The sequence below is a fragment of the Neodiprion fabricii genome, chromosome 1 (genome assembly GCF_021155785.1).
Source record: "Neodiprion fabricii isolate iyNeoFabr1 chromosome 1, iyNeoFabr1.1, whole genome shotgun sequence".
Classification (NCBI taxonomy): domain Eukaryota; kingdom Metazoa; phylum Arthropoda; class Insecta; order Hymenoptera; family Diprionidae; genus Neodiprion; species Neodiprion fabricii.
This window is the reverse complement of record NC_060239.1, coordinates 25,194,398-25,479,799: the sequence shown is the minus strand read 5'-3', so window position 1 is coordinate 25,479,799 and position 285,402 is coordinate 25,194,398. Positions and strand designations below refer to the sequence as shown.

General features: G+C 39.5%; 21 protein-coding genes across 55 annotated transcripts; 9 read left to right on the top strand and 12 right to left on the bottom strand.

The window, feature by feature from the left end:
• Positions 1-76,296: 76,296 nt before the first annotated feature.
• Positions 76,297-77,756, bottom strand: LOC124187861. The gene is given in 4 exon segments (XM_046580049.1): positions 76,297-76,615; positions 76,692-76,894; positions 76,974-77,411; positions 77,544-77,756. Coding segments are annotated over 4 exon segments (1,173 nt in total).
• Positions 77,757-79,174: 1,418 nt separating this feature from the next.
• On the bottom strand, positions 79,175-83,337 carry LOC124187997 (nucleoplasmin-like protein). 4 transcript variants are annotated; one of them, XM_046580232.1, is made up of 7 exons: positions 83,136-83,322; positions 82,729-82,844; positions 81,781-81,994; positions 81,205-81,281; positions 80,860-80,934; positions 80,076-80,228; positions 79,175-79,778 (listed from the first exon to the last, which is right to left on the bottom strand). In XM_046580232.1, the coding sequence occupies exons 1-6, from the start codon at positions 83,155-83,157 to the stop codon at positions 80,121-80,123; spliced, it is 612 nt and encodes a 203-aa protein (XP_046436188.1). In that variant the 5' UTR covers positions 83,158-83,322; the 3' UTR covers positions 79,175-79,778; positions 80,076-80,120. The 4 variants fall into 4 exon arrangements, with proteins under 4 accessions (XP_046436188.1, XP_046436187.1, XP_046436189.1 ...); XM_046580231.1 differs by having other exon boundaries at positions 79,175-80,228; positions 83,136-83,337; XM_046580233.1 differs by lacking the exon at positions 80,860-80,934 and having other exon boundaries at positions 79,175-80,228; positions 83,136-83,318.
• A 72-nt stretch (positions 83,338-83,409) lies between these two features.
• LOC124187995 (nucleotide exchange factor Sil1) lies at positions 83,410-86,863 on the top strand. 2 transcript variants are annotated; one of them, XM_046580227.1, is made up of 4 exons: positions 83,410-83,776; positions 84,056-84,333; positions 84,426-84,664; positions 84,899-86,863. In XM_046580227.1, exons 1-4 carry the CDS (start codon positions 83,641-83,643, stop codon positions 85,650-85,652), a joined length of 1,407 nt encoding a protein of 468 aa, XP_046436183.1. In that variant the 5' UTR covers positions 83,410-83,640; the 3' UTR covers positions 85,653-86,863. The 2 variants fall into 2 exon arrangements, with proteins under 2 accessions (XP_046436183.1, XP_046436184.1); XM_046580228.1 differs by lacking the exon at positions 83,410-83,776 and adding an exon at positions 83,881-83,938.
• LOC124187996 (zinc transporter ZIP13 homolog) lies at positions 86,123-100,349 on the bottom strand. The gene is made up of 5 exons (XM_046580229.1): positions 99,592-100,349; positions 98,572-98,934; positions 89,255-89,365; positions 87,667-88,542; positions 86,123-87,388 (listed from the first exon to the last, which is right to left on the bottom strand). The coding sequence occupies exons 2-5, from the start codon at positions 98,804-98,806 to the stop codon at positions 87,213-87,215; spliced, it is 1,398 nt and encodes a 465-aa protein (XP_046436185.1). The 5' UTR covers positions 98,807-98,934; positions 99,592-100,349; the 3' UTR covers positions 86,123-87,212.
• A 1,633-nt stretch (positions 100,350-101,982) lies between these two features.
• Positions 101,983-108,858, top strand: LOC124174328 (F-box/LRR-repeat protein 20). 6 transcript variants are annotated; one of them, XM_046553358.1, is made up of 8 exons: positions 101,983-102,083; positions 102,730-102,829; positions 106,060-106,259; positions 106,667-106,941; positions 107,048-107,314; positions 107,471-107,840; positions 107,914-108,117; positions 108,507-108,858. In XM_046553358.1, the coding sequence occupies exons 1-8, from the start codon at positions 102,076-102,078 to the stop codon at positions 108,640-108,642; spliced, it is 1,560 nt and encodes a 519-aa protein (XP_046409314.1). In that variant the 5' UTR covers positions 101,983-102,075; the 3' UTR covers positions 108,643-108,858. The 6 variants fall into 6 exon arrangements, with proteins under 6 accessions (XP_046409314.1, XP_046409316.1, XP_046409313.1 ...); XM_046553360.1 differs by having other exon boundaries at positions 102,062-102,401; XM_046553362.1 differs by lacking the exons at positions 101,983-102,083; positions 102,730-102,829 and adding exons at positions 103,551-103,827; positions 103,939-104,091.
• Positions 108,859-109,247: 389 nt separating this feature from the next.
• On the top strand, positions 109,248-112,476 carry LOC124174330 (ras-related protein Rab-28-like). The gene is made up of 4 exons (XM_046553370.1): positions 109,248-109,449; positions 110,127-110,312; positions 110,623-110,856; positions 111,765-112,476. The coding sequence occupies exons 1-4, from the start codon at positions 109,375-109,377 to the stop codon at positions 111,999-112,001; spliced, it is 732 nt and encodes a 243-aa protein (XP_046409326.1). The 5' UTR covers positions 109,248-109,374; the 3' UTR covers positions 112,002-112,476.
• Positions 112,203-115,016, bottom strand: LOC124174327 (hexosaminidase D-like). Its single transcript, XM_046553356.1, has one exon. It carries the CDS (start codon positions 114,687-114,689, stop codon positions 112,959-112,961), a length of 1,731 nt encoding a protein of 576 aa, XP_046409312.1. The 5' UTR covers positions 114,690-115,016; the 3' UTR covers positions 112,203-112,958.
• A 216-nt stretch (positions 115,017-115,232) lies between these two features.
• On the top strand, positions 115,233-118,792 carry LOC124174331 (2-aminoethanethiol dioxygenase). Its single transcript, XM_046553371.1, has 2 exons — positions 115,233-115,764; positions 115,992-118,792. Exons 1-2 carry the CDS (start codon positions 115,465-115,467, stop codon positions 116,379-116,381), a joined length of 690 nt encoding a protein of 229 aa, XP_046409327.1. The 5' UTR covers positions 115,233-115,464; the 3' UTR covers positions 116,382-118,792.
• A 287-nt stretch (positions 118,793-119,079) lies between these two features.
• Positions 119,080-123,516, bottom strand: LOC124174329 (E3 ubiquitin-protein ligase MARCHF5-like). Of its 7 annotated transcripts, none has more exons than XM_046553367.1 (7): positions 123,398-123,516; positions 120,764-120,990; positions 120,398-120,560; positions 120,053-120,261; positions 119,625-119,943; positions 119,360-119,525; positions 119,080-119,273 (listed from the first exon to the last, which is right to left on the bottom strand). In XM_046553367.1, the coding sequence occupies exons 2-7, from the start codon at positions 120,939-120,941 to the stop codon at positions 119,118-119,120; spliced, it is 1,191 nt and encodes a 396-aa protein (XP_046409323.1). In that variant the 5' UTR covers positions 120,942-120,990; positions 123,398-123,516; the 3' UTR covers positions 119,080-119,117. The 7 variants fall into 7 exon arrangements, with proteins under 7 accessions (XP_046409323.1, XP_046409324.1, XP_046409325.1 ...); XM_046553368.1 differs by lacking the exon at positions 123,398-123,516 and adding an exon at positions 122,102-122,367 and having other exon boundaries at positions 120,053-120,258; XM_046553369.1 differs by lacking the exon at positions 123,398-123,516 and adding an exon at positions 122,102-122,367 and having other exon boundaries at positions 120,398-120,467.
• LOC124174332 lies at positions 122,631-137,389 on the top strand. Of its 2 annotated transcripts, XM_046553373.1 has the most exons (5): positions 122,631-122,638; positions 129,733-129,741; positions 135,250-135,321; positions 135,796-136,350; positions 136,721-137,389. In XM_046553373.1, exons 3-5 carry the CDS (start codon positions 135,271-135,273, stop codon positions 136,775-136,777), a joined length of 663 nt encoding a protein of 220 aa, XP_046409329.1. In that variant the 5' UTR covers positions 122,631-122,638; positions 129,733-129,741; positions 135,250-135,270; the 3' UTR covers positions 136,778-137,389. The 2 variants fall into 2 exon arrangements, with proteins under 2 accessions (XP_046409329.1, XP_046409328.1); XM_046553372.1 differs by having other exon boundaries at positions 135,796-136,728.
• On the top strand, positions 122,902-126,706 carry LOC124174326 (protein SFI1 homolog). Of its 3 annotated transcripts, none has more exons than XM_046553354.1 (5): positions 122,902-123,349; positions 123,656-123,840; positions 123,957-124,497; positions 124,572-124,826; positions 125,037-126,706. In XM_046553354.1, exons 1-5 carry the CDS (start codon positions 123,341-123,343, stop codon positions 126,621-126,623), a joined length of 2,577 nt encoding a protein of 858 aa, XP_046409310.1. In that variant the 5' UTR covers positions 122,902-123,340; the 3' UTR covers positions 126,624-126,706. The 3 variants fall into 3 exon arrangements, with proteins under 3 accessions (XP_046409310.1, XP_046409309.1, XP_046409311.1); XM_046553353.1 differs by having other exon boundaries at positions 122,902-123,365; XM_046553355.1 differs by lacking the exon at positions 122,902-123,349 and having other exon boundaries at positions 123,658-123,706.
• On the bottom strand, positions 126,895-131,306 carry LOC124174325 (nucleolar protein 14). 2 transcript variants are annotated; one of them, XM_046553352.1, is made up of 7 exons: positions 131,178-131,306; positions 128,723-130,707; positions 128,481-128,610; positions 128,225-128,389; positions 127,554-128,062; positions 127,297-127,452; positions 126,895-127,172 (listed from the first exon to the last, which is right to left on the bottom strand). In XM_046553352.1, the coding sequence occupies exons 2-7, from the start codon at positions 130,690-130,692 to the stop codon at positions 127,082-127,084; spliced, it is 3,021 nt and encodes a 1,006-aa protein (XP_046409308.1). In that variant the 5' UTR covers positions 130,693-130,707; positions 131,178-131,306; the 3' UTR covers positions 126,895-127,081. The 2 variants fall into 2 exon arrangements, with proteins under 2 accessions (XP_046409308.1, XP_046409307.1); XM_046553351.1 differs by having other exon boundaries at positions 131,174-131,298.
• On the top strand, positions 131,852-134,476 carry LOC124187860 (kinesin-like protein KIF6). The gene is made up of 7 exons (XM_046580048.1): positions 131,852-131,959; positions 132,531-132,659; positions 132,788-132,973; positions 133,038-133,249; positions 133,321-133,674; positions 133,750-133,858; positions 134,285-134,476. Exons 1-7 carry the CDS (start codon positions 131,852-131,854, stop codon positions 134,474-134,476), a joined length of 1,290 nt encoding a protein of 429 aa, XP_046436004.1.
• A 365-nt stretch (positions 137,390-137,754) lies between the features above and the next one.
• Positions 137,755-141,364, top strand: LOC124186384 (retinol-binding protein pinta). Of its 2 annotated transcripts, XM_046578048.1 has the most exons (6): positions 137,923-138,062; positions 138,254-138,374; positions 138,957-139,116; positions 139,189-139,294; positions 139,418-139,787; positions 141,164-141,364. In XM_046578048.1, the coding sequence occupies exons 3-6, from the start codon at positions 139,001-139,003 to the stop codon at positions 141,262-141,264; spliced, it is 693 nt and encodes a 230-aa protein (XP_046434004.1). In that variant the 5' UTR covers positions 137,923-138,062; positions 138,254-138,374; positions 138,957-139,000; the 3' UTR covers positions 141,265-141,364. The 2 variants fall into 2 exon arrangements, with proteins under 2 accessions (XP_046433994.1, XP_046434004.1); XM_046578038.1 differs by lacking the exon at positions 138,254-138,374 and having other exon boundaries at positions 137,755-138,062.
• A 793-nt stretch (positions 141,365-142,157) lies between these two features.
• On the bottom strand, positions 142,158-192,358 carry LOC124186315 (ABC transporter G family member 23). Of its 6 annotated transcripts, none has more exons than XM_046577907.1 (15): positions 192,236-192,358; positions 190,843-191,102; positions 159,499-159,750; positions 154,245-154,559; positions 154,017-154,124; positions 151,099-151,192; positions 150,177-150,344; positions 149,846-149,980; positions 149,507-149,658; positions 149,112-149,319; positions 148,533-148,710; positions 148,083-148,269; positions 146,900-147,165; positions 145,557-145,643; positions 142,158-144,598 (listed from the first exon to the last, which is right to left on the bottom strand). In XM_046577907.1, the coding sequence occupies exons 2-15, from the start codon at positions 190,911-190,913 to the stop codon at positions 144,384-144,386; spliced, it is 2,436 nt and encodes an 811-aa protein (XP_046433863.1). In that variant the 5' UTR covers positions 190,914-191,102; positions 192,236-192,358; the 3' UTR covers positions 142,158-144,383. The 6 variants fall into 6 exon arrangements, with proteins under 6 accessions (XP_046433863.1, XP_046433884.1, XP_046433892.1 ...); XM_046577928.1 differs by lacking the exons at positions 190,843-191,102; positions 192,236-192,358 and adding exons at positions 170,490-170,641; positions 174,224-174,642; XM_046577936.1 differs by lacking the exons at positions 190,843-191,102; positions 192,236-192,358 and adding exons at positions 170,490-170,641; positions 174,330-174,642.
• Positions 189,655-236,697, top strand: LOC124186368 (pro-corazonin-like). 3 transcript variants are annotated; one of them, XM_046578016.1, is made up of 3 exons: positions 189,655-189,959; positions 236,118-236,378; positions 236,468-236,697. In XM_046578016.1, the coding sequence occupies exons 2-3, from the start codon at positions 236,118-236,120 to the stop codon at positions 236,585-236,587; spliced, it is 381 nt and encodes a 126-aa protein (XP_046433972.1). In that variant the 5' UTR covers positions 189,655-189,959; the 3' UTR covers positions 236,588-236,697. The 3 variants fall into 3 exon arrangements, with proteins under 3 accessions (XP_046433972.1, XP_046433982.1, XP_046433964.1); XM_046578026.1 differs by lacking the exon at positions 189,655-189,959 and adding an exon at positions 203,299-203,354; XM_046578008.1 differs by lacking the exon at positions 189,655-189,959 and adding an exon at positions 231,310-231,528.
• LOC124186334 (allantoicase-like) lies at positions 192,840-200,621 on the bottom strand. 7 transcript variants are annotated; one of them, XR_006871640.1, is made up of 10 exons: positions 199,948-200,621; positions 199,176-199,238; positions 198,103-198,319; positions 197,889-197,977; positions 197,266-197,640; positions 196,854-197,036; positions 196,510-196,639; positions 194,530-194,712; positions 194,344-194,455; positions 192,840-193,492 (listed from the first exon to the last, which is right to left on the bottom strand). XR_006871640.1 is itself a non-coding variant. In XM_046577974.1 (8 exons), exons 1-8 carry the CDS (start codon positions 200,065-200,067, stop codon positions 194,690-194,692), a joined length of 1,200 nt encoding a protein of 399 aa, XP_046433930.1. In that variant the 5' UTR covers positions 200,068-200,621; the 3' UTR covers positions 192,840-194,689. The 7 variants fall into 7 exon arrangements, 1 of the variants encoding a protein (XP_046433930.1); XR_006871644.1 differs by having other exon boundaries at positions 194,534-194,712; XR_006871630.1 differs by having other exon boundaries at positions 192,840-194,455; positions 199,948-200,130; positions 200,219-200,621.
• On the bottom strand, positions 201,003-203,527 carry LOC124186360 (copper homeostasis protein cutC homolog). The gene is made up of 2 exons (XM_046577997.1): positions 203,131-203,527; positions 201,003-202,777 (listed from the first exon to the last, which is right to left on the bottom strand). The coding sequence occupies exon 2, from the start codon at positions 202,775-202,777 to the stop codon at positions 202,058-202,060; it is 720 nt and encodes a 239-aa protein (XP_046433953.1). The 5' UTR covers positions 203,131-203,527; the 3' UTR covers positions 201,003-202,057.
• On the bottom strand, positions 203,474-208,045 carry LOC124186308 (cilia- and flagella-associated protein 58-like). The gene is made up of 10 exons (XM_046577894.1): positions 207,593-208,045; positions 207,109-207,195; positions 206,892-207,020; positions 206,549-206,781; positions 206,167-206,446; positions 205,823-206,055; positions 205,030-205,712; positions 204,414-204,928; positions 203,994-204,218; positions 203,474-203,861 (listed from the first exon to the last, which is right to left on the bottom strand). The coding sequence occupies exons 1-10, from the start codon at positions 207,626-207,628 to the stop codon at positions 203,583-203,585; spliced, it is 2,700 nt and encodes an 899-aa protein (XP_046433850.1). The 5' UTR covers positions 207,629-208,045; the 3' UTR covers positions 203,474-203,582.
• LOC124186306 (lateral signaling target protein 2 homolog) lies at positions 208,118-227,688 on the bottom strand. Its single transcript, XM_046577879.1, has 6 exons — positions 227,347-227,688; positions 215,166-215,588; positions 214,517-214,861; positions 211,845-214,378; positions 211,346-211,629; positions 208,118-211,261 (listed from the first exon to the last, which is right to left on the bottom strand). The coding sequence occupies exons 1-6, from the start codon at positions 227,380-227,382 to the stop codon at positions 210,981-210,983; spliced, it is 3,903 nt and encodes a 1,300-aa protein (XP_046433835.1). The 5' UTR covers positions 227,383-227,688; the 3' UTR covers positions 208,118-210,980.
• Positions 236,698-246,674: 9,977 nt separating the features above from the next.
• On the bottom strand, positions 246,675-272,754 carry LOC124183840 (T-cell leukemia homeobox protein 3). 2 transcript variants are annotated; one of them, XM_046572910.1, is made up of 3 exons: positions 271,353-272,754; positions 255,717-255,945; positions 246,675-247,099 (listed from the first exon to the last, which is right to left on the bottom strand). In XM_046572910.1, the coding sequence occupies exons 1-3, from the start codon at positions 272,083-272,085 to the stop codon at positions 246,862-246,864; spliced, it is 1,200 nt and encodes a 399-aa protein (XP_046428866.1). In that variant the 5' UTR covers positions 272,086-272,754; the 3' UTR covers positions 246,675-246,861. The 2 variants fall into 2 exon arrangements, with proteins under 2 accessions (XP_046428866.1, XP_046428875.1); XM_046572919.1 differs by having other exon boundaries at positions 246,675-247,096.
• Between the last annotated feature and the right edge of the window lie 12,648 nt (positions 272,755-285,402).

Genomic DNA, 285,402 nt, shown 5'->3' with positions numbered 1-285,402 from the left:
AATGGAAAGGGGTTAGCCTTACTTTTTTTTTGGGCAAAAAACTTTTGGTCTTCGATTCGATCTGAATGACCATTATCCGACCAATTGGACCCTCGGAAACCCAGAAATCGCAGCAAAAAGAGCGTGGGACCAACAGGAGAGAAATGGCGAGCGAAAATCACATGCTGAAAAATGTCGAAAATTCAGCTTCTGGTTTTTTGGCCGTAACTCTTGATGCGTTGATCGCAGCGTATTACTACTGTGCTCAATCGATTTTTCTCGCGAAATTACGTCCGATTAGTGCTTCAATTAATTGATTCCAGCACTTTTCAAAATCGCGAAAATTTTCGCCAAAAATGGAAAGGGGTTAGCCTTACTTTTTTTTTGGGCAAAAAAACTTTTGGTCTCAGATATGATTTCAGTGACCCTTATCTGACCAATTGGACCCTCAGGAAACCAGAAATCGCCGCGAAAAGAGCGTAGGACCAACAGGAAAGAAATGGCGAGCGAAAATCACATGCTGAAAAATGTCGAAAATTCAGCTTCTGGTTTTTTGGCCGTAACTTTTGATGCGTTGATCGCAGCGTATTGGAACTGTGCTCAATCGATTACTCTCGCAAAATTACGTCCGATTAGTGCTACAATTAATTGATTCCAGCACTTTTTAGAATCGCGAAAATTTTCGCCAAAAATGGAAAGGGGTTAGCCTTACTTTTTTTTTGGGCGAAAAACTTTTGGTCTTCGATTCGATCTGAATGACCATTATCCGACCAATTGGACCCTCGGGAACCCAGAAATCGCAGCAAAAAGAGCGTAGGACCAACAGGAGAGAAATGGCGAGCGAAAATCACATGCTGAAAAATGTCGAAAATTCAGCTTCTGGTTTTTTGGCCGTAACTCTTGATGCGTTGATCGCAGCGTATTACTACTGTGCTCAATCGATTTTTCTCGCGAAATTACGTCCGATTAGTGCTTCAATCAATTGATTCCAGCACTTTTCAAAATCGCGAAAATTTTCGCCAAAAATGGGAAGGGGTTAGCCTTACTTTTTTTTTGGGCAAAAAACTTTTGGTCTCAGATATGATTTTAGTGACCCTTATCTGACCAATTGGACCCTCAGGAAACCAGAAATCGCCGCGAAAAGAGCGTAGGACCAACAGGAGAGAAATGGCGAGCAAAAACCACATGCTGAAAAATGTCGAAAATTCAGGTTCTGGTTTTTTGGCTGTAACTTTTGATGCGTTGATCGCAGCGTATTGGAACTGTGCTCAATCGATTTCTCTCGCAAAATTACGTCCGATTAGTGCTACAAATAATTGATTCCAGCACTTTTCAAAATCGCGAAAATTTTCGCCAAAAATGGAAAGGGGTTAGCCTTACTTTTTTTTTGGGCAAAAAACTTTTGGTCTTCGATTCGATCTGAATGACCATTATCCGACCAATTGGACCCTCGGAAACCCAGAAATCGCAGCAAAAAGAGCGTGGGACCAACAGGAGAGAAATGGCGAGCGAAAATCACATGCTGAAGAATGTCGAAAATTCAGGTTCTGGTTTTTTGGCTGTAACTTTTGATGCGTTGATCGCAGCGTATTGGAACTGTGCTCAATCGATTTCTCTCGCAAAATTACGTCCGATTAGTGCTACAAATAATTGATTCCAGCACTTTTCAAAATCGCGAAAATTTTCGCCAAAAATGGAAAGGGGTTAGCCTTACTTTTTTTTTGGGCAAAAAACTTTTGGTCTTCGATTCGATCTGAATGACCATTATCCGACCAATTGGACCCTCGGAAACCCAGAAATCGCAGCAAAAAGAGCGTGGGACCAACAGGAGAGAAATGGCGAGCGAAAATCACATGCTGAAAAATGTCGAAAATTCAGCTTCTGGTTTTTTGGCCGTAACTCTTGATGCGTTGATCGCAGCGTATGACGACTGTGCTCAATCGATTTTTCTCGCAAAATTACGTCCGATTAGTGCTTCAATTAATTGATTCCAGCACTTTTTAGAATCGCGAAAATTTTCGCCAAAAATGGAAAGGGGTTAGCCTTACTTTTTTTTTGGGCAAAAAACTTTTGGTCTTCGATTCGATCCGAATGACCATTATCCGACCAATTGTACCCTCAGGAACCCAGAAATCGCAGCGAAAAGAGCGTAGGACCAACAGGAGAGAAATGGCGAGCGAAAATCACATGCTGAAGAATGTCGAAAATTCAGCTTCTGGTTTTTTGGCTGTAACTTTTGATGCGTTAATCGCAGCGTATTGGGACTGTGCTCAATCGATTTCTCTCGCAAAATTACGTCCGATTAGTGCTACAAATAATTGATTCCAGCACTTTTCAAAATCGCGAAAATTTTCGCCAAAAATGGAAAGGGGTTAGCCTTACTTTTTTTTTTGGCAAAACACTTTTGGTCTTCGATTCGATCTGAATGACCATTATCCGACCAATTGGACCCTCAGGAACCCAGAAATCGCAGCATAAAAAGCGTAGGACCAACAGGAGAGAAATGGCGAGCGAAAATCACATGCTGAAAAATGTCGAAAATTCAGCTTCTGGTTTTTTGGCCGTAACTTTTGATGCGTTGATCGCAGCGTATTGGAACTGTGCTCAATCGATTACTCTCGCAAAATTACGTCCGATTAGTGCTACAATTAATTGATTCCAGCACTTTTTAGAATCGCGAAAATTTTCGCCAAAAATGGAAAGGGGTTAGCCTTACTTTTTTTTTGGGCAAAAAACTTTTGGTCTCAGATATGATTTCAGTGACCCTTATCTGACCAATTGGACCCTCAGGAAACCAGAAATCGCCGCGAAAAGAGCGTAGGACCAACAGGAGAGAAATGGCGAGCAAAATCCACATGCTGAAAAATGTCGGAAATTCAGGTTCTGGTTTTTTGGCTGTAACTTTTGATGCGTTGATCGCAGCGTATTGGAACTGTGCTCAATCGATTTCTCTCGCAAAATTACGTCCGATTAGTGCTACAAATAATTGATTCCAGCACTTTTCAAAATCGCGAAAATTTTCGCCAAAAATGGAAAGGGGTTAGCCTTACTTTTTTTTTGGGCAAAAAACTTTTGGTCTCAGATATGATTTTAGTGACCCTTATCTGACCAATTGGACCCTCAGGATACCAGAAATCGCAGCGAAAAGAGCGTAGGACCAACAGGAGAGAAATGGCGAGCGAAAATCACATGCTGAAAAATGTCGAAAATTCAGCTTCTGGTTTTTTGGCCGTAACTCTTGATGCGTTGATCGCAGCGTATGACGACTGTGCTCAATCGATTTTTCTCGCAAAATTACGTCCGATTAGTGCTTCAATTAATTGATTCCAGCACTTTTTAGAATCGCGAAAATTTTCGCCAAAAATGGAAAGGGGTTAGCCTTACTTTTTTTTCGGGCAAAAAACTTTTAGTCTTCGATTCGATCCAAATGACCATTATCCGACCAATTGTACCCTCAGGAACCCAGAAATCGCAGCGAAAAAAGCGTAGGACCAACAGGAGAGAAATGGCGAGCGAAAATCACATGCTGAAGAATGTCGAAAATTCAGCTTCAGGTTTTTTGGCTGTAACTTTTGATGCGTTAATCGCAGCGTATTGGGACTGTGCTCAATCGATTTCTCTCGCAAAATTACGTCCGATTAGTGCTACAAATTATTGATTCCAGCACTTTTCAAAATCGCGAAAATTTTCGCCAAAAATGCAAAGGGGTTAGCCTTACTTTTTTTTTTGGCAAAAAACTTTTGGTCTTCGATTCGATCTGAATGACCATTATCCGACCAATTGGACCCTCAGGAACCCAGAAATCGCAGCAAAAAAAGCGTAGGACCAACAGGAGAGAAATGGCGAGCGAAACTCACATGCTGAAAAATGTCGAAAATTCAGCTTCTGGTTTTTTGGCCGTAACTTTTGATGCGTTGATCGCAGCGTATTGGAACTGTGCTCAATCGATTACTCTCGCAAAATTACGTCCGATTAGTGCTACAATTAATTGATTCCAGCACTTTTTAGAATCGCGAAAATTTTCGCCAAAAATGGAAAGGGGTTAGCCTTACTTTTTTTTTGGGCGAAAAACTTTTGGTCTTCGATTCGATCTGAATGACCATTATCCGACCAATTGGACCCTCGGGAACCCAGAAATCGCAGCAGAAAGAGCGTAGGACCAACAGGAGAGAAATGGCGAGCGAAAATCACATGCTGAACAATGTCGAAAATTCAGCTTCTGGTTTTTTGGCCGTAACTCTTGATGCGTTGATCGCAGCGTATTACTACTGTGCTCAATCGATTTTTTCTCGCGAAATTACGTCCGATTAGTGCTTCAATTAATTGATTCCAGCACTTTTCAAAATCGCGAAAATTTTCGCCAAAAATGGAAAGGGGTTAGCCTTACTTTTTTTTTGGGCAAAAAACTTTTGGTCTCAGATATGATTTTAGTGACCCTTATCTGACCAATTGGACCCTCAGGAAACCAGAAATCGCCGCGAAAAGAGCGTAGGACCAACAGGAGAGAAATGGCGAGCAAAAACCACATGCTGAAAAATGTCGAAAATTCAGGTTCAGGTTTTTTGGCTGTAACTTTTGATGCGTTGATCGCAGCGTATTGGAACTGTGCTCAATCGATTTCTCTCGCAAAATTACGTCCGATTAGTGCTACAAATAATTGATTCCAGCACTTTTCAAAATCGCGAAAATTTTCGCCAAAAATGGAAAGGGGTTAGCCTTACTTTTTTTTTGGGCAAAAAACTTTTGGTCTTCGATTCGATCTGAATGACCATTATCCGACCAATTGGACCCTCGGAAACCCAGAAATCGCAGCAAAAAGAGCGTAGGACCAACAGGAGAGAAATGGCGAGCGAAAATCACATGCTGAAAAATGTCGAAAATTCAGCTTCTGGTTTTTTGGCCGTAACTTTTGATGCGTTGATCGCAGCGTATTGGGACTGTGCTCAATCGATTTCTCTCGCAAAATTACGTCCGATTAGTGCTACAATTGATTGATTCCAGCACTTTCCGAAATCGCGAAAATTTTCGCCAAAAATGGAAAGGGGTTAGCCTTCCTTTTTTTTTGGGCAAAAAACTTTTGGTCTTCGATTCGATTCGAATGACCATTATCCGACCAATTGGACCCTCAGGAACCCAGAAATCGCAGCGAAAAGAGCGTAGGACCAACAGGAGAGAAATGGCGAGCGAAAATCACATGCTGAAAAATGTCGAGAATTCAGCTTCTTGTTTTTCGGCCGTAACTCTTGATGCGTTGATCGCAGCGTATTACTACTGGGCCCAATCGATTTTTCTCGCGAAATTACGTCCGATTAGTGCTTCAATTAATTGATTCCAGCACTTTTTAGAATCGCGAAAATTTTCGCCAAAAATGGAAAGGGGTTAGCCTTACTTTTTTTTTGGGCAAAAAACTTTTGGTCTTCGATTCGATTCGAATGACCATGATCCGACCAATTGGACCCTCAGGAACCAAGAAATCGCAGCGAAAAGAGCGTAGGACCAACAGGAGAGAAATGGCGAGCGAAAATCACATGCTGAAAAATGTCGAAAATTCAGGTTCTGGTTTTTTGGCTGTAACCTTTGATGCGTTGATCGCAGCGTATTGGGACTGTGCTCAATCGATTTCTCTCGCAAATATACGTCCGATTAGTGCTACAATTAATTGATTTCAGCACTTTTTAAAATCGCGAAAATTTTCGCCAAAAATGGAAAGGGGTTAGCCTTACTTTTTTTTTGGGCAAAAAACTTTTGGTCTTCGATTCGATTCGAATGACCATTATCCGACCAAGTGGACCCTCAGGAACCGAGAAATCGCAGCGAAAAGAGCGTAGGACCAACAGGAGAGAAATGGCGAGCGAAAATCACATGCCGAAAAATGTCGAAAATTCAGCTTCTGGTTTTTTGGCCGTAACTCTTGATGCGTTGATCGCAGCGTATTACGACTGTGCTCAATCGATTTTTCTCGCGAAATTACGTCCGATTAGTGCTTCAATTAATTGAATCCAGCACTTTTTAGAATCGCGAAAATTTTCGCCAAAAATGGAAAGGGGTTAGCCTTACTTTTTTTTTAAGCAAAAAAATTTTGGTCTCAGATATGATTTTAGTGACCCTTATCTGACCAATTGGACCCTCAGGAACCCAGAAATCGCAGCGAAAAGAGCGTAGGACCAACAGGAGAGAAATGGCGAGCGAAAATCACATGCTGTAAAATGTCGAAAATTCAGCTTCTGGTTTTTTGGCCGTAACTCTTGATGCTTTGATCGCAGCGTATTACTACTGTGCTCAATCGATTTTTCTCGCGAAATTACGTCCGATTAGTGCTTCAATTAATTGATTCCAGCACCTTTTAGAATCGCGAAAATTTTTGCCAAAAATGGAAAGGGGTTAGCCTTACTTTTTTTTTGGGCGAAAAACTTTTGGTCTTCGATTCGATTCTAATGACCATTATCCGACCAAGTGGACCCTCAGGAACCGAGAAATCGCAGCGAAAAGAGCGTAGGACCAACAGGAGAGAAATGGCGAGCGAAAATCACATGCTGAAAAATGTCGAAAATTCAGGTTCTGGTTTTTTGGCTGTAACTTTTGATGCGTTGATCGCAGCGTATTGGAACCGTGCTTAATCGATTTTTCTCGCAAAATTACGTCCGATTAGTGCTGCAATTAATTGATTCCAGCACTTTTCAAAATCGCGAAAATTTTCGCCAAAAATGGAAAGGGGTTAGCCTTACTTTTTTTTTGGGCAAAAAACTTCAGGTCTTCGATTCGATTCGAATGACCATTATCCGACCAATTGGACCCTCAGGAACCCAGAAATCGCAGCGAAAAGAGCGTAGGACCAACAGGAGAGAAATGGCGAGCGAAAATCACATGCTGAAAAATGTCGAAAATTCAGCTTCTGGTTTTTTGGCCGTAACTCTTGATGCGTTGATCGCAGCGTATTACTACTGTGCTCAATCGATTTTTCTCGCGAAATTACGTCCGATTAGTGCTTCAATTAATTGATTCCAGCACTTTTTAGAATCGCGAAAATTTTCGCCGAAAATGGAAAGGGCCTTACTTTTTTTTTGGGCAAAAAACTTTTGGTCTTCGATTCGATTCGAATGACCATCATCCGACCAATTGGACCCTCAGGAACCGAGAAATCGCAGCGAAAAGAGCGTAAGACCAACAGGAGAGAAATGGCGAGCGAAAATCACATGCTGAAAAATGTCGAAAATTCAGGTTCTGGTTTTTTGGCTGTAACCTTTGATGCGTTGATCGCAGCGTATTGGGACTGTGCTCAATCGATTTTTCCCGCGAAATTACGTCCGATTAGTGCTTCAATTAATTGATTCCAGCACCTTTTAGAATCGCGAAAATTTTCGCCAAAAATGGAAAGGGGTTAGCCTTACTTTTTTTTTGGGCAAAAAACTTTTGGTCTTCGATTCGATTCGAATGACCATTATCCGACCAAGTGGACCCTCAGGAACCGAGAAATCGCAGCGAAAAGAGCGTAGGACCAACAGGAGAGAAATGGCGAGCGAAAATCACATGCCGAAAAATGTCGAAAATTCAGCTTCTGGTTTTTTGGCCGTAACTCTTGATGCGTTGATCGCAGCGTATTACGACTGTGCTCAATCGATTTTTCTCGCGAAATTACGTCCGATTAGTGCTTCAATTAATTGATTTCAGCACTTTTTAGAATCGCGAAAATTTTCGCCAAAAATGGAAAGGGGTTAGCCTTACTTTTTTTTTGGGCAAAAAACTTTTGGTCTTCGATTCGATTCGAATGACCATTATCCGACCAAGTGGACCCTCAGGAACCGAGAAATCGCAGCGAAAAGAGCGTAGGACCAACAGGAGAGAAATGGCGAGCGAAAATCACATGCTGAAAAATGTCGAAAATTCAGGTTCTGGTTTTTTGGCTGTAACTTTTGATGCGTTGATCGCAGCGTATTGGAACCGTGCTTAATCGATTTTTCTCGCAAAATTACGTCCGATTAGTGCTGCAATTAATTGATTCCAGCACTTTTCAAAATCGCGAAAATTTTCGCCAAAAATGGAAAGGGGTTAGCCTTACTTTTTTTTTGGGCAAAAAACTTTTGGTCTTCGATTCGATTCGAATGACCATTATCCGACCGATTGGACCCTCAGGAACCCAGAAATCGCAGCAAAAAGAGCGTAGGACCAACAGGAGAGAAATGGCGACCGAAAATCACATGCTGAAAAATGTCGAAAATTCAGCTACTGGTTTTTTGGCCGTAACTTTTGATGCGTTGATCGCAGCGTATTGGGACTGTGCTCAATCAATTACCCTCGCAAAATTACGTCCGATTAGTGCTACAATTGATTGATTCCAGCACTTTCCGAAATCGCGAAAATTTTCGCCAAAAATGGAAAGGGGTTAGCCTTACTTTTTTTTTGGGCAAAAAAATTTTGGTCTCAGATATGATTTTAGTGACCCATATCTGACCAATCGGACCCTCAGGAACCCAGAAATCGCAGCGAAAAGAGCGTAGGACCAACAGGAGAGAAATGGCGAGCGAAAATCACATGCTGAAAAATGTCGAAAATTCAGCTTCTGGTTTTTTGGCCGTAACTCTTGATGCGTTGATCGCAGCGTATTACTACTGTGCTCAATCGATTTTTCTCGCGAAATTACGTCCGATTAGTGCTTCAATTAATTGATTCCAGCACTTTTTAGAATCGCGAAAATTTTCGCCAAAAATGGAAAGGGGTTAGCCTTACTTTTTTTTTGGGCAAGAAACTTTTGGTCTTCGATTCGATTCGAATGACCATCATCCGACCAATTGGACCCTCAGGAACCGAGAAATCGCAGCGAAAAGAGCGTAAGACCAACAGGAGAGAAATGGCGAGCGAAAATCACATGCTGAAAAATGTCGAAAATTCAGGTTCTGGTTTTTTGGCTGTAACCTTTGATGCGTTGATCGCAGCGTATTGGGACTGTGCTCAATCGATTTCTCTCGCAAAATTACGTCCGATTAGTGCTACAATTAATTGATTTCAGCACTTTTCAAAATCGCGAAAATTTTCGCCAAAAATGGAAAGGGGTTAGCCTTACTTTTTTTTTGGGCAAAAAACTTTTGGTCTCAGATATGATTTTAGTGACCCTTATCTGACCAATTGGACCCTCAGGAACCGAGAAATCGCAGCGAAAAGAGCGTAGGACCAACAGGAGAGAAATGGCGAGCGAAAATCACATGCTGAAAAATGTCGAAAATTCAGGTTCTGGTTTTTTGGCTGTAACTTTTGATGCGTTGATCGCAGCGTATTGGAACCGTGCTTAATCGATTTTTCTCGCAAAATTACGTCCGATTAGTGCTGCAATTAATTGATTCCAGCACTTTTCAAAATCGCGAAAATTTTCGCCAAAAATGGAAAGGGGTTAGCCTTACTTTTTTTTTGGGCAAAAAACTTCAGGGCTTTGATTCGATTCGAATGACCATTATCCGACCAATTGGACCCTCAGGAACCCAGAAATCGCAGCGAAAAGAGCGTAGGACCAACAGGAGAGAAATGGCGAGCGAAAATCACATGCTGAAAAATGTCGAAAATTCAGCTTCTGGTTTTTTGGCCGTAACTCTTGATGCTTTGATCGCAGCGTATTACTACTGTGCTCAATCGATTTTTCCCGCGAAATTACGTCCGATTAGTGCTTCAATTAATTGATTCCAGCACCTTTTAGAATCGCGAAAATTTTCGCCAAAAATGGAAAGGGGTTAGCCTTACTTTTTTTTTGGGCAAAAAACTTTTGGTCTTCGATTCGATTCGAATGACCATTATCCGACCAAGTGGACCCTCAGGAACCGAGAAATCGCAGCGAAAAGAGCGTAGGACCAACAGGAGAGAAATGGCGAGCGAAAATCACATGCTGAAAAATGTCGAAAATTCAGGTTCTGGTTTTTTGGCTGTAACCTTTGATGCGTTGATCGCAGCGTATTGGGACTGTGCTCAATCGATTTCTCTCGCAAAATTACGTCCGATTAGTGCTACAATTAATTGATTTCAGCACTTTTCAAAATCGCGAAAATTTTCGCCAAAAATGGAAAGGGGTTGGCCTTACTTTTTTTTTGGGCAAAAAACTTTTGGTCTCAGATATGATTTTAGTGACCCTTATCTGACCAATTGGACCCTCAGGAACCCAGAAATCGCAGCGAAAAGAGCGTAGGACCAACAGGAGAGAAATGGCGAGCGAAAATCACATGCTGAAAAATGTCGAAAATTCAGCTTCTGGTTTTTTGGCCGTAACTCTTGATGCTTTGATCGCAGCGTATTACTACTGTGCTCAATCGATTTTTCTCGCGAAATTACGTCCGATTAGTGCTTCAATCAATTGATTCCAGCATCTTTTAGAATCGCGAAAATTTTCGCCAAAAATGGAAAGGGGTTAGCCTTACTTTTTTTTTGGGCAAAAAACTTTTGGTCTTCGATACGATTCGAATGACCATTATCCGACCAATCGGACCCTCAGGAACCCAGAAATCGCAGCGAAAAGAGCGTAGGACCAACAGGAGAGAAATGGCGAGCGAAAATCACATGCTGAAAAATGTCGAAAATTCAGCTTCTTGTTTTTCGGCCGTAACTCTTGATGCGTTGATCGCAGCGTATTACTACTGTGCCCAATCGATTTTTCTCGCGAAATTACGTCCGATTAGTGCTTCAATTAATTGATTCCAGCACTTTTTAGAATCGCGAAAATTTTTGCCAAAAATGGAAAGGGGTTAGCCTTACTTTTTTTTTGGGCAAAAAACTTTTGGTCTTCGATTCGATTCGAATGACCATCATCCGACCAATTGGACCCTCAGGAACCGAGAAATCGCAGCGAAAAGAGCGTAGGACCAACAGGAGAGAAATGGCGAGCGAAAATCACATGCTGAAAAATGTCGAAAATTCAGGTTCTGGTTTTTTGGCTGTAACCTTTGATGCGTTGATCGCAGCGTATTGGGACTGTGCTCAATCGATTTCTCTCGCAAAATTACGTCCGATTAGTGCTACAATTAATTGATTTCAGCACTTTTTAAAATCGCGAAAATTTTCGCCAAAAATGGAAAGGGGTTAGCCTTACTTTTTTTTTGGGCAAAAAACTTTTGGTCTCAGATATGATTTTAGTGACCCTTATCTGACCAATTGGACCCTCAGGAACCCAGAAATCGCAGCGAAAAGAGTGTAGGACCAACAGGAGAGAAATGGCGAGCGAAAATCACATGCTGAAAAATGTCGAAAATTCAGCTTCCGGTTTTTTGGCCGTAACTCTTGATGCTTTGATCGCAGCGTATTACTACTGTGCTCAATCGATTTTTCTCGCGAAATTACGTCCGATTAGTGCTTCAATTAATTGATTCCAGCACCTTTTAGAATCGCGAAAATTTTCGCCAAAAATGGAAAGGGGTTAGCCTTACTTTTTTTTTGGGCAAAAAACTTCAGGGCTTTGATTCGATTCGAATGACCATTATCCGACCAATTGGACCCTCAGGAACCCAGAAATCGCAGCGAGAAGAGCGTAGGACCAACAGGAGAGAAATGGCGAGCGAAAATCACATGCTGAAAAATGTCGAAAATTCAGGTTCTGGTTTTTTGGCTGTAACTTTTGATGCGTTGATCGCAGCGTATTGGAACCGTGCTTAATCGATTTTTCTCGCAAAATTACGTCCGATTAGTGCTGCAATTAATTGATTCCAGCACTTTTCAAAATCGCGAAAATTTTCGCCAAAAATGGAAAGGGGTTAGCCTTACTTTTTTTTTGGGCAAAAAACTCCAGGGCTTCGATTCGATTCGAATGACCATTATCCGACCAAGTGGACCCTCAGGAACCGAGAAATCGCAGCGAAAAGAGCGTAGGACCAACAGGAGAGAAATGGCGAGCGAAAATCACATGCCGAAAAATGTCGAAAATTCAGCTTCTGGTTTTTTGGCCGTAACTCTTGATGCTTTGATCGCAGCGTATTACTACTGTGCTCAATCGATTTTTCCCGCGAAATTACGTCCGATTAGTGCTTCAATTAATTGATTCCAGCACCTTTTAGAATCGCGAAAATTTTCGCCAAAAATGGAAAGGGGTTAGCCTTACTTTTTTTTTGGGCAAAAAACTTTTGGTCTTCGATTCGATTCGAATGACCATTATCCGACCAAGTGGACCCTCAGGAACCGAGAAATCGCAGCGAAAAGAGCGTAGGACCAACAGGAGAGAAATGGCGAGCGAAAATCACATGCCGAAAAATGTCGAAAATTCAGCTTCTGGTTTTTTGGCCGTAACTCTTGATGCGTTGATCGCAGCGTATTACGACTGTACTCAATCGATTTTTCTCGCGAAATTACGTCCGATTAGTGCTTCGATTAATTGAATCCAGCACTTTTTAGAATCGCGAAAATTTTCGCCAAAAATGGAAAGGGGTTAGCCTTACTTTTTTTTTGGGCAAAAAACTTTTGGTCTTCGATTCGATTCGAATGACCATTATCCGACCGATTGGACCCTCAGGAACCCAGAAATCGCAGCAAAAAGAGCGTAGGACCAACAGGAGAGAAATGGCGACCGAAAATCACATGCTGAAAAATGTCGAAAATTCAGCTACTGGTTTTTTGGCCGTAACTTTTGATGCGTTGATCGCAGCGTATTGGGACTGTGCTCAATCAATTTCCCTCGCAAAATTACGTCCGATTAGTGCTACAATTGATTGATTCCAGCACTTTCCGAAATCGCGAAAATTTTCGCCAAAAATGGAAAGGGGTTAGCCTTACTTTTTTTTTGAGCAAAAAAATTTTGGTCTCAGATATGATTTTAGTGACCCTTATCTGACCAATTGGACCCTCAGGAACCCAGAAATCGCAGCGAAAAGAGCGTAGGACCAACAGGAGAGAAATGGCGAGCGAAAATCACATGCTGTAAAATGTCGAAAATTCAGCTTCTGGTTTTTTGGCCGTAACTCTTGATGCTTTGATCGCAGCGTATTACTACTGTGCTCAATCGATTTTTCTCGCGAAATTACGTCCGATTAGTGCTTCAATTAATTGATTCCAGCACCTTTTAGAATCGCGAAAATTTTTGCCAAAAATGGAAAGGGGTTAGCCTTACTTTTTTTTTGGGCAAAAAACTTTTGGTCTTCGATTCGATTCTAATGACCATTATCCGACCAAGTGGACCCTCAGGAACCGAGAAATCGCAGCGAAAAGAGCGTAGGACCAACAGGAGAGAAATGGCGAGCGAAAATCACATGCTGAAAAATGTCGAAAATTCAGGTTCTGGTTTTTTGGCTGTAACTTTTGATGCGTTGATCGCAGCGTATTGGAACCGTGCTTAATCGATTTTTCTCGCAAAATTACGTCCGATTAGTGCTGCAATTAATTGATTCCAGCACTTTTCAAAATCGCGAAAATTTTCGCCAAAAATGGAAAGGGGTTAGCCTTACTTTTTTTTTGGGCAAAAAACTTTTGGTCTTCGATTCGATTCGAATGACCATCATCCGACCAATTGGACCCTCAGGAACCGAGAAATCGCAGCGAAAAGAGCGTAGGACCAACAGGAGAGAAATGGCGAGCGAAAATCACATGCTGAAAAATGTCGAAAATTCAGGTTCTGGTTTTTTGGCTGTAACTTTTGATGCGTTGATCGCAGCGTATTGGAACCGTGCTTAATCGATTTTTCTCGCAAAATTACGTCCGATTAGTGCTGCTATTAATTGATTCCAGCACTTTTCAAAATCGCGAAAATTTTCGCCAAAAATGGAAAGGGGTTAGCCTTACTTTTTTTTTGGGCAAAAAACTTCAGGGCTTCGATTCGATTCGAATGACCATTATCCGACCAAGTGGACCCTCAGGAACCGAGAAATCGCAGCGAAAAGAGCGTAGGACCAACAGGAGAGAAATGGCGAGCGAAAATCACATGCCGAAAAATGTCGAAAATTCAGCTTCTGGTTTTTTGGCCGTAACTCTTGATGCTTTGATCGCAGCGTATTACTACTGTGCTCAATCGATTTTTCCCGCGAAATTACGTCCGATTAGTGCTTCAATTAATTGATTCCAGCACCTTTTAGAATCGCGAAAATTTTCGCCAAAAATGGAAAGGGGTTAGCCTTACTTTTTTTTTGGGCAAAAAACTTTTGGTCTCAGATATGATTTTAGTGACCCTTATCTGACCAATTGGACCCTCAGGAACCCAGAAATCGCAGCGAAAAGAGTGTAGGACCAACAGGAGAGAAATGGCGAGCGAAAATCACATGCTGAAAAATGTCGAAAATTCAGCTTCTGGTTTTTTGGCCGTAACTCTTGATGCTTTGATCGCAGCGTATTACTACTGTGCTCAATCGATTTTTCTCGCGAAATTACGTCCGATTAGTGCTTCAATTAATTGATTCCAGCACCTTTTAGAATCGCGAAAATTTTCGCCAAAAATGGAAAGGGGTTAGCCTTACTTTTTTTTTGGGCAAAAAACTTCAGGGCTTTGATTCGATTCGAATGACCATTATCCGACCAATTGGACCCTCAGGAACCCAGAAATCGCAGCGAAAAGAGCGTAGGACCAACAGGAGAGAAATGGCGAGCGAAAATCACATGCTGAAAAATGTCGAAAATTCAGGTTCTGGTTTTTTGGCTGTAACTTTTGATGCGTTGATCGCAGCGTATTGGAACCGTGCTTAATCGATTTTTCTCGCAAAATTACGTCCGATTAGTGCTGCTATTAATTGATTCCAGCACTTTTCAAAATCGCGAAAATTTTCGCCAAAAATGGAAAGGGGTTAGCCTTACTTTTTTTTTGGGCAAAAAACTTCAGGGCTTCGATTCGATTCGAATGACCATTATCCGACCAAGTGGACCCTCAGGAACCGAGAAATCGCAGCGAAAAGAGCGTAGGACCAACAGGAGAGAAATGGCGAGCGAAAATCACATGCCGAAAAATGTCGAAAATTCAGCTTCTGGTTTTTTGGCCGTAACTCTTGATGCTTTGATCGCAGCGTATTACTACTGTGCTCAATCGATTTTTCCCGCGAAATTACGTCCGATTAGTGCTTCAATTAATTGATTCCAGCACCTTTTAGAATCGCGAAAATTTTCGCCAAAAATGGAAAGGGGTTAGCCTTACTTTTTTTTTGGGCAAAAAACTTTTGGTCTTCGATTCGATTCGAATGACCATTATCCGACCAAGTGGACCCTCAGGAACCGAGAAATCGCAGCGAAAAGAGCGTAGGACCAACAGGAGAGAAATGGCGAGCGAAAATCACATGCCGAAAAATGTCGAAAATTCAGCTTCTGGTTTTTTGGCCGTAACTCTTGATGCGTTGATCGCAGCGTATTACGACTGTGCTCAATCGATTTTTCTCGCGAAATTACGTCCGATTAGTGCTTCAATTAATTGAATCCAGCACTTTTTAGAATCGCGAAAATTTTCGCCAAAAATGGAAAGGGGTTAGCCTTACTTTTTTTTTGGGCAAAAAACTTTTGGTCTTCGATTCGATTCGAATGACCATTATCCGACCGATTGGACCCTCAGGAACCCAGAAATCGCAGCAAAAAGAGCGTAGGACCAACAGGAGAGAAATGGCGACCGAAAATCACATGCTGAAAAATGTCGAAAATTCAGCTACTGGTTTTTTGGCCGTAACTTTTGATGCGTTGATCGCAGCGTATTGGGACTGTGCTCAATCAATTTCCCTCGCAAAATTACGTCCGATTAGTGCTACAATTGATTGATTCCAGCACTTTCCGAAATCGCGAAAATTTTCGCCAAAAATGGAAAGGGGTTAGCCCTACTTTTTTTTTGAGCAAAAAAATTTTGGTCTCAGATATGATTTTAGTGACCCTTATCTGACCAATTGGACCCTCTGGAACCCAGAAATCGCAGCGAAAAGAGCGTAGGACCAACAGGAGAGAAATGGCGAGCGAAAATCACATGCTGTAAAATGTCGAAAATTCAGCTTCTGGTTTTTTGGCCGTAACTCTTGATGCTTTGATCGCAGCGTATTACTACTGTGCTCAATCGATTTTTCTCGCGAAATTACGTCCGATTAGTGCTTCAATTAATTGATTCCAGCACCTTTTAGAATCGCGAAAATTTTTGCCAAAAATGGAAAGGGGTTAGCCTTACTTTTTTTTTGGGCAAAAAACTTTTGGTCTTCGATTCGATTCTAATGACCATTATCCGACCAAGTGGACCCTCAGGAACCGAGAAATCGCAGCGAAAAGAGCGTAGGACCAACAGGAGAGAAATGGCGAGCGAAAATCACATGCTGAAAAATGTCGAAAATTCAGGTTCTGGTTTTTTGGCTGTAACTTTTGATGCGTTGATCGCAGCGTATTGGAACCGTGCTTAATCGATTTTTCTCGCAAAATTACGTCCGATTAGTGCTGCAATTAATTGATTCCAGCACTTTTCAAAATCGCGAAAATTTTCGCCAAAAATGGAAAGGGGTTAGCCTTACTTTTTTTTTGGGCAAAAAACTTCAGGTCTTCGATTCGATTCGAATGACCATTATCCGACCAATTGGACCCTCAGGAACCCAGAAATCGCAGCGAAAAGAGCGTAGGACCAACAGGAGAGAAATGGCGAGCGAAAATCACATGCTGAAAAATGTCGAAAATTCAGCTTCTGGTTTTTTGGCCGTAACTCTTGATGCGTTGATCGCAGCGTATTACTACTGTGCTCAATCGATTTTTCTCGCGAAATTACGTCCGATTAGTGCTTCAATTAATTGATTCCAGCACTTTTTAGAATCGCGAAAATTTTCGCCGAAAATGGAAAGGGGTTAGCCTTACTTTTTTTTTGGGCAAAAAACTTTTGGTCTTCGATTCGATTCGAATGACCATCATCCGACCAATTGGACCCTCAGGAACCGAGAAATCGCAGCGAAAAGAGCGTAAGACCAACAGGAGAGAAATGGCGAGCGAAAATCACATGCTGAAAAATGTCGAAAATTCAGGTTCTGGTTTTTTGGCTGTAAGCTTCGATGCGTTGATCGCAGCGTATTGGGACTGTGCTCAATCGATTTTTCCCGCGAAATTACGTCCGATTAGTGCTTCAATTAATTGATTCCAGCACCTTTTAGAATCGCGAAAATTTTCGCCAAAAATGGAAAGGGGTTAGCCTTACTTTTTTTTTGGGCAAAAAACTTTTGGTCTTCGATTCGATTCGAATGACCATTATCCGACCAAGTGGACCCTCAGGAACCGAGAAATCGCAGCGAAAAGAGCGTAGGACCAACAGGAGAGAAATGGCGAGCGAAAATCACATGCCGAAAAATGTCGAAAATTCAGCTTCTGGTTTTTTGGCCGTAACTCTTGATGCGTTGATCGCAGCGTATTACGACTGTGCTCAATCGATTTTTCTCGCGAAATTACGTCCGATTAGTGCTTCAATTAATTGATTCCAGCACTTTTTAGAATCGCGAAAATTTTCGCCAAAAATGGAAAGGGGTTAGCCTTACTTTTTTTTTGGGCAAAAAACTTTTGGTCTTCGATTCGATTCGAATGACCATTATCCGACCGATTGGACCCTCAGGAACCCAGAAATCGCAGCAAAAAGAGCGTAGGACCAACAGGAGAGAAATGGCGACCAAAAATCACATGCTGAAAAATGTCGAAAATTCAGCTACTGGTTTTTTGGCCGTAACTTTTGATGCGTTGATCGCAGCGTATTGGGACTGTGCTCAATCAATTTCCCTCTCAAAATTACGTCCGATTAGTGCTACAATTGATTGATTCCAGCACTTTCCGAAATCGCGAAAATTTTCGCCAAAAATGGAAAGGGGTTAGCCTTACTTTTTTTTTGGGCAAAAAAATTTTGGTCTCAGATATGATTTTAGTGACCCATATCTGACCAATCGGACCCTCAGGAACCCAGAAATCGCAGCGAAAAGAGCGTAGGACCAACAGGAGAGAAATGGCGAGCGAAAATCACATGCTGAAAAATGTCGAAAATTCAGCTTCTGGTTTTTTGGCCGTAACTCTTGATGCTTTGATCGCAGCGTATTACTACTGTGCTCAATCGATTTTTCTCGCGAAATTACGTCCGATTAGTGCTTCAATTAATTGATTCCAGCACCTTTTAGAATCGCGAAAATTTTCGCCAAAAATGGAAAGGGGTTAGCCTTACTCTTTTTTTGGGCAAAAAACTTTTGGTCTTCGATTCGATTCGAATGACCATTATCCGACCAAGTGGACCCTCAGGAACCGAGAAATCGCAGCGAAAAGAGCGTAGGACCAACAGGAGAGAAATGGCGAGCGAAAATCACATGCTGAAAAATGTCGAAAATTCAGGTTCTGGTTTTTTGGCTGTAACTTTTGATGCGTTGATCGCAGCGTATTGGAACCGTGCTTAATCGATTTTTCTCGCAAAATTACGTCCGATTAGTGCTGCAATTAATTGATTCCAGCACTTTTCAAAATCGCGAAAATTTTCGCCAAAAATGGAAAGGGGTTAGCCTTACTTTTTTTTTGGGCAAAAAACTTCAGGTCTTCGATTCGATTCGAATGACCATTATCCGACCAATTGGACCCTCAGGAACCCAGAAATCGCAGCGAAAAGAGCGTAGGACCAACAGGAGAGAAATGGCGAGCGAAAATCACATGCTGTAAAATGTCGAAAATTCAGCTTCTGGTTTTTTGGCCGTAACTCTTGATGCGTTGATCGCAGCGTATTACTACTGTGCTCAATCGATTTTTCTCGCGAAATTACGTCCGATTAGTGCTTCAATTAATTGATTCCAGCACTTTTTAGAATCGCGAAAATTTTCGCCAAAAATGGAAAGGGGTTAGCCTTACTTTTTTTTTGGGCAAGAAACTTTTGGTCTTCGATTCGATTCGAATGACCATCATCCGACCAATTGGACCCTCAGGAACCGAGAAATCGCAGCGAAAAGAGCGTAAGACCAACAGGAGAGAAATGGCGAGCGAAAATCACATGCTGAAAAATGTCGAAAATTCAGGTTCTGGTTTTTTGGCTGTAACCTTTGATGCGTTGATCGCAGCGTATTGGGACTGTGCTCAATCGATTTCTCTCGCAAAATTACGTCCGATTAGTGCTACAATTAATTGATTTCAGCACTTTTCAAAATCGCGAAATTTTTCGCCAAAAATGGAAAGGGGTTAGCCTTACTTTTTTTTTGGGCAAAAAACTTTTGGTCTCAGATATGATTTTAGTGACCCTTATCTGACCAATTGGACCCTCAGGAAGCGAGAAATCGCAGCGAAAAGAGCGTAGGACCAACAGGAGAGAAATGGCGAGCGAAAATCACATGCTGAAAAATGTCGAAAATTCAGGTTCTGGTTTTTTGGCTGTAACTTTCGATGCGTTGATCGCAGCGTATTGGAACCGTGCTTAATCGGGTTTTCTCGCAAAATTACGTCCGATTAGTGCTGCAATTAATTGATTCCAGCACTTTTCAAAATCGCGAAAATTTTCGCCAAAAATGGAAAGGGGTTAGCCTTACTTTTTTTTTGGGCAAAAAACTTCAGGGCTTTGATTCGATTCGAATGACCATTATCCGACCAATTGGACCCTCAGGAACCCAGAAATCGCAGCGAAAAGAGCGTAGGACCAACAGGAGAGAAATGGCGAGCGAAAATCACATGCTGAAAAATGTCGAAAATTCAGCTTCTGGTTTTTTGGCCGTAACTCTTGATGCTTTGATCGCAGCGTATTACTACTGTGCTCAATCGATTTTTCCCGCGAAATTACGTCCGATTAGTGCTTCAATTAATTGATTCCAGCACCTTTTAGAATCGCGAAAATTTTCGCCAAAAATGGAAAGGGGTTAGCCTTACTTTTTTTTTGGGCAAAAAACTTTTGGTCTTCGATTCGATTCGAATGACCATTATCCGACCGATTGGACCCTCAGGAACCCAGAAATCGCAGCAAAAAGAGCGTAGGACCAACAGGAGAGAAATGGCGACCGAAAATCACATGCTGAAAAATGTCGAAAATTCAGCTACTGGTTTTTTGGCCGTAACTTTTGATGCGTTGATCGCAGCGTATTGGGACTGTGCTCAATCAATTTCCCTCGCGAAATTACGTCCGATTAGTGCTACAATTGATTGATTCCAGCACTTTCCGAAATCGCGAAAATTTTCGCCAAAAATGGAAATGGGTTAGCCTTACTTTTTTTTTGGGCAAAAAAATTTTGGTCTCAGATATGATTTTAGTGACCCTTATCTGACCAATTGGACCCTCAGGAACCCAGAAATCGCAGCGAAAAGAGCGTAGGACCAACAGGAGAGAAATGGCGAGCGAAAATCACATGCTGAAAAATGTCGAAAATTCAGCTTCTGGTTTTTTGGCCGTAACTCTTGATGCTTTGATCGCAGCGTATTACTACTGTGCTCAATCGATTTTTCTCGCGAAATTACGTCCGATTAGTGCTTCAATTAATTGATTCCAGCACCTTTTAGAATCGCGAAAATTTTCGCCAAAAATGGAAAGGGGTTAGCCTTACTTTTTTTTTGGGCAAAAAACTTTTGGTCTTCGATTCGATTCGAATGACCATTATCCGACCAAGTGGACCCTCAGGAACCGAGAAATCGCAGCGAAAAGAGCGTAGGACCAACAGGAGAGAAATGGCGAGCGAAAATCACATGCTGAAAAATGTCGAAAATTCAGGTTCTGGTTTTTTGGCTGTAACTTTTGATGCGTTGATCGCAGCGTATTGGAACCGTGCTTAATCGACTTTTCTCGCAAAATTACGTCCGATTAGTGCTGCAATTAATTGATTCCAGCACTTTTCAAAATCGCGAAAATTTTCGCCAAAAATGGAAAGGGGTTAGCCTTACTTTTTTTTTGGGCAAAAAACTTTTGGTCTTCGATTCGATTCGAATGACCATTATCCGACCAATTGGACCCTCAGGAACCCAGAAATCGCAGCGAAAAGAGCGTAGGACCAACAGGAGAGAAATGGCGAGCGAAAATCACATGCTGAAAAATGTCGAAAATTCAGCTTCTGGTTTTTTGGCCGTAACTCTTGATGCGTTGATCGCAGCGTATTACTACTGTGCTCAATCGATTTTTCTCGCGAAATTACGTCCGATTAGTGCTTCAATTAATTGATTCCAGCACTTTTTAGAATCGCGAAAATTTTCGCCAAAAATGGAAAGGGGTTAGCCTTACTTTTTTTTTGGGCAAAAAACTTTTGGTCTTCGATTCGATTCGAATGACCATCATCCGACCAATTGGACCCTCAGGAACCGAGAAATCGCAGCGAAAAGAGCGTAAGACCAACAGGAGAGAAATGGCGAGCGAAAATCACATGCTGAAAAATGTCGAAAATTCAGGTTCTGGTTTTTTGGCTGTAACCTTTGATGCGTTGATCGCAGCGTATTGGGACTGTGCTCAATCGATTTCTCTCGCAAAATTACGTCCGATTAGTGCTACAATTAATTGATTTCAGCACTTTTCAAAATCGCGAAAATTTTCGCCAAAAATGGAAAGGGGTTAGCCTTACTTTTTTTTTGGGCAAAAAACTTTTGGTCTCAGATATGATTTTAGTGACCCTTATCTGACCAATTGGACCCTCAGGAACCGAGAAATCGCAGCGAAAAGAGCGTAGGACCAACAGGAGAGAAATAGCGAGCGAAAATCACATGCTGAAAAATGTCGAAAATTCAGGTTCTGGTTTTTTGGCTGTAACTTTTGATGCGTTGATCGCAGCGTATTGGAACCGTGCTTAATCGGGTTTTCTCGCAAAATTACGTCCGATTAGTGCTGCAATTAATTGATTCCAGCACTTTTCAAAATCGCGTAAATTTTCGCCAAAAATGGAAAGGGGTTAGCCTTACTTTTTTTTTGGGCAAAAAACTTTTGGTCTTCGATTCGATTCGAATGACCATTATCCGACCGATTGGACCCCCAGGAACCCAGAAATCGCAGCAAAAAGAGCGTAGGACCAACAGGAGAGAAATGGCGAGCGAAAATCACATGCCGAAAAATGTCGAAAATTCAGCTTCTGGTTTTTTGGCCGTAACTCTTGATGCGTTGATCGCAGCGTATTACGACTGTGCTCAATCGATTTTTCTCGCGAAATTACGTCCGATTAGCGCTTCAATTAATTGATTCCAGCACTTTTTAGAATCGCGAAAATTTTCGCCAAAAATGGAAAGGGGTTAGCCTTACTTTTTTTTTGGGCAAAAAACTTTTGGTCTTCGATTCGATTCGAATGACCATTATCCGACCGATTGGACCCTCAGGAACCCAGAAATCGCAGCAAAAAGAGCGTAGGACCAACAGGAGAGAAATGGCGACCGAAAATCACATGCTGAAAAATGTCGAAAATTCAGCTACTGGTTTTTTGGCCGTAACTTTTGATGCGTTGATCGCAGCGTATTGGGACTGTGCTCAATCAATTTCCCTCGCAAAATTACGTCCGATTAGTGCTACAATTGATTGATTCCAGCACTTTCCGAAATCGCGAAAATTTTCGCCAAAAATGGAAAGGGGTTAGCCTTACTTTTTTTTTGGGCAAAAAAATTTTGGTCTCAGATATGATTTTAGTGACCCATATCTGACCAATCGGACCCTCAGGAACCCAGAAATCGCAGCGAAAAGAGCGTAGGACCAACAGGAGAGAAATGGCGAGCGAAAATCACATGCTGAAAAATGTCGAAAATTCAGCTTCTGGTTTTTTGGCCGTAACTCTTGATGCTTTGATCGCAGCGTATTACTACTGTGCTCAATCGATTTTTCTCGCGAAATTACGTCCGATTAGTGCTTCAATTAATTGATTCCAGCACCTTTTAGAATCGCGAAAATTTTCGCCAAAAATGGAAAGGGGTTAGCCTTACTTTTTTTTTGGGCAAAAAACTTTTGGTCTTCGATTCGATTCGAATGACCATTATCCGACCAAGTGGACCCTCAGGAACCGAGAAATCGCAGCGAAAAGAGCGTAGGACCAACAGGAGAGAAATGGCGAGCGAAAATCACATGCTGAAAAATGTCGAAAATTCAGGTTCTGGTTTTTTGACTGTAACTTTTGATGCGTTGATCGCAGCGTATTGGAACCGTGCTTAATCGATTTTTCTCGCAAAATTACGTCCGATTAGTGCTGCAATTAATTGATTCCAGCACTTTTCAAAATCGCGAAATTTTCGCCAAAAATGGAAAGGGGTTAGCCTTACTTTTTTTTTGGGCAAAAAACTTCAGGTCTTCGATTCGATTCGAATGACCATTATCCGACCAATTGGACCCTCAGGAACCCAGAAATCGCAGCGAAAAGAGCGTAGGACCAACAGGAGAGAAATGGCGAGCGAAAATCACATGCTGAAAAATGTCGAAAATTCAGCTTCTGGTTTTTTGGCCGTAACTCTTGATGCGTTGATCGCAGCGTATTACTACTGTGCTCAATCGATTTTTCTCGCGAAATTACGTCCGATTAGTGCTTCAATTAATTGATTCCAGCACTTTTTAGAATCGCGAAGATTTTCGCCAAAAATGGAAAGGGGTTAGCCTTACTTTTTTTTTGGGCAAAAAACTTTTGGTCTTCGATTCGATTCGAATGACCATCATCCGACCAATTGGACCCTCAGGAACCGAGAAATCGCAGCGAAAAGAGCGTAAGACCAACAGGAGAGAAATGGCGAGCGAAAATCACATGCTGAAAAATGTCGAAAATTCAGGTTCTGGTTTTTTGGCTGTAACCTTTGATGCGTTGATCGCAGCGTATTGGGACTGTGCTCAATCGATTTCTCTCGCAAAATTACGTCCGATTAGTGCTACAATTAATTGATTTCAGCACTTTTCAAAATCGCGAAAATTTTCGCCAAAAATGGAAAGGGGTTAGCCTTACTTTTTTTTTGGGCAAAAAACTTTTGGTCTCAGATATGATTTTAGTGACCCTTATCTGACCAATTGGACCCTCAGAAACCGAGAAATCGCAGCGAAAAGAGCGTAGGACCAACAGGAGAGAAATGGCGAGCGAAAATCACATGCTGAAAAATGTCGAAAATTCAGGTTCTGGTTTTTTGGCTGTAACTTTTGATGCGTTGGTCGCAGCGTATTGGAACCGTGCTTAATCGGGTTTTCTCGCAAAATTACGTCCGATTAGTGCTGCAATTAATTGATTCCAGCACTTTTCAAAATCGCGAAAATTTTCGCCAAAAATGGAAAGGGGTTAGCCTTACTTTTTTTTTGGGCAAAAAACTTCAGGTCTTCGATTCGATTCGAATGACCATTATCCGACCAATTGGACCCTCAGGAACCCAGAAATCGCAGCGAAAAGAGCGTAGGACCAACAGGAGAGAAATGGCGAGCGAAAATCACATGCTGAAAAATGTCGAAAATTCAGCTTCTGGTTTTTTGGCCGTAACTCTTGATGCGTTGATCGCAGCGTATTACTACTGTGCTCAATCGATTTTTCTCGCGAAATTACGTCCGATTAGTGCTTCAATTAATTGATTCCAGCACTTTTTAGAATCGCGAAAATTTTCGCCAAAAATGGAAAGGGGTTAGCCTTACTTTTTTTTTGGGCAAGAAACTTTTGGTCTTCGATTCGATTCGAATGACCATCATCCGACCAATTGGACCCTCAGGAACCGAGAAATCGCAGCGAAAAGAGCGTAAGACCAACAGGAGAGAAATGGCGAGCGAGAATCACATGCTGAAAAATGTCGAAAATTCAGGTTCTGGTTTTTTGGCTGTAACCTTTGATGCGTTGATCGCAGCGTATTGGGACTGTGCTCAATCGATTTCTCTCGCAAAATTACGTCCGATTAGTGCTACAATTAATTGATTTCAGCACTTTTCAAAATCGCGAAAATTTTCGCCAAAAATGGAAAGGGGTTAGCCTTACTTTTTTTTTGGGCAAAAAACTTTTGGTCTCAGATATGATTTTAGTGACCCTTATCTGACCAATTGGACCCTCAGGAACCGAGAAATCGCAGCGAAAAGAGCGTAGGACCAACAGGAGAGAAATGGCGAGCGAAAATCACATGCTGAAAAATGTCGAAAATTCAGCTTCTGGTTTTTTGGCCGTAACTCTTGATGCTTTGATCGCAGCGTATTACTACTGTGCTCAATCGATTTTTCTCGCGAAATTACGTCCGATCAGTGCTTCAATTAATTGATTCCAGCACCTTTTAGAATCGCGAAAATTTTCGCCAAAAATGGAAAGGGGTTAGCCTTACTTTTTTTTTGGGCAAAAAACTTTTGGTCTTCGATTCGATTCGAATGACCATTATCCGACCGATTGGACCCTCAGGAACCCAGAAATCGCAGCAAAAAGAGCGTAGGACCAACAGGAGAGAAATGGCGACCGAAAATCACATGCTGAAAAATGTCGAAAATTCAGCTACTGGTTTTTTGGCCGTAACTTTTGATGCGTTGATCGCAGCGTATTGGGACTGTGCTCAATCAATTTCCCTCGCGAAATTACGTCCGATTAGTGCTACAATTGATTTATTCCAGCACTTTCCGAAATCGCGAAAATTTTCGCCAAAAATGGAAAGGGGTTAGCCTTACTTTTTTTTTGGGCAAAAAAATTTTGGTCTCAGATATGATTTTAGTGACCCTTATCTGACCAATTGGACCCTCAGGAACCCAGAAATCGCAGCGAAAAGAGCGTAGGACCAACAGGAGAGAAATGGCGAGCGAAAATCACATGCTGAAAAATGTCGAAAATTCAGCTTCTGGTTTTTTGGCCGTAACTCTTGATGCGTTGATCGCAGCGTATTACTACTGTGCTCAATCGATTTTTCTCGCGAAATTACGTCCGATTAGTGCTTCAATTAATTGATTCCAGCACCTTTTAGAATCGCGAAAATTTTCGCCAAAAATGGAAAGGGGTTAGCCTTACTTTTTTTTTGGGCAAAAAACTTTTGGTCTTCGATTCGATCCGAATGACCATTATCCGACCAAGTGGACCCTCAGGAACCGAGAAATCGCAGCGAAAAGAGCGTAGGACCAACAGGAGAGAAATGGCGAGCGAAAATCACATGCTGAAAAATGTCGAAAATTCAGGTTCTGGTTTTTTGGCTGTAACTTTTGATGCGTTGATCGCAGCGTATTGGAACCGTGCTTAATCGATTTTTCTCGCAAAATTACGTCCGATTAGTGCTGCAATTAATTGATTCCAGCACTTTTCAAAATCGCGAAAATTTTCGCCAAAAATGGAAAGGGGTTAGCCTTACTTTTTTTTTGGGCAAAAAACTTCAGGGCTTCGATTCGATTCGAATGACCATTATCCGACCAATTGGACCCTCAGGAACCCAGAAATCGCAGCGAAAAGAGCGTAGGACCAACAGGAGAGAAATGGCGAGCGAAAATCACATGCTGAAAAATGTCGAAAATTCAGCTTCTGGTTTTTTGGCCGTAACTCTTGATGCGTTGATCGCAGCGTATTACTACTGTGCTCAATCGATTTTTCTCGCGAAATTACGTCCGATTAGTGCTTCAATTAATTGATTCCAGCACTTTTTAGAATCGCGAAAATTTTCGCCAAAAATGGAAAGGGGTTAGCCTTACTTTTTTTTTGGGCAAAAAACTTTTGGTCTTCGATTCGATTCGAATGACCATCATCCGACCAATTGGACCCTCAGGAACCGAGAAATCGCAGCGAAAAGAGCGTAAGACCAACAGGAGAGAAATGGCGAGCGAAAATCACATGCTGAAAAATGTCGAAAATTCAGGTTCTGGTTTTTTGGCTGTAACCTTTGATGCGTTGATCGCAGCGTATTGGGACTGTGCTCAATCGATTTCTCTCGCAAAATTACGTCCGATTAGTGCTACAATTAATTGATTTCAGCACTTTTCAAAATCGCGAAAATTTTCGCCAAAAATGGAAAGGGGTTAGCCTTACTTTTTTTTTGGGCAAAAAACTTTTGGTCTCAGATATGATTTTAGTGACCCTTATCTGACCAATTGGACCCTCAGGAACCGAGAAATCGCAGCGAAAAGAGCGTAGGACCAACAGGAGAGAAATGGCGAGCGAAAATCACATGCTGAAAAATGTCGAAAATTCAGGTTCTGGTTTTTTGGCTGTAACTTTTGATGCGTTGATCGCAGCGTATTGGAACCGTGCTTAATCGGGTTTTCTCGCAAAATTACGTCCGATTAGTGCTGCAATTAATTGATTTCAGCACTTTTCAAAATCGCGTAAATTTTCGCCAAAAATGGAAAGAGGTTAGCCTTACTTTTTTTTTGGGCAAAAAACTTTTGGTCTTCGATTCGATTCGAATGACCATTATCCGACCGATTGGACCCTCAGGAACCCAGAAATCGCAGCAAAAAGAGCGTAGGACCAACAGGAGAGAAATGGCGAGCGAAAATCACATGCCGAAAAATGTCGAAAATTCAGCTTCTGGTTTTTTGGCCGTAACTCTTGATGCGTTGATCGCAGCGTATTACGACTGTGCTCAATCGATTTTTCTCGCGAAATTACGTCCGATTAGTGCTTCAATTAATTGATTCCAGCACTTTTTAGAATCGCGAAAATTTTCGCCAAAAATGGAAAGGGGTTAGCCTTACTTTTTTTTTGGGCAAAAAACTTTTGGTCTTCGATTCGATTCGAATGACCATTATCCGACCGATTGGACCCTCAGGAACCCAGAAATCGCAGCAAAAAGAGCGTAGGACCAACAGGAGAGAAATGGCGACCGAAAATCACATGCTGAAAAATGTCGAAAATTCAGCTACTGGTTTTTTGGCCGTAACTTTTGATGCGTTGATCGCAGCGTATTGGGACTGTGCTCAATCAATTTCCCTCGCAAAATTACGTCCGATTAGTGCTACAATTGATTGATTCCAGCACTTTCCGAAATCGCGAAAATTTTCGCCAAAAATGGAAAGGGGTTAGCCTTACTTTTTTTTTGGGCAAAAAAATTTTGGTCTCAGATATGATTTTAGTGACCCTTATCTGACCAATCGGACCCTCAGGAACCCAGAAATCGCAGCGAGAAGAGCGTAGGACCAACAGGAGAGAAATGGCGAGCGAAAATCACATGCTGAAAAATGTCGAAAATTCAGCTTCTGGTTTTTTGGCCGTAACTCTTGATGCTTTGATCGCAGCGTATTACTACTGTGCTCAATCGATTTTTCTCGCGAAATTACGTCCGATTAGTGCTTCAATTAATTGATTCCAGCACCTTTTAGAATCGCGAAAATTTTCGCCAAAAATGGAAAGGGGTTAGCCTTACTTTTTTTTTGGGCAAAAAACTTTTGGTCTTCGATTCGATTCGAATGACCATTATCCGACCAAGTGGACCCTCAGGAACCGAGAAATCGCAGCGAAAAGAGCGTAGGACCAACAGGAGAGAAATGGCGAGCGAAAATCACATGCTGAAAAATGTCGAAAATTCAGGTTCTGGTTTTTTGACTGTAACTTTTGATGCGTTGATCGCAGCGTATTGGAACCGTGCTTAATCGATTTTTCTCGCAAAATTACGTCCGATTAGTGCTGCAATTAATTGATTCCAGCACTTTTCAAAATCGCGAAATTTTCGCCAAAAATGGAAAGGGGTTAGCCTTACTTTTTTTTTGGGCAAAAAACTTCAGGTCTTCGATTCGATTCGAATGACCATTATCCGACCAATTGGACCCTCAGGAACCCAGAAATCGCAGCGAAAAGAGCGTAGGACCAACAGGAGAGAAATGGCGAGCGAAAATCACATGCTGAAAAATGTCGAAAATTCAGCTTCTGGTTTTTTGGCCGTAACTCTTGATGCGTTGATCGCAGCGTATTACTACTGTGCTCAATCGATTTTTCTCGCGAAATTACGTCCGATTAGTGCTTCAATTAATTGATTCCAGCACTTTTTAGAATCGCGAAAATTTTCGCCAAAAATGGAAAGGGGTTAGCCTTACTTTTTTTTTGGGCAAAAAACTTTTGGTCTTCGATTCGATTCGAATGACCATCATCCGACCAATTGGACCCTCAGGAACCGAGAAATCGCAGCGAAAAGAGCGTGAGACCAACAGGAGAGAAATGGCGAGCGAAAATCACATGCTGAAAAATGTCGAAAATTCAGGTTCTGGTTTTTTGGCTGTAACCTTTGATGCGTTGATCGCAGCGTATTGGGACTGTGCTCAATCGATTTCTCTCGCAAAATTACGTCCGATTAGTGCTACAATTAATTGATTTCAGCACTTTTCAAAATCGCGAAAATTTTCGCCAAAAATGGAAAGGGGTTAGCCTTACTTTTTTTTTGGGCAAAAAACTTTTGGTCTCAGATATGATTTTAGTGACCCTTATCTGACCAATTGGACCCTCAGGAACCGAGAAATCGCAGCGAAAAGAGCGTAGGACCAACAGGAGAGAAATGGCGAGCGAAAATCACATGCTGAAAAATGTCGAAAATTCAGGTTCTGGTTTTTTGGCTGTAACTTTTGATGCGTTGATCGCAGCGTATTGGAACCGTGCTTAATCGGGTTTTCTCGCAAAATTACGTCCGATTAGTGCTGCAATTAATTGATTCCAGCACTTTTCAAAATCGCGTAAATTTTCGCCAAAAATGGAAAGGGGTTAGCCTTACTTTTTTTTTGGGCAAAAAACTTTTGGTCTTCGATTCGATTCGAATGACCATTATCCGACCGATTGGACCCCCAGGAACCCAGAAATCGCAGCAAAAAGAGCGTAGGACCAACAGGAGAGAAATGGCGAGCGAAAATCACATGCCGAAAAATGTCGAAAATTCAGCTTCTGGTTTTTTGGCCGTAACTCTTGATGCGTTGATCGCAGCGTATTACGACTGTGCTCAATCGATTTTTCTCGCGAAATTACGTCCGATTAGCGCTTCAATTAATTGATTCCAGCACTTTTTAGAATCGCGAAAATTCTCGCCAAAAATGGAAAGGGGTTAGCCTTACTTTTTTTTTGGGCAAAAAACTTTTGGTCTTCGATTCGATTCGAATGACCATTATCCGACCGATTGGACCCCCAGGAACCCAGAAATCGCAGCAAAAAGAGCGTAGGACCAACAGGAGAGAAATGGCGACCGAAAATCACATGCTGAAAAATGTCGAAAATTCAGCTACTGGTTTTTTGGCCGTAACTTTTGATGCGTTGATCGCAGCGTATTGGGACTGTGCTCAATCAATTTCCCTCGCAAAATTACGTCCGATTAGTGCTACAATTGATTGATTCCAGCACTTTCCGAAATCGCGAAAATTTTCGCCAAAAATGGAGAGGGGTTAGCCTTACTTTTTTTTTGGGCAAAAAAATTTTGGTCTCAGATATGATTTTAGTGACCCATATCTGACCAATCGGACCCTCAGGAACCCAGAAATCGCAGCGAAAAGAGCGTAGGACCAACAGGAGAGAAATGGCGAGCGAAAATCACATGCTGAAAAATGTCGAAAATTCAGCTTCTGGTTTTTTGGCCGTAACTCTTGATGCTTTGATCGCAGCGTATTACTACTGTGCTCAATCGATTTTTCTCGCGAAATTACGTCCGATTAGTGCTTTAATTAATTGATTCCAGCACCTTTTAGAATCGCGAAAATTTTCGCCAAAAATGGAAAGGGGTTAGCCTTACTTTTTTTTTGGGCAAAAAACTTTTGGTCTTCGATTCGATTCGAATGACCATTATCCGACCAAGTGGACCCTCAGGAACCGAGAAATCGCAGCGAAAAGAGCGTAGGACCAACAGGAGAGAAATGGCGAGCGAAAATCACATGCTGAAAAATGTCGAAAATTCAGGTTCTGGTTTTTTGACTGTAACTTTTGATGCGTTGATCGCAGCGTATTGGAACCGTGCTTAATCGATTTTTCTCGCAAAATTACGTCCGATTAGTGCTGCAATTAATTGATTCCAGCACTTTTCAAAATCGCGAAATTTTCGCCAAAAATGGAAAGGGGTTAGCCTTACTTTTTTTTTGGGCAAAAAACTTCAGGTCTTCGATTCGATTCGAATGACCATTATCCGACCAATTGGACCCTCAGGAACCCAGAAATCGCAGCGAAAAGAGCGTAGGACCAACAGGAGAGAAATGGCGAGCGAAAATCACATGCTGAAAAATGTCGAAAATTCAGCTTCTGGTTTTTTGGCCGTAACTCTTGATGCGTTGATCGCAGCGTATTACTACTGTGCTCAATCGATTTTTCTCGCGAAATTACGTCCGATTAGTGCTTCAATTAATTGATTCCAGCACTTTTTAGAATCGCGAAAATTTTCGCCAAAAATGGAAAGGGGTTAGCCTTACTTTTTTTTTGGGCAAAAAACTTTTGGTCTTCGATTCGATTCGAATGACCATCATCCGACCAATTGGACCCTCAGGAACCGAGAAATCGCAGCGAAAAGAGCGTAAGACCAACAGGAGAGAAATGGCGAGCGAAAATCACATGCTGAAAAATGTCGAAAATTCAGGTTCTGGTTTTTTGGCTGTAACCTTTGATGCGTTGATCGCAGCGTATTGGGACTGTGCTCAATCGATTTCTCTCGCAAAATTACGTCCGATTAGTGCTACAATTAATTGATTTCAGCACTTTTCAAAATCGCGAAAATTTTCGCCAAAAATGGAAAGGGGTTAGCCTTACTTTTTTTTTGGGCAAAAAACTTTTGGTCTCAGATATGATTTTAGTGACCCTTATCTGACCAATTGGACCCTCAGAAACCGAGAAATCGCAGCGAAAAGAGCGTAGGACCAACAGGAGAGAAATGGCGAGCGAAAATCACATGCTGAAAAATGTCGAAAATTCAGGTTCTGGTTTTTTGGCTGTAACTTTTGATGCGTTGGTCGCAGCGTATTGGAACCGTGCTTAATCGGGTTTTCTCGCAAAATTACGTCCGATTAGTGCTGCAATTAATTGATTCCAGCACTTTTCAAAATCGCGAAAATTTTCGCCAAAAATGGAAAGGGGTTAGCCTTACTTTTTTTTTGGGCAAAAAACTTCAGGTCTTCGATTCGATTCGAATGACCATTATCCGACCAATTGGACCCTCAGGAACCCAGAAATCGCAGCGAAAAGAGCGTAGGACCAACAGGAGAGAAATGGCGAGCGAAAATCACATGCTGAAAAATGTCGAAAATTCAGCTTCTGGTTTTTTGGCCGTAACTCTTGATGCGTTGATCGCAGCGTATTACTACTGTGCTCAATCGATTTTTCTCGCGAAATTACGTCCGATTAGTGCTTCAATTAATTGATTCCAGCACTTTTTAGAATCGCGAAAATTTTCGCCAAAAATGGAAAGGGGTTAGCCTTACTTTTTTTTTGGGCAAGAAACTTTTGGTCCTCGATTCGATTCGAATGACCATCATCCGACCAATTGGACCCTCAGGAACCGAGAAATCGCAGCGAAAAGAGCGTAAGACCAACAGGAGAGAAATGGCGAGCGAAAATCACATGCTGAAAAATGTCGAAAATTCAGGTTCTGGTTTTTTGGCTGTAACCTTTGATGCGTTGATCGCAGCGTATTGGGACTGTGCTCAATCGATTTCTCTCGCAAAATTACGTCCGATTAGTGCTACAATTAATTGATTTCAGCACTTTTCAAAATCGCGAAAATTTTCGCCAAAAATGGAAAGGGGTTAGCCTTACTTTTTTTTTGGGCAAAAAACTTTTGGTCTCAGATATGATTTTAGTGACCCTTATCTGACCAATTGGACCCTCAGGAACCGAGAAATCGCAGCGAAAAGAGCGTAGGACCAACAGGAGAGAAATGGCGAGCCAAAATCACATGCTGAAAAATGTCGAAAATTCAGCTTCTGGTTTTTTGGCCGTAACTCTTGATGCTTTGATCGCAGCGTATTACTACTGTGCTCAATCGATTTTTCTCGCGAAATTACGTCCGATCAGTGCTTCAATTAATTGATTCCAGCACCTTTTAGAATCGCGAAAATTTTCGCCAAAAATGGAAAGGGGTTAGCCTTACTTTTTTTTTGGGCAAAAAACTTTTGGTCTTCGATTCGATTCGAATGACCATTATCCGACCAAGTGGACCCTCAGGAACCGAGAAATCGCAGCGAAAAGAGCGTAGGACCAACAGGAGAGAAATGGCGAGCGAAAATCACATGCCGAAAAATGTCGAAAATTCAGCTTCTGGTTTTTTGGCCGTAACTCTTGATGCGTTGATCGCAGCGTATTACGACTGTGCTCAATCGATTTTTCTCGCGAAATTACGTCCGATTAGTGCTTCAATTAATTGATTCCAGCACTTTTTAGAATCGCGAAAATTTTCGCCAAAAATGGAAAGGGGTTAGCCTTACTTTTTTTTTGGGCAAAAAACTTTTGGTCTTCGATTCGATTCGAATGACCATTATCCGACCGATTGGACCCTCAGGAACCCAGAAATCGCAGCAAAAAGAGCGTAGGACCAACAGGAGAGAAATGGCGACCGAAAATCACATGCTGAAAAATGTCGAAAATTCAGCTACTGGTTTTTTGGCCGTAACTTTTGATGCGTTGATCGCAGCGTATTGGGACTGTGCTCAATCAATTTCCCTCGCGATATTACGTCCGATTAGTGCTACAATTGATTGATTCCAGCACTTTCCGAAATCGCGAAAATTTTCGCCAAAATTGGAAAGGGGTTAGCCTTACTTTTTTTTTGGGCAAAAAAATTTTGGTCTCAGATATGATTTTAGTGACCCTTATCTGACCAATTGGACCCTCAGGAACCCAGAAATCGCAGCGAAAAGAGCGTAGGACCAACAGGAGAGAAATGGCGAGCGAAAATCACATGCTGAAAAATGTCGAAAATTCAGCTTCTGGTTTTTTGGCCGTAACTCTTGATGCTTTGATCGCAGCGTATTACTACTGTGCTCAATCGATTTTTCTCGCGAAATTACGTCCGATTAGTGCTTCAATTAATTGATTCCAGCACCTTTTAGAATCGCGAAAATTTTCGCCAAAAATGGAAAGGGGTTAGCCTTACTTTTTTTTTGGGCAAAAAACTTTTGGTCTTCGATTCGATTCGAATGACCATTATCCGACCAAGTGGACCCTCAGGAACCGAGAAATCGCAGCGAAAAGAGCGTAGGACCAACAGGAGAGAAATGGCGAGCGAAAATCACATGCTGAAAAATGTCGAAAATTCAGGTTCTGGTTTTTTGGCTGTAACTTTTGATGCGTTGATCGCAGCGTATTGGAACCGTGCTTAATCGATTTTTCTCGCAAAATTACGTCCGATTAGTGCTGCAATTAATTGATTCCAGCACTTTTCAAAATCGCGAAAATTTTCGCCAAAAATGGAAAGGGGTTAGCCTTACTTTTTTTTTGGGCAAAAAACTTCAGGGCTTCGATTCGATTCGAATGACCATTATCCGACCAATTGGACCCTCAGGAACCCAGAAATCGCAGCGAAAAGAGCGTAGGACCAACAGGAGAGAAATGGCGAGCGAAAATCACATGCTGAAAAATGTCGAAAATTCAGCTTCTGGTTTTTTGGCCGTAACTCTTGATGCGTTGATCGCAGCGTATTACTACTGTGCTCAATCGATTTTTCTCGCGAAATTACGTCCGATTAGTGCTTCAATTAATTGATTCCAGCACTTTTTAGAATCGCGAAAATTTTCGCCAAAAATGGAAAGGGGTTAGCCTTACTTTTTTTTTGGGCAAAAAACTTTTGGTCTTCGATTCGATTCGAATGACCATCATCCGACCAATTGGACCCTCAGGAACCGAGAAATCGCAGCGAAAAGAGCGTAAGACCAACAGGAGAGAAATGGCGAGCGAAAATCACATGCTGAAAAATGTCGAAAATTCAGGTTCTGGTTTTTTGGCTGTAACCTTTGATGCGTTGATCGCAGCGTATTGGGACTGTGCTCAATCGATTTCTCTCGCAAAATTACGTCCGATTAGTGCTACAATTAATTGATTTCAGCACTTTTCAAAATCGCGAAAATTTTCGCCAAAAATGGAAAGGGGTTAGCCTTACTTTTTTTTTGGGCAAAAAACTTTTGGTCTCAGATATGATTTTAGTGACCCTTATCTGACCAATTGGACCCTCAGGAACCGAGAAATCGCAGCGAAAAGAGCGTAGGACCAACAGGAGAGAAATGGCGAGCGAAAATCACATGCTGAAAAATGTCGAAAATTCAGGTTCTGGTTTTTTGGCTGTAACTTTTGATGCGTTGATCGCAGCGTATTGGAACCGTGCTTAATCGGGTTTTCTCGCAAAATTACGTCCGATTAGTGCTGCAATTAATTGATTTCAGCACTTTTCAAAATCGCGTAAATTTTCGCCAAAAATGGAAAGGGGTTAGCCTTACTTTTTTTTTGGGCAAAAAACTTTTGGTCTTCGATTCGATTCGAATGACCATTATCCGACCGATTGGACCCTCAGGAACCCAGAAATCGCAGCAAAAAGAGCGTAGGACCAACAGGAGAGAAATGGCGAGCGAAAATCACATGCCGAAAAATGTCGAAAATTCAGCTTCTGGTTTTTTGGCCGTAACTCTTGATGCGTTGATCGCAGCGTATTACGACTGTGCTCAATCGATTTTTCTCGCGAAATTACGTCCGATTAGTGCTTCAATTAATTGATTCCAGCACTTTTTAGAATCGCGAAAATTTTCGCCAAAAATGGAAAGGGGTTAGCCTTACTTTTTTTTTGGGCAAAAAACTTTTGGTCTTCGATTCGATTCGAATGACCATTATCCGACCGATTGGACCCTCAGGAACCCAGAAATCGCAGCAAAAAGAGCGTAGGACCAACAGGAGAGAAATGGCGACCGAAAATCACATGCTGAAAAATGTCGAAAATTCAGCTACTGGTTTTTTGGCCGTAACTTTTGATGCGTTGATCGCAGCGTATTGGGACTGTGCTCAATCAATTTCCCTCGCAAAATTACGTCCGATTAGTGCTACAATTGATTGATTCCAGCACTTTCCGAAATCGCGAAAATTTTCGCCAAAAATGGAAAGGGGTTAGCCTTACTTTTTTTTTGGGCAAAAAAATTTTGGTCTCAGATATGATTTTAGTGACCCTTATCTGACCAATCGGACCCTCAGGAACCCAGAAATCGCAGCGAGAAGAGCGTAGGACCAACAGGAGAGAAATGGCGAGCGAAAATCACATGCTGAAAAATGTCGAAAATTCAGCTTCTGGTTTTTTGGCCGTAACTCTTGATGCTTTGATCGCAGCGTATTACTACTGTGCTCAATCGATTTTTCTCGCGAAATTACGTCCGATTAGTGCTTCAATTAATTGATTCCAGCACCTTTTAGAATCGCGAAAATTTTCGCCAAAAATGGAAAGGGGTTAGCCTTACTTTTTTTTTGGGCAAAAAACTTTTGGTCTTCGATTCGATTCGAATGACCATTATCCGACCAAGTGGACCCTCAGGAACCGAGAAATCGCAGCGAAAAGAGCGTAGGACCAACAGGAGAGAAATGGCGAGCGAAAATCACATGCTGAAAAATGTCGAAAATTCAGGTTCTGGTTTTTTGACTGTAACTTTTGATGCGTTGATCGCAGCGTATTGGAACCGTGCTTAATCGATTTTTCTCGCAAAATTACGTCCGATTAGTGCTGCAATTAATTGATTCCAGCACTTTTCAAAATCGCGAAATTTTCGCCAAAAATGGAAAGGGGTTAGCCTTACTTTTTTTTTGGGCAAAAAACTTCAGGTCTTCGATTCGATTCGAATGACCATTATCCGACCAATTGGACCCTCAGGAACCCAGAAATCGCAGCGAAAAGAGCGTAGGACCAACAGGAGAGAAATGGCGAGCGAAAATCACATGCTGAAAAATGTCGAAAATTCAGCTTCTGGTTTTTTGGCCGTAACTCTTGATGCGTTGATCGCAGCGTATTACTACTGTGCTCAATCGATTTTTCTCGCGAAATTACGTCCGATTAGTGCTTCAATTAATTGATTCCAGCACTTTTTAGAATCGCGAAAATTTTCGCCAAAAATGGAAAGGGGTTAGCCTTACTTTTTTTTTGGGCAAAAAACTTTTGGTCTTCGATTCGATTCGAATGACCATCATCCGACCAATTGGACCCTCAGGAACCGAGAAATCGCAGCGAAAAGAGCGTAAGACCAACAGGAGAGAAATGGCGAGCGAAAATCACATGCTGAAAAATGTCGAAAATTCAGGTTCTGGTTTTTTGGCTGTAACCTTTGATGCGTTGATCGCAGCGTATTGGGACTGTGCTCAATCGATTTCTCTCGCAAAATTACGTCCGATTAGTGCTACAATTAATTGATTTCAGCACTTTTCAAAATCGCGAAAATTTTCGCCAAAAATGGAAAGGGGTTAGCCTTACTTTTTTTTTGGGCAAAAAACTTTTGGTCTCAGATATGATTTTAGTGACCCTTATCTGACCAATTGGACCCTCAGGAACCGAGAAATCGCAGCGAAAAGAGCGTAGGACCAACAGGAGAGAAATGGCGAGCGAAAATCACATGCTGAAAAATGTCGAAAATTCAGGTTCTGGTTTTTTGGCTGTAACTTTTGATGCGTTGGTCGCAGCGTATTGGAACCGTGCTTAATCGGGTTTTCTCGCAAAATTACGTCCGATTAGTGCTGCAATTAATTGATTCCAGCACTTTTCAAAATCGCGAAAATTTTCGCCAAAAATGGAAAGGGGTTAGCCTTACTTTTTTTTTGGGCAAAAAACTTCAGGTCTTCGATTCGATTCGAATGACCATTATCCGACCAATTGGACCCTCAGGAACCCAGAAATCGCAGCGAAAAGAGCGTAGGACCAACAGGAGAGAAATGGCGAGCGAAAATCACATGCTGAAAAATGTCGAAAATTCAGCTTCTGGTTTTTTGGCCGTAACTCTTGATGCGTTGATCGCAGCGTATTACTACTGTGCTCAATCGATTTTTCTCGCGAAATTACGTCCGATTAGTGCTTCAATTAATTGATTCCAGCACTTTTTAGAATCGCGAAAATTTTCGCCAAAAATGGAAAGGGGTTAGCCTTACTTTTTTTTTGGGCAAGAAACTTTTGGTCTTCGATTCGATTCGAATGACCATCATCCGACCAATTGGACCCTCAGGAACCGAGAAATCGCAGCGAAAAGAGCGTAAGACCAACAGGAGAGAAATGGCGAGCGAAAATCACATGCTGAAAAATGTCGAAAATTCAGGTTCTGGTTTTTTGGCTGTAACCTTTGATGCGTTGATCGCAGCGTATTGGGACTGTGCTCAATCGATTTCTCTCGCAAAATTACGTCCGATTAGTGCTACAATTAATTGATTTCAGCACTTTTCAAAATCGCGAAAATTTTCGCCAAAAATGGAAAGGGGTTAGCCTTACTTTTTTTTTGGGCAAAAAACTTTTGGTCTCAGATATGATTTTAGTGACCCTTATCTGACCAATTGGACCCTCAGGAACCGAGAAATCGCAGCGAAAAGAGCGTAGGACCAACAGGAGAGAAATGGCGAGCGAAAATCACATGCTGAAAAATGTCGAAAATTCAGGTTCTGGTTTTTTGGCTGTAACTTTCGATGCGTTGATCGCAGCGTATTGGATCCGTGCTTAATCGGGTTTTCTCGCAAAATTACGTCCGATTAGTGCTGCAATTAATTGATTCCAGCACTTTTCAAAATCGCGAAAATTTTCGCCAAAAATGGAAAGGGGTTAGCCTTACTTTTTTTTTGGGCAAAAAACTTCAGGGCTTTGATTCGATTCGAATGACCATTATCCGACCAATTGGACCCTCAGGAACCCAGAAATCGCAGCGAAAAGAGCGTAGGACCAACAGGAGAGAAATGGCGAGCGAAAATCACATGCTGAAAAATGTCGAAAATTCAGCTTCTGGTTTTTTGGCCGTAACTCTTGATGCGTTGATCGCAGCGTATTACTACTGTGCTCAATCGATTTTTCTCGCGAAATTACGTCCGATTAGTGCTTCAATTAATTGATTCCAGCACCTTTTAGAATCGCGAAAATTTTCGCCAAAAATGGAAAGGGGTTAGCCTTACTTTTTTTTTGGGCAAAAAACTTTTGGTCTTCGATTCGATCCGAATGACCATTATCCGACCAAGTGGACCCTCAGGAACCGAGAAATCGCAGCGAAAAGAGCGTAGGACCAACAGGAGAGAAATGGCGAGCGAAAATCACATGCTGAAAAATGTCGAAAATTCAGGTTCTGGTTTTTTGGCTGTAACTTTTGATGCGTTGATCGCAGCGTATTGGAACCGTGCTTAATCGATTTTTCTCGCAAAATTACGTCCGATTAGTGCTGCAATTAATTGATTCCAGCACTTTTCAAAATCGCGAAAATTTTCGCCAAAAATGGAAAGGGGTTAGCCTTACTTTTTTTTTGGGCAAAAAACTTCAGGGCTTCGATTCGATTCGAATGACCATTATCCGACCAATTGGACCCTCAGGAACCCAGAAATCGCAGCGAAAAGAGCGTAGGACCAACAGGAGAGAAATGGCGAGCGAAAATCACATGCTGAAAAATGTCGAAAATTCAGCTTCTGGTTTTTTGGCCGTAACTCTTGATGCGTTGATCGCAGCGTATTACTACTGTGCTCAATCGATTTTTCTCGCGAAATTACGTCCGATTAGTGCTTCAATTAATTGATTCCAGCACTTTTTAGAATCGCGAAAATTTTCGCCAAAAATGGAAAGGGGTTAGCCTTACTTTTTTTTTGGGCAAAAAACTTTTGGTCTTCGATTCGATTCGAATGACCATCATCCGACCAATTGGACCCTCAGGAACCGAGAAATCGCAGCGAAAAGAGCGTAAGACCAACAGGAGAGAAATGGCGAGCGAAAATCACATGCTGAAAAATGTCGAAAATTCAGGTTCTGGTTTTTTGGCTGTAACCTTTGATGCGTTGATCGCAGCGTATTGGGACTGTGCTCAATCGATTTCTCTCGCAAAATTACGTCCGATTAGTGCTACAATTAATTGATTTCAGCACTTTTCAAAATCGCGAAAATTTTCGCCAAAAATGGAAAGGGGTTAGCCTTACTTTTTTTTTGGGCAAAAAACTTTTGGTCTCAGATATGATTTTAGTGACCCTTATCTGACCAATTGGACCCTCAGGAACCGAGAAATCGCAGCGAAAAGAGCGTAGGACCAACAGGAGAGAAATGGCGAGCGAAAATCACATGCTGAAAAATGTCGAAAATTCAGGTTCTGGTTTTTTGGCTGTAACTTTTGATGCGTTGATCGCAGCGTATTGGAACCGTGCTTAATCGGGTTTTCTCGCAAAATTACGTCCGATTAGTGCTGCAATTAATTGATTTCAGCACTTTTCAAAATCGCGTAAATTTTCGCCAAAAATGGAAAGAGGTTAGCCTTACTTTTTTTTTGGGCAAAAAACTTTTGGTCTTCGATTCGATTCGAATGACCATTATCCGACCGATTGGACCCTCAGGAACCCAGAAATCGCAGCAAAAAGAGCGTAGGACCAACAGGAGAGAAATGGCGAGCGAAAATCACATGCCGAAAAATGTCGAAAATTCAGCTTCTGGTTTTTTGGCCGTAACTCTTGATGCGTTGATCGCAGCGTATTACGACTGTGCTCAATCGATTTTTCTCGCGAAATTACGTCCGATTAGTGCTTCAATTAATTGATTCCAGCACTTTTTAGAATCGCGAAAATTTTCGCCAAAAATGGAAAGGGGTTAGCCTTACTTTTTTTTTGGGCAAAAAACTTTTGGTCTTCGATTCGATTCGAATGACCATTATCCGACCGATTGGACCCTCAGGAACCCAGAAATCGCAGCAAAAAGAGCGTAGGACCAACAGGAGAGAAATGGCGACCGAAAATCACATGCTGAAAAATGTCGAAAATTCAGCTACTGGTTTTTTGGCCGTAACTTTTGATGCGTTGATCGCAGCGTATTGGGACTGTGCTCAATCAATTTCCCTCGCAAAATTACGTCCGATTAGTGCTACAATTGATTGATTCCAGCACTTTCCGAAATCGCGAAAATTTTCGCCAAAAATGGAAAGGGGTTAGCCTTACTTTTTTTTTGGGCAAAAAAATTTTGGTCTCAGATATGATTTTAGTGACCCTTATCTGACCAATCGGACCCTCAGGAACCCAGAAATCGCAGCGAGAAGAGCGTAGGACCAACAGGAGAGAAATGGCGAGCGAAAATCACATGCTGAAAAATGTCGAAAATTCAGCTTCTGGTTTTTTGGCCGTAACTCTTGATGCTTTGATCGCAGCGTATTACTACTGTGCTCAATCGATTTTTCTCGCGAAATTACGTCCGATTAGTGCTTCAATTAATTGATTCCAGCACCTTTTAGAATCGCGAAAATTTTCGCCAAAAATGGAAAGGGGTTAGCCTTACTTTTTTTTTGGGCAAAAAACTTTTGGTCTTCGATTCGATTCGAATGACCATTATCCGACCAAGTGGACCCTCAGGAACCGAGAAATCGCAGCGAAAAGAGCGTAGGACCAACAGGAGAGAAATGGCGAGCGAAAATCACATGCTGAAAAATGTCGAAAATTCAGGTTCTGGTTTTTTGACTGTAACTTTTGATGCGTTGATCGCAGCGTATTGGAACCGTGCTTAATCGATTTTTCTCGCAAAATTACGTCCGATTAGTGCTGCAATTAATTGATTCCAGCACTTTTCAAAATCGCGAAATTTTCGCCAAAAATGGAAAGGGGTTAGCCTTACTTTTTTTTTGGGCAAAAAACTTCAGGTCTTCGATTCGATTCGAATGACCATTATCCGACCAATTGGACCCTCAGGAACCCAGAAATCGCAGCGAAAAGAGCGTAGGACCAACAGGAGAGAAATGGCGAGCGAAAATCACATGCTGAAAAATGTCGAAAATTCAGCTTCTGGTTTTTTGGCCGTAACTCTTGATGCGTTGATCGCAGCGTATTACTACTGTGCTCAATCGATTTTTCTCGCGAAATTACGTCCGATTAGTGCTTCAATTAATTGATTCCAGCACTTTTTAGAATCGCGAAAATTTTCGCCAAAAATGGAAAGGGGTTAGCCTTACTTTTTTTTTGGGCAAAAAACTTTTGGTCTTCGATTCGATTCGAATGACCATCATCCGACCAATTGGACCCTCAGGAACCGAGAAATCGCAGCGAAAAGAGCGTGAGACCAACAGGAGAGAAATGGCGAGCGAAAATCACATGCTGAAAAATGTCGAAAATTCAGGTTCTGGTTTTTTGGCTGTAACCTTTGATGCGTTGATCGCAGCGTATTGGGACTGTGCTCAATCGATTTCTCTCGCAAAATTACGTCCGATTAGTGCTACAATTAATTGATTTCAGCACTTTTCAAAATCGCGAAAATTTTCGCCAAAAATGGAAAGGGGTTAGCCTTACTTTTTTTTTGGGCAAAAAACTTTTGGTCTCAGATATGATTTTAGTGACCCTTATCTGACCAATTGGACCCTCAGGAACCGAGAAATCGCAGCGAAAAGAGCGTAGGACCAACAGGAGAGAAATGGCGAGCGAAAATCACATGCTGAAAAATGTCGAAAATTCAGGTTCTGGTTTTTTGGCTGTAACTTTTGATGCGTTGATCGCAGCGTATTGGAACCGTGCTTAATCGGGTTTTCTCGCAAAATTACGTCCGATTAGTGCTGCAATTAATTGATTCCAGCACTTTTCAAAATCGCGTAAATTTTCGCCAAAAATGGAAAGGGGTTAGCCTTACTTTTTTTTTGGGCAAAAAACTTTTGGTCTTCGATTCGATTCGAATGACCATTATCCGACCGATTGGACCCCCAGGAACCCAGAAATCGCAGCAAAAAGAGCGTAGGACCAACAGGAGAGAAATGGCGAGCGAAAATCACATGCCGAAAAATGTCGAAAATTCAGCTTCTGGTTTTTTGGCCGTAACTCTTGATGCGTTGATCGCAGCGTATTACGACTGTGCTCAATCGATTTTTCTCGCGAAATTACGTCCGATTAGCGCTTCAATTAATTGATTCCAGCACTTTTTAGAATCGCGAAAATTCTCGCCAAAAATGGAAAGGGGTTAGCCTTACTTTTTTTTTGGGCAAAAAACTTTTGGTCTTCGATTCGATTCGAATGACCATTATCCGACCGATTGGACCCCCAGGAACCCAGAAATCGCAGCAAAAAGAGCGTAGGACCAACAGGAGAGAAATGGCGACCGAAAATCACATGCTGAAAAATGTCGAAAATTCAGCTACTGGTTTTTTGGCCGTAACTTTTGATGCGTTGATCGCAGCGTATTGGGACTGTGCTCAATCAATTTCCCTCGCAAAATTACGTCCGATTAGTGCTACAATTGATTGATTCCAGCACTTTCCGAAATCGCGAAAATTTTCGCCAAAAATGGAGAGGGGTTAGCCTTACTTTTTTTTTGGGCAAAAAAATTTTGGTCTCAGATATGATTTTAGTGACCCATATCTGACCAATCGGACCCTCAGGAACCCAGAAATCGCAGCGAAAAGAGCGTAGGACCAACAGGAGAGAAATGGCGAGCGAAAATCACATGCTGAAAAATGTCGAAAATTCAGCTTCTGGTTTTTTGGCCGTAACTCTTGATGCTTTGATCGCAGCGTATTACTACTGTGCTCAATCGATTTTTCTCGCGAAATTACGTCCGATTAGTGCTTTAATTAATTGATTCCAGCACCTTTTAGAATCGCGAAAATTTTCGCCAAAAATGGAAAGGGGTTAGCCTTACTTTTTTTTTGGGCAAAAAACTTTTGGTCTTCGATTCGATTCGAATGACCATTATCCGACCAAGTGGACCCTCAGGAACCGAGAAATCGCAGCGAAAAGAGCGTAGGACCAACAGGAGAGAAATGGCGAGCGAAAATCACATGCTGAAAAATGTCGAAAATTCAGGTTCTGGTTTTTTGACTGTAACTTTTGATGCGTTGATCGCAGCGTATTGGAACCGTGCTTAATCGATTTTTCTCGCAAAATTACGTCCGATTAGTGCTGCAATTAATTGATTCCAGCACTTTTCAAAATCGCGAAATTTTCGCCAAAAATGGAAAGGGGTTAGCCTTACTTTTTTTTTGGGCAAAAAACTTCAGGTCTTCGATTCGATTCGAATGACCATTATCCGACCAATTGGACCCTCAGGAACCCAGAAATCGCAGCGAAAAGAGCGTAGGACCAACAGGAGAGAAATGGCGAGCGAAAATCACATGCTGAAAAATGTCGAAAATTCAGCTTCTGGTTTTTTGGCCGTAACTCTTGATGCGTTGATCGCAGCGTATTACTACTGTGCTCAATCGATTTTTCTCGCGAAATTACGTCCGATTAGTGCTTCAATTAATTGATTCCAGCACTTTTTAGAATCGCGAAAATTTTCGCCAAAAATGGAAAGGGGTTAGCCTTACTTTTTTTTTGGGCAAAAAACTTTTGGTCTTCGATTCGATTCGAATGACCATCATCCGACCAATTGGACCCTCAGGAACCGAGAAATCGCAGCGAAAAGAGCGTAAGACCAACAGGAGAGAAATGGCGAGCGAAAATCACATGCTGAAAAATGTCGAAAATTCAGGTTCTGGTTTTTTGGCTGTAACCTTTGATGCGTTGATCGCAGCGTATTGGGACTGTGCTCAATCGATTTCTCTCGCAAAATTACGTCCGATTAGTGCTACAATTAATTGATTTCAGCACTTTTCAAAATCGCGAAAATTTTCGCCAAAAATGGAAAGGGGTTAGCCTTACTTTTTTTTTGGGCAAAAAACTTTTGGTCTCAGATATGATTTTAGTGACCCTTATCTGACCAATTGGACCCTCAGAAACCGAGAAATCGCAGCGAAAAGAGCGTAGGACCAACAGGAGAGAAATGGCGAGCGAAAATCACATGCTGAAAAATGTCGAAAATTCAGGTTCTGGTTTTTTGGCTGTAACTTTTGATGCGTTGGTCGCAGCGTATTGGAACCGTGCTTAATCGGGTTTTCTCGCAAAATTACGTCCGATTAGTGCTGCAATTAATTGATTCCAGCACTTTTCAAAATCGCGAAAATTTTCGCCAAAAATGGAAAGGGGTTAGCCTTACTTTTTTTTTGGGCAAAAAACTTCAGGTCTTCGATTCGATTCGAATGACCATTATCCGACCAATTGGACCCTCAGGAACCCAGAAATCGCAGCGAAAAGAGCGTAGGACCAACAGGAGAGAAATGGCGAGCGAAAATCACATGCTGAAAAATGTCGAAAATTCAGCTTCTGGTTTTTTGGCCGTAACTCTTGATGCGTTGATCGCAGCGTATTACTACTGTGCTCAATCGATTTTTCTCGCGAAATTACGTCCGATTAGTGCTTCAATTAATTGATTCCAGCACTTTTTAGAATCGCGAAAATTTTCGCCAAAAATGGAAAGGGGTTAGCCTTACTTTTTTTTTGGGCAAGAAACTTTTGGTCCTCGATTCGATTCGAATGACCATCATCCGACCAATTGGACCCTCAGGAACCGAGAAATCGCAGCGAAAAGAGCGTAAGACCAACAGGAGAGAAATGGCGAGCGAAAATCACATGCTGAAAAATGTCGAAAATTCAGGTTCTGGTTTTTTGGCTGTAACCTTTGATGCGTTGATCGCAGCGTATTGGGACTGTGCTCAATCGATTTCTCTCGCAAAATTACGTCCGATTAGTGCTACAATTAATTGATTTCAGCACTTTTCAAAATCGCGAAAATTTTCGCCAAAAATGGAAAGGGGTTAGCCTTACTTTTTTTTTGGGCAAAAAACTTTTGGTCTCAGATATGATTTTAGTGACCCTTATCTGACCAATTGGACCCTCAGGAACCGAGAAATCGCAGCGAAAAGAGCGTAGGACCAACAGGAGAGAAATGGCGAGCGAAAATCACATGCTGAAAAATGTCGAAAATTCAGGTTCTGGTTTTTTGGCTGTAACTTTTGATGCGTTGATCGCAGCGTATTGGAACCGTGCTTAATCGGGTTTTCTCGCAAAATTACGTCCGATTAGTGCTGCAATTAATTGATTTCAGCACTTTTCAAAATCGCGTAAATTTTCGCCAAAAATGGAAAGGGGTTAGCCTTACTTTTTTTTTGGGCAAAAAACTTTTGGTCTTCGATTCGATTCGAATGACCATTATCCGACCGATTGGACCCTCAGGAACCCAGAAATCGCAGCAAAAAGAGCGTAGGACCAACAGGAGAGAAATGGCGAGCGAAAATCACATGCCGAAAAATGTCGAAAATTCAGCTTCTGGTTTTTTGGCCGTAACTCTTGATGCGTTGATCGCAGCGTATTACGACTGTGCTCAATCGATTTTTCTCGCGAAATTACGTCCGATTAGTGCTTCAATTAATTGATTCCAGCACTTTTTAGAATCGCGAAAATTTTCGCCAAAAATGGAAAGGGGTTAGCCTTACTTTTTTTTTGGGCAAAAAACTTTTGGTCTTCGATTCGATTCGAATGACCATTATCCGACCGATTGGACCCTCAGGAACCCAGAAATCGCAGCAAAAAGAGCGTAGGACCAACAGGAGAGAAATGGCGACCGAAAATCACATGCTGAAAAATGTCGAAAATTCAGCTACTGGTTTTTTGGCCGTAACTTTTGATGCGTTGATCGCAGCGTATTGGGACTGTGCTCAATCAATTTCCCTCGCAAAATTACGTCCGATTAGTGCTACAATTGATTGATTCCAGCACTTTCCGAAATCGCGAAAATTTTCGCCAAAAATGGAAAGGGGTTAGCCTTACTTTTTTTTTGGGCAAAAAAATTTTGGTCTCAGATATGATTTTAGTGACCCTTATCTGACCAATCGGACCCTCAGGAACCCAGAAATCGCAGCGAGAAGAGCGTAGGACCAACAGGAGAGAAATGGCGAGCGAAAATCACATGCTGAAAAATGTCGAAAATTCAGCTTCTGGTTTTTTGGCCGTAACTCTTGATGCTTTGATCGCAGCGTATTACTACTGTGCTCAATCGATTTTTCTCGCGAAATTACGTCCGATTAGTGCTTCAATTAATTGATTCCAGCACCTTTTAGAATCGCGAAAATTTTCGCCAAAAATGGAAAGGGGTTAGCCTTACTTTTTTTTTGGGCAAAAAACTTTTGGTCTTCGATTCGATTCGAATGACCATTATCCGACCAAGTGGACCCTCAGGAACCGAGAAATCGCAGCGAAAAGAGCGTAGGACCAACAGGAGAGAAATGGCGAGCGAAAATCACATGCTGAAAAATGTCGAAAATTCAGGTTCTGGTTTTTTGACTGTAACTTTTGATGCGTTGATCGCAGCGTATTGGAACCGTGCTTAATCGATTTTTCTCGCAAAATTACGTCCGATTAGTGCTGCAATTAATTGATTCCAGCACTTTTCAAAATCGCGAAATTTTCGCCAAAAATGGAAAGGGGTTAGCCTTACTTTTTTTTTGGGCAAAAAACTTCAGGTCTTCGATTCGATTCGAATGACCATTATCCGACCAATTGGACCCTCAGGAACCCAGAAATCGCAGCGAAAAGAGCGTAGGACCAACAGGAGAGAAATGGCGAGCGAAAATCACATGCTGAAAAATGTCGAAAATTCAGCTTCTGGTTTTTTGGCCGTAACTCTTGATGCGTTGATCGCAGCGTATTACTACTGTGCTCAATCGATTTTTCTCGCGAAATTACGTCCGATTAGTGCTTCAATTAATTGATTCCAGCACTTTTTAGAATCGCGAAAATTTTCGCCAAAAATGGAAAGGGGTTAGCCTTACTTTTTTTTTGGGCAAAAAACTTTTGGTCTTCGATTCGATTCGAATGACCATCATCCGACCAATTGGACCCTCAGGAACCGAGAAATCGCAGCGAAAAGAGCGTAAGACCAACAGGAGAGAAATGGCGAGCGAAAATCACATGCTGAAAAATGTCGAAAATTCAGGTTCTGGTTTTTTGGCTGTAACCTTTGATGCGTTGATCGCAGCGTATTGGGACTGTGCTCAATCGATTTCTCTCGCAAAATTACGTCCGATTAGTGCTACAATTAATTGATTTCAGCACTTTTCAAAATCGCGAAAATTTTCGCCAAAAATGGAAAGGGGTTAGCCTTACTTTTTTTTTGGGCAAAAAACTTTTGGTCTCAGATATGATTTTAGTGACCCTTATCTGACCAATTGGACCCTCAGGAACCGAGAAATCGCAGCGAAAAGAGCGTAGGACCAACAGGAGAGAAATGGCGAGCGAAAATCACATGCTGAAAAATGTCGAAAATTCAGGTTCTGGTTTTTTGGCTGTAACTTTTGATGCGTTGGTCGCAGCGTATTGGAACCGTGCTTAATCGGGTTTTCTCGCAAAATTACGTCCGATTAGTGCTGCAATTAATTGATTCCAGCACTTTTCAAAATCGCGAAAATTTTCGCCAAAAATGGAAAGGGGTTAGCCTTACTTTTTTTTTGGGCAAAAAACTTCAGGTCTTCGATTCGATTCGAATGACCATTATCCGACCAATTGGACCCTCAGGAACCCAGAAATCGCAGCGAAAAGAGCGTAGGACCAACAGGAGAGAAATGGCGAGCGAAAATCACATGCTGAAAAATGTCGAAAATTCAGCTTCTGGTTTTTTGGCCGTAACTCTTGATGCGTTGATCGCAGCGTATTACTACTGTGCTCAATCGATTTTTCTCGCGAAATTACGTCCGATTAGTGCTTCAATTAATTGATTCCAGCACTTTTTAGAATCGCGAAAATTTTCGCCAAAAATGGAAAGGGGTTAGCCTTACTTTTTTTTTGGGCAAGAAACTTTTGGTCTTCGATTCGATTCGAATGACCATCATCCGACCAATTGGACCCTCAGGAACCGAGAAATCGCAGCGAAAAGAGCGTAAGACCAACAGGAGAGAAATGGCGAGCGAAAATCACATGCTGAAAAATGTCGAAAATTCAGGTTCTGGTTTTTTGGCTGTAACCTTTGATGCGTTGATCGCAGCGTATTGGGACTGTGCTCAATCGATTTCTCTCGCAAAATTACGTCCGATTAGTGCTACAATTAATTGATTTCAGCACTTTTCAAAATCGCGAAAATTTTCGCCAAAAATGGAAAGGGGTTAGCCTTACTTTTTTTTTGGGCAAAAAACTTTTGGTCTCAGATATGATTTTAGTGACCCTTATCTGACCAATTGGACCCTCAGGAACCGAGAAATCGCAGCGAAAAGAGCGTAGGACCAACAGGAGAGAAATGGCGAGCGAAAATCACATGCTGAAAAATGTCGAAAATTCAGGTTCTGGTTTTTTGGCTGTAACTTTCGATGCGTTGATCGCAGCGTATTGGATCCGTGCTTAATCGGGTTTTCTCGCAAAATTACGTCCGATTAGTGCTGCAATTAATTGATTCCAGCACTTTTCAAAATCGCGAAAATTTTCGCCAAAAATGGAAAGGGGTTAGCCTTACTTTTTTTTTGGGCAAAAAACTTCAGGGCTTTGATTCGATTCGAATGACCATTATCCGACCAATTGGACCCTCAGGAACCCAGAAATCGCAGCGAAAAGAGCGTAGGACCAACAGGAGAGAAATGGCGAGCGAAAATCACATGCTGAAAAATGTCGAAAATTCAGCTTCTGGTTTTTTGGCCGTAACTCTTGATGCGTTGATCGCAGCGTATTACTACTGTGCTCAATCGATTTTTCTCGCGAAATTACGTCCGATTAGTGCTTCAATTAATTGATTCCAGCACCTTTTAGAATCGCGAAAATTTTCGCCAAAAATGGAAAGGGGTTAGCCTTACTTTTTTTTTGGGCAAAAAACTTTTGGTCTTCGATTCGATCCGAATGACCATTATCCGACCAAGTGGACCCTCAGGAACCGAGAAATCGCAGCGAAAAGAGCGTAGGACCAACAGGAGAGAAATGGCGAGCGAAAATCACATGCTGAAAAATGTCGAAAATTCAGGTTCTGGTTTTTTGGCTGTAACTTTTGATGCGTTGATCGCAGCGTATTGGAACCGTGCTTAATCGATTTTTCTCGCAAAATTACGTCCGATTAGTGCTGCAATTAATTGATTCCAGCACTTTTCAAAATCGCGAAAATTTTCGCCAAAAATGGAAAGGGGTTAGCCTTACTTTTTTTTTGGGCAAAAAACTTCAGGGCTTCGATTCGATTCGAATGACCATTATCCGACCAATTGGACCCTCAGGAACCCAGAAATCGCAGCGAAAAGAGCGTAGGACCAACAGGAGAGAAATGGCGAGCGAAAATCACATGCTGAAAAATGTCGAAAATTCAGCTTCTGGTTTTTTGGCCGTAACTCTTGATGCGTTGATCGCAGCGTATTACTACTGTGCTCAATCGATTTTTCTCGCGAAATTACGTCCGATTAGTGCTTCAATTAATTGATTCCAGCACTTTTTAGAATCGCGAAAATTTTCGCCAAAAATGGAAAGGGGTTAGCCTTACTTTTTTTTTGGGCAAAAAACTTTTGGTCTTCGATTCGATTCGAATGACCATCATCCGACCAATTGGACCCTCAGGAACCGAGAAATCGCAGCGAAAAGAGCGTAAGACCAACAGGAGAGAAATGGCGAGCGAAAATCACATGCTGAAAAATGTCGAAAATTCAGGTTCTGGTTTTTTGGCTGTAACCTTTGATGCGTTGATCGCAGCGTATTGGGACTGTGCTCAATCGATTTCTCTCGCAAAATTACGTCCGATTAGTGCTACAATTAATTGATTTCAGCACTTTTCAAAATCGCGAAAATTTTCGCCAAAAATGGAAAGGGGTTAGCCTTACTTTTTTTTTGGGCAAAAAACTTTTGGTCTCAGATATGATTTTAGTGACCCTTATCTGACCAATTGGACCCTCAGGAACCGAGAAATCGCAGCGAAAAGAGCGTAGGACCAACAGGAGAGAAATGGCGAGCGAAAATCACATGCTGAAAAATGTCGAAAATTCAGGTTCTGGTTTTTTGGCTGTAACTTTTGATGCGTTGATCGCAGCGTATTGGAACCGTGCTTAATCGGGTTTTCTCGCAAAATTACGTCCGATTAGTGCTGCAATTAATTGATTTCAGCACTTTTCAAAATCGCGTAAATTTTCGCCAAAAATGGAAAGAGGTTAGCCTTACTTTTTTTTTGGGCAAAAAACTTTTGGTCTTCGATTCGATTCGAATGACCATTATCCGACCGATTGGACCCTCAGGAACCCAGAAATCGCAGCAAAAAGAGCGTAGGACCAACAGGAGAGAAATGGCGACCGAAAATCACATGCTGAAAAATGTCGAAAATTCAGCTACTGGTTTTTTGGCCGTAACTTTTGATGCGTTGATCGCAGCGTATTGGGACTGTGCTCAATCGATTTCTCTCGCAAAATTACGTCCGATTAGTGCTACAATTAATTGATTTCAGCACTTTTCAAAATCGCGAAAATTTTCGCCAAAAATGGAAAGGGGTTAGCCTTACTTTTTTTTTGGGCAAAAAACTTTTGGTCTCAGATATGATTTTAGTGACCCTTATCTGACCAATTGGACCCTCAGGAACCGAGAAATCGCAGCGAAAAGAGCGTAGGACCAACAGGAGAGAAATGGCGAGCGAAAATCACATGCTGAAAAATGTCGAAAATTCAGGTTCTGGTTTTTTGGCTGTAACTTTTGATGCGTTGATCGCAGCGTATTGGAACCGTGCTTAATCGGGTTTTCTCGCAAAATTACGTCCGATTAGTGCTGCAATTAATTGATTTCAGCACTTTTCAAAATCGCGTAAATTTTCGCCAAAAATGGAAAGAGGTTAGCCTTACTTTTTTTTTGGGCAAAAAACTTTTGGTCTTCGATTCGATTCGAATGACCATTATCCGACCGATTGGACCCTCAGGAACCCAGAAATCGCAGCAAAAAGAGCGTAGGACCAACAGGAGAGAAATGGCGACCGAAAATCACATGCTGAAAAATGTCGAAAATTCAGCTACTGGTTTTTTGGCCGTAACTTTTGATGCGTTGATCGCAGCGTATTGGGACTGTGCTCAATCAATTTCCCTCGCAAAATTACGTCCGATTAGTGCTACAATTGATTGATTCCAGCACTTTCCGAAATCGCGAAAATTTTCGCCAAAAATGGAAAGGGGTTAGCCTTACTTTTTTTTTGGGCAAAAAAATTTTGGTCTCAGATATGATTTTAGTGACCCTTATCTGACCAATCGGACCCTCAGGAACCCAGAAATCGCAGCGAGAAGAGCGTAGGACCAACAGGAGAGAAATGGCGAGCGAAAATCACATGCTGAAAAATGTCGAAAATTCAGCTTCTGGTTTTTTGGCCGTAACTCTTGATGCTTTGATCGCAGCGTATTACTACTGTGCTCAATCGATTTTTCTCGCGAAATTACGTCCGATTAGTGCTTCAATTAATTGATTCCAGCACCTTTTAGAATCGCGAAAATTTTCGCCAAAAATGGAAAGGGGTTAGCCTTACTTTTTTTTTGGGCAAAAAACTTTTGGTCTTCGATTCGATTCGAATGACCATTATCCGACCAAGTGGACCCTCAGGAACCGAGAAATCGCAGCGAAAAGAGCGTAGGACCAACAGGAGAGAAATGGCGAGCGAAAATCACATGCTGAAAAATGTCGAAAATTCAGGTTCTGGTTTTTTGACTGTAACTTTTGATGCGTTGATCGCAGCGTATTGGAACCGTGCTTAATCGATTTTTCTCGCAAAATTACGTCCGATTAGTGCTGCAATTAATTGATTCCAGCACTTTTCAAAATCGCGAAATTTTCGCCAAAAATGGAAAGGGGTTAGCCTTACTTTTTTTTTGGGCAAAAAACTTCAGGTCTTCGATTCGATTCGAATGACCATTATCCGACCAATTGGACCCTCAGGAACCCAGAAATCGCAGCGAAAAGAGCGTAGGACCAACAGGAGAGAAATGGCGAGCGAAAATCACATGCTGAAAAATGTCGAAAATTCAGCTTCTGGTTTTTTGGCCGTAACTCTTGATGCGTTGATCGCAGCGTATTACTACTGTGCTCAATCGATTTTTCTCGCGAAATTACGTCCGATTAGTGCTTCAATTAATTGATTCCAGCACTTTTTAGAATCGCGAAAATTTTCGCCAAAAATGGAAAGGGGTTAGCCTTACTTTTTTTTTGGGCAAAAAACTTTTGGTCTTCGATTCGATTCGAATGACCATCATCCGACCAATTGGACCCTCAGGAACCGAGAAATCGCAGCGAAAAGAGCGTGAGACCAACAGGAGAGAAATGGCGAGCGAAAATCACATGCTGAAAAATGTCGAAAATTCAGGTTCTGGTTTTTTGGCTGTAACCTTTGATGCGTTGATCGCAGCGTATTGGGACTGTGCTCAATCGATTTCTCTCGCAAAATTACGTCCGATTAGTGCTACAATTAATTGATTTCAGCACTTTTCAAAATCGCGAAAATTTTCGCCAAAAATGGAAAGGGGTTAGCCTTACTTTTTTTTTGGGCAAAAAACTTTTGGTCTCAGATATGATTTTAGTGACCCTTATCTGACCAATTGGACCCTCAGGAACCGAGAAATCGCAGCGAAAAGAGCGTAGGACCAACAGGAGAGAAATGGCGAGCGAAAATCACATGCTGAAAAATGTCGAAAATTCAGGTTCTGGTTTTTTGGCTGTAACTTTTGATGCGTTGATCGCAGCGTATTGGAACCGTGCTTAATCGGGTTTTCTCGCAAAATTACGTCCGATTAGTGCTGCAATTAATTGATTCCAGCACTTTTCAAAATCGCGTAAATTTTCGCCAAAAATGGAAAGGGGTTAGCCTTACTTTTTTTTTGGGCAAAAAACTTTTGGTCTTCGATTCGATTCGAATGACCATTATCCGACCGATTGGACCCCCAGGAACCCAGAAATCGCAGCAAAAAGAGCGTAGGACCAACAGGAGAGAAATGGCGAGCGAAAATCACATGCCGAAAAATGTCGAAAATTCAGCTTCTGGTTTTTTGGCCGTAACTCTTGATGCGTTGATCGCAGCGTATTACGACTGTGCTCAATCGATTTTTCTCGCGAAATTACGTCCGATTAGCGCTTCAATTAATTGATTCCAGCACTTTTTAGAATCGCGAAAATTCTCGCCAAAAATGGAAAGGGGTTAGCCTTACTTTTTTTTTGGGCAAAAAACTTTTGGTCTTCGATTCGATTCGAATGACCATTATCCGACCGATTGGACCCCCAGGAACCCAGAAATCGCAGCAAAAAGAGCGTAGGACCAACAGGAGAGAAATGGCGACCGAAAATCACATGCTGAAAAATGTCGAAAATTCAGCTACTGGTTTTTTGGCCGTAACTTTTGATGCGTTGATCGCAGCGTATTGGGACTGTGCTCAATCAATTTCCCTCGCAAAATTACGTCCGATTAGTGCTACAATTGATTGATTCCAGCACTTTCCGAAATCGCGAAAATTTTCGCCAAAAATGGAGAGGGGTTAGCCTTACTTTTTTTTTGGGCAAAAAAATTTTGGTCTCAGATATGATTTTAGTGACCCATATCTGACCAATCGGACCCTCAGGAACCCAGAAATCGCAGCGAAAAGAGCGTAGGACCAACAGGAGAGAAATGGCGAGCGAAAATCACATGCTGAAAAATGTCGAAAATTCAGCTTCTGGTTTTTTGGCCGTAACTCTTGATGCTTTGATCGCAGCGTATTACTACTGTGCTCAATCGATTTTTCTCGCGAAATTACGTCCGATTAGTGCTTTAATTAATTGATTCCAGCACCTTTTAGAATCGCGAAAATTTTCGCCAAAAATGGAAAGGGGTTAGCCTTACTTTTTTTTTGGGCAAAAAACTTTTGGTCTTCGATTCGATTCGAATGACCATTATCCGACCAAGTGGACCCTCAGGAACCGAGAAATCGCAGCGAAAAGAGCGTAGGACCAACAGGAGAGAAATGGCGAGCGAAAATCACATGCTGAAAAATGTCGAAAATTCAGGTTCTGGTTTTTTGACTGTAACTTTTGATGCGTTGATCGCAGCGTATTGGAACCGTGCTTAATCGATTTTTCTCGCAAAATTACGTCCGATTAGTGCTGCAATTAATTGATTCCAGCACTTTTCAAAATCGCGAAATTTTCGCCAAAAATGGAAAGGGGTTAGCCTTACTTTTTTTTTGGGCAAAAAACTTCAGGTCTTCGATTCGATTCGAATGACCATTATCCGACCAATTGGACCCTCAGGAACCCAGAAATCGCAGCGAAAAGAGCGTAGGACCAACAGGAGAGAAATGGCGAGCGAAAATCACATGCTGAAAAATGTCGAAAATTCAGCTTCTGGTTTTTTGGCCGTAACTCTTGATGCGTTGATCGCAGCGTATTACTACTGTGCTCAATCGATTTTTCTCGCGAAATTACGTCCGATTAGTGCTTCAATTAATTGATTCCAGCACTTTTTAGAATCGCGAAAATTTTCGCCAAAAATGGAAAGGGGTTAGCCTTACTTTTTTTTTGGGCAAAAAACTTTTGGTCTTCGATTCGATTCGAATGACCATCATCCGACCAATTGGACCCTCAGGAACCGAGAAATCGCAGCGAAAAGAGCGTAAGACCAACAGGAGAGAAATGGCGAGCGAAAATCACATGCTGAAAAATGTCGAAAATTCAGGTTCTGGTTTTTTGGCTGTAACCTTTGATGCGTTGATCGCAGCGTATTGGGACTGTGCTCAATCGATTTCTCTCGCAAAATTACGTCCGATTAGTGCTACAATTAATTGATTTCAGCACTTTTCAAAATCGCGAAAATTTTCGCCAAAAATGGAAAGGGGTTAGCCTTACTTTTTTTTTGGGCAAAAAACTTTTGGTCTCAGATATGATTTTAGTGACCCTTATCTGACCAATTGGACCCTCAGAAACCGAGAAATCGCAGCGAAAAGAGCGTAGGACCAACAGGAGAGAAATGGCGAGCGAAAATCACATGCTGAAAAATGTCGAAAATTCAGGTTCTGGTTTTTTGGCTGTAACTTTTGATGCGTTGGTCGCAGCGTATTGGAACCGTGCTTAATCGGGTTTTCTCGCAAAATTACGTCCGATTAGTGCTGCAATTAATTGATTCCAGCACTTTTCAAAATCGCGAAAATTTTCGCCAAAAATGGAAAGGGGTTAGCCTTACTTTTTTTTTGGGCAAAAAACTTCAGGTCTTCGATTCGATTCGAATGACCATTATCCGACCAATTGGACCCTCAGGAACCCAGAAATCGCAGCGAAAAGAGCGTAGGACCAACAGGAGAGAAATGGCGAGCGAAAATCACATGCTGAAAAATGTCGAAAATTCAGCTTCTGGTTTTTTGGCCGTAACTCTTGATGCGTTGATCGCAGCGTATTACTACTGTGCTCAATCGATTTTTCTCGCGAAATTACGTCCGATTAGTGCTTCAATTAATTGATTCCAGCACTTTTTAGAATCGCGAAAATTTTCGCCAAAAATGGAAAGGGGTTAGCCTTACTTTTTTTTTGGGCAAGAAACTTTTGGTCCTCGATTCGATTCGAATGACCATCATCCGACCAATTGGACCCTCAGGAACCGAGAAATCGCAGCGAAAAGAGCGTAAGACCAACAGGAGAGAAATGGCGAGCGAAAATCACATGCTGAAAAATGTCGAAAATTCAGGTTCTGGTTTTTTGGCTGTAACCTTTGATGCGTTGATCGCAGCGTATTGGGACTGTGCTCAATCGATTTCTCTCGCAAAATTACGTCCGATTAGTGCTACAATTAATTGATTTCAGCACTTTTCAAAATCGCGAAAATTTTCGCCAAAAATGGAAAGGGGTTAGCCTTACTTTTTTTTTGGGCAAAAAACTTTTGGTCTCAGATATGATTTTAGTGACCCTTATCTGACCAATTGGACCCTCAGGAACCGAGAAATCGCAGCGAAAAGAGCGTAGGACCAACAGGAGAGAAATGGCGAGCGAAAATCACATGCTGAAAAATGTCGAAAATTCAGCTTCTGGTTTTTTGGCCGTAACTCTTGATGCTTTGATCGCAGCGTATTACTACTGTGCTCAATCGATTTTTCTCGCGAAATTACGTCCGATCAGTGCTTCAATTAATTGATTCCAGCACCTTTTAGAATCGCGAAAATTTTCGCCAAAAATGGAAAGGGGTTAGCCTTACTTTTTTTTTGGGCAAAAAACTTTTGGTCTTCGATTCGATTCGAATGACCATTATCCGACCAAGTGGACCCTCAGGAACCGAGAAATCGCAGCGAAAAGAGCGTAGGACCAACAGGAGAGAAATGGCGAGCGAAAATCACATGCCGAAAAATGTCGAAAATTCAGCTTCTGGTTTTTTGGCCGTAACTCTTGATGCGTTGATCGCAGCGTATTACGACTGTGCTCAATCGATTTTTCTCGCGAAATTACGTCCGATTAGTGCTTCAATTAATTGATTCCAGCACTTTTTAGAATCGCGAAAATTTTCGCCAAAAATGGAAAGGGGTTAGCCTTACTTTTTTTTTGGGCAAAAAACTTTTGGTCTTCGATTCGATTCGAATGACCATTATCCGACCGATTGGACCCTCAGGAACCCAGAAATCGCAGCAAAAAGAGCGTAGGACCAACAGGAGAGAAATGGCGACCGAAAATCACATGCTGAAAAATGTCGAAAATTCAGCTACTGGTTTTTTGGCCGTAACTTTTGATGCGTTGATCGCAGCGTATTGGGACTGTGCTCAATCAATTTCCCTCGCGATATTACGTCCGATTAGTGCTACAATTGATTGATTCCAGCACTTTCCGAAATCGCGAAAATTTTCGCCAAAAATGGAAAGGGGTTAGCCTTACTTTTTTTTTGGGCAAAAAAATTTTGGTCTCAGATATGATTTTAGTGACCCTTATCTGACCAATTGGACCCTCAGGAACCCAGAAATCGCAGCGAAAAGAGCGTAGGACCAACAGGAGAGAAATGGCGAGCGAAAATCACATGCTGAAAAATGTCGAAAATTCAGCTTCTGGTTTTTTGGCCGTAACTCTTGATGCTTTGATCGCAGCGTATTACTACTGTGCTCAATCGATTTTTCTCGCGAAATTACGTCCGATTAGTGCTTCAATTAATTGATTCCAGCACCTTTTAGAATCGCGAAAATTTTCGCCAAAAATGGAAAGGGGTTAGCCTTACTTTTTTTTTGGGCAAAAAACTTTTGGTCTTCGATTCGATTCGAATGACCATTATCCGACCAAGTGGACCCTCAGGAACCGAGAAATCGCAGCGAAAAGAGCGTAGGACCAACAGGAGAGAAATGGCGAGCGAAAATCACATGCTGAAAAATGTCGAAAATTCAGGTTCTGGTTTTTTGGCTGTAACTTTTGATGCGTTGATCGCAGCGTATTGGAACCGTGCTTAATCGATTTTTCTCGCAAAATTACGTCCGATTAGTGCTGCAATTAATTGATTCCAGCACTTTTCAAAATCGCGAAAATTTTCGCCAAAAATGGAAAGGGGTTAGCCTTACTTTTTTTTTGGGCAAAAAACTTCAGGGCTTCGATTCGATTCGAATGACCATTATCCGACCAATTGGACCCTCAGGAACCCAGAAATCGCAGCGAAAAGAGCGTAGGACCAACAGGAGAGAAATGGCGAGCGAAAATCACATGCTGAAAAATGTCGAAAATTCAGCTTCTGGTTTTTTGGCCGTAACTCTTGATGCGTTGATCGCAGCGTATTACTACTGTGCTCAATCGATTTTTCTCGCGAAATTACGTCCGATTAGTGCTTCAATTAATTGATTCCAGCACTTTTTAGAATCGCGAAAATTTTCGCCAAAAATGGAAAGGGGTTAGCCTTACTTTTTTTTTGGGCAAAAAACTTTTGGTCTTCGATTCGATTCGAATGACCATCATCCGACCAATTGGACCCTCAGGAACCGAGAAATCGCAGCGAAAAGAGCGTAAGACCAACAGGAGAGAAATGGCGAGCGAAAATCACATGCTGAAAAATGTCGAAAATTCAGGTTCTGGTTTTTTGGCTGTAACCTTTGATGCGTTGATCGCAGCGTATTGGGACTGTGCTCAATCGATTTCTCTCGCAAAATTACGTCCGATTAGTGCTACAATTAATTGATTTCAGCACTTTTCAAAATCGCGAAAATTTTCGCCAAAAATGGAAAGGGGTTAGCCTTACTTTTTTTTTGGGCAAAAAACTTTTGGTCTCAGATATGATTTTAGTGACCCTTATCTGACCAATTGGACCCTCAGGAACCGAGAAATCGCAGCGAAAAGAGCGTAGGACCAACAGGAGAGAAATGGCGAGCGAAAATCACATGCTGAAAAATGTCGAAAATTCAGGTTCTGGTTTTTTGGCTGTAACTTTTGATGCGTTGATCGCAGCGTATTGGAACCGTGCTTAATCGGGTTTTCTCGCAAAATTACGTCCGATTAGTGCTGCAATTAATTGATTTCAGCACTTTTCAAAATCGCGTAAATTTTCGCCAAAAATGGAAAGGGGTTAGCCTTACTTTTTTTTTGGGCAAAAAACTTTTGGTCTTCGATTCGATTCGAATGACCATTATCCGACCGATTGGACCCTCAGGAACCCAGAAATCGCAGCAAAAAGAGCGTAGGACCAACAGGAGAGAAATGGCGAGCGAAAATCACATGCCGAAAAATGTCGAAAATTCAGCTTCTGGTTTTTTGGCCGTAACTCTTGATGCGTTGATCGCAGCGTATTACGACTGTGCTCAATCGATTTTTCTCGCGAAATTACGTCCGATTAGTGCTTCAATTAATTGATTCCAGCACTTTTTAGAATCGCGAAAATTTTCGCCAAAAATGGAAAGGGGTTAGCCTTACTTTTTTTTTGGGCAAAAAACTTTTGGTCTTCGATTCGATTCGAATGACCATTATCCGACCGATTGGACCCTCAGGAACCCAGAAATCGCAGCAAAAAGAGCGTAGGACCAACAGGAGAGAAATGGCGACCGAAAATCACATGCTGAAAAATGTCGAAAATTCAGCTACTGGTTTTTTGGCCGTAACTTTTGATGCGTTGATCGCAGCGTATTGGGACTGTGCTCAATCAATTTCCCTCGCAAAATTACGTCCGATTAGTGCTACAATTGATTGATTCCAGCACTTTCCGAAATCGCGAAAATTTTCGCCAAAAATGGAAAGGGGTTAGCCTTACTTTTTTTTTGGGCAAAAAAATTTTGGTCTCAGATATGATTTTAGTGACCCTTATCTGACCAATCGGACCCTCAGGAACCCAGAAATCGCAGCGAGAAGAGCGTAGGACCAACAGGAGAGAAATGGCGAGCGAAAATCACATGCTGAAAAATGTCGAAAATTCAGCTTCTGGTTTTTTGGCCGTAACTCTTGATGCTTTGATCGCAGCGTATTACTACTGTGCTCAATCGATTTTTCTCGCGAAATTACGTCCGATTAGTGCTTCAATTAATTGATTCCAGCACCTTTTAGAATCGCGAAAATTTTCGCCAAAAATGGAAAGGGGTTAGCCTTACTTTTTTTTTGGGCAAAAAACTTTTGGTCTTCGATTCGATTCGAATGACCATTATCCGACCAAGTGGACCCTCAGGAACCGAGAAATCGCAGCGAAAAGAGCGTAGGACCAACAGGAGAGAAATGGCGAGCGAAAATCACATGCTGAAAAATGTCGAAAATTCAGGTTCTGGTTTTTTGACTGTAACTTTTGATGCGTTGATCGCAGCGTATTGGAACCGTGCTTAATCGATTTTTCTCGCAAAATTACGTCCGATTAGTGCTGCAATTAATTGATTCCAGCACTTTTCAAAATCGCGAAATTTTCGCCAAAAATGGAAAGGGGTTAGCCTTACTTTTTTTTTGGGCAAAAAACTTCAGGTCTTCGATTCGATTCGAATGACCATTATCCGACCAATTGGACCCTCAGGAACCCAGAAATCGCAGCGAAAAGAGCGTAGGACCAACAGGAGAGAAATGGCGAGCGAAAATCACATGCTGAAAAATGTCGAAAATTCAGCTTCTGGTTTTTTGGCCGTAACTCTTGATGCGTTGATCGCAGCGTATTACTACTGTGCTCAATCGATTTTTCTCGCGAAATTACGTCCGATTAGTGCTTCAATTAATTGATTCCAGCACTTTTTAGAATCGCGAAAATTTTCGCCAAAAATGGAAAGGGGTTAGCCTTACTTTTTTTTTGGGCAAAAAACTTTTGGTCTTCGATTCGATTCGAATGACCATCATCCGACCAATTGGACCCTCAGGAACCGAGAAATCGCAGCGAAAAGAGCGTAAGACCAACAGGAGAGAAATGGCGAGCGAAAATCACATGCTGAAAAATGTCGAAAATTCAGGTTCTGGTTTTTTGGCTGTAACCTTTGATGCGTTGATCGCAGCGTATTGGGACTGTGCTCAATCGATTTCTCTCGCAAAATTACGTCCGATTAGTGCTACAATTAATTGATTTCAGCACTTTTCAAAATCGCGAAAATTTTCGCCAAAAATGGAAAGGGGTTAGCCTTACTTTTTTTTTGGGCAAAAAACTTTTGGTCTCAGATATGATTTTAGTGACCCTTATCTGACCAATTGGACCCTCAGGAACCGAGAAATCGCAGCGAAAAGAGCGTAGGACCAACAGGAGAGAAATGGCGAGCGAAAATCACATGCTGAAAAATGTCGAAAATTCAGGTTCTGGTTTTTTGGCTGTAACTTTTGATGCGTTGGTCGCAGCGTATTGGAACCGTGCTTAATCGGGTTTTCTCGCAAAATTACGTCCGATTAGTGCTGCAATTAATTGATTCCAGCACTTTTCAAAATCGCGAAAATTTTCGCCAAAAATGGAAAGGGGTTAGCCTTACTTTTTTTTTGGGCAAAAAACTTCAGGTCTTCGATTCGATTCGAATGACCATTATCCGACCAATTGGACCCTCAGGAACCCAGAAATCGCAGCGAAAAGAGCGTAGGACCAACAGGAGAGAAATGGCGAGCGAAAATCACATGCTGAAAAATGTCGAAAATTCAGCTTCTGGTTTTTTGGCCGTAACTCTTGATGCGTTGATCGCAGCGTATTACTACTGTGCTCAATCGATTTTTCTCGCGAAATTACGTCCGATTAGTGCTTCAATTAATTGATTCCAGCACTTTTTAGAATCGCGAAAATTTTCGCCAAAAATGGAAAGGGGTTAGCCTTACTTTTTTTTTGGGCAAGAAACTTTTGGTCTTCGATTCGATTCGAATGACCATCATCCGACCAATTGGACCCTCAGGAACCGAGAAATCGCAGCGAAAAGAGCGTAAGACCAACAGGAGAGAAATGGCGAGCGAAAATCACATGCTGAAAAATGTCGAAAATTCAGGTTCTGGTTTTTTGGCTGTAACCTTTGATGCGTTGATCGCAGCGTATTGGGACTGTGCTCAATCGATTTCTCTCGCAAAATTACGTCCGATTAGTGCTACAATTAATTGATTTCAGCACTTTTCAAAATCGCGAAAATTTTCGCCAAAAATGGAAAGGGGTTAGCCTTACTTTTTTTTTGGGCAAAAAACTTTTGGTCTCAGATATGATTTTAGTGACCCTTATCTGACCAATTGGACCCTCAGGAACCGAGAAATCGCAGCGAAAAGAGCGTAGGACCAACAGGAGAGAAATGGCGAGCGAAAATCACATGCTGAAAAATGTCGAAAATTCAGGTTCTGGTTTTTTGGCTGTAACTTTCGATGCGTTGATCGCAGCGTATTGGATCCGTGCTTAATCGGGTTTTCTCGCAAAATTACGTCCGATTAGTGCTGCAATTAATTGATTCCAGCACTTTTCAAAATCGCGAAAATTTTCGCCAAAAATGGAAAGGGGTTAGCCTTACTTTTTTTTTGGGCAAAAAACTTCAGGGCTTTGATTCGATTCGAATGACCATTATCCGACCAATTGGACCCTCAGGAACCCAGAAATCGCAGCGAAAAGAGCGTAGGACCAACAGGAGAGAAATGGCGAGCGAAAATCACATGCTGAAAAATGTCGAAAATTCAGCTTCTGGTTTTTTGGCCGTAACTCTTGATGCTTTGATCGCAGCGTATTACTACTGTGCTCAATCGATTTTTCCCGCGAAATTACGTCCGATTAGTGCTTCAATTAATTGATTCCAGCACCTTTTAGAATCGCGAAAATTTTCGCCAAAAATGGAAAGGGGTTAGCCTTACTTTTTATTTGGGCAAAAAACTTTTGGTCTTCGATTCGATTCGAATGACCATTATCCGACCAAGTGGACCCTCAGGAACCGAGAAATCGCAGCGAAAAGAGCGTAGGACCAACAGGAGAGAAATGGCGAGCGAAAATCACATGCCGAAAAATGTCGAAAATTCAGCTTCTGGTTTTTTGGCCGTAACTCTTGATGCGTTGATCGCAGCGTATTACGACTGTGCTCAATCGATTTTTCTCGCGAAATTACGTCCGATTAGTGCTTCAATTAATTGATTCCAGCACTTTTTAGAATCGCGAAAATTTTCGCCAAAAATGGAAAGGGGTTAGCCTTACTTTTTTTTTGGGCAAAAAACTTTTGGTCTTCGATTCGATTCGAATGACCATTATCCGACCGATTGGACCCTCAGGAACCCAGAAATCGCAGCAAAAAGAGCGTAGGACCAACAGGAGAGAAATGGCGACCGAAAATCACATGTTGAAAAATGTCGAAAATTCAGCTACTGGTTTTTTGGCCGTAACTTTTGATGCGTTGATCGCAGCGTATTGGGACTGTGCTCAATCAATTTCCCTCGCGAAATTACGTCCGATTAGTGCTACAATTGATTGATTCCAGCACTTTCCGAAATCGCGAAAATTTTCGCCAAAAATGGAAAGGGGTTAGCCTTACTTTTTTTTTGGGCAAAAAAATTTTGGTCTCAGATATGATTTTAGTGACCCTTATCTGACCAATTGGACCCTCAGGAACCCAGAAATCGCAGCGAAAAGAGCGTAGGACCAACAGGAGAGAAATGGCGAGCGAAAATCACATGCTGAAAAATGTCGAAAATTCAGGTTCTGGTTTTTTGGCTGTAACTTTTGATGCGTTGATCGCAGCGTATTGGAACCGTGCTTAATCGATTTTTCTCGCAAAATTACGTCCGATTAGTGCTGCAATTAATTGATTCCAGCACTTTTCAAAATCGCGAAAATTTTCGCCAAAAATGGAAAGGGGTTAGCCTTACTTTTTTTTTAGGCAAAAAACTTCAGGTCTTCGATTCGATTCGAATGACCATTATCCGACCAATTGGACCCTCAGGAACCCAGAAATCGCAGCGAAAAGAGCGTAGGACCAACAGGAGAGAAATGGCGAGCGAAAATCACATGCTGAAAAATGTCGAAAATTCAGCTTCTGGTTTTTTGGCCGTAACTCTTGATGCGTTGATCGCAGCGTATTACTACTGTGCTCAATCGATTTTTCTCGCGAAATTACGTCCGATTAGTGCTTCAATTAATTGATTCCAGCACTTTTGAGAATCGCGAAAATTTTCGCCAAAAATGGAAAGGGGTTAGCCTTACTTTTTTTTTGGGCAAAAAACTTTTGGTCTTCGATTCGATTCGAATGACCATCATCCGACCAATTGGACCCTCAGGAACCGAGAAATCGCAGCGAAAAGAGCGTAAGACCAACAGGAGAGAAATGGCGAGCGAAAATCACATGCTGAAAAATGTCGAGAATTCAGGTTCTGGTTTTTTGGCTGTAACCTTTGATGCGTTGATCGCAGCGTATTGGGACTGTGCTCAATCGATTTCTCTCGCAAAATTACGTCCGATTAGTGCTACAATTAATTAATTCCAGCACTTTTTAGAATCGCGAAAATTTTCGCCAAAAATGGAAAGGGGTTAGCCTTACTTTTTTTTTGGGCAAAAAACTTTTGGTCTTCGATTCGATTCGAATGACCATTATCCGACCAATTGGACCCTCAGGAACCCAGAAATCGCAGCGAAAAGAGCGTAGGACCAACAGGAGAGAAATGGCGAGCGAAAATCACATGCTGAAAAATGTCGAGAATTCAGCTTCTGGTTTTTTGGCCGTAACTCTTGATGCGTTGATCGCAGCGTATTACTACTGTGCTCAATCGATTTTTCTCGCGAAATTACGTCCGATTAGTGCTTCAATTAATTGATTCCAGCACTTTCTAGAATCGCGAAAATTTTCGCCAAAAATGGAAAGGGGTTAGCCTTACTTTTTTTCTGGGCAAAAAACTTTTGGTCTTCGATTCGATTCGAATGACCATTATCCGACCAATTGGACCCTCAGGAACCCAGAAATCGCAGCGAAAAGAGCGTAGGACCAACAGGAGAGAAATGGCGAGCGAAAATCACATGCTGAAAAATGTCGAAAATTCAGCTTCTTGTTTTTCGGCCGTAACTCTTGATGCGTTGATCGCAGCGTATTACTACTGTGCCCAATCGATTTTTCTCGCGAAATTACGTCCGATTAGTGCTTCAATTAATTGATTCCAGCACTTTTTAGAATCGCGAAAATTTTCGCCAAAAATGGAAAGGGGTTAGCCTTACTTTTTTTTTGGGCAAAAAACTTTTGGTCTTCGATTCGATTCGAATGACCATCATCCGACCAGTTGGACCCTCAGGAACCGAGAAATCGCAGCGAAAAGAGCGTAGGACCAACAGGAGAGAAATGGCGAGCGAAAATCACATACTGAAAAATGTCGAAAATTCAGGTTCTGGTTTTTTGGCTGTAACCTTTGATGCGTTGATCGCAGCGTATTGGGACTGTGCTCAATCGATTTCTCTCGCAAAATTACGTCCGATTAGTGCTACAATTAATTGATTTCAGCACTTTTCAAAATCGCGAAAATTTTCGCCAAAAATGGAAAGGGGTTAGCCTTACTTTTTTTTTGGGCAAAAAACTTTTGGTCTCAGATATGATTTTAGTGACCCTTATCTGACCAATTGGACCCTCAGGAACCCAGAAATCGCAGCGAAAAGAGCGTAGGACCAACAGGAGAGAAATGGCGAGCGAAAATCACATGCTGAAAAATGTCGAAAATTCAGCTTCTGGTTTTTTGGCCGTAACTCTTGATGCTTTGATCGCAGCGTATTACTACTGTGCTCAATCGATTTTTCCCGCGAAATTACGTCCGATTAGTGCTTCAATAATTGATTCCAGCACCTTTTAGAATCGCGAAAATTTTCGCCAAAAATGGAAAGGGGTAAGCCTTACTTTTTTTTTGGGCAAAAAACTTTTGGTCTTCGATTCGATTCGAATGACCATTATCCGACCAAGTGGACCCTCAGGAACCGAGAAATCGCAGCGAAAAGAGCGTAGGACCAACAGGAGAGAAATGGCGAGCGAAAATCACATGCTGAAAAATGTCGAGAATTCAGGTTCTGGTTTTTTGGCTGTAACCTTTGATGCGTTGATCGCAGCGTATTGGGACTGTGCTCAATCGATTTCTCTCGCAAAATTACGTCCGATTAGTGCTACAATTAATTAATTCCAGCACTTTTTAGAATCGCGAAAATTTTCGCCAAAAATGGAAAGGGGTTAGCCTTACTTTTTTTTTGGGCAAAAAACTTTTGGTCTTCGATTCGATTCGAATGACCATTATCCGACCAATTGGACCCTCAGGAACCCAGAAATCGCAGCGAAAAGAGCGTAGGACCAACAGGAGAGAAATGGCGAGCGAAAATCACATGCTGAAAAATGTCGAGAATTCAGCTTCTGGTTTTTTGGCCGTAACTCTTGATGCGTTGATCGCAGCGTATTACTACTGTGCTCAATCGATTTTTCTCGCGAAATTACGTCCGATTAGTGCTTCAATTAATTGATTCCAGCACTTTCTAGAATCGCGAAAATTTTCGCCAAAAATGGAAAGGGGTTAGCCTTACTTTTTTTCTGGGCAAAAAACTTTTGGTCTTCGATTCGATTCGAATGACCATTATCCGACCAATTGGACCCTCAGGAACCCAGAAATCGCAGCGAAAAGAGCGTAGGACCAACAGGAGAGAAATGGCGAGCGAAAATCACATGCTGAAAAATGTCGAAAATTCAGCTTCTTGTTTTTCGGCCGTAACTCTTGATGCGTTGATCGCAGCGTATTACTACTGTGCCCAATCGATTTTTCTCGCGAAATTACGTCCGATTAGTGCTTCAATTAATTGATTCCAGCACTTTTTAGAATCGCGAAAATTTTCGCCAAAAATGGAAAGGGGTTAGCCTTACTTTTTTTTTGGGCAAAAAACTTTTGGTCTTCGATTCGATTCGAATGACCATCATCCGACCAGTTGGACCCTCAGGAACCGAGAAATCGCAGCGAAAAGAGCGTAGGACCAACAGGAGAGAAATGGCGAGCGAAAATCACATGCTGAAAAATGTCGAAAATTCAGGTTCTGGTTTTTTGGCTGTAACCTTTGATGCGTTGATCGCAGCGTATTGGGACTGTGCTCAATCGATTTCTCTCGCAAAATTACGTCCGATTAGTGCTACAATTAATTGATTTCAGCACTTTTCAAAATCGCGAAAATTTTCGCCAAAAATGGAAAGGGGTTAGCCTTACTTTTTTTTTGGGCAAAAAACTTTTGGTCTCAGATATGATTTTAGTGACCCTTATCTGACCAATTGGACCCTCAGGAACCCAGAAATCGCAGCGAAAAGAGCGTAGGACCAACAGGAGAGAAATGGCGAGCGAAAATCACATGCTGAAAAATGTCGAAAATTCAGCTTCTGGTTTTTTGGCCGTAACTCTTGATGCTTTGATCGCAGCGTATTACTACTGTGCTCAATCGATTTTTCCCGCGAAATTACGTCCGATTAGTGCTTCAATAATTGATTCCAGCACCTTTTAGAATCGCGAAAATTTTCGCCAAAAATGGAAAGGGGTAAGCCTTACTTTTTTTTTGGGCAAAAAACTTTTGGTCTTCGATTCGATTCGAATGACCATTATCCGACCAAGTGGACCCTCAGGAACCGAGAAATCGCAGCGAAAAGAGCGTAGGACCAACAGGAGAGAAATGGCGAGCGAAAATCACACGCCGAAAAATGTCGAAAATTCAGCTTCTGGTTTTTTGGCCGTAACTCTTGATGCGTTGATCGCAGCGTATTACGACTGTGCTCAATCGATTTTTCTCGCGAAATTACGTCCGATTAGTGCTTCAATTAATTGATTCCAGCACTTTTTAGAATCGCGAAAATTTTCGCCAAAAATGGAAAGGGGTTAGCCTTACTTTTTTTTTGGGCAAAAAACTTTTGGTCTTCGATTCGATTCGAATGACCATTATCCGACCGATTGGACCCTCAGGAACCCAGAAATCGCAGCAAAAAGAGCGTAGGACCAACAGGAGAGAAATGGCGACCGAAAATCACATGCTGAAAAATGTCGAAAATTCAGCTACTGGTTTTTTGGCCGTAACTTTTGATGCGTTGATCGCAGCGTATTGGGACTGTGCTCAATCAATTTCCCTCGCAAAATTACGTCCGATTAGTGCTACAATTGATTGATTCCAGCACTTTCCGAAATCGCGAAAATTTTCGCCAAAAATGGAAAGGGGTTAGCCTTACTTTTTTTTTGGGCAAAAAAATTTTGGTCTCAGATATGACTTTAGTGACCCTTATCTGACCAATTGGACCCTCAGGAACCCAGAAATCGCAGCGAAAAGAGCGTAGGACCAACAGGAGAGAAATGGCGAGCGAAAATCACATGCTGTAAAATGTCGAAAATTCAGCTTCTGGTTTTTTGGCCGTAACTCTTGATGCTTTGATCGCAGCGTATTACTACTGTGCTCAATCGATTTTTCTCGCGAAATTACGTCCGATTAGTGCTTCAATTAATTGATTCCAGCACCTTTTAGAATCGCGAAAATTTTCGCCAAAAATGGAAAGGGGTTAGCCTTACTTTTTTTTTGGGCAAAAAACTTTTGGTCTTCGATTCGATTCGAATGACCATCATCCGACCAAGTGGACCCTCAGGAACCGAGAAATCGCAGCGAAAAGAGCGTAGGACCAACAGGAGAGAAATGGCGAGCGAAAATCACATGCTGAAAAATGTCGAAAATTCAGGTTCTGGTTTTTTGGCTGTAACTTTTGATGCGTTGATCGCAGCGTATTGGAACCGTGCTTAATCGATTTTTCTCGCAAAATTACGTCCGATTAGTGCTGCAATTAATTGATTCCAGCACTTTTCAAAATCGCGAAAATTTTCGCCAAAAATGGAAAGGGGTTAGCCTTACTTTTTTTTTGGGCAAAAAACTTCAGGTCTTCGATTCGATTCGAATGACCATTATCCGACCAATTGGACCCTCAGGAACCCAGAAATCGCAGCGAAAAGAGCGTAGGACCAACAGGAGAGAAATGGCGAGCGAAAATCACATGCTGAAAAATGTCGAAAATTCAGCTTCTGGTTTTTTGGCCGTAACTCTTGATGCGTTGATCGCAGCGTATTACTACTGTGCTCAATCGATTTTTCTCGCGAAATTACGTCCGATTAGTGCTTCAATTAATTGATTCCAGCACTTTTTAGAATCGCGAAAATTTTCGCCAAAAATGGAAAGGGGTTAGCCTTACTTTTTTTTTGGGCAAAAAACTTTTGGTCTTCGATTCGATTCGAATGACCATCATCCGACCAATTGGACCCTCAGGAACCGAAAAATCGCAGCGAAAAGAGCGTAAGACCAACAGGAGAGAAATGGCGAGCGAAAATCACATGCTGAAAAATGTCGAAAATTCAGGTTCTGGTTTTTTGGCTGTAACCTTTGATGCGTTGATCGCAGCGTATTGGGACTGTGCTCAATCGATTTCTCTCGCAAAATTACGTCCGATTAGTGCTACAATTAATTGATTTCAGCACTTTTCAAAATCGCGAAAATTTTCGCCAAAAATGGAAAGGGGTTAGCCTTACTTTTTTTTTGGGCAAAAAACTTTTGGTCTCAGATATGATTTTAGTGACCCTTATCTGACCAATTGGACCCTCAGGAACCGAGAAATCGCAGCGAAAAGAGCGTAGGACCAACAGGAGAGAAATGGCGAGCGAAAATCACATGCTGAAAAATGTCGAAAATTCAGGTTCTGGTTTTTTGGCTGTAACTTTTGATGCGTTGATCGCAGCGTATTGGAACCGTGCTTAATCGATTTTTCTCGCAAAATTACGTCCGATTAGTGCTGCAATTAATTGATTCCAGCACTTTTCAAAATCGCGAAAATTTTCGCCAAAAATGGAAAGGGGTTAGCCTTACTTTTTCTTTGGGCAAAAAACTTCAGGGCTTCGATTCGATTTGAATGACCATTATCCGACCAATTGGACCCTCAGGAACCCAGAAATCGCAGCGAAAAGAGCGTAGGACCAACAGGAGAGAAATGGCGAGCGAAAATCACATGCTGAAAAATGTCGAAAATTCAGCTTCTGGTTTTTTGGCCGTAACTCTTGATGCTTTGATCGCAGCGTATTACTACTGTGCTCAATCGATTTTTCTCGCGAAATTACGTCCGATTAGTGCTTCAATTAATTGATTCCAGCACCTTTTAGAATCGCGAAAATTTTCGCCAAAAATGGAAAGGGGTTAGCCTTACTTTTTTTTTGGGCAAAAAACTTTTGGTCTTCGATTCGATTCGAATGACCATTATCCGACCAAGTGGACCCTCAGGAACCGAGAAATCGCAGCGAAAAGAGCGTAGGACCAACAGGAGAGAAATGGCGAGCGAAAATCACATGCTGAAAAATGTCGAAAATTCAGGTTCTGGTTTTTTGGCTGTAACTTTTGATGCGTTGATCGCAGCGTATTGGAACCGTGCTTAATCGATTTTTCTCGCAAAATTACGTCCGATTAGTGCTGCAATTAATTGATTCCAGCACTTTTCAAAATCGCGAAAATTTTCGCCAAAAATGGAAAGGGGTTAGCCTTACTTTTTTTTTGGGCAAAAAACTTCAGGTCTTCGATTCGATTCGAATGACCATTATCCGACCAATTGGACCCTCAGGAACCCAGAAATCGCAGCGAAAAGATCGTAGGACCAACAGGAGAGAAATGGCGAGCGAAAATCACATGCTGAAAAATGTCGAAAATTCAGGTTCTGGTTTTTTGGCTGTAACTTTTGATGCGTTGATCGCAGCGTATTGGAACCGTGCTTAATCGATTTTTCTCGCAAAATTACGTCCGATTAGTGCTGCAATTAATTGATTCCAGCACTTTTCAAAATCGCGAAAATTTTCGCCAAAAATGGAAAGGGGTTAGCCTTACTTTTTTTTTGGGCAAAAAACTTCAGGTCTTCGATTCGATTCGAATGACCATTATCCGACCAATTGGACCCTCAGGAACCCAGAAATCGCAGCGAAAAGAGCGTAGGACCAACAGGAGAGAAATGGCGAGCGAAAATCACATGCTGAAAAATGTCGAAAATTCAGCTTCTGGTTTTTTGGCCGTAACTCTTGATGCGTTGATCGCAGCGTATTACTACTGTGCTCAATCGATTTTTCTCGCGAAATTACGTCCGATTAGTGCTTCAATTAATTGATTCCAGCACTTTTTAGAATCGCGAAAATTTTCGCCAAAAATGGAAAGGGGTTAGCCTTACTTTTTTTTTGGGCAAAAAACTTTTGGTCTTCGATTCGATTCGAATGACCAATATCCGACCAATTGGACCCTCAGGAACCGAGAAATCGCAGCGAAAAGAGCGTAGGACCAACAGGAGAGAAATGGCGAGCGAAAATCACATGCTGAAAAATGTCGAAAATTCAGGTTCTGGTTTTTTGGCTGTAACCTTTGATGCGTTGATCGCAGCGTATTGGGACTGTGCTCAATCGATTTCTCTCGCAAAATTACGTCCGATTAGTGCTACAAACAATTGATTCCAGCACTTTTCAAAATCGCGAAAATTTTCGCCAAAAATGGGAAGGGGTTGGCCTGACTTTTTTTTTGGGCAAAAAACTTTTGGTTTCAGATATGATTTCAGTGACCCTTATCTGACCAATTGGACCCTCAGGAACCCAGAAATCGCAGCGAAAAGAGCGTAGGACCAACAGGAGAGAAATGGCGAGCGAAAATCACATGCTGAAAAATGTCGAAAATTCAGCTTCTGGTTTTTTGGCCGTAACTTTTGATGCGTTGATCGCAGCGTATTGGGACCGCGCCCAATCGATTTCTCTCGCAAAATTACGTCAACATATTGTTACATTACGTCAAAAATACAAAAGCGTTAGCCTCACTATTGGATGAAGATTATAAAGTCAGTTGCCCTCATGGGCTTAGAAGTGACAACCGTAAATTGCTCTGTGAGATATTCCAATGGTACAGTTGAGAACTTATCGCAGAACATCAGAGAGTTTCCGATTTCGACATGATGCCGGCCGCATTCACCTTCTGAGTAACACAGTCTTCGTAATGGTAAGCCCAAGCCAGTACTTGGCCTGAGTGTACTTACCGACTTATCGGCGATACAAGCAATTAATAATGAGAATAGACATGTTTTAAAATTCGTAGCAAAACAGTGATTTAATCAAAGTATAGGCATCCGAGAGAAGAATGTATACATAGATCATGAATAACAATAGATCAGATGTAATAATGATGCAGAGACCAAAAAGTATAAATGCACATGCGGTCCATGTAGAACATTGATATATATGATTCATTTATGATTCATACGTGATGCATACTGTAAATTTCATAATTTTACAGGAAATATACCAGATTATCTACAATAATCGGCTATAATATGACGATAAAAGAATTGTTCGTTTCGATATGGGATTCAATTCGACACGCAGCCTATATATTCCATAACATTAATATTCAGAATTAAGAGTAGGACTAGCAGTGGGATCAGGAGTAGGAGTAGGATTAAGATCAGAAGTAGAAGTAAGAGTAGGAGTAGGATCAGGAGTAGGAGTGAGATTGAAGTAGAAGTAGGAGTAGAAGTAGACGTAGGATTAGAAGTAGGATAGGAGTAGGAGTAGAAGTAGGAGTTTAGGAGGAGAGTAGGGGCGGGAAGACTCGGAGAGTGTAGGGTAGGGTAGGGTTGGGTATGGTAGGGTAGAGTATGGTAGGGTAGGTAATATTAATACTTACTCCTACTTCTACTCCTACTCCTACTCATACTCCTACGCCTACTCCTTCTCCTACTCTTAATCCTGCCTACCACACACCACCACCACCGACCACCTTCGTCCTCCTCGTCCGCCTTCTGCTCGTTCTCCAGCCACCTACCATGACCGCCAACCACTCCCACCTCCAACGACCACCGCTAACCACCTCAGGTTATACCTCGAATACTAATAAATATTTTAAGTATTAGAACACATCAAAAATATCGTGTATGGATCAATATAATTCTTTCATCGACACATTTTATTAAGATGATTATGACAAAATTATAAAAAAACTATGGAAATATCATTAGCGCATTGATAGCTACTGAATTTGGGCTTGCGCGAAAAATGAATCAAAATAATTTATTGTAAGCGTGACAACTTTAAAAATTTCAGATAAAATATAATTACAATTGCCAGCAAATATTTTAAAAATGTTATTCTCACCGTGCACAAATAGTAACATCGCTTTTTCATATCGGATCACATGAAAATAATTGATTATAATTATTTACTTCGAACTCCTGTCTTGTACAAATGGTTGAAAACTGAGAGTAATCAATAATTATATAGCTAAATTTTTAAGTAACATCGAAAAAAGTTCAATAATAAAATCAGATAATGCAGAAAAAATATCCTTCATGTCGGTTCAGAGTGGAAACCGGGTTCTCCAAATGTTGCCACGTGAAAGATCCGGAAAAGTATAAACTTTTTGTTTTTCAAATCAATCAAATACGATCATTTTTAAGCGAAACGTTGACTGGCGGTTATTTTTTTCAAATGGGAGATAACTAACGCAGCTTTTTAAAATTCCGAGTTTATCTTAACTCACGTTTGGACAGTGCAAGAAAAATTTACCTATCATTAATTGTCGCAATACGGCGAAGTTATTAGCTGGCCATTGAAGCGCCTCGCTGCTGGAATCTCGAATAGGCAGGAAAGATGGAGTGCGTAATATTCGTCTGAAATGTAAAAACTACAATTACTTTGAATTTACATATATTTTTATCATCGATGAACTAAAAATACTCATAAAAAAACGTTTAATCACATCCATTTTCGTTCAGAATTTTCTTGGTGAAAATTGTTACTTTTTACGTTTGAGCTCGACAATTAATATGACACCACGGTATTTTGGGTTATTTTGAGACATCGATAATAGAATGATGCGCAGATTAAAAATAACTAGTTTCAAAAACCTCGCTCGCTGAAGCTCGCTCGGGGTCGGATGCCTATTGTAACTGGTTTTTGTGCTCGCGGGCTCGCTCACTAGTTGTCAGTGTTTCACCATATGACATAGCTGTAGGGGAGACTGGGACACGATGGCTTCCCCAAAAAATTCTGGTACTTGCTTCACAGTGTACAGAATGAACACTGTCTTTGTGCATATGACACAAACCGAATCTGCCCGTAAGATTTTTCCCATATCAAGTTACAAATCACATTTACACATGCATGTAAGTATAACGTATTGTGATTTGATGACAATAAATTTCGTCAAAAAATACCACAGAACAATCAGTTAAATGCTGACAGATTTGAAACACGACGTACAGCAATTTTATCTCTAATTGAACGACGTTATTGTCATGAATTCCTACGTATACAATGCCAACCACTCGCCAATTGCAATTTGTTGATCCTGGTCGTTCGATTTTTTTTTCATATTCAAAATGTAATCTGAAGCATGCAGATTACTTTGATAGTAAAAAACACGACAATTTCAATAATCAAACCTGTAAACTTGAAAATTAGTCCGGAAGGTCAAAAGTCACCAGGTCAAGGACCTGGACAGCTAGAACTACGGAGCGCTTGTCCTGAAAGTCAAGTTTCACTAGATAGCGGACCTGAAGCGCAAAAACTACCAAGCGCATGTCCTGATAGTCGAGTTTCACTAGATAGCGGACCTGAAGCGCAAAAACTGCCGAGCGCATGTCCTGAAAGTCAAGTTTCACTAGATAGCGGAGCTGAAGCGCAAAAACTACCAAGCGCATGTCCTGATAGTCGAGTTTAACCAGGTAGCGGACCTTGAGCACAGGAACCATAAGGTAAAGAAACCGGTACTCGAAATCTGCGGAACGCGATTCTCATACGTCCGCTCTACTGCGCGGTTGTTTTCAGACTGAGGAATTCAGCTAACTGATTTTAGATAGATGACGTCAAGAGAAAAAAAAATGTGGGTGACGTCACTTTCCGAACATCCGAACTTCCAAACTTCAATTTCGAATTTTAATACTATGTATGATGTATGATGTATGATATGAAGTATAATGATTTTAGTCTTTACACTTCAGACACACTTCATCTTTCCTGCCGATTCCAGACTCAAGTGTCTAGGCCCTTCGATGGTCGGCCATTGACTAAAGATATATTCTTCATTTAACGGGTCAGCTAATAACGCTGCCATTCTACCACAGTTGGATGATCCAAATTTTTGCTTCCACCTTTCAAATGCGTGTCAAAATACACTCGACGTTTTAGGAAGCTTTTTTCTTTGTCTCCCTATCAAAAGAAAGAATCGCCGACAATCACCTTTTTAGGCCTTTAAATCAGGACACTGCGTTAAATACTGTCTCATAGACGGAGCTTCCCATTTCATCTCGATCAAAATTAGCGCATCCGTGATGTATTACAGTTACTCTGAATTTTTTTCATGCGAACACTTTTCGAAAAACAATTCTGCTTGTCTACTCAACGTAGATACTTCGACGATTCTCGGTTGTCACACCAAAGCCCATAAGGGCAACTGTCTATATTCTTCAGTCAACGAACTAGCCCACTTTATTTTTGATTAAATAATTGTTAGTTCTTAGGACCCTTACGACCCTCAGGAACGACATAAACGCACCAAAAAACAGCATAGAATCAACACTAAAGAAATCACGAAGAAAAGACTAGCAGCAGAGAAATCACAACGGGAAGTCTTTCGTTTTTTGGCTGTAACTCCTCGGAATTGCCTATTCGTGCAGAATTACAACGATATGGCAACCGAATACATTGATTTTAACATTTTTACAATTTTACTTAAAATTGGCCGAACAAAGTGATTATGCTTCGCTTTCTTCTACGATTTTCACGACGAGAGGTTGTTTGACCCAGAGTCAGTTTTTTAGAACCTTGATCCGCCGCTTACATCCTGAGGAACTCAGAAAGCTGAACCGCAATACGGCAGGATAACGTGCACTGAAGGTTACTATAATATTCAGCAAGTAGCGTGAGTATTTCAACTGCGATTTAAATCAATTATCCATGTACATTCTTCCAACATCAGATAGTTTTCAGCCCTGTCAGTGAAGTGGCATCCATACTGTTATGTTAGATACAAATCGTGAATCTCTCCAAGGTGCATCATCAACAGCTATCGTTCGCATAATTCTCGGAGCAAATACAGAGTCCACTTTCCGCAACTGCCAACGTCCATAATGAACATTTTCGATACGTTTATTAATCACTTGACAATACACGATATGCGAGTACTGCGGTTACATTCAAACTATTATCGATCCAAAAGAACACTGCGACGTCGAAGTGATTCATAACACATCTCAACCAGCCATTAGTTACGTGAGTGTCCGAATAGTGGTTACGGATTTTTCTACTGCCCCAGCCTCGAGCTCGTCGACCTTATGCCTCGTCATGTGTTCGTATACATGTCCCGAACTTCGACACTACGCTGAGTAAGATTGGTGTACTCGGATCCGTTGCCAGAAGCAAGATCCTGCTTAAAGGTCACGGTTTGCACAATTTCTGGTGCGCTCTGTGTTCGTTCGGTGCGACGTTCTACTCGCTTTTCCGGAGGCTCGTCCACTTCCGGAATATCAAATGTAGCGCGTTTGTTCTGGTATTTCATTGGGGCTTTTGCATCCCCTGAACTGTCAACCAATGGACCACCGCAAGACGTACTCAAAGACGAAAGTGAAGTTCCCAATTTTTCCGTCTTCCTGGATACCGTTCTTGTAATACGAAACATGTAACTCACATTACTTCACGAAATCGATTCAGCAGATCTAAAACTAGAGAAAATCTCACTTCGTGGACAATGACCTGACGGTCTCTTCCTTCCGTCTCCTCTTCCCTTGCATAGCCAACTTTTCTATTGTTCTTGCATCGACGTTTATCGTTCGCGTCTTTTGCGCCTCACTTTTTATTTTTTCGATATTCTGGGTGAGCTGATGAGACTGTAACTTCAACGCCGCGTTCTCATGAACTAATCGGCTGTTTCTTTGAACAACCTGAGGATGTGAAAGAAACAACAAAGTTGGCTCTTGGGGTCAAAAAAATGAAAATAGACTAGTTAGACGAAGCTGTAACCTGTAAGAATTTGGCTTTGCTGAGATGTACAGGCTCTTGAAATTTTTCGGATACTATGATGTTCAGCTCTTCCCGTGCCTCGTCCAGTTTTTCCATCATTTCGGCCATCACCTGTAAGTGCTCTCTCAGAAGTTGATCGAGTTTCTGCCTCAACGAATCCTTGGCATGCTTCATGCGTAGAAATTTGATGCAAAGATTGTACGTCGTTTCGCTCTTCTCAACAAGCTCCTCTCTCAGTTGCTTGTTTTCTTCCTCCAGAGCTTCTTGGATCTTTTCGAACTCTCTTTTCTGCTGCTGCAAAGACCTTGTCGAGCCGGCGTCCGTACGCTTACACGTTTTGTGATTCTGCATCTCTTCGCAAAAGTGCTCCTTTTCTTTTTGGTAAAAGAATCTTTCGTCGTCCAACTGTTCTGGAATTAAAGTCGATTCATTTTGTTTCTACCATCTTGTTTTTCAAGAATATCAGTATCAACTATTTGCACGCCAGTAAGACATGTAGCGCAATTAAACTTTCTTTCCGATATCAATAATTAAACGCTTTTTATATACAAAGCTTGCTGAATTTATTACAACACATCGAAGTAAAATTTTTTAATAGCATCATTAAAACACTGGGCATGTGCACCTACGTTTTAGATTTCTGTTGCATCTCTGTTGCTTTTTCAATTCTGATGATAACCGTTCGTTATCCCGTTGCAAGCCTTCCAATTGCGTATCCTTTAGTTGAACAGCTGCCTCAACATGCGCGATCGTTTGGTTCAAGTCTGCTACCTTCACAGACATTTTACCTTGCCTTAGGTATAATACAAACAATTCACAGTAAAATTGAAAAATTGCAAACGTAAAAATAATATCACAAATATGTAGTTGCACTATTTGTCTAGTTTTTTGGAAGCCATCGTAATTGAAAAAATTCGTAATAGCTGTGCTGCCTGTCTTTGCACAATATCGTAGATTTATATGTACATATTACAGACAAGTGCGCGAATGATAAAAAATATTTCTTAAATATTAACAACTTGTTGGCGCAGTTCGACGACTTCGTCAAAGAGTTGAGACTCTCGGGTGGCTTCAAATGGGAAATCGGGAACCGGAGTACCACTGAATTGACAATCAACGCCGCTGCTGACAGTATTTTCTGTAAACTCCGCGCTCAAGTCGACACTTTGCATCTCCGAGATGTCAAACGTGTCTCGAGACGCACACATGCTGGTCCTCGACGTTTTCGGCGACTTTGAAAATCTCCTATAATTTATACATAATTTTACTTTTTTAAAATAGCTGAAGACTCTTCAAGATCTAGGCAATATCAATCAATTCGATCTTGAAGAGCGATTCTTTGCGAGTTCTGTACATATTGCTTGCTAATACCGAACTAATTGTAAGTCTACTTTTATCCCCGTAGATAGCAAAAATCACTCGACAAGGTCGGCTAAGTACTTGGTGGATACATAACTAGAACGTACCCCGATGGTTTCGATTCGAAATTTAGGTACATGAATGATTCCCAAATGTTTGAGGTTTGACGTTGTTAGTAAAAAATTTGAAACCCAAGGAGGCCCAACTTTTGTTAACCGTTAAAACCAATGTTTACGTATCCAAAACAATGATGAACTTTGATATAAGGTGATGCACACATTTTACGTTCGGTAGACTTAGGCTAATATGTAACAATTTTTTTCTATTATTTTTCCCACAGTGATAACTCCTGCCATTTAACTGTCAACCTATCAACTCTGAGCAAGACATGTGACAGTCATAAACCAACCTTAGAAATTTTCGTGGAAGTAATCCCGTATTTGAAAATGTTTTCTTCATCGAGGTCGTAAAATGGTAGGCCAGAAGACCTACGACTATAAAATTCTAACCACACCAACTTCATCCCAGCATAATTATTCCTTCGAATATATTTACAAAATATCAAATATTTCAAGAGTAAAAGTAGTACAAATTATTAATATGACTATAACTATGGAATATCAAACAACCGATCGTTACTATGATCCCACTGATTTTTACCTGGCTCCAACTGTTCAAGGCCGTGGTTCAAAGTGTTAACTACCCACACCACTTCATATTTTCTTGAAAATTAGACCGCGCGCGGATAATGGGAGGTTTGACATAAAATTTTTCAAACAATCAAAGTGTTTTCTAAGTCTAGTCACGCACTGTACAAATTTACATAATAAATTAATATTAAGTAAAAGTTAAGTGAAATTTTTATTGTATCGTATATGTACAAAAGAGTATACAGACGTATGGGCACGTAAGTGGAAAACACTGTGTATAACACATGTTAAATAAGAACGGTGCGCCGTGCATATAGTGTCTGTACGCCGGCTATTACTTTTCTTCAAATGGAATGAATATCGAGAGATGACAATGTTCTGTTTTAACTCCTTCTAATGGTCATAAAATTAATCAAAGACCTCGTTTAGTTCAAAATAAATATACTAGATCAGTGGGATAAAAATTCCGTCATGATCTTTATAAGAAGTAAATATGATTATCAAGTGGTGTTATAATATAGCTTTGTGTTTTCTGACTGGAAGTCGAGCTGCGGAAGAGTAGGATTAAAACATGCGTCAATCTGTCTCCGTCTGTCTGTCAGTCTATCATTTGTCTAGTATTCGGATTCACGAACTTTCAAATCTGAGCTGTAGATTGCTATGCCGATGTTCAGGGAGACGCAGAAGCGTTAAATACTGAAGAGTCGAACTTGCATTGCCTTCTATATAGACTTATTCCTCGAAAATGTGTTCTCACTGATGATCTTGTCATGGCTCCGCGACCCTTTTATAGTCGCTAGAATAAAATACATATTCATCTTATAGGTATTTTTACACAAAATTAGTCTGGATATCTTCAAGTAACGCATTAATTCAGTAAGGTAACAGATTGTGTGCCTAATATCTGTGATCTTTTTCTCTTTGCTTTTGCTTCTTCGTTGCTTTTGATTGAAGAACAATTGTTATCATGAGAAAAATGTACACAACCCAGCCTCAAGATTTTAGAATCCGTGAATGGATAATGAACGGTCTCTTTTGACTATCAGATGAAACGATACTGTAACACGCAAAACGCGAATGATGATGAACTTACATTCAAGAGCCTAGCCTAGGATGTGTTGGTAATAAAACCACGGATTTATTTTTTCTTATTCTTGTTAGCTTGATTTTTGTTTTTAGCTGGGGTCGCTAATTTCGCATTCTTCTTTTTGGGCTCTTCATCTTCGTCTTCTTCATCCTCAGGGTCCTAAATCAAAAACATCAAAGAAATTAATGAGAGCAGATTCCGATTACGCATTCTGTTCTAATAATTGAATCTAGTGTAGAGACAATAGTGTCATAAATCCAGACCGATCAGTCTTAACTACTCAAATAACAATTCATTATTTTATAAATTAATAGTTACATTATTTTTACCGTCGAGTAACAAAACTCGTAGTCGTAAAAGAAAAAATTATAAAACCTAATCTGTGATCAAAATTATGTATCATAAAACCCTGAGAAACAAAATTTAATATTACAATGACTGGAAAGTAGTCAAAGATGTATAGACAACATTTAGAGTAGGCCCATTATATTGCACACTGCCAAGATGGTAGGTAGTGAAATAAAATGCAAAATCTAAAAAACAATTATTCCAAAGACGTTGTTTATTTTTCAAAAAAATTAAAACTTAAATTATTTTGATGTAACATAGACAAGTACATCTGTACGTTTCAAAGTTACCATTATCATCACTCTAGTCTGGTGAAATAAAGAGTTGATGATTAAAACGAATTTAATTGATGTTTGAAATGTATAGTCTGTATTTAACGTAAGATATGTAAAACTTATTGCTAGGACCAAGCATGCTATTTTCGATAGTTCTCCTTGTCTACCTCCTCATCCATCTTGGCGCGTTTGGTGCCATTTTTTTTACCCTCGCCAGAAAGTTTCCGTTTCTTATGCGAGGCCTGAAATATTAATTCCCATTCACATAACGTATGATGGTCTCCTAACTTCTAACCATACTCCTTCAGTTTTGTACCGATTGTTAAGATAACGTATTGCTAACACAAATCCAATTTCAGAATTTTTGTTTACAATACGCTTAATTTGCTTTTGCACAATAACCAATGGTCTGAATCAAATGTAATTACGAATGGGTTATTTATTTTCAAAATTGACAATTTTTAATTGAAAAACCCTGGCTAAAAGCTGTAAAATTTTAGATTTATATTCACCTTCTCATCATCTTCGTCATCGATGTTTTCTTCCTCCATTTCGTCCTCCATGTCTTCAAATTCATCCATATGCGTCCCTGTAACGAATAATCGAGTTTACTAATGCATGATATATTCACACAATATATTCTTATACAATACAGTGCAAATAAAACTGTAATCATAGTTTTTTGATGACTAAAATGAGATGAAGCTGAATTTAGTGACTTCAGTCAGCAGCCGAATGGGGTAAACTTTGTTTTAAAGATAATCATACATAAATTTCAGATCCAATGATTCTATGAAAGTACTAAATATTCATGAGATTCAGTGAAATTTCAATTGCTAGGCTTCATTTCCAAATTTTTCAGCATAATTACTATTCGTCGCCATTGACTCTGGTCACTAGCATCAGTTCATTAAAATGAAACATTTTCTCATTAAATACGATAGTCTATAAAAGATTGCGGCCAAATGGTGTCTCGCAAACCTTGAGCGTGCATCGCTGACACAGCTGGTAGTGATGTTGCAAGTGTTATTTGTCCAAATATATCAGGAGTGAAGGAAGATTAATCTACGAAACAAAATGAAACTTACCAAGGAGATTGTGTCCTACTATATGGACTGGACCGCTGCCTTTGATTAAGGTGAATGTGACGGGTGGATCAGGGAAACTTAGATCGAGGATGATTTGTGCAGTTTTGCCCAGTTCCAATAAGGCAATTGGGATTTTAATTGGACCTTTGAGTCCCATCGCCTCAACTTGTAGTACATTTAACTCGCCAGCTTTGGCCTCAGGTCCCAGAAGTGCCTGAAGTCAGAAAAAAAAGATATAGATAATGAACCTCATCGGATTATATTTACTATATTCATAAGCTAAATGTTAGTGTAGCAATAAACTGATGCACTATTAATATTAAATAAACAGTACTTTCAAAGCTTGCCTCAAGGCTGACATACTTTTTATCAGAAATTGAAACGTGTTACTGTTTATTCTTGATCGCTCGTCATTCATAATTTTTTAAATAAAAACAGCAGCCAGTTAATGTCGACTCAAGCTTAAATAATTTACATTATAGATGTTGATCTTACAACTTGCAACGATTAGACAATCAATTAGCTTGTGAAAATTTAAGTACAGATTTTCTTTTTGGCATGACTATACTTATTATATTGATGCAACTTATCAGAAACAAATAGGTATACAATAGCAATGAATTGAATATTTCAGAGTTCTTTCGAATGACAATAGTTTAGAAGATGAATGCAAATGGCGCCAAAATGCGTGAAAAACAGCGATAACAATTTGCAAGGACAAAAATCATCGATTGTTGACACACTGACGTGTTATTTATAAATTTTTATTTCTGGTTTGTTCTAGGATCGAATTTTGCGTGTTATAAAGGTTGAGAATGTGAATCGGCAAAATTGCGTACGCACGGCGACAATGGCGCTAAAGATGGGTAACACAAAATGAATCAAATAGTAGCTGATGAAGTGTAAAAAATTAGATACTTGATTACCAGATTGACAATTTCAACTTACCATTTTGATAATGAGTTTTTGGTCAGCGCCAAAATGTTGATTAGCACCGTCAACGTCCTCGTTTTTGTGCTCAGGATCCCAGACCTCGGTGGCATTGGGTCCTTGCAAAGTGATTCCTGCATACAAATTGACGCAAGACTTGAAGAATGTAGTTTAAGCATAATTTAAATCAACATAATAACCATTCTGTGGCACATCGACGATGAGAGAAATAATGAATGGTATAATAACCAAGATTTTTGTACAAAGACAATGGATGATTCGCCTGCATAATGGCCGATATTCTGCCGGCGTCCACACGTAGGCATATAACGGTGTTAAAACAACGGTATGTATCGAAAGTATTCGCTATTTATGGAAAATAAATAAATCAGCATATCCGTTAAGTCTTAGAGTATAATATTTACCGTATAAATATTCCTCAGCCATGGCGATCGATTAGATATACACAGATTCAAACGTTTTGAGTTGCGGGTCTGAAGCCGAGGGACGCCGCGTAACTGGGCAGAGACTCGGAATGGTCACACGTGTTTGACGATCTCGCAGCAAATGAGTTTCGCGTCCCTCGGCTTGCGCGCCTAGAGTACGTTCCGCCTTCTGATTGGGTCCTGCCTCCAAACTTCTGCGGTCATTCCGACGCGCTATTGGTCTCGAGACGGCACCTGGCGACAGAAGTGATGAACTAGGTTTTGCAAAACGATTGCATTAATAAGATAAATTTTCTCAACAATAGGCAAACGGTTTGTAAAACTTGACAGCGCGAGTGCGTGGTATTGAAAAACCCTTGTAAATATTATTGACGGGTTCTCGTGTCGCTTAGAACGGATATTTAATTCGTATATGCGTAACCGTATATTCTAGAAGAAATCCGGCACTTGCTCACAGCGCCTATTCGACACGTTCTCTTGGAAAATGCGTTACGCGTGCGATCTATGCTTGTTTATCATAGTCTCGTATCTCTGGTTCAACGATATCGTAGCTTCGGAGAAAGAATCGAAAAATGACAGTGTATTTATACCCACCAAAGAATGGCAAGTCGTTGAAAAGGGTAGGTCGAGAAACGGGACTACTTTTCTCGCACTTGACGTGTGCTTACAACGTCAGTCAAGTACACAGGCCTCGTGTCATTGCATAAATTGATCGTTTACCAACGAGAGATCGGCATATGGCTCATAGATCATTCGCCCTATTAAATTCCTCACTTTACACGGTGCGATAAGATTCGATACGCCGTTATATTTCACATTTTGAAAGCTTTGTCGGGGTTTGAGGCTTCTCGATTATTCGACGAATCCCGCGCTTCCTAATGAACGCTAATAATTTTCAGGCACACCAATCCCAAAAGGTCTTCATGTTCGGCATAATTTTCAAACTGGCATTACAGAAGCAAAACTGATGGAACCCAGCGAGAAAGAGATTTCGGATAACGATGAAATGCGCAAATCCGTAGCCCTACATCCAGACGCGGAGAATTTAAAACCTTCGGAAATTAATGATGGACAGATTCAGCACGATGATAGGACTTTGAAAATATCTGGGGAAGAATTAAAAACCGAATTGAAAAAAATTAAGTCTAGCAAGACGCCTTTCGCACGGAAACCCAAGGTAATTCGTCGCTCAAATCTATCTTAATGTCAAACAGGAAATAGTCGCATTTTCCACATTACTGACATCTTATTTTCCTTTCTTTTCCAAAGCGTGCCAGGTTCCAGAGCTTTGATGAACTGAAGAAGGAGTATGAGACCATAAACTTTGGCCCGTCAACCGACATTGATTTATTAGGTATTTTCATTGAACAGTTTGATACTCATCGAACTGCAATTATGTCCGGATCACTAGATGCCAAAGAGATCAAAGACATCATGGATATATTGGGTCAGTTAGAATACCTGGTCCACGACATTGACAATGGGCTCGAATTCACCAGATTCGGAGGGTGCGAACAGTCTACATTTTACAATTTTTGAAATTGTGCATAGAACTGTTTGAAATAGAATTTAGCATTTTCACATTTTTCATTTTCCATTCACCAAATCTGTTGCTTCTAGTCTGAAATTAATACATTGCTCTTCATCTGCCTTCTAGGAAAACTTTCCTTGTGCCAATTTTTATAGTATTAATTCGTATCAGATAACAATCGGTCTCCACTTTACATTGTAAATATTTTCAGCCTGATGAAAGTGATACACCCTTGTCTCAATGGCACAATAGAGGAGATCAAGTGTGAAGCCCTTCATGTCCTCGGAGCAGCTGTACAGTCAAACCCGAAGGTGAAGGAGATAGCACTGGAGTCGGAATTTGTCCCAATCATTTTGCGCATGTTGACAAAACACGGCACCTCAAAATTGATGGATCGATGTATATACGCACTGGGTTCCCTGGTCCGAAACTACCCAGCTGCACAAAAAGCACTACTGAGTCACGGCGGCTTAGAAATATTTTCACAGGTCTTGGCAGATGGTCCCATATCTGCACAGAAACGTATAATGAACCTGGTTAACGATTTGATCATCGAAAGGGAAAATTTAAATGAAATCGAAGACTTGGAGCGCCGTAATTTGAAAGTGCAAGAGTATACAGATGTTGAATTAGAGGGAAAAATAGTACAACATAAGTTATGCTCACAGTTAAGCAGTTTACTAGTAAAAACTATACAGAATGAAGTGAAGATTGAATTCAATGCTCAAGACCATGACTTACTAGAAGCTATTTACGAATGCGTACTCACTGCTGGCAATATCTGCAAACTTGAGTTTAAACAAAGCGAAGAAGAAATCTTAGCTGCTCTGCACAGCATCAGTGCTTTGTACAAAAGCTTGGGTCTAAAATTGCGTTCAGACGATGATGATTTGCTTCGGCATTTGCTGAGACTGGTAGAAAAAACGAAGCAGACCATATTTGACAAGCTTCATGATGAACTGTAAGGTCATGAAAGGATCTACCAACTACCCGTTGGTGCAGTATAACGTATCAATAACCTTAGATTTTAATACTTAAGTAAGATGATTGAATATTTGTGTAAGGTATTGTAAGTGAATATCCGTTTGTTGACTACTCTATAAATATAAATTTTTAAGACTGTCATATCTGTTCACAAGCCTAATATGAATTATATCTGTACATACAAAATATCATCCCCCCGACATTTGACTAAAATGACGACACTGAATAACATAATGGTAAATAAAACACAGCAACTGATGTAAAACAACAGTGTGCCTTGACCACGATACTTTGATACTCGTTAAGTAATAATCACTTAATGATGAATTACTCAACATACAATTGTCTGCAGATTTGGATTAGCATAAAGCCAATTATCTCTATATTAAAGCGGACAAAATTGTTCATTACCATTTTTCACGCGAGATACGCCGAGATAAAACAATTTCGCTTCACATACAATAATTATTTTATTTACAAAACCCGATGATTAGATGTAAACAGGTCAGAATTAGATATATTATGGTCATTATAAAATGTGCTTAGAAAATCGTGCTGTATTTACATACCGGGGAGAAAGGCACTCGTAATTAACATAGCAAAATAACCAATCTCATTAACTTTCACTATTTTAAGTACAATAATTATTATATTGGGTTTACATCAATAGACTGGAAAAGTTGGTATTACTACTGATTTTCTGAATTTCAAGCCATTATTCACAATCAGTTAATATCACATACAATATTTTCCCGTGCAAGAAAATCAGCAAAATTCAATCCAAAATTATTTAATTGAGGATCAAAGATACCGGCAAAAATTCTTTGACACCGATTCTATAGGAACTTAAAAATATATTTTATACAGTACAATCTTACAAACCCTAAGCTTACAGTTTACTATGCCTTTCAATTTTATCTTTACTCTCACCCTACGCCTATCGATATATCATAGGTACAGGTATAACATGGCAAATACTGCTTATACTTACATTTTGAACTCACGATACCTAGTAAGTAGAACATAAACTTCCTACACCTTGATTCATTGAGCATAAATTTTCTGCGGGATGGGGGGAGAAATGTACATTCTATGAATAAGTCAACAGTTTTTCCTTTTCATTATGATGGTTAATTAACAATAACGACTAATAAATATAATTCAATTATTTTCCCATTCATATGAGATTAAGCGCGATTTCAAAAAATAGATGTCTTTTTTTGGTTTCATGTTTATCATATACTGCATACTTATTGTTATCATTAATCAATTTTCAACTAAATCAAGTTCTGTAAGAAATTCCACCGAAAGTCTTGACAAACGAATAAAGAAAAATTAAAGTGTTAATTCTTAGTCCAATTTTGACGAACTTTACAGTTCGCTCAGTCAATCATTTTAAAACTGCAATTATTACATTCACATATACTTTGCGCATTACGCACTGCGCGGCGTTATGGGTTTTTGTATAGCTTTTTTCTTTCTTTTTAACTTCATTTCTTGTTTAACTTCATTTCTTGAATTACTCAAAAATCTTCTGATATTCAATCACATATCGCAGTCATAAAGGCCATTAACGTAATACCAAGTAGAAGAGCAGCTAGTTGTTTCAAGGATTCTTTAGGGTTCGTTTCTTGGAGAAGTTCAGGTAAGACAGTAACCAGACCGATGTGAAGGAAGCCCCCTGCTGTGAACGGTAAAATCCAGCTTGTTCTAGCCTCTGCAAATAATAACGGTAAATTTATTCCACATATTCATTCGAGAACGTATATATGTATAATTCCTACGTGTATTTAAAGCATTGAACATGTTGCTTTGCGGAAGCGGAAACTACAATAAATGTCTAAAATAACTTCTCTAATCCGTCATGAAAAAAGTTTATTGTCTCATTTAAGTACCCATTTATGTCAATGATCGAGGCAATAGCCCATGGGAACGACGTTTCAAACAAACTGTTATAGGAATTCAGTCGGAATAGACCGAAGCATTGAAACTTACCGACACCGCCTCCAGAGCATAACACGGCAACTAAAGCGCCAAAAATTCCCCCTCCAGCTGTTAGCAGCTGCGCTTTAGCCGCGTCCCACCGATTGAACCCGCTTCTTAAAAGAATAGCGAAATCTCCGACTTCGTGCGGTATTTCATGAACAAGAATAGCTAGGGTTGTAAGAGCCCCGAGCCTGAAGGAAACTAAAAATGCCCCACCGACTGCTAAGCCGTGGGTAAAGTTGTCAATTGAATTGGCCAATAGATTCAGGTACCCAGAAATATGTTTAGCTTTCTCTTTCTTAGCAATTTTCTTAGCTGCAATTATTTCGCGAGAAGAATTTTTGGTGATTTTCATTGGTTCATCGATCATTTTCACGTAACCGTTACTGCCCTTCGTAACGACGCCATTTTTTAACTCTGCCGAGTCTTTCACAGAGTTCGCATGATCTGAAAGGTTCGAAATAAAGCCGTTCGATAATTTTGCGTTCAGATCGTTTTTGCAGCTGTTGGACGTGTTGCAACAACCACCGTTTAGGCTAAAGATATCCTTCGGGATACCGTTTATCATCTGGGCACTTAATCTCACGCAGCCGTTCTTCACGTTTCCATTAGACATTAGACAATTGTTGTTCTCCAATTCTTTTTGAAAGTTGTTATTATTCAAGAATTCCAGCTGCCTTATTTTGGCCGCGTTTATGCTTTCCGACAATCTCATGTTGTCGTCAAAGTCAACGTCAACTTCATGTTCCTCTTCGTCCTCCTCATCTTCCTCGTCGTCTCCGTTATGCGCTAATCCACCAAATATTTTTTCCGCGATCACGAAGACCAGGAACCCTGCCAATACCCACAAGCCACATGCCATCGACGCGTGACCTTCTTTCGACCCTTGAAAAAAGAAAGCAACGATATTACAATATAAATTTGAAAAAACTTCTGGATGTACCTACTATTCGTTACTCAAATTCTTGCAGCTTTGACGGCCTTCTAACATCGGTTAAAGATAGCTGGACTCATTTCATAAATGACGTAGTAATAATCTCCGAGGCGAGATATATTTTTACAGATTTGAGACGTGCACTAATATGTTAGACTCAAGAGGTCATCAAAGCGCAGGCGAGACGAACCCTGACACTGGCGTACAAGCATTAGCTGCCTACACTGTTACATTTTCGTATTTAAATTGGCTGTTTCAGGGCGTGCAGATTGAATTTTAACCCGGTTAAGCGATGATAAGGGAAGATGCTGCGGTAGCACGTGCGTAACATTTGCCCACGCACGTGAAAATACGTGGAATTACGGACTGATAATTCTTTAATGAATTGAATATAGTATCGTTGACCGCAAAAAATCCGCAGGATAATACAATACGCGTTAAACATAATCATAAGCGCCCTGTTAATCGGAAAGACTGATTACTCAACCAGCAGTTATGCAGTAACCATTACATCATTACGTCACCCGCGATTTCAATGCCCGGTAGTAACTGTAATTGTCTTGTGCAGTTTTTTGTCCTAACTAGCAAAGCATGTTTCAAGGAACATTCGGTGCCGCGCCACGTTAATTTGAATTACTAACAGCTTGTATATATTATACGTACATTGATTCAGCGCCTTGTTTGCCCATGCTTCTGGTAGTAGATGCAAAAAAACGTCGCCCAGAAGTCCTCCGACTGCGAAACTCAATAAAACATTGAGTGTTCCTGAGCTCTCTGTAAAAAGGCAAGTAAAAAAGCGATTATACATACGGTGTATGCCCATATGCATACACGTATTGACGATGCGTTTAAGCAACAATTTTATTAACACATCTGAACGACGATAGCCTATTTGCGACAATATATTACTCACCCAGTGCGCATCATCGATGAGAATTAATCGGGCTGAACTTTGACATGTGTGTTCACCGATTCGTGATAGCGGCACGAGATGTCCAACATTTACTTATAATGCGAGGAGAAAGTGTAAAGTTTCCGCGGCTAGCTGGTATAAAGTAACGCAATAACACAAAAACCCAGGACACCTGCCCATTGTGTTGTAAAAGTTAGATACGATCGCTTGATATTTTGCACAAGCATTCGTCTTTGCTAACCGGCGACACGGCGTTACATACTTACGTACGTAAAAACTAGGTATTCCACTCCGTTCGGTGTCTGACAAAGCCGCCGAAATACTCTTCGATATGTGTTGCAGATACGTCACGTGCCGGCGATAATTAGAATCTCAATCATATCCGAACGAGCGGAATTGACTATACTTATTGTTATGAAACATGTCGCAATATTCAAACCATGCCGCGCTGTCTGACATCAACAGTTTATTACGGTCTAAAACTATCGAGGCAAATATAACTGACCGTTTACTATGGTATAGACATCGCTTCCTGTATTTATTAAATATGATAAACCGTCCGTCTCAATGAATTCTGTTGAAATTATCTGGATTCCCCGAAAGCGCCGTTTATCGTGTTTACTTGTTTGCTTTTTTTCTGTTTTTTTTTTTCATTTGGTACAGACTTTACAAACATGCAGCCGACTTACCACTGAAGTAGGATGTAATTGCGAAGTCAACTTCACTTCGTTGGTTTTTTGATCCGAAATAGAATTTTGTGGATTAAACGCGAAACAAGTGCCAATGTCGATATCTAAATGATTTGTCATAATTAATTTCTTGTTATCGTTATTACAACGTGTTATGAGATGCTTTACATCTTGATTATGCACAGGCATTCTCTCAAGAGCTATTTACGCAAGAAAGAAGGAGAAGTGAATAATGCCCTTAATCTGAAGGCGAAGAAAAAATTCATTGAGAAACGTCACGTCTTACGTATCACGCAATTCTACAGAATCTATAGATCACGGCTGATGATAATCGTTATCCAATATCATAATTGCTTTTTAACTGAGTTGTAACGTTGGTCTATCGCCGATTAATCAAATCATCTACATGCGAGACGTGAGTCCGAAACTCTTCCGAAACACAACAACTGATGTGATTGAACGTAAATAGCAAAAACTGCTGACTATGGTTTCAAGTGTTTTTCGTAATTTGCACGTGTCTCATATTTGAGGTATCATTTTTCGGGGTTGGAGGGAGGAATTTTTTTCTTAAACATGTTTCGTTACACTTTCCCAAGCACCGCGATCTTCACAGCGATGGATCAAAGAACGTAACGTCATTATGTGCTTATCGTATAAGCGGGGAGTTTCAAAATTGTGATCGTATCGCGAGTGCGTGAGAGATTCTGCGGAAACTAATTAGACTTGTTCTATCCTTTAAAATAATAATCTCATAGATTACAAAGTCACGAAACCTGTTCATTTGCAATTATCATCAAGCACATCACCTCTTACTTTATCACTCAGAAGATATTCTTTCATTCAAACAGTCTAGAGGACGGACCTCTGCTTCCCGGACTCATTACGCTGCAAAATTGATGGAAAAAAATAATTCCATAGAAAAATGTGCTAGTATTAATGGAAGTTAAATTTTCTCACTATCTAAAAGTAATCCAGATATCGTGCGGCATGAAATAATTTTTATTGCGTGAATCTTTTCTATAACACAGACCACGAGACTCATCCACTAGAATTAACCCTTCGAACGATTTTCACATTATCACTTCCACGCACGCTGCTCCATGTTTCATAACCGTGCGAAAATACCCTATAAATTAGTTACGAACCATTGCTTACAATGCAAGTTCATTCCATTGGCAATGAGAAAGCTGCGAACCGATGATAAGTTCGGAAGTTACATCACATGGTTCAAGAATGATGAAAAATACTCCACCCTGTGTGCTATGCTATTTTTTTTTTCAAATTGACCGTTCTTTTGCGTCTCCAAGAAGTCCAATTGTTTTCTCAACTGAACACATTACGTATACAGTGGGCAAAACAAAAAAAAAAAAAAAAAAACGGGAGCGATTTAAAACGTGAATAAAATCCAAACATGTTGACCGATTTTTAAAAACTTCTTTTTTATTGAAAGTAAAAGAACGGACCTTTCATTTCACGTTTGAAAATCTGTAAAATCTTAAATCGCTGTTGAGATACATGCTCTTGAAAAACAGGTTTTGAAAAAGTCACCGAGAGACTGAAAACAATTAATATTAAAAAATTTTCGACTCAATTTCCTCCTGAAATTGTGATTCGAAGATTAATTCCGGCATTTTGGAAATTCTCAGAGATTTTATTCGCATGACACGACGCGTTTCTTGTAAAATTAGAATCAAAACGCGCGCTTCATGATTAGAATTCTATTTTCGGGAGACATTAGCGAAAATTTCACCAAAATTAATTCAGCCAGCGATCTATTACCTATAGAGGATCACATTTTCAATCGTGGGCGAAAATTTTTCACTGACAAGTCAACTTTGAAATATTAAAAATCAATGAAATTTTTCAGATTTTCACACGCGTCATGAAAGATTCATTCTTCTAGTTTCAAGCAAAACAAAGTTTTCGAAAATTGGTCGACGCGTTCGGATTTTATTCACGGTTCAAGTCAGTCACGGTTATTGGCCTACCCTGTATATACATTTCTAAAGCGACTTAAACAGCATTATTTTACTTAAAATAATTGCGTCACGCGACAAACTATTAACTGTTTTTGAATAAAAATTTGCACTTTTTCCTCGCATCTCATACTATGAAAGCAAGCGCTTGCTGCACCAATGCGTAGAAATGCAAAGCACTTACAATGGTAAGAACATAACAAAGAAAATATCTCTTGCGCCAAACATTTTACCGTCGTCATGGTCCTGACGGAATAGTTGGATATTTTTAATTTGTAGTCCGGAGGTTTACTGTTGGTACGGAAGACCAGCATCTGGCAAGAATGCGAACTACGCAGTTGAACGTGTCTTGCGTATTGGTCATCACATTTCGTTTTCAATTCATTCGCATGCTTGCCAAGAAGTCGATCCGCGTGTCTTTCATTCAATTAATTTATGTGGAACAACGTGTATATATACATATATGTATAAAACGATACGTTCAACTGGCCGTTTAACAAGGTGCTATCATAGTAACTATACGTAACGACTATGTACTAACAATTCGTATATTCTGCTAATAGGTATTGATATACGCAAGTTACTTCTGGGTTGCATCATTAACAACTCATTAACATAACCGGCTTCCAGCCTCAGCTCGTCGCATGGTTAAAGATAAAAAAGGTGTTTTCATTGCACGTGGATTATACCAATTGCCGAGGACTGCGTGAAAAATTGACGTTCCTCCAGAGTGTATCCGAAATAAGCAATCGTCTCAAGGGTTAAACACGGACTGATTAGCCCCTTTAACTCTTCTATGGACTTTCACTTTCGGTTTCTCTCTTCGCACAACGTAGCTAAGATGGAAGGTGCAGTGTGATGTTGGTCAAAAACCAAAGCCCTACGCTGAGAGAAATTTCATTTGTTACAGTAACTAGAAAAATTCAGTAAAACAGGTATCGTTAAAAAAACTGTTTCAATATTGTTGGGATTACGAAAACCGAGGTAAACGTAACCATTTAATATAAAATTAATAAAAAATGAAAATAGACAAGGACTGAGCGATAACCGGAACTAAAAATTTCTCTCGGTGTATTTTATGACCCAATAACGATTCCAATCTAATCTTCTATCCCTCCATGGCCCAGTGTCTACCCTCATCCATTCAAATGAATCAAGAATGAGAATATGAGATAGTAAAATAATTGCAATGTATAACGAAGCTACAGCACTGCACAATGCGCATTGATCTAGTCGATTGGCTGGTCGTTCCCGGAATGAGAAAATCGCGGTGTACTATTTTTTAGCTACGACGAATGATGGATAATTGCAGTATATCAAAGTCGAGAACAGTTACAGATCATTTTCCTCGGATTAGTTATCATGAAACCTGTCCGATACGCCCCCTAAAATGCAAAATTTATCGCGAGTAATCTGATACTACGGTCATTTACAATGCCGCATAATTCCGTTAACGGATAACGCGGGGTTAGATACAAGTCATTGGCCAAAGGCTAATTGTCCAGAGCCACTTTCGACTCCGTATGAGTATTTATCGCGTGCATTGGTTTTTTTTTTTTCTCATTACTTTTGCGAACACGACGTATTTTAATTTTTTTATTTTCAAAGATACAGATAAAGTTACTCGAGACGCGGTAATGCAGATACAATGGAGAAAACATATCTGACTATGTCGCGTACATACACATACGTTATTGTTATCTTTTCGCAGCATTCCTATAGTGCCCTTTTTTCTTCAATTATAATATACAACAGAGTGTCCTCACAGTGCGCAGAAACTGAAACGTCACGAGAATTGATTGTAAAATAAACATGCATACATGGATGCAATACGTGCATAGTGTGCATGAAACAAAGCCTTTCTTTCAAGCTTGCGTAACAGATATTCCCGGTGATATTGTTATTAAAGCTTATTTTTTTTAATTCAAATACAATGCATAGCCGTCAATCGCGAGATAAAGAGGTTTTGTGAGTGATTACATCTGTTATCTTGGCTACTGTCGCGGTCAGGATTGATCCTTTTTCCTTTTTTTCGAATCTTTTGCACTTCAACATTAACCAATGCAAGCTTAACTATGTATATTGTATGATTGCAGGGCTGATAACACAGTCATATCGTTCGAGACGCTTGAAATCAGCGACTTTCAGACTTTGCAAAGTGATTAAGCAGTGACTAATGAAGATTTAATAAAGCACAGAAATTTGTGCGGCAGTTTTCTATTATGCTGTTTGCTTCTGTGCTTCCATTCCTCACATCGAATTACAAGGATGTTGCATTGAACATTGTAGAAGAGTGGGACGCTGTCTAGAATAAAAAGCATGATAAGCAAGACCGATGATTAAATATTATTATTTTATGATAAATAGTTGAACCATCAAGGTGCTGCAGTACTTGGTCTATAAACTCTATTGAGTCATAATATAGACTAAAAGTTTGTTTCCAGTACGCAATTTCTAATGTGTTAGTTCCGTGAAAAACTCTTGGAAAAAGTAAATTTATGTAACATTCAGAATTGTATCGTAAGTTATATTTCCGCATTACGTTATAACATTTATATTCTGCATCTCCTCGGTTTATCCTCGACCTCTTTTAACGTTCAATTAAACCGATTCAGCCTTCGTGCGTTGCCTTTGGTGACACTTCAACTTTGACCTTGAATTCTCATCGATTCGATAATTATATAATGGTTTAGCTAACAATAACAACCAGAGACTCAAGGTGAAGGGCGAGAGAAGGATTGACCCGTATTTATGAATCCAGTAGAAATTGCGTCGTAGAAAAAGTTTTTACAAACCCGAGTGCTCCTCGATGAATATATGTAGATAAGTGATGACGAAACTTTTTTGATTTTTGTCTGAAACTTCCTGTTATTTCCCCAAGAAACTTTCGTGAGCTAGGTGTTCAATCCTTGAAACCAGCGAGCGTCGGTGTCTAGTGTTTAAAATGTTATTATAAGAATTTCAACAGCTGATTCCTCACGATGAACTGATTTTTCAATCAGCGCGTTATTGCACAGTCAATACTGTGATCTAGATTCTAGAATTGATAATTTGCGGTCAAGGATCACGTTACCACACTGATTATAAATGCCTTGCTATATCTCGGCATGTAAGTAACTGACGGCCTTAGATTTGAAAGGAAATATCAAAGATTTGAACGTGTTTCAGTTTTGACTTTCATTCGCACATACCTGCAGGATCAAGCCAAACGTGTCTGTTTAGATTAACGAGCAAAAATATCTATAAACAATAAAATATAGGAATTTACATTACAAACGTATGTATCATTGGATGGTCTTATTCTTTATAATTCAAACCAACCTATTTATCTTTCCTATGTTTTATCACAAAACTTTATGAAAAAATAACTGGACGAGGCAATTTTGAAACGTCTGATTGTAGTCCAGGTAAAAATGGTTATTTTTTTCAACTTCACCTCCAATACAGACTGACTACCCATGGTAATTTATTAAATGCTAATTGTTTTGCTGTTTAAATTTGTAACATCCATTATGACTACACAATCGAAAGTTTATGTGATACATTATTCTCATATAAGCATAAATGCTGATAAATTGACGTAGGTATGTACTGTAATTTATATACTCGCAATAGTGAATGATATTCCTGAAAATGTACTTCGACCTGTCAACATTACGTGAAAGATGTGTATTCTCGTGTGCCTACATAAAAATGTATGTCGCCAGAGTACAAAAATTAGTCATTCATATACTAAGTTACTCTAATCTCGATATGCATTAGTTTGCCTATCCTTATCTGAAGCGAAATTAATTAGTGAGGTTATGGGATGAAACCAAGCTTAGAATCACATTACCGTGACATGGATACAACACGTGTTCACATCTATCAACGTCATAAGCATGCATATTTTTTCACCAAGCGAATATGCCTACAATGTAAAAAAAATATAAATGTCATTACGACAAAGAAAGTATGTTTCTATTTGTTCAATGTATATTGCCTAGGAAAACTGAGTCCGGAGGAATCTTAACGCCGATATGAATTTTCAAAATTGAGCCTCAATTTATGACTGGACGAAAAACATTTTACTGTCTAGTCGTTTTTTAACCAAGTTACTGCGTCTACGATATAACAAAAATGTTAATGTCACTGAACTATGTACACCGTCTTTACAACTAGGACAGTACAACGTTTTTTGTCCAGTCAGACCGAGTGCGGAGAAATCTTGCGCAGAAATGAATTTTCAAAGTTGAACATAAAACTGAAAAAACTGCACAGTTTTCCGCGAGCTGTTTCAAACTGGGCGGATACTTGAAAGAGCTTCGAAAAAGACGAATGTTCTTTGTTCCTTTCTGCGCTCGTTTCTCCACAAAGCAGGAATTGTTTTGCAGCTACCATCACGCCTACAATAAGTTATCAACATGATACGGCAAGTGAGTTGCTGACGTATCATATACGAGTTCGGACGTAATTTGTTTTCGATCTGTGCGCCAAATTTTTGAACGGTTATTACTGCTGTTTATATAGCTTGTCACTTTCTACGTTTCTTCCAGTATGTCAAACGATAATAATTGTTCAGTATCCGATATTATACATTGAAACAATAAGGGGCGCGCAAAAGTAAATTGCAATTTTCTGTTGCTTCTTTACACTGCATGTATCGTGATGCACAATATAATACAATGATAATATGAAAACGGTTCGTGTATCGTTGCTGCGCACATCGCGTCATGTGGATCACGTGCATTCTTTCAACGACCATCTGTCTCTTAACGAACGATATCTCGAGAACCAACTACCATTAATTGATTAGCTGCGCTATCGACGCATACTTGAATAACAACATTTAAACACATAGTAAAAGTCCGGGCCAAGACTATAATAGCGCACAAAATATATCCCGACAGTGAACTCTGCGCCTGTCAAGTATTTTGCACTAAAGCTTCCAAGTTCAGGGTTTATAGGGTCGACGAAGGGTTCATCTATTCATGCAATGATGATCCACTGATAATTTTCTGAGAAATGCTTTTCTATTCGTTAAAGATTGATAGTTGTTACGTATTTCCTGTGATTCTTGGAATTGTTTAAAGAACAAAAATATTCTTCATGTAGCCTTCTGTATAACGGAGGGATAAACTATTTGCTCGAGCGTAAAGTGGAGTATGTCAGAAATTTCCTTAGGTCCTGACCAACGTTTCGTTCATGTTGGCGGGGAGGAGGGAAGGTCGTCAACCGGATTCTTATATAACCGGTCCCTAGTTTTGTACATCTTCAACGCCAAACAAGGTTCAAGATCTGGCGGCATTACGTTGTTCAAGGGCCCCGTTATTAGACATTCAGCATACATTCCGCGTGCTAATAAATAACGCGGTCTGCGGCATAATGCGTCGCATTTAGGCGACAGCTTATTTAGATCCGCGCGTGCCAATGACGGGTCATTACAGCGATGCCGCAACTCTACGTTTACCGACCGAGTCGTCTCAGTCAGGCAACCTGTTTGAACAAAATCGACTGTAATTTTCACAATGCATCAATTTTTGTTTTTCACGCACTCTATTCCAGGCATTTTTAAATACTAACGTCCACGGGAGTGAAAAAATGTTTGAGGTAGAAGCTCGCTTTAGCGATTTAAATGACTATGCATCGTTTCAACGTATAATATTTGTCACGATTTAAATATCCCATTCGTTGGTAAATACGAATTTAAGTTAACTTCACGAGAAATATGAATCTAGTGTACTCGGTAAATATATCTTAGGCCTAACGGATCGCCCTAAACCCTGCGCAGTTGCCGCTATTTTCCCACTGATTCGGTAACGTGACTGGCCTAGAACAGCCTGACAAAGGAGCCACTATAGGTTTAGGAGAGTTTGAGAGCCACTGGCGAAGAACCCGACGCGAAGTTGTCTACCACGATACTCATCGTGAGTTTGTTAAGTACGGCATATTTCGTACACAATAGTAGGTAGTAAATTCCTTGTCGAAAAGTTTCTACCGAAGGATTCGAGCAGATTGGGCGACCCGCTAAACATTGCGTAATTTGTTTTCTACGGTACATAAATTAACGTACACCATATCACGCCCCACCCAGTCAACCTAGACAACGAGTCAATACATCGAGTATGTTCTCCACACACACTCCGTGTGCCGAAACTTCACGCTGTTATTTTTTTTTTTTCGTTGTCACTCGACCTTTGGAAAAGGGGTGACCAATGTTAATGTACACGTGACACAATTAAGTTAGTTGTTTCACTTGAGATTGGCAGGAAGCGGGAAATATGCAGGGAAACACAATATCAAGGGTTTCATCGGCCTAGCACCACGATAAGTAAATGTCTCGGACGCCATGTTTCAGGGAACAAACAAAGGAATCGTGTGTAAGCACAGTCTTGCAGAAAATGTGGGAACGTGTTATCTCACCTCCGTGTTTCAAATCGACCCCGTGATCTATCGGTATAACGAGGAGGGGAAAAATTCCTGAAAGTCCGACCATCAGACTTCCAAGAAGGGAGAAGAACCATGGTTGGTATTCGAAGTAGCTTAGGGCTGCATTCCATGGTGCCCAGATTTCCTCCGACATAAGCTCGTACAGAATCCCTCCATCGGTACAATTCTCCGCACACATGGTTGCCATGTTTCCTCCCAGCGTTGCCATTTACGGTGCAGCGTCGCGTCTGGTAGGCTTATTATTCTCTCCTCGTCTAATCTGCTCGATTGCTTCTCCGGATGCTTTTTGCAGGTTTTCCAGCAGCTCTCTCTATTCCTCTCGAATATCACGGATTCCTGGATATGCAGATAATGTGCGAAAGGCTCCGTTAACTTTCTACTTCCTTATCGCGGATAAACTGTTAAGGTTTAGTAGAGTTAATTTATTTCAATAGCCCTTAACTAGCTCTGACGAGGCGAACACCAGAAGTGCCGGCGTCCGATTTCGACGAGCCTCCGCAGGATGAAAGAGGACCAAGTTAAACGTTAGCGTAATGAAAAGTGATATTTGCAGTTATAAAAGTTCGTGTCAAATGATTAATTTTTAATCTTTCAATACCGTGAGTCGCCCTTGTCGGTAGAATATTCACGATGAAGCAAAAACGAAAACTACGTAAACGACATTTTCAGCAACTAGATAATTGCATCTATTATCCGGTTAATTAATTTCACTACGTGTCTTTCGTCTGTAGTCCTATTCCATCCTGTAACGGATCCGAGAAATGATCCATGGGTGCAACTGTACAAGTGATGATCCGAATGATGCTGTACTGCGAAAGAAGTTCTCTTCGGATAATAATACAGTAATCTCTTTCTCCTTCCACTCTCTCAACTGGGGCATGATTTTTCAGATAATTTCGAGTACCGTCAACAACTTAGATACCAGCAATTGTTTTCGTCTAATCTACTATCAAAACATCGAGAGTATACCAAACATATACACAAATATCTTACGTTTCATACGGTAGGAGACAAGGTGTTCTAGGTGAACTCGTGATCTTTGTTCATATGCCCAAAAGTGGAGATGTCTTCTTCCTGCCGATTGTCAATATATGACGCTATTCATTCTCTTTCACTTTCGTCACCAATCGCGTGTATCACTGCCAGGATATGGAACCGTACAAGAAAATGTTTAGCTGTATTTTTTTTCTAGCTTCTTGTATTCTTATCTCGCTGTGTTTTCTCTCCCCTCAGACTATCATTGGCAAATAATAATAGGTATTATCTGCGAGCCTCTTTCTCAGCTTTCGTTGGTATAAGGTGTACACAATTCGGCAACGTTATCGCGTATTTTATCAGGTATATATATATATATATATATATATATATATATACGTATATATACCTCACAAAGGTGAAGTACGGCAGAATTTGTAATCACGGCTCCTCTTTGTCAATCCGGACGATATTTATTCAGTTGTTTCGATTTCCTTACTCGTTTGTTGATCCTGCTTGATTATTCCTGACGGTAGTTTTTGAATCCGGCCGATGTCACCGCGATGATAACTATCAGCGTCCGACTAGCCTACACTGAGGTCTGAGTACGGACAGCTGAAGTTAGACTGATGAAGTGGATTGATTTATGTTTATTTTTTCATCCCGCTTCGAGCGAGATTATTAAGCAATATGACCGTGTGCCGGTCAATTTGTCGATTTTATGATAACACAACGCAACCTCGTCTCAACGCTTCGCACCAACGAATAATTCCATCATGGCCGCCGTCCCTATTTATACCTGTCATGCCTCGGAGCCAATGCGAGGTGGAGGGGATGAAGAAACGGTTACTCAATAACGCCGTCGAATCAATGGTGGCGCTGAGGTCTGAGCTATTCAAATGACACGGAACAATGAACACGATTTTGGAATGACGTTAGGTTTTTAAATTAACGTTGTCGTTTTGTTTATCCTTCGTGGTTTAAGTCGCTTGTGGAAAACTGAGCGTCAACGTCTCGAACCGTCAACCGCTGTAACTCGTTTCATCTTTCGCTTCACACGAGTGGTAACTCAATATTTCAGGCTTCTATTCATCGCGATTATGAATCTTACGAAAAACAATTATAACAGCGTCTATGGAATTGCAGGCATGACGGAACCATTATACGTAACACAGGCCGAATTTTACTGCTCATGATAGCATTATTTGTGTACCCTCAGAGCTGAATAAATACTGACATTTTTACACTGTAACAATCATGTAATCAGACTTTTATTGATATGAACAAATCTAAAACCTAAGATGGCCAACTGTAACAGATTAAAGATATAAATTTGTAGTTACAAAAAACTTTAATGCACCAGCCGCTGATAATATGATTCAATTATGACATAGTACGATTTAATCCATAATTAACTTGACACTGGTGTAAACCAAGTATGGACATTTTTTCATCGAGAATTTTGCCGTATACGTTGTTCAACACAACTAAAAAACCGCATGCGCGGTTTTTCAACCGAACGTAAAAGTCGGAGACTGTCGAACCATCTACATATTCTCGTTCCATGTAACCATCTTGCAATCTATACCATCGACCCATTGTTGTAACTAAAAATATTGACCGCAAAATGCGTTTCTTGTTTCACCCTCTGCAGTTACTCTGGATAATTTACATTGTTAAGAATTCGGTGGAATTCAATGATCAGGTAAATTATCTTCCCTAGTTTCTCTATAACTTCGATTATATTTTTTCAACTTGTCCGACAGGCCCAGAAATATACGTGTACTAAACAAATATCAAGATTTATTAATTTAACTAAAAAGACCTATGTCCGCGTACAACGTTTTGACGATACACATCTAAATTCTCAATATCCGCGGTCACTGCCATACTGCGTTATAGCGCAGACAAGCCATCTTACCGCCATCTGTTGGTTGGATGCTTACTTCACATGTCGCGGTCCCGGCTGGATGCATGACCGACTAAGCACAGCGTAAGGCAACTTCTAATTAATTAAAATTGCATCTGGACCTTAGCCAATTAGATGCCTGGCCCCGTTACCAGACAATGATATGTCGAGGGGCTTAGAAACATGTGGTTTCTTGCCAGCGTTTAATTATTATACCGATGTTTCCATTCGAAGAAAAAAAATCAAAGAGATTGAAAAAAGAATCGAAGATTTACAATCAGCTATTTATTTCTTAGTCTTATTCTGCAAATGTTTAGATTATTCAATGAATGACGTAACTGGCAGGTAGCCAAAAATTAATAATATCTAAAGTACTGAAATATTATCGTATCTATGCGACACTAGGTGGTAATACAATTCTTCAAATTTTTCAAATTTGAACCATGGCGCCGGCAATATGGCTGGTAGAATATTACATCTTTCAGCTCGGAAGTTGGTCTATTTTAAGATGCTTCGAAACTTAAGCTTATTTTAGTTACAATTTTTTTTGCCCTGGACCTAGAGGCTACGATTCATTTCACATTTGTGCCACGATGATCGAGTAAGCGCATATTAGTTTCAGAGTGAAAGTTCACAGTTTTTCTTCTCGGTGTCCGATCTTTCGATTTTATTATAACAGTTTTATCGTTCAGCCGTTAAAACTCAAAGAACGTCGCGTAACATGCTTTTAAAGACACTGGCGGCAAATTATTGCCGAGATGTCCGATCCGACTGCGGCATCGGCTGTGAAGTTTACACATGAACATTATATTTTCGAACGATTTATTTTAACATCACCTATCCCCATCCCCCTCCCCCCGCTCCCCCTCCACCCCATGCGTGTGTTATTCAGTGCTCTCGTACATAACTAAATTTATAGGTAAATCATACACGAGATCCTTCCCAATGGAACGTCAAACGTCCCCGTGACGCATTTTCCATACTCACGGACTCTCAAACATTTTTTGTTATTAATTCCTTTATTATTTGACCAGCTTATTGTTTTTAATCAAAATTCAACCTGCCTAATATTTTCGGCTTTTGCATTCCTTTACTGTGCTGACATAAAAATATGATAAACTTCATTCCGTAATTTTTTTCTTCTTTTTCAACCGAAATTCGTCCAGTTCAGTTATAACTAATCGTAATCATTGCTTCATTACATATATTAAATTCCTCGTAACCTCACGTGCAATGGATATGCGAAGAATGTCGAATTGGAACGCGCTCAGCGTGGAAGCTGCTCTTCAACAGCTGAACACCCACGACGAGGAGGGCGTGGTGCGCACAATCAGGCGACCGAACACGGTGAGAACTAATTTTTACAAACAACGCGTAGGGGTTGAAAAATATCCCCCTCCTCCCCCCCCCAAACACCGGCAAGCACCGATGTAGTGTGGATTTAATTGCAGGATCGGCGTCTGATTATGTATGTAAATAACGTAAGTATGTATATGTATAATACGATGGGGCCAATAAACTCGCGGGCGTCGCTATTCGCTTGGCACGTGTTTACGTATAATAGGTACTCCGCTCTCAGTAGCCGTTTGTCTGTCAGCTATTTTTTACAGGCCATACATCCTTCGGCAAACAAATATTTATCATTTCTAAGCGAGGCGTTCGACGTCTTGAAGGCAATCCTCGACTCCGCGCTATAGGTGTGAAACGGAAAAAAGAAAAAAAAGAAAAAAAAAGTAATCATGTAATGATTCAAATGGTCTTATGCGTATATGATTATACAGCATGATTGAAATAGGAAAATTAAGCAGTTTGTGCGTCATTGAAAACTTATGACAACTCTTGAGCATCTCGGAATACGAACTAGATACACCTACGCTTGTTATACACCTAAACTTTCCCGGTTGATTGCCGGGCGACAGAGTGAATTTCGAGCCAAGAAATTTATCCAAAAGAGAAAAAATACAAGACATGAGCCTGGGTGTGTTAGTGATGATATATACCATAGGAGCTCGTCTGGGAAGCAATTGCTGCGGGTTATTTCACTTAGTTAGTCATCTTTTCTCGGGCAAATATGTACCGATGCAGTGCGGGACATGTCGATAGCCACTGCCCATTCTGGCCCTCTGCCTACCTTTATTTATAACTAATTAAAGCAGTACCCAGTCGAATGTGCTTGCTCCGAGAAGCCGGCCAACAGCTCGACGTATACCTAACAGCAATCAATTAAACGAGGGAGGGAATAAAAGGGTGGCGAGTATCCCTGAATAATGTGTAATTGCGGACAGTTGAATTTCTAATTTTTGCACAAATGTGACGGCTGTGGATTACATTTGCGGATCGTGGAAGTACGTCTATTTTTAATTCGATCGTGTACCCTGGTGCCTGCAGACTCTCCTCCCCTATTCCATTTCGATTTAAATTACGTTAACGGTTACAAATTTAATAACAAAATACAGTTATTAAGCGTTCGCGAATGATCATCGAGGTGATCGATACCCGATTCAAGACAAGGCACGATGAGCACCTGGACCCATTTGAACGTGGAAAGCGCGACGAATGCTATATCCAGGGATGATTTGCACAGCAGTATCCGAAGGGGAAAATTACCGGTAAAATTTTTTCATCTTCCCGTAGTGATGTGCGGAATATTTTTTGCCAAAATTTCTTTTGCACGCGTGATGTAAACTAAAATCGAGAAGAAAAGGAAATCGCTGACACGATTATTGTGCAGTTTTTAATCAATTATGCGTAAAAGTCGATAAATACCGATCGATAACGACTTCGCTGCAACTGAAACACGTGAAAAATCCATAAAATTCGATAATCTAAATAATCTGTCAAATACAATGTGCAGCGGTGAAAAACTTTCGATTCGCAATAAAGGCACTACGGTATCGCGAGTAGGCACTTGACGAAGACAAATCGGTGACGGTTGAACTGCCAACGGAGGCGAAGTGAATATAAAATTGGCCCTGCTCATATTTTTTCCAAAGATTTACAATTAAACGAACATTGTAAGTGCGGTGCCAGCTGGAATATTCATAGCTAACAACCACGAACGAAGGACTACAGTTTCGCGAGTACATGATTAATGGATTTCTCAGTATTTCTAATAATATGTAGAAGGCGTAATTCATAATCCATATAACATTCGGAGATCGGGACCAGTCCTAGATCTATTCTATTTTAATTATTCGTGCTTACAAACGGCGCGTGTTGACTGTTCAACCATTATTGCTTCCATAATATGTCACATACAGTGTTGCAGACCTAATTACCGCGGCTTTTCGACATCATACGAGACGTTCAATTCCTTCGGTTTCCAAAAAAAGTTCTACCGCCAGTCACATCGTTTTGTGATCCTGAAATCCATTCATTTCATTGAAATTCCAAAAAAGTTTAACTGTAGTTTATTTAACGGTTTGCGCTACAGTCGTAACGGGAAAAAACTTCTACTTCACTTGTGAACGGTGACAAAAACGTGCCCACTTAGGGAAAAACTCTCGATTTCCTACCCTGTCTTTCCCATGAATATTCGAATGCGGCTACTCTCTGTCAATTTCATGCTTTTACGGTCACGATATATCCACACTTATCGGTACTTTGCACAGTTCTGGCTTCTGTTCGGCGTCTTAGTTCGGTGAGAGAACGAGGGGGGGGGGATGAGGATCGGCCTAGAGAGATTTGCAATATCATGAGGCGATGCACCAATTTGTGTACAGATTGCACAAGTTTCGAATTGATCATGAGTTGTATATTAATTAGGGTGGGATCGAGGCGTTGTTAGGAGAGTCTAGTGGCCGTCGGTAGTTTAAATTTAAGTCTACTCGACCAAGTCTCAGAGTATATTTAGGCGCCCTCGCGCACGCGTAATCCTATTATCCGCAGAACTTGTTGGATTCCTGCAAATACTGCACTGACTAACTCGCGTGTAGAGGTGCATAAGTGAGGGTGGAAGTTTAGACGAGGTCGCGTGTTTTGAATAACCCTGTGTTATGTATACTGCAGTTGTGCAATAGAAGACCCAGTAGTGCGTTCGCACATAAAACGATTTGGGAAACTTTTAAACATCCGTAGGACGTCGAGAAAAGGCGCAAGCGTTTCGGCGTTGTTTCTTTTATAACTCGATATAAAATCCATTTCGAAATCCCCCAAGAGACGCAGAAGCGCATAAGATAAGATGGATCTTGGCGGTGTTGATGTCTGGGGCCAAATCGCCCTCGAAACATCTCAGATGTATGTCTCCGAAGGGGGTGTCGTCAAAAGTCGTTTTGCCGGCACCGTAAGTGCGTGATTTGTTGTACTGCATATATGTATTATAAAATGTATAAAATACACTCCATGTTAAACGCAATACGCAGTGGTTCTCCATCGCGGAACAAAAAGGAACATATCCCTGGTTTTGTTTTTCAAGAATTTAGAACACCTGCAAACTTGATCTATTCCATTCCTGACGAGTCCGTTAGTCAACTGATGATAGCGCAGTTAAAGATGCAAGAAAATATTACACATACCTGTATACTAGATCCGTTCGCTCGATCCATTACGTGTATAATTTTGATACCGATGTTCCTCAGACGATCGAGAAACTCCCGGACAAGGTGATACTCAACATTTTCAGCTACTTGTCTCATCGAGAGATCTGCAGGGTCGCCAGAGTCTGTAAAAGATGGCGTCAAATTGCTTACGACACCCGCCTCTGGAAGCATGTATCACTGAGGCCGGAGGTCAGCGGACTTCACGTTGGATCTCTCGAAAGTCTTCTGCACTTAATAAGGTATTAATGGTCTGTACTACGTATAGCACTGCCAATACGAATGACCGGACACTCACTCCACGACACACTGTCACTCCGTTAGTTAATTGTTATTTATTAGACAGTTCTTCTCTTTGTTCTACATCGTGGGCAGATTTTGTTCCGAAGATAAGAGTACAACGCGCAGTCGCTGCCTAGTAACTCTATGAATTGAATTGAGAGTTGAGAATAGACCACCAGAGCACAGTTTTAGAAACGAATGATTAAAAACCCGCTAGCCCGCGGCAGAGAAGTAAACATGTCTCGAAGAAAGACCTCGTAGTTTGACAACCCATGTATAAATGTCGAATACATAAGCAAGTCTAAAATAAGATTGTAAAATTCTGTTCATTTACACGCACTCACCATTCTCTTTTCCATTTTTTCAGCACACGTTTCGGCCCGTCGTTGAGGTACATCGAGCTTCCAATCGAATTGATAACTCATACCGTTCTTCATGAGCTGGCCAATAAATGTCCAAATTTAACGCATATGCTGCTCGATTTTTCTACCGCCATGCAGCTACACGACTTTTCCGAGATGCAGGCTTTCCCGACAAAGTTGAAATACATGTGCATTTGTCTGTCCGAAGTCATCTTCATGGAGGGTTTCATGAGAAAGATATACAACTTTATCAACGGACTGGAAATTCTACATTTGATAGGTATAGTTGAGTATATTTCTCTCTGTATTACAGTTGATCTGCCAGGTACATCCATGCACGATGAATAAGCACCGGACAGGAAAATTATATTTTCTTGTGATTTCAGGAACTTACGAGAAGGTCGAAGAAGAGGAAGAAGAAATATACGAAGTGATAAACGTTCACAAACTGAAATCAGCAACGCCAAATTTGAGAGTAATCAACTTGTACGGCATTAATTTTGTGGACGATTCTCACATAGATGCATTCTCCTCAAATTGCATTCAACTCGAGTGTCTCGCCGTGAATTTCTGCTCAAAAGTTACCGGATCCACTATGAAGACCCTCTTTCAAAGAAGCAGACGGCTGACTTGCCTTCTCATGCAAGGAACCAGTAAGACCATCGTTGAACTATCACCCGCGTATATTTGTGTTTCACCTGAAACTAGATTACATTCGAGTATTACTGACAATTATATGTATTTACTAATAGCAATTATCGACAATGCTGATCACAATCTGATTGAAAATAAACGTGCCTATGTTGCAGACTTGCAAAGTGAGTACGTGATGCAGGTGGAGTGGGAAAAGTCCAGCGTCCAAGAATTGGACATAACAGCAACAGATTTGAGTACCGAGTGCCTGATCGATATGCTGACGCGGATTCCTGGATTACGGTTTCTCAGCGCTGGGCAATTGAACGGCTTCAATGACAGCGTACTTAAATCCTGGGCCGAGGTTGGAAATCCGAGAAATTTGATAGCCTTGAACCTAGACAGTTCGGATAACCTGACCGACGATGGTTTGCACAAATTCTTGTCAAGACACGGTCACCAGCTTTGGGGTGTAGCATTGTCGGGAATGCCTCATATCACGGACCAACTGTGGCAGAGCATTTTGCCAATTCTGACAAACACGAAGTGAATAGTTGATCGATTACACGAGAATCGTAAAGTCTAACATTAGCCAAAACAATGAAAACTTATTTTACAGGATTGTTGTTATGGGCACCCAGGAGCGGTTGGGGGTTAATATTCACGTGGATCAGCTCATGGACGGCATTGCCAATAACTGTCCCAACCTTGAACGACTCGAATTACGGTGGGATCCAGAAAATCTTCGATTCTCTGACAAGAGTCAAAAGGCTATCGACATTTTGCGGGTGAAATGTATTAAGCTTAGATGTTTGGTATTGAGGTAAGATCATATTCCATTGGCGAGCATTCAAAGATTCTCCTCTACTAATAAGAAACTTTCCAAACGAAATCCTAACAAAGCTTCCAATATTTCATCGATACTTTTATCATATATACAATAATATACATGTATTCAAGTTGAGCATTTCTGGAAATGAGAAACACGCCTGATTGACGAAAGAAATATGAAAACATATACTATATCAATTCATAAAGTGAACTATTTTTAGAATCCAATGCTATAGTTTGTATCTAGAGTTGGGAGAAAGACTTTTCAATTATAAACTTGTTATTAAAGCGATCCAACACAGTCAATGAGCGATATAAGGGTACCATTACTATCTAGACATGTAAACAATACATTCAAATCAATTTTCTCTTTATTTCCAGCGACGGAAGGTATTACGAAATCGTTAAAGCCAACTTCGAACGTGCCGATAGAACAACGGTAGTTAGGACGACTACGTGTTCCAGAGTTACAAACTATTATTTATTGCATAACTACAAAGATTTAATATTTAATTAGAAAAATTAATGATAATTCAATTTTCAAGTGTGAATTACTCGACTTGTGACACAGTGCTGTGCCTTTCGTGTCCGTAAAATTCAAGTGCCAAGATGAACGAATTTACACGTACATAAAAAATACATTGTATCTATCAACAAAGAGATGTTAACATCTACGCATGGATACGCAACTACGAAGATAAGCGTATATAATATATTATTTTTGAATAAAGAAATACTCAAAGAAACAAAATCTTGAAAAATCTGAATTGATCCACTCAGTGATCGTTCCTGCACACTGCAGCACCGTTCCAATATACAAGTTCTTTCCTTGTTGCTTCATGATTGTAGTGATTGTAGTACAGTGACTAAAATTACGTCTAGATCGTGCAATTTTGTTTCTTTATACGCGTCAAGCTACCGCGTAAGCTAATGCATACAGAGTTGGCATGGAAAAGCACAATTTGACGATGGTGCGAGAGGCCTTCCGAAGGCGCTTGCGCGAGGCGACTTTACGTCTAGAGCCAGTAATGGCTTTTGCAGAGCGAGCTGAGGCCAGATCGACGGCGATAATGGTCGAATATCGATTGTTGTTTAATTTATTCATGTTGGCTGACAGGGCTTTTATTTGAACCGCTCCAAGGCGACGGTCGGTCGATTGGCACCGAGCCTTGCTTCAGGCTGGTGGTCAGTACAAAACTGACTCGAGTGTCACCCTGACGTTATTATTAGCGCGATTGTTATTTAAGAAATGTCTGACTCGGAGGAAGAACTCTTTGAAAAACGATTGAAATTCGTTCTCGTAGGGGATACCGGAGCTGGAAAAGTGAGTGTGGTTTTTCGAAACAGGTGGCATGCTTGTAACGCACCGTAGAGGACAATTCGCGTTTCGTTCAGCCAACGGATTGTCAAGGCTCTTTGAGCAGACTGGGAAGGAAGCATCTGTTGCGCTAGACGTTGTCAATTAGGGACGGGGTTGAAATTCCGAATTTGAAAAGTTTCGAAAGCGCTAACTAGCGAATTGTTAATAATTCGGACATTTTACTCCGCCCCGTTAATTACAACGACAACTTATTGGCAATCACTAAAGCCGACTAATTCAGAGTGCAAGTCCTGTGAATTCATACTTCATACATTAAATACTAAAATCATTCCTTGTATAATTTGGACACTGGTTGTAAAAAATTTTTGTTCGGTGGTCAATGAAATATTTACCGTATATAATACAAAGGCACAACTAATCTCCAAGTCAAGGATCCTACGAATATTTCATCTAGAATATCTAGAAGTATTAAATTACGCTGATTTCGAAGACACTGCTTGTATCTACATTGTGAAAAATTTAGGCATATTTTCGGTTTGAATTTTCCAACTATATAACGTAAATATCTAATCACACTTTTGGATGCGTGATATGCGGGTTGAACAGTTGAACAGTCAAATAAATTTAAAATCTTTGTTGAAACACACAACCCGCGCTAATTAAAAGATTTTTTTTCTTAGACCAGTATAGCGACGCGATACTGCAATGGCGAATTTACTAGACACTATACGCCGACAGCCGGTGTTGACTTCTTTTTAAAGAACATCAGTCTAGGAGACTACAAAAGTATCACCCTTCACATTTGGGATGTTGGCGGATTATCGTTACATGGAAATATGCTGGACAAGTACATTTTTGGCGCACACGTAAGTCGGAATACACGTACGTAAGTTATTGAGATAGAATTTTTGAATTGAGGAGTTTAACGAACTTGACCCACTTAATTACGAAATTGCATGCTGCAAGAGGACCCTTATAGTATATATCATATAGTTCTCGGCAATTTCATACCTGTTCATGTATCTAAACTATCTCTGATACGAAATTTTGGTGTTACTCTTGAACAAGCACGTCATGGAGTTACAAATGGAATCATAAAAGTACAGAGGGAGAAGTAGGAAATTCCTTAAAATGATTACATACACTCTTTTTGAATACCTATATTACGTTTCTTAGGTAATTCTGTTTGTCTATGACGTGACAAACGCTTCGAGTTTCGAAATTCTTGGAGAATGGATTGAAACGGTAAGAAAAGTGAACGAGGTACTCGAAGCACAACCAGTTTTGGCAATAATAGGAAATAAGTGTGATATGGAACATCAGAGGAGTGTTAAAAGAGACAAGTCCCACATGTTCGCAGCTGAAAGCGGGATACCGTGTCACGACGTTTCAGCTAGAACCGGCGAATCGGTAATCCTTCACATTCAAATTTCGCCGGCACATTGAGCGATATGCTCTTGAGAGAACCAAAACATCAGTCAACTTTCACAAATCAGGATAACATGTATAGGATCGCATTGTAATTATTTCAGGCCGTTGTAAGATTTTCAGTTAACCGTTAGTCCGCTTTCAATGATTACTTTGAACAATCATAAAATCAGGAATCGAATCAGAAAATTATAATTGCTGAAAAATTTCTTACCTGAATATCTTTCATTGATAGACTGAGGTCTTCTTTGGAAAGGTAATCCTGCAACTGTATTTTCTCTATGTCTGTCAAAATCCATTCCCATTGGTACCCTTAATGTAGCCAATGATAATTATACAGTAGTTGAAACAAAGTATCACTGTTTTCAACAGCAATCACCAAGCGCAGGAAACACTACAGATTCTGCTGCGCGGAAGCTCGGCGTCTGTGATAACAGATGCGTGTAGTTGACAAAAAATTGACAGGAGTTTTAAACTAGTTAATAATTGAGTTAAAATATCAAGGATACTACGTATCTACGTATAGGTTTGCTGGATTCACCTAATCACGCGTAAACTTGATTGCTGCGAATGAACAGTAAAGTTTATTTTATTAGAGATTAGAGAGAATTTTCTAAAGGCATACTTCGTTCAAAAAATTATTTACCTTACATACTTTTCAGTTGCGCTGAACGGATGGCATTTCACTTATCAATGCAGTATATAAAACTGATCACCATTTCCGTAGACCATGTAAACTTTTTTTTACCTAAAGAAAAAAAACCACTGGTGGACTTATTTTCAGTTAAACAAATATCGGTTACCACGATAATCCTGTATTTTCAGACTGTGTATGTAAGTAATTTAAAGCCTTCTGTACTCTGTTATCCAATTTTATTTTATATTTTCAGATAACAATGCGCGTCGCAAGTTTGGCTGCCGAAGTATTAGGTATTTGCGTCACAAAAGCTGATCGAGGATTTTACAAACCTATAGTGCAGTCCGTGACCGATGATACCTTGACCTCAAAACAAATACCGTCGACGGCTTTAAAAAAATGCGCAAAGAAACACGCGAAAAAACTTCATAAGACTGAGTCTAATTCTGAGCTTCCACCTTCGAAATCGAGTATTTGTTCCTTGCAGTAGTTGAATTACGTACACAGAAGGAAAGGAGTTTATTTGAATGCATAGTATTGAATGTTAATCACATAAGTTACGATATTAATAATAACAAAAACGATGTAATGTAGCAACGGGTGCCTTAAAGTGACAGTTGATTTTGAAGAAATCGAAGTCAAGAATTTCGGAAGGGTCCAACGCAACAATTCGCGAAGACGCTTTATCGAATAAGTTGAAAAGATATTTATATCGATATTATATTAGTTACAATATTTACATTATCATACATTATAATGATAAGATGGAACAGATACTTAAAAATTATATTTCTCAGTCTAATTCTCAAGTCATGGTTGCTTAACATTAGCTATGCTTTTGCATAACATGGAACGACGACCTACCAGCCTACGGAAACAAAAAAAAAAAAAAAACCATTGTGAAATGACTTATAGAACTGACAATGAGATTTCTTAAGCAAAATTTACTATAAATCATTCAGTAATACTCTAAAAATTACATGATAAAGTCATATACCATGACGCAAAAATAAATGATGAATTTTTTACCCTACTGAACGATCTTCTCCTTATTATTATACTTGCTAAATACGTGCACAGGAATTATAAATAACCAAATACGTAACTATAGAATAAATACGACCATAAATCAGTTCAAATCTATACCGCAAAATATGATGTCTCATACATTTTTTCAGGATAACATGTTTAAATATTACGTGTACTGTGAGTTTAATAGATATATATATTTCAATTATATTTGAAGGATCTTGATTCGTCAAGTACAAATGAGCTTCTACACGTCTCTATGCCTTATCATTAACTTGATCAGACTATGTAGTATACTAATAGGATGATAACAAGGACAATAAGTAATGTTCTTTAACAATTATCGGCATATTTTTGTCGATAATTTGTAACAAACAAACTGAAGTATAATCAATCCAATGTTATTGATGAATTCGGTTTAAAGCTCATGCTTCGTTAATGGCCTTCTCGGCCAACTATCACGTTCTAATATTCTATTCTTAAGCGCCAAAAGTTTGGTCAACTTTTCATTCAAAGGCTCTACATAAGTTTCAATCCACTCATCAATTGTATAATTATCGTAGATGTCTTCCATTGCCTTCCGCATGTCTGTCTCAATGTATATTATTTCATTTTTATACTCGCCTAAGCTACTCAATGCATGTTCTATGTGACTAGGATTGGAAAAAGCGTAGTTCAAATTATACTCTTTTACCCACCCCTTGAATGTACTGTCCTGTTCCATTCTGGCAATTTCTTGGTTTAGCGTATGTAATCGTAAGATGATGGAATATATCATTGACCCATGAAAGCCGCAATATGTCCAGCCAAATTGTGGCTCAGGTATAGACAAAGTCACCGGCGTTTCGCAATTAAGAATTTTCAAAATATTATCAGGAATATCGTGTGGAAAATCGTACAGCGTTGACGATTTCAAAACTGCCAAGTTCACAGCTAGAGATGGAATAGCGGAAGGAAGCAAATCGCAGAGAACGCTGAAATGGTCGTATCTTTGCCACCCAGTCAAAAAGACACCCTTAAATTTAATCCTGGAAGAGTATTTGCGAATTATTTCCAGCCAACCCTCGTGATTTCTCAAATGATAAGAAATGTCGGTATAATAACGATCCGGTGCCGTAGCACCCTTGAACGCTGTCGCGATCCACACACTTTCTGGCCAAAGTTCAACATAATTCTCCCACATATTTTCTGTCAGAGATACTTTTGGATCTGTAGTATATTTCCAGACTACTGGCTCTATCAGTTTGTTCAACCCACTATCGGTAATTTCTTGCACAGATATATCCCTGAACTCGTCATCCCACATTAGAACCTTCACTGTAGGATATTTTTTTTTAATATAGGTTGCTACTCTCACCACATGAGAAAGGAACAGCTGCTGTTTATCCCACTTATTTCTTTCCAAAACCTCAAAGCATCTGGAGCATTCGGCGAGTTGATAAACTTCATCAGCTCCGATATGGAAGTGCTTGATATTTGGATGAGCGCCGATAACTTGGTCCAGCATTTCGTAAAGAAGAGGAAGCGTTTTGTTGTGCGACGGACAGAGTACTTGAGGATAACGAGCAACTTCTCGCAGATCCTTGTATTTCTCCAATTTTAGTACAAACTCAAAGTGGCCAAAAGTTTGTATCAGCGGTATAATTTCTAGATCACTGTTCTTTGCCAGTTTTTGGATCTCTACAATATCTCGACGACTGTAAGAATTCAAAGCTCTGATATTCTCTACTTCGCCGTTGAATGGAAACATGTCTTCGTACTCGATCAAAATACCAGTAGCCCCCAGTCTGTGCAACAATGGGAATAAATATCTGTAATACTTTACGGTAGGCGGAGCGCCCTTCAAGTCCAAGTGAACGATTTTGTGTCCTTTGAACAGAGGCACAACTTCCTCGTAGCTTTGTTCATGTTTCAAATATGCCAGCCTACTCTTGGAATTCGTCAATATATCGGCGTCATGCTGCTGCTGTGTAGCAAAGCCAAAAGGACTTTCGTTTAAATCGTTAGGAGGATAGACGCCCTCGACTTTGACCCTGCCTGCAGATATGTCTTCGACGTCGTCGCTTAATATGTGATAAATAATCACTAACAGGGTGAAGAGAACCATTATAACGATTGTCAGAGAACCTGGTACTTTGCGCCGTGCCATAGTGACGCTTATATTACGTCATTACGACAAGATATAACAACAAATGCTTCGTAAATATTCCCACGGATATAACTAACGACGCGTCGCACAGTTTATATCATCGCCATATGTCGATGCACTTAGATTGTACAAAAGTGTAAAACTGTTCTTCAGCGTTTATTGCATTTATTTAGGAATGGATAACGCAAAAACTTTGGTGCCGCATAAGTTATAACCGTCGGAAAAAACTGAGAAATAATTAGTAGTTTAACAGCACTGGTGTGGGTTCCGCGGGGCAACCTTTCTCCGCGATATCTCCGTAATCTCGGTAATTTCGGTAACACTGACTGTTGCGGTTGGACGCAGTACTCGCTACATCCCCGCTAGGTCGGTTATACCAGCGCCCTCTGACACGAAACAGATTTTTGAAACTAATATTAAACGGTATAGGCATGTCGGTAACCGACCCGTAACTACAATCGAGATGTCGATAAGTTACCATTCAATTTTTGTGGAAAACCAATCCCCATGAGCCTGGCTGATGGCTCTCTTCGATAGAATGTGGTTACTCAATAGTCTAGTATCTATAAAGGTGTTTCAAGAGCATTTCAAGAGAGTTGTATTCACATGTAGTTAAAATCTATGACGCAGGTGTACGTTTGGTTATCTAAAAAATAAATTCGTAACGTAAGATCCGCGGCGCTGGAACTCGACTGGGAGTCTTGTGTGGATAAACAAATAAATAAATAAGAGACGAAAACGAAAGTATACAATAAAATAGTTGATCGATCAAGAAATGGCGTCAAGAATGGAGATACTGTGGAAACAAGCGTTGAAAACTTTCGCAGGTCGTAACTCCATGGGATACAGACTTTGTCAAAAGAATTTTGAACTACTACGGAGTTTAATGAACAAAGTAACAGCTGCTGACGTAAGATTGGATCGTGATGTTTTGGAATCTGTTCAAATGCAGTCAGCGCCCATGTGCGTTGTTGACATATTCGAAAATCAAGACATTACCATCGCGATATTTATATTGAAGCAAGGTGTAACAATGCCAATGCATGATCACCCAGGAATGCACGGCTTGCTGAAGGTACGATAATTCTTTCTTTCTTATAAGTATAAAAACCCCGAATGTCAGCAGTCTCTACTACAATTTGCCACAAATTTTCAAAGTTGGAATTTGTTCTATTTATACACGTGCTCAAAATTTGAATAAGAGTTATGAACAGAGAGCAGCTAGAAATATTTGTCTCCGATCAAGGAAAACTTATATCATTTTTCTATAGAGTTAAATTAATTTCTCTTTCACACACACAGGTCATCGCTGGGACTGTGAAGATAGACAGCTTTACGCTTGAAATCAGCGGAGATCATATAATGGAACCGAACACTGGTTATACCGCGATTAAGCATCCAGGAATGTTGGTCAAAGACACAGATGACGCATGTGTCTTGACACCTAGAGAGAAAAATCTTCATCAAATCTCTTGCATCGACGGTCCTGCTGCGTTTTTGGATATATTGAGCCCGCCGTATGACGGCGAAGAATATGGAAATATGCGTCCATGTACATTTTTCAGAATAACTGGAAGTATCAGATCAACAGAATCTGGAGAAAAGTCAGAGAAGGTGCAGTTAGTACCCAGCGAAAGTCCGCCAGATTTTTTTTCTATAAGTTTAGAATACTTGGGACCTCAACTAAGGTGATTTCAGTGTTGTGATAATTGTGGTAAATTGTTTAAGATGGATTCCTTTATGTTTCAAATCTATGTTGACTATCGCAAGATTGAAGTTTTGAAGATAGAATTTACATCTTTCACACTCTGTTCTCTTACCTAGTTTATTAGAAACTCTATTTTAACTAGCTCTTCCAACCAAAGTTTTTATAATTCTGAATAAATTGAGAATTCTCTGCCATTCTCTTGAAGCAAAAAGTCGATGAATTTAACCTTTTTTATACAGTTTCAATCATGACGTTGAGTTCAGAACTTTTGCTCCATAATGTATTAGCATGTCTAGAATCTGTCTCTCTGATAAGGTGATTCAAAAAAAAAAAAAAATAATACATATGAATGTAAGTTTTGGATCTAAAATTGCTTTGTTGCCTTGATATTCAATAACTGAATTGATTAACAACAGTGTGGAATATCTCAGTTTAGTTTCATTACTTGTATCTCTAGAAGCCAGAAGCAGTTTAGACTGACTCTTATATCGCTTACCATACGATATTAGTTTTAAATATAGAAATTCTTGTAATCATTGACTAAAAATCAAAGTAAAACTGAAGAAAAATGGCATCAATATGATTATAAAAAGAGTCAAATTATGTAGTACATTATTGAAGTATTTGGACAAATAGTGTAAAGTTACTGGCCAGTGTTAATTTGGAAATCGAATCATATCTCTCCTTGTGTATGTGGACTGAGTGAATTTGATTTTCTTCTACTATAACTTTTTAAATATCACACCAAAAGAAATGTATTGTATGTGGTGAATTTAACGTGTAATGATACCAATTGCACAATAAAATTTTTCAGTTTAATTGATGCATAGTATAAAACAAATGTATCTAAGTAACAGATACCGTTTGATTATGTAGCGATTCGAAACATAGCATAAAACGAAGAGATACAATTAGTGTCAAATTGTTTTATAGAATGGCTGCATCTGTTTTCACGTACTTCCTAATGAGTAGTTTTTGCAACTCAATTGTATACATGCCGATATTAGATTGAGGAAGTCATTAAGATGTATAATTTTAACTATGGATAAATAATTTTCATCACTTTTAACCTTGTTAAGTTGATTAATGTGAATAAAACTAAGTCGTTGCGTTAGCCAAAGCAATAACTATGTTCAATGATTAATGGGTGATTGCAATCAAAAGTACTTAAGGACCAATACTATTAGGTTTAAACGTACAAATGATTCTATAAATGACGTGTACTTAACTAGTTGATACTCTTTAGTTTGTACAGTATTAAAACGGAAAAAAATATTCTTGAATTGTTTGATAAGTACTATATAAATATGACATATCATAAGTAAAAATTTTGGCAACATGGTTCCTGAACCTTGTCTAAGCTAATTTTTAGAAAATTGTTATTCTCTTTTTAATATAATTTTATACACCCATGTTAGTAGTAGAGTTTTGGTGACTTGTTGGTTTAACTGGTGATTACTCATTTTCAAATTATTCCCAGCAGCGAATAAAAAGAGTTTAGGGTATTCGGATGTAATATTTATTTTATGCCTTATCTACACGATCATTAAATCAAGTATTTAATAAAATAAAATTCGTTTACAAAATATATTTATTATGTCAAACCTTTCCCGACACTTTGGATCTTAAATCCATAAGTAAAATACGAAAAAAAATCATTCATGAGATTGTAATTCCGAACGAATATCGTTATATCGTTGATTTGAACATACGAGATGCCTTGAACAAATGACTTAGTTTTTGTGAAAGCTTCGTCTGGCAGAAAGAATGTACAATTCACTTTTAAACCTCACTTTTTTTGTAAAAGCATACCAAAACTATCATACCGCGTTCTGGAGTTACGATTTTAATAACGAGTTCGGAAGCGTTTTATACAATTTTGTCAATTTTCTATGCAGCTTCAAATAATATCAGCATGCAACTTGTCATTATCGTGTCATCGTTAATATTCAGATACAGATCTCAGAAGTAAGATAGATGTGAAATCTGTATCCAATCTAATATGCATACGCAATGTGTCAATCTTTATCCGGCATTTTTCATTTTACACGGTCATGAAAGTACGAAGAATGCTCAAAAAGAATTTAGGCTTTTAAACTTTTTTTGTGTGTTACATGAAACTCCATTCCCTACTTTCTTTCTACTAATTAACATTGTTTTCTTCTGTTTCTTTTGCTTTAGCGTACATATAATTTTTATTTCAGAGTGGTGATGAGATAGGCCTAATTAAATGTGTCCGACAGTATCCTGACATGCTTTTTTGCAAGCGTTCAACAAGGATAACAAAACGTATTTCACACGGTTTTCCTGTCCGGAACGATAAGATCGTGTCTAATTTCGGCAAATGAACAACTTCATAATCAAACTTAGCGATCAGTAAGAAAAATTCGGAAAAGTTGTGGAAAAATAAAAAAAGTATGGGAGCGAGAGTTGACTGTAAATATATTTATCGTGTTTCCGCCAATTTTCTGAACCTTTCTCCATGATTTACACAAGCATGGTTACAGACGCTATCATTTCCCAAAGTTTGAAACGATTTTATTACTCGAGGGGAAAAGGGTATAAAATACGATTTGCTTACTTGGACGGCGCTTCAACACCCCCTTACAATTAGCCCAGTAAATTCTGTTGTCACTCTCTCAGGTCATACACGAAAGCTTCTAATCTTCATTTAAAAACTTCGTTATTGTATATCGAACGGCTTCGCTCATTGTCAAAGTTTAGCTGATCGTACTTTCGCCATTTTGATGTCTTCGATATAATGCAATATTGCTGTCCGTGTAATCCATAATTCGTCTCTGACATTGGCGAACGTACTGCTGTTGTTTATGGTATATTTTAAACGCGCCTTTGATTGTTATAAACGCCATTCCGCCCTGCAACAGATTTATTCATGAGCTAAACGTTCCTACAGGTAAACAGCAAAGAAAAAATTCTCAAGTAAATTGCAATGGACGCATACCAACAAGGTTCTCTGGAAATTAGAATTTACGCTTTCAAAAAAGATTTTGCCGCAAATACTAGCAATCGTAGGAAGCAGAAGTGCACCACACAATACTCTAGTTGCAGATACTGGATCACTCATTGGTGGGACGTCGGATGATTGCAGTCTTTCATCCTCAATGTAGCTGAATATTGGATGAAAAAAAAAAAAATGAGTACATCACAACTCCGGATTGAAAAAAAATAAATTAAAACATAAACAATCAGAATTGATTTCTACGCACCTGCTTGGCAAAAAGTGTCTGAGGATTGGCACTTTGGAAGCGTGTCTTCTCAATAAACTCAAAGCCTGATCTTCCCACCTGAGCATTTTTCCAAGAACCAGCATAATTGGTATTGTAGGCAAGCCGACCAGCAAGACAAGGGGATCTGCCTGCTCCATCATAGTTAATCCATCTTTATGACCAACCACTTGCATCACAGTAACAGCACCGTAAGTAACAGCAGTCCAGTAAATTGAGCCGACAACTATACCAGCTGCTATAAATGGACAAACGCGGAATATCACGCTATCCATTGTATCCAACATAACAACCAAAGGACCTGTAAAACATAGTTATATCTTAACAGGTACTAGGATATTCTCCTGTGTTTCCATTCAACAATTTATAACTTTTCAAACGCTCTTGATGTATTAAAATGACTTCGTTACCCATGTCTGGATATATGATGATATACTCTGTGTTGCATTGCGGACATGAAACGTCTTCGCCTGCTCTTCCTTTCTGCTTGACATCAACCCAGCGTTGTATACAGCCTTGATGGACCCATTTTGTTGTTCCTCTACAATGACACGGCTTGACCCATGATGCAGTGGCGTCATCTTCATCGGTTGCAAAGCAAACCCAACAATACTTTCTACTAAAATTATACATTTTTCTTATATATAACGATTTCAGTATAAAGTTTCTTTTACCTGAAATGATTATCTACCAAATGAAACTGTGACACTGACATTCAAAAAAAATGTATCGTACATTATGAAAACATGTCTTACTCTTCTTCTGAAGTTAATGCTGTTGCAGTTTCTGATGTTTCATTAGGGGTTGATGATCCGTCGGCAACATCTACAGATAGTTCAGTGTCTGTGAGATTTGGTAATGTGTTTCTAGATGTATCATCTTCGGGAGATGATCCTCTCCATAGTGAATCTGATGTTTCTATTTTGTAAGTAAGTAGTATTTGGTAATAACAACATTTGAAATTCAATAGTAGATTTATGCCAACTTCATTAGGTAAGCAGTTAATAAAATGAAATTTCAAGTATAATTCTAAAAAATGCATAGTAATAAACAGAACAACTTGACTCTCATTAAAGCTACAGGAGTAAAATATTGTTATCAAGCCCTCTATCATGTCTTACCGCTATAATGTTCCGCTGTCGATTGACCAGAATTAAAAGTATTTCCAAGTCTTTGTAAAGTTTCCTCAACACTGGGAAGTCTTAGTATCGGCTGACTTTGATCGGGGTCAACTCTAATCACTCTGCCTTGGCTGTCCAAGCCAAACTCTGATGAGGATTGACTGGTAGTATCAGACATTGTGATAAACGAGACGATTATTTTCAGAATATGCTTAGCATTGCTGGCCCTAGAGAAATAAAATAAATGTTAATTTTTCATGAGATAACAGATTTTGAACACTGTGGAAGTTTCATTAAAAAAGCTCAGGACAATCAAGCCTTGTTCACTGGTGTTGAAAACTGGAAAAGTATCGTAGCTAAATATGCTTGAGAGAATCATTTTAGCATGAGTTATCGATGCATTCACATAGTTATTTACAATTGTTTACAGTACGTGCTGAAGTAGAAGTGATAATTTTTCTTGTGACTTGTAACTTTGATCAGGTAAAATTGGAAACACATTTGCCCTTTAGAGGACTGGCCTGGCTCTTTTAGGATTCAGCAGATAACTTGAAAATTCCACTAGATTTGTTAACTATCTATGTACATAAATCACACCTCTAAAAAATATTGAATTTCAAGCGAAAAATGCTGGCCCTCTGAAGGTTAACCATGCTCGTGGTTATCATAATCAATTATTGACTTTTGATTGGATAATCAAAAACAAAAGCTTACACAAAAATGAAATATTGGGAAAACTGTAATCAGCCTTACAATATTTCGTAAGAATAATCGTATTAGCTATTCGACAGTGCACAGTTGCAGTAGGTAACGTAACAATTGTCTGATTCGATTCCACAAGATTGACATCATGTAAAGTGGGAGCAACTTTTTTACGTTACAATAATTGTTATCACATGACAAGGTTCGAGGTATATTTTTCTTTGCTTTGTGTGTTGATCCAACGAAATACTTATATAATAATTTATAAAGTTTATTGGACGTCACTTTTAGCTACAAGGAAATGTCACTTTTACTTTGAAAATTTGATGTTGTCTACATAGAGTTTGAAATTTTTAAGTTATTTAATCCCAATAAATTTAGCGGATCAAAATTTGCGGTTTTTCGTTGAAAGGTAGAAGAAAAAATTAACATACACTTCAGTGTGTTGAGGAAAAAGTGAGGTTACTTCATTTACTTTATGGTGCAGTTTTTTTGGTACTTTTTCTTGGAGATAGTTCAAGGTTAATTTTGTCAGTTAATTCTTGATGGTAACAGCAAAATTGAAGACGTGGGTTCAAAGACTTTATGATGTATGTAAATAAAGATTATAAGGATAAAAGTGAAGGAGTTTTTCACCTGACAGCATCGGCGTACGTTGCAGCTCTTATTTGCTTACTCACGATAAAAATGTAAAGCCTCAAGTTCTCAAAGTGCAAGATAATAATTATGAACCAAGTTCACTCTAAATTTCGTGATCTTCTCAGAGAAAACAAGTGTCCAAGTTTCGTCATTTCAGAAGATATGATTATTTCTCTGAGTAAGGTTGGTACTTTGGCTCCTTGGCCAGGGCGAGTGATGATGAATTGAACTGAGCAACATATGAAATTCACACGCAGATTGTACCACTTCGAGTTTGTGAATTCGATCGCATTGACGTCTCGATACTTCGTCGCGATCGTCGCGGGTTTCCGAATTTAAAACTCGCGAGAACCGTGCGTCTCAGTTTTCAAAATATCAACAGTGTGTTATTTATTTTGAAAACGAAAACGTGAACTTAAATGCAATCAGCTCGTGAATGAACAATACTCTAGTCGCATATTGAGAGAATATATTTGTGTCATTGTGACATTAAAACGAAGAAGTTGAACTAACGAACGACGGAGTTTAGACGTGGTTGAAACGTTGGTTGAATAATAAATACAGGTACAAGCAGATCTGCAGATGAAAAATAGCATCATTGGCTAAGATGACAACGATAATTTATTATGCACCGGAAAAATATGTCGCAACCTATGGTGGTAGAAAACTGAAGCCAAAGCTACCGAAATATTTGATTAAGCTGAAAATATTGACGATAAGGGAAAAGATTATCGCTAGGAAGTACGGACACATTTATTTACGTAAAGTTTTTGGAAAATATCATCCCTCGGAGTGCAGACGATATTACGGTATGAAGATGTTACGAAGATCTTTCGAAAAGCTCAAGGCGCATTGGTTCGAGGTGAAACAAATTCACAGATTAATATATAAAGCCGACGTCTTTTACAAGGGAAAATTAACTAAGAAAACATTCAGTGAATGGCTCTCTTACACCGTGAGGGCGAAGATGATTAAGAAACAGAAAGATATCGTAAGATGGAATTACGACGAACGATTATTAAAAACTACAATGTCTAGTTGGAAAACAATAGCAAAGAAAAGGAAAAATTTTAAGATTATACGACACAACGCAATAGAATTATACTACTCGATGTACACTTTGCTGTTATTACTGAAACTATCGGATTATTTTCACGAGCAAATAAAGCAGAGTTTACTCGAAATGAAATCCATTTTAATTGGAAGATCTATTTTCATGCGAAAATACATGAGAAGATGGAGATCGTATGTATTTCAACAGGTGGATGAATGTTTTATCATTGATTTACGTACCTTGATTGTGCTGTTCTCTCAACTGTTGGTTTTCGGGATGACGTTTACAAAACACTGATCAGAAAATTCTTCACCTTCATTTTTCAAAGTATATGTAATGCTTGTGTAGTTTATGTTGAATCTCACCTATTATTTTTGTTTATATTACACAATTGACGAATTCTGTCCAAATTAATTCATTCAATGATGAGCGATCTTGTAGTTCCTAAAGCAAGGTTTGCCTAATTGGGAGAGTTCAGCCAATATTTCAACTTCCAGAAAAATGAGAGAAGTCTCAGATCCAAGGCAGAGAATTATTATACATACAAAGTGAGCGGATTTTATTTTGCACGTTGGCGGAAGTACGTTTGTTATAAATGTACAAAACGAGAAATCGTTCAGATTTGCATAGACCTGTACGAAGACAATTTATTGAAAATGGTGCTGCAATTCTGGAAGAATAAGTAATTGAGCAAGAATTTTCTTTGGAAACGAGAATTACGCATGATTTCAGTTATTTCATGTAAAAATATTGGTTATTGTATAAACGTCAATAATTTATGTAACATATTCTTCTCAGGACCACATTACAAATTATTGAAAAGCAACGCATGATGGTAGCAGCTAAATTTCACGATGATATGCTCAAGCGTAAATTGTTAAAAACATGGAGACGTTATGTACGTCACAAATTACAAGGGAGAACCCTGAAGCACAAAGCAAACTTTTTTTACACAATGAGATTGAAACAAAAAATTTTAGACGCTTTATCGAACAACGTTACCTGTTGCAAAAATACCAAATTGGCGATGCAAAAGTTGAAGCTGTTTTACAAAAGATTGTTGATTTTAAATGTATGGAATAAATGGACGATCATGATCGATGAAAAAAATGATTTCGAGTTAAGGGATAAGATTTTAATGGCAAAGTCTTTCTACAAGCGGCATATTATTGGAAAATGTCTAGCGAAGTGGATCGAATATAAGATATTTCAACAGAAAATAAAGTCATTGAATGCAAAGGCTTTCGATTTGTGTAGAACGTTTTACTGCAAGCAATTCTTGAACACGTGGAAAAAGACCTACAATAAAAAAAGACGAATCATCTTATTGGAAGAAAAAGTATTTGACATTTTTGTTCAAGCGGAATAATTCTATCGTTTTGTATCAAATAATATTTTGATTTTTTTTCACAGGCTCTCCAATTTTTTAAAGACTCCTTACTGCAGAATGCTATTTCACGATGGATAAGATCTTATAATAACAGAATATCTATGAAAGCAAAGTATCTGATGTCAAGTCTACATTATGAGAAGAAAATAGTCGGCAAGTGTTTTACTGCCTGGATTAATTTTTGCAATGAAAATATTCGGGTGCAAAATTTATTGAACGAAGCAAACGAGTATTATTTAGAAATGCTGCAGCGGAAAACTTTTAAAATGCTATCAATGGTAGGTAATTGTTTTCTGAATGGATTGTAAAACGTGTTGTAAATTCATAAAAATACGTCCAACGATTTCTGTCCAACGTTTGAAGGAGATTGTAAATCTGGTGTGACTTTGTAAATTCAATGAAAACGGGATGATGAAGCAAATATTGTTGGAACCGGAATTCATGTCTGATTTCTAATGATTTATTGGTAATAAATTCTTGTATTTTAGAATATAGAGAGAAAAAAAGTAAAACGGGAGAAGATAGAAACGGTCAACAACTTTTATAAAAAGAATCTTGTAAATAGAGTATTTGGAAACTGGCGGGAGCATTGTCTTCGGGTGAAAGAATTGAATAAGAAAGTTGAGGAATATAATCGAAGGGCACAAAACAAGTTGAAACTGAAATTGATTTTACAATGGAAACTATATGTAAATCATAAAAAATCTAGTTTCAGGAAAAGATCGGTGTCTAGATCTTACTATCAAAAAAAGATATACTCGAAAACGTTTGATCATTTGAAACACTACGTAAATTATAGGAGAAGCAAAAAAATTCGTTTGTCTTATTTGGAAGATAGAGTAGAAAAAATTGAATTCATTGCTAAAACAATATATTTTCAACACTGGAGAGTGGCTAGATTGTTGCTTCTAAAAGAAAAGTGTAAACTGTTTCATGCTCATGAATTCCACCAATCTCATTTAAAACGAAAATACTTTTGTTTATGGAAAAAGTTTCTGTTTAATCATAAAACAAAGCGTCAACACCAGACCAATTTGAACAACATTATTAATGTTTTCATCTTGAAAAAGTGTTTAAAGATTTGGTACATCAGATATGGAACTCTGATGAAAAATCATCTGAATCAGAGGTGGGCTGATAAAATTTACGAAATGAAAATCAGTTACAAGTATTTCATCGTATGGAAATATTATACTGAAGTTCGTTTAACAGAGAAACAAGAGATATATAACGCCAGAGAGTATCACAAGAAATTAATTATTAAAGAGGGTCTGCAACACTTGATTAAATTCTTTCTCAGTAGCACAGAATTAAGATATGAAACACACTTAAATAATGTTGCGATGAATTCCGCTCACGAATTTGAATTGTTGAGAAAGTATTTCAACAAGTGGAATAAAACTGTTTTCTGTAAATCTCAGACTAAATCACAAGTAACTACCAGTCGAAACGATCTTGAAAGTTACACACCTATACTGCAATCAAAACACAATGATAATATATATGCGTGTAACTTTATTCCCCGTTTTGTGATACCTGATTTTATGAAAGACGAGATTAAATTACGTTTCGGCATTGGACATTGTTCCGATAAAATTCCAGTTATCGTCAGCAAGGTAGAAATACCGAGAGATCGTACCCCAAAGACTGAATATTTTGTCAAAGACGCAAAATTAAAAACAAGGGTGTTATCTTCTCGATTGAATGATAATAACCAAGGGTACAAACACTTGTCAGGTCAATTGATTCCGAATCAGTTTGAATTGAGAAGCAAATCAAGAAATGATCAAAAATTTTCGATGGATAATCTAATGAGATTTCGCAAGTTGAGGTTGAATGCTAGTGAAGTTTTAGCTAGAAAAATAACGAGCTCTAACGAAATTTCATATTCACTTTCCCCTGATGGTTCAAAATCAGATTCAGATTCAATAAAAACGTATCTAATAGAAAATCCTACATATTTTAGGAATTTAGGTGACGAAATCTCGTTTGCAAGTAAACCACAAGATGAAGATTGTAATAAAGAGAACGAATTCAAATTGTTACCACCGTCAGCTTTTTATGTTGCGAAGTGAACGTCTGAATCAACGAAAATATTGTAAGCATTTACCAGTGATTTTTACAATAGGTAGGGTATTGACAATTTTTAAACATTCGCGAACCCTATTCAAAAAATGAGGAGCTGAATCGATTTGTCTTGTCACCACCAATCATAGTCGAACGTTATTTACAAATATTCCTTCAGATAATTATCTGGTAATTACACGGTGTTTATTCTTACACCGCAAACAATTTCAGCTCAAGATTACATACAATGTTTAGATTATGGTTGTGCGAATTATCGGATGATATTTCGAATTTTGTTGTTTATTTGAAATTTAGTTATAAAATAGTGCTTCTTCTATTATACTATATGTACAAGTTTCAATAAATACAATGGTACCAAAATTGTGTACCATAGTTTTTCCATTCAGGAATAGTAGTAGACACGTCTATAAATCCATACCTGTAGCTAATAATAATCATATTAGCCTCATTTGGACCTCTTAATTTTGTTAAGCTCACCCTGCTGAAGTGCTGCATCGCCGAAAATTTCCTTAACTTTTCGTTTACGATCTTGGTCACTGAAAAATTCATACGATTGGTTAGAGATGTATTAGATATTGATATTATTAATTCACCTAGATAGTAGGAAATTTTATGCAGCTTTCCTTTTTTTTTGTTTCAAAATCAGTTTGGGTAACACACCTTTTAATTTGTTGTTTGATCTGTACTTTTGCCAAGAACGCTGTATCCCGTCTGACTTCTCGTATTGCACCTTTGACTTCTCTTTTGTACTTGTGCAACAATTTTTCTCTCTCTGCTTTCTCTTTGGACATTGGTTTATGTCTTCTTCCGTCATATCTGTGAAAGTACGTAACATTTTCGACACGTAAAAAAATAAGAATAAAGCCTTTTTTAGGAGAAATGAATAATAAAAAGTGATTCGTGATTCAAGTACTTACACAGTCTCTATCCTTGGTTCATATAGCCTCAAAGCTTTTGGTTTCTTTTTCTCACGAGTAATATATTCCAATTTTTTATCCTTCAAAGTATTCAAATCTTTCAGAATGCACCTGACACGCTGTTTCACATTTTCTGGATAATTACTCATTTTATTTATGCTTAAAAGTTTAATGATGGGTTCAAATATTGGATAAGCTGCGTCTAGTTCTTCGAGTTGAGTTTTAAACTCAGAGACTAAATTCACCGCAGTTACAAATGTTCTGATCTTGAAATTGTCATCGATTTCGTTTTCATTCAAATCAGTTGCCAGCATAAGATTTGATTCTGGATTAATTTTGAATTTTGTCTGATCCGTGTCTACGACCAACAGATTACTCAATTCTCCTATACATTTAAACGGCGGAATTGTTTTTATTACTTGAACAGAGGGCTTTGGTGTACTCATATGTATGACTCCCCGTAAAAAGTTGATCACTGATGGCGAAAATCGTTTCGATAATAAAGTGTACTGAAAATGAAAAGCAAATCACATGCATCATTTATTAAAATGGAGTGTAGATTACTTTAAAAAATGTTCAAACCATCATTTCAATGGTTTACTCTTCTGTGATCTGAGAGTTCACCGACATCCTGTGTAGAGGAAAGGAATAAAAATAAAGGGTGTTATTACCTCCAAAACAAGGGTGCAGATGAATAGCCCTTTTGAAATGTCACTTCTACTTCTGACATGACATCTCGTTAATATTTGAGACATAAATACTATAGCTGGAGTAACAACCGGATGCCTGTAGTCAGAAGTTGGAAATAGAAGAGACACCAGTTTGAAGAGAATCAGCTGAAAAACACGTACATAATGAAGAAATATTAGAATGACATTACTTAATACTTGTAAAATACGTATTTTTTGCTTGACATTCATCGCTTACAGTGTCTAGGTCAGGATATTTCTTTCGGTGTAGTTCGAAAGTATCGTGTTTCTCTTTCATTATCTCCTGAATGCATGTTTTAGCATTTCCTGGAAGCGCATGCGTAAGATCATAGAGATGTGGACACAGTCTATAACATTACGAAATTTATATTAAAAATGCATGTTCTCAAAATACAGAATTACTTCTTCTTTAAACTGTATTTTATAAGTTTGATATCACTAGATTCATTTAATACACACCTATCGAATATTTGAAAAGAATTGCCTATATCTCTGTCCTCAGCATTCATCATACATTCATTCACATGTTGAAGTAAATATGCAAACAGCTTGGCTAATTTTTCTTTGTTACTTTCTGCCAGCGATTGATGATTGCATTTAATTATTCTTTCTACAATAACTGATTGATAATCGGCATTTTGATGCTGCAACAGTTTTTGCAATTCTTCGATGCTCTCTGGTGCTGCATAGGTGTAAGGCAATTCTTCGCGAGCTTTTTCCATCATTTCTTTTCTTTTTAAAAGATCTGCTATGATTAGTGCAGTTCTTTCTTCTGCGGAGAGTTTTTCTACTTTACTCGATTCATTATTTACAGTTTTCAGTATTGATTTTAGTGGAGTAGAAGTTGGTTTCGAATATGGCATTACTTTTTGGGTTACATTTGTTGAGAATTTGACATTTTTCATCAACAATGGCGTATCCTCTTCGCTTGAGGATTCATCCATTTTCAAATCAGACAAGTTGTCCTCATCTGAATCATTGTCATCTGAGTTTTCCTCTGCTTCAGATTCAATGTCGGATTCCGAACTTTTATCCTCAACACCATTGCCTGATGATTCAACAGTAATCGGAGATTTCGAGATCTTTGTACTCGCAGCTGCTCGGTTGTCATTTTTCCTTAAGAGATCAGCATCATCAGAAATTCTTTGATGCTTATTAACCTTAGCTTTAGTAACTTCATTATCATCAGATATCTTCAGAACTGGAATATTGTCATAAGGGTCTTTAGATTTGTGCTGTATTTGATTTCCATTATTAGGCACAAGTTCTGTATCTGTTTTTACTTTCTCCTCAAGCATTTGAACATGTGCTAAATCGTTAATCAAGTCTTCTGACATTGTATTTTCATCTTCCGAGGACTCTCTGCTCTCGCTTTCCTCGACACTTTTATTTTCATTGTTATCCTCAAGGTTCTCATCATCTTTCTCTTTACTGATACCATTTACTACTCCATCTTCGCCATAAGTAAGTGCTTCTTCGTTTATATCCTCTACAACAAATCCATCGTCCAGATCATCGGCTGATTTGTGCTTCGCTGCATTGTCTGCATTTCCAGCAGAGCCTTTCATTCTTGCCAGTCTGTCAGCCTCCAACGTTTCAAGTTTCTCTTTTTCTTCTTTGGCAATTTCTTCTTCAGACTTAAGTCTGTCGGATGGCGTGCCTCTGGCTTCAAATTTCAATTCTCTAAGTGCGATATCATAATCGTCGACCTTTGTTTTCTCATAGGGTTCTTCTACACGTTTTTTCGAAGCATTCACGATAGGCAAAAGATCTTTCCATTCGCTATCAAGTTTATCAGTCAAGTCCAAGGTTTGTTCCCGTACCTTTTGCTTTTCGGCTTTGCGTTTCTTTGACTCTGCTATCAACTGTTCTATTAAATCTTTCCTAGACATCGACGAGTCAGATTTTGATAGAAGGCCACCACCGAAGTGAGCTTCGCTTACAAAGTCTTTGTCCAATTTTCCCGTTTTATTTTCTTCATCGCTATACTCGTCGTCATCACTTCTTGGGTCGTCATATTTTTCAATTTCTGCCAAAGTTTGACCTCTGTGCGTGAGTAGCTCCTCGTCGTTCAAATTAAAGATATTCTTTTTTTTGTGTGCCTTCATTTTCTCAGCAGCAAACCTAGCCATCACTTTATCTTCCTGGGTCATGGCAGAATTTTTTTCACCGATACGTCTGTCTACAAACGTATTACTTTTGTCCTTCACTTTGTACTCGTGGAGCAGAGTATTTTTACGTTTGTTTATTGCCTTTGCACGTGCAACGCCAGGCAGTCCACGATCCGCCTTATTCTTCCGACCCAAGACCTTGTGTTTTTCTTTATTTATATGAACCTCAAATGCATTCAACGATTTCTTCTTACTTTGGTCACGTTTTTTGGCTGTCGTTTCAGCCAAATTACGCTTCTTATTCTTTACTTTCACCATGATTGTGAATTAAATCTGGAAATAAAATTAATATTAGTCGTGACGGTAAGAAGATACTTTATTACAATCATCACATAGGACCCATTTTCCGATGTAACTAAAATAATTATTTCGGTACGAGACGAAATATATAATGCCGAGGATATGATATTTATAATCATGAATCTAATCACGATTGTTATTAAAAGTAAAAGCTGAAAGAAACGGAGAATAAGAGCCTACAGAGGTTAATATTGCCGACGCGTCGAAATCTAAGGAGCACAATCTCTTTGTTTAAACAAAGTCACAAAAGGTATGTTTAGATCGCATTGCTGAGTTGAAAATTGGCCATAATATTATCACATATTATTGCAAAAAAGGAATAGCCTCAGAAATTACAAGTGTAACATAACCTAACTGTACAGTACAATAAGCCCGCGTAGTGGGCATTGAAAAAATTATCTGTTTGTTTAGATAGAGCTCAGGAGGTAAGAATACTTACTTACAATTTGTAGAATACCAAAAACCGTATAAATTTCTCATGAATAACCAACAAATTTCTGTACACGTGCAACAGCCACAAATTCACTCCGTCAACTGCACGCGAGAATCACGCACGCCAAACAATTTCCAAGCGCACGCGCTGTGCGGCGGCGTATAGAGGAAATACGTCACCACGGCGCCTGCAGATAGGCAGCCGGAGTTACAATTTTCCATCTCACGAACGAAATAGTATTCCGGTATTGCCTATCTGTAGGCGCCGAAGTGGCATGTTTCCACGTTTAGGTCCGGTATGTTCCAGCGGTTCCAGCCTTACTTGACGCCTGCTTGGAGAATTGAGTTGAATATGAGTACAGGTGTGCATGCGGAGTTGCCAATCCGAGTAAAAGCAAGCGAGTAAATTAAGCAAAGAACCAGGAGGCCGTTTTCAATGTTGCGATTAAGTTATTCGATACTTACTTCACGGTATAATGTGAAATAATTGAGTTAACCTTGCAATTATGTTTAATTTCCGAAAACTGAAGAAATTGCAATTTTTGAATTGCGGCGGTTAAATGATACTTAAAATATTTCAAGCATCTCGGGTATTTTGCATGCAATTATTTTTTCATTTGGTACCATTGTGTATGTATGCATAGTAGATAAGTCTCTGAAATTGAGGTAATAACGATATCAAATGATGGATGAGGAAGAAGCTGCACAAGTAAAAAACGTTAAAATTTTCGTAAGAATTTTACCTCTTACGAAAATTTGTGAATCTCTTCTGAAGCTTGATGACAACGGAAAGGTGAGTGAGGAGGATTATAAAAAATGCAATCTTGTCGTCATATCTACAGTACTGCTAAGGTGATTCGATCGGTCAGACAGTAAAAGCTGTAGAATCGGGATTTATTTACTTGTCCATGTAACTTCAGTGCCGACGTATGTAATAAATGAATACTTTGACAGGACATGTACGTACGCTGTTCGCAAGATATCAAGTATGACAGAGTAGTGAAATCCAAAAGCCCGGTTTATTGGCGGTTTGCAACGGATCGAGTCTTCTACAACTGCTCACAAGAAGAAGTTTATGAAAGCGTCACCAAAGACTTGCTGAAAAAGTGAATACTCGTTCATTTGCAGTAACGAATAAATACCATGTTAAAATTTTCCATCGCTTAAGCATTTTAGATGGGGCTAATAGCGTTCTCGTAAGTTACGGACAAACCGGCACTGGAAAAAGCTTCACAACTGCTGGATTGAGAAACAATTATGAAGTAAAAAACTTAACTTTAAAGTGATCTGAAAATCATACATACCGTAATGCCTTGTTGCTTTCTCAGATTCCTTAATTTATTCGTGCATGTTAATTTTTTCAGCACAGAGGCATTATTGCACGGATGTTATCAGATATGCTTGAAGAGAAACGGAATAGGAAATATTCCGATGCAATCGAATATCGCATGAGCTACGTAGAAATATACAAAAATCAAGTAAAGGATTTGCTGGTTGGAAAAAACGGCCGAGCAAAATTTAATATCCGTGAGGCCTTGAAGGTTTAACCGCTGTTGAGCTCTTTCGGAGTATTGACTATTTCACCCGAAACGTGTCTAAAAGTACTTCATAATTTATTCAGAACGTTACTTCAGTACCCGTGAACAGTGAAGATGAAACTCTGAAGAAAATATTCGAAGGCGAAGCACGCAAGTCAATTGAACAAGGAGAAACGTACGATGCGTCCCACCAAGGCACGAGCATCCTTACATTTCACGTGTCGAACACCAGTTTGATTACATCGTGGGCAGTGGCGACACATTCGAGAGTAAGATAATGGGGGATGAATCGCACGACGTAACTGTCAGGAGTAATCAGAAAAATTTTTGCAGATTCACATCGTCGATATGGCCGGTTTCGATTCTGTTGGAAATTCGGGTTGCCGTAAATCAGCCGAGCAAATTTGCAACGCAAATTTGGACAAGGCAAAATTGGAACAGTTTATTCTCGCTTTGCGGAACCCGAACAGATCCAACATCCCTCGGCACAATAGCAACTTGCTCAAATATTTGGGTCACGCATTCGAACTAAGCTCTTTATTGCGGTAATCAGTCTTATATCTACACCGCAGGTGAAATTCATCGAACTTAAAAGTTTTTGTCCAATTATGAACAGTTTCATCGCACACATCCGTGTAACCGACGAAGATCTAATTTTGACATTATCAACGTTGAGATTTGCCAGCAACGTGAAGAAGTTGAAACCAAAGAAGATCCGGTACGATGTTATGCCAGAATCTGACATCGAGGTGGGGAAGTTGCGAGAGAACCTTGCTCGCTTGAAAAAGGAGTTGGCCGTGAACAATATGCTCCTTCATCAGGAGCCATTGGGGAACGTGTCGACGGCGAGAGCAAAGCAAATCGAACAGGATGCCATTGACTTCCTAAATGGTGGCTTGGACGATTTGATGCTTTTGAGTTTGTCGCAGTCTCAAATATTGCTTAAGACGTTCAAGGAGTTGTTTGCAAAGTTGGTGATAGCAATGTCCAATTGCCCTTTGAAAATTCTCATCATTTAATAGCAAAAAAATCACTACGTTTGCAGGCTTGAAGCAGACCACAAAGTAGCCTTGGAGCAAGCAGCGCGAGATGCTTACGATTTGGCTGCAAAAGATATAAAGGGTTCCACCTTGTCGCTGACTAAACCGTCCAAGGTGATTGAAATGTTTCAACTATTCCAAATACGTGCCAGATAGCGTGAAACTAAAATAAGTTCGAGTCTACAAAATGTCTTTAAGACACAAGACGCCAATTTGACGTCGAAAACTGACAGGGGGGGGGGGGGTACAGGTATCCAGGGTGACCGTTCTTGATAAAATTTGAACTGGTGAAGCGAGATTCGAGTTTCACCTGCAGTTCAAATTTTATCAGCATCGGTCACCCCATATGCATGTGCTCCCCTTGTGAGTCATAAGATGTACGTCATTTAGACGTATTCTCGTACGATTTGTTATCTAGAAGATGGTCGCACATTAATTTATGTTGCTTGCATTAGATTATCAACTGCAAATGGATCACGCCTGCCAATCCGTCTGGCTAATTATCACTGATATTAAATAGATTGATGATCTGATTGTTAGATTGTAGTAACGAGTGGTACTGGGAGAATACGACGTAAGAAATCTACTGGGGAACGTTTATCGAAGGTGACATCGTCATCTTCAGTTGGCGAAGATGAGACTGTGATTGACAAAGTTGGCGAAATAGAGGATCAAGGTATACAACGTAGATTAGTCAGAGTTGCCGGCAAAGCTACTACCGCAAAAAGTTAATTAATGGACCGTCTGAAACAAAAGTTGGGAAGATACAAAAAATCGCTCAATAAACTTTCAGTAATGTTATTTGCGCGAATAACTTGAATGAAGGAACCTCCTTATTACGCAATAGACATGATTCTGAAAAAATTAGAATGATAAAAATAAAATACCGACGATTTGAGAAAACTTTTCAAAATTAGAACGTTCGAAACGACTGAACTATTGTTCTGATTCTGGTATTATTTTTATCCGGTTCGAGTTTACCATCATTTGCGTAAATAATGTTGACGGCAGTTTTTTTAACGGCTTCTTCTCTTTTTCTAAATAACGATTTAGACGGACCAACTGTTTTATCATTATGTGTCATTTCAATCACACATTTTCTTTATACGAAATTCACATTATCACAAGAAACTCATTTTGAATAAATTGATGGTCAGGATGATCATTCAAATGCTTCATTCAATTCTATATTAAGTTGCCACAACTATTTCGTTGAATTGAGTAAGTATTGTGTTCGCCGCATTTTCCAATAGAGTTTAGTGAAATCAAACAAATATCACTTGACTTAAATCATCCTTTCCCTTCGTGACCGGTAAACATTTGAGATTGGTAGATCGCACTGAGTCCGGATATTGAGCAGTAGATCTCGGACTTCATCAAGTTGGCTATCCCTGCCTTAGATGGATCATTTTCTGATCAATTTGACCGTTCAAACAGGAATAACGATCGGGCCAGGACGGGTAATCCCTGCGTTTGGACCTGTGGTGAAACTAATGAAGATTCAGAGATATGGGGAACCATGTGATATGGAGATTATGCCTTGTTCCAGGCCGGTGGGATCATCAGTAGTTTCAAAAGTAATTAGACGGTTGAGTTACTGTACTTAAAATATGATGAATTGGTGCTGTTGTTTGTCCATTTAGTAGACTTGATAAGTCCAAGCTATGTTTCTGAAGGACAGCGAGATATACGATCACATAAATTGCCATTTATCGAGTCAGCAGAAAACTTGAACTTGCCAAAAAGACGTTTAGAAGATGTCTTCCGACCCGTTTTTCATCTCGAAATAATATCCTTACATCCGAAAGATGTCAAGACATTTTCTAAACATCATCTTGGAGATATTCGGTACGTTTTGTGCTGTCTGAGTAATAACGTTAATGGAAACGGATAGTGATACATCACGTAGATATTGAAATATGACGGATGCCCTTGTCGCCGAAAATAGGGATTAAACGGTACCCGAACCAAACCACGACTGATATCACGTACTGGTTGGTACTCACAGTCAGAGAATACCTTTGATAAAAAGAAATCTTCCTGCCTAATAGACGCCGCAGAGAGATGAGGCATTCGAATGCTATCTCAAGGAAGATGACAGTGCAATGAAACTGAAGAATAAACTGAAGGAGAAGGAGGCGGCCAGAAAGGCTGGCCAAGAAGTACTGATGGACTTGGTTTTGCAGCACAAGCGAATGAAAAATGAGATGGAAAGTGCGAAATTAGAGCTTCGTAAGCAGCAGAACATTCGGCACCTGACAGACAACGAAGTTTACGACGACGAAGGCAGAGTGCTTATTCCAGAGATAGAGCAACGTTTGTTCAATGTCGTGACAAATCTGGAAAAAAATTTGAGCAATATCAAATGTCAGGTTATGCAAGCCGAAGAGGAGTTACGGCAATTAGTCGAGGACGAACTTGATGCTAGTTTTGAGCTCGAGTGTGCGTTTCAAACCTTTTGTCAAAAGACTTATAACCAGGTAGTACCAAAATTAGAAGAAGATAAATCGAAAGACGAAGCTACTGCGCTGGAACCGATCGATGCTACCGAGCAAATGAGATTGCAGTTTGTCAACCTGCAGAAAATGATGCAGCGTATGATTGAAGTAATCTTTACAAATTTGCATTGTTACAATTCCGTAGAACAGCGAATATTTTCGAATTCTGATTAACAAGAGATAGTATTATCGGCTAAAGGAAGGTTAAGTTGATTAGAAATAGATTTACTTCATGAATGGAAGATTAGGAATTTGCCAATCAAAATGACACACTAAGAATCAATTAATTCACTTAAGTCAGAATCGTTGACTCAGTTTGTTTGCTCTACCATTAAATGTAAAAAATAGGAAACAGAATTAGGAGCTGGGCGTTTTAAATTTGATTACCGGTTATCGTACCAAAAAAAAAAAACACCATATCTGAGAATAGAATTGAAATTCTTTTACTGTACCGATTCAAATTCATGAATTTTTACAGAACAAGACTGCACCGAAGAAAGAATGGCATGGCTACATGAAAAACCAGAGAAAATGATGTTGAAAATGAAAATCACCGAAAAACACCACAAATTATTGGTACGCCAGCCCCCTAGACATCCCTAATTATAGACAAATCAGGGTACACATTTACTCCGAGCGGCCTCGAGTTTCGCGGCGATATCAGCCGCGTGCTAACAAAAGAGCAGCGCAACTGCTCAGAGTGGACTTGTACCTTGATTTGCCTGTAATTAGGAGTCCCTATGGGGCACATCACGGAAATAACCCGGTACACAGTAGCACAGCCGATTCAAAGAACATAAAACAATAACTAAATAAATTATGAATAATCGTAGCGAATAAAAACGATTTTCCGAAAGTTTGAAAACGTTTCTCGTCGGTTTTAGTTTTTTGTCGCCAAGCTACCTTACATACTTTTGAAAAACAAATTTATCAGTAAATATTATTAAGAACGTGACAGTAAATTTGAATTTTTCCGATCAATGAAAGTCAACTCATACAAGCTCCCGTATGATCAAATCAAGTAGATCTGATAGGGCAGTAGCCTAATTAGTGCGGAATGCACGAGTTATTGCATGTCGACTGCTGGCAAAGGATAATAAAGGCTTAGATGCGACAGCAGTGCAACTGTACAAAGATATCGGTATTCCTATCAGCAAATTCTACCGCATTTTTAGAGGTTACACAGTACACGAGCGCTATACATATAGTAACTGAGTTAGCAGCAGTAGACTGAAAATTATCATGACACATGGATGTGATAATTAGATGCAGCAGTTGCATCGAGTTCAAATACTCGTATTTCCACTTACTGATTGTGATTAATAAAAAAAATTTTAACAAAAAACATAGAACCGCTCAATCATGTATCCACAGTGTCTGTTCATGTCACAACTTGCCAACTTTAAGATATACCTATGTATAAAAGTTTCGCGCTGAAGTTAGTTAGGGACGCCATGGGTTGGCAGCGCTGCAGTCGCTGCCTTTTACGAGACTCGACAGTAAGCAGTGGGGCAGACGGTACTTTAAAGTGCCTGAAGTGTGGCCAGGTTTAGCAGTGCGTTTAGCTTTATGAAACACAGCTGCACGCGTATTCAAAGAGTCAGTGCGCGTCAAGGCTGGAATCCCATTGGATCTAAAACGCGGTTTCTCATTCAGTTAACGTAAAATGTCTAACGAATCGGACGATTATTGGAGCTTGACCGATGCTGAGCGGGAATACGCTGCCTTGAATTTAAATGAGCATGAGCACGATCGGGAAAAAAATATCTCGGAAATGAGGCAGTGGATATTAGAAAATAAAGACTTGCATACTCGCACTGGTGAGATAAATTATGACTGACTCGCATTAATGCCATTGTAAACAGATTACGTATGGAACATTTTTCGAATACGAAACACTTTTATACTTCGCCGTAACTTATTTAATTATGATTTTATCTGTAAATGATACATATCGCAGAGGTAAAGTTCAATTTTGACAAATTTTGATTAGTCCCTTATTCCGCCACAGATATTGTCTCAGTTGTGTGCCGACCACGCGAGAAAGGAGAAGCGAGAATTCTGCAGGAAACTGATCTGATAGTCAGTTGAAACTACTAAATACTCACTGAAACTATGACTTGTGCTCCATAGTACGTAGGTCACGCGTTTTTTTCTTCTTCTTCCTATTTTGTCGTTACCGAAAACCCATTGATTTCTCACATTTAGATATTATACTTATATACAAGAAATGTTAAGTTTTCCGAAAACATAGATCGCATACGACGAAAGACGACTTTGTGTACTTTGATGCTACTTTTACACGGTTCCGTTACGTTGAGCATCAAAATTGATATTTTACTCAGAACCCGGATGATTTTTTTGAAAATGAAAGTAGAAGAAGAATGGCATGATTTCGATCATCCGTAAAATCGATGTCACTTTTCTGAAGAAACAAGAAGTTGACAAAAAATTTGAAAAAACCAAAATCGTCCATTGTGATGTGTATAATACTATTTTTACATAAAATTAGAATTAAATTGGCAGGAGTAAGATTAAAGTGTTCCGAAGATTCAGAAACAATGACCCATCATATAAACATAGCCTGCACGTGATCAGTCTTGTTTCGGTGAATAAACCAGCGCGAATTTAGATTATTTAGAGAAACCGAAACGAAGTAATTGTTACGTGCATTGCGGCCGCCTTTGGATTCACGCATTAGATATTTCTTGCAGATGACTTTTACATTCTGCGTTTCCTGAGGGGCTGCAAATTCGACATGAAGAAGGCGAAAATGAAGTTTCGGAATTATCACGAGCTGAGAGCAACGGTTCCCGAATGGTTTGCCAACAGAGACCCGTTGCTGCCTGAGCTTCAAGAAATGTTCCAGATGGGGTAACTGCTATTGAAGCGAAATAGAAAGTTCAAAACGAGATTTGTATTGAATTTTTCTACTAAATTTGACAGGGTATTTTTACCGTTGAGAAAATTCGATCACGAAGGAAGATTAGTCGTCATAATTCGAGCGTCGGTGCACGATCCCAGTAAGCACAAACAGTCAAACGTGTTCAAGGTACGCTTCGAACAAGATTTTAAACAGATTTCAAGATCTGTTATTCGAGTCTTGAAGCAATTAATACTCGCCCGACTTGCCTAAGGCGGAATCAACAAGCTCCATTGAATCAACGTTTTTCAGGCTGGCAAGATGATTCTTGAACTCGCATCGAGATACAGCAAAGAGGTTTCGCTCTACGGTGTATTCGCGATATTTGACCTTGATGCAGTGACGCTAGGACACGCTCTGCAATTACCGCCAGCAGTGATCAAGCGAGCGGTTCATTCGTGGCAAAGTTGTTATCCGATGCGAACAAACTCCATGGAATTTATCAACGCTCCAGTTTACGTCAACTTCGTACTGAATGTATTCAGGAAATTTATGACCCCAAAAATGAAGTCTAGAGTTCACGTTCATACTCGCGGTTTGAAAAATCTGCATAAAAAAATATCACCGAACATATTACCGTTGGAATACGGCGGCACGGATGGCACTGTGAAAGAATTGACTGGTAAGCGGTCTTTTTTCTATCTCATGAATTACACAAGGGTTCAGAATAAATGTTTGGAACCTGATATGAAGCGGACTTCCATTGTTACCTGTGTGCCTGATAATTTGATAATTATACTCAATCATATATATCCGTTGAAGAATTATTTTTGTAATTACGATATTTTTGTGAAAGATTTGTACTGTATTAATTATATTGCATGGATCATGTGGTGACCGCGGAGTGTTTCAGTTACGATAAGAATTTACTGCTTTCCTGGTGCCACGGTATCAAACTTCATTTCACTCCCAACTGAAATCTCTGCACACGTATATATTTATATATATACGCGTGGAGTGCCCCATATATATATGACTCCATAACATCACTTTCAAAATTCTACGTCGATGTCTCAGATTCGCTTGATAATTTTGTGTATGAAAGTACATGACAAAAAACGTAATGGCAATTTTTTTCCAAATTTTACGACCCAGCGTATCTGAAGTACGATATAAAAACTTGAAAAAAACCCCAACTTTCTAAAATCTAACATATGTAATTTTATATGCATAATGTTGTCTATCATTGGTCATATCAGGCGACAAAGGTATGATTTTTTTAACGCCAAGAATCGAAACAGAATACCAGCCATAATTATTTTATCTGAACTGACGATTGTATACATATTAAACTGTGCCCATTTCTTATCATTGTGTCATGTTTTATGCTCGAATAACAAGCAGAGCGACGCGAATTTGTTTATTTGTCGTTCTATACAGTTTCGCGATGATAAATTATAAAGAAATATTTCATAAGGTGCATTATCCTATTTTAATATATTTACTTGCTGGAAATAAGTTCGATTCGACCTCACGTCTTAATTTTTTTTATTTACATTTTTATTTCTCTAAATATTGCTACATCCACACCATCTAATTCATGAGGTTGTGAAAATAATTCAGAAGGTGACCGACCGAGCCTGGTCGAAACGTCAACATTTAAATAAATCATTTTAACCAATACCGACGAATCGTCATTCATCTAATTCCTGGTCACGAAACGCAATTGATAAAGTAGTACTTTTTTGTTTGCACGGAAAGTAGTAAAATTGGTTTTTACGTGCGACAAAGTAATGACCTGAATTGTCACATTGAGAAGAAAAAATTTATCACAATGTGTACCTTATGACGCTATTAATATAAAAACATGCATCATTATACCGACGCGATGCTTCTGTTGACTGATAGAGGGACAAAGAGGCACTTAATTACTACAGATAAGCTTTGATACTCATACGCGTATACAGTAATGTGAATCTATTCAACGCGTGATTAATATACATTCATAGTGAAAAATCGATCGTACATTTATTTAATTTCGGTATTTTATTTTTTCAGAATACTGGAAGACCAGGGTCGAGAATGATCGGGAATGGTTTATCGAAGACGAGAAGTACAAAATGATTTCCACCGATAACAATTCAATCAAACCGTCCTAAGCATCGAATTATTTATTTATATTAATGCACACTTAGGTGTATCACTTACGGATATAGGTGAAATGTTTTTTGATAAGCAATAAAATATAAAATCCACTAATTATTGTTCAATTGCCCATCACCTCATTTCCAGATGAAATTTTCTGTATACACTGCCGGCCAAAAGTTCGAGTATACCAGTCGAAATTTCTCAAAAATAAAGATAATCAAACGTTCGAAGCAGCGTTTTTAAAAGGACAAATTTATCTTCATTTTGCTTTTTCAAAAAATTCTTTATAATTCTTTTTGGGCCTGGTACGTAATTTTTGAGCATGGCCGTTTCGCGGCGTATGATTTTTTTTTCGTCCCAGTATTGAATTTTCAGTTAAAAAATACGTGTTTAAAACAAAAGCTGTAATTCAACAACTAGGGGGTTTCAGAGAAAATATGTCCAGGGTAAAAAGTTGCATAGGTTCACACTGGAATAGCTTGAAGGTTTTCAGAGTTTAAAAAAAGTAATTTTCCTTACAATTTTGGGGTTGGGACTCTGATGAGTGGAGGGGCAATTTTTTCGGTTGGATTTTGAAGAATCATCGTCAGTTGAATTGTTGTGTCTCGAAAACTATCAGATTTAAGACAAAATGTTAAAAATAATTAAATATTAATTAAAAAATAAAAGGAAGAAAATATCTTCAGGTTCGTGTAGAGCAATTTTTTACCTTCATACACTCCATGCGAAGCGTAAGACTAGACGTAGAGTTTATTTTGTTTTCATCCGGAGTTTTTGTTTTCGATCCGTTTCGACAGTCTTGAATATAATCAAAATCAGAATATAATCAAAAAATAAACAATTTTTTACATTCGCGCATACGATATTTTGGTAGAAATTAATGTAGGGCAGAACGATGATGATATAAATATTTTTTTATCTTTATTTCGAGAGACCGATATTTTTTTTTTGTGTTGCTCCCGCTAATTATACGTATGCGTACATTTCGTAACAAATATAAACTAATAATATTACATTTATTATATGTATATTCATAATGAATTACTTATTATACAATCGTATTGGGTTAAATCTCACGCATCGTATATCATGTAGGCCCTTTTAAACCCAGTTATTATCTCTGATCACATTGCATCTTGGATCGTACTGCTCGTCTATCGAATATATATTCATATTTTATTGTCCTTATTATTGCTCTATTTTTTAATACTCCGTTTGTCACGTCAGTATCGTAAGAATTCTTTTGCAGTTTCATAAAAGATGAATCTGAAATAACTTTGTGTTCATTGGCTTATTATTTATATATGTAGATGTATTTGTAATTGAGCAGTCGGAAAAATACTCCGTTATGTTCGGGTAGACAATGTAGTCGGTTAAAATGTCTGCGTATTACAGAGATCAATCAATCGAACGATTATCTACGATAAATTTCAGTTCAATTCGCCCGTATCTCATGTATCGTCAAAAGTCAAAGTATCAAAATTGTTCAATTTCAACGCAACGGTATTCGAAGCGAGGAAAGCCACTCTCACGAGTCAATAATAAGTGTAATAATATGATAATAAAATACGAATTATTGTCAGTTGAATGTGCTAACAATAATTATGAAATGCACGCCTGCAGAGAGTATTCTAATTATATGTTAAATAGAAGTACATGCTTAAGTCATGGGCAAGTATAATCATCTTATTAAGCTTATCTTTTAATTAAATTCTAAAAACTTATAAAATACTAATTACAATCTTTCCCGCGATATATTTTACTGAAAAGAGAACAAAAAAAAAACAACGAAATAAAGTTTAGGGAAAATTATCGAACAGATCATCCAAGTTGAACACATGTAAAAAAATTTGGTTATTGTACAATGACATATTTACTCGATTGCACGTCTCTTTGATTTTACCATTCAATTATACACTCAAGTATAAAAAAAAAAAATGGACAACAAATTTGTAGTAAAAGTAATAAGAATAACGGTGGCGAAGGAAAAAATAAAATAAAAAATTTGCTAGTTTAATTATTCGTATAATAATTCTTGTATATCTATATACAAATAAATGTAATGATTACGAACGAGCTACGCGATAAATACGTATCGTTCGAAAAATTTATTTTTATGCTACATGGGTTACGGAAAGAAGATTATAGAAAGAGTTAACAAGCTTACACAGTCACATGAATAACTGTTGCTCCAATATCGCTTTATACATTTCTTTGATAAAACTGCAGTGTTAACAATAAATCGTATAAACCCGAGTCACCCGGTATATCCATAATTATATTGATCATTGATCGTCGCATTTATTATTAATCACGTATATGAATGTCGTTGTAATAGCAAAATATAGGTACGAAAGAAGAATGTGGGTCATATGAAGCGAAAGCAGAAAAAAAAAAAAAAAAAAAAAATTAATAATCAACAGTTGTCCAACTACAAAGCGCGCAAGTTTTTATAATTGAGCAACTTTGCGTATCCTTAACTTTAAGCTAAGAACGGCAAACAGTTTCGTCGTCGTCTTCGTCGTCGTATTTCAACTAACGTACACAGGGGGTCTCATACAGGGTCTCGGGATTCAGCGAAACTCTCGAAGATTCCCTAATCTGTTATATCATCACAATTTCAGAGTCAGTTAAACACGAGACAAGAAAGTGCAAAGTACACTCACTTTGACCCTCAGCGTTTACGATACAGGTTTTTAAAAAAAGGGAAAGGAATTTCGAACTACATTGGAATTCAGAAAGCTGAATAAAAGGCAGAGAGAGAACGATTATCAAACTACCACGATTCCTTGATATTGTGGAAAAAATTAATTTATCACAAGCAAGCCAGATAATCGTTAAAAGTGGGCCACAAATATTTGCGAGCTGATGATGCTGTTTGCTTATTAATACAATACGTATCCATGGTTCATTCAACGAGCTTTCGGGCATATCCATACCGCTGAAACGACGACAACGTAACGAGTCAAAAGACAGATGGAGAGAGAGAGAGAGAGAGAGAGAGAGAGAGAGAGAGAGAGAATTTAAAGTGCATATAGTCTCTTTTCTTAATTCTTAAAATTTACTGTACACACACACACTCACAGACAGTAACAATTCCCAGGATTGATTCCACCTTTTAACGTTATCTTTATCCCCGTTTGAATTTTAGCACAAGCATGCTTATCGTGAGGAAAACAACGATCCAGATTATTGTTGAGATGAAACCGTTGTAAACGTCAGGCTCCGTGACACTCCATCCACGTGTTAGCATCGATCTAAGCGACGTGGTTGCCATCGTTAGTGGCAAGCCTTGCGAAATGTATCGCAGAACTGTTGGCATTCCTTCGATTGGCCAAATTACACCTGCGAAAAGACAAATCGATACCGTGGCAATAATTTTCCGCGAAAACCGGTGGCGTTTATAGATTTTTTCTCCTTTTTCAACAGTTAATTTCATATTGACACTTGTTGATCGTCATCCGTTGTAAAATGAAAAATTTAACTATGCCAACATGGACAAAATAGTGTTTCAATAAATTTGTAGAGCGAGAAAGAGAGAGTATTCTGAATAAATGAGCCATATTCGTAGAGTGAAATCGAAGGAATCTATTAAATTTCCAACCACCTCGAAACAATTTGAAAAAAAGCATCGATATCTAAGCTTTTGCGTATAATTTGAGTATTTTCAATTTTTGTATTTCTAAAGACAATCTGTGTAGACCGTAAATTTAATAATCTGAGAAATACTCTACATCGTAGTATGATTAATTAAAAGCATCAATTGGAAAAACAGAAATATCTTGAAATGAAACTCCGTTACTAGCTCAAATAATTTCAGAATCCGACTTCGTTGTCTAATCTATTTTTTCTTATAATTATAGGCCCCCCCTTTGCCCCTCTTTTTTATAATTTTATAATTTCAACCGGATGACTCGAAGGATAAGAAAATCTCAGTACAGGCGTCATGTTCTTTTCAACCTTTATACCGGCGGTGATTTTAATGTATATTCAGATAACCCACATTTATATTAATTGATTATAGCTTGGCCAGTATACTGTATAATACTGTATATATTGTATATAATGGCGGCCGAAAGGTTAATCATTCCTCTGAGCTGCAGGTGTTTTTATCTTTAATTAATGCAAGAATTTATCTGTGTTATACTTGCAAGTAAAAAAAATCTACTTGTAGTAGTTGGAAACGGAAATATGACCGAGGTCGGTTGTCTCGTGTTAATCATTACTTTATGTAATGATCGTAAAAGGTATACATGTACTATTACATGCATGCGTAGTAATTGGTGCCTGTGCATATACGTACCACTGAGTAAAAGCGTTGGGTAAAAACTGCCAAGTGCCAATTGAATGGCATTTCTTTCGAGTTCGCAAATTGCAGAAATTACAAAACCTGGAACATGAAAAAAACAACACGTCGAAATCAGAGTACGGGCGTTGTGCTGATTAATTTAAATCGTGTAATAATTATATGAATCCTGATAGTATAAACGAATTCTTGACACAAATTAAGTTTCAACACAGCGAAAGTGTGAAATTGTTCTTAATTAAATTGTCTCTCATTACGTTATAATTAATTAACGTGTTCGCTGTAATCACAGCTCGCAATTTTATCAAGCGAATTCATTCTTGAGTCGTGAAGTTTCGGTAAATCGTTGTAAAAATTATGATTCTGCAACAGATCTAAAATCTGCAAAGGCTATCATATTCAGTTAGATTACAAAGTTGCACTGCAACATAACGTATTATACTGTCAATGCGATCAAAAGTTCACACGCTGATATACAGATTGCGATTGAGCAAGCACTATTTACATATATTTTTAATCGGTTTTATTTACCATTGCAGTTATTGCTGCACATTATGCTGCACTGCACTTTTTTGCGAAGCGTATATCGTTCGAATATAAAAATTATTCAATTGCGGACAACGGAAAAAGTATTGTGTTGCTCAAATTTAATTTTCGCTGCTTGCACGAAATCCTCAAATATTTTCTCCAATCGGAAAGTAACATTTTGCTGAACGATCAAATTTTCTACTCAAAGTGCAGAAATACTCAGTAAACAGCCTTGCTCACTGTAAAGAATTTCTGATCTGCAGCTATAAAATTTTATTAACAAAAAAGATAAACTGAAACAAGTTTTTTGTTTTTTTGTTTATTTCTTGCCTCGCAATCTCAGTTTTTTTCTACGAAACGATCTGTACAACGCAGATGTACGTTATAAGACTTTGAACAGTGTATAAATTTCCCTAACGATCAAATTATACAGAATAATACAGCAAGGATATTTTTCTTGCGTTAGGGGTTATGAAATTTTTTCAATTAAAAGTTATTCAAAGAACCGTATAACTCCACGTGTGCAAATATATTTAAATAAATTCATTCGAAGACTGATTTACACTTGATTAAAAAACTTTTTCGTTTACTTTACAGCGTCTGGTGAACAACCTTGTGGGACAAGTTAATATTAGCGAGTCAATAATTGAATTTTTTTACATACAGTTAATCGTTTGATCGTAAATTGAAATAATGTTCTCTTCCTGTAGAATAAAACGGTTAGTTTAAGAGGGAGGGGAAAAAAAAGAGAATAAAAAAAACACGCCATCAACTATCTTATTCAATTACAATTTGATAATTTTGCAACGTACCGAAACACATTCCGCAGAGTCCCTGAAGAATCGTGAGTATGATCACCCAGCCGATTTCACCCTTGCACTCAACCCCGAAGACTAGGATCATGAAAATAAGGACGAGAGCGGTCTGGCCGCACATAACGACGAACTGCGTAACGACGTGAGAGAATAAAATTTCCCCGGGTGAAACGCCGGCGACCCAACTTCGATCCAGAAGACCCTCCATCCTCTCGATGATCAGGGCGGACGAGGTCAGAGCCACGGCCAAGAAAAATACGATTCTGTAATTGAGAAATCACGCATGTACGACACGATTCAAACATGTGACATTGTTACACGCTGCGAAATCAAGGATCAATTACATCGCTGCTCGGTCCTCAGGTATTTCGCCAGGCAATAACAAAATCTTAACCTTTGATAATTTTATATTTACGACGCATTGTAAGAAATATTTAATAGCTTCCTCCTCGAGTCGTTGTTGTTTTGTATCGTAGACACGGTGACCTTATTGCTTGTTAACCTGATCGGAACTTTCATGGATCTGATTAGATGGAAGAAAATAACTGATCAGACTCAGTTTTGTTACATCTTTTTGGACGGATTGCTGTCAACGTCCGGTCGATAAAAATCATCTTGTTTTCTTCATGAGCATATTACCTTTTTTTTCATGATTTACAAAAATTAGAAATATGCATTCTCCACGATTCCTGTACAATCTGCATGAAAAATTAGGCAGATGTGTTGAAGAAAATTTCTTGTATTCGTCTGAATTCAACTGTTCGAATATTAAGATTTTTTATACTTGTTAATCGCTAGTGAAGAACTTCAATTGTATATTCCACTATTTTTTTTAACCTGATTTCAAGTTCAGGATCATTTTTAATACCAATTTTAACACTTATAGTAGTGTTCTCTTAGTTCTATTCCAACTTAGTTTATTTCATTTTTTTCACTAAATAATTTTCCCACCCCAAGAAATATTTTTGTGCGATACGAGTGAAATAAAATTTCCTTGTTGGTGGCTGAAATTCTTTTAACCCACAGCAAATATTTCATTAAAGAAATTAAGCAACATTTACATATTAAAAACTACACAGTAGTTTACGTCACTACACCGAATTTGTAAATTTGCAATCAGTAAATATCTGGTAAATTCGCCATCATTTTCAACACTGCACCGTAATTTCGAGTTACTCACGTTAAAATGACACCAGGCGCCACAAAGTCCGTAAAACTGGGTTCGTTCGAGCCATAAATGGGGTCCTTGAATTGTATCGGAACGTCAGCCAATTTGGTATTCTGATCACAATTCGAGAGAAGGTCCTTCGCAAAGTCCCTGTACGTGTATTGCAGGTTCCTGGCTAACATTAGGCCGATCTGTTGGTCTGTAGACAAGCGGAAAATACAATCGTTGATAGTTTTCCTTATTGCCCGTAGCCGCTCAAAGTCATTCGACCTCAACCGTGCGTTTGGACTCAGCAAACTCATTGCGCTTCGTTGCTTCTTATTTTACATGTATGTTAATTTCTTTGATCTATAGATTTGGCACCGAGGTTGAGAATCGCCGGTTGGGAAATAGGGAAATAGAGAAAGAAAATAAAACAGACAGCGACCATTCGAAATCGACTCTCATGAAAATCGGACTTACTCGACATGTCCAACCACACTCTGATTTCACTTTGGTCCAGCGTTTCGTCGTCAGCATCACGGCCGAGAACCATTCGTGCTACCAAAGCGTCTGTGAAGTTCTCTGTGAAGTAGAGAGCCCCCCAAGCTTCGCCGGCACGAACAGCGTCCTTTGCGGAAGTTGGGTCTGGATAATACTCCTGAAAAGTGGCATTGCAGGTGTTTGGAACATCGAATCGGATCGATGTAGAGATTGCGATGCACCTATACCTCTCTATACGGCCGCTATTTATACCGAATTTCGCTAAAATGGTATTTTTTAATTACGGCACTCGTTCGATTGTTTCTTCATACGGCCAAAAAAATTATCTTTATGCACCATTTTTTACAGGAAATACAAAGAGTAAAATCCTTTATGAATGAAAAACTATATTATTTTATGAAAAATTAGAATAGAATCAATTGAATTTGTATGGGTTTGTGCAAAGGTAATTTATTCGTTATACGGCTTTTCGCTTTACGGTCAACCTTTCCGGAATACGTCAGGGCCGTAAAGCGAGGTACGAGTGCATTTCAAAGTATAAACGTGCGCGCCACTCACTTTGACCATCGTTTCGTTGTCGAGGAATTTTAAATATCGACAACTTAGATTCGTAAAACTGCAATTTTTCTCAATTGGACAGCTCAAGTTTCCCCAGGTCATCTCGTGATTAACGATTGCGATCTTCAGTCCCGTTGGATCCCTTCCAATAGCAAGACAGAATAGGATCACCTGCATTACCGGCAGGGCGAATATGAAGAGCATAACTCTGTTTGAGCGAGAAGAAAGGGAAAAATCATTATATAAGTCGAAGTGTGATTTGCCGTCATAGGAGAGAATAACTTGTACCCAATAGTAGAAAGTTTCTTACGTATTATGTGCGCATCTGCGTCATTATTATCAAACATCCGGAGTTTATCGAAATGTCTACAACGTTATATTAATTATATACACACCCAACGTTTCTCCACATCCGGAGGAAGTTTTTTTGCAAAAGGGCTCGTATTTTTCCAATGCTGGTAATCTTGTAGCAGTCGGTAAAGTCCCCGCAATCATCGCATTCTACCGAAGTATCACCTTTGGCTCCAGGAAGCGGTTTTCCGTTCAGCTATTTAAAGACACGAGCAATCAGTTGTGAACAGGTATAATCGACGTGGCTTTGAATTGGCAAATATCTATGCCTATAGATCAAGCATTTGACAGAACGGAGCAGTTTCATCGGTACACGAAAAATGAATTTCCTTTACATCGTCGAATTTTTACCCAGTTTTAGAGACCGGTCGAATTTCACTTACGTCGTAATGACTGCCAACGCCGTTTGTCGTATCGTGTATGAGGACCTCTTTGCTCTGGTGGAAGTTGAGCCCAACGACTCCAGACTCTTGAGTCACGTAAACTGGTTCATCTTTTTTCCCCCAGTTCAAGGAGGCCTGTGTATAAAAAATTACAAATTATATTCAGAGAGGACTAGGCCAGTTATTTTGAGATTATAAAATACCTCGTCCTCGCTCGCAACCGAATCCTTCGGATAGCATTGAACAAGAAGACGAAGCTTGAGTGATTTTTAAGTAAAGGATTATGAGTAGTGATGACAACAAAAATAGCAAAAGTTTTCCGAATCCTTACCAAGCTGATGTTGTTGGATATGTTTAATTCTGTCGTGGGTTGGGTGGATTGTCCTTGTTTTCTGGACAATTTGAGGAACACGTCTTCAAGGGAGGCACAATTGTACATGGTGAGAAGTGCCCTCGGTGATTCTTCGGCCAATAACCTTCCACTCCTCATCAGACCGATCTTAGAAGAAGAGAAAATGCTCGTTCTAATCGAATAATTTTTATCAGCACGCTAGGTAGGTACTTGATGTTTGATACTCGTAATGACTACGTCGGTATGTCAATTTTACGACAAGGTTCAGAGTTGTACTACGAGTAATTGGATATATAGGGAACGGCGCTGTAAGAATCTTATAGAACTGTACGTTACGGTAACAAGACTCGTTATTTAAAGATATAACGTAACAAGTTTTTCCTTTATTTACTTCCTCGGAGCGTGTGTCTAGGAACGTGAAAGTGTATCTGTTACAAGTTGAATATTCTAGCTACCGATTTCGTTGGATGTTTTCGCGTCAGGAAAACGAACTAGAATAAGCAGAAGAGTGCCAAAGATTGATTCGACATTTAATTTTATCGTGACAATGGTTCAAACTGTTCGTGGAGAGCTTTGAAAGGAAAATCACGAGTATTTCTAAACGTGATAAATCAAATCAACCGAGTTATTTTTACAAGTCAAAAAACAAGACCCAAAGTAAACTTTGTACCGATTTGCGACAGCAAAAGTAATCCGCAATAAATTGAGACGTAGACGTTAACTAACAGCGACATAAATTGTCAGCATCTGTGATTTACAACCCGAATGAAAGCGAAATTCTAGCACGAGCCTTGATTGTTGGGAAAATTGAATACCCGTTTACTTCAATTAGGATTGATCGTTATCTGCGAAGCATGAATTATATCCACGTCATTAAATTCACAAGGTAGAGATTTGTTACCATGTGAGCCTGTCGAGCCTCTTCGATGTAGTGTGTGGTAATGATGACAGTTTTGTTCCCATCTTTGGTGATTTGTACCAAGTGATTCCAGATACTGAAAGTAGTAATAAATAAAAATGAATCTTAGAGAGTAGTGCGAAAATCTTGAATGGGAAATTTTTGATTTTTAGTTTTCATCAGCTTCTCGTAGCTACACGCACCTCAAACCATCCCTCAACTTCCGGATCCACATGCCTTAATGGCCATGACACGTTTGATCTTGGCAATAAAAAATCGTTCGCGTGTAGAGTCTCCTGTTTTATCGTTCCTAAATTACATACGAGTCCACATCGTGTAGACGTAACGTAACAATTGTCTGTGAGTCGATGATACAAAAAATTGCTGCGATCTTTGGAACTACGTGCGGTAGGCAGGCTGCATTGAGTTATGAATTATATAATACAATGCCTAACGATGCAAACCAGAATTGTGTCTAAAAAATAAAACCTGATCTTTCCACGACCGTGGAGAATTTGTTAATTTAAATGACGGCGAATAGACGAGAAAAAGAGATGTTAATTCGTGATGAACGTAGTCTGTTGATCAGACTTCAGAGATCGATTAGCCGTAACCCTCGACGTCAAAGCTATTAATTTTATAATAACGTGTGTATTGACCTCGAGTCAAGGTAGCCGAAGCTATTAGTGATAAGAATTTAATTGATCTTTCCCAGAAGCATCATCAAGACTAAGCGCAGGACATTTGATTATGGAATATTTATGCACGGAACGAATTGAAGTGGAAGATAATCACTTCTTCAAATTTTTCATGCCCGCGATAGATTGAAGAAATAACAATCGCTTCCGACGTTATATCGTTCGGCTTCGAAAACATTTCGAAAAGCTGCGCGTGCTCGATTTTCCTAGCTCAATGTTCCATCGACGTATCTGCAGGTCGTCGACATTATTCTGCGTCCATTTTGAGATTCCCGATTTATTGCGTGCTGCGATTATTCGAAACGATTTTGAAGAGAACGTTAAAATTTTACAGCACTCTCGCAAAGTTTATTCGCAATTCATTAATATTCGTTAACTCCCGCTGGTAAAAGATCCTTGACTGCGGTATATAAATGGCGGAGGTTATTTTAACTTAATAAAATTCACTGTGACTCGAATAGAATTAATTCTTCTTCTTGTTGATTGTACAATAACGTAGACCGTATAATATCCCGTCGTTCGTGACTAAGAGAAAAATTTCCACAAATTATTAGAAATAAATTTTACAACAGCTGTATCACAGAGAATTTTGAATTGAATAATTGTTACGTCCAACGATAATATTCTGAGGACAATCTACGACTCGATGCATGAATTATATATAATTAATGCAAATGACTCGGCGGTTTATGTGAACGCAAGGAATGGCGTTGATGATCTCTATCGATATTCAGAACTATGGCCTGATTCAGCTTAGTTAACGTTCACGGTCGACCGGTGAAGAAAAAGGTTACCTGGTCCAAAATCAACATCTCAAGTCTTTGGACTTGAGACGCGCTGGAAAATATGACGGACATCATTTGGTCTGAACGAGACCCGGCTTGACGTCACTAGCCAGTTTTTTACAGTTCGCTTCTTGCGTGTGTGTGTGTGTGCGTGTGTTCGCGGTTTTTTTAATTACTTTTCTTTTTTATTATTAACTGCGGCACGCACGTCAGTGATCTTCGACCGATGTAAATTTGCCGCAATTCACCTGGCGGGGTAAGCGTACAAGTTGCGTCTCAGGACTTAGCCACGAGCGCGATTAGCTTTCATTGTTACAAGAAGAACGAAAAGAAAAGAAGGGTATAGAAAAAGGAATACGAAGAGCATGTTGTTCGGTAATATAGCAAATGATGTGAAATCAATAAGACATGTCGCGTCCTTGTTCCGGTCATAGTGATCGCTGCAGGTTAATGATAAAGGTATTTTTGGCCTCGTGTGCGTAAAGTTCCAAATTCTGAGCGTAAGGTGAGCTTTTTCTTTTTTTTTTTTTTTTTTTGTGTATGTGTAAAGTTAAGTGCTGTACTAAAAATTTGCAAATGCAATTTGAAAGATCAATTAATTCAGCGTCGTATAACAATTTTAAATTCTTACGTTTATTTTGGAGTATAATTTCATGGTACGTTTAAATATGAATATAGTATACTGTTTAGCAATGATTTTTAAGAACAATCGTGCGAACCAATATCATTTTTAATAAATAATGTATTTTGTTTGAATATAAATGTAATATACCGATTCAAAAATGATAATACAAAGCTGGATTCTATTTTCGATAAATACACTTTAGGGCAACATCATTTTCTTTATCATAGAAATTTCCTATTTTTGTGTATAATCAAGGTATAATTATAAGCATCATCCCATGATTTTCACTACGCGAACTTTACGCAGAGAAAAAAAAAAAATTGAACGCAACTCCGGTCTAAACTTTTTACAAAAAAGAAAAATCTCGCTTTACGCCCTTGTTTCAGAAACTAGGCAATATCTAAAGCCGATTGCACAACGAGCTGGGTTTCGGAATTTACCCAGCCAACCATAGAAACAATTCTGTTTGCGACAAAAGAATCCGGAATTTAGGTTTATCACAACAGAATATTCCAGGATAACACCGTTTTGATAATTTCGCTGGTGATCAATAACTGCGAGAGTGTTGTATAGCTCTCGGAAAATTCCATTTCAAACTGTCAAATTTACTCGAATCAATTTTAGATATCCTTAATGGAAATTACACCTATAAGTATAATAGTAATATGATGGCTCGAATGGGAGGAATATGAAACCAAGTAAACGACTCTCGCGCGTCGAGCGTGATTAGTTTTCTCAATCAGCGACCTCCGTCGTAGCTTGAGATTTCAGGTTGCAGGTAAAATCGGCTTCAATAAATTTCTCAAACCTCACCTTTGTCTGAGGAGCGGGTCGACTCCCACCGTAGGTTCGTCCAGAATCAGGAGTTCCGGGTCGTGCATCAACGCCACGGCAAAAGATACTCGCCTCTGCTGACCACCGCTGTATTCAGAGAAACGTAAATTTTCATTAAGAACGCGACATCTGTATCGGGAGTCTGGTAAGACGAATGACGAATGCTTTCCAAGACTGATAATCGAAGAACGAATCGCCTCGACTTACCTGAGATTTTTGACGAGTCGATTTTGCGAGGGCAGATCCAAGAAATTGAGCAAAAATCTGAGCCTCTCGACGATCTCGGCTGTGCACATGCCGAATATCCACCCGAAGTACATCATCGTTTCTCTTATGGTGAACTCTCCGTAGAGGGCGATTTCCTGGGGCATGTAGCCGACGCGCTTGCCCGGCACTCCGGAACCTTTGGTACCCGGTTTTCCACCCAGGACCCAGATTTCTCCAGAATTCAACCTCCGTCGACCAACGATGCAGGACAGAAGCGTCGTTTTCCCGCAACCACTGGCGCCGAGGAGTCCATATCTGCGGATTTGTCGAAATAAATATACAAGTTTGAACTTCGTGACCAATGTCGTTACATATATTAAATATGATTCGTCGAACTTGGCCATTTCTTCCTGGCATGGCTGGACAACGACACGTTACGCTCGTAGGATTGTCAGTAATTATTGGTCGTGGCCGATCGAAACGACGCAACCGTTTAATCAATTGATAAAAAGATATTCTACCATGACCAACTTCGACGAATCATTTTCGATACAAATAAATATACGCAGTATAGTCGGTTGTCCTCTTTACACATCTGAGAATCAATATTTACCGATGGAAACTTTACTCCAAGATTATGAACAAGTAGGGCAAACTATATTATTAAACTGGGACAAGTGTCTTCGAAGTCATGTACTTTGGAAAGTGGATGACGTGTACGCACAACGTTAAACAGGACAATTAAAGTGTGGGAATGAAATTTTTCCTATGTCGTTTTTGCGGAGTTGGAAATGGCATCGTGATTGAAAAATGAAAATTTTTTTAGTGGCATCGGAATTTCAACTCAGCACTTGGCTGATGTTTGTTGCCGATACTAATAGTAGAAACTAATCACCGGCGTGTGTCTGATATGCTTTGCTCTGTTCCATCAAAAATTCATCGGCAAGGGATACGTGGTCTAATGAGAATACGTGGATAATCGATGGCGTTGAGTTAACGGTTCACAATTTCGACGACTTGAGCTGCTTTCACATATTTTCCTGCAATTCCAATCGTTCCATGCTGTTATTTGGAACTACATACATACGTGTTGTTACATCTAAGCGCGTCAACTACGCCAAACCTGAGACTTCGATCAAAGTTTCCATCCTAGTTGAAGCTAGTCGAAGAGAAAAACCGTAGCGAATGAGTCGGCGAAATGATTGCAAATCTATTAATTTTGTATAAGAAGGTATAACATAAGCCAAACTTATTACATTCTTTATCACTCGACTTGAACGCGACTCACAATCTATAATATCAGGTTTACACGAAGTACAATTTGTCATTAGCGTACTAAAATGTGTGATGTATGCTGTCTGCTCTTCCTAATTTCAGTTTCAAAGGAGACGAAAGGGGACAGTTAACGAGGGGCGATTTCTCGCGCCGAAATTATTATTATTATTATTATTATTGGAACCATAGCTATATTTTCTTCCATTATAAATGTCCGCATGTCGAAATGTTCCAGGACTGGGCTAGTCACGTCGATATTAAACCTTATATAAATAACTTTCCGAGCCAAGGTAGACGCGATTGCCTTTCTACACGTGCAGGCACTGGATGCGTAAATACAGTATGTCGAAGCATTTTAAGTCGTCATTTGTGCATTCGAATTCCGATCCATTATCAACAACGCGTGGATTTAAAAGCGTCATCTCGATTTGGTAAAAAAAAAAAAAAAAAAAAAAAAAAAAATAAAACAGCATAAATATGAGGAAAGTAAAAATTGACGGTGTTTTTGATTTCTAGTTTTACAGCTTTACGGCATAGCAGCCCAAGTTTGTGTGGAATATTTGTGCCTCTTTGGATGTCCGATCCTATTTATCATGCAGACCGCGTGATTTATACGGTCCTCTAAAGAATACTTTGATCTGAAGTACAAATTCTTTTTTTAACATTGTACTAAGTTTTATCAAATCAATTTAGAATCGATTTTTGAGAACTCTCGGGGTGACATAAAATTCCCTGATAGCTCCCCGATTACCGAAACAAACCTCACGAATTTGAGTCGCTATACCGAGTTGGAACTGACTTGCATTTAAGAAATATTTTCTAGGCCGTGAGAAAATCAACGATTCGGTTGACGAAAAGTGAAATTCTCTACGAAAGTTATCCGGCCTTGAGAGAGGTTTCGACCTATCAAACAGATCATTGTTCATAGTCGGAATTGATCCATTTTCTTTCACCACGTTCCAAATAATATTCTCGTTTCGTCATCTAGCGATGAAAATTCGCAGCGTCGATTGCAGAACCCGGTGAATATATCGTAGGTCACGAGCCAACTGCACACGGAGAATTGATTGGAAAAAAAAACAAATAAAAAGAAATAAAGAAATTTTTTCCTCCGCGCGAACAGGCCAAGGCGTTAGTCGGAGATCAGCAGCGTCGAGTCTTGTGCAAATATCCATGCATCGCCAAGTTACTGTTACCTATCGAATACTCTGCTCTTAAGAGTCGAGTGCCAGGCTTCGATCACTTTCATTTTTGCTCATGCCACGCCAGTACTCGGAGAATGTCTTCTCGTTCGTCTTGTTCTCCGGTCTGATTATTGCGTCACCCATTTCACCGCCGTTCTTCGTCTACAACGTTGTCGACGATTAGAAGAGGGCTTCCCGAGAAGTTGGATCTCGTAGAGGGTCCATTTCATTTTTCACCTCGTACTTGTATTTTATACCGGAATCGCAAAGCGAATCGGTACAAATTCGAGGCATATAGTTGGAAAGTCACGTCGGATTGTAATATGTTTTATTTATTTATTTTTTTTTTCATCAGGTGATAGAAGTCAGCCAGTTCCGAGACGTGTGAAAAGAAAGTATCATTTTTCCGTTCTTTCTGTATTTCTCTATTTGGAATCGTCAAGATTTCACGTCAAGCTTCATATTACACATTGTCCGTACAACCCGGTTCGAAAACTATGCAATTTCTCCTAAATCCGCTCTCAAGTTTTATTTTCTTCTCTTCAAATCCGCAATGTATCAAAGTTCCGCGTCACTACCGCTCCTCTTTTCAAACTAATTCAGTGACTCGTGTTCTACTTCAAAGTGTACGCGTTATATGATTCTTGTAAATTTTTATTGCTCATACTGCAAACGCGGAGGAACCGATGATAATCGTCAAACTCTACACATCGAGTGTGAAAAATAATTTTCGTCAATATCGAACAAGCTATACATATAGACTCTCTTGTTATAATCATTAAATATCTGGTTTCTGACGAAGGAACGTCGAATGGAATCAACGCGGAAAATTTTCCGAGTTTGTGATGTTGAGGAGAGCTCAAGGCAAAGTCATAGAATGTACGAGTATGGATAGATTGATCCCGGGGAAAAACCGGCGGTATCTTTTTTTTCTTGTATATTATATGTATGCATATTGCATGTACCTGCAGTTGTTGTTCGTAAAAGTAACGATACGCGCCTAGTGACTTGCTAAAATTTCCATATTTCTCTACCGGCTCAACAATATGTAACAGTAACTACATTCATAGACAAATACGAGACCAACAATAATTTTTTCTTCGGTAAATTCACACCGTTGTTACGACTTCACGAATCTACACAGGTAGGAGACCTCCTACCTACGAGATACTTCAACTGTGAGAAAAAGCAAAACCTTTTCCCCTTGAAGGAATTACGTCTATTCATGCCGTGGGACCCATCGCGGATAATGACTCGGTTCTTAAACCCATAAAAACACTCAACTGTCCGCGTGGCGGTAAAACTTTTATAACCTAGTGGAAATTTATTGAAACTGTTGTCTTTACTTGATCACTACTTTCAGGCGGTTTTCGTTAACACGTCAATTTTGTTACGCTTGTGGGCATTTATTGTGTTAATTGTTACTGGTAGAAAAAACGCGACATCCCCACGAGCCAAATGATAGGTGAGTTTATTAATCTCACTGAGTGAAGTTTATACGTAAGGGTCAGAATCTCTGGGTCTATCTGTATTGGACTGCACCATTTAAAAGTCATTTGCCGCGCATACGAGATTATGACGTGAATCCAAAGTGACGCTATGATCTTGGATCGCTGCTTACAGGGTATAGTCAGGAATAAAAGAGTTTTAAAATTTTAAATTAATGACAAATTTGCCAGTGTTTTTTCCCCAGACATCCTCGATCTATTCTAAGCACCGATTCACTGTTCATACGCGGAGTTGTTCGACTCTGCGTCCGCGTATATCTGGAATATGTACATACTCGGGCAAATTTGTTGTCCAAACATCAAAGCAGTTGACTTGGGATGGTATACTTGCTCATAAATTATACATGGCAGTAATAATTTATAAAATAATATCCCAAGGCTTATTAACCAAGACATGTCTACTATAGAATATGTCTACAGGCTTTTTTTAACACCGGGTTTGCCGGGAATGTGCTAATTTTGCCTGAACTAGACGCTCAGAGTTCGAGGTGAACAACGGTTCAAAATTTCAGTGTCAAAGTGCGGACAAAAAATATACAGGTACTCATAGAATAGAAGAAAAATTCTTTTTTTTTTCTTGGGACAAGGTTGTCGGCACGAAGCAACGCATATTTCATCTTAAAAAAAAAAAGTCCTCATCAATGATATCTCGCTCTAAACTAGTCAGGAATATCACGGGAACCGGAATATTACGTAAATAAGAATGTGGAAAAACTTTACAAATCCAAGTCTCTGTCATTTATCACATAAATACGCATACGTACGTAAATCGCAAAGTTCTATGGAATTTTCCTTATCCACTGCGAATGGATATTCTTTGTATCCTTGCGTTTATACAGCTGGTGATTTGTTCGCTTAAATGTAATTACGTGTCACTTACTTTTTAAACTACCTGTAATGGTATTTACTTCTTCACCCGTTTATTTCAATTTATTTATTCAAACATCAACTGCAAGTAGTTGACTAGCTTTGAACGGGATATTGATTAACTCAACTTCTTTCGCATCGTAGACTACGCGACGTCCAGCATGGAAGACGTTATGAAGAGTTTCAGAAATTTGTTACAATCAAATTTACACATCATTGTAAAAAATATTCCGAGGAGGACTTACATGGAACACGATTTGCCGTCGATTCAACACCATCTCATGCTGAATTTCCGGATTGATCCAAAAAATTGTATCACGTAAGTCCACGCCGGCCAATTTTGAACGCAACATTTTTTACAGTCCACCGCGATTAACCAACGAAATTGAGGAAATGATGAAAACTGAAACGACTACTCACATCGAACCTTTGGCCACTGTCATGTTGAGGTTCTGCAACACTTGATTCGGGTTTTTGCTGCTTCCGTAGTTCTTGAAGGCATGTCGCACGCTCACGGCTTGCTGCCTGTTCCAAGCGACGTTATTTATCCCCGGAGTAGCCATAACGGGGTTCGGAGTCATCGTTCCGTCCATATTTCCTTCCGCGCTGTTCATCGAGTTCACCGAATTAGAATTCACCATCATACCACCGCCTCCTGTCGCCGTATTGTCACTGTAACAAGGTAATGAGAAAATCGAATGAAATCGTGTTTATAATTCTCCTCAATCAGTCGCTGAAGGAGCGATTCTTTCGGAACTCCGTTAGTCGCACATCGTCGATGTTAAAAAAAAAAATGGCACGACCGCGACTGATCCTCGGAAGCTAAATAATCGATACGGCAGTTCGATCGTTACGCAACGATCGTGCAAGTGCAGTTCAAGTCGTAACCAGTATTTCGTACCCTCAACGTTGGTTCCAGGTCTCTGCAATTAATTAGAAAGCCTACTAATAACGCCGTACTTGTTTCGGTATATAACTTGGCCGCGTTGAAACTGACTGGCCATTTCGAATTTTGCACATTCCTTATATAGCCTGCCGACTGCACCGTCTATAATCGAATAAAATCCGGTGATGTGCAAAGATATTTAGGTAAGAACGGGGTGAGAGCGTGTAAAGTGAATCCGACAAGAAGAAACCGTCGGGCAAGTGTATGATATAAAAAATGATCTATACGATTATCGTTAAATTTTTACGTAATTAACAAGAAGCCGTGTGGCGACGGTTCGGACTCAGTGCAGGGCGAACGATCTTCGATTAGAAGGAAAACCTGAGCCCACGAACTACGGTAGTTGCAGAAACCAGTTTATTTATGCACACATGTACCCGCAGACAGTGCAACTTCTGGCCGTGCCGCTTTTACGCTCGCAGCAGCGTATTATTTTTATACAACGCGTACATGGTGTGGTTATAGTTATACCCAAGCCTTACGTAACGACGATGGCTTTCTTTTTGCTGACGTTCGGTTTCATTGGGCAACCAGTTCACGTGTATGACGATGTAAAACAAATACGTACATACGCGAATACGTATTTACGCGAGATGGACGCGATGTGTGTAACGTGAATCACGATGATACGCGAAGTGCTCGCGGTGCTGGTACTTGTATACTTACCATAAATTTGCGTCGTCTATGTAACGCACGCGTGTTAAAGTACCCGCCTAAGTACACTTGTATAGAAACTCGGTTGATTGCCTACTTTAGCTGCATTCCTTTACCGTAATGTTGGACGAAAAACCGAAGTGTGAGAGAGAGAGAGAGAGAGAGGATTACAAGAAAAAAAGTTGTTTATTGCCTAAGAAAAGACACTGATGTATTATTCTGCAAAATTAACCAGTTTAAATACACCTCCGAGGAAAACTAACAAAGCGTACAATTCTGAACAAATGCGTGTACAAGGCGTGAGAATTTTCACAGCTACGGTAGGCGGAGGTTTTTATTTCTCTCTTGGAAGAACGACTAGGCTGTCATCTTAACACCGATTCTTCGTTTGCTCGCTTGTATTTATCACGTATGAATTCCGCAAACTATGAGTAAAAACCATTTACACTACAGCCGATTGTGTAAAAATAAAAAAACCAATTGCAAGGTTCACCGGTTCAAGATCATATTCAAGCACACGTGTGCTATTATACCAATAAATTAGAATCTGTAGATGGTGCGAAGCACACTAAAGGTGTAATGGTATGCGACCATGCAATGTCAACTCTTCTAATCAAAAATTATTGCATAATTGATCGTTGAATAAAGACAGCAGTGATCATATATGTACTTCATCTGCGTTACGTTACGTACGTTGAATAAGCCTGGTTGTTTTTTTATTTTCGGTTTAAAAATTAAAGTTCTTAGTTTACTCGAAACAGGTCCTGACGTAAAAACACTTATTGATCGTTTCGTTCCTCATAAGGTCGTCCGAGCCACCATTAGCTTTTAGGTTTGGAATATATGGTTGCCGGAATTGTTGTCTTGGCAACACTCGGCGATACATATGCATGTATGGTACAAATTGTCCCACATTATACGCATTTTTAACGGACATATATCTTCAAGTTTGCTCGTTATTTTTCGGGGTCTTATCGTTTGGATGTTTGTTATACTCGGATGGATTGATGTAGCTGTGAAAAACAGGCCGAAGCTATTACAGTTATAAAATCGAAAAGGAAAATCAAAATATGAAATTCATAAAACATGGGAGACGGTAACAGAAAAAATGGAAGTATAGGTTAATGCAATACTTTTCTAGAGGTACTTGTGAAACTTCAACGAGGACATGCGTGCAATCTGTCACCTGGACGATTCGCTTTTGCGAGGAGATAAAGATTCGCACTCTATGAGAATTATGGCCGATTTAATGATAAGCCTAATACACAGGCGGTCTGGATTACTCGCATTAACGCGAATGCATTTATCACGCCTACAGTGCCGTGACTGTTGCAACGGAATGGCAAGTTGCCACCTATTATAGGTATACAAATCGAAAAGAACGTGACACGAGCACGCAAGAATTCGCGGCTGCCAACACGCGATTTACTAAAATTTTAATCACCTGCAATAATACGTTATGCGATTCGATGTTATCTTCTTCATGTCTGCATGCTCTCTCTTTATTTCATTTTAATTTATGATAACTTTCGCTTTACGGTGTGTATTATAATTTACACGGATCGGACCGAGAAGAGAATACAGTAATTATAAGATTTTCTACAATCTTTGCCAAGTGACAAGCGGATAAAACGTGGAAACATTACTTTTTTTTTTTTTTTTTTTCTTTAATAAGAATTATAACATTCCATTCGGGGATGAAAAAATTTGGAAATCGTGAAAAATATGTCTTACGTGCTTTTAATTATTTTAATGACATTTAGTTTTATGGGATGGTCGTTAAATTTTTTAGTCGGGATTGAAAATACCCATGTTTAATGGATACTGTACTTTTAGTCTGGCAGTTCGATTAATCGACAATTACATGATTTCAAATATATAATGTACGTTTAATATCGTATCATTCAATTTCGATGGAGGTTACTTTCCGCTTATAGGTTTCATCAGCAGAGAATTCTCACTCTGACCATAACGATGCTGCAGAGCGGAAGTGACTAGACAGATATTGAATTGCTACAGCCACAAGATCCACCGTATTTCATAACTGATTCCTCGACTTAGGTAATTTCATAATAGATGGAAAATGAATGGAAACGAAATCGCCAACCATTCGTTGGAATTTTTGACGACTGTTCATTAGATTCGAAAAAGTGATTCGATATTATCGTAACTGTTTTGGTCAATGACTCGAATTCCCGAAATTAACGAACCGCGGTTGGACTAGAATGACCAATAAAAAACTGAGCACTTTTGATCGTTGGAGAGGTTGTGAAATATTTTTTATTAAACTCTACGAATTGGTCGGGGGTGGTGAAAATATAGAAGGATCAAAAAATTGAAGGGCTACAATATCGAATTTTGAAAAAAGGGAAAACGCGATGTATAGAATTTAAAAATTGTAACAGTCAAAGTATGCAGAAGTAAAAGATTAGGAAGGTCAGAATACAGAATGCCAAAATGTAGAATAGTCAGAATTAATTTTGATAATATAGAATTGTAAGCTTTTCTATATTTTATCTTTGTGTATTTCGAATTGATATGTTTTTGAATTTTCCATAATTGAACTTACCTCGCTTTCAAATTCTCCGAATAAAATTTTCGCGTCAATGAAGTTGTGATATTGTGGTCATTCCATCAATCACTAATTCTAGTTTTTTACCCATGCTCCCTAGAAATATAAGCTATCCTATAAGCGAATTCGATAGTCCCCGTTATACGGATTATAACCGCTGACTTTCACTCGCGGATATTCATCCTTTTATCTCGTCGCACGATTTCTGGTGTCTTTCGTTACAAAATATTCATTACTATAATGCTTGAAAACGTTAAGAAGCGATTTAGCAGCTTGCACAAGAATTCTATACGACACAGTTTATAATTCGCCTTGAAATGTTGCTGACGCTTTAAATTCCGACCGATTTAATTTGTTTCGCAAATACAGGAACTGCATTATTCAGGAGTAAGTAGTTCGGTAAAAGCAAAAATATCGTTTGTCACAATTTTGGACGACCCATTTTAAAACGCATTGTTGCAACTATAAATATACAGCTCATCGCATTGAAGAAATGAATAAACTAAGTATTTCAAGCTCAGATTTAGGGGAAAATGTTCGTAAAAATAGAAACAATTCTAATTGCTCGGTTACAATGATCTGCACGCGTGAAAACGTGCGCGGAAATTATACCTAGATTTGCGATTCAGTCGAACGAGCAAATATTCAGTGAAAATGTACGACGATCATCGCTGAGGAAGCGTGCGAACAATTATTCACATCAATTACCAACACCTGCAGCTCTATTGTGCTGTCTACATAACAATTTGAGCGCTTTGTCGGGTAGTGAAAAATTGACTGACAATTGCCGTATGAATGCTTCAACGCGTCCGCGCGTAAGTGAGCAAAATAATTGGCGCGCAAAATCGCGAGAATTGTGAGTCGGTGGCTAATCACTGACAGGAGGTAACAAATTTTTCGTCGTTAATGAGGGTGGCAGAGAATAGCGATGGCTACTAAGCCAAGAATGATCGATGCATCAATTAATCGAGTCGAAAAAAATAATCGAACACGCCTCGATTGAATCGGTAAAAATGAATCGTTTAGTCGATTGTATCGTATTTTTTTGAAACGGTGCGTACGGAACAAAAATTTCTTGAATTACAGCACGTAGTCTTAATAGCGGAAAAGTTTTTTTCATAATTTATAGTTTCATTGAAAATATTTTTCAATTTCAGGTGAAAATATTCAGCCATCCTTCACTTACCACATCGGATAGGTAATTAGTAAGTAAGACAATAATAATGAATGACACGAATAGATATGTTGATATTTAGTCGCAAATCGATTATTTTTGGTCATTCTTAATCGAAATTCCGTTGAGAATTATCGATTTTGTTAGAAAATAAAACGAGGTGTGCGAATAATTTCACATCCTTGCGGAATTCGCGAACGCTGCGCGGTTTTGCGCCTCTTGCAATATAATAATAAACAATGGCGAAGGTGTCTACTGCAGGAATTCGTTGAAAAATTTGCACTGACCATGGCCCAGTAACAAAGGCGATGTGCCAAAGGCTGCAGGCCTTTCCAAATGGTATTCCAGCCGCAGAAACGGACGTTACGCAACGTTACGAGACATCTTTCAGTTCGAATTTCGAATGCTAAGCATTATTACACATGGCTTGATTCAAATATATATTGACAAACGTATGTAGGTATGTTATTAGCCTCGTACCGAACTTCGTTCTACTATCCAGGTATGCGTGGTCGCAATTTTCGTCCACGAATCATTTTGCGCAATTATATAATAAGTATACGTCGATTGTTGCACGCATTTGCATTCCGTTATACACGCATGTGTAACACCACAGTATTATTTGTGTAATATCATTTATACGCGTCTACGAAACAGTTGACTTCAATAAACGGTGAAGATGAAGAGATTGGTTGGCTAAAAATTAATACCTTTTATCAATTTCATTACGAGATAATCGCGCATCGAGTATTCAATGAATCATTGTATTCGTAAGCTATGAAAATCTCTTTGAAAGTGCAAAAAATGGAAATACTGCAGTTATCAAGAAAAGCTTAGATATCGATATTTTATTTAAAAACGCTTAAAAATTGTTAAATATCTGTCGTATAGATTCGTTTGTTTTAATTCTACAATGACTCACTATATCAAGAAGACTATTTTCTACAAAGTCAATTCAATGTCATCGTTTGTTGATCAGGGTCAATCAATATTACGTACTACGTTGTAAGGATAAATATTTAACGATATCAGGACGAAAAAAAGTGTTTCACAAGTGAATTTAAAAGAAAAAACGTCCCCTCGACGAGAGGAGCCATCGTAAATTCAATAAATTTAAGATGGCGGATCCAATATGGCGGATAAAAATTTCAAATTCGATCGAATTTGGAGAAAAAATTCTGTCTAGAGATTTTCGGGGTCGAATCTAAAATCAGATTTTGAAAATTCATCACCTGTTTAAAAATTTTCTGGCCGGATTAGATCAAATTTGAAATTTTCATCGGTCATACCGGATCCGGCATCTTGAATTTTAGAAACCTGATTTCAGATTCGTAATCAGCGACCCCAAAAACCACTAAATACTATCTCGTTACATAATTCGGCGCAGCGCAATAACGTGTGATTCACAGAGTTAAAGAGGCGGTAGAAAAAATTCATCATACTTTTAGACCAATTTTAACAGACAAGTACAGCATTCAGCGACGAGTCGGCAATATTGAGGAAGGAAAAAGTCCTGCTGTAGCTACACTCGTAAATTAAGGCTCGATCGAATCGCACTGTGACGACGACGGTTAAAACTCTGGCTCTTGTATGTTATACGGTAAATACATGAATTATCGTTCAGTATCCGAAGCGGATGATTTCTCAACAGAAAATCCAGGTGTACGGCAAGGTGTACGTGAATATGAGTAGAAAGTTCGTAGAGCACATGCTTGATGGAACTGATATGAAAGTAAAATCACGGTAAGCAGTGGTGGTCTGTTGCACATTTTTATTTGATAGTCGATATTCGATAGAGATATCCGCTCACCCGTGAAAAACGCGCCGTGATAATAATTCGAGTGAAATTTGACGAGTCGTTTCGTCTTTGAAATTCTTGTAAATGCTGGAACGGAATTGTTGTTCAGGAAATATAATTCAGAACTTCACGCGTTGCGTATGGACACTTAAACGCTGAATCTTTCACACGAGAAAGCAGATTCTGCAAATGCATTAAGGTGCGCTATAATTCTTACTATTCATGCTGAATATGCGAGAAATCTACGCTCGCAATGATGATGAGAAGAACGAAAAATTCAGTCGGTTATACACGATATCACAGTGACGAAACGGATGAAGGATATTTTCTAGATATATTACAACATGTATTTTTATAGTTCACAAAATCAAATTACAGCGCAGCAAATTTTATTCTCATTCCAGTTCACAAACAAAAATGGGTACATACGGAAATGTTGCACAGTAAAAAAATGACAAAAAATCATCAATCTAAATCGAACAAACCAATTTCGATTGTTGAAATGATTGTGAGAAACTTGGAGCTTCGATGTATAAGCACTGGAAACATAGGTATGCACCAACCAATTAACTTATAGTTAGTGAAAGTTCAGAGAACTTGTGACCTTGGAACAATATGTGAAATCATTTTGTACTGAGAATTGATTCGTACAGTCACGACCGTATCAGTGCAGTGAATATCGTTCGAACAGTATTTCGATATTGCTATACCGACGTGTGTAATATTAATTAAGCTCAAGATTTGTACTGTGTAATGATTTTTTATGAAAATATGGTGCATTACGCAATTACGTATTGCGCTCTTGGTTTACTTTACGATGGGTAAAGTATTGCGGGTCGGGGTTGAAGGTCCGAGTTCGAAGAGTTCCGAAAGCGCCCAATTTCGAATTATTTGGTGGCGAAACTTGAAGTAAAGAAATCAAACTATTGCGAAACATCAAAGTTTCGATCGGTCGGAAGACCGGCGGCTCAAAGTTTCTAAATGCAAGATAACGAATATTCAAGTAACGAAATTTTCTCGTCTTCGTACTTTCCGAACTTTGACTTGTCGGGTTTCGGACCATTCGAAACTTTAATGTTTCGTCAAAATTCGATTTCTTTGATTCAATTTTCGCGAGCAAAAAATTCATAATTTGGTGCTGTCGGAACTTTTTGAATTCGGAATTTCAACCCTGCCTTAGTCTAGCAATAAATACACAAAATAGACGATTTTTCGGTGAATGAAGAAATGTTATTCCAGAATATACGAATGTCCTTGTATATTACACGTATCTGGTTAACGACTGGTTTGGTTGAAAACTAACTAGACGCGTAAAGTGATCATTGAACAGATTCATTTTTCCACGATTAATCTACACCACTTGATACCAGCATCAGCAGGTTGAGTCTAAGAATTGAAATTGAATTTCAAGCTGCGTAAGGTTTTTAACAAGGCAGGTTAAAATTTGACCCGTAAAAACTAGTATTCTTCGGAAAAAAATGTTCGTGGAACCTGTTTTGAATATGGATTTGAATATCTATTTGTCTTTACTAAACATGCTCGTGGCGAATTTTGCAATATCTCAGATTGCCCGGCACTTTTCTACACGTACAGTCGTGGCAAAAAATCAGAAAAATCACATAAAAAAACCGTTACAACATATATTACCCGGAATTCGTGTCTGTAATCGGCAGTCGCCGCATCCGTTCTTCGTTCCATTAAAAATTCCCAATTAACAGGTTGAAATAATATAGTCACGGGTGTTCCAGAGGTATTAAAAGTTACGCGAATCAGCGATTGCGACAAAAACATGACACACGTTAAGCAGGCGTGATTAAACACGTCATCAGTCGGTCCACCATGACGTGGTCAATGGAAAAGTTTATAGTACAATTCAGGCATCGAATGAAATCAATGCTGGAATAAAACCTTTCGGTTGATTGCGAGTTCACATTCACTCGCGTTACATTCGAGCAAAGAAAGAAAGGAAAAAACGGAATATTACAAGAACAAGATCGTTGGACTCTGATCGATAATTAATGTGACAAAAAAACTCGTACATAAAATTGTAGACTTTGACCGACAAGCGATTACAAAGTTCTTTATCCTCTCCTCAAAATTTTTTCCTCTTCGTAGAATACGATTTTCCTTTTACGCAGTGACAGGTATATTTTGACATTTGCAATATGGCGAAAAATGCATCTGCTACACCTTGGAACTAATTGGAGAGAAAAGTTAAAAAAAAAGCTGTAGGTGCTACTTTCTTCCAAAATAGTTTTCTTTTTTTCTGAAAACGTCGGCCTTGGGGTTTGGCACATGCATTCTTTCCAAAGAAAATTGAATTTGTTTTATTGCAAATGGTTCCTACAGCCTTTTTTAATTATCCTCTGCGATTACGCGCATCGGGATAATTTTTAATAATATTTGCAACAGCAACTGTCCTCCGATTGTTTTTATCAAGTAAGTATCGTGTAAAAATCCTTGTACGACGAGTGTGAATCATCTTGTTGTTTTCGTAAGGTCTGAAATTCCCGACGTAACGCTTACGGGTAAACAATTTCAACTTAAATTGTTAGGTGAAATTTTTCCCCACACGTTTCATATACAAGACAATGGAAATTAAGAAATTCCGTACTCTATGGGATAATGTTGTCACCTGATTTGACTAAAAAAATTCCATCAACGATACAACGTTTCGTGACGGATAGTTTTGAAAGTAGATTTCAGTTGCCATCAAAGGTAAAGCTGTGCTTACGCGATGAGATTCGTTGTTTATTCTTTTTTTTTTTCTTTTTTTTTCACTAATTCGCGACGGCGTCGTTTTAGCAAAAAAGATCGTTTGAGGAAGAGATGAAAATTCCGTTATACTCGTTTGCCCAGGTCCGTAATACGCACAGTGACGTATACATTATACATACGTATATAATATTCCGCGCGTAACTTGTGTAAATAACGCTTGAAAAAGCAGAATGTGAAGGTAAAAAGGTGCGCAGGCCTTTCTAAACTCAATTCTGGCTTCGGAGCTGGACTTTGAGCCATGTGCTTTGAGCCATGGACGCCTGCCGGTTGCGCAACTATGAAAAATTTACAATATTCATGCATTTGTGCGCTACGGCGATCGTAACGTCGTCAGCGGGTTACGCTCCACGGAAAATCGCCTATTATTTACCGGATATAATGTAATGATAAAGAAGAGAGAAGTGCGAAATAACAAAGAATCTGAAAGTAAAAACGAGCCAAGCAATCTCCCTTCGTTGTACGGTCGGGGTGAAAAGTGCGAAACTTTGACACGATAAATTTTATAATTTTTATATTTTTTTCGATATTTCTACCTTTACACTTTTCATCCTCTTTCCTAAATATTTGTCGTCTTTATTTCCGAATCGAAACCTGAACCAGCCTGAAAACTAGCCGGATGAGTATACTATAAAGGTTGTTTGTCCTTCGAGATTTAAAAAGGTGGTTTCGACGCTAGTTGACCATCGAAAAGTTGCGTGGTCGCAACTCTACACCTTATAATATGTGATATCGTACGCCGTACGTGGATTGCCTCGAAAATAACGTACAAACGTGAAGGATAAAAATTAATACGCTTATACTCGTATAACATGAAATTCTTGGTTAACAGGTTTTTTTTTTTCGCTTACTTGACAAATTTTATTTTTATCTACCTTTTCTGTTTCTCTCTCTCTCTCTCTCTATCCCTATCTTTTCATTTGTTTATTTACCTTTTAAATAATTCTTTCGGTTTCTAGCTTCTCTCTATTTATTGTTAATTTTCGCTTCATTCACTCTTGTCTATTTTCATCACATCCTTGTTATTCTTTCTCAAATTGAGTTTTAATTTTGTTGCTGATTTTATTGTATTTTATACCTCTTCACATTTTACGTTATGTAATTTTTCGTAAATTGTTGCGTAATTCAAGGTGAGAGCACGTATATTCTATTTCCGTTACGTTTTGCACTATCCGTATACCAAAGATTAAATAAATACAGGTACATATTGTATATATAAGTAAGCATTTAGTGTGTAAGAGTGAAAAAGTTTTCCGTCCTACAATTCGTATAAGACGTTTCGATTATAATCACTGTCCAGACAGAGTTCGTATAATGTGTCAGCTACAAAAATTATACCTATACATAAGACGAAAGAAACTTTTCCAACGAGTTGTGTACGAATACGATCATCCTACCATTTCCAGCTTGAGTTTGAAAATCGAAAGTTCTGTTCAACTTATATACTTGTCTAATAAATGATTATAATTAAAAAAATTTTTTCATTACTCACGTTATTAGCATGATTGAGTTGTGATCACAGGCTCTTCCGGTTAATTTGCCGTCAAGTAAAACGGCAAGAGCCTTGTTTTTAGTCCGTTAGCTCTCGGTGAAAAATAGGCCTTAAAATTTTTATGGTATATTTAATATTTGCTGATGGAGAATCTGGAAAATAGAGTTAATACGCCCGTATGAAATCACTGTTCGACGAATGGTTTTATACAGGATATATAGATATATATATATATCTAATATATAATGTTTGAAACACGTTTCGCGTTATTATTTAGCCGTCGTTATTATGACGCGGGTATTTTTTACTTTCGGGACAAAATAATATCCGCACAATGTTTTTTTTTTTTTATATATATTATACTTAGTTTTTTGGACTATTTATTAATCTTTTTTTTAATCGAACAATTTAATTTATTCTCGAATTTTTATATTAATTTTTGCTAGGTTATTTATTCGATATACCGTCGAGTAATCATTGAAAAATAAGTTTACATGGAAATTAATCAATGTTTAAACAAATTACGCGCACACTGTAAAAACATGTTTCCGGGATTATACGTTATACGTATACACTTAACGTAATACGTGAGAAATGGCGAGTCGAGTTGCCAATTCGTTCAAACCGTTATTACCGAAGTCTGCTTACTATAACCGTTTAGTTGGTGGCAGTTGGAATCAGTTACGATTTCGAAACGTCGATCGCACGCAGAGTTCTACGTTTCTAACGTACGTTAATTTTCATCGAAGACAAGACGCATCGGAATATAATGAATAAAATTGATGTAAGTCGGTAATTAGTGAAGCAATTTTCTCGGGAAAATGGAAAGAAATACAATAACTATCCATTCGAATGCCATTCTATACCGAGTTCCTTGAAAAACAATTCGTTAAATTTAAATTAGACGAAATTCTTTTCCCGCACTCGTGGTTATAATACGATAAGGATGAAAAAGTGAAGAAAACCGAACAAGTGCGAGTAGAACTCGCGCCCTAAGGGTTACGTACAATATGAATTATTATTTTTCATGGGATGTGACGACAAATGAACGAATTTTCCAACTTTTTCCTTTACTTGTGACGCGAGACTTTCCCTCTTTCCATATTTCATAATTCTAGGTCGCCGGAAAGTACCTACTTAGGTTTTTTGATGCACGAGTTTGAGAGTATCAAAATATGTGACATAAATGGCTGTATCTTTTGATCGCGTTGGCGCCGAAGCTTGAATTTTTTACACCTTCAAGGGACCGTGGAACTTGGTATTTGATATTAATTTTAACTCGATATCTCTGCAAGTTCCTGAGAAAAAGGGCCTTGACAGACGGACAACGAAGTGATTCTACAAGAGTTCCGTTTTCCGAACCCTGATGTGTACGTAATAAAGTCGAAAATAATCTTCAGCGTCATAATTCACGCCGATGGAATATTACCGATAATTGCTGTAAGATGAATTTCGTATTTTTTTTCCTACTAGTTTTTTTTTCCTACTATACTAGTAATTATATACGAGTCAACCTTGGTGAATGTATAATTCCTTAACGCGAGTGTGGAAAAAAAATTAATCAAATCTTTTGATCAATCATTTCACTGAGCGCCATGAATTTCAATACCAACGACGAGTTTTGCTTGGAAGGAAAACGAGAGAGAAATAAATAAATATTGTCAACAGCGGTAAATAGTTGACGGTAAGTCTCTCGTTGTTACTATTACCGAACTATCACCGCGATTGACAAAATTCCGAATAACATCGTGACAAATTGGTATTTCAAACATGACTGCTGGATAAAACCGTCCCCTTAATTATATTAGCATAGCTAAGACGTTTAGAATAATTATAAATGTGTGCAGTATACGCAGAGTCTCGTGTTTATTTTATAAATTCTCGAGGCTCCTAAATGTCAAATGATCGAGGAATAATCTAAAGAAATAAAAAAGGTCTCACCTTGCCACGGTATAAAAATAATCCGGCGTTACCTTCGTTCGAAAAACCGGAAAACTTGTGCTTGAAAATTTTCCAAACGAAACCTATAGCACCTATCGTTTATTGTTGAAACAAATGTACGCGCGCACCGATTTTCGTCACCCGAAAAAAAGTATCGCCTCTTTAAGTTCCGTTGTGTCAGTGTTTTACGAATAGAAAGTATATATCTATTCACTGATATACGCAAATATAAATACACATAGGCGTTACGGGTATTTCATCTCGGGAACAGATTTCTTCGAGAAATTATTCAAGGTACTTCCCGAGAGACGTATAGTGAAACTTTAGATCAAATCACTTCAATTTCACCCAACGGAATAGACTCGTATATGTTCTTGGGTAAAAAGTCGCATGTTCAGCGCACCGCGATCTGCGGTAAGTACCACGATTACAATCAAAGGCGCTCATTCAATTAAACGCGTTAAGATCTTTCTTTCTTTTAAGATAGAGGATAAATTTCGCGCAAGATATTCATATTTTTGTTTTTTCTCCCTTTCTTTTCTTTCATTTCTGTATTTAAAGATTAAATATCCGTCCTATGCCGGCGAGACGATTGATATTTAATGGATTAAAGAGCAGGTGGTGACGATACCGCGAGTCAACGTCTGGCTGTTTCTTCTAATCGATATTACGCGTATTATTTTTTTTTTTTTAGTATTAAAAAAAATTCGTACCTGCCGATCAAGTCGCATTTGATTTTGAAATAATTCAAACTTTATCAAATATGAGCAACTATCGGCAAATTCCACAAATTCTTGATTATACACCTTTTTCATGTACGCAGAGCTGTATAATACTTTTAAATCTTACAGTTTATAATTTAATATCCCAATCGTCAGCTTAATTTTTAATCAAAGTTTTAATTTCACGCGCTGAAATTGCAACGGGATGTTATACAATCGAACCTAACTGTTCGTAAGATTTATGTTTGTAAATTTCGTTATTGGTATACGCTGTTTATATTATTGTTACTGTTGTTTTTGTTGTTGTTGTTGTTGTCGTCGTTATGATTATTATTATTATTATTAATTTTATACTTTTTAAACGATAGTTACGTATTATTATGTAGATTTATGAATGTTTGCAAAACATTAATCCGTTTCATGCACACCTCATCCGGTACAATGATAAATAATCGTTTACGTAAGAAACCGTCTACAGCACAAGAATATATTATATACGTACGTAACAAGTATGTGAAAATAAAAAAAAATGAAAAAAAAAAAAAAATGAATAAAAAAAAGTGTTACGTGTGTTATGAATTTTTAAAAATTGCGTACATACTGTTTATTTTACGCCATGCGAATTCGACAACGTTTTATATCGGTTTAATCGTTAAAAATCATTCGCATTCTAACCATGCGTATCTAACACGCGCACGTATACATATACAATAAAGAGGTATGATACATAACTAATTCCAACACACGTCACGTACAACGCGGTAAAAGAAAAATAAACCAGAAGGTAGTATCGAAAATTGTATTTAAAGCAAGAGAAAAAGAATGAGAAGAAGACGAAGAAGTTGAAACAAATAGGAACGACAAAGTTCAGGAACGTTTGGTGTAAAATTACCCAACTACGTAATCGTTGTCCGATGAATAAAAAGAAGAAAAAAAAAAAACGAACGAACGAACAAAAATGAGATGGAGAAAAAATTGACAAACTTCAAATTTCGCCAATTTGCATAAACTCGTACGTATGATAACAATAACAATAATAATGACGACAATAATCCAGCATATAAAACGCACCATGTATATTTTACGTCCACTGCGTGCGTACGTTCACGCACATGTGTGTCAATTTATATATATATATGTGTATATATATGTATATATAATAATCGTGTACACGCACCGCGCATGTGGTTAATTTCACACAACCGTACACATTACGCGAACAAAGAACCGGCCAACGTTCCACCTTCGATCGATATGCATAAAAAAAAACAATAAATAAATAAAAAAAAAAAAAAAAGAATCGACCAGGATCACAAATCGTCGATTTACTCAATTATTGACTGACCGACCGACGGACGAATGGACGGACGGACGGTTGGATGGATGGATGGATGGACGGGTACGTCTCGGATACGACTGACCGACGATTTGACCACCGTTCGTATTCACCGCGCAACCGACCCTTGCACGACTTTCGTGTTCGAGTCCTCAAGCAGACTGACTCTCCAAGTCCGCGTTCGTCGCTCGGTGCAAACTCCCCCTCCCCCCCCTATAACTCTTACCATCCCCTCTCTCCTCTCTCCTCTCCCCTCTCTCCTCTCTCCTCTCCCCTCTCCCCTCTCTCCTCTCCCCCTCCTTCGATCCCTCGACTTTTGCCCCCTGCAAAGCCTCCCACCGTCACGCATTACGCGGTCCTTTTCTCTCACCTGTTACCCGACTTATCGAATGTTCGTTACGTACTCCAGTGCCCGATTCGAATTAGTTTTCATAATTATTTACAAATATCGTAGATGCGCCTGTTGTAATGGCGATTTTGGAAAAGAACGAAAATAAAATTCCGTCCGCCGTTTTTCTTTTTTTTTTTTTTATGATCTTGGAAACGACTTCGCGAAGAGACGACGAGGAGTTGATCCGAAGTTTTTGGTGAAAAATACTCGCGTCGATTCTATTTTTTGCCGCAGATTTAGCAGATTTTAGTCCGCACACAGCGGTTTTCACCGTTTACAGAGTATATTGTAAATTTTTAAGACGCATGTTTGATCAGAAAACTGGACGTTTCTCTCTTTTCTTGCAGATTTGACTAGAATCTGCTCTTTCATTCTCTAAGCGTTGACTAAAGAATCGGAAATTTGTACGACTCTACATTGAGTACAATTAAAATTAATCCAATGGGATATAATTTTGAGAAAAATGAAATAACCGTTAAACGAAATAGAAAAAAAAAAAGAAAACAACGGAGTATTAATTCCAGTAATTGAATCAGTTTTTTGAAAGTAATGAAAAAAATACCATTTTTCCTGTTTTTTTCCTCCTTCGTTTCACATGTCATAAATTGTGAGTACTTGGAATCGGTCATCCGTTTTGAGCAGGAAAAAACTGTTGCAGGTTTGTTCGATTTTAGTTGAGAATATTCAACCAGCGTTTATCGTATACTTTATATTCCGCTTCGGCAACAAACAGAGGTGAACGTGTAGAATGTACATTGAATTCTGCAGATTCACGAAGATACTGAAACGGTAATCGAGTTGTTTAAATTTAAAAAATAACGTTTCCTGAGGCAGAAACTGTATTTTTGCCGTTTGGATAAATCCTGCGTCAATATGCTGAGTTTTTCCTTTAATATGTGCATTGTGCGAAATTATTTTACTATAAAATGAATTGAAAATTTTAGAATTAAAGAAACAATATAATATCTAATTACGTTATCGTTTTTACCATAAATTCATATTTACTGAAACGTAAATTAAATCGCAGAGTCGGTCGTCCTCAAAAATCAACAGAGATTAACCGATCTACCGAATGGAAGATTGGTTGTTTTTTTCTCGTTAGCGTGCAACGTTTATTTTGGATCGTATGACGTGCAAGCAGCGGTGAATCCCCGCTGGTCTGACTCTTTTACCTAGTCGTTGAAATCACCGTTTTGTTCGTTATGTATAGATAAAAGTTAACGAGGGTTACGCAGTTATAAAACACTCGTGTGTCTCATTATATTATCGTGTCCAGCGGGCTGCGCGCTTTCTGACAAATACCAATCGTCGAAGCCAGCGTCATAGCCAGCGTTATATTTGGTATAAACAAATTGCAGTTGCAGAAATGCATGCGGCTGGCGGAATTATGGAAGTATGCGCGCAATTGGCGCGCACGAAGTGTGTCGCATGAATTTATCGATAGTGCAGCTAAAACGATGGTTTAATATTGGTCATTATACGTGGCGGACTTGACGAACGACTTTGCAATTCTATTCTATCGAGGAAAAAAGGAGAGAAAAGAAAAATCCGTAGAAACGTTACGCCTGCGATGGCTTGTGAACCTCGACGAACGTGTGGAGACGTAGGGAGGGGAAAAACAGGTTTACATTATTTTTCAATATAATGGATCGGAGCAAAAAGCTTGCAAAGACAAGACACCGCGATCAACAGGTCCTCGGTTCAGATGCTCGACCATTAATGCGACTTCATCGCGTAATGTGCATAACACTTATATCTTGTAACCGTACGTAGATACACGTATTATACTTTCAACCCTGCAGTGTTTTGTGCCTTGAAACGTTCGTAAACACTCGACTTTACGACGTTTAAATCTGTTCACAATAATTACTGTATTCTCATTATTCTAATAAGACAGCTTGACCGGGCGTTTCACCTGCGCATGAACCGTACGCGTATGAATAAACATAATAACTTTTTCGATGCGGTGCGTTGAGGCGGGGTTGAAGTTCCGAATCGGATAAGTTCCGAAAGCGCCGAAGTCCGAATTATTCGGTGGCGAAACTTGAAGTAAAGAAATCAAACTTTGAAGAAACAACAAAGTTTCGAGTGGTCGGATGACTGACGGCTCCGAAAAATAAATTTTCAACGGGGTAAAATTCCGAAAGTTAAAGTATACACGCACGTCGTAGTTTATTCAACGAGTGGGTGGATTCCGAACGTAAAAATACCGAAAATCTGAAACAAAGAAAGATCAAAGTGGTGAAGTTTCATCTATCCAGAAATTAACAGAATTGAAAATCTTCGATCATTCGGAATTTCGGTGTTTCGGATTTTTAAATTTTCATATTTTCGCGCTTTCGGAACTTTGACTCGCCGGAATTATGCCCTCCGGTATTTTGTCCTTTCGGAATTTTACTCTTTCCCAACTTTGAGCGTCGGGTTTCGAACCATTCGAATTAACTTTGATGTTTCGTCGTAGGTACAGGTATAAAATGTATTAATATGCAATGTAGGTATATTTTTCTTTAGCTTTTGAGGAAAAAAGATGCGGAAAAGTACGGTAATACTATAGCTGATGTATACAAGATACGAAGAGTGATCACTCAATTGACCGTGTGCGAAAAAACATTCGCGTCGTCGGAAAACAAGTTCGAACCGTAATTACATGATGGGTAATTTGTGGTTTAGCTGTTCTCTAATTCAGAGTTAAATATTCCTTCAAAGCTATCTCTTTACCAAAGGGAAACTTTTGCTGTCGAAAGGTAGCTTCAGCAGCTGAACGGGAAAAGTTTATTCGGTAAAATGAAATCTATCGTGTAGAATTTAACAAGCTTTGTCCGTTTAATCGTTCAAGGGTTATTGCGCCGTGGAGTTTGACAATTTGAACTTGGTGACGAGTATAATTAAAGGCATTCGGTTTCAGAGATTCCTCTACGCAGTCATCGATCACGACGATTCACGCATTCAAGACACAAAGACGTTTGGCACGGAAATTCGCATGCAGAAGTTTCTATAAGGGATACGTATGCTGATTAGGGACATTGCGATACTCAAATGTGCATCTCGATGCACAGTCAGAGGCGAAGAATTTCAGTCGCATGTTAAAAGATGTTTTTTTACCCCGCCATATATCGTAAGGTATTTGATCAATGCATTTCGGAGCTACTCTGTAAAGCTATAAAGTATGAGAAAGACGACTGACTACGAAAGCTCATTTGCAGCATGAAAGATGGGCAAAGCACTCTACGTTTTACGTAAGGGGAAAAAAAGCTCTGTAGTCTTAAACGTCTCGTTATCTCGAAACTCCACGAGGGTCTTTGACGTCACATCGACCATTGGACAACGCCGAGTGTGAATTAGTCTGAGGAATTTATTCATGATTTCGTAGAAGGCTGATCGACCTGTGGCGATGAATAAAATTTTACAGGCAAAGAGGACTATTCGCTTGTGAAATATCTGAATTCGATCACTCTTCGACTACCGTCATCCATTTTTTATTTGGAAATCTTTTTCCTGTCTTCAAGTTCGCAGAGTTTTCACGTTTCTTTCACTTCTCTTCACGGTCACCGGAAAAATTTAGGAGACGTAGGTGAAGTATAACTTTAAATGAAGTTATTTTGGTAACGGTGGTAAAATCTACGCACGAAGAATATGTTACGCGAGAAATGGACAAGTGGAATGAACGCGACAAGGTAATTAAAAACCGATTCCGATTTTTCCGAATCACAGTACAAGGTTTATTGTGTAAGACCCGAAGGCACACGGTTACGTTAGCAGGAAAGAGAAGAGTGTGATCAGACTCACGTCATCGTTCCTGAAAATGCAAATCATGACAGTCGCGTTTTCGCTTATCCTGTCAAACATTATCGTACGACGAAAATTTTTGAATAGTTAACGCACCGGGAAGTAAAAAAAAAATTCCACGTGATATACGAAACGAAATATTAATAATTATGCCGCGAGTAAAGTTCTTGAAATATTGTAGTGTGCACAGCTATACGCGTGTCTGCAATAATTTATTATATAGCTCGTTTTACTTGTAAAGTAACTTTTTCTTACACAGAGCCTCTTGAATATTCCAGGAGTGCTTTGTAAACCTCGTTTTTAGTCTCGATGAAGCATCAACTAGATCCTAACGAGATAGAACAATAATGATAAAAAACGAATTTTTGTACCCTTCTCTAACCTTTTACTTCGTGCCAGACCGCAGAATGAAAAGCATGCGTATCGTATACACATACCGAATGATGAAATTTAAAATCCTAGTCATATGCTTGACATTTGTACACGTGATGTCTTCCCGACGGACATAATAGCACGGCAATCATTCTCCGGACGGACTCTCGAGTATCTTCCGTGCTGTATTAAAGTAATAATATTAAATTACCTTCCTCGAGAATATAAAAACGAAAACAAAATTATTCTCCATTTGTTAGCCCGATGCGTGTGTGTATCTCGCATCTTATAAGCAGGCGATCTATTCCAAACCTTAATGCGGATGATGCCACTTGGGTACTTCGAGCCTTGTTTGTTCTTCTGAACTTTGAACACGCACTTTCATGTCGCTCTTCTTCGCTGCAAATAAATTTTCTGCCAGCTGTTGTCGTGATTCGAGCTAATGATCGAGATTTGAGTGTCTCATTTTTGCACGCGTGTACGTGCGTCCATCTCTCACATGTACGACCGATTCACGCTGGATTGTGAAAACATCCGTCGTAACGAAGACCGACTGATTGGTCCGATGGAGAACGGTTGTTTGTTCACGATTCAATTACTAAGAATCGGTAATTTCCACACCTCTCATTCGTCGAGATTAATAATATGGTTTTTGGTAGTAAACAAGTATCATAAATTTTCAATCAGTTGGTAAAAAGAAAAACGTCGGTGACTGCTTGTGGAATTTCTTTTTTTATGGTTGCCGGCTTCGCAGTACCGAAGCCAAGTAATTTTAGTTTCCAATATATGTTCATAGTACTGACTAAATAGTAAAAAATTAGATACGCATTCGGGTGTCCGTTATTTTTGGTCGTTTTGGAATTTTTTCGATTGCACTCCAGAACTGTGTTTGTATTATAAACAGAAGATTCTCTGTAAGTATAGAAATTTTCGGATAATATTGACACGTGCCGGGGAGCGATTGAAATTTTGAATGTAAAGTACATTGAGATTTTGGATGTTTTTTAATTATTTATTTTCATCAAAAAATCAATTTGACGCTTTAGAACAATGTTTATATTTCAACCTAAATGTAAAAATAAAATAACTCGGGATGAGCGCGTGTATTGCACAGTTAAAGACACTCTGTTCAACCGTAATAATTACGGTTTTGTGAAATATAAGAGAGTCTTGTCATTCAATGCATTTTTTCTTCGCTATCTTAAAATAGAAGTATAAACATTGTTCTCGAGTACCAAATTGATTTTTCCAGTCCATTTTAGTTTGTGAAAAGACTGGGAATAATGGGGCGGTTTTAGGGGGAAATTGACTGCTTTAGGGTACATTGAGGGAAAACTTTAAATTTTAGAGTGCTTGTAGGGTAAGAAAAAAAAAACGGTGCTTTTAGGGAAATATTTGATGTTTGAATTGATTGGTCTTTATTTTCACAGTTAAATTAGTTAAATTTTGCTAGACTCTAAGCGCAAATAAGAATTATTTTAAACTATGACCGGCATGGTATTGCAGATGCCTGTTCGCCGAAAATAACATCAGACTGAAGATATCTACCGAACATTAAAAGTGGTTTTTCACAAAAATCTTACACGCACTACAGACCCGGCAGTTAATGAGCTTATATTTCGAGTAATTTGTCGATACTCGGTAGTTGAATTGAATTCTTTACAGGAGTATAATTCGAGCGGACGCGTTTTGTTCTCTAAAACGTATGTTCAATATCCTTGAATTCAGCTGTTGAACTTCCGTATTGAATTAACAAGTGTTATTGGCATGACTTAAGTCAGTAGTTGTATGCTATTACTGTACAGAAGATCGTTGACAATAAACGATGTACGGTATATAACTGATGGTGAATTACGATGCGCAAATGCATAATTATCCACTAACAGGGCGAGACTTCAACGTGTCGTTGAACAAAGGGTAAATTTCAGATTTGCTTCATGTCCAGGAATCTTGCACACTTTTTTTCCTTCAGCACATTCAGATTACGTGCGAAGTATGTAGATACAAAATAAATTACCGCCAAACGGTTAACAAAAACTACACACGAAGATCAAATTCTCGTCACTAACGAATTAAACCTTGTACGATAAAATTTCAAAATTAAAAACAACGCGTGTTTATGCGTAAATCCGTAATAACATACGGATAACCGTGATTAGCGGGTACCGCACATTATTTGCTTTTTAACACTCTGGAAAAGCCTGAATTATTTTCACGGAGTTGATTTTTGGATGTCACGGATATGAGCATGCAGACAAGCAATATGGCGCCGAAGAGATTGATCAGCTGATCGGTTTTCGTCGATAAATCTTTCCGCAGAGTCAAAATCAGGGGAGCGAACGATCGTTGTACCGTTATATTGTAAATATCTTGCAATGAGTCGAGTCTCGTCATGTCCCCGAGTTGAGCTTTGCGTCGTGAGTCGTGGAATCAACGACGGTATAAGAAGCATGCGGTGATACGAAGACCGGAGTCCCTGGTCAAGATGGACAAACTGACGCTTTCCCTTCCGTTACACAATTTACTCGTGCAGGCCACAGTCACTCAGCACTGACGCAACTCGGACGGTGTTATACCATCGCAGACTGTAAGACGCAACGATAATTGCATCCGAAGAAGTTCCGAAGTGTGCTAAGCCCCGTAAGGTAACGAGGTCGATCCTCCAGACGACACGATCCAAACTCTTTCCGACGATCAAATTTCCTCCGCGAAGTTCACGAGCTTCGATTCGGTTTATATCACGCACCGATCGCGCCAACGACACTTTCACATAGATCCAACGTCCACAAGGCTTACGAGAAGAAAACCACCTCTTTAAGATCTTCCTTCCAGCGACACGTTATCGATCGTAAAATGGACAGCTTGCCAAAGAAAGTAGTTAGGATTTAGTCGCTCGCCTATTCTGTCAGCGTCTTCTAAGGTCGACGGTTGGCTCGTATCGTTACGTAACTCGGATGGTCGTGATGTTCACAATTAGAGAGAGGCTCGCCGATACTCGAGTATGTACAGCATGGACGAAGGCGTTGGCAGACCGTCGATACTGGGTTACTGGGGTATCCACTTTCCCCTGGTGAATTACCGTCAATATTCTTTCGATCGATTGTCACACCCGCACATGCACCTAGATCTGACCGAAGGTCGTGTTACGTCCCACGTGTGTTCATTGCTGTTATACAATTCCGAATGGAAGGTCTGCCGAGAAACTCGGTGCTACACGATTTATTGACCAATATGATTCTGGCCCGCTTTTGTTGGGGCTTCTTCGCGACCTCGAGGTTGGAAATGGAAAACTCTCGCCCGACATTCTTCGAAGCACTCGTCCGCAAAGGAGGTGCAAAGTCTGATTTACACTCTTTGCGGACATGTTTCTTTCAATCAAAGACTTCTGATCGTTAGTGTACAGCTTGGTGTAAAAAGTCCAATCCGATTTCCTACCGCATTTGGCGTTAGGTAAAGGTCACTGATACCTTGGGATTCCAGCTAACTTGTTTTAGATCCGATTGTAAAACAAAATGCGAGTTCGGTTCTATGCGAATTATATTGCAGTGATTGGTGATGCAACTGACGTGAGAGATTGGGAGTCATTGTCACATGATTCGTATAGAATCGAACTCGCGTTTTGTTTTATAATCGGATCTGAAACAAGTTAGCCGGAAGGGGAAGGCATTAATAAATATTACCGTGCATATATTATATACTTAAGTCTCTTCGCGTATTTGACATATTATTTATCTTCGTAACGGTAGCTACTCACTTCCGGTCATTATGAAAATTGATACAATTTCTCGGGATCAGTAGAATAAATTTTTTTTACTCCCGGAAGTAGCGAGTCGTTCGCGGAAGGAAGTAAAGTTTTCCTTAGATTGACTACGCTGTTGCCTTCCATGATAATTAGATAGACGGAGAAAATTTTATACAACTATTAGTTTCTTGGATAATTACAACGATCTGTCGAATCGTGAGTGTCGTGTAGAGATTTGAATAACATATCTACAGGGCTGTTTATCTCTGTTATACGTATCGTAAGCTAGTATTTACAAGTAAAAGTATGTAGAGTATGCGGGAAGAATTCTGTCCTCTAATTTTTTTGTCACACCGAGTCGTTCCTGGTCAGGCAAGAAAAATCTTTGATCGAGAATTAAGTTTGAATTATCAAGCGTGCTGCCATAGCTTTTTACGCTGGTAAAAGCAATTAAGCGAATCGCGGCTATCTCGGAATTTTAATATACAAGCATATTCATGATTTCGCGATAAAATAGTCAGCCTGTAATCTGTGTTCGATCAAAACATTGTAGGAGTACACGTTAGTGATCTCTATTCAAGGTGTAATATTCGAATGTATGCTGCTTAGAAATCGAAAATACTGAACAGTAGATACGTGTGATGTCGCCTGTTGGTTCCGGTTGAAAAAAAAAGTACATAACTGAAAATTAACATCGTAGCATCTGGAAACTACAGCCATATTTGATTGTCGTGAGAGGCCAGACGTGAAGGTGAAAAAAATTAAGGCTCAAGGATCATTGCAGAGTACTGACAAATTTCATATTGTACAAAATAAACAACAACGAGCTTGTAATGAGCACGTTTCGTTTTTGCAGAGTTGTGACAGAAGTTGATTAAAACGATTCTCAAAACAGTTGGGACGATCAGAAATACCTGACTATATCTTTCGATGGAATCAACGGATGTTATTACTTTATCATGCCTGTATCACGGTAGAAATTCACCTGTAGGAAATATACTCGATAACAGCGGTGTTGTTTTGGTAACGCGTATGTGGAAAACAAAGACGACAACAAGTTTACAGCGATGTGCATAGTTTCGAAAATATGACGACCTTAATTAATAATCTGCTGCTTATCCTCAAACACCTCCGTGTATGTCGAATGTCTCTCTACGCGTCGTTTAGAAAAATGACCACCGCCATTGCTTGACGTAAGTAGAGACCAATCGAATAAACGGCATACGAGCAAACCTGCGATGACGCAAAATGACTCATAGAAGCGGAAAACCAAACGATCGAACGATTAATTGTTCATTGTTTTACCGTACAGTTAGCAATGAATAATCACCGATTAGAACTCGTACAGTGGCTGATGCAAAAATTTCCACCTCACGTATCAAAGTTCGAAAAATGTTATTAGTGAACTAAAAATTCCAAGTTCACATCCCATGGTTTCTTTTTGGAAGATTCTTAATTGGCTTACCTGCGGATTGAAAAAATTTCATGGTCACTGTCTCACAATCAGACCTCTGACAAAAGTGGAACGATGTTTATTCAAAATGTTGCGCCCGAATTACTAATGGTAGAATTAGTCCGCGTATCTTGAACACACGGTAAGTGGTACGTATCGTATGTACATGTATAAATGGTGCTGATTATAATTTGCCGATGCCATTGGATCCTCGCTGTCGTTATTGCAGAGCTATCGCATATAACATGTTTGTCGTCGCCGGTTGCGAGTGTTGGTTATCTGTGTGAATTGTACGTCCATCGACGAATTGGCGACAAGGAAATCGAACACCTCCGTCACTCCTGTGCACGTGTAACGTATTTTGTGCAGCGAAGACCCCGCATTCAAATCGCACAATTAATTACGAATGGGCGGTCAAATTTCTGCACACCCATGTAGTGCTTGTGCTATATAAAATTCTAATGATCGTATACGAGAAGATTGATCGAACCGAACGGAAAAACCCCGATTAATATTCGTTGAGGTTTATTAATTTAATAACTACTACGTATAATGACACACAGAGAACGGTTTTTCTCAGATTTACCAAATGGCAGGGACAGAGATTTTCATGTATTTCAATTGAATATGATTCGATATTTTTTCTTCAACTTCAATCAAACCTTGAACATATTTTCGTTTAGATAACCTGAATTGTATTTGCTCAAACCGGATGTGCGAGTATTTCTGTAACAGTTTGCGAATCTCTCGTTGCATGTTCAACAAATGCTTGCTATTATACAATGTTTCGTTGTCGCACAATTTTTCTGCAAATCTTTACGAACCGGATTGACTCGGTTTGTGAAATACTAGAGAATAATGCGGAACGTAACGCTAGGTCTGTTTCTACGAGGTAGGGAAACTGTTATAGATAATTCATCGAGGTGAAAAGATATTATAGAAATGTGCAACGGGAAAAGATATGAATTGATACCCAAATTTCAGAACTAGGAACAATCGGGAGCTCTGAGCAGCAGCGCGGAAATCGGTTTTGTCGACCTAAAGAATTTTCAGCACATGCAGACATTCGTTTCTCGTGTTCTAGTAAAAGCAGTTACACATGCAGCAAATTAATTGTGCTTTTCGTAGTGCGGCAATAAATCTTTTTTTCCAAAACGTGCTTGGAGAGTTCGAATTTCAACCCCGTGCAGCATGCGTAAAGTCTCCCATTTCCGATTAATCCGGTAAAACGCCAGCTTTCTTTGGCGCACGCGCACTTTCGAACAATTCAACTTTACGCACCGTCAGTGGCAACTTCGGTGCTTCTCAAATCGAACTTCCCTTCACAGGCATTGGAAAAAATAGCGCGTGTCACTTAACGCTTTGGGCTAGAATGAGACTGCAAATTAACATTGTTCCTCATTAAAACGGCGGGTGTATGTAAAGTTTCCACGATTTGGGAGCCTACGCATATATATATATGTTCACAAATACATATGTATAATACTAGACCGAATACTGATTCATCCAAAAAGCTGCGAGCCTGAAATTTACCTGTTTAAAATATCGTTAGACATTCTAGCCACGCGTAATTGTAGCTAACTGAAAATCCTTCGAAAAGACGTAAATAACTCTTTCAAATTATCAGCAGTTTGGTGAGAAAATGCGTAGTCGAAACATAACAGAACCGATCCTGTAACGCATACACGTACTGTTTTCGTACAATAATAAATTGTATTCTTGTGAAATGGAAGCTCATTATAATCGTACAATCTGTACACGGTCTTGCTTATGCGAATGCGTTTCAAAACCCGGCGTACGTTGGTATTTATAATGTATTTAGGCGTCTGATTCACACGCGTTATCCAACTCAATCTCCGAATGATGTCTTCGACAAGCCGATTTTACACATTATCATCCGCATACAACGGTGTGCGTAGATGCAGGGTATTTAACCCGGCACAATTTTGCATCGAGCGAGCGAAAGTATGATGCCACGTATGTATAATATCACGCCAGTGAGTATACCTATCCTCGTGCGAACGAACGAAAAAGAAACACCAGTCTCTTTATATAAGTGTGTTATACCGGCTAATACCCACCCAAGGATGTGGGTACATAATATATGATCTCAATTAGCTGCGAGTTGAGAAGGGGAGGGGGAATCCCGGTTAACAAAATGGCGTCAGTGAACCGCATGCGGCGTGTGTTTAAACGTAGGAGAACATGGAGATCCGGTGAGAAAGTGGTCAGTCCGGAGTTACGTAAATACGCGTCTGTACTCTCTTAGGGGAAAAAAATCTTTCGTCGACGGTAAATACGCACGAGACATTTCGTTGTATCGACGTCACATTTAATTTCCGGGTGAAAAATATTCCCTCTCTCTTCAAGAATCATATACTTCGAGACTGCGAACAACGCGTATATATTTTTTTACAACACCTGCTCTGGAAGTTGACTTTTCGAGCGCTGTATGTCATCTCCGAAATACACAATAATCGCATACTTGACTATATAGACCGGGAGCCCGCAACAAAAAGCACGTATGATCGGCTCGTGGCTAAAACTTTTTGAGAAGCTAGCCAGTGTTGTAAGTAACAGGGAATCGCAAGTATGGCAGCCTGTCAGCTTCATCGTTGCGGTGCGCAATTTTTTGAATATGTCGGAAAAAACCATGCCCTCGGGTGACGAGGTCACGGTCAATTCTTGTTTTATATTCTTCATTAGATAGCCAAAGTCCGAAGGAGTTGTATGCCATACCGATACGGCGTCATAAAATGGCCACCCCACCTAATTAAACGTGTCATTTTTGTTTGCCTTTTCGAAATACTTGCTCGGAGCTAATTTTTGGAACGGTGATAGAAAATGATGTTTCATCAACGAATATGACCATGCCAGCCTGATCCGGTGTCATTAAGTACCCGCCATACCGGTTCAAAGATGTCAAGTTCTTCACTCGCCCATGTATCATAGGTACTGGTATGTCGGTTGGTCGTTAAGACTTCCATGGTCCATTTTCACGCCTAAATTTCTAAAAACGATAAGGAGTTTCAAATAATTCGGACGTTTCGGTCTGTTTTTAAACACCAAGGCGACTGAAGCCTATCGTGCGAGTGGAGATGATCGCGAGAAGTTTGGAATTGTTAAAAAAAGAAAGAAAGAAGATTGTAGAGATCGCGAGAGCCTGCTGAATCAAATCGCAGCAACTTTTTGAACAATGGTAATGTACTTGTCCGTTTCTGCAGCACCGCGAATATCGTCAGCGGTGTCCGGTCGGAAATCATTAGCCGCGGCAGCGAGGAACGCGGATGTCTTTTATCTCACACTATCGCAGCCACTCTGCATAAACGTTCGCCTATCTCTTCACGAGGAGAAAGATTCTCGTAAACGACGAAGGCGACGTAGGTAGATTTGGTACGAATCAAAAGGCGCGCACGGCGTGGGCCAAACCGTATAGTGAAAGTCTTAAGGATCAGGTCAATGCTTCGGAATGACCTATTTCTTCGAACGCCTCTGAAGGTTACGAACTATGCCTCGATTACGTACAACTTTAATTTCCAGTCGCCCAGTTTGGACCGTACGCTTGAGATGAATTTTTTTTAACGACGCGGAGCGAATCTCACACTCTCATTTGGTCGCCTTGTTTTATCTCGGGAATTAAAGAAAAAAAAAAAAACAAATCTTTTCGACGGCATAATTCGACGATTTAGTTCGTACTTCACAAACCGGAGCTTCGAGACCCTTTTGGACTCTGGATGAAAGACGCATTTGCCTAATTTCTCGAATCTCATGCACGCATAGGAATTAAGTATTCCTATATTTGCCGTTCGATTGAAAAATGAAATACGTTGCTACAACGGGAAGAAATCGCTAGAGCAATTAGTATAAATAATATAGTACGATCGGCTGCATATTTATGTCTCGTAACTTGAGATAAGTGCGTGCGTGGTTTCCTTTTACGTAACATGGTGCAGGCGTTTTTTCGTCATTTTTTCTTTTTCTTTTTTTTTTTTTGTGTTTTTGAGAAATGTCCTCGGACAGGAATTTCATACGCAGTACATCAGGGAATTGCTGACACAAAAATACAACTCGCGCGTTTACAAGCGGTACGTTTGAGTGTGAATCGCGTTTTCAGACTTTCGATGCAATCGCATCCTGCATAACGTCATCGTCGAAGGCAAACGCTGATAGTTGTGTGAAAGTTGACGCGATCGCTGTATTGCTTTAATTAAATCATTTTTCAAAGGACCCTGCAATGCCGCGAATGACTCGGTCGTGTTCGCCTTGTAATATGTAAAAGAAATCACGATGATGCCACCTGACGGCTCAGCCGAGAACTTATTTTACAATCTCATTCGGTATACTGTCGGGTTTTACAATCGTTTGGTATGCCGGCATAAGCGCTGATACGAACGTGCGGAAATTTCGCACGATTTATTTACAGACGGGTTCGGCGGAGCCTGAGAAAATTTCACTCGATAGCGTGTGATTTTGTAAAATTAAACATAACTCGACGAGTCTGCAGTGTAATTGAAGCGTAATACAGAAGGAAGTTACATGTGCGAATATATATTTCGCTCTGAGGATCGACGATGCGTTCTCCTTTTGATTATGATAATATACGCACGAGAAACTGGTCGAGAGATACGCGATTTTTAGAAATTCATTGTAACGCGGGATGCTAATCGATGTCACTGTAAAGATCAAATAAATAGAAAGATCTATGATTATATTTACAGCGCACTTAATTCTGCAGGAGTACGGGTCTACAGGCTTTGTTAAAACCATCCAGCTCGTCTACTGTCATTAACTAAGCGATGTTGTTTATAGATTCGTTGATTCCTTCGTTATGTTTTTTTTTTTTTGTGAATCCCCTGAGATGCGTACGAGGTTAATTTAATGCAAAGTAATGTTTTACCCTATAGTTGACGAATACATTAGTAAATAGATACATGCGGATGAGTATTATTTTCACACGGCAAGAATATGGCAAGAATCAATATACTTTCATCGAACTTTCGAGTGTTCCAAGAAGCCAAGATAACGCGTTACTTCTCCATATCCATATTTTGCAACCGGGTATTTACTCCTTAGAAACGAATTTGTTCACAATCACGAAGAGAAACGCTTGTAATAATTTTGTATTCTCATATTTGATTAACTCACTCCCGCATCTTTTAGCGATTTAAACACACTTCTTAAATCTTTCACAAAATTTGAACAATTCGTTTGAGACTTATTACGCCAATGAATTAGGTCGATCGATTGAACACGCGAAACTATCTGACGTATTTTTCTGAACACGACAAAAAATTCACCCGATTCAAACTCGCGAAAAGATGGGTCTGCATTTTGTCGGATGAAAGTTTATCGCGTTCAAATTCGCAGGGATTCAAGAATGTTTATTGTCTCAGGTATGACGGATGCAGGTGAACTCGGGTGACATCGTGCGAGAAAGTAGCCGAGAACCGCCGGCAACCGACACTCGACAAAACTGTGCAAGTTAGTTGTGGTCGCATTGAACTGTTAGTGAAAGAGCCATGACAGAACGTGCACGCGTTCTACAGAATTACAGGGAGAAAGAGTGAATGACGGACGGTGAAAAGAGAAGAGAATTTTTAGTTTCGCCAAATATTTGATAGATAGATTTTTACAGGTGCAAGTTACAGGATTTCGAATGGTCCGAATTTCTAATTTGAAGCTGGATCTGACGATGAAGCATTTTGCCAAACACGCGTCATCGTATCGGTAAGTGTCAATACATTCCTTATTTCTTCGTGCAAAGAGCGAAGTCGTATTATGAAAATAATTTTGAAGCCGTCGGAGACGCGTGATTAGCGGATAGAAGTTTAATTATCGGTTTATAAATTACAACCTTAAGCCAGTGCAACGAGGGATGTTGACTTTGGAGATCTCAGGGTGCACAAATAGCACCAAAAACTGAAAACCGGGGGAAAATTTTTATAATACCACTTTTTTCACTCATCTAAAGAACGAAAGTTCGATTTACGTCAAAATTTCTCCGGCCCTCAGCTAGAATTTTATTCTATAAGGGGGAAATTAGAATGACAGATATGTTATCAATCGTGTACTCAGAAGTTCTTAATTAGTCTAGCTTCGAAATTGTCGATTTTAATACAATCTTTCAGAGTGTGTATTTCCCACAGAGCGAGTGTTTAAATCATGTCGTAGAGTTCTGCACATCCTCTACATAAAATTTCGCCAACGCTGACAAGTGCAACGGTATACGAATAATCTGTGTAACCGGAAATGGCAAGTGATATGATAAAGCGGAACTACGTGGTTGACATCCAGACGATGAGCACAGGTCAATTCCATAACTTGTACCGAGAGTCATAACATAATGCTAAACGAAATCAGCATAAATCGACAATCTGTATTCAAAACGAATTCATCTGATAGTTATACGAACTCCTCGTATTCCTAGACAAACAGTATAGCTGACAGAGTTTGTAAGCCACAGACCTAATGGAATAGATATCATTGGGAGAAAAAATTTCATGCCAGCAATGATCTCAGTATCCTCACCCCCACGTTTCATTGATTCGAAGAAAAGTGTGCTTAGAAGTTTCGTTTATTATTTTAAGTAGAAATTTCGTCACTCACTGACCTTGTCAATCCGGCGCTCCAGCTGAACATTCTTCTAATCCTTTCACTTTGAGTTTCATCCTGGGAAGTCATCTTGTCACTTTGTTAATATTTTCTCAGTTTCTTTGCGGAGCACAATTGTGAAGAAATTATGCAGGTACTTTCGGGATACGAGTAAACTTGTCAGATACGTAACACTTTGCGCGATGCTGTGGCCTCAGATTATCTTTTTCAAACACATTTTCGTCACGACAATTTCGAATAGTTCACCGCTCGACGTCACTAGAGTAAAAATTATGAAATTCGTCAGCACATTGCAATACAAGTAACATGAAAAATTACCTCCACCAACCATGTCACGTATTCTTGTGGATATAGATATCATTTGCTTAACATCGAATAAATTATCAAAAACGTTTTTAATCAATTAAGCCAAGGTCAATTGACGTTGAAATCTTTGCTCACGTTGGTTCGAGTCTCAAGATTCTATTTGGTCGATTAATATTGTTTCATCGGTAGATGTACAGAGAAGGAAGATGATTAGGTTGAAAGACGAGCCATTGCTATTTTGATCTACAGCGCAGATTAGTGGTTCTTAACGTTATTAGAAAGTGCGTCGCATATAACTTATTGCCTCAACGTCAACGCAGCGTTTCTTGAAGTCTGAAGCGACAAATTAGTTTAATGGCACCCCACTTAGAATTTCCATCTTGTCTTTCGTATTTTCACGAAATTAATAAAACGAAATCTAATATCGTTAATTACATTTTCAGTATTGTATACGCCTATGACTGACTCGAATAGAAAATGAAAATCCAACAAAAAAACTAGTTTACCGCCAGGGAAAATAATAATGATCGCATAGGTCAACGGGCATGAGCGTTACCCGACGAAAACATTGTTTAACTAAATCCTACTGCGAATATATTCTCGTCATAGAATTAAAACGAAATTCGGTTACGTTGGCCAAGTAAAGTGAATTTAGATCAACAGCGTGTGCAATTTCCACTACTGTGTTTCAATATACAAGTCCGACATATGTATAATTATACCGCATTGCTACATCAATTAACTACTACACGTGTCAGAAATGACGCCGATCGTCGATGTATACGGAATAGAATTTTTTCCGCATTACGCAAACATGACGAGTTTATTTATGCAAATTGAATAACGCATTTTTATCAAACCTTGCAAATTAAACTCGTGAAAAAAAGTTGTCAACACTTTTTATTACACATCGATAAAACATCGGGGAAGTCGAGTTTCTTTATCGTCAACCATTATCAAACGTGACTGCGACTTATCTCTGCATCGTCTCGTTGGATACTGGTAATTCGAAAAAGATGTCAAAATCGTGCACGCCGTTTTTACAACCTTGACTTAGGGTATACCGAGCAGTAAAATCTACTAACATCAATAAATTCACCGAGGAATGACCAATATTTCGCCGAAAACCGTCTAACTGGCTCTCTGATTGAAGGGATATCTGATTCGGCCGAGCGCTCTTCCCGAACTGAACCGTCCGAGGCTGAATCGAGAGTCTGGTTGAAGCACCAGCCGGGTTCCTACAGACTGTATCCTCATTCTTTAACCTGTCCTCGGAGAGCCTCGGGCTTTTCCCCATGTACCGTCAACTTTCATAGGATAGTGTGCGCGGCGTTCACCATTGATGAAAGTGTGTAAAGCCGCTTACACTCCGATCACCGGCAGCCTGGAGCGAGTGGAAATCTTACGTAGGTATATTATGTTTCGCATACGTTTATACGCTTGGTGCTAGAAAGAAATTATTTGAACAGGTATACTTTTTGTTAACTTGGATCAAAATATTCAACGGTACACTGATAATGACGGAAATTTTTATTTCCGGTTACCGCTCAGTCCTTGACTACTTTCATTTTCTTACTACTATCGAAAAATATAGTTCTAGGTACAGAATGAAAATTCGTTTTCTAGCTGTTACCGGAAAGTCTGGTATCCGTTACTCTATTCTTTCTCATTACGATCTCTGTTGCTATATTTTCTTGCAACTGTTGCGAAAATTTAATGCGTGCGCAACAATAAATCGACGTTAAAGCTTTGTTTAACTAAAAAAGTAGAGTAGACCGAACAAACTGATTTTGCGTTGCAATTAGCAAAAAAGGATCGAAAATAGCGCAAAATGGTTACGCGTACCTCGTTTCTCGTAATTCCAACGATATTCAAACAGTTTTTTCAACGATACCTGTTTTACTGAATTATTCTCAGTTTAAGAGTGTAGAATGAGAAATCATCTTTTGTTTAATTGTACAACGAATTAACACGTCGACGACGCACAAATTTGAATATCGATTCGCACTTGTATTCGTGCGAACGCAGCGAATTTTATACTAATCGGAAATCACCCACTTTCCGCACTCGTAACACAATATACGATTACTTTAATGGCTACTACTTTATTCCAGTTATCCATACGTAAGAAAATTTGTCAGTAACGGAGGTAAATTTCTCTCTTTAGTAAAGTATTTTTATTCGTCATATCAGAAAAGGATGTATCGAATGTTTTCCTTAAAATCGTGCTAATAGTAAGTTATCTAGGCGAAATATTTTTACTGAAAAATTAGATGTCGGATGAAGAATCTCTGGCCAAGCCCCGACGTCATTCAAATAAACAGAGGTTTTTTCCGCCGGATCTGTAGACAAGTTATAGAATGTTTCGCGGTGTGAGAATGTCGATCGTACAACACACCGACATCACTGCCGTGTAATTTAGAGCCGAAACAAGTTTTGCGTTGACCGTTACAGCGTTTGTATACCCGTCTCGAATAGAATCGCAACGGATTGCCTTGAATCTTGGTATTATCGTAAAATACATATCACAGCACGGTTTGCGAATTCTGTTTTCGTCTCTCGGGCCGAAGACAGAGAACAATGCGATCTCGTGTCGCAAATGAGAGTCAATTTGTTTTTTGTTCTTTTTTTTGTAAAAACATGTATCACCTGATCGAGGCTTCGCGTTAAGGATGAGCGGAATAACAATTAGAAACGAATCTTCGATTACTGGCATCGTTTCATGGTTCTTATTTATTTATTGTACAAAGACGACACGCGCGTCTCAAAATTCATCACGCGCAACGTAATTAGATTCGTAAGATATGTTAAATATATACCGAAAAAAATGTCGAACATTCGTAGAGAACTTTGGCACATCTTCGATGTCTAATATCCCTAAATATATATCCGACTCATTTTGCATCGTTTACCCAATATCATGGATTGAAATCATTTAGCGACTCTTTTTATACACACTTACCATTTTTATAACGATGAATTTTTATTCCATTTTAAGTCGTTCTCATTTTTACCGATGTAAACTTTCGTATACGTACATACGGTTATTATTATTTTCTTACCCTCTTTTGGAAAAAACTCTATCTGTATATTTCACATTCATTTGACAAGGTTTGTTTATATTAAGCACTAAAGTTGAGTAATTTTAACGACATTCTTAACCCAAACAGACTGACGAACTGTAAGTACGTACCAAAATAAAAACCGCACAACGAGTGGTGTTCTTTTGGTAGCGCAGGCCAACGGATAAAATATTTTTACGATGCCTTTTGAATCCTTAGGTATTCGTCTCGTGAGACTTTGAGCTGAAAAATGCATAGCGTCAATTGAAAATTCGTTAAGATAAACTTTGAGTCCGAAAAGGTTTCAGGATATTTACAAACATGCAGAAACTGAACTGATGAATCTTCCTTGTTGGTCCAGCTCCCATAAAATTAGGAAACGCCAATTAGAAAGTTCGTTAGAAATTGAAAACTGAATAACGGACTCTATGAGGAGCGTCGCAGAGTTAAAATCAGGGGGAGTTTCTAAAAAGTTTCTCAGCGCAGCAGTTCTGAAACATCTTCAAAGCAAAGCAACATTTATTAAAATTTCATAAAGAAGATATCTCTAAGCTGCCGTTAATTTTCTACGATTACGGAGAACTGATCTCTGATTAAAAAAAAAAAAACTCGTTTCAAACATCAAAGTGCAAAGTACGCAACATTTCTTTCTTCTTTATGATAACGTTTATTGCTACTACCTTGAAATAATTATTCTTCACTAAACGTTACTTTTTGTGTAAAATAATGTAAATATTGAGTCAAATGAAGCTGTTTCTCACTTGAAATAAATCGTAAATTCGAAGTTCATCGAAGGAGGAAAATTCGGCATTGATCAAAGTTATATAACCGTGATTAGGGATTCGTATTACAATTAGCATTAAATTGTGTTGCGAGTTGGTTTTTCTTCAAATATTTAACTGATATGAGAATCCAATTTGTTACAACGTATTTTGACCTCAGGTATAAAATTCGAATGATTGATAAACGTGAGAGTGTCGTTAATTTATATTCCTGGACGCAGCGGAATAATATTTTCACAACATTTTTAATAACTTTGTTCTGCAAAGATACTGCGCGTCTTACGATTAGTAATATTTAAACGGATTTTCAACGTAATTGCAGAACCTTTTTACAATATTGAAATAATTATTTGTAAACGTAAAAAATAGACAACTTTTATTACAACAATAAGCAAGAGAACTCTGTTCAAACACATTTTGTATAAATATTCAAAACGATCCTTTTATTTGTACAGTAGCTATATTAGGACTGTGCGGATTTGTGTCTGATCGGTTTGAATCCCGGGATTTTAGGAAAACCCGGAATCTTCGTAAAACTCGAAATTTTTGGGAAACAAGAAATTTTCGAGAAACTCGAAAGGTGAATAACCTAACTTACCTAATATCTGTAATATTGGACTAAATGCTACGAAATATTTTAATGAATCCCGATGTTTTCGGGAAACCCCAGGTTCCGAAAAAAACTATTACCACAACCGACTGTTAGTTTCGGGTCGACCGAGGTTTTCGAGGGTTCCAGAGATTACATCTCGATTGTTCGGTGCGTATAAATTTTGTGTAATTTATCACTTTGTCTTACTCGAGTTCACTTGTACCGAGACTTGTACTCGACAGAGTAAGATTATAATACTGAAAAAGTGCCAAAACATTTCTATACACATATTCGTGTGGTTTTTGAAAAAGATTTCTGTAACATTTCAAAAATTATACATGTTCAAGGAATGTTCACACAGTTTTGTAAAAGATATTTATATCACAATCATAAACGTAAGTTTATCGAATTACTTTCAACAGATTAAGTCGCGAGTATGATAAATAGGTTCGTTCAATGAAAACGCTTTAATATACAAAATTGAATATTTATCCTGATATTCCACGAACATGTCATGTATTCCATACGAAATGTATTTTGCGCAGAACGTTTTGAATACCTATTCAAAGCAGATTTAATACATTGTGGGGGATTTTGGCTATCACAAGCCTTCGGAGGGATTTACAAATAAGTAAATAGATTGTACCTAACGTACTGACAGTCAAATAAAAACTAAAACTAAACGATACGATTCGAAATTTTTAAATATAAACTTAACCGTAATAGGTGTGAATGCACGTAAATGTTTTCAAAGAGTCTACAAATCACGACGTGCGAGTATTCGCGAATAAATTTTTCGCATTGCAAACTTTAACACCTTTAACACCAATCGCGTGGTCAGAATCTCTGATTCCAGAGCTGTAACCTGCACCTTGGGAATACACATCATTTTTTTTACCAGGGATGTAAAAACAATGACTAACGGGAAATGTGACCAAGCATTCTGACCCTGGATATTCCACCATCCGGCGCCATGGTTAGTTTGACGTGAGTTATGGGTCCGTAAGATAGCAGGTCGTCGGTACTGTAGAAATGTTGTTTGTGCGGTGATAGCTGAAAATAGAAGAATCATGGAATAAAATTTATCTCGCAATGTAAATGTCTCTGTTTTTATCTCCCTCGCTGTATTTTTCATCCTTCCATGCTTAAAGAAAAAGAAAAATAGACAACATTGGGATAATTTTGCTACCGGCTTTGACGCAGTAATCATGACAATTTATCTCTCGTACAATCACCGTAAAATTTATTTACATCCTTATATCTTTACCTTCTTTGGCGTCATTATCGTCTTCCAAGACCATCTCCTATAGTCTTGATCAGGGTCTGCGAGAACTCCTTCGATTTTTATACTGTCCGGAAAGTTTCCCTTGAAAAAATTCGTGTCCACTTCGATCGAGTGAATTTCACCTACGTGTCCAAGCCTGAATATTGCCCATTCGTTACCGGGAACCTGAAAACATCAAAGTCAATCAAAGTTGCCGAAAACAGTGTATTCTCAAATTATGAGGATGAACTTCCGTCATTGTTCCAAAATTGTGCTTAAATTATACGGGAAATAAAATCTTCATCCAATCCATTTCTTGGAGACCGAGCTTTGAGATAATGTGAGCAGCGGTTCGACCATGAAGCTTAAATTTTGAACTCAACAGGCAAAATGCAAGATCGTTGAAATTAGTTACCTGCAGAACGCCGGAATCGTCGGCTTCTAGGATGGGTGGTCTGTCGAGTCTTCTCGCAGTTTCCCAGCCGTCACCCATGTTGATTCCTCTCTCAGTCTTGATCAGATTTCTGGGGTGCCCGTAATGCGCGTTGCTGTAGCTTTCGCAGACAGTCCCATTCTCGGCAGACATTAAATCGATTAGCTCATCGGAATTGACTTCTTCCCAGTCAGGAGTGACGAAGCCGAAGACTCGCAAACGGGCAATTCCGCCGTCGGGAAACATGTTCAATCGAAGATGAGTCCAGGTGCCGGTTTCGAAGACGTTAAAATAATTCAGACGTGTTTCTTCATATCCAGCTCTGAGATTCGTCATTGGCACCAAAGTCTCCCACTTCTGATTCAAAAGAGCAATATATCGCTTTTAGTCATTAAAAACTATACGGCCTGATTAACGATTGAGGCTCGCGATTGATCATTACAAATTTATTGCAACGTAACCGAGATTACGATTATAGATTGAGAAGAATTGAAAAATACAGATCAAAAAAAGAAAAGAAAAACTCTGGAATTGTGATCTTAAAATTTTCTAAATGGGATATATTCGAGGATCTGCAGTTACAGCTGTCGACAAAAAATACCAACCTGAGTGTCGATGCGCTGAACTTGTTCCACCTGAGATTTGTCCGCTGCTGTGCCAATTTTGCATTCTCTTTTTGGGAACAGCTTTGCCTCTGAAATCAACAACGATGAATAAAAAAAAAAAATTAATGAACTTCTGATTTTGAAGCACGGCAAGTTCGTTTTTGATGAAATTAATATACGTAAGCAAGCTGGGGATTTACTGCTTGGTGCTGACCTTCATCCGTGAGCTTAGCTGCCTGGATAGAAAACCTTGGGGCATAATTTCCCGTAAAGTACGCCGTGTCAACGCAGACGCCCATTATTGTAGAAGGTTTCTTCAGAGCAATGACCGCCCAGTCGTGACCTTGACATCTTCTTCTTCTCGTCTCCCAGCCGTCCATCCATTTTCCAAAATCCGTATAGAGGTCCGGTTTGAACACCGGTTCTGTATCCTACAATCATTTCGGTCACTGTTTATTTGTACTCCGTGTATACAAGGATCGAATTATTTTTTCTCAAATGATAATCTCTCCAGCGCAGCGTAATCATTGTCAATACAGTTATTACCCGAATTAGAATTTTTAACTGATAATTGAATGGCAAAAGTTAACCAACTAACCAAGAAGATCTACGCATAGCGATATTTTCTTAAGGGGCATGTCATGCCTTAAAAAGTTTAGAACTTGTACTCGAATTTTAATTCGGTGGAAATTTTTTTCGGGCGACGATACCAACTTCGAAACACCTTCAGTTTTTCTTTCATGCGAACCGTCGAGTTACAAATATTTGAATCTGTTTATAGATCGTCCTTTTTGAAATTTTGAATAAATTTCCTTAAAATGGCGTTTTCAATTTCGATCATTTTAATGCCAGTCTCACGATGGGATGGTATGTTTCTCTACTTTTAGAGTAGTTAGAAATTTTCCACATTTACCAAATTTCAAAATAATCCTCAAAAATATTATTTTTCATCATTTTAAGATAGGTTTCATTATAATCATATTTTTCGTACTTTCGGAAACACTTGAATCATTCCTGAACCATTCAAAATTTTCAAAACGCCACAAAAAATTTTACTCATACGTGTCCCCTTATAATTCACGGCTATAAAAAGCTTTGAATATGCATAACTCAAAAACAGTTGGATTATAAAAAAAATACCTGGGTGATTTGGAGGTGTTATTAGTACCTCAAAAAGTTGTAATCAAACCAAGTGTTCAGGCTTAAGATTCGGTGACTCGGTACGGAATGCACCATGTGTATCGTACCCTAAAACTGGTTTTTTAAATCCCATCAACATTCACTCACCTTGAGAAGATTTTCTGCACAGGCGAACCAATCGTCGGTAGCAAATACAATTTGACCACCGTTCTGGAACAAAATGCATCATTGATCGAATTGCGAATTGCACGACAAAGAAATAAATTTCATGAATAGAGTTGTTTCTTTTGATCAACAGAAGAATTGTTTTACTTTGATCAGGTTCTATTGAAAGAATTGTATCATGAAAAAATTACTCTCAATTTGCAGCTCTTGGTACAAATTTAGTTGGACTCTTTCACGATACAGACTCAAAACTCTGACCCCAGAATGTGTTTCGATTCAAGACAAATTCGATGCATGGGTTAATATGATCAGAGATGGAGGCTTTTAGTTTCCACCAAATGTTTACTCGGACTTACAAATATTTATCACTTTTTGATACACCAAATAAGAGTGAATTGTTTTTTCTCATTTCTCAAGATAAGGTATAGCGAACTTTTAAATAATAAATAATGTATAAAGAGAAAAAACAATAAAATTTTTGACCTGTCCCACTTTGCCCCAGTTTCTTTGTCCGTGACAAATTTATCCGGCAGTTATTAATACGATAATAGCGTTATCGCTCCGAGTAATTCATTAATGAAAATTGAGTCAAGCTCAAACTTGGATAATTCTAAACGTATTTTGACCTCACCATCCTTTCTTGACAAAAATTTGTAAACGCGCATTCAAAGTTCAATTTTTACAAAGTGCGAGTATGACCGTAATGAAATACTTTTTTCTTAAAATCTAAAATCGCCATTTCCATCATACTTACGGTTTCGGATGCGAGTTCGTTAAGATTCGCAAAGTTTGGGGATCCATCGTTCGTTCCGACAACCATTTCGAATATCGATAGATATCGGATTATTCTTACTCTGTTAAATGTATAGTGCATACGGTCTTGGGTCTCACCGTAAACTGGAGCGTTAATGGATTCGCAAAGTCATATATATATCTGCTGCAAAGTAACTATATGTACATAAACACATAATCACACATGCATTACACACTCGCAGAGCACATCGTCTTTACGAACAGCTACTTACTTGCACATATCAACGTTGTCTCGTGGCAGACTTGCGACCATTAATTTCTGGCCAATGGGAAAGCATCAGGCACGCGCGGTCAAATAATTGCCCAACATACGAGTTATCAAATAACTGACACGTTAAGTTCTGTCAACTTTTGTGCCAATTATGGATCCACTTATCAGCGCGTCTATCGATATGCCGGATGTCGACATGCACTTTTTGTATTTATAATTTAATCACACAACTGGACGTGAATTCCAGAAGATTCTGACTCTTCGTCGGAGAGAAAGAATGGAAACACTGCATACGTGTACCTGCGTCCATTCAACATAGGTACGTATATTTTCGTCGAGTGCATCACTTGACACGAAAATATTAATTGCGTCGCATAATAGCAGCGCTGCTTTTTATATCGAACAGAAGCTCAAGCTCATTATATTCACAGTTATGTGGAAATCTGAGTTCCAAAGGTCGCGTACGGTACACGCAGCCTTGGATATGAATATTTTTTTCGGTGGTAAATTCGATTCTGGCTGAGTCTCACTTTTTTTCTGATCCTTTTTGCAATTGGTGATAAAATTTATACGTAAGGGCATGCATGGGATTGATAATGAGCTTATTGTTAGTGTTTCTCGAAGATTTATAATACATGTACTTTGCTGCATCGTATCTCTCTGCTTATTCTTATCGCGCGTCAAGATTTGATGTTGCTAACTTTTAACATAATTATCTCATATGTATTTTCATCATATTTTAGATGCATTTAATTTCTACTTTTGTCTAGCAGGACAGAATATAGTAATTTCTACTTTTTCATTTTATTTCACACAATAGTTGCATAACACGTGATTCGCATTCGGGTACAATAAGCGCATTACGTTTTACTGCCTTATCGTGGTATTCTTGTTATACATTTGTCAATTTGAATTTCTTGTTTATGTATAAGAACTTGTTTTTAATTCGTAACTAATAATAAAATTTGCAGTATACTCATCGTTCAGATATGCTAGGTTAAATATTCATGAACAATTGCTTGCATGGGTGAAAATGTTTGAAGGTTGCTTTCGTTCATTCACTTGCTCACTGTAGCTTTAAAAAATGTTTTAGCGTCCGTGGAAACCTTATATTCGAAATATTTCAGACGCATTGCGTACAATATTTTCTAGATATTCACGCTTTATTTGCCAGGAAACTATTAAATATTTCAAAAACATTTGATCCCGTAAGTGGTTTGATTATAAATTCAATATAACAGCCACGCAACATGTAAACCAGCTTGGAAGTTAAACGAGGTCAAATAATTATGTTTTTTCAAGTAATTATCTTTAAAAACATTCATTGCTAGACGTTTCATTGTCGGGTAAAATGAGAACATTGCAACTGATAAAACATGTGGTACTTTGATCTTCCCCACATATGCAAGACGCAATTCTGCAGTACAGATTGCTTGGAACTTTGCGCCCTGATACGGTATCGCCTGTGGTATAAACTACTCGTAAATCGTTGATCACGCCTTTCTTACACGACCGATAAAACCACCGGTAAGTCTCGATTGGAAATGAAATGGGCCGAAGATGGATTCAAAAATTATTTCATACGAAATTCTTTACGTCTTCTTAAAAATTCTATGCTTATATGTTATGACCTTTTTATAACCAGTGTGATGTCCGAAGTAGAGTAGACAATTTCCAGTTTCGTATAAAACTGCTTTTGCATAGTCTAGGTGACGGCGCATTCAAAGTAATTAGTGGTTAGTGGAAACAAGCTACATATTTGGCTCAATTTTCTATCTCTTTAATAGATTAAGTTAGAGTAGTTCAATAAATTATCGAAGGATCGGTATAGCTGGCGGATTTAAGCTCTGTTCACAACGAGAACCAACTGCCGGACTGTTTCTTCATCAGCAACCATGAATGAGTTAGAATCCTTCTCAGATCCCATTTTGTGCTTGGTGCCAAATTCAGTCTTTGGTTTTCTGGCCGACGCGTGAAATTCACTACACATCGATTCGTCCTTGATTTTCTTAATATTATCCGGGGTTATTCCAGCTCCTGGCACTATCGTAAAACCAGGTGATGCCGCGGAGGCGAGACTTCTGATAAGATCCAGGCCTTCTTCCGCAGAATTTTTCTGTCCGGAAGTAAGAATCCGCTTGAATCCGAGCTGAGATATCATTCGGGCTGCTAACTGTGGATTATAATTGACCTCGTCAAAAGCTCTGTGGAAAGTTACGGGCAGCGGCGACGCCGTGTCGATAATTTTTTTATTCGTTTCGCCATCAATTTTTCCATCGGACGTTAACGCGCCGAAGACGAAACCGTCCACGCCGACGGTTTTCAGTAATTCCAAATCGTAGAGCATGGCCTCAACCTCTTCAGGGGTATAAACGAAGTTACCGCCTCGAATTCGAAGCATCGCGTACAAAGGAATGCTCGTCATTTTACGCAGAGACTTAACGAAGCCAGGTGTCGGAGTTAGTCCACCGTCCGAGAGACCTGAACATACTTCCAGTCGCATAGCTCCACCATTTACTGCATTTTGGGCCGACTCTATGCTGTCGATGCAGATCTCCATCTGAATAATTACATTATTATAGCGCATAGTTGAGTGGAAGTGCAGTTTCATTGGTAAGTACACGAGATTATTGAAAGCAAAATATTATGCGCAAGAAGAAAACAGTTCAGTGTGAGAGTCTGCGATGAAGTAATTGAAAAATTCGATATCTCAAGTCATTCGCAATTAAAAATGTAACTAGAATTTCCCGCCATTGCAGAGATAAGCGGGGTTATCAAGTGGCGCATGTGATCCTCGTGTTATATTAGCCGCTGAAAAAGCGTCGTATCACCGTAGCAAATGAAGTTTTTTTAATACCGGGTAACTATAGTGAATTTGAACGGAGAAAATGACTGCCTAGCTGTACCATTTACCTTGATTTCTTGTGGAAAATCCTGATCGTTGTATTTATTGACAACAGCTGCAGCCACGTTCAACGCGCAGGATCACGTGTTGCATTGCTCAACAGCGCCACTCATGGTCGTGATGAAGAACTACTGGAAGGCTGATTTTTTATTTTTCAGTCATCGGAGAACCCTCGTTGCGATTTGATCGTACACGCGCCAGTAATACCGCCGTATTCGTTGATAAATCACATGTAAATACGATGTATTATTTTTTCTTTCTTACAGTATACATAATATAATGTTTATATACAAGTTTGGTATCGCTAGAACGCGAATGCTGCGGCAAGCGTGATAACGGCGTAAAAGTTGCGTCTCACGCCTTCCGGTCGATGGATAAAGTTCTTTCATATCCAAGACCATGATCGTTTTGTTTTTTTTTTTTTTTTATTTCCTTTTTGCTGAGATTTACTTCGTTGCGGTTATTTATTGAAATCAGCAGATTCTATTGCGTAACAGTTTCGCGGCGTTGGAACGGTCATGTTGAAACCGCCGCCGCAAAACTTTTTGTGATAAACGGGAACCGGGGGAAAAATCGGTTCGGATAGATCGATGATTTTTGCTTCGTTCGTACGTTGCTCCTTCTTCTTTTGTAAGTAAAATTTATTCTTCAACGAACACATCTCCTTGTTCATTCTTTCAAGGTCAAACTTGTACTCGTTGACCTGTGACTCACTCATGTTCAATTCCGCGATGAGACACTGTGAACAATGATGAATAATATTTTATTCCAACAAAGCAGGAAATTGGCGAAAATAATTTCTCAGCGATAAATAATTCATTATCTCAGAAATTACGTTACATTTTGCAAGGTGACCGTTTGCACGAATTACCTTCATTTTCTTTCCTCTTTCTCGCAGTGCCTTCTGCGTCTTCTGCAAGGTAATTATTACCTCGGGACCTGGTTGCTTGGATAAAACGGCTCGTAAATTCATGTACAGTTTTTCACCTTCCTTTATCTTTTTCTCCTTCTGAATCATCGCTGCGCACATTTTTAGCACGCGCTTTTGGAGTATTTGAATTTTCGACAAGAGTTCGTACGTCTCCGGATCAGAGCCCTGCAGTAATGAAATGTAATCAGTTAGGAGTCGTTGAATTGATCTCCGACTTCACTCAATTTATCGACATTAAAATACTCAAACATACGAATTTTATATAATTTTATACGAATTTGTTAGCTGAGATAATACTGACATACTTAGAAAAAACTTAGATAAATGAGTCCAGTGGTAAAGAAATTACGAAATTTGTACCTCCAATTTTCGCCACCTGTGAATGTTCAATGGATTTTGTACTTCCTCTTCCAGAGCCATGACCTTCAATTTTTCTCGGGTCAAATCTCTATCCAAATGAAATATTTCTTGTCTCAAATCGCTGACGTTAATAAGACTTTTGGAGAGAAGGGCTTTTTCAGTTCTTAATTTCTTGACTTCTAGTTTTAGTAATCTTATGTCTTCCAATCTCTGGGCGTACTGAGCATCTCCTCTGCGAATAGTACTTTGGAAAATTTTCAGTCGGCTATATTGAAGGCTCAATTCATCGTTTCGCCTGACCAACTGAGTTCCGAGAATATCCCGCTCGTTCATTATCATTTCAATTTCTTTCTTGTTACGAACCAAATCGTTCTCGGCGGTTTGGAGCGTCCGCCTCAGTCGTTTTTCCTCCAATTTTCTTTCCTCATTCTCGTGTCGTAATGCAGATATATCTTTATGGGCCGTCTGCAGTTCCACCTTCAGGGCGTCCTTCTCTTTCTCCGCTTTTCCGAGCACTAAACACACGTGAGGGCAAGGAGCAGTTGTGAATTTCTTACAAGTCACGTCCACGAATTAACAAAAACAAACCGAGAAATAGAGAGTGTGAATAACTTACGGAATTCTTCTTTGATCAGATTAGACTCTTTGGTGGAAACCTCTTCTTTGAGCTGCTCGATTTGATTGCTCATGATTTTCAATTTCTGTTTCAAGTCGAGCACTTCGTCCTGTGCCTCGATCAGAGCTTTGCTGCAAGTATTCCTGTCAGCACGTACGGCTTCGAATAAATTTTGTTGTTGCCTGAACTTCGTTTCGGCCTCGGCCAAACGTTTCTTGTAATCAAATATCTCCATCTGTTTCATCTTGACCAAATCGATTTGGTCCTCAACTTTCTGGGCCAATTCTTGAACCTCGACGATGTATTTGTCCCGTTCCTTTTCCAGATACTGTTCAGTCTTCTTTAACGCCTGATTATTGGTCATGCATTCGCTGACCTCAGATTCCAGTTTTATTTTCGCCTGCTCCTGCACTTTCAGCAACAGGCCCTGTTTCTTCAAGTTCGACCTCGCGGTTGTCAACGCTTTATTCTTCAAATCCTTCTCTCGACGCATCACCTCCAGTGCTCTCTTATCGCTCTCGGATTTCTTTATCAACCTGTCCATGTCCGCTTCCATTGATTGGATCACAGATTTTGCTTTGTGCAACTCAGCTTCCAATTTTGTCTTGACTGACTCGGCCTTGAACAGCTTTTTTCCTGCACCCTCTCTTTGGGACTTCAACTTCTCAAGTTCGCTGACCAACCTGTTGTTACAAAGACTTGCTGTCACATAAGAATTCAGAACAGAGATTCACTGCCGATAAGAATTTTGTAAAATATAGCTACTGTAGTGCACTTGGTTAATCGATCAAACCTGTTGTTCTCCATTTCTACGGCCTTTATTTTCTTATTTCTTTCGATATTCTCTTTACTCATTTCGTCAAGCTGCGTGTTCAAATTATCAATCTCAGCCTGAGCGTTCAATCTTTTAACCATGAATTGTTCAATTTGTTTCTGCAGTTTTTCAGCCGCCAGTTTTTGTTCTTTTACAGTGCTTTCAAGTTTGGCCACATTTGCCGTACAGTTTTTCAACGTGTTGGTAGCGTTCTAAAATTGTTAAAGAATTCAAATCAGCCAAAATATGTTTCAGTTATCAACACGAAATATCAAAGGACCCGTCGCGAAAAACCGGCCTCCAAATGTGTTTCCTTCGCGTACCTGCAAATCAACATTCTTCAATCTCAATTCCTCCTGCAAGTCGAGAATAGTCTGTTCAGCTCGTTCTCTCGCAGTACGTTCCTTCGAAAAATCATTCGTCTGTGTTTCTATAGTGTCCTGGAGCTCTAACATCTTGTGATCGACCAAGCTATTCTTTCTTTCCAGTTCCTCATTCACTGTTACAGCATTCGCGATACGTTGACGCAGTCCGTCGATCTCAACCAGCATTTTTTCACGCTCTTTTAGCAGACCTTCCTTCTGCTTGCTGATTGCCGTGCCTCTGAAGCATTCAAAAGTATAACAACGTCATTCAACGTAATGTCGGTCAAAGGATCAAAAGTTCATTACTGACTTGAAAGTTTTTCACACTTAATTAACTAACTTTTCTTCCATCCCAAGTTGTCTGTTTTTCTGATCCAACTCATCGCTCAATTTTTTTGCCGTCAAACGTAGACTGGCGATCTTTTCCTGAGCCGCCTGTTCACGATCGTGAGCTGCGTCCGCTAATTTCAAAGCATTTTCAATGTCTTCCTTTAGTTCCTCGATTTTTGTGCGGTATAATTCAGCTTGTTTTTCCGCAACAGTTAATTGAGTTCTGCACTCATCGATTTCTTCCTGAAAATTCGAGGCCAAAATTACGTCATTTGTGGATTATACTATATTGCGTGTTATTTGAAACATCGTCTCGACTATAACGAACTTCTGCAAATGATCCGTTCCGTTACCTGAAGATCCTCGCATTCGTTTTCTAGACGTTGTTCGTTTCTGTGTGTCGTATACAATGAGTCGAACAATCTTGTGTACTCAGTCTCGAAGGCTGCCAGTGCTGAGTTCTTTTTCATCTCTTTGAGTATCTTTATACAAAATATCAAATTCAACGTAGATAAATTACGGATTATTAACGAAGAGAGACTAAGAAAAAACGAAAATTTTTTTCCCCACCTTTGCGTAATCCTCTTCCAAGGCGCAAAAAGTACTTCCTGCGGAACTTCGGGACGAAGATCGTTCGCCGTCTTCGCTTCCGCCATCCTAAAACAAATACAGCCCTGGTCAATTTTTTTAAAATAAGGCAAAACTTATCGTACACCGGAGAAATTCTGTTCAAACGTAAAACTTTGTATAACAACTTCGTTGACACTGGTTCGCGCTGCTCTAGCCAATTTTGAGATTGCTAGCATAGGACCGGTCAGTCTTCGTTCCGATTTTCTACCCTGTTCTTCACCGTCATCATCATCATCTTCGTCTCCCATTTCCGCAACAGATTTTACGCGATTATTACTCGGTCCGATAAAATCTTGTGCGATATAACTGACACAGATCTCATTATATACGTTACATCACACGAGATACGATCTGAGAGTGTCAAACCGTGACATTACTAACGTAAAAACAAAAGAGACAATAAAGAAGAACAGAAGGAACTTACCTTTCCAACTTCACTGGATATTTCCATTTCCATCATGCTTTGTGGATAGCTTCAGGGTGCCATGAATTATTTTCTTTTCAGGAATTTCCAAACTTTCCTTGAGATACTGAACAATGACTGTTTTTTTTTTTTTTTTTGAAAATCTTGGTAGTATCAAGAGCACGTATATATACTGGATGATTCAATTTCTTTTCTTCTTCTCCATCGTCATCGGAGCCAGGCAATTCTTGACGAATGTGGCGCAAGAACAAGTCCCTTGCAAAGGTATTTGGATTGTTGTACAGATGCGGAGTGTGGTGGTATGACACCACATTTGTTGATCCGCATCCATGGCAATGAATAGATATAGGAATTTGTAGGGCTCCTACGGTTATCTGTGTAACAGGGTCACAGAATCAATATCGAGACCATTTAGAACGAATTCGGGAAAAATATTAGTTAAATATGTAGGACGATTTGTTCGTTGTTACATTCCGTAATATTATACAAAAATAAACGGCACGTTATAGAAAATTATAAAGAATCTTTCAACGTCTTAAATAACAAATTTTATTTACATTCATGTTTTAATATAAGTTTATAACCAAAACCAGAGTATATCGAATATTGGTCAAACACATATTCACAATACGATATTACTAATCATTATTCTACGTGCGCACATACATATGTTCTTATTTTTAATATTATTATTTTTCTTATTACTATTATTTATTTGTTTTTCAATTTCTTTGCCGTTACAGTGACTATGCTTATATAGAAATTGTAGAACGATGTCATAAATTTATTATCGATTATTATCCTTAAATATATTATTATTGTTATTATTGAGAACGCTATGCTAGTATTACCTTTAAAATTCAGAAATTTCTTTTTTTACTTTTCAATTTTTAGCTTTTATCATATATGAGCATAGTCAGCCAAAGCATAAAACGGATGCGTATACCTTATACAATAACGATTCTATTGGACAGATAATATAAAAATAATTCTAACGGAAATGTAATGTTAAATATAACCTGTATATACATATAATAGTTTTGTATGCAATTTTTAATTTTTTTAAACTTTGTTGTTTTCGTGTTCTTCAGAAAAAATAATCAATTTCGTGATAAAATTTTTACACTTAATACAATTAATGAATACATGGGTGTTCTATAACAAGGCGTCAATATGTGAAAAATACATTTTCCTTCGACCCTACTTAATCTCCTTATTCGGCATATAGTTTTTTGGGCATCACATCTTAGTCATAAGGAAACCAAAAATTTTCGCTACACATTTTCATGACGTAGATTTTTATCACTCAGCAAAACGCACCAAACTCATTTTACTACTTTTCTTTTAATTACAAGGAATGTTATTAGATCGTTATTTTCATTATATCTCGTACTCGATACGCAATAACGAGAATGAATATTATATAGTATTTGGAACACATTTTGAGAAAGCTTGAAAGTATTTGGGAACATTTATTCAATTTTATATCGTAAGAATCAGTATTATGAAATTTTTATTGAGGTTTCAAAGATTTCAAAATGTATGTAATATGTATTATATTTGAACCGCATTCCAAGTAGAGAATTGTTATTTGAACACTGCTCTATCAAAGCAAGAATGGTTTGAAATATCATATGAGTCAACGTCGATCGACAGTTATTTGTAATAAAACTTTACATCTATTCGTATCTCGAAAAATTAGTTTTATATTTAGCCTTTAGAAACACTAGTGAGTCATCACTTGTATGTTGAGAGATAATCTTTTATAAGTATCGTTATTTTATTGCCAAAGCTAAGCAATAATACCACGTAAATTATGTGAAAGGGAAGCGTAAGTTGTTGATTATTTAAACATTTGATGCCTGGAATTAATCTAATATGGAAGAAAAAGAATACCTTTACAGTATATTGAACAGTGCTCTACTGATTTGTAAGTCAGTATTGAATGTACGCGTATAAACTTTTCAGTAACTTTCGAAAATTGAAACAAATTTTTTTAACAGCAGATTAAAGTCTGCACTTTGGTGAATTCGTCGCAGAACGTGTAGAAATTTATAATTATGCATATGCAATTTTTAAAGTACAGGAAATCTAATTCGCTTGTTCCTCATATTTATTCCCATCAACAAAAACCAATACAGATAACTAGTGAAAGTTTTCACATAACGCAGTCTGCAGTTATCTCGAAAAGTTTGATATTATTATTGCACCTCGTTTTTCATCGCCCATGCGCTTTTTTGAACATACATATATTTTAATGATTAATTATTGTTTTGCTGTACAACGTTTTAAGCCACTACCTATGTTTACACTCAATCTATATTGTCTTCACCGGCTAAACTAAGTTTACATTTAATTATATTCTCGTTATAGTCAATTAGTCGAGTCCTTTCTGTTCAAATTATCCGAAAGTACTAACCGTAAAATATAATTTCAACTATCACTCCGTAAAATGGTAAAAAAACAAAAATTTATAATAATCACGGATAGACACGTTTGACTATTTACACAGTGTTCATTTTACACAGCACATCGTTTTCGTACTTTCCATATTTTCACATATCAGCATTCATCAATCGAGCTACGTTTACATTAACATTGTCCATTGAGCAACCGAGTAAATGAACTAATTTTTCATTGACGTTTTAAGCGGAAAATAAATTAGAAAGAATAAAAAAAAAAATGGTGTTTTTGTTTTTTGTTACTACATAGTAATAACTGTTAATCAACGAGTTACACTGTAAGAAGTTTGGTTTGCTTCAATGTTAGATCGAATTATAAGAATATAAGAAATTAAGTTCGGTTAGCTCAGGCTATTTGCAGATTAATGCAACGCTATAGATTAAGTATATTATAAAATTTGACTTTACACTGGCCACTTTCTGACTCAAGAATCTATAACCGTTTGTGTGTCGAATTACCAAACATAAGTCAATTGAAAAAGTTCTGAACTGAAAAGAAAAAAGAACGGAAAAATTTGTAAATTAAAAAAAATCAGAGTTCCTAAGATTTAAAAATCCACACTCATTAAATCACCGGATTTAGATTTGTCGGATTTAGAGTCGATAAGTCTTTTGAAACTTCGGTGAAAGCCCTGCTGTACGTAATCTCTAGTTTCGTTAACTGATTTTAGTTCCAATCCTTATTCAGATTTTTTTATTCAACTTACGGCCATTCGCTTATACTTGGAATAAATTTAAGCAGTCTGTTGCTCTAACGACGCACGTAAGCAACGTATGAACTTTGTATAATATTTATAATATAATAATGTAGCGAAAAACGGCTGCAATTACGTAGCAGATAATGTATTACACAGGATTTTTATTTTAAATTCAACACAGGCTTTGATTAATGATTGAATTCGTCTTGAATATATTTTCTAAGGCATTTAGCTCGTAATCGCTACCTCTGATACGGTGAACGGCGTTACTTGGTAAAGAAAACATCGATTGCAAACTCTTACTGGTTTTGTGTGACCGTATCGCGGTAACGGTACGTTGTTGTTACTACACCGGCCACAAAATACTTTACCACAATTTCTGCAATGGTGCCTACGTCTCACTACGGTGAAAGCTGCATGACAGGCCATACATCTCGGAGCATCTTGATCCGGTATCCACGCTGGGGCGCGTTCCACACATTCTTCGCCACGCTCAGTTATTGGCGATACTGTTAAAGAGAATCGTGACATTCAGAGTGACAGGTGAATTGATTTGACGGGAAAAAAGGGAGTCTGAAAAGTCTTTATCGTACTTCTTTCGTTCGTTGGTGTTGTTTCGTCCAATTCGTTTTGATCATCTCGAATTTCCTGCTCCGGATTGCTTCTTTCATCAGTTTCTATTGGAGCAGCATCTAGTTGGGTAGAAGAATCGAAGCTTTCATCTTTCACGGGCTCTATCTCGTCTGGCGTCTGACTACTGTTCATGAGAAATACGCACTTCAAGATGTTTCTCAAGTCTGAGGCAAAGTTTGTTTGCAGCTGATCGGCTACTCCTGCGACGCAGACAAACAACCGATGGACCAAATCCTCAGACGATCTGAAAAAACAAACATGGCAATAACAGGAATTAATTTACGGGGAGAAATCGCACTTTACATCAGACTTCTCATCTTTGTTAGTTACCAAGTTGATAGTAAGGTAATTTTCAATAATTTAGGATCAACTCGAAGTTGGGTTATTGTCGATTCTTCAATTCTTTCTAGAATTACGCATTAATTGGTACTTTAATGAGTAAACAAATCTGAACCATACCTGAATTTCGCTCTGATTTGGTTTCTGTTTGCAATTTCAGCGGCTTGCATGGCGAGTGCGATTTCCTCATCATCCTGACAGTCACTTTGAAATTCGCTTGTTTCTGAACTTGAATCGCAGTAGCTGGAACAGCTGGAACTCGACCCAATGTCTTTTCTCTGTACCAAAACTATTTCGAGGCTAGTAGGATGTGCTCTTGCGACGACCGCAGGGTTGACCAGCCTTGTCGCTCTTTGGGAATTTCCATTGCTAGAGAAAACTTCTCTTGAACTTTGTGACTGGAAATGATGAACACTTTCGGACGTAGTTTGTACAGGCTCGGCCGGCAAGCCATTTTTATCTGTTCTGCGACCTAAGCCATCGTTGATTAAGCTTGTAGTTTCTTTTGTGGTAATTTTCTTCTTAGTGTTGCTAGCATTGTCGTTCCCTGCCCCCGTATGCTTGTCATGCTTATCTCTTTTCCCTAAGTCTCTTTTTTTCATCCTAGCCAACTGTTCCGATCTCGATCTTCGGTGATCTAAAAGCTTTCTGTTTTGCATCGACGAATTTCTGTGCAGCTTTTGCACAGATGACGTTGTGTACTGACTACTGCTTTGCGTACTTCGCGTTTCAAAATGTTGCAAACGTGGACTCATGTGCGGACTGTGGCTACCAAAGTTGGGCATTTGTCGCGTATTTTGACTTGGATGTAACGTGGCACCGAAACTTGTCAGTCTTGGATTTAAACCACGATCCGTGGAATTTGACCTTGAACTTTCCGTACTTGTAGGCACTTGTAAATTTTGCACGCTTCTGCAAACCTTTGCAGTATCATCATGTTCTTTCCTGCTCCCCCTTCTTTCATACTTTCTCAAGTATCTCCTCCTCTGTTTATCCTCTTTTAATTTTTTGATTGCCATTTTGTCCTGGGCATACTTTTCTATCTTATTACCAATCACGTCTATCTTCTGTGATGTCGATGGACAGTTTTCACACTTCAAATCACTCCAGAATTCCTTTCGCGATGTCGACGCGTCTATGTTAAGATTCAAATTCTCCCAATTTTCCGAATAGTTTATCTGAAAGCTCGTCTGATTCGCTTCGCAAACAGATATCTGACCATTACCATAAGCTAAACCGACAAATTCTTCGTTTGTACCATCAAAGTTTGAAGAGATCTTTGGAATGTTTTTAGCGCTATCTAAACCGTTTGAACTCAAAGCATGTACCTCAATCGAACTATCTAATGAAGTAACAGTCTTTGAGCTTCGCAGACTGCAAACGCAAGAATTCTCTGATATGTTAGAATTCTTTCGTTTTGGTGAATTTATTTTCGAACATGAGTAGCTCGTATTTTCTTCGATATCCTCCTCGTCATCTTCGCAAGTGTGTTCAGCATCACGTGGGAAGGTTCTCTTCTCTTCGGGACTTTTGTCATACAGACTTGTGTTTTCAGACGATATCACAGTGCATATACCAGAGTCAGTTTGCTCGGAGATTTCATTTTGACATTCGCCATCGGACAATAAATTAGACAGTGTTTTATTAGCCTCGGATATTAGCTTTTTCGATTCGATGTCAGGCATAGAATTTTGTACATGCATTCCGTCACCAGTAACATTGTTTTCATGCGACACCTGGTTAAGCAGATATTGCGTTTGCAAAACTTCGTTGTTTTCCGACGTTCCCAAGATTTCAGATATATCAGGGTTTAAATAGCTCTCGTTATTCTGCAAACTGTCTCGCCTGCTCTCTTCTTTCAACACATTATTTACAGAGAGTGGTGCCGCGCTGCTAGTCGAACTCCCCTCGCTTCCTATGTCCAAGTTATGAGTATTTATACCTGGATTATTATCACTCTGTCCGAAATTGTTCAAACTATCAACTGTGCTACTTAAGTTTTCTTGCCTAGGAACGATATTTACTGTACTCAACTCAACTATTTCACAACTGTGAGAACTCTGTTCGTCGTCTTTACGCGATCTGATAGATCTTCCTGAATTTTCACCGTTTTCTTCCAGTATCCTTAGTATTCGTGCAGTTTCTTTATCTTGACTATGGATGACAGCACTGGCCTCAGTTATCGCATTACGACCGACACCTTGATGATTTTCTTCACCATCCACTGACAAGATTAAGTTTTCAGGCCTAGTATTTATTATCGTTTCGTTCTTACAACACTGTTTACTCTTATCATTTTGAGATCTGTACTCCAAACTCGATACATCAACGTTGTTGGTATCACGTGTATCATCAGTCATATTATTACAGTCTTCGTCAATTATTTGAACAGCGTCGTTCGCCACTTCGTCCATATTGTTCCCAGTATTTTTCGTCACAGTATAAAAATCAACAATGAACTCTTTACAATTTGGATACCCCGTATAAAAGTTATGTACAAATTCCTCGAGGTCAGGAAAATCTTGGCAAATTGATTTCGTCCCTTGCGTCAAAGGCGCTGACGGTTCTTCGTTCGAGCAAAGCAATTTCTCCAGCATGTACAACTCCCGATTGTTCAAAGTCCAGAGTAGCTCCCTTATTTTCAAAAGTAAGGTCTGTAAATTGAACGGAAAAAACGACATTGCAATTAAATTAACAGGCCCATTCCTCTCTACCATTAGATACTATACACGATGAAGATCCAGTTTTTCAAAGTGAAATGTATAAACGTCATTTGTAGAGTTCATACTCACTCTAAACGGTCTGAACATCTCGCTCAGAGTATCGGCCGAGTTCAAGCACAACGGTCCTCCTGGAGGCGCTAATAAGCCAGAAACTATCGCCAATCGCGGTATCGTAAACATCAGAGCCGGTTCATAGTTGTCCACATCCGCCTGCCTCAACAGACCTCGTTCGAGGGCTCTTTGAAGTGTTTCCGAAAATAGGACACAAACGAGCTCCTGCTGTTCGTACTCTTTGGTTGATTTCACTGGAACCATAGCTCCGACGTAACATAACTCAAAATCGGCGAACAAACGATCGAATATCTTCAGTGACTCGATCAGCTTCTCTAACGACGGTTCCAGGGGGTTTTGAGCCTGAAAATACGAAAATTTGTAACTCATACGAACATGCCTTGTCGCAAATGAATCGACTCGATATTTTCATCTGGAAAATTTAACCAAGACTATAAAATAACGAGGATTAAATTATACACTTAGTATTTGAAATGTTTATCTGCAAATAACAACAACAACAACAACAATAATCATAATCGTATACTCAAAATTGCTCGACTTTCAAGTTCATTGTAATACGATTGAGGTTGAATCGTTATTACTTTTTTGGAAAATGAATGTTCATCGGGTTGAAAATGAAATAAGAATCGCGATAATAAATTACCTTCAGATTCATGTGACCCTTGAGAGCGTGATCTCGGAGTAAATTTCTAACAATTTCCAAAGACTTGGTAAGAGCCTTGGCGAGTGGCCTCATTGCGGAGCTTTCAGCTTCTCGGTTGATGATAGACGAACCAGCCGCAAGACATTCGGCGCCGAACCAAAGCTGCCCGGCAAGATTTTCCTGCATCACGTCGTCGGGAAATTTGACCCTAAAATCTCTATTTGCTCGATTGTCAGGAATGAGGTCGTCCATAATTTGATTGCATATCGTCAAAACTTTGTCTTGACAATGTCGCAGCTGATTGACGAGCGTTGTACATCTCTCCGGTTCTTGTCGACCGTCAAATGAATCCAACTCGCAAGCAACCGCGTTCAAAGATTCATCGGCGTAGAAAAACTGCGCAAGCAGCGATGTGTCGTCTCTCTGTAACACAGAATATAAATTTCTTTTTTAAACTATTTCACTATTTCACTTTCAATTTTACAGCGAAATAAATTTATAGTTACGAGTGCGTTTTGAATTTTTCATTTGTATATACGCATACCATATTGAATAAAAGAACATTACACCTGAAATAGCGGGATATGTATATATATTGTATTTCCTCATCTGTTTAAAATGGTCAAAAAAAGTATTATATATTTTACCCAAAAACAATATCATATTATATTACGAAACATTTCGATTAGCGACGATGCAATCATTCAATCATTACCAAAGTGAAATTTAAACTGCAGTCGATATGAATTTACGCTGCAGTATATAATGTAACGTTATACGTATGCCTTAGGTATGTACACATTCATACACACACGGAAGTGACTACCAACACTTTTAAAAGATATGGTTTTCACGCTCGACTCGATAATTATTTATTCACTTAAGTTTGCTCGCGCATGCGCACCTTCACAGCTTACATTTTACATATTTACACCCCGGCTCGTATGCTTGAGAACAATGCCGCTGCAGGCAGTAGTTTCTGTAAGTTAATATTAAAGTAGACATAATGATGATATAATCTTTACGAGGGTTATTATTCATGCCACGTGTCTGCGTTAACAACTGTTTGAGTTCTTGCGGTTTTAGCCCGACAAAAGATAACCCGGCAAAGTGAACATTGAAGGTATACGATGTATTATATTTCAGGTATTCCACACCAAATCGGCTTAGGTATGACCCTCATTGCGTTTTGAATTTTTGGGACGACGGATTTGATTTTGACTGTTCTCAAATATACGAAAATCCAATTTACCTATGAATAGTCCCAATATATTAACTTGAAATTTTCCTCATGAATTCTTTGTTAAGAAATGAATATTTTGAGACCAAGATGGAAGTGACGGAGAGTTTGGTTTAGAAGCTACAGGCGATACAAGTAATTGAAAAGCGAGAAAAAACTTAGAAAATATAAAGTTGTATTTTTGAAATTTATATGTGATTCGATTTTTCTTACTTTTCAAACTTTACACTGTTAGAAAGTTTAATTATATAGACTCTGCCTGTGATTGGAACTTTACATATGCTAGATGTAAGATACAGACACAATATTCTGCGACTTTTCAAAGGGAATAAAGCTCTTCAAATCCTGGCAGTCTAAAGGTTCATCACCTGTTTCACTTCCATCTTGGTCTAAAAATTTGCATTTTTCATCAAGATATTCATTCGAAAATTGGTTTTTCGTGTTTTTGGGATCAGTAAAAATCAAACCTCTGGTCCAGAAAACCTAAAACTCGGTGTAAGATGATTTTTATATACACTCTACACCGTTCTTGAAAATTAATACAATCGCCAATGGTAAGGATCAGACGTAGATCGGTTTGGGGTGGAATGCCTTATATACATACACATATATATGACCGCGGAGTAAATTGGGAACAATTACGATACTCTTAATTTTCACGCAAAGAAAATAATTTCGTCGTGATTTTTTATTCATCGTAAAATAGACGTAAAATGCACGAGTCTTTTTATCGGACAAAATGGCTCTAATCTTATATAGCAAAATATAACGATAAGAATTATGCCGATACGTGCAGTTTATACGATAAATTATGTAAAATGTGTTTTTTTACATCGAATCGGAAGATGATGTACTTAATCCAACTGCAGAAAAAATCCTAGGAGATTATTGTTATAGCATATATTTAAAAACGAATCGCGTCGACGAGACTGGAAAGTGAAGTTAGAAAGTTAAGTACACGCGTGTATACGTATAACTTCCGTTAAGAAGTATAAGAAATATGACTCAGTGTGCCGATCAACGATATATACATACCGTCCAGAATGATCTCATAGTGAGAATGAGAAACGAGGAAAATCGACGTAAAGAAATATTGTATCTCATACGGTATACGTAGATACATAGAGAAATATTTTCACTACACGAATAGTTTGTTACATGATTTTAATAGATTAAAAAATACGAAAAAAAAATTTGAAACGTAAGGTTCTCTTTCATTTTTCAACCTTTAATAATTTCGGAGTCAAATTTGTTCCTCGTCCATATGCACAATATACATCCGTAGTGTGGGTACATGACCTAAGGTGTATTGTGTGTACATCATATTCACCGTAAACAACGTGTTATCGGAGATAAGATACAAGGTACACATTTTATAACAACTAATACGCCGCATTTGAGTGCCGAGATCTTGATTCTAGCTGACAAATATTTGCTCCTTTACCTTTTCAACACATTTTCCGTAAATCGGTCTCTTAATCGATGACAAGGTTATATTGTAAGAGAACAAAAAAACAAATAGTGAACGTACAGATTGAATTATCTAATTGACAACGAATGAGAAATGATTCAGCGAATTCGGCAGCGCGACGCTGGGACTTTTAACGCTTCGGCGCGTATAAACTCATTATACGTGTAATACTATAGAATTATGTGCCAATGAGGGCCGAAAATAGGAATTATACAACACGTCGTGCATACGGCTTTACATATATTCAACAAATGTCATCCGCGATAAGTAATTCCGACGCTGGCAATTCTCTGAAAGTGTATGTTTTTTTTTTTTTTTTTGGCACGTTGTTGAAATATTACAGTTGAAGTCAAGAACTGGTTTTCAAAGTTGAATTTAGACATTTTGTATCTGCGGCGAATTCATGAAAGTCTTTTAAACGGTGTGGATAAAACTTTTATTACAGAATTCGTAAGATTTTTTTTTTTTTTTTAACTTAAGGGGAAAAATATATCGTCGAACAGATTTGACGTAATATAAAAGAAAAAAGATTTGAAATTAGTATTTGCACTTTGTTCTGAGTTTGAATTATATTTTTAGCGAATTTATGAACTGACATTATAATTACACTCATCAATGTTATGCTAATACTCTAATTGACAATTTTATTCATATCAACTTATGAGGTTTGTAAATTCTTTGTATAATATGCGCTGTCGAAATGTCAAAACAACTTAAGCTACTGTATAAGAATGTCTTGTCATCGTATGATAAGAATACCAAAACATGGTGTATACGTGTTGTTTTCTTTTCGACGTTTCATTCGTATAAATGCTTCTGCTCTATACCGCAGGCATATATCTAAGATGTCGGTCTGGCACAATTTTCGTAACCGAAGAATCTCTAACGTTTAAGAAACTTTATATTATATAAATTCATCATTAGGTGAATTTTTTTCTTCAATCTACCACAGGGACTTTCGCAAAGCTTGAATATGTGAAGCTCCTCGCGTCGAGTCGACTTACAATTAGTCGTAATTTGATACCTAGAAAAGATGAAGAAAACCAACGTTTTTCCGTGAATGTCATACATTCTCGGAAGCTCGTATCTCTTTGTACAATAACGTCTGATGTAGATACATCGTTTCCCGCAATGCGATACAACAAAACCACAAGCGTGTTGTGGTTCGTAAGAATTTTGTCGAGTTCCTTACCGTAATGTAATTTATTGTGTGATTTACATGAACGCTGAACGCGTTTTATTTTATACCGACAAGTAAAATCCAAAACCCGACGCTCAAACTTCACAAAGTGCAAAGTTCCGAAAATGGGAAAATTTTTAAATCTGAAACATCTAATTTCCGAATAATTCAAGATTTTCAGTATCGTCAATTTCTCGCTTGGTGAAATTTCACCTCTGATCTTTCTTTGTCTTGAATTTTTGATATTTTGACGTTCGGAATCCTGGTTGTTCTGATTTTAGTTTTTTTTTTTTTTTTTTATTTTTATTTTTCACACCCACTTGTCGAGTAAACTACGCTGTGTAAGTATATTTTAATTTCCAGAATTTGACTCAATCAAAATTTCATTTTTCAGAATTTTGCTCTACCGGAACTTTACTCTATCGTAACTTCAATTTTCGGAACTTTTCAAATTCAGAACTTCTCGGAACTTTTCAGGGTTGCTTTACGGAATAAACGTTGAAGATAAGAAAATTCTTCGTTCTTATTTCTGCCTCATACTCTTTGCTGAATCACGTTAAACACTGCAAAATACATTACGTTGCAGATATTTTTATAACTTAATTCATAAATGTAGGTCACGCATTTTCTAGACGAGATATGTTTTATCAAACTTTTGGCTCGTCTACATTTGTCGATTTGCTATATACTCGAAGTTTTAATCGATCATGTTTAATCGAAAACTAAAGATGCTGCTGATACTGCGATTCGATAATGAATTTCTGAAGAGTAAATTATTTAACCTATAGATATCTGTATTCTCGAATACGATACGATGAAATTATAGTTCAATATTACGTTGATATACTATTGATTTATTACGTCAAACTTATTTTAAACTTCGGGAGCATATGATTTGCGAACAAACAGAATTCTTCAAACCGTCGTTAATATTATTACAAGTATCACTTTATCTCGCTCTTGATCCTACCTTCTAGCTTGGTAAAAGATTGTAAGAAATGTTTATAAGACAAAAAAAAAAAAAAAAAAAGAAATGAAAAAGAAACACGTAGGCATACTTGTTACATACAATCTCTCCTTGGACGTATTTCATTCAAAATTGTTGTTTGCAAAATCGGTTTATCATCGTTAGGCGCGAGTGTTTCTTTTTTTCTGCAAACAGGGCTATTCGTTGTTGGGGGCCAACCTCCTCGATAAGTCCGCAGCTGGATAGAAACACTAGGCCAACGGTCATATGTGATTAGTTTTTATTTACTCGACATTTTGAAGTAGTTATCATCCGCGTCTCACCGCGATTTCGAAAGTTTATTAAAAAAGACTCGTATTTCGTTCACAAGACAAACAACGGACGAAGAAACACCGTTTGACTTACATGCGTTTGCACAATATTTATTTACGAAGTCGAGGAAAAAATGATTCATATTTTTGGAGGTTGCTCACGATTGTCTCACGAAAAAAAAAAAAAAAAAAAAAAATTTCGGACATATTTCCGGTTTTCTGTGAACGACAAAAGTTCATTTATTAAATTCTAATTTTTCTCGTTTACCACATCAGGAAATATAACAACGTACGTTTCTGCAATCAAGACTTTACGTACATAAATATAATAATTTTAATTTACTGCACGTTTGAGACCCAATTAGAAAAAAAATAAAATAAAAAAAAAAAAAATACCTTTTATCTGTATATACGTAATAAATAAAACGCTTTGTAAAAATCATTACTTATTTACCGGTGATGAGTTTAAATATATAAGAATTCGCCACGTGGCCGAAAGCCAATAAAGAGAACTCGACAGAAATTTTTAAGACGAGTTCAGCCGCGCGGATTTGTCATGCAGAAAAAGAAATAAACGAAATTCTTCGCGCCTAATCGTAAGATATCGTGCTCTTGGCGATGGCAAGTAAACAACAAGAGTATGTATTTTATTAAACATTACAGTATGCTGTATGGGAAGTGGAACATGTTTGTGTTATATCTATAAATAAATATACATCGGTGTAAAAAAAAGGGATAAATTTTGGCGATTAAAGATTAACCCTGGAGACACCGAAGGTGTAAATTTTGATTGTGGGTATAACGTGTAGTTTCGATACGCTACAAGCGTGATTGAAATAATCATTTTTGTTTTTGTTCCTCTCCAAACGAGAAACAATTTCCCGAACGATTTCTTTACTGCTGTTGGCAAGTATACTCGGCGTGAGTAAACTTACAATTTCAGTGTATTTTGACAGGGCAGGAATTAGCAATATTGTATCCTATGACGCAGAGATTTTACAGTTACAAATTTTTCTTGTTCGCGTATATAACGATTAAATGCAGTCTGTACATTTACCTTTCACACATATCTCACACGGAATAAATTGGAGAATAAAATGCGTAAACTTTGTTGGTTTTTTTTTTTTTTGGTAGACTTGATAATTAAATTCGAGGATCATATGTAAAGTAAATTCATCGTGTTGGTACGCATGTTAGGACTTGATTAGCGAAACCACATCTTGATATTATACAGAGAAAACGTGTCGTCGTCACAGATTCGCGGAATCTCTGAACTTGATCAAATATAACACGTTGAAGACACGGTAATTTTCCGACGAGTATAAAGATTAGTAACGTTATTGTAACGATGCATATGTTTAGGAAAAATCTTTGTTTCGCACCTTTAGGAATGTCTGAAATTTAGCAAAACATGATAAGTAAAATATATTCACGTGTTGCAACGCCATATCCTTGAAGATCATTCTATAATTACGCAATGACTTTTCTTTTTATGTTTCGTTACGCTAACATTAATAACTTCAGCTGCATATTTTGCGGAAGGTGGAAACTTTATAGGAAATCATATGCATCAGCGATAGCATAACGGAGATTGGTTATTTATTACGGATATATATCGTACGTACAACAAAGAATTATCTCAAATGCGGTGGCATAATAAATTAGCAAGTTCTGTTGAAACCTCGACCGTTATAATTACATCAGTCATCGACAAGATATCGTGCCTCGCAACGCTAACGGAGTGTAGAAAATTATACACTGCAGCGATACTGCTCTGTGGCTTTTAACGTGAAATCAACTTGGAAATCGAAGAGATTTCTAAACCAATATATATATTGCGAAACGTTATAAACTTTGTTTTGAAAACATCGCGGACTGCTGCGAGCCCCGCCGATTTGACGGAGTTGACGATTTCTAAATGAAAAGGCAAACACGATATCGTATATTTGTTCCATAAATTTGTTACTTATCTTATTAAACTTGTCGAATTAACAAAATCATGGCGCAGGCGTATCGACCACCGGATATTATGCTGCGTATAACATGTAATATCGCAAAACGTAATAATAATCATCAGGCTTTAGAATGACATGCAACATTAGAATTACTTGAAATTTAGTAAACTGATGATACGGCATTGCTCAACTCAGATTTTGTAAATTCAATATTTTCAGATATTCCAAAGGTGCGAAACAGTAATTTTCGTTTGAAAATTTCGATACATCAACGTTACTAAACTTCGGTTTCGTTAATAACCTATTTTTCACGGATCTGCGAAGGACAGTAGGTGCTATTTAACGGCAGAAATAGGAGACACGCTTGTCTGAAATGACGTAGAAGGAATTGAAAATAAATAGAACCGTGCATTATACACGTATGAAAGAAGAAAGCCGCAGCACGTATTTCAACATAGGTGTATACATATAATGAAGGCGACTTCTGATGAGAGAATAACGAAACGACATTTAAAAACTTGTGAAAACACGCTCTCGTCTTATCAGGTATATAATATATATGGCAATATGCGAGGTACCTGCGGATTATGATACGGCATGTGTGTCTCTGTCTGAGGAGAGTAATTAAATAGGTACACAACTTGGTTCCGTCAGCATTCGATATACGTAACTGTGTGTGATTGTAAAAAGCGGTCAACCAGGCAAGCAGGTTCTCTTCAGATCGGGAGAGGTTCTACTTTCGATGTCGTTTTCACTTGTGTGCATGCTTTACCATACGTTAAAACGTACACCTTTTTACAAAACAAACATGATCTCGTACATTATAGACTAATTAAACCCTATGTATTATATATACTCTCAATAAATGATATCATGGTAAGAAAGAAAAAAAAAAAAAAAAATGGTAAAAGTATAATAATTTCTTTCCGCATTATATCTTCTTTGCTGAGGAAACGGGAAGGGAAAGAAGAAACGGAGCTGATACGAGCACCGACAGAATGTTAATAATCAAAGAGATACGAAGAAAGAAGGAAACATTATCCTTTTCCGAACTAATAACAATTTTTTTTTTTTTTTAAGTATAATTCTTTCTCGTTTAATACCTCCTGCAGGTTGATTCGAAGTACTTTGGAAAAGTTGGCTAATAAATACCTATAAATTAGTTATCGCGACGAAGATATATTTCTGCAACGTAGTTTCAACTCTGGAGAAAGAAATGTTTCATTTCTGAGACTATAAATAATATATAGAAGCATTGCGCTTTGGGTTTCGATTCCTTTTTATATAGTTGTAATATCTACCTACAGAAATCCACGCTTCACGTAGCGATAAAGTAGGTACCTACTAAACAAGTTTTGTCCATCGTCCGTCTCTTCTTTTTAACGATCTAGATACATGACTAATATCGGTGTCATCGCCATCCGCCAATTTTACCTAAATTTAAGCCGCGATTGGAGGGTTTAAAATTCGCTTAGTGTAGCAATAATTGCTTTGCCGACGAGGTAATTTATAGCCTTGCAGCGGACGGAATAACGTATGCACAAATTATTGACCGGATGCTGCATGAGATTGACGCAGGATTGTCCCCCTATTTTCTGACTTGTGAAACGGCTTTTTGCTTTTCGCACCACTTATCAATATAAACATTTAAACGTCTTTTTTCCTTTGCGGCAGACGACGTATATGGTAGTAAAAGAATAGTGATTATAATGATATTATAGAAAGTGATTTACCGGTCAGTATTTTTTTTTTTTTTTACCATTTTTGTGAAACCTGTTCTTTGTATGTAATTGGATAAAAATTTCTAGAGATTCGGAACGTTTGAAAATTTCGAAAGTACAATTATTCGAATAATTAAGGCAAATACAGGGTTCGTACGCTTTTTGGGACCCGAAATTTCCTGACTGATTAGTCTCAAATCTTAACACGAGCTTCTTAAATATAATTTTTAGTAATTAATCGAAGATTTCTTCTCACCGGTATTTTTTTTTTTTATAAACAATTTAAGACCGAAATTTTGGTCAAAAATCGACTTTTTTTTTTGAGAAACCGCCATTTTGTCAAAAAAAATTATTTTGCTTATTCCTTCGATTAATTACTAGATTTAACATTACTTTAACGAAATCTGTTTGGTTTCTTAATTTCTGAGGATCCAGTTCAAAGATATATAGTGGTCACCGCAAAACGTCTTTTTTGAGAGGAGCTCCCGGAGATCAGCTGTAGCTCCTTTCCAAATAAATATTTTTACTAATACTAAGTCTTAAAATACAGTTAAAATATACCATAATATGTGTACAAATTTTTGGATCAATAAATTTAAAAGTTTTCTCAGAAAAAATTCTGGAAAATTCGCTTTTTTTCGGCCTTCTAACTGTATATAACCCCTTAAAGAATTCATCCTTTATTTTTTTTTTTTTTTTAAACATCAAGAATACCCAGACTTTTCCTGATATTACCAGTTAGCAAATTACAGGAAATCTCGGACGATGAATACAAACATACCCGAAAATTTAGACCTGGGTATAATTCACGTAGAAACACATCGTTTGCAAAAGCAATTCGACGACCTCTGATACGCGATTCGAAGAAAATCAAGAAGCGGTTCCTGATCTCTATAATACGGAGCCCGAGAAAGGAGGGCTGATGAATAGATAAGAAGAAAGGAAGAAAGTGGAAGCGGTGAGGGGCGGGGAGGGGGGCTGCAGCGCTAGCGTCGAATCAGTAAACAAGGACATAAACTTAAGTTATATATATATGTATAACATAAATTTTCTCTCTCCATCTCTTTTAGTTCTCTCAGCTTTTCATCGGCGGATCGGTCAAAGAGCGTGACGCAAGATTGTCGAGAGGCTTGCGAGAATTCTTAGCTGCAGAAACGATGAACGAAACATTCATACAACGTATTCCACTCTAATCGACTCGTTGTATACATTGTACGTACAAGCGTGTAGGTATATTCCGTCTCTCTGGCCTGCAGCCGAGCATGCGTGACTCATCTAATGTTATCTTTTGTCTCTAGCTGTATATTTTTCGCCTCGATTCTCACGTACACCTCTGGGACTTTTTTTTTTTTTTAATTTTATTTTGTTCCCGGTTGTTAGGCCTTGTCCGATGACTGGGTCGTTAATAAATCATCAAACAGCTGATTATACAGACGCGTAGGTAATATCGTTGTACACGCGGAGAGAGAGAGAGAGAGAGAGAGAGAGAGAGAGAGAGAGAGAGAGAGAGAGAGAGAGAGAGAGAGAGAGAGAGAGAGTGAGTGAGAGAATCGACGGGTGAAAAAAACAAATTAAAACCGACCGGTTAGTCCAATTATATTTAAATCCCGCGAATAACCGTTTGACCAGCGTGCCATGAACAATTCCGAGTTCACGAGCGATTAATATTATTATAACAATTCACCGTCGTTGTTATCACCGTACAATTTTTCCACCATCAAAGTTTTAAAGTTTATCTGGCTGGCGGGTGATTTATTCTTCGTTTCTCTTTAGTTCGGCAACAGCTGACGCTGTATGCGTCATAAAACGGCAGCATAAGTTTCAGAAAAAAATTATAAAATGCCACGTATATATTCTCTTTTTCTACTTCTTTCCAGACGTTAAATTTCTCCCCTTCTTCCCGCGACAAATCGCGATAATATTACAATCCGGTGTACAACAATCTTGTCATCTTTCCATCAGCCTACAATGGAATCTATTACGTTATTTACGTATTTAGCTTTGCCGCAGTCGCAGGCTTTACTTACTATTATGGCCTACTCTGCTGGCTCCTCGGTAAAAAATTCGACAAACAAGGTCGTAGTCGTCATAGTAGTGGCCGAGGCTGCGTACGTATTCGCCTTTATTAACCCATCGTTAGGTTTTAAAAAAATTATGCGCACGCGTGAGGAAAATACTGTTCTTAATGGGACGCGTTTTGTTTTCGACATTGAATTATAGACGCGGAGAGACCACGTGGTGGTTGTGGTAGTGGTGGTAGGAACTCCTCGACTCGAAACTTGTCGAAAATTTCCACTGCCCGTGAAGCTGTTTAACAAGTGATGCATAATCGTGCAATAACGACGACACGTATAAATAATTCCGAAACTAAACGCATGTTCTTCTTTATGGTTTCTGTATCTACACACGCGTAATTCGTGGGTAGAAAGAAACAACACACGTCGATTGCCAAGGTTACGGGATGATGACAGGGAAACGATGAACGCTGTGCGAGTGACAGTGTCTCTGCACTTACGCAGTCGAGAGCCTGTAAACGGAGTATACGAAGGTTGCTTCATTTGCCGATGGCGGAATAGTAATTACACAGACGATTTCAACGATTCCCGCGCCCCCCCTCCTTCTTCGTTTCAATATTTATCGAGAAAAGGAGAAACAACAAAGCGCGACGATAAACCACCTCGTTATTGCACGAGGCATATCTGCATAAATAAATTCAACCGCGACATCGACTTGGCATACGATTTTGTTAATTTTACTTTTTTTATTCTTGCATCGGAGATCGTTGAGAACAACGAGAGATAAAGAAATAATCTTTTACAGTTCCCAGGTACGAGAATCTATCCATCTGGGGTTTGTGGAACAGCCCGATATGGCTGGCTGGTCAGCTAGACAAGACAGCGCGATTGTGGCTGTCACTTGTTTACGCACCTTGGTTGTCAGTGTGGGTGATAGTCGGTTGTTTAGGTGGGACGACTGAACGGTCCGGGACGTGATTGCGGAAAAGACTGACGATGAGAGAGGAGTTTTTGCGATATTGCCCGAGGTTTTAACGGTCGAGAAACGGGTGAGGAAAATCAGCAGCCATCGATGCTAGAGTGATAAACAAACGGTGGGAATATCTGGCTGGCAGAAGTTGAATAAAGAGTCGAAAGGAACGAACGTCCCTCGGATTGCCGTCTGTTTTTTGTTTTTTATCCTTTCCAACCGTCAATTGTCAGCGAGGTATACGATGACTGGCGTTGCCAGCACGCCCTTTATTACAAAATCGAAATTACGCGACGGACTGCGATGCCACAGCGTAACAGAAATACGCTTACTCTTGGAAAATGGGCTTACCTTCGGCCTGTAGAACCATTTTCTTATGGACTCCATGACAACGATGCTGGCTGGCAGGCGAGAAACAAACGAAATAAATCCACGAACTAGCGAACTTACGGCCTCGCAGCGCGCGGCTGACACGGTCGCTACGAGCTACACATTTTTAACAGCAAACGCACACTCGCAGGCACCTCGAATTCAGTGTCTTATAGCGCCCCTTGTTCGCCCTCGATGCGGGACGATATGCACACGAATCCCTCGATTGTACAAATCTAAATAATCCACTTGCGATGCATGATTGCAAAGTTGCCCGATAGGCGTCAGTACCGCGTCACACTCGGCGAGTAACTGAAGAAGCTCCTCTCACGCATGCGCCAAAACGGATCTCTGCCTTCTGCGGATTCGCATGCAGCGACGCGTCGCGGGGAAACAACGAACTAAGTCCGCTTCGTCATCTGTGGCGGAAATTTTGAATCTTGTTGTTTTCCTTGCTGCGGATATTGTGCCTCTCTGAATAATGGATTGTATTCTGGCAGCGATTGAAAACGGCGAGATGAGACTTGGTTCAAAAATTTGTTGTAATACGCCTTCTAATATTCGTTGTCTTCTTACGTTAGCGTTGACTGAAGAATATAAAGACAGTTGCCCTAATGGGCTTTGGTGTGTTCATCCGATGTAGGTAAAAAATTTTATGTGAATTTCTACACAACGAATAGAATAATGCAATAGGGAACAATTCCATGAAAGATATTGGAGCCATTTTATAAGAATAAAGAGAATGTTAATGTCAAAAAATTTTAATAACACTTGACGATAATTCTAGTAATTGAATTATTCACTATTTCACGAAATCACTATTTTCACAGTTTCTCTTCACATGTTCATATCACCATCTGAAATAATATTTAGAAAATATGTTTGCCATCGATTATGTATGGATGAATGAACTCTGCAGTATTTCGATGGGAAACAGTGCGATAATATTTAATCTGAATATAGTAGAAAAGTCAATGAACTTTTTGAGGTAAGAACTCCTGTCAAAAGTTTTGTAGACCTACTGCACGGTAATTGTTATGGACTAATCTTTGGGAAGTCTTATTCGTTTTTTTGAGAGACCACAATTAATATTGTCCAAGTAGACACGACGAATGTGTCGCTATCTGTATAAATTATACTGTAAATATATTGATGAAGAGATTGTGACATATAAGAATTTATATGATGCGTAGAATGTGATCTGATGAGAAAAAGTCTTATATTTGAAAATATTTTTCACTTGTCTCAACTCTATATTTAAATGAACCTTGATCAACGTTCGAATTGAGGATGCAAAATACTTTATGAGTATCAACTAGCTATACAAGCACGTAGGTTGTAATAATGTGAAATGCAGATTCTAATCTGACTACATTTTCAAATCGATTAGATTTACGTAATATAATTAAGAAACAAGTATTTACTGTCATTTATTTATACAACTATATATGGACGAATTAGAATGATGTATTCAGTTTCTGAAAGTTATCATAGTCTATAACTGCGTAATATTAATTACTGCGTAGACGTTATATTAGAAATTAAATGATTCTTTGCAGAATATTTAAAATAATAAACACAACGTTGCCAATCACTGATTTTTCTTCCCAACGGTGATTGATGAAACACTGAATTTATTTACATACCAAAAAATCAATAACTATACATGTTTCGTCACGTTATATAAACTGCTGATCGATCACTGTTACCAATTAATTCCAATGCCTGTGAATTGTTTTTGTAAAACGAGGAAGAAAAAAAACACTTCATTTATCATTGTTGCATAAGTGGAGCTAGTACATCATGATTACAGCAACGTCAGAGAAATTACAGAGTCATCAGATGCATAGCCTGGATTCGATGATATGAATTCGTCATAATGACCAGTGATCGTTACATAAATTGAGATAAATATTGCAATCTAATAAAATTGTAAGTCTCGACTGCAGTTAGCTTAGAATTTACACACCATGTTCGACTAGATGCGCAAGTTTATACGGTAACTATAACTTGTTACCTACCGAGTAGAATCACGTATAAAAATAAGATGCGCAATCTTCTTAATGAAATCGACAGCTCGGTTATTTTGCAAATTGTACGATTATTGTTTCGGGGCTGGTGTAAAATGTTTGTTCAATTGAATCGAGCAGCACTCGAAGTAATTGACTTTGCCACGTTTTGTTCTTCCCTCTCTTACTCTTCTCACTTATTCACTATGTGCTACGTGTGTGTTCCGCTATACAGTGAAATGGAATGATACGGGGTTTTCTTTTAATCACGGAAAGTCGACGGTTTACTTATGTAAACACGTTAATTTCACGCAAAGTAATCAATGCTTATGCATTACACGTATCGCGACTTTTATGGAGCTTCTTAAAAAATTTCTTCATTATATCCGAGCCATAAGTCTTCCCTTGAATCAAAGTTGAATATTTTTTTCAATTCCTAACTCTATACATTTCAGTATATAAATTTCAGAATCCAAATGAAACCAGTCTGCTCTTTTCATCGCCGTTTTCTTTTTTTTTTTATATATTCATTTGTGGATCGTTGTGTCGAATCGCAAACTTGATCCCAACGGTATCGCTCCATGTAAACGGATACATACGCATGGTATACTTCAATGGCTCGTGCCAACTATTGATGTTTCAGGGTAAAATGATTTACGTAAGTGTCGGAAAAAAGTACTGTCAAAAGAATCTAATGAATGCGGGAAAAAGCGGAGAAAATGCAAACAATCGAGCCTGTGTGATAAGTCTGGAAGAAAGAGAGAAACTTGAGTTGCTGACTTTTGAGCGATTCCTAAAAGAAATATCGCATTCTTCAACAAAACGTAAGATCACGAGCTTTCGCAATATCTTTTTTTAACGAGAGCAGCGCGTTTATACTTCTCAAATTTTTCGACATGCCAGCTTCTCCAGATATCTTCAAATATTGAGAATGTTAATTTTTCTCAGTCAGCTCTCATTGTCAGTCGAACAATAAAGGATTTTTTTATTAGATGAATCAAAAACAACTACAACTATCGGTTTGCTATTTATATGAAACATAAACGAACAAACAAATAAATTTGATTTTTTTCTGAACCTTTTCTGAGCACTATCTATCCAGCGCCAAAAAAGAATCACTTCGAAACGGCTATTCTTCTACAACTTGTACTATTGTCTAGTTACTTAGGTGCACAAGTGTTGTCCTTGCGATGACGCTTCAAAAAAGTCCCAATAATTGATTCATTTCTCATTCCGGTTCACATGAACTTATTACGAAGGTTTTTCTAGAGTAAAAAATTCAGAAAGGGCTAAAGAAAATAAGTGTAAACGGATATGCCGTCCTTGTATTTTCGTCTTTTACATCTCGGTTTGACTTCGGTATTTTTTAAGAACTGAATCGTTACAAGACGTGACGTTTTTAATTCGTCGCCGTCAAAGGTCTGCTGAAAAGTTACGATCACGTCCGAAATTGGCTTTGAGAATTGATTCTTAATTTGAAAAAAGATTTTCTTGCTATTTTGTGCGAATACCTTTGACATTGGGTTTCTAAGCATAAACACCCAACATAACCGACAGTGTGACTTAATTCACGCGAGGGAGAATGATCCGCACTAAATATACCCGAGACAGGATCTCAACGGGCAATTATCACATCCGAGGCGTCGCGGGACAATACGGCTTGATAATAATTAGAATTTGATTACCTGCTTTATTGTGACTGGTAGTTGAACATCGCTTGTCTTGGTCTCCCACAGCAGTGTGAATTATAGTACAGCTTTCTGGCAATAATAATCCTAACTACAGAGTAGTTGTTTGGACCGCGGCACCCTTTCAGAAGTAAAACAGATGCGAGCTTCCTCCTTCATCCCTTGTTCCTCGTGGGAGGGTAGAAGCGTGGGGAGAACTCTTCTTATAAAAGACCGGTGGCAGCCTCCACGATCCATTGGAACAGCAGATCTCATAACCGCGAGAGATACCCACAGCATTTGAAAATTCGCTTGTGTGAACCGTGTGTCAGTAGCTACGTTCAAATTTGATTATTCAACTATCATCGCGGTTTCAAGCCATCAGAATCAGTGACAAGGCTTACTGCGACCTCGCAAGGACAAAATAAAAGAATTCGACTATTTATAAATTGGAGGCTTTTATCTGAGGGAAGAAATTTCGTAGCAAGGTAAGGTGTTCGCTTCGAATGTAGAATTTTGCGTTTCATATGGACCTAATTATAACTATACTTTCGCTTAAAATACGGAAAACAATTCACCAATCTAGTAAGGAGATGAAATCAAATTTGACGAATATCAAGGAACGCGTACGTAGATTCTAATCCTGGATCTTTCGCGGATTTTGAGTGGATTACAATCAATTAGAGGAATATAGTGAAAGACAGTTTATTTTTCACCAGTAATTAGACTCGATATTTTTTTAATAGTAGTTGCAATTGTACAGATAGAGTGGTATCACTGTGTAATCAAGATTAGAAAATGTTGAACCATTAAATGAAATGCTGATATCTGTGAAATATCGAGCACACAATATCGACGTACAGTGCCGTTCAAATAGTGCTACTAAAATACGTCGGTCGCGACGAAATGAACAGTTTTATGACATTCGATAACGCCTTTCATATCTGTCGATGCAACGTCCCACTTCAATATATTTTTTAAATGTGAAATTACTCACATAAATAACGAATAGACATCTGTACCTATAAACCATTTCAGCAGTGACATTATTAAAAGAAATAAAAAAAATTGAAAAATATAGAGAATTGCAGAATCGAATCCTTTAGACCGGGAGACAGTCACAGAAAGTCGCGACTGATTTTTCACAACTACGGCACCCCTTCGGTAGGTAGTTTATGGCCAAAAAATCCGGCGGAAGAAAAATGTCACACTTATGCGGTGTGGCTTGCAGTTCGCCATACTAATTGAATCGGATAAGTTTTTTTTCCCAACTATTTTTCGACGGGTTTAAATATTCGTCATGCTGCGGTAAAGCAGTAGATTTCTTGAAAGTTGTTAAATGATTATGTTACTATAGCAGGCAGGCTGTAAGCCACACCGTACGACTATGGCATTTTGCTTCCTCTAGATTTTTTTCTATGAACTACCGAAAAATGCAAGATTTTTTTCATAAAAAATTGTGCAAACATCTCGACGACCAACGCTATGAACATCATTTTCCTTTCATTAATTATGTAATTCGATCCCAGAAGGAATGTGATCCTTGTAAAAAATGATTCGGGACTTTCCGTCAGTATCTTCCAGTTTATCCGATCAACTATACTTTAAGAAGATTTCGGCGTTAGATATAATCAAAGAAGGTATTCCGAAGCATTCGTAATTAGTATCAAATATCTGGGCTTGCAAAGAGGCACGTTGTTAGAGATTCGAAACGTCATTAAATGTGAAACTCTTGTTTCGCACGGTTCAGGTTTCCAATCACAATGGTTCCCCTCGTAAAAATTGTTCGACTTTGCTTGTTCGATAAAAACCATTCCTACTTCGAATCAATTATTCAATACTCTGAAAATTCAATACAGTTTGGTTGATCAGAACTAAATTTCTCAATCCGAAATTTTGAATCGGAATCGAGAATGCTGATCAAGGTGCCTTCATATAGGCGAAATATTTCCCGAAGCTGAGTGCTCGGTCAGCGGAGCAGAATAGGATGTTTCTTCTCTTACCATCAGTAGTTATTTCGGTCTCTAAATTCATCTTACCTACGGTCACTAACAAATTTCATATTACCATCAGCTTCCGTGAATCGACGTCCACTTTAAAGAAGGGTAAGTCGTAGATAACCCTTTCAGCTTATCCGTAATACTTGGGAAAAATTCGGTCGAATGAAGCGAAAGCTACGCGAGAATTTGGAATTTGGGGATTTTTTGGGACTTCGTTCGTTACTGTTCTGTCTTTTTTTTTTTCTATTTGCATAGCTTGACATTGAGCAGCATATTTACGCCAAATTATATTCACCGTGAATAATTAGAAATAATTTAAAATAATTTAAGGCGAGCAATGGAAGGCTTATATAATTATTTTGCACCGATCGATCACGTATTGGTCGAGCTTGAATAATTGTAATGTACGGAATTGTCGGAAGTCTGCCCATTGTTGTGGCCAATACTCACAGAAGAATGTCAGATGGAATCGTTTTTTCTAGTTTAGCACGATCCAACTGACCGTTAAATCGGCAACGACTGCCCGAAGTCAAAATTACACAATTATATCACCAACACTGTTAACAAGTCCGTAGCGGTGTATTAGTAAACCTAGTGTAAATTCGTGGCAAGTAATTGCACACGGTTCGCGATTCCACTATTTTCTAGGTATATAATAAAGAAGGAACCAACTAATAATTATACAAGCAACAAACAAGAAGGCTCCAAGATTTCGCGGTTTTCTTATTCTCATACTCGACTCTCTGACTCCGAGGCTTGAACTGTGTGTCTAGGAGATAATCAGGGGCAGAAAAAACGGCTGTCGTGATACAATTTTGATAATTACATTGTAATTATTTAATGAAAGACTCGATTTTTCAGATTCAAAAATAACAACTTAGATCTACGAACAAAGGTTCAGTTGTTTTTCAGTTTCAAGATCCCTCGGAATGGCTGTGATGTCAGAATTGAGAAAACATCTCGATCAATGAAACGTTGAAGAATTCAGATTTTGTCTGTTCATTGTAAAATACAAATACTCGTACTGTTAAGCTGAAAAGTTTAAGTATAAGCGTGAGCCCAACGGAAGCTTGAGACAGCCGAGTCATTCCTCTAAAATGAGATTATTACAGTATTCAATTCCATGCAACCAGGATGTATAATCAGCTTTTTTCAACGCTGATAAAAACTAGTACAAGTGGATGACTTTTCCCTCGGACCCGCGGTGTGTTTCTCCGTATTTATAAAAACTGCCTCATACCGCTTGGTGTATAACATAATACATTTACTCAGAAACAAGAAATAGGCGAAGAGTGTAACGACTAATATAGCTGCACGCAAAACAATTACAATTATACACATCGAGAGCGTACAGCGGTGAGTAACGATCAGGTCGGTTGAGGATAACAGACGAAGTGATCCGCGCAGGACTCGGCGCTGTTATATAAGCGATAAAAGTTAGAACGCGAGAGCTTAGCGAGCCCCGGGCGATATTGCCATCCTTTTGCGATCTTCCACCTTATACCGGACGGCCATTTCGCTCACGAATTACATACGCAGAGAGCAGAAGGCACTGTGTATCCACCGTGAATCGTGAGCCGAGAAAACCAACCTTCCAAGGACTACGGGACGCGGCTCGATTCACGACTGAAGACCGCGAAGGGACGCGTGCAACGGCACACGGACCCCGCTTATCCGGAGGACACTTAGTAGCACTTACTCTTATCTTAACGACCAGGGACGCGCGGCACGCTAATGGTGCCCACGAATTAGCGAGGGGTGCTAGGAAAATTTTGTGAAACCCGGCACCGTGGCCGAACTCGCTTGCCCGTCACTTTCGCGACGATGATCGATACGGCATCAGCCATGGATCATCTCGCCTCATCTCAGACTTCTGGATTTTTGGTGTACCGGTAAAAGCTCGTTTTTGCAGAGGTTCCTTGATGGACATTTCGATTATCGGTTTTTGGTTCTTCTCGAAGCTCTTCTCTGATATTTCTCTAACAAGTTGAAAAACTTCTTTTTTTTTTCAACTCAATGGTAAGTTGAATCTGTAGAACTGAATCCTTTTTAATAATTAATAATTGTAAGAGACGTTGTGTGGAACTCACATCTCGATAACGTCGTTTTTATAATGAAGAATTTTATACGAAGTGTATTGTAACAAAAAAAGAAAAACACGAACGTACCCGCAGCTGGTGAATTGAAAGTATCGAAAATTGATGACTCCAGTTTTTTTTTTTACAATTCTTACCCTTCGAAATGGTGATATTTCTTTGGGATTGGAATGTTTGGTAGGAATTCTGAAATAACTTGTTCTTATACCTGCCAGTACTGAAAAAGAATAGCGCAAGTTGAACGCGAGCAGATTCTTTTCACCAAACGTTGTGAAAATGGCGTCTAATAAGGTTTTTGATATTTTGAATCGATTTGAGAAAGATTTTGCTCCGTTTCGCGAGAACAAGATGGTGAGAACAAAGTGAGATATTGTTGCACAAGAGGCATTAAATTTATACATCCGTATGTTTATACGAGGAAATGATGGTCTGGATCGTAAACTATACGTTATACGGTAGTAACGGTCGATAATGTCAGATAAAACTTATTAAGAGTCCGTTGGCAGAATTGTGCGGTACGTCACCGTGTAATCTCAGGAAACACAATGCCGCCGTAGCTGGAATATGAATTAGTCTATTACCGCAATTTTATCGCCTATAATACGCTGATGCGAAAGTGTAACACACCGAGCGTGTACAGCATGAACAATTAAAGTTGAAGCGCGCACGCATAATTGCACTGCGATGCGTGACGCTTAAAAGTCTTACAACTTAACATAGATAATTATGCTCTGGCCTCAATTCTATCCAACGACCGTTAAACATTTTCGTTTCTAGACTATCCGGCAATAAAATTTCACGTCACCGGCTAATATTTCGTGAGCCGTGATTGGTCTGAGTTTACGGCCTCGGTTACAAGCCGCACAACGCTATCCGCGATTTCGAGTTAATCGCATATACGCCACGAATAAACTTTCGACAAAAGTGAATTAATGCCAAACGACACCTCGCGTAACGCTGCTTTTCTCGCTATCTCTTCAGATGACACGCTCAATGACCCTGGCGATCTGCTTCGTCTCGATGATGGCTCTGTCACTTGCCCAGACATTCCAGTACAGTCGAGGATGGACGAACGGTAAACGAAGCGGTCACCCTTTTCAGGGTCTCGGTGGACTTCCGAGCGAATTTGGCGCCGCTTCTGCCGGAGGTGAGGCAACCGGAAGTCAGATCGTTGACCTCCCGACACCCTGTCAACTCCAGAAGCTGAAGATACTTCTGCGAGGAACTGCTGGAACCGATCAGGTGAGAAGCTGGAGGCACACGACGAGGTCGAGAAATTCCATTCGGGATACGTTTCGACCAGCCTCGTTTAATCTTCGATTGATTTTCAGATGTACTTGCTGCCATGTGAAGTGATTGGCAATTCCGGGCTCCCTTCATCCCCTGACTTTGCGCCAGCCGGACGTTTTAGACGTTCCTCAAATCCTCAGGAGAATAACGACAGCTATTGAAACACAGTGTATTGTCTCTTATCTTCCCATGTCCTTGTCATGCCTGCCCTCTAATAACTAATTGAATAAATAAAAGAAAACTTGCTACGTATACACGAATGTTCTGCACAGCGATTGCGTTCAGGCTTTTTTATTCCTTGGAAGTGAACTTTGAATACGTATATTCGCAGGCCTGTACATGCACATTTATCCGGCTATATAACAGTGTGAACTTCGCTAGCTTTTATCATTTGCTTTCCATATAATAGCTGAGCGGGCAGCGTTTAACTGGAAAACCATTAAATTGCAACGATTAGTTTGATTCAACGTAGCTTTCTTATCCTTTATACATATGGGTATTAAAATTCATGCGCATTTTTTTGGTGTCGCGGATCCATGGAAGTAACGCGTGTTTGCCGTTTCTTATACAATTAAGCACCGTGTTCAATGAAAAAGGCAAAAGAAAAAACTATGGATCCACAACTAAAACTTAATTAACATTTGCTGTTATTCTCGCATCAATTTCTTATTTGTAAGAATAACAATCAGTCAAAAGAACTGACGTACTGGTGAACATGTACGATGTGAGATCTCAACCTAATCCATGCTGATATGCGATTGCAGTCATCGTTAATAAGGCTTAAAGAGGTAGTTGAATTTGAGTCGTTGGCAGATAAATTTTGTAGCTACGTGATTTCCACGCTGTTTAGAAACAAATTAATTAACGGTGCTATGGCAGGCTTTTAACGGCCATCCGATGGCTGATGAGTCGATACGATCGGAGAGGCCAACGGTAGGGTCTGGGGATTTCGTCTGTCACCGCAAGACAGAGTGGAACTTGGTCGATGAGAGACACTCGCTGATCTTCTGGATTACCAGATCGTTCGATGTATCTGAAATGGTTTCTTCTTTCTTGCCAAACTTTTCGCAACACGTTAAATAAAACGTGGAGACATTACAGACTGTATCAGAAAAAAGAGTGAATCACAATTTTCCATCTTACGTCATAATGCAGTAACGCATTACAAGAAACGTAATTAAAAGGTGATGAATTGAAGAACAGAATTCAAAATTTTACCAGTTTTCGTGGAATCGTTGAGTCAATCACAGTAATATTGAAGACAATTGGTACCCAGGGAAAAAACCTCTTCTCGATCAAGTCTTTCAACTAACCGTAACAGGTTTTACGTCACGTACTCAACGTTTTATCGAACGAGAGTCCGAGGTGATTTCACTGGGTAGCAGGGATCAAATACGTTGTAGACATGCAAATAAAGCCGTGTCTATATCAGTGGCATGGCATCGTATCGAACGAGGTAAAAACCTTGCCGTTAATCAGAAAGCAATTAGCCAAGGAGAGTCGGAATGAGTTTGATCGCATAAAGTATTAAAATGTCGTCACAAAAGTATGGTTAATCTATATATATATATATATATATATATATATATATATATACGAGAAGGCAATTCCCCAACTCCCCGCACAGCAGTCTGGTGTACATGAAACGGTTTCCCATCGAGTAAACTCCCAAGGGAATTTTCCGCAAGTCCCAAGGACTCTATTATATCCCGTAGATATAGAGCGCAGCTATTACATCCATGCCTGTATACGTGGCATTACTTGGTTACTTGGTTTGATACGCTATAGCGCGTGCCCAGAGAAGGAAGGCACTGTGCTACGTGGCCTGGCTTTCAGAGGTAACTGTGGGGCGAGCTTTCGGTCCATCGGGGTGATTTTTCTCTGGGGAGGCTCAACAAAAGAGAGCGGCAACAGTAAGTGATTAAAGCATAAGTTTCTCCCCCTCCGAAACAAGTGCGCGTACAGTTTTTTAATTGGTTTATCATGTTCGCGTTACTTCGAAGAGCGCATCACTCCAAGGTCCTACAACAATCAGGCTCTATACTCAGCTGAAATTTTTTTATTGCTTTTGTATATCGGGGAATTGTTTTCAAATTTATTCAAAGAAATACGATTCATTCCAGAAGACGAAAAATATCCATCTTCGACAAGCATTTTCCCCAATTGCTAAACTCCCAACGAAACGACGGTAAACTGGATGCCGCAAATCGCCGTTAGTTGGTAGCAATGATCTCTATTATACATCAGCGGATGATAGGCATTTATAGACAAGGGGTTGACTGATCGATATAATCGAATATCGATTAATCGTAAATTAGATGGACTGCTAATACGATACAACGATGTCGCAGACAGACGTACCGCGGGAGGGTGGGTAATTTGCATTGACAACTCTCTGAAAAATGTGTGCATACCTATAGAATTGCATAAACGTTTAGATCCAATTAAACCTGACTATATCGTATGTCAATTTAGGCTGTCATGGCGACAGGGGGCAGGCAAACAAGCAGACGTATCGCCAACGCCCGTTGTTTTTATCTCTTTTATACAGGACTTTCGGAAGGACAGAATGCTGATTCACTTTCACTCGATTCACGGATGTATTTGTTCTTCAATAATTCATCACAAACGAACAGGGTTCCCATTTTTAGGCTTTTTCATATTTCACGATTGCAGGATTGAAATTGAATTGAGAACTTGAGAACCTTCGGTCATCGGCATTACGTGATCTATAAAGTTTGAAAGTCATGCGCGGGCAGTTATCGTTCGATCACTTATACATCTAGGTATATAACGTCAGATTCCACAAGCAAGTCACTGTGATACCGGCGCTTTTTCATCCTCCTGTATGTACGAAACATCGGTTGATTGAATCGCGAAGAGTGAGCACAAATTTTTTAAGTTCTTGTTCGTTAACTCGTGAATGGGTTACGAAGAATGGGCTTCCTGGCAAGAATTAAAATCGACAAAAGCCGATTCGACGTCACGGATCTTTTGGCAAGACATCGCGAATTCGGGAAAGTGTTTGACGCGTAGTAACACACAGGGTGAAGGATCGATTGAGGGCATTGATAACGGGGAGATTGAACGGGGATGGGAATCCTCGGATTATAAGGTGAAACGGGAGGTGAGCGAGGGCGCGATTGAAAAGTATTTCCTCCGACTCGTGAGCCCTTCGCAGCCCTCGACTGTCAGCGTTCGTCCAACTGTCACAATTCCATCCCCCGATCATTCCGGCGCGTGTTCTCTCTTGTTTTTCGTCGGAGGGTTCAAGTTTGAAACGAATATTATTACCTGCGATATGGCGGGGCGGGCAGAGAAAATGAGACGGGCTCTCGCGTATAAATACATAAATCAAGCAATCGGACTAAAAGGCGCGCGGATCAAGAGCTCTTGCCTCGTTTTTGACCCGCTTGGATATTTGTGTGTCGCTTGTCATTTGTCATACGCGTAGGCATTATGTCGTACCTGTATGTATACGTATACGTACGTAGGTACATACTCGAAAGAAGAGGACGGTGAAAGACTTGGGGAGACTGACTGATTGTGAGTGAGAGTGAATAAAACGAATGAAAATCGATTCGCGTTTAGATATACAAGCTGTTGCACACGTGGTACTTGTTCACGGTGTCGCTCACTTCGTCTCTACGTCTACCGACCACCCTGAACATTCTCGCATTTGAGTGGAAACGCCGCCCCTCGCGACCCTCCAAGTGTGCCTAACTTAAGAATGGCACAAACGAGAATCTGATGAGCCACTCTATTATGTACACAATGCTTGTATGGCCGCAGTTCGCAGGTATGGGTATCCAATCCCTGACATTCGCATCGCATTAATGGACCTTAAGGGGGTGTCTGGTCGATTTCGACCTCGACGTATACGTCTATAAATGTCGAAACTCGCGTATCTCAAACGCGGAAAAAGGCTTAACAGCCCCATTGTGTACACCATTCTGAACGAAAACATTCCAGTTCATTTTCATTTGAGGTAGAAATAAAGAAACGGCACGGATTTTACGAAATCGTAATAGTAAATTCGTAGAATTCATGCCATTTCTTCATTTCTGTATTAAATGAAAATGTGTTGAAGTGCCTTTTGATATTTGGAGATGTATGCCTCAATGTCGAAATCGACCAGGTCACCCCCTTGACGTTGTGATTCAGAGAGAAACCGAATACCGAGAGTCAAGGAAAACTTACTAAAACCTTACTTGTTTGCAAATATATTGCGCTCTTTGCTACTAATGATGATATAGCCTGCACACCAGGGACAATTGAATTGGCAAGATAAATCATCGACTCTTTATGGGGTTCCGTAACGGATGAAGCTAAGCTATTCATGGCTAAGCTATTCTTGCCACATTTTGTTTCACCTAAAACAGAGTTCAACGGTTGGTGAGTGCAGAAAACTAACGTACAACTTATAGCAGGAAAGCTGCTTTTGTGTAAGTGTTTGAATTCGTTATCGACTCTGAAATTTCGTTACCAAGACTAAATTTCCTACTGCCTGACTGAAATTAATTTAGTATCTCTAAATAACGACACAATCAATTGAACCGGTATCGACTGTGATCCTTCAAAGATGAAAGTTACTGAAAATATGACAGTTTACCGAGTATTCTTGCAGCCTGGACTGTTCGCGAAAGGACGTGTCATTAAAAAAATATTTGTCGTTATAAGATACGGTAAGTTGAAAACGTATAACGGCTCTCTAAGAAATGATTATACATCGCGTCTGTGTGCGTCGAGAGATTTCTTTTAAGACCAACAATTATTTGTTTCCTGTCCGTAAGATGTTGGCCGCCGAAACTGGGCCGAGCCCAGGCCTTGTTCCTCAGTTTCTCTATTTCCGATCGTTTGCGGTTGAGCGCCACAAAATCGAAAAAGTTTTTTTTTCTTCTCCTTCCTCCTCTCTTCAAGTTTGTTTTTTCACACGGCTAGCGCGGCTCCTCTAGGGCCTTGTTCGACCCACTCGACTGAGCGCAGGACGTCTATTTCCACGCCGACTCTTAATAGGTGTCATTATATGAAGTTGTTGGTTTCAATTTCAGTCGTCGGCCCCCAGAGGAAAGCCTAGCTCACTCATACAAACCGGACCAAGGTCCCTGCTGCAACTACGCCGCATCAGATACAACCGAATCTCAACACTCCACTAGGCACGTATCCTCTGCAATGATGCAACGTTAAATTAATACGCACTTCAGGCTATACCTCATTTAGATAACCGCTTCGGATGTACCGAGCACTCCTCTTATTTATTACAACAGTTTACCAACCTTTCCGACCGAAATCTGGCTCCGTAAAATAACGCTCCTATCGTTAAATTCTGCATCCGATAACAGGAGTTGTATTCTTCTGGTACGGTTCACGCGTAGATTACCATAAAGAGTCCGAGCAGTAATCTGTACGATCTATAACACCCTAATAATACAAATTCATTACATTCTCATAAAATTGCAACTATATGATTCTAAAGTGAAATTTTGCATTAATCGAATGATGATAATAAGTCTTGTGACGTTGTTTTCACACCGAGAGAAACGAAATGGAAAATTCATCGACTACTTGTAGATGGATGCGTTCGTGGAGATTAATTATTTCTTTTTATTCTCATAAGCTCATGTTTCACTGTCAAACTGACGTTCCGTTTGTCAGAAATGGAAAATGTCTACAGCATCAGTGAAATCGTTTGGTTGTGATCTGATTTTCGGTAGATTCATAAAAAAAACCAGATATTCGGTTAGCTGTACTATTTCTTCGTCAAAGTTTGGTTGGACATTGGAAATTTTTCTCATTAACAACCTAAAACTACATTAATCTCAAGCCAAAATTGACAAGAGATATTTCCGACAACTCGCGTCTGGAGTGAATAAAAAAAAAAAAAAAAGAAATAAAAAAAGGTTGTAATTTCGCGGATAAATCCAGAACCCGAGTTTATTTTAGTGCGAATTCCGCAATTCGCGCGTCAGGCTTCGTTGTTCACAATAAACAATGATATCCGTACGCCGTTCGATACCGGATGTCAATCACATGGCGAATGGCACGTTCTCTTTGTCGAAACAGGTAGAGAGGTGCCCATCGACCCCATAGAGAGTCGGGTTGTGTGAAACACGTGACTCCCTCTCACCCCCGGCCGAGTTTCTCTCGGCACACGCCCCGGCAATCAATGGTTGATCGTACATCAGTGGTCTATGCTTCCACACGTGAGTGGGTACGCACATAAATAAACGCGTTACGCGGACTCGGAGGCGCGGGGTGTTCCGAATTAAAAACTAATCCAATATTAGCCCCGGCCTTGTCGGACGGCGCGATGCACGCCAATTATTATTACCTCCCTCGAGTATATATATATATATATATATATATACACATATGTATGTATATATATCTATACATGCATTATCCCGTAGAGTAGATGTGTGGCGAATGTACACCGGCAAGTGTGCGAGCAACGAGCAGCTGCGCAAGGATATGATGTACGCGCTTCGGAGGTTCCGAATCGAGTAATGAAATCATGAGCATTCGGAAGACCGTGTGCGAATATGTTTCATTTCGCGGCGGGTTAGATTTTCCTCTGTGTGTGTTTATCAGGCTTGCGTTTAACCCTTGAATCGTGAGCCAGGTACACTTGGGGAAAAACAGGGTGGCGACAGATCGGGAAAACCGGGAATAGTATGGGGGTTTTGTCTATTGGGAAGAGTGAGGGAAAAGTCAGAGAATTCTGATGGATCGTAGGAAAAACGTGCTTTTTTTGTAAATCGTTTTCAAACTTCAGCTATGCTTCGTAAACTCAGTTAAGCTAACTTTCGGAAATGGTATTGTTCGATTTTTAATTATTCGCGTGAAACAAAGCAAAACTATGTGTTTTTACACCCACGTTTATATATTCGAGGTGCACAACTTCTGGAGTTTTTGGTTAGAAGAGCTAACCAACATTATTTGAATTTTGTGGGAAAATATCAGGGAATTCTGAAGTTTTTGACGGGAAAAGACAGGGAATTTTATTTGAGAAAAATTTTCGCTAGCTTGAAGAATATCGTGAAAATTGTCGAAAATTTTCATGCGAGCTCAAGATAAGTTATTAAATATGTCATTGTGATCGTTGAACTTGTCAAAACTGTCACTTTGTGGGAAAATTAAATCCTGAACCGAGGTTCAGGCCTCGAACATTTACGAATGTCGCATCATTTACTTTTAATATGTATCACTGATCAGGGTGCAAGCTCTCCCAAAAGGTAATGGTTCAAAAACTGCTAACGATTTATTCAATATTTTCTTCATTTAGTTATTGCCGGTTGCATCATTCTTTGATAAATATTATATGTTCTCTTCAGGTCTGAAGAAAGAACTAAATTATTTTATTGACAGTTCGATTTCTCTAGTTGTTATACACACGGTATTTTTCAGGGCGGCACAAATTTACATTTGCATACTGAACTCAAATGATTTTGATCGTCTTGGCTTGAAATTTAGCTAAAAAATTCTCTCCCATTTTGACTTGCGAAGTTCGCAGGTTTAATTGTCAAATCACTGTCTCAATCTCCGATAAATCTTGGCAACAAATTACGATCGATTTTTAATCACTTCCTTCCGTAATGGCGTCCTAACAACATCCAACCCTAGAGGTCGTCAGATATTGTAAGTTTTAATCCAACTCCATCGTTTTGCATGGTAAATTAAATTCTCTAGCAAATGGTCCTCCTTTTTCGAACACGTCTGTAGTATAAGTTATTGTAATACTCGTAGTTTAAAGCGACAAACATTAAAGTTTTCTGCATAATCTTAAATTAAGGAACATGTGGTTTACATGGTAATTTAAACTTATTGTTGGCTTAAAAAACACATTTAGACACTATCCTGTCAATGACCAAAGAAAACGAACATAGTCACTGAAAAATTGACGATTCATTAACGACCTCGAGCACTTAACTTTTCACTGTCACTATAATGTAATTTCGCCGCCAGCACAGATCAACAATTAACGATATTCATCGGGCGTGAAATACGGCAGTTTGCACAATTTCCACAATTTCCACGTACGAATCAGCAACGACGGTGATTGTCAAATTAACGGTAAACGGTTGAGAAAATCTCGAAAAATCCCATTGTCACTGAATCACGAATCAATAACTGCCCTGTTCCAAATGAAAGAGCAGATGCCCGCGGGAAGATGAAATCCAGGCAATAACCGCAATTCGCGAAGTAAGAAAAGACACCTCTGCGGGCAAGCCGAGTCTGCGGTGGTGGTTTATACAGGGTTTAATCGGTTTATTTCCCCGAAACGACCGTATAGCCCAAGATCTTCTTCTGCAGACCGTAGAATTGCCCCCTGCGTCAGGTAAAGCAGTTCGCCGTTAGCTCCGCCAACACAGGATGTGGCTTCGTTTACGGCCTGTAATTGCAGTGGACAGTCGAAAGGTTCTCTCCTAGCTGATGCGGCCTTCCCGGTGCCCAATTATTTGGAGACGACAAACTTTGGGACCGTGGCTGGCTGTTGGAGGAGGAAAAGAACAGTCACGGAACGTGCTGAGGAGGTGATTTCGAGGAGAGGAGCTGCTGCTGGATATTATATTAGCCGCTCTATACCTACGTACCCCTGTTTTAGACCACCTGAGCCGTTCTCCGCGGTAAAAAATTACCCCCGTAAACACGGATCACAGCTGAGTTTCGATCGTAGGATTTCTTGCGAGTGGAAAGAAGAGAAGAAGAGAAGATGTGTACAACGAAACACCTTTTTCACTTACCTGCCCGATGAAAGATGATTGCAAATTTGTTCTTTTGCTTAATATCTCGACATTACTGCAGCGAGTCACAGTTCTCTTGAATATTTATATCGCTTGAAAATGACAAACTTTACTCGGATTTATCGGTATTATTTTGAAATGCAAAGTTTCACTGTTGCTCATAGTTTCAGCCCGAATTGGTTCTTGCAAATTTACGCACTTTCATAAAAACTGATTATTGTCGTTGTTATAGAGATTATTAGAAATGAAGAATTTCGTTTTACAAACTTCTGTACAATTTAATATTAACGTTTGAAATTGCATGTGGAAACGGTACAACTTTATCTTTACGAAGAAGTCGCGCTTTCCGTTCAAATTGACCAGCTTGTTTCGGGCAATTTGTTGTTTGAAAGGATTGGCCACATTTATACAAGTATGTACCAAGTGAGAGAAACTTTTTTTCACGAAACCGCCGACTCCGTGCGGATCTCATAAAAACGAGTGGCTAGTTGTAGAGTAGTTCGGGCTGAGTGATTCGCATACTTAGCGAAGGGTCTCTCGGTCGTTATATCTTCGCAAAAACGGGACGACCATTTTCTCTTGACCGTTGCGCAAGATTGGTAGCACGAAGGATCGCCGGATTCTCACGAAGAACTAATTTTCAAAATCACTTCGCGATATCTCGAACGTACTTGTAGTTCAAATACGACTTTTTATTTGCCTTTAGCTTTGACCGTGATTTAAAATTAATTAGTTTGTTGCAAAGACGAATATTAAAAACACGGTTTGTCGGGCTATAACAAGAAGATTGTAATCGGTATACCGAATCACGTGTCTTTTACATAGAAATTTTTCGATTCCTCAAACTTTATTTCGACGCGTTTTTACTAACGATAGAAATGATTTCGATTTTTAGAATTTCGTAAGCACAAAATATTGTACCACACGATAAATAGAGCAGTTAATATGCCACGTGTGCATTTTTATGATTGATTTTTTCTTTTTCGTGTGCTGTTTTTTTATATGTACAACAAGATTACACATATAGTTACATCACATAGCTTGGTATTTAATAGGTACGTCTACGCTTAGCCTAATATATAATATGTACGTACTTGCATAAGATAATAGTAATAATTGTAATTATGCTATCAATAATAATAATAATAATAATAATAATAATAATAATAATAATATTAATATGTATCTTTGATAAATATTTACAAGATATGTCGTATCAATCCAGGTCAAGAAAGCAAATGAATATTTACACGATATGTCATTATGTATATTTATATAACTCTGTCACTTCCCTGCAAGATCTCACTGGATAATATATAGTTTATAGAGCACCTTGTGCTCGATTGCTGAACTGCAGGATTACATCAAATTCGTTATTAAAGAATCGCCAGTAAACTTAATGAAAAGTTGCCGTGAAGAAAATTCTCGCGTATCTCACTGTACCGATGGCGATTATTTATAATACATGTACAATTTCTTCCCCCCCCCCCCCCCCCCCCGCCCTTCATTCACGCATCGTCTTCAGAGTGCGTTTGACAAAACGTATGAAAATTTTCGCTTCTTGGGGAGGAAAAATAAAATTGCGTTTTCCTCGAACCACGTGCCGATGTACAATTACGATCCGTGTTTATTGCACGATACCTTGATTAATCTAATCGATTCTACGCGTTTCCCCCCAATCGATAATCCCTTCAGCAAATCGGTTCCGTCAAAGGCTGCGGGGGTCCGTATGGCGAGGCCCACTGAGGCATCGGGTGTCCCATTGCAGGCTGCGAAGACTGTTGCACTTCTGCATTAGATGCCGGACCTCCGGAATGCGCTGGTACGGAACCCGGATATCCAACTTTCCCGAGAGCTTCTGCCTGCAGCGAAAGCATCAAACGATTCGCCGCCTGTCGTTCAGCCTCTCGTTCCTCTGCCGTTTGTCTTCTGGAAATCATTCGACAAAAGTGAATACATGAGAGAGGTTAATAAAGGCGATTAATCGTTGAACGAAGAATCATTCGAGGTACTTGATTGGACGAAAATCGATACCTTTTCGTAATTTATTATGAGATAGTCGTGCATTTAGCATTTCACAAATTAGGTGTTATGATTCGCAAGCTACGAAGATCTCTTCGTAAATAAGAAAATAGGTAATAACGGAATTACAGTCAAAAGCTTAGACATCTATGCATCGTTACAAATCGCTTCAAAATCCGGTCGATTCGTTCGATTTTACTGTAAGATGATTTATCACTACGGAGAAACTGTTGTCTCCAAATTCACGGAAATACTATTGTTTTGTTCTCATCAGTTCGATTATCATGTTGACGTTGTGACCAACAATTTGCAATGATGTCTTGAATATTGAAAAAGAAACGAAAATCCACTTCGCTGACTTTGTAGGAAATAATCTTCTGAATAAAATGAGCCATATTCGTAGAGTAAATTGGAAGAATCAACAAAATTTTCAACCATTTTTCAGCGAAGCATCGACGTCAAAGTTCTTGACTACGATATAAGTGCGTTCTATTTCAGTGCATTTCAACAGATTTTCGCAAGTTACGAATATGGTAATTTGATAAATACTCAATGCGGTATTATCTCGTAATAAAATCAATAAAAATGATCTATTTCCAGCCAACAAACCCGCGATAATTCAATTACAAAAATATTATCGGACTCGGATATAAATTTCACCGAGAAACGGTAAGCCCGTTTATTATCTCCCGGAATACCGTTAGCATAATATTTTGCCTTACGTTAGACACACGAAGACGGGTAAGAGGATTCATCTAAAATATCCCGAGTCCCGGTGGGGGTGAAAGAGTGACTGGCGTTGTTGGGGTGGAAAACAGAAGACAAACGTAATAAAGATAATTCGATTCCTGGGCGTGCCGGCTCACGCTCGTCCTCCAGGATGGTACGGAGCTGACGGAGTCGACGTGGCTGCCGAAGAGGGTGAGGGCAAAGGGTGTCTGTTTTCTAGCGCTAAGTCTATTAAGGAACCGCAAAATGGCCGAACTGTTGTTCCAAACCGACGGAATTGCATTTCGGATGCTCGTTCCTCGAGATGAAATATTCTGCAAGTCTTGTCACGTGTCCGCGTCACGCGTCAATCGATTTTATAAATCTCCTATAAGATGGGTTAAGCTTTCGACTTTGATGTAGGAAAGCGCTCGCTGTAATGCAGTATGATGCAATACAGGATTTTACGCCAGTGAAGTCTTTTTCTGGACATTTTTGTTTTTTTTTGCGAGTGATACGCTAGTGATTATCTAATCAGGATCGAATTTTAAGTTTTAAATATTCTCGTTATCTTGGCAGGAAGTGACGGAAGGAAGTCGTTTCATTGAAGAAAACGAGACATGATTAATGGAAATGGAATATCGTTATCAACGACACACGAATTTCATGTAATATCGTTATACTCTGTATGAGTGGTTGAAAGGTACTACGTTATCAATATACCGAATTTTTTTGAATCAACGAAACTTCTTCAGGTCCTGCTACAAGTTACAGATCAACGTTCAAGTATCGAAAACTATGAAAACCAGATCTTCAAGACATTTTAAAATCATTCTAGTTTTAAACGGATCTGAAACTGAGACAACGATCAATCGGAGCATAAATCTGATCTCATATAAATGGCAAAGAAACGTCACGCAGCGGATTTTCGTACGATCCTGGAGCATTTAACGTTACTATATGCATATAAAACGATCTGCATCTGCGACTTGTACAACGGTAATTTATTTTACTTCTCCGTTATCAGTGTTCGAAGTACCTCGGTCACCGCGATTACTACGTTAATCGCCTTATTAGCGTCGTAAAGAGTCCAAAGCTACCGAACTCCTTAGGAACTATCCTGCGGCGGATTCAAACAGGTAAGCATTATAATAAGGCAGAACGGGCAGGGAGATATGGAGGGCGATTAATACATGCGATCATAAATCTGTCGCTTTTTCAAACGAGATGAAAAGGAGTCAGTCGAGCCTTGAGGAGCGGACATGGATTGCACGCTCTCAACACTGGTACACCACAGGTTTAAGCACGTAGAAAAGATTCGCCAGTTTGCCTGAATTTTTATCGGAGGTCAAAAACGAGGCCAAGACGCGTTTCTTTCCTCCTCGTCATTCGTACATATAAGTCATACCGGAGCGACATGTTCTCATGGTCCGAGTTGAGGTGTATAATATATTACATGCTAGGCGTAGGTTAGACGTCCCGGGCAGAGGTGGATATAAAAAAAACCGGAGTTAATTTGAGATGATTGGCTGACCTGTCTACCCGGATCATAATAATTTGAAAAGCGACACGGCGCGAAGCGCCACCGGTCTTTGTAAAAAGGGTCTTCGAGAAACCAGTTTGGACTAACGATCGCGAGATTTCGGTTAGAGATTCATGGCCCGCTCGCTGCAATCTCTCCTGACTCTATCCATCACGCGCGCGTAGATATAGGGCATTAGTAAATTTGAATAAAACCTAAAACATTACACGACTACCGATCGTCTTACGCCCCTGAACTGCCGAGGGGCCCGAGTAGAGGAGCTGACTCGCTCCGGTAAGGCGGAGGCAAAAGAAGGACGCTAAGAGATAAACAAAGGAACATTGGAATCGTTTAATTACCGGCGCGCGGAGATTAGCTCTAATGGAACGCCGCTGTTTCGGACTTAAACCCTTGTCGTTGATTGGCTGCTGGATGTTCGCTGGCGCCTCGCAGACCGAGGTATGTGTGCACCGAGCGGATCGAGACCATCTTGGCACCAGGTCTCAGCGTCGAATGGTACCCGTGGAAGATGAAACCCCTTCTTTATTACCCGCTGTCAGAAAAGGAGGTCGTGTCTCCAGGCTTGTCCGAAGATTCGTGGAACCCTATCGGATCTCAGGATTAGATCGGAACGCACCCTTCGTCGAGTTAGCCTAAACTATACGAATTTGAAACAGTCCATTGCACGCAAGGATGAATAGTCATGATAATATCCACGCTGCGCCTGAGTCTAATTTTAACAATCTCAATTTTCATTATTATATTCAAAGGGTAGGGTGTTGACTTTTTACACACGCTCGAAATGGGAACCAAAGTTTTCTATCCAATAGTCGAGAAGAGACACGAAATCAAAACGCAACAATTTTTTCGTCTCTGTGATTAATTTCGGGTTCAAACCTCGATCGATCGGATATGCGGTATAAATTTGTTAGGTGTCCCCTTCCCGAAGTTGGCCATGTAAGAAATTCAGACCGTAATTATTTCCGAGATTACGAGTATCTTCGAAACCATTTGTGATATTCCGATGCTGAAATTTTCATTGAGATTTGACTGCAAGACAACCGAACGTCAGGTTGAATACAATTTTTAAACCTTCAAAACGGAGATGCATTGAATTAAGGATGAATAAGCCGGAATTAAAGATTGAGAAAATAGTTTAAAAAAATCAGCAACGTCATTTGCACGAATGAATGAATGAACACGAATGAAACAAGTTCCTTGCAATTCGATGCAAACCAATCATCATTGTCACAAATATAATTGTCAAGCATGTTTTAAACATTTTCTTTTCAAGCGCAGACACGATAATGAACTGAAGCGCATCCGAAAATATTCAATGAACGGCAAAACGTAGTTGTACTGATTTTCGTAATCGACAGTACGACGAAACGACTTCGCCATGCGATCAATCATCGATGCATTTGAAATGCACGTATCCATACATATTTATACATACAGAAATTCGTAATTTATATTGCAATGGCGCAGAGACAACGTGAAGCGATAATTGAATCGACTTGAAGGTGGGTCGTGAATATTTGAAAGATCATTTGGCGGATTATTTCCCAAATCCAGCCTCCCCCGAAATTCGAAATCGCTTCTGCATAATGACAAGGGTTTCACATACGACCCTGCGCACTGGATCGGCTCTCCGGTATTATACCTGTTATGTATTCCGCAGTCAGCGAGAGTCAGGACGAGCGGAGGTCCCGGGGGAGAGGCAAAATGTAATCGGCAAACCACCCTCAATAATTAATTACGAGCCCGGTTAATTACTTGCACGGGCGTCGCCTGGACCTGTCACTGATACAATGGCGTAGCCTGCAACCTGTTTCTGACCACCGACGATTGTTTTACGGGGGAACGAGAACGCTGAACGGTGATATTAATTCCGCAGGTGACGTTTCTCTAATTTTCAAAGACGTTTGTCAGCTCTACGCTCTCTCTTTCCTTCTATTTTCCTCTATATTACGATCGATGATCGAGAACACTTTTTTGCAACTATTCAATAAAAACTGTTTATCAAGCCTATGTTCCGTCGATTCTGCGAGATGTTGAATTTAAGATTAATTATGGAAACTTTGCGCATAGAGTTCATAAATCTGAATCATCAACGGAAGAAAAATCGAAAAGCTAATGACAAATTTTATTCAATAACCGACAATTGGCAGAAGTACTAAATTTATTGTAGCACGGATGTCGATCATTATTTTGAATAGCTTGTGAATAAAACTAGCATTATTTATTTCGTCTCAACTGACGCAGATACAGATTGATCCTCTTAATTTTTTTCACTTAAATTATATCATGGTTCCGTGGTAAAAGTGGCAAAATTTTTTAAGAAAATTGGATACTCAACTAAAAAAGCATCGTGACTGAGAAAAAATCGATTTCAAGTATGAAGTTATGATGAAATACGGTAACTCCTGAGAGAAATATGTTTCACCGTACGCAGAATTGCAAAAAATGAACATTAAGAAATTGGAAGTTGACAATTTGTCACCGCTACTGAATTACGTCGGCGAGATAGTAATATTCGTACCGACAAAAAACTGTTAAGAATTTGTCTGAGCAGCGCGTTATTTGTGAATAAACCTAGCTGCATAGTTATTAGAAGTAATTTGAGCATAAAAAATTATGCATGCAGGTTTACAACAGTCGATATGCGATATGCTAGAAGTAGCCTGACTTTCGAGCGAAGGATTCCCCCGAGCTTGAGCCGCTATTACGTTTCCTTTGTTTTTTTTTTCACCACGCCGACAGTTAACGCTGTTACTTTGACGTTAAACAGCTATTAAAACGTTCGTTAATTAAAATTTATGCTCGTTCTAAAACAGCAGGAAAAAAGGAGAGAAAGAAAGAAAAAAGATAGAGAGAGAGAGAGAGAAAGTGTGAAAAAGCACGAGCCGTTTACAGATGCTGTTTCAGTTCCTCTTCATGCCGTGCCTTGAATATACGGGGCTGATAAAAACAGGAGAATTCATATTCAATTACCGAAATGAAACCGGCCTGGGACGTTCATTAATTAAAATTCATACCTCACCGCTTTCTCAAAGCCTGGGGTTAAAAAGGCCAGGGATCGTCGAAAAAAATATATGTATATATTTTCACCTGTTATACTAACTCGTTGAAGTCTGATCGTGAATCGGATTATCAACGGTGACGAGATGACGAAAAATTCATCTAGCCAGCAGCCAGAAGCGCACTTTGAGGGTTGGAGGGTTGGAATTCCGAACTTGAAAAGTTCCGAAAACGCTAAATTTCATATTTTTTTGGTAACGAAACTTGAAGTAAAGTAATCGAACTTTCACGAAACATCAAAGTTCTGAAAGGGAAAAATGCCGAAAGAGCATAACCCCGACAAGTCGGAGCTCCAAAAGTGCGAAAATAAGAAAATTTCAAAATCTGAAACATCGAAATTCACAAATAATCGAAGATTTTCTGTTCTGTAAATTTCTGGATTCGTGAATTTTCACCACTTTGATCTTTCTCTGTTTTGGAATTTCGATATATTTACGTTCCAAATCCTGACCATTTTGATTTTCGGTGTTTCCTGATTTGTTACACCTACCCATTCGTTCATGAGCAAACTACGCTGTGTGAGTATATTTTAATATTCGGAGTTTTACTTTATCGAGACTTTATTTTTCGAAATTCTGCTCTACCGGAACTTTACTTCTCGGAACCTTGCATTTCGGAACTTTGAGCCGTCGGGTTTCCAACCATTCGAAAATTTGTTGATTCGTAAATGTTTGATTTCTTTACCTCAAGTTTCGCCACCAAATAATTAGAAATCAGGCCCTTTCTGAACTTTTAGAATTTGGAACTTGCACCCGCCCCCACTTTGACTATCCGCGAATTAAATCGGAAATTAGGAAGGAGCGCAGTAATTACGTCACGGGTGTAGGCGAGTCGTTAGGTATATCGAAATGCGACGCAATCGTCGGTACGGGAAAAGAGGGCGTGCTTATTGGACGCGTCCGCGGGGTCACCGGGAACACGTGACCTTTTGAATTTTTAACCGCTACTTGGGGGAAATTGAACGGATTCCAACACTGGATTCAAATGTTTGACAGTTTAAAAGCCGAGAAGCACCGAGGCCGCGAAGGGGATTGGAAACGGGGAGGTGGCTGCATTATGAACGGGAACAAGGCTAAGCTGTTACTCCCCGTGAATTATTCACCCCTCGCTATCTCATCTGCTCAACGCCATCTTGTTGAAATTCAAAAGATGGTCGAATAGTAAGGGTTTTAATCCGGGATCAATTACAGAGACAAGTATAATTGCGGTCTACTGCACCGAGAATATAACCGATGAATTATAAGGGATGAATCGAATCCCAAAATCTTCCGATCCCACTGTTCAAGACTTAGATCAGTTAAGTCTTCCAAAACACCAAAAGGTATGTTCATCAGTTTTGTTGTACGATGACTTTTCTCGGAGAATATGAAATTGGACTTTTCGATTTCCTTGGTCTTTTTGTATATCTGTTCTGTTCAATCGGACTATATTTTCGCGGTGAAGTTTCAGACTGAAAATTCAAACACAAAACGGGTTTTGCGGTGAGTATTGTGGAATCGTCAAGAGTGCCGTGCACACAAATACGCAAATGGAATGGCGGAGTGGCTATCAATCACAATGAAATAAAACAGGAATAATATCGTGTCAGAGTTTGAAACAATACCTGGAATGGGGCTGTCAGAGAAGATGGAACAAAACTTGAGTGGTTGGGACTCAATCAAATAAAAGGGAATGAAAATCGAAGAAGACTGAAATTGAGTCACTGAAAAAGTTTTATTTCCTTTCTGCCTCGCATCTGTGATACGTAAGTGAGAATCGATTTGTCGCGAATAGAAAAAGGGTAGCAAAGAACAAATGCTAAAACTGTCTCACAGACGAACGTTTTTTATTTTATTAAACTAAGTCGACTCCGTATTTTGAATAAATGCACTTTGAACTGTTATATTATATGAGTTTAGAGAATATTTAAAACAATAAATGTACACCGAAGTCGTCGATTGACCGAAACTTGAAAGGGGGTGTGATAACTGCACTGTTTATTATACAAAAATCTGTGTTATCCTGGTTTCTTTCGCTATACGGGGTAAGAGGTAAGCTTAAGAAAAGGAACTCTCTCCAAGAAATCGATATTTTGCACGAGTACATTTCCGAGTCAACGATAAGAGAGGAAGAAACATTAGAGTTTGAAAAGGAGTTAACCAGTGGAGAGCCGTGCAGGTTGGAATGTCGAAAGTGGCCTAGCAGCCACGTAGCATCGTGCATCTGCTGGCGTATTAGGAGTCTCTTCAAGATAAGAAAGGACGAAAACATGTAATTTAGATAAAAAGGATTTCGGGGCACCGAAACTAAGTTCGATACGGCGGGGCGTCCTCGCGTCGCGACGCCGGTCAACATTCTTAAAGGATATCGCCAAGTCGATATCTTTTACAGTTAGGGTTTTAAGGGCACCGGGATTGCTAGGACATGAGTCCTTGGGCGATCTTTGAAATTCCTTGATAAACCTTCGGAACAAGTGAAATCTCGAGTGGACAAAACTGAGTGCAAGAGTAAAAAGAAGAGTGAAGAATCGTATACACGTAAGAAGGCACGAAGGAATTTTTTCAGTCCGCATGCACGGCGGCTCAAATTCAGCAGCATCTACACAGATTTATGTGAGTTTCCAGTCTGCGGTTGAGAAACGATTCAAGAATATCTAACTGCGGCACGAATTGTGAAACGCGTTAAACAGGCAAATTGGACTTGTTAAATTGCAGTTTTTACCTAATTTTGTATCCGCATTACGGGCAGACTGATTCTCTACAATACCAAACTCTATTTCGTTATTCACATTGCAAAACAAATTGCAGCAATTACCCGAATTTCATCGTGTTAGAATTCTTATTTTCCGATATTTTTAAAATTTCGTAGGCGGTGAATAGTCCAAGACGTACATGACATTTGAAATATATTAAAAACGGTTTAAAAATGTATTCCTGACTCGCCGAATACATCTATTAAAATGTCACTCTGCCTCCTCGCTCTAACCCGAACTAATAACGTCCAAAAAATTATAACACTACCGGTTGATGAAAAGATGAACTTAAAAGGTGTTAATTTATTTGTCGTTACTCGTTTCTTTGTGGTACCTGCATGAAATTGCGTCAGTTCCTGTATTACCAGCGGAACAAGTAACTTCCGGTTGAAACGAGCGTTTAACGCGTTACACAGTTACTCTTATTTCCCGTAACGTAAAAGTGCGGGGATCGGAGACGATTAATCGGCGAAGAAACTTACCGCCATTTTGTCCTTCTGTTCTGAAACCACGTTTTGACTTGCGCGTCCGTCATCTTGAGGGATTTAGCGAGGGCCGCCCTCTCGGCTGACGCCAAGTACTTCTGCTTGTGAAACCGTTTTTCCAGCTCAGCAATTTGTAACCTCGTAAAGCTGGTTCTTGGCTTCTTCCGTTTTGGCGGCGTTCTGTTTTGGTACGGATGACCGATCCTTCTCGGAAACGCTCCAGCCACTGCGCAAATACGGAGGAATTACAAGTGAACATTAAAATGGTGAAGAGTGCCGTTAATAACAAACATCGCAGTTACAGGTAGGCAAAGTTGACTCTTGACCCGCAAAGTTATCATGGCATTATTTGAATAGTAAATTACACGTGTGCACGAATCCCAAATTGGGGGTGACTAAAGTTCACCACAAATGTGCTGATATAATGAGAAAACTTGACGGTGTACGTATATGTATAATGGCGCTGCTGTGACAAATCGCAATTTCTTCAACACACGGCACGCTATTCGAAGCCTTTTGTGATCGATGCGACGCGTGCAGGTAAAGGTGAGTACTGTGCGAAAGGATCGAACGAAAGGGTTGGTACGTCGATTTTTCGAAACGGTAAAATGCGAGAATTGGCCGGCCAACGCGTAAGCGGGTAAAGCTAGCATTCAATTATCCGGCGAATGAATTAGGCGTGATGAGAACGAGATTGAGAAAGTTCAATTTTAGCCCTATCTGATTTCCACTAACAGCGATAGTATTTACGCACAAGGCACGAATAAGATATCGCAACGCGGAGGTTTCTATGTCACGTTTAATTCAACCGGGACTTTTAGCGATCTCTTAATGTGTTCAATCCACTGGGATACATACTGAAAGCTCCGAGTCCCTTGGCAAGCTTCGCTGCACTCGTGCCTCGTACACGTTTACACAGACGATGACTGACACGATTACACAGAGTCATTTTATCGAGCGCGGATCCGGCTGTAGAAAGGTAATTAGGAATAAATTACAAACGGAGAGATGTGAATATCATTACATGGGATGATAATTCAACAGTCGTGTAATAGCCCGAGTACCGGCGATTATCGTCCTAATAAGCGAGTGACGCAAGGGCTTCTCGCAAAGAGTAAACTCGCTGCAAGAGATGCTGCTATGGCGGCGGTAGGGGTGATGGGGTAATGGGTAATACCCGTTGAATAGCCCTTTACCCTTTTACGATGATTCCCTGGTTTGAACCTGCAGCTACGCGTATACGCAGACGAGAGAGGGGTTCTTCCCTGTCAAATTTCATTTTCATGAAAATTTCATACAAGCCCCTGCACTCTCCTTTCATAATTTTTCTCCCGTACCGAAGCTTGGAAACGGTTTTCGCCCGCAAAATTCACCCCCGTTTCTACCCGGCAATGGGTTTGCGTGTCACCCGATACCGCAACTCGGGACTGTGTTCTCGATGCACGGTTAGAAAAGCCCTGCCATCCGCTAGAACGCCGATTATTCGACCCTTTCACAGTAAGTGCAAGCGAGAAAGATAAAGAGAGAAGGCGGGTCACTGCTGCTGAAACTCGTCCCTATCACGTGCCCCGAGACTATTTGCCCGGTACCATACACGACGATACTTCTCTTGCTGTTTCAATAAAAATCGCTTCGCTACAGCTGGGTTGAAAGCAGCCGGTTTTCACGTTGCGGTGGCGTGATCAGGGACGATGTGCCGACCAAAACTCCCCGCAACGATAGCTTGTCGTCGCGGCTGCAAAGGAGTCGTTAGCTTAACAGGGCGTGCGGAGTGGGTTTCCATGGAGACCAAGGAGCTCGTGTGTAAGCGTTCTTCTTTATCGTTACAATGTACGGGAGGAAAGTGCTCTAATACGGTGATTTTTTCTCCAACTACTCAAAGACTCGGATAACCGAACTCTGTATAGCCTTTTCTAGCAGTGCACAGATAGATACCCGGGTAAGAAGTCTAACTTTACAGTGTTCCGGACCGTAAAACGAATTCTCACTATTCATAACATACCCTCTGAAAAATGTGCTTTTCCCGATCTGAAAACGTATAGCGTATCACCTGTGACGCTTGTTCCTTACATTCTTGGCATTCAAAATTCCCGACTGAAGTGACGTGGTTTCAACTGTATTTAACAGGTTCAGTGAGATCTGTTTTTTGGTCCTGGGGTAAGTTGAGCAATGGAGACTCGCGCTGTAAAGAAAGGCTGCGGACTTCTATGTAGGTACTGTAATCATTTGGTGACGATCCAACGTACCATTTGATGTTGAATTTGCGAATTGACCAGACAAAATTCATCTATACAACAGAAGTCCACCATCTTTTACAGTACAGTATTACGGAGTAAGCCAATTACTGTTGTTTGCCAATATTAATCCTTCCAGTCATACATATTTCAACTCGACATTTTGATCTGAATTTCGTTACTCGGGAATCTCTAAATCCAAAATGGCGGATCGAATACGGTTGATGCAAACTCGAAAAAACAATAAAAATTCGACGATTCTGGCCGAAACTTGTTACTCGGGGATTTTCGGGGTTATACGAAGTAACAAAGATCATTCCAAGTTGTGAATAAACTATGATAAGTCTGGGACATGGAAGTTTTTGAGTTGGGACGCCGAGCAAGACTCGCTTTTCTGCTGCACCGCGGTTGCTGGACTTGATGAAACGGTTCTGCGCAAACCGCCGATACCTGCCTGTGCAGGAAAATGAAAACTGTTTACTATATCATCTGCTAAATCGAAAGCAATCCGGGGTTGTTAGACGCTTGGGAGAAACGTTCCTTCGTTGTCGTTTGCGAGTTCCTATCGGAGAAGGAAGCGTGCGGCCTAGTCGGCTGCAGGGTATATAAGACGAGCTGGCCGAGGGTGGTGCAGGAGCGAGTAGGCGGGTAAAATAAATGAACATCGACGGTTCGATGAATAAAACAATAGACGCTGGTAAACGCGGGTCTGTGGAAGTAGTAACTGTAGTAACCCATGCTCCCCTACAAGAACGGGGAGTACAAATGAGCATTGGAAAGTAGCTGCAGGGGCGTCGGATTTTCGGCCTTCCGCAGCAGTTCACCGGATGGAATCAGGGCAGATCGAGAGGGCTGTGCATAAAACAATAGACGGTCTGGCGAAGTGCGAGGAGAGCAATGCCTCCGTTATACGTATACGTGCGTAAATGCGTGTGTCTGTACGGGTAGAAGCGGAGGTTGCAGGGATATTCGCCTTCTACAGGAACTGACTGGCGGATCGACGCTTATTCGACTCGGAGCATCAGCGAAGGCGAGAGTGAAGACGGAAGAGAATTGCATCTGCATCCCCTACACACACACACACAAACACGTGCGCACGCAAACTCTCTCTCTCTATCTCTCTCTCTCTCTCTTTCTCTCTCTACACGCCGCGGGGGTGATCGTAAAAACAAGATGGCGCCCCCCGCCGCAAAATGGCCGACATAAATAAATGAGCGGGACGAAGACTGCGCGGCGGGCTTCGCCGTTGCGTTCTCGTATGAACTGGGAAAAGTTTAGTCCGAGTCATCCATCGTTCTCATGTATATCTATATCACGGGCCAAGTACCTTATACGAATTCCCTGCCGCAGTGCGATTATAGGCATCCTCCTAATTTGGCAAACGATATTCCCTACTGATTGTGGTTGCAGAGTCCAGATCGACCGGCCGACGGAGGAATTACACGATGGGGTGTTAAGGTGTTTCGAACACCTTAATGACTCAAGAGTACACTGAGAGAAATGTTTAGTTCCGGTTAACGCTCGTCTTTAACTATTTTTCATTTTTTAGCACGATCGAAAAATATAGTTCTAGATACAAAATGAAAATTAGTTTTCTAACTGTTACAAGAAAGTTTGGTACCTGTTACTATTCTTTCTTACGATCACTGTTACTGTATTTTCTTGTAACTGTTGCGAAAATTTAATGCTTGTGCAACAATAAATTGATGTTAAAGCCTTGTTTAGCTAAAAAAGTAGAGTAAGCCGAAAAAACTGATTTTGCGTTGCAATTACCAAAAAAGGATCGACGATAGCGCAAAATGGTTACGCGTATCTCGTTTTTCGTAATTCCAACAATATTCGAACAGTTTTTTTTTTAACGATACCTGTTTTACTGACTTTTTCTAGTTACTATAACGAATGAAATTTTTCTCAGTGTACTTACACGAGAATCGATTCAATTTTATTGTAAAACTTATTCGGCATTTTTTGACATGTAGTTGTACTGATGTTAGGAAGTGCGCTCTGGTCAACTAGGAGCGATTAATTATTGTACGGATTGATCATTGGATGTTTTCATTTCAATTTCAATTTTTTTATTACACATGAAGAAACTGTACGATACTTTATATTCAGTTCTGACAACAACACCACGATTACTTTATGAAAAATTCGATACCGATTGCATGTTTTTAGAAAAAATCATCCGATCTATCGCAAGTATACGTAAATCGTTTTCGTGACGTCAATCTGGATATAGCTTAAGAGTTGAGCAAAATCAGAATCTTGAAACCCATTTTTAGGGTAAGGTTTTGGTTTTTCAATCGGAAAATTTCAAGGCTTACTTTGTGCCTGGGCCGTTATGTCATATATTTGAAGAATTTTTAACTTGTTCCTATACAATTGTATGCAGTTTCTACGGGATCTCGAAATGAAAATTATTCGTACCATGTACGGATGTATTTGACTGTTACCTATCCTAACTTTTTCAAAATTACAAAATTGGTCATTGTATGAATTATCCCCGACATAATTGAATAAATGGTAATTCCCGCAGAGGGTCGGATTCTTCGCAGTTGAACAAAACGCCGAAAAAAGGGAACCAATTTTTCACACCTCTAATTCAACTCGTTAATGCTGGCATTGAATTTTTGAATAGCCATTCGGCGCAAGGCCTAATTTGAGCAAAACGATCGTACTGACGTTCATCCTGACCGTTGTTCCGATTGGCTGAGAGGAGAAAAATTACCATAGAATATACGTATACGTATAATGTATGTGTATATTCACCAAACCGGGACGATTATCGTTGAAGGGGTTTATACCGTGAGTAACGGGCATTCCGCGTCGGTCAGCGCAATCATAAACCGTACTTTTCAGGCGAGTAAATTGTGCAGCGGTGGAATTTTATATTGCATAAAACGGACCTGCCATTATATGCCGACGATCTTATTTGGTCTTCGAATTATCCCCATTCGGCGTAAATACGTGGAACAATAAGCGGCGTTGGGTAAAACGCGGCTTGGTTTTAACCGGGGAAATGTGCACGGGGCCGGAACTTAGCGCGAGTGGAGGAACTTTAAACACAGGAAAGTCTCGAAGCTATCGCGTTGTGAATGGAATATTAAAACATCTAGCGAGCATGACTGCAGATTATACGCCCAAATATATGTGTACATATCTCATCACCGTTCGCGCAGCCGACAAGTTTGGAAGTAAAATTTTATCACTTGGTAGTTTACTGTTGAACTGGAAAGAATGCGTGTTATTTTCGTGTCATCATATCGACTTGGCAGTTCCGTACGGCGGTAACATGCAACTAATGATTAGAAAATTCAAGGCATAATCGTACCCGTAGGTACAGATTTTTTTTCATCTTTGAAGATTCTGCAGCATGTTTCTAACCAGTAAAAAAAAAAAAAAAATTAATCGAATAGAATTCAGTACATCCAAAAGCGGAATAAGCTCGAATTAAAGCGAATTGAAAAGACTTGTCACTCACATACTTTGGATTTGTTTTAATTTGACAAAATTCGCGTCAATTCCGTTTTTTCCGTATTGAATTCGATTTGATCTACCGGTTACAGCATGCGTTTGAGTTTGCCGGCTCAAGGTGACAGAACTGCGGGTGTGTATGGTTGCAATAGTTGAAAATCACAATTATCGACGGGGTAGAATAACCTCGTGGTTATAATATTTTCAATCGAAAAGACTACAGCTAGTCTCGGGCCTTGCGAGACAGCGTATTTATCCATCAGCCGTGGGCAAAGTGGAGGAAAAACGAGAGAAGAGTAACTGCTGTGCTGGAGCGGGTTTGAGACTGTCGGTCTCTCCGTAGCAGAAAACAATTTACTTTGAAGGCCGCAAACTCTATTATATGCATACCCTCTCGAGGTACGAGGGCTAATGACTTTCTCCAGCTATGCTGTTAATGTTGCATCATCAAATGGTTCTAAACTGACTCACGATTCGAGCCAACAAAGGTTATGTCTCAAGCTCAGTGGGTCGTCGAGTGTGAAATTTTCATCTCGCGTTCATTCCACGACTCTCGTGGTTGCACCGAACTCGAACCAACTACCGTTCGTGCAGTTATCCACGTGTTTGTATAAATAAAGGAAAACTCGTCGTTGAGTATTCGAGTGCTCAAAGTGACGACGAACTTTGCCAATCAATCATCTGAGTACCTCATGAATTTTGAGGTAAAACGTATCGTTGAAGAACCAGTGCGACTTTCGGTTTATGGAAAAAACGCACCTGGTCACGTGACGATAAATATCGTAGTATCTTGTACTTTCCACGAACTTCCGTAAATATGCTTAGATGACATTGTTCGTCAATTTCAGAACACCAATCCCGTTGCTGTATTGGAAGTAATTGCCTGGTCTAAGCGCGGGGAAGATAAGGTTTAGTAGGTCTGTAATGGCTGACTGGTAGCTCTCGTAAAGATTTAGCAACGGGATACCGATAACCTCGGCGCTCTTACAACACCTTGCTGGTGTTGGTGTTTCAGCACCGGTATCCCGGGTGGCACGTAAATCGTTCGGCTTTGTGCAAACACTGGTATCTGCTGGCAACGAATTTGTCTCGAGTTGCTGGATTCGTGCATTTTTTACTTTGATCGGGGCAATTTTTATCAAACTCTGCTAGAAAGAGTCGCAATTAACACTGCCATTCTTGTCCATTTACGACTTCGTCGGATGGATTGAACGACTACAAATTGGTTGCGTGTCAAAGACGTTACATCTTATCCTCGAGGAGAATAACCGACGAAACCGGTCGGCGAGCAACGTTTTTATCGAAGAAATATTTTTCAGTAATTGTTATAATGTTCGATTCGTGAAACGGTGATGTTGAGTTGTAGTAATAATTAAACCGCGAATTGAGACGCTCCGATACATCTCGGAGTGCTGCATATAATAGACCTTCGTGTTCTCGGCTTACACGTGTTATAACAATTTTCAAACGGTTTTTTACACGACGCTGGTGTATATATTCGCGCGAAATCGTCGAAACGATGTTTGAAATGTTACGCGGGTACTTAATGGATGGCTGGCAATACCGGACTTGGGGCTTCGTAACAGGCACGGACATCGGCGAATCTTATTTATTATTTAATTATTGCCGAGGTAGAGAGCGGAGATTAACGGTTAATCGCAAAATCGTTTTGCAATTCGCGGAACAAGATAATTACATCATTATCTGTACCACGCATACGTCTACGTGAATGCGGCGCGCGGCTAGTATGCATAACATAGCGTTCAGGAATGGTGTTTGTGGATATATCGTTGCATGCCCATAAAAGTCTCGCAGGAATCCTCCGCATGTTGCCTCTCGCAAGTTAAGCCGCCCGTAGCGAGCGTATCTTATTTCGGTAAGTCAGACGTTTCGATATTTTCATGCGCCCGTTTTCCCCATAATCGATGCCTAACTCGAATCGATGGAAAATGCGCTCGCATAAGGACTGGCAGAAAGGCACGGCCGAGACTCGAGGCGCGTGTGCCGAGCTCCTTCTCGAGTGCCGTTTACATACGTGTACAGGCTTGTACGTATACTTGGAATATATACGAGCTATTGGCCCGGAAAGCTCTGAATAATACAGCAGCAGCTACGCCATATTTAAAATGAGATGCGAACGCGAGCTTAAATCGTCGTTTATACTTTATCTAGATAATTCCAACGGATACTGCAAGCCCCGCAGGATCTGATACATGGCCGTTCGCAGCCGCGCGTGTTGCAAGCACACGTTGTAACAACCTAAACGCATACATGGCGAGAGAAAGGGGCGTACACGGTGATGGTGGTGGGTTGACGGGGGTGTCAAGTTTTACCGCCATCACTTGGCGTTTGTTTAATTTTATGCGATTTTTTATCGACGGCTTGTAATATCGATAATGTAGGCCACTGCTGGCGGGGGTGTATACGACGTCGGGGAACGTAGAAGAGGGATGGTAGGGGAGGGGGAGCAGGAACGGAGATGGTTTATATCGAGTTACAAGAGTTTGAGAAATGATCGGGGCTTGTGTGTCTTATTTTTTACAGCGGGACGACTTAAACTAAATCGGTCGGGACTGCCGGGTACGTTACACGTGTATACGTGCAAAGTAAAGTAAGGCGCACCCGCGGCCGTTTCTGAACGAACTTCTTTGAAAAACTTTTCGACAAATGAGACAAGTTAAAAATTGATCGAGTTCCCGGTTCCCGGCCGTATTGAAACAACTTTATGCCAAAACTTTAAGCCGCGCGGTCTTCGCGTATAAGACTTTTTCACTTTTTACTTGAAATTTTTCATAATATTTATCATTCGTGCAGGTTACGAACCATGTACCGATACAATTTTCCAATAACGATTTCCGAGCAGGTATACGTGAACACTTTAAATACCAAAATAGGAACTTCAAGTTGTTTTTTCCCTTTTGCCAAATCCGTCATTAAACACTTTGGCAAAGATTTGTGCAAATACTCGGTGTAAAATACACTAAAAAACTGACTTAATTTCACAGAGAAAATTTATTAAAAACGATGACAAAATCGTCACCACGGGGAAAACTTGAATTCGTAGTGAATTTGATTGAAATAACGAAAGCAGTTTCTGCATCACTTTCAATTCCTACGGTATGCGTCGCGCGTAGAATCTATATGCATAAGTATGCCGTAACGCGTGTATATATCCTTGTATAAATTTGCGTTGGGATACGTGGATACATGTGCGGTTGGGAGGGTATCACGCTCGAAATAGGGGGAAATGTTTACGATCTTTGGTATCACTCAATCCAGAGCTGTGGTTAGAGAATCGAGTGCTATCCTCGCGACCCCAAAAGCATCCCCGAGTGATCCCGTAATGGCGAAGCCGAGCCACCGTCGAGTACCGCAGGTATATACATACGCATGTACGCGTAGTTTAGAAGCAAATGAAACACGCGAGTGAAAGTGAAAAAAAAATCTTCAAATTGCCCGCAAAAACATCCCTCGAGTTTAAAACTTGTTTCTCACGATCAGAGGGGTAAAATATTGTCCGGCATCAGTTTGGCCGACGATGCTGAGGCTGCACGCAGCCCTCGTCGTCAGGGCTTTGCCGTATTATTCAACAATTTTTTCGACTCCCTCGAGAAATCGCAAGATTTGCTTCGGGGCTTCCGAATGTCAGTGGAAATTTGCCTTACCTCCGGATCTTGGTGTCACGGTTATACAGTTATCGGCACGGTGACGAGTTCGACTTTACCAAATCTGCGGTATTTCAATTCTAACGGGATTCGTCATCGCCGGCTAAACCTGTTCGTTAAATCATGAGTTTGAATTTTCGACAAGTTTCTAACCGCACGACTCTAAACACGGTGTACAAAAACTTTCCAGGAACGAAAAATCTCAATTGCGAAAATCTTGACGCTATAGCACCCAAGTGCCGCACATACGTTGTTACCGAATTGATAATCACCTTGTTTGACAAATTTTCATTAGGTTATACACACCGCGAAGGAAGTTGTACAGAGATTCCAATCTAGCCACTATTAAAAACTTATTTATTTACGAGATGAAGTTTTAAGTTTAGTACCGATCGTCTAGTATACTGCACTGATAAAACTTTACGTACCGAAGGAGGCCAACTATTTTTTATGGGGTCTACGACATCCAATTTGAAGTTTATTATAGTATCTGACGTGATATGATTTTGTAGCTACTAACGACAATCTGGAACGAGCGCAGTGAAATGCCCATTTTGAATATTACTTCCACTTGAATTTTCGTCTCAAGCACAAAATTTTGTTCAAACAATTTTTCGATCCTTTACCCAAACTTGTTTTGGTAAACTACTCAAGAATCGGATAGATTGAGATAGATAAATAGTGGGCATAGCGATGAATGTTGACCCAATTTTTGGCCTTCGTAAGTAAGCCTGGATCGACTCTTACCAACTATTCCCTTCACGGCTCTCTATCTATTCTTCGAGAGTATATGGAAATTGACGGTAGACGGGAAGCCATGCGAGGTACGTCTTGTGCCGCAGATAAGCTCAACCCACATCTTGAAAACGGGTTAGGCCTGTTCCAGAGTAGCGATATGGACGTTTAAAAGTATTCGTCAAGCCACGATGCGTAGATCGCGGATGAAGACTCATTACACGTGTGTCGATTTCAATTCTGGAATCACCGTGTTTAGCTATTCCTATAATGTCAATTATTGCGGTACAATCGTCATAAATATTCTGATAAGTCGCGATAACTCGGGTTTTAACGATCAAACGTTCGTTGCCGCATGTGTTCTGTGTTCTTTTCAAATTGCAAAAATGTCGTTTCCATTTATGGTTGCTCACGGCACTGGCCGGAATCCCGAAATTCAGAAATGGCAGAAATTTTTTTTCACAAATTCGTCGATCTATTAATCGAAGACCAATTATCTCATGCCTTTGTTATCTCTTATGCGCAGAAATTTGGTAACGATTGACCGTCGATTCTCAACAGCGAAGAAACTGCAGCGACTGCGTTACACGGCGAAACATCTCGTCGAGTCGCGTTAGGAACTGTCATTGACTTTGGTTGAAAAATATGTGATGGATCTAGAGGGTCGGTACCATTCAGGTCGACGCAAAAATCACCCTCACATTTCCAATCGATACTCAAATACCGGCATTCGGAATGCTAATGGAATGCTAATTTGGCCATCTGACAAAATGGCATTAGTTTATCTTTAATAGGTTTCCTAAGAACATTCAACGGAAAGCTTTGATCGTGTTAGGTGTTCGCGAAGTACCCAGCTGGATCAGATTTGTCGCCTCTTTCAAGCTTTCCTCTCGATTTGAGGACTCTTTCTCGTAGATAATTTTCCATCACCTGCATCCACGGCTACCCGATCGCCGGTCAGGCGGCGTGGCAGGGTATTCGAAAATCATAATTATTCAAACCTGTATTACGTAGTAATTAATCCGGAGGCAGATTAGCGCCTGGTCCCGCGCTGGGGCGCGAGCTGAGTGATTGAGTTAGCGCTGAGTTAGGGATTTCCCTCCGCGATGCTGGCAGCCGTAAGGTCGAAGTGGCTCGTCCATCATCACCCGTGCATCGAGCTCGAGTCGCGGCTGAACTCGGTTACATAATTAACGTGGCTTCAGTTTAATTTCAGTGCAGACAATTATACACCTGAGCCAAGCCTCGTCTTAACCAGTGTCCCCGGTCCGTTTCCACAGTGTGCAGTGTTACGAGGCAAGCATGTGCTCGCACACCACGGCGTCGTTCTCTCCACGCTCGTAGGTGGCTGGGGATAGATTATGCGTGGAAAAGCAGGAGCGAGTTGGCTAATTAGTTAAATTGACGGTACACCTGGGGCGGAGGGCTTCACGGATCTTGGAAGTTTCGTAATTGCTGTATAGCTGGGAATTGGATCGGTAGATGGTTTGTTTTTGCAATTGAAAGTCTAGCAGGATCAGTGACAACCGACAAGTTTGGTTGTTTTGCCAATATTTGATCCGAGGGTGATTGAAATTGCGGAGTCGTGGGTCGTTTTATAGCCAAAGAGATGAAACGCGTTATTGTAATAACAGTGAACCGAGTTCGAACGAGTTCGCGGCGAGCCCTAACCATATTACTACGTATAAATTACGAATCCCGAGAAACGCTTTCGTAGCCCTCGGGTGATACGGCATTTACCTACCTACTTTACTGACACTCACACGGTATTTCTGTCCACGAACACGAGACCCGTTCGCGTGAACTCGCGTAAGAAACAAATTACTCAGAGCTACATAACTATCGACTACCGCCGCACGATCTCGAATGGCTCTTCGGCTCTCCGTGTGCGTAGGGATTAGAAGCGAGAATATAAAAAGGAATAAAACGTTAGAAACTACCGGTACCTATAAGCACTGCACCGCGGCGTACTCGATGCTCCAATATTGCGTCAATTCGAGGTACATACGTTACGCGGATTTGTTTATTTTCTCGTAAGCGTAATGGCCTCTTTTCGAAGGGTTCCGTGCGCAAGACCCGTCGGAGCACCTCGGTGAAGTTTTAAAGAAAAAAGGAACGAAGCACGCGCCGTAAGGTGAAACTCTTGTAACAACGAGCATGCGGCCCGTCGAGGTGTATACTTAGGGCCATGGTCGATTTGAAGAACGAAAACTAACGCCCCAGCGTCTATGTGTCGAGGAAATTTCAAACGGTTATTGACAGTAATCAACGATCGAGGATGAGTCCCAGTCGACGTCTGCGAGAGTCCCACATCGCATGGCACAACGATCGTAAATGAGAGGATTTCTACCCAACCCTAACACACCGATTCACGGCCGCTGAGCCTTGCAGGTCGACTTCGGCTTACACTCGAACACCGCACGCCACATTCGAACGGCACAAGTGTCCCTACGTGTATCCACACCTACGGTACGGATACACATCAGCCCGAAGCTGGTGCACGGTGCAGGGATAAGCCCAAGGGTTTCAGGTTTGGTCACGCGATGCTCTTTTTCCTATTTCTTCATTTTTTTACCTCCCTCTCGCTCTCTTCCCAGTATTCGGTTATCTCCGTTCTTCATTCTCCCGGCCTCCGCGATCCTCGCCGCCGGCAGCCGCCCGCCGGCAACCAACCTCGCTTTTACGCACCGTACTTTCCTCTTCTTCTCAGGATTTATTATCTGTTATACTTATACGTATATATATATATATATATATATATATATATATGTATGTATGTATGTATAGAGCTGCACGGTTTTCAGATCCAGAATTTTTTCGAGAACTTATTTAACGTGTTTGCTCGCTTCTTCGTGAAAATGAAGCACGCTCAACGTGCAACGACACAAAATGTTATGTACACCCCTGTGATATGATCAAAGTCATTCGCCTGAAAGTTCAAAGAAAACTTTTCTATTTTGTGGGTAGGTTAGATTATTACCGAATAGATTTACTCTGTTTCTCTTCTGTGCAATTTACGATAAGTAAAAGAATTGGATTCGCTTTTCATCGAAATGACGATCAAATGCCGCACAACCAATTTAAAACCAACAATTAAGACTCCTCTGTCATGACCAACACTTCCATAAGCTGTAACAATCACAAACATTGCTACTGTCGACAGTCGGCACTAACATGTACCGAGTAGATAATTGTGCAACTGTAACGTGGGTAGCGTAATAAAACGATTACTAATTATAGTTCAACGCTTCAAAGGCATGCAGATAAAAACCATTCCAAGACTAGATACCTGTATTCATTGAGCAAATGCAGAACTCTTTGTGGATTGTCACGATTCGTGATTGAATATTAAAGATTTTAGATATATTCGTGTGATTAAGAAAAATTGCCGGCAGAGAAAGGACAAATGTAGATATCGGCACATCAGAGACTTCAGTGAAAGTAAACGATGCCGTTATGACTTTGAAGCCATCGCATCGGCAGAATTTATCACTGATAATCACGTAACTATGCGTATATTATACATAACCCGTTGATGGATACACAAGTGGAGTACCAGTACAAGATATTTTCGAGAAACCATTCAATTATTTGAAATCCTATGCTTTTGGCTAATGATTATTTGTCACGCATTTACATCGAGTGTTGGATCAAAAATGCGAAGCAACGGTGCAGTGACTCTTACGACGATAATTCTAGCGAATTTAGGGTTCTGAAATGCGATGGTACCGTTTAGGGTGAATCACACGCAATTCAAGCAGCCCTTGGAAACCCTCGTGAGACGTGATGCAGACAAATGAACCGTCAGAACCCGGTAAATTCAATTGTAGGTGCCCTTGAGTAATTCTGTGGTCACAAGCTCGCGCTTAGCTTCTCGGTGATCGATGACGCTTCTTGCGATTACATTAAACTGCGGAGACGTGGAACCGCGATATTCTCATGCATTGGAAAATATCATTTGCAAAAGTACGGTGACGGTGGAAAAAATATGATTGAACAACTGGATTTGAGACAGCTTAAAACTTCATTCAAAGTCAATACAAATTTTTGTCAAAAGTCAATGTAAGATATTTTTATTCATGGTAGTTTGTGTAGCAATGACACAGTTTCTAGTTTCGCTATTCGGTGGTGAACTTGTCGTCCTTCTCATATCAATATCATATGCATAGATCACTTTGAAACGTACGTTAAATGCATAATCACAAACTCGATTGTTTCGAGTTAGAAGGCCACACAACATCTTTCGGAAACGAAAACGATAATGAATTGAAAAAAAAAAAATTTGAGCATGATCAACTAACGGAATTTTAAATTCTATCCTGTTTTGTATATTAGCGGTTATCACTAATACCGGGTGTATTATTGGAGTAAAAAACTTGTGACACAATTTGAAAAAAGAGAGGTTCACCTTGAATTCCACGATTACGAGAATTTCGGTTGTATTTTTATTATTTGGTTTTTTACCGTATAATGGGAGTCAATTTATCGCTTTTCTATCGCTCTTCTTTTCGTAAAACAGTTAAATGGACAAACTTTCATCTGTTTCGAAATAAAGGGATCGGGCTGAGCGATATCGCTTATAGAACGCGAGCGAAGGTAGGCAACAAACTTTGAAATCTCCAAAACCACGAGGTAAATAATAGAGTGGATAACAGGAGAAGGCTCTTTGGTGGCTTTTCCCTTAAACTTTCAACCTTGTCGCGTTACCCTTTTTGAACCCGGGTCGACGTGGACGTCTAAAGATTATCTCTTCGCGGGTCACTCAAGGTAAAAGCATAATGCGTACCTTCAATCCCACGTCTTATACCCAGACCGATAACATACCGAACGGTCACAGACAGAATGCAAGTCTGTTGAATTTCGTGACAATAGTAGAAAAGTTTTTTTTAAGCAAGGAATCGAACAATGGGCACACCTTTTACGAATGCATTGGTACGGTTGGAATATAGCTACGTGTTTCGATAATACAGTCTGTTTTCTAATGTGGCATATATAACTCTCTAAATTTGAATCAGTGAAAATTCACTGATTTCCAGTTATGCGTATACCACTGAAAAGTAACAGTGCATATGCACTGACGTTACAGTGATTTTTCACTGATATCCCGCTGATTTCCAGTGTATATACACTAATTTCCTCCAGTGGTATACTTATAACTGATTCACATTTAGAGAGAACACTTCAATTCCATCGGCTGTTCGTAAATAATCGATAGATGGTATTTGCAATGCAGAATAGTAGTGATAAACCGTATTCGTTGTACAGACAGGTATCCATAGGCGAGATTTTAACGGTCTATGTTCACAGTCAAACTTCATTAACTCGTCATTCGAAAATTATTTATTTAACGTCAACCCGCTTCCCGACGTGTGACATTAGTCAACCGAAAAAAAAACCATTAACCGTACAGTACAACATATCGAACACGTTATAAATTAATTGAATTTCGATGTTAGCCATAAGTACCGGCACGTAAGTTCATCGCGAGCCTTGGATCATGCAAGTAGAAATGCAAATGGTCAAACCTGCCAGTCTGTCCTTGAGATGCGGATGAGCGTGGAGAGGATGGACAGCCAGGTTGGCCAACAAACTAGCACGATGGAGACCCGCGGCGGCAGCCTGCTGTTGACTGTGTTGAATGGCCTGCAGGCTCCAGGGTGGAATCAGGGCCTGGGATGGTAGGGTTGTGCCAGGGTTACCGGTGGCTCCCGGGGGCCGGTGTGCCGGCACTCTGATGACGCCACCCCCGGTGTAAATCAGTCCGGAACCACCTGGGAAGAGTCTGAACGGCGCCAAGAGGTCCGGATGCAGGGAGGGGTTCCCGTTCTGTGTCTCGGGGGTGCTTCCGGTGTCGTCGTCATCTTTGTCCGAGAGCTTCTCCTCGACCTCCGGCCCCCAGGACCGCCTCTCGTCCTCGAGGGTGATGTTCCTGTGCGCGTCGTCCCATCCCCAAGAAACCTTGCGCTCTTTCTCGTTCTCCAGGTCCTCCGAGGAGGGACTCTTAGCGGTTTGACCCCGGGTCTCACCCAGCAGCCGACTTATACTGAAGGGGTGACTCCTTGGCGTCTCGTTCTCCGTCCTGGTCGTCGTGTGGCTCGGTGGCGGGGAGTTTGAGCACTCGGATCTCTCCTCGTGGAGCCCGTGCGACGAGTTTGTGTAATTCTGCGGACTGCAGCTCCTCGAGTCCGAGTCGTCGACGTTTATTTCCTCCGTTGGATCGACGTCGCTGCCGCAATCCGCCCCGGCGCGATCGGACATGTTGTTTTTCCCCCACGCGGGAAAACTCGCCTCGGGTAGATGCCCTCTTCGCCTTCTCGTGAGGAGGCACCTAGATACTAGACGTCATTGTTGCCTGATAAAGAGGCGGAACTGTTCTAGCGAAAAACTTGCCCAAGCTCATGTGGGTGCTCAGATCGAATGGTTAGATTCCACCTCGGAGTTCCGGAGGTTTTTCTCGACCATTGACTACCACCCTGACCAATTAACCAGCTTCACAAGATTCGTTCACTGCACTCCAAGGCGCTCCAGAGTCCACCAGCGCAACTTTTTAGCTTCCACGGCCCCAAACCCGTCGGTAATTGGTGCCGTTTGAAAGGTTCGTTCTACCGACGCTCGCCGCAACGGTCATGTCGAGGAAAGAAGGACATTTCGTTACAGCTCGGTTAACACGCGAGAAAAAAATCGTCGTAAAACTACAAAATCGTCAGTCACTGCGTTCGGAAAATTTAGAGGTACTCCTTCTTCAAATGTACGTTTCACAAAACAGGGTAACGACACTGATTGCACACACTTTCTATTTGGTCTCTGTATCGTGACAACGGGAATCCCTGCCTAATTATCGGTGGTCTGAAATTGGGCCAATCAATTAGCGGAAAGAGTTGAAATCACAACCGGACTTCTGCAAGGTGCAAGTCTAGCATCGTTCGAGTTTCGTTGTCGAGTGAAACGGTTGGACCGCGAGGCAAACGAAGCACGAAAATAGAGGGCAACCCCCTACTTCCGTCCCGGCTGTTTGGTACTTACGAAGCTCCACCCACGGCAGGCCAAGAGCCAATGGAACTGGGGAAAACCACGCCTCGGAGAAAGTCGATTGGTCGGGCTTAAATTGATACCTATTTAACATTTGAGCAGAATGTAGCCGCCGATCGTCTTTTTCCCCTCTATTATTTATCGCGATCGTCATTTTTTTTCCCCCTCTTCCTACTTCTTCTTATTCTTATTCTTATACCTTTTATTCCTCTTATTCTTTCTCTTCTTCTCTTCTTATTCATCTCTTGGACCACGCGGCTGTATAAGCCAAGCCCAGCCAAGTCGAGTCTTACCCCGCTTAAGAAGTACAAGGGACTTAATTATGGCGGAGTTGGAATGTCGAAGTACCAGCTTCACCGCTTCATCCTGCATCGATCATCTTTCTTTCTATCTCTCTCTCTCTCTCTTATCTACTTGCCACTTTCAATGCGCAATATATGCTCACGATTCTTTATTACCTCAAGATTTATTCCAAACTCTGCACATCGGAAACTCAACACTTCGTCATTGTTCGCCTTGAACATACTGTCGGTATTTTTATTAGCAAAAACGGTACCAGTGCAGGTAACTCGTAACCGGTACCTACAAGAAACGTTTTTCCTCATTGTGACTTTAACTGAATCCTTACGCAGAGACGACTGGTTTAAAAATGTAACTTTAGACGCGAACGCGACTAGCTAAGCACGTCTTCTCCCCATAACTGACATACAATCTTTTCAACTAACGGCTCCGCTGTGCATGTCTCGGTCGGCAGGCCAGTTATTATTCATTCTTCGGGATCCATGGTTCCAGGCCAAGTCAATCTCCATAACTATCCAGACTCGTAAAATTTAAGCAACACGGATACACTCAGCGTTATTAACAATGGCTCGAATCTCGTGATAGTACCTTGAAGTCGGTATTTAGATTCCTCGAGTTTTCACTCCTCTTCTTTTCTTTTTCTTGTCAGTTATTTCACAAAGTGAAAGGGGGTTGAACGATGAATCGAATACTCGTGACAGGGATCGATCTCCAAACTTGTTACTTAGTCCGACTAATGCGTCGAATTTCGCTGAGGGTTCCTATCAAGTGATAAAGCCTCGTAGGTAAACAGTAAATCTATTCGAAGCAGGTACATCGTGAATGACAGCTGAAAATTCTAGTCAAAAAAAGCTAACGATAAGAGTGGCTAAGCGACCGAGCCTTCCAAAATGTTGGACCGTGGTTCTTTTGTTTAATGCTACTTCTCTCTGTCCATTACGATGTATGCATGGCTACATCAATCTTTCCCCGTTTACGCAAATGCTCACGGAGGATCGATTGATCGGAGTAACCCGCTGGCAGCTGACAAGCTGCAAACTTGAATCGAAGCTAAACCGGCGCCGCCGTTTACCTCGACGATTGAAAGTATCCGAGCTACCGATCTCACCTTTCGATTCAAAGTCTTCGACAATCGCTGAGCGCTTATAGGTGTGATGTATACATATAGGAGTGCGACGTGAATGTTGCATGAAGAATATACGTTTATTGTAATCGTGCACGTGGCAACACGACCTCATTGCTACATCGAGAAATAATAAATCGGTTATTGACATCGCCGTGTAATCATTCAATGATTACAACATTTATTGTGTTTACTACGAATGAAATTGTACCCGAATTTATTTGTCGTAATGAGAATCTATCGTGAAATTCGTCTCAAGAAGCACAAGTATAGATCATTGGATGTATGTGACATGTTTACAAGTGTATTTCACTGCTTGTTAAAAGCCACGTAAGACGGACCCGGCCGTCTATGAAACGATATGAAAATACGTCGTATCTATTTTAGCGAGAAGAAAAATGTTTTTTGCAATGAGAATCGTCAGTTTTCGGATTGAAAAATTTCTTCTCTCACAGACGATCAACTCGAGTTTAAATCCTATCTTGTGAACGAAATAAATTATCATTAATCTTCAGGTTAATTCAAAAAAGCCTCTGTACTTACATTATGAACCGTGCAAAAAGGTCGATGAAATTTTTGAATTTTAATTTTTCCACATGCACATGCGTACGTAAAACTTGTACAGTCGAATTCAAGAACAACAGGCTTGAAAATTGGTGAGCCTGATATTCTTGCGAACATACGCGTGAATTTTCTCTGCAGTAATAAAAATACTTGACTCGTCGACGTGACGGTAAAATGGTTCCGCAGCGTTTCTCCGCGACCGCGTATCAGCAAGTGATGCGGCATCTCCGCAGGTAGATAGAAAGGAGCCGGGGTAAAAAACGATTTTGAAATCGGTACAGGCGGAACATCAACCGATTTTGTGAGTCCTCCCAGAAATTATGCAAGAAACTTGTCCCTCAATTGGAGATCAATTTAGCTGTCAGGCGTCCCGGCGTCACTTAGGCGTTTTCACCGACGTACAAATAATTCATAGCACCCTTTAGAGTGGATCGCGCTAACGGCAGAGTCTACGCCACCACCTACCGTTGCTGGCAGAGGTTGTCGGAGGGTGTTTTTGGGGCTTGGCGAAGGGGGTTAAGGGGCGGGGGATCAGACGGGGCTGCAGGGAAGAGCCGAAGGCGTCGGAGCGTCGAGCTTACGTAACGACGCCGCACCCTCGCGGTAGCTGACCGCTCTCAAAGATGTGACGACAGAGAATCATGGCCCCTGTTCCCTGAAAAATCATTTTTTATTCAGCTCTTTCTGACTTTTATATAAGTCCTTTGCAGCGCGGCAAAAGGTTGACTTGTTGAAACCTGACAACGCGGCTGCGCTTCTTTTTTTTTTTTTTATTTTTGTATTTTATACGTTTACGGGCTTCTTCTTGTAAAGATTTCTTTACTCAATTTTTTTTCCACCTTTCTTTATCCCTCTCTTCCAGTTGTACAGACATGGTTTTTGCCCCACGATTTTCGTCGACGCGGGAAATAAGGTTGCACAGATTTATCCGCGCGCCGCTGTTTAATTCGGTTCTCAGTGGGACTTCTGTTTCCGCTTGTCAGGAATAATGCTAGCCTATACGGTTATCCGTTAGTGGTCATAGTCATTTCCAAGTGAGATATTATGCAGCCCCTGTTAATTCCATTAGTCCGGTTACCACATCCCTCGGGGGCTGAAACACTCATCTGATATTGGAGTCACTGGATCCTGTTTCGGCCGAGGGTAATCAAAAAGTGCAATTTCGCACCACGTACCTACTAGGATAGTATAATTAATACATCCACATTCCGATCGTACTCAGTTTTTTTAATATAATGATACTCGCAATTTTGCTGCAATATTTTTCAATTTACTGATATTACCGTATTTCAGGTCGAGCGATCGTTTGGTTGTAGGCCTAATTTTGCACACCTGTGATCCAGTCACAATGTCTTAAATTTTGCTATCGTGTGTAGCTAAATTTGAACAGAATTAGAGGAAAGAAGTGACACTTTCACTTGGAAATATCTAGGTTGTACATAACGACGAAACGACTATCATCACTATACGCGTTACAAATATTTGGATTCTTATTGTTAATTATAACAGATAGATTGATCGAAATTTTAATTCATAATTATTCCAAGTAATAATTAATGCAGCAGTTATCGCAATGTAAGGGTTTTTCGTTGCATACATATTTTCTGTGAGATCGAGCAGCACATCTTTGCTCCAAAGTGTCCAAGTGCCTTTTGATAAATTCTTTCGATTTTAATTCTGTTGAGGTGCGTAACATTGGTGTTGTTTACAGTTAAAAATTGGCAAAAAGAAATACCGAGACGTTTCAAAAATTCTAAAATATTGTTGCTCAAAGACTCGGGCTTCAACTTTCTCAATTGGTAAATTTTTCGCAGCCAAGCCGTTGATGAGAAAATGGATCATCTGCGCTGTAAGAGGATTGAATTTCACGTGTCGAATCTGGATCGATACGATCAGTGATTACATAAGTGGGAATATCGGAATCTGTAAATGCCGACGAAAACTTGAATCTTTGCCAAGACACGTACGTCGGCATGTGTGCGCTTGATACGAGCACGATCAAGTTCCAATTCTAAGCGGCGATATCAGCGTTTGCCAAAAGCTTAAAATCTGTATCGCGGATTCCCGGGTATATGGAAGGGTTTCCTTTGTCAACGAGGCGAGTCACGAAACCATCGCTCTACTCAACCGCTGGATCACCGTCTAGACTAAATCGGAAGATATCCCGTAATTTGCAGGTTTGCGGATAGAGAACTACAGAAAATGACAGTATAGTCGCTGCGGCGTTTATCTCGGCTCGACGGCGGGCGGTAATCGGCGAAAGGAAAGCAGGGCTTCACCGTATTGGCGGCGAGAAAAACATCTCGGGTTTCCGGTAGCTCACCGGCGTGGATCGAACGCACCCCCGCATTAAGGGACCCGGTTGCGGGTTAAGGGCTGATTTCCCGGTATGAGAACCGGGAATCGATGGTCAAAGGGCTCGTCGACGTAACCGAGAACCGTGGCAACCTGCCGAAAGCGAACCTGTCTGCAGATATCGGCGACACTTGCCAGGCGCGAGGAAATTATTCCCCCGAGCGATAGAATTTCAAAACAAGCCAATCGTCCTGCGATCTGTCGGGAATTGAGCCAAGTGTGAGATCACTCGTGGCGGACAAAAGATCGAGGGAAACGTTTGGGGCTCGAAAGCAGGGCTCCGGGGTCGCACGCCCCCAAACAGCCCCCCTTTTCCCCTGGGACCGACGTTCGAGAATTATAATATTGTTTGGGGGTGCCTCCCCTCTCCTTATTTTCCCGTCCTTCGTTCGCCGTGCGAAATTTACGTCTCTCTTTATCTCTTCGGGGGACGGATTGTCAGGCTTGACAAGTAAAGCTCGCTGCACCGGCCTGCATACACCCAATGATTAGTCGAGTCGAGGAGCGGTGTGAATTCGTAAACGAATGAAACAAGGGGAAACGGGGCGGGGTTGAAGTTAACAATTTGAAAAGTTCCGAAAGCGCGTAATTACGAATTATTTGATGGCGAAACTTGAGGTGAAGAAATCAAACTTTTACGAAACAACAAAGCTTGGAATCGTTGCAAACCCGACGGCTCAAAGTTCCGAAATGCAAGGTTCTCAAAATAGAGTAAAATTCCGATAGAGCAGATTTCTGGAAATTCAAAATAGACTCGCACAGCGTAGTTTCCTCAACGAGTGGGTGTGAAAAATCAGAAAAACGAAAATCGGAATGTCTAGGATTCCGAATGTAACAATATGGAAAATTCAAAACAAAGAAAGATCGGAGGTGAAATTTGACCAAGCAAGAAATTGACAGAACTGAAAATCTTGGATCATTCGGAATTTCGATGTTTCAAATTTTTAAATCTTCTCATTTTCGTACTTTCGAAACTTTGACTTGTCGGAGTTGTGCCCTTTAGGAATTCCGACCTCTCGAAACTTTGCTCTTTCGGAGCTTCGAGTATCGGGTTACCAACCATTCGAAACTTTGATGTCTCGTCAAAGCTTGATTACTTTACTTTAAGTTTCGCCACAAAAGAATTCGGAATTTGGCGCTTTCGGAACTGTTCAATTTCTGAATTTCAATTCCGCCCCGGTAAACCGCGATAGAAAATGAGCGGAGCGCTTTTTCCTGTATACAATCTCAAATCACCGATCGTTTAGCCGTAAACAAGTAACAAAAAAAACGCAAGTAAGCAAAAAATCAAAATCGTACGAGACTCTTAAATGGCAGCTGTACAACCACAAGAAATGCAGCCCCTGCTACTATCCGACACCCCGAAATAGTGTTCAGAAAAGTTCGTTACGATGCCTGTAATAACGCAAGTTTGAAGCTCACGACGTACAAGCCGCCGCATGTGCAGGGTTTGAATTAAGGTTTTTTTTTCTCTCTGAGTAGGAAATCATCCTAACTCGTCGTTAAACACTTTTCGTGGAGCTGAGTGCCCGGATGTATCCGGTAGTTTTCTTAATGACAGGGGATGGCGCTTCCTCCCCATTCCCCGTGTTCTTGTGTCACCCAACCGCGTGCGGAAAATATAAGTGTGGTAAAACAAAGACGCAACGCCGCTCGTTAGTGCGGCATGGAATCGCGGACAAACAAGGTGGGAAACGGTTTGGTTGCTGCCGCTGATTGCAGGATCTAGGATCAAGAAGCTGCAGACAGCAGTTTGGCAGTCGTGAAATAGTTCAACATTTTCGGAAATTTAAAGAATACTCCGTTCTTGTGGAACGATTTTTAACAGTAATAATCGACCGTTCTAGTCCACATGTTGAAATCTGCTACGTTTACACGAATTCATCTTACAAATTCCAGAGTTTTGCGACACTGACTTTGATTTGCAGCCATTGTATTCTTAAGTGAAAAATTTTTATAGCTAACCTGTCTTTGTTATCGCGGTCGTTGCTCTAACAATAAGCAAGATTAACGACCGTCGATCTTTGGTTGACGAGATGGAATTCGCCTGGGGTACAGATCAATTTGTGAAAGTGTATATGCGTACTACGGTTAAAGCAATTGTATCACCGACTTTACAAAGTGTGCGAGTCTAATTTTTGTGCTGTGAGATTACGCGAGCAGTGAAGAAAAAAAAATGGTGTGTTTAATCAACAACGAAATAGTAAAAACTACCGTCAAGTCGCTTTTTCGAGTTTAGAAAAAAAGCTCTATGCTAATCTGCCGATTCAGGAAAAAACGTTGCCTATTTTCTACCAAGCGTTTTAACTCAAAGGACGCAAAAGCCATCGAGAATTGAAAAAACTTGTTCAACTTCGAACGAAACCGAACGCATGCCATGATTTAAATTTCGCTTGGTAGAGATTAATTGCCGCGTACTAACAAAACTGCGGATACCTGTCTTATGTCAAGACTGTTTTGTACAGCGGATGAAATGTCGGTAAGAATGAGGCGAGCAACGGAGTCAGCCGGAGCTGAGCGGGTCGTTGAGCAATATCCTTAGCCAAGGCCACAGCGGTCGGGTTCTCGTGCATCAACGTTTTTATCTGCAGCGCGGTTATAAACTGAGAGGCGCGTCGTCGGCGAAGTCTGATGGCGTCAAAAATGGCGCCCCATCTCCAGCGACTCTCGTATAAAGAGATATTCTCTTCGGACAGCGTGCCGTCTTAATCGTCGTTTTATTTTCACAAATTATCCCTAGTCCGCTAAAATTCTTTTCCTTTTCCACGCGTCATTTTAACGACCTGCTTTTAATCGCTCTTGTTGTACCGCAAAGCTGCTCGGCATAGCCGAACGGAGGATGCTCGTAACAAGTAATTCCGTTTGAAATTCGTTGCCGTTTTTATCTTTTTTTTTGTTTTTTTTTTCGTCAATTATGAATAACGTTTTGGACAGTGATGTATTACGAGAGAAAGTCTAACAAAGGTCACGAAGTCGTCGGAATGTTTTACACTTGTCGGAACAAGAATCTACAAAATTGGTATATTCTAGCAATGAATAAATTTAATTTCAAGAAAAACCACTTATACTCACTGATTCTGATCTACGCCTATTCAACGGTACAGTTTTTCAATAAAAAAAGCAAAATACGGTAGACTCGAAATTTGAGTAGCGGTTTGGACTCGAGCCGCAGTCTATGATGGACTCTTTTCTTTCCATCTAGAAAAATAAATAAAAGAAAGAAAATAAACGTACATCGGGAACGAATGCTTTCGGATGCAAATAAGGTGGGAAATATCATTAGCAACACGCATTATAAAACTTGTACGCTAAGCAACGAAACTGTGAAATCATGCGACAAAGCGGAAACATCGGTTATTCGATAATCCTTTTCTACCGAGTCATTGGAAATGTACGTGGAGGGAAAAGCTCGCGATTAAGAAGCTCGTTCAAACGGCACCGACTACGGCATAGCAAACGCGAGCAATCTAATCGTCGATTTTCCTGCAGCCTATTCATGCTCGCCAAGATCGAGACAGGCAGTATCTTCTCAATCGGACAAATGGCGGGTTAGCCTGCGGGAAGGTTGTACAGGTGCCAGAAGAGCTGAAGGCAACAATACAAGGAGGCCGAGTAATAAAGTTGTTCGGAGGTAGAATACAAATCGGAAGGCTCGAAGATAATCAGGTTATCCTGGGCGGAGAATCCCCCGGCACTGAATAAATGTTTTACCGTTGTTAACCCCGCTGCCACCCCGGCCTAGGTCCACGTTTTCCGTGTACATGCGATCTTGGCGTGCGATTCGCGGCTGCGGCTGCGGCACTCGGCCGGAGTGTTGGTAAGAAATATTGGCCGGTCATCCTTTCGTTATAAAGCTTTTGCGTGTAAATGTTTCAGGTACCGGAACGGGGCGACCGCCACAAACTCACCAGCTCAATGCTCTGCGGGCCGATTTACTTACGTTGACTTTAAATTTCTCCCTGCACCGTTACGAGCTTCCCATATACCTACCAAAGCTCCCGGGAACCTCTGACTCTGGTCCGGAGCTTGGACAAGCTGATCAATTAGAATCCTCAAGGAAAAAACACCGGTATTCTTCGTAAGCCTGGATTAGGGCGAGGGGGCTTTTGGGCTGCAAAAATTTTCAGGAAACTGATGTGCGTTCTAAGATACGATACAATAAACAACTGGGTTTGGACGAGAGTCGATTGCAATGTTATATTATAAATTATTCTCCCCCGTGCAAAGCAAAATATGAATCTCATTGTTATAAATGACGATAAAAGAAATTCTCGATATCAACATGCTCGACAAATCGATCTATAATGACAAGCTAGTTAAGTAAGAGTATCTTCATATAAAATTTAAAATACTTATGGAGAATAAATGCGTCGGCAAGTGCTGAATTCTGTCTTATTTAACTTATGAATTAATTTTCGCTATTCTTTTTTATGAAGTGAAAAGTTTTCAGGTACGCGAAGCCTCGCAGAATTGATTTCTACGCGGGTAATACACTGCAGAGTTCGGTATACGAGTGTAACGCATTCGATGGATCGGAAATGTATTCTTCTTGTACTTTTACTTATACATGTGTCAGAAACAATTTCTCTCTAACGCCCGGAATCCTCTTCTTTCGCTAGAAAATATAAAGCAGTCAAGGCGCAACGATGTAGATAATTATTTTCAGTAAAATATATCGATGAATATATATATTCATCCTAATCGTTGTAACATCATCGGGTCTAACAAATTTCTAGGTGCTTTTCCGTGACCCTGTCTTATCGAAGAATCTCTGAGAACTTTCTAGAGCGCTAGGAAATCATAGGAAATTGGGCGGGTTAACATCGATAGACAGTATAAACGCATTCGTTAGTTTGATTCGCAATTGACCGAATTGAACATGAAAAAAAGTGTCGTCCCTACTCCTGGATTTGAAAATTTTTTCAGAAAGGGAACATTATTCACGCCAAAAAGATTCTCATTACTGTATAATGTTAAAACAACGCTTACATTATGCATATACGACAAAAGAATGTCCTGTGTTTTACCAATTTTCTGACACATTTCATTCCTCACTCGTGAAATTGAGCCGGGCGTGCATTAGCGAATGAAACATGAATTCTGATGGCCGGGCCCTTTCGTCTGAGGGGCCTGAAATGGTAATTGTTTCTTGGGAATTAGGATAGTGAAATATCGATCAAATAACTATCCATAATTGTACGTACCGTGCAGCCCGTTGCTCGTTAAATGAATTCGCGAACGTAATCACCTTCGTCATGGGACGTGATTAAATTTTCAACAACTTGTTCCAATTTGAATTCATTCGCGTTGTCGCAGCATCATAGCGTTCACTTTAATCCACCCTGTATCCGCGCGGCAGCTGCTGCTGCTGGATTTATCTACTTTGTATACTTTATTTTTCCTCGCGGAGCAATTTTCAGCCTTGTTTTAATTCATCCCCTCATGATTTTTTGATTGATTAACAGCGAGTCTGACTTGAGACGCGTAAAAGGGCGTAAAAAGATAAAAGAATTCTTAATTCACGCTGGCGTGGCTTTAGCTTAAGATGAGAATAAGAGGGCTGAAGATGAAGGGACGAGGGATGCGCTGATTCTCCACTTCGTGACGGCAGTACGAAAAATCGTCGTTCGCTTATCTGAACAAAAAAAAAAAAAAAAAGAAAGAAAAAAAAACTAAAAAAGAACGAAACGTTTCCTTAACAAATCCTCGCAGCGATGTGTACAACTACTTCAGACACGCGCGTAACTTCAACATACGATATATCAAGTCTCCGTTTTGTTTTTCTTTCAGACCCCTTTCCGATTCCTACGAGATCAGAAATCATTTTCGTCACCCTTAGACGAAAGTCTCGCCCCCCCCCCCCTCTTCTCGCAGCGTGAATGGACATAAATATTCCGCGTCACGGTGTATACTTTATGACGAAATTAATCTGCGTTGGAGGATTTACGAGTTCGCGGCCTGCCGCTCCGCGAATTCTAAATCATCGTGCAAAAAGTCGGGCCAACTTAGCCGCCGTTTAAATTACGCAATAATTAATTAACACCTTAATTATAATACCTACCCTTGAAACGGGGGTGAAAAAAATACCCGCGCTTGCAAACGTCGAGTTATACAGTCGTACGAGCTTTTTCGCTGGAATCGATACTTTTTCCCGAGAAGCGTTTTATGCTTCGTTGAAACGATTTCCGCGGTATAATGTGCCTACATTGAAACAAAGGGAGCGATTATCCAATTTAGAAAACAGTCATCGTACAACTATATTTTCTACCAAACTTTTATCATACGCGCGTTCTTTTCCTTCAAATTATGAACTATATCAATTAAGTTCTTCAATTTCGCGAATAATGTATTCCATATATCTGTACAACGATTACGATTTCTGGTAAACGATGAAATTAGAGAAGAACGTTAAAATTTCCATCCATGATATTCAAACCTCTTAACGAAACTGTGAAATTCAGTCTCGCTCCGATTCTCACTGCGACAAGTACAGTGTATAAAGGGACGCAACAGCGACGAGTTTATTATGAATTAAAACGATGAAAATTTAATGCGATAGTATAGTTGATACGATAACTCCACAGGGAGATGTATCCCCGCAGTTCCTAGGAATACACGCACTGCTCAATTCTCGATAGGAACATAACAGTCTTCGCATGTTCCACCGAACCGCGTGCGTAGATTTTGTGTCCGAGGGGCGAGAGAGAGAGAGAGAGAGAGAGAGAGCGCAGGGTGCAGGAGTGGCCGAAAGTCCCCGACGCCGTTTCTATCCCGCTGCGAAGTTGTACCCGGGAAAATATATCAAATGGCAATACGCTAAGTGGTCGGGCCTGACATTGACCAGACAGAAGTTCGCAAGGCAGGCAACAGCGACGTGGCGCGACCAGATTAAATTGTATTTAATTCAAACGCCCATTCAATTTACTCGCGTGCATGCCCAGCCTTCACCCCTGCAATGACGGCCAGGCGCACTAACTCCAGGTTCGCAAAATTGCACGCCAGTCACGACGAGCCGCAGTTTTTGATACCGTTTACCCGGAGAGGGGGGCGACCCCCGATACAGAATCACAGATTGTACGTCTGCTCGCGAGAGTTATGATGTGTCGTTCAATCATATCGAACCAACGCGAGTGGGGATGGGGGGGAAAAAAATATCGAATCCCCGTACGGTGGAAAGGGAAGGATTATTTCACGTTTCTCAAAAACTGTCTGTTCAGATTGTTCGGATTTTGATTTTTGTTATTTTTTTATCAATTCGTGTCTCGTATTTTTCAAATACGTGCGTTTAAATCCAAAATCGACGCATCGAGATAGGAGGGGGAAGTTTCTTATCCTCGTGGTTGCATCGGTTTTTTAACAACATCACGTGACGCCATGTTTTACTGGGCGGGCAGTTGCAAAGGCCTCATTCAACGTGAACAGTAACGCAGATAATAAACCGTCAGATTCTAGGAACTGATGATAAAATCGTTAAAGTAAGGGGGATTGCAGCATGGTGAGACTCGAAGTTTAGTTTGCACGAAAAGTGGATAATAATTTAGAATAGAACGTATAGATGGACACGGGGAGCCGTGTAGAAAGTCTTCGACGTTACGATGCACGCCTGCAACACCGCGACTCGTAGGTGTTATTATCCTGGTATAACAATGGCTGCGTGTAAGATTTTACAGTTGAGCAGATATAATGCTTGCATATGGATGTATGCCGCACGACGTAATGCGTTAAACGTCTACTTCCTGCGGACTGAACGTTATGCGCTTCGTTAAGTTACGTCGACAGATTGTTTACAATTATTGCTTGTGGCAGCGTAAATGAGGCAACAAGTATAATATACATCAACGGTATTTTACCGACGTAATTACAATTACACTGATTGACAATATTGCAATTTGCTATGGACATTATTTCTGGAGACAATTGAAAAGTTAATGGACGAGAACGTTCTGAGATATTCTTGCAAGTAAATAATAAACGGCCGAGTCATTCACATCTCGATTATGCTGCAGAGTCAGATACGTATGTATATTTTTGTTTTTCGATTTACAAAGATATTGAGTACAGGAACATATTTTTCTTAAAACAGATTACACAAGAAGTTAGGAAAATTATACTTATCTATTCTTTATTCAATTTCCAGTTACATAGAAGGATAATGCGAAATGATTACGTACCGTCGCTATGAATTGTTCTCACCGTCAGATTCA

Excerpts from the sequence above, each read along its gene's own strand:
- LOC124186315 (XM_046577907.1), bottom strand. The coding sequence starts at position 190,913 with ATGACTTCCCAGGATGAAACTCAAAGTGAAAGGATTAGAAGAATGTTC. Across the intron at positions 148,270-148,532 it reads AGTGTGGTTGGACATGTCGA|ACCAACAGATCGGCCTAATG; the intron begins GTAAGTCCGATT and ends GCTTGTCTACAG. Across the intron at positions 145,644-146,899 it reads ACTCTGCGGAATGTGTTTCG|GTTTTGTAATTTCTGCAATT; the intron begins GTACGTTGCAAA and ends TTCATGTTCCAG.
- LOC124186306 (XM_046577879.1), bottom strand. The coding sequence starts at position 227,382 with ATGGAGTCCATAAGAAAATGGTTCTACAGGCCGAAG. Across the intron at positions 215,589-227,346 it reads AATGGTTCTACAGGCCGAAG|AGAGACGACACATCGCTGCT; the intron begins GTAAGCCCATTT and ends TCTGTGTTACAG. Across the intron at positions 214,862-215,165 it reads AGGGTCACATGAATCTGAAG|GCTCAAAACCCCCTGGAACC; the intron begins GTAATTTATTAT and ends TCGTATTTTCAG.
- LOC124174327 (XM_046553356.1), bottom strand. The coding sequence starts at position 114,689 with ATGGCACGGCGCAAAGTACCAGGTTCTCTGACAATCGTTATAATGGTT.
- LOC124174332 (XM_046553372.1), top strand. The coding sequence starts at position 135,271 with ATGGAGATTATGCCTTGTTCCAGGCCGGTGGGATCATCAGTAGTTTCA. Across the intron at positions 135,322-135,795 it reads GATCATCAGTAGTTTCAAAA|ACGCCGCAGAGAGATGAGGC; the intron begins GTAATTAGACGG and ends CCTGCCTAATAG.
- LOC124186334 (XM_046577974.1), bottom strand. The coding sequence starts at position 200,067 with ATGCACTATACATTTAACAGAGTAAGAATAATCCGATATCTATCGATA. Across the intron at positions 197,641-197,888 it reads TTCAGCGCATCGACACTCAG|AAGTGGGAGACTTTGGTGCC; the intron begins GTTGGTATTTTT and ends CTTTTGAATCAG. Across the intron at positions 194,713-196,509 it reads AATGCTTGGTCACATTTCCC|ATGTTTCAGAACTGCTGCGC; the intron begins GTTAGTCATTGT and ends TTTGCTTTGAAG.
- LOC124174330 (XM_046553370.1), top strand. The coding sequence starts at position 109,375 with ATGTCTGACTCGGAGGAAGAACTCTTTGAAAAACGATTGAAATTCGTT. Across the intron at positions 109,450-110,126 it reads GGGATACCGGAGCTGGAAAA|ACCAGTATAGCGACGCGATA; the intron begins GTGAGTGTGGTT and ends TTTTTTTCTTAG. Across the intron at positions 110,857-111,764 it reads CAGCTAGAACCGGCGAATCG|ATAACAATGCGCGTCGCAAG; the intron begins GTAATCCTTCAC and ends TTATATTTTCAG.
- LOC124174325 (XM_046553352.1), bottom strand. The coding sequence starts at position 130,692 with ATGGTGAAAGTAAAGAATAAGAAGCGTAATTTGGCTGAAACGACAGCC. Across the intron at positions 128,611-128,722 it reads TCTTTTCAAATATTCGATAG|ACTGTGTCCACATCTCTATG; the intron begins GTGTGTATTAAA and ends GTAATGTTATAG. Across the intron at positions 127,173-127,296 it reads ATCAAACAACAAATTAAAAG|TGACCAAGATCGTAAACGAA; the intron begins GTGTGTTACCCA and ends TGAATTTTTCAG.
- LOC124183840 (XM_046572910.1), bottom strand. The coding sequence starts at position 272,085 with ATGTCCGATCGCGCCGGGGCGGATTGCGGCAGCGACGTCGATCCAACG. Across the intron at positions 255,946-271,352 it reads TCTCAAGGACAGACTGGCAG|TGGCTGGAGCGTTTCCGAGA; the intron begins GTTTGACCATTT and ends GTATTTGCGCAG. Across the intron at positions 247,100-255,716 it reads AACAGAAGGACAAAATGGCG|AAGACAAACGGCAGAGGAAC; the intron begins GTAAGTTTCTTC and ends AATGATTTCCAG.
- LOC124186384 (XM_046578038.1), top strand. The coding sequence starts at position 137,909 with ATGTCTAACGAATCGGACGATTATTGGAGCTTGACCGATGCTGAGCGG. Across the intron at positions 138,063-138,956 it reads AGACTTGCATACTCGCACTG|ATGACTTTTACATTCTGCGT; the intron begins GTGAGATAAATT and ends TATTTCTTGCAG. Across the intron at positions 139,788-141,163 it reads CACTGTGAAAGAATTGACTG|AATACTGGAAGACCAGGGTC; the intron begins GTAAGCGGTCTT and ends TTATTTTTTCAG.
- LOC124174328 (XM_046553357.1), top strand. The coding sequence starts at position 102,716 with ATGGATATGCGAAGAATGTCGAATTGGAACGCGCTCAGCGTGGAAGCT. Across the intron at positions 107,315-107,470 it reads CCTTCTCATGCAAGGAACCA|ACTTGCAAAGTGAGTACGTG; the intron begins GTAAGACCATCG and ends CCTATGTTGCAG. Across the intron at positions 107,841-107,913 it reads CCAATTCTGACAAACACGAA|GATTGTTGTTATGGGCACCC; the intron begins GTGAATAGTTGA and ends CTTATTTTACAG.
- LOC124187997 (XM_046580231.1), bottom strand. The coding sequence starts at position 83,157 with ATGGCTGAGGAATATTTATACG. Across the intron at positions 80,935-81,204 it reads ATGACGAAGATGATGAGAAG|GCCTCGCATAAGAAACGGAA; the intron begins GTGAATATAAAT and ends TTAATATTTCAG. Across the intron at positions 80,229-80,859 it reads GCGCCAAGATGGATGAGGAG|GACCCTGAGGATGAAGAAGA; the intron begins GTAGACAAGGAG and ends TTTTTGATTTAG.
- LOC124187996 (XM_046580229.1), bottom strand. The coding sequence starts at position 98,806 with ATGGCAACGCTGGGAGGAAACATGGCAACCATGTGTGCGGAGAATTGT. Across the intron at positions 89,366-98,571 it reads GGTCGATTTGAAACACGGAG|AGAGCTCAGGAACACTCAAT; the intron begins GTGAGATAACAC and ends GCCTTTTTACAG. Across the intron at positions 88,543-89,254 it reads AAACAAGGCGCTGAATCAAT|GGTCGAAAGAAGGTCACGCG; the intron begins GTACGTATAATA and ends TCTTTTTTCAAG.
- LOC124187995 (XM_046580227.1), top strand. The coding sequence starts at position 83,641 with ATGCGTTACGCGTGCGATCTATGCTTGTTTATCATAGTCTCGTATCTC. Across the intron at positions 83,777-84,055 it reads ATGGCAAGTCGTTGAAAAGG|GCACACCAATCCCAAAAGGT; the intron begins GTAGGTCGAGAA and ends AATAATTTTCAG. Across the intron at positions 84,334-84,425 it reads CTTTCGCACGGAAACCCAAG|CGTGCCAGGTTCCAGAGCTT; the intron begins GTAATTCGTCGC and ends TCTTTTCCAAAG.
- LOC124186308 (XM_046577894.1), bottom strand. The coding sequence starts at position 207,628 with ATGATGGAAATGGAAATATCCAGTGAAGTTGGAAAG. Across the intron at positions 207,021-207,108 it reads TGGAAGAGGATTACGCAAAG|ATACTCAAAGAGATGAAAAA; the intron begins GTGGGGAAAAAA and ends TTTTGTATAAAG. Across the intron at positions 205,713-205,822 it reads GTAGAAATGGAGAACAACAG|GTTGGTCAGCGAACTTGAGA; the intron begins GTTTGATCGATT and ends TTGTAACAACAG.
- LOC124174329 (XM_046553367.1), bottom strand. The coding sequence starts at position 120,941 with ATGTCTGATACTACCAGTCAATCCTCATCAGAGTTTGGCTTGGACAGC. Across the intron at positions 120,561-120,763 it reads GACAGCGGAACATTATAGCG|AAACATCAGATTCACTATGG; the intron begins GTAAGACATGAT and ends CTTACAAAATAG. Across the intron at positions 119,944-120,052 it reads CATCATATATCCAGACATGG|GTCCTTTGGTTGTTATGTTG; the intron begins GTAACGAAGTCA and ends TATGTTTTACAG.
- LOC124174326 (XM_046553353.1), top strand. The coding sequence starts at position 122,916 with ATGAAGATGTTACGAAGATCTTTCGAAAAGCTCAAGGCGCATTGGTTC. Across the intron at positions 123,841-123,956 it reads CTGCAATTCTGGAAGAATAA|GACCACATTACAAATTATTG; the intron begins GTAATTGAGCAA and ends TATTCTTCTCAG. Across the intron at positions 124,498-124,571 it reads TCATCTTATTGGAAGAAAAA|GCTCTCCAATTTTTTAAAGA; the intron begins GTATTTGACATT and ends TTTTTTTCACAG.
- LOC124186360 (XM_046577997.1), bottom strand. The coding sequence starts at position 202,777 with ATGGAGATCTGCATCGACAGCATAGAGTCGGCCCAAAATGCAGTAAAT.
- LOC124186368 (XM_046578016.1), top strand. The coding sequence starts at position 236,118 with ATGACACGCTCAATGACCCTGGCGATCTGCTTCGTCTCGATGATGGCT. Across the intron at positions 236,379-236,467 it reads GAACTGCTGGAACCGATCAG|ATGTACTTGCTGCCATGTGA; the intron begins GTGAGAAGCTGG and ends ATTGATTTTCAG.
- LOC124187860 (XM_046580048.1), top strand. The coding sequence starts at position 131,852 with ATGGATGAGGAAGAAGCTGCACAAGTAAAAAACGTTAAAATTTTCGTA. Across the intron at positions 132,974-133,037 it reads CAGTGGCGACACATTCGAGA|ATTCACATCGTCGATATGGC; the intron begins GTAAGATAATGG and ends AAATTTTTGCAG. Across the intron at positions 133,859-134,284 it reads CGCTGACTAAACCGTCCAAG|ATTGTAGTAACGAGTGGTAC; the intron begins GTGATTGAAATG and ends TCTGATTGTTAG.
- LOC124174331 (XM_046553371.1), top strand. The coding sequence starts at position 115,465 with ATGGCGTCAAGAATGGAGATACTGTGGAAACAAGCGTTGAAAACTTTC. Across the intron at positions 115,765-115,991 it reads GAATGCACGGCTTGCTGAAG|GTCATCGCTGGGACTGTGAA; the intron begins GTACGATAATTC and ends TCACACACACAG.